Here is a 288,358-nt window from a genome sequence, read left to right on the forward strand (position 1 = left end):
CTTTGGTGGATATATGTCTCATTGGCAATTAAACCACATCTCTTTATCTTAATATTATAAAAACTCTTATAAAAACAGATTGAATGAAATATTTGTAAGTTAAATTAGTTTGGGCATCTAAAGTAGCTTTAAACCGTTTTCCTTTAAAATGCATGTTGAATTCAACTGTTCAGTATATAAAACTTGGCGAAGAATAAACAAATGGTGCAACTTGTTAACCACGTATATAATATATACAAGGTTACAGCAAGAATAAACCTCATAAGAATGTAAGTGGCAAACCAAATGTTACAATAGACATTACAAATGTACAAAAACGCAAATACTGACTTGTTGTTTATAAAATATGGTAATTGTGCATAATATTTAATTTCAGTTTGTTTTATATAAATATGATTAAGTAACTGAGGTGTTACTCATAAAGGATGAATTTACCGATAGCAGTAGCAGCGGTTCTTGTGTTGTGTTCATATGGAGGTATGCTTATAGTCACGAAAATTGAAAGTTTGTTGTTAAAACGATTGTTTATTTACTTTTATAAAATTGATAATAATCATCAATTTTGAATAATATAGTTTATATAGTCAAAACATCAACCAAACTAACAAAGGAGTAGGTCCGGTAAGGACCGATTTTGGCCTCAAATTTAGGGTTCTTCTGACGAAAGATTTTGATCACTTTTTAAACACTCAAGTGTCTATTTTATTTGAACTAATTAGTTTATGTGAAAGATTTTAACGGATTCAGTCTTTAAAAACGATCCGATTTATGCTCAATATGAAAACTATCATCAAATACAACTTACATTTCAATGTTAAGGATGAACACGAATGCGGCCACTTTCGTTTTTCACGAAAACGGTCTAAAATTTAGATAAAATGCTAGAATTATGAAGATTTCAGTAATTTAGCATGACTTAATGGTGCTAGTATCGGATATATGTGCATTGTATTGTCAAAAACCGCCCATATTTATGTAGCAGAAGCATTCTACTGTCCAATAAATAACTAAAAGTTTACATTTTAACAATTTTGTTAAACTGCTATATTTTGGGGCCAAAAAGGGGTCTTACTGAACTTACTCCTTTGCTTTCGCACATTTGTAGTTCTTCCCTCGCCGGGATTCGAACCCATGCTACTGAGATATCGTGATACCAAAACGCCTACACTGTAACCAGTGCGCTAGACCACACCACCACCTGGGTTTCATATTTTATATATATATATATATATATCAGTCTAAAGATTTGCACAACGGTACTGATATAAGGTGTTATAAAACGAAAATGTTGTTATAAAATCGTGTTGACAAATATTTCGGCTCAACAAATGGCCTTCTTCTTGTGTCACAAGTTTTAACAATACTGATACATAATGTACAAGGTGTGAAAATAGATCAGTGATAATACAGGTAAGTTTTGGTCGATTGATTTTAATCCTGAATATCATAATTTAAACAAAACACTTTAAATCAATATACGTGACTGTGTATATTAACAATAAAAATAAGTGAAAAACAAGACTGTTAGTATTTCTTATTGATGCCGTTTGGGTGATGTACATTAAGTTCCTTTATCCAAAAGCTTTCCCGAACCTGTATATATATATATATATAAGTACGTCTGAGTCAGTGACAACTCTACAACAGATTTATCCATCGGATCACCATCAATATGGTGATACATGGCTGTGTACATAATGTATATACAACTCGTCTAAACATCAACCCAACAATGTTAGACCTGTAAATTTGCTTTCGCAAATTTTTTGTTCTTCCCTCGCCGGGATTCGATCTAACATTGTTGGGTTGATGTTTAAACGAGTTGTATATACATTATGTACACAGCCATGTATCACCATCATTGATGGCGATCCGATGGATAGATCTGTTGTAGGGTTGTCACTGACTCAGACGTACTTTTATAATTATTTTCTGTGACTGTATCTTACATTAATTTGAAGGATCCTTTACTATAGATAATTTAGCTGATCTGTAACAATAACATCTTCATGCCTCATGTATCATGTACTGTAGTACGCCGCTAGATAAAAACTGACGTGGAAAGGTAACACATGCCCACCGAAAGCTCTTTTTATTGAGAGCCCAGGTGGTCGTGTGGTCTAGCAGGATGGCTGCAATCCAGGCGGTTTGGTGTCACGATATCACAGTAGCATGGGTTCGAATCCCGGCGAGGGAAAAAACAAACATTTGCGAAAGCAAATTTACAGATCTAACATTGTTGGGTTGATGTTTAGACGAGTTGAATATATATATATATATATATATAATGAATAGTGACAAAACTCGGTGGGATTTCGAGACAGTAAGATATGTTTACAGGCTAATGCTTCTCCGAACATATGAATAGCTAATACTTCTATAAATTACACTAACATAAGGATACTAAGTTATAAGCTGCTAACTAATTTTTTAAAAGTTCTTACAGCAAATATTCAATAAAATTACTGTTTCGTTAAAAAAAAAAGGGAGATTGGTGCAATGAGTTATACATTTATTTCATTTGCATAAAAATCAAAATCTGGTAAATAATTATATTTGTGTTGATTTATTGTCAGTTATTGAAATAATTCTAAATATGTGAAATTGGTATACTAATATCTTTATAGATGCTCAGAAGTTCAGTCTATCCACGGATGTTGATCAAACGTTGGTACAAAATACCCCAATAATTTGGAATAAAGTCGAACATTTGTCAGGATTTGTCGTGAAGGGAGGAAAAAGATTTATTAGACCACTCTCGAATACGTCGCGTTTTTACTTCCTTCATACTCACTTTACTTGTACCAGATTAATGACAATGGTGATGAAAGAAAATAATGTTAACATCGCATTTGGACGTTGTATGAGACAAGGCACCGGAGTTATATCAATAGTTCGACGTCTTTCAGCTGACAGTATTATCAGCGTGAGACTATTCGGCCCAGCAGGAGCTAACAAAGCTGTTCGATCAAGAGTCACACGATTTGTTGGGTTTGTTTTGGCTTAGACAGACTTTTCTGTCTGCAAAGTAATTTTCTGAGGCATAAAGGTTTCATTTTAAATGATAAATATTTATTTTTCGTACGATGTTCTGTTTTATATTTTATTTTGTATTACTGCATGGTATTTAGCCATAGTCATTTCAGCACAGCAGACATGGCAGATAATGAAATTAAATATTAAGAAGGAATGCTAGAATGCAGGAAATATTTTAACCAAGTCAAGTGGTTATAAGACATGTTATCATGAAAATACTAACATATATATTAGTATTCACAGTCACATGTAATATCCCAAATATCAGATATATATATGGCAGGTGTGACTTTGTCATGTTACAACATGTATGCTCAGAATATCTTAATGTCACAAGGATATAAAATGGATAACTGGAATATTGTCAACCATTTAAATAAAACAGTCAGGCTTTAATAGCTGTAGCTTTTATTTTCTTGAAACTGTATCAATATAAAAAAGGGAGATGTGGTATGATCGCCAATAAGACAAATCTCCACTAGAGACCAAAGTTAACTATAGAAAATACAGGTTTCAGTTATGTTTGGCATTGTGTAGCAATCTATGAAAGACACAAGGATTATGAAGTGTAAAATAATTCAAACAAGATAAATTCAACTATTAATGATTCTTCGTGCACCGGCATCCAAGTCACTGAAACTAAAACAACAGTCAATTACAGTCATATTCACACATGTCACAATTGGTACTATTTTGGGTCAACAGAGAATTCAAAATACCATCAAAGGCAATAAAGGTCAACATGAGAACTAAATAGGATATTGACTTTTGGTTAATTTTCATCTACACTGCTACTTTTGCATAGGTACAAATCAAGTACTGTAAAATACAGGTACATGTACCTTAATATTACAATAATTTAAAAATATTGTAGTACTGAAAATTATAGTATATTTCCAGTCTAACAGATTTGTTGGTACACAAATAGTACCTAGTATGCAAAAGTAGCTGTGTATGTTTAATACGCATGGTCCCAGTTTTCAAGAACAAAGGAAATGGAATTAAATGTCACAGGAATATTCAGACTGTTCAACACTTTTGAAAATTTGTTTTGTGGTTTGCAACATTGCAAAGATTTAACCTGCTGATAACAATTTAGAAATTGAGCTACAAAATACATACTGTACTTAAGTTTTATTTGTGACTTCATATTTGAAATACTTCATCAAAATGATAGCAATGGAACTAATTTACTGCTACTTTATTGAATTTGTTCTCCTTTATTTTGTGTATGTGTATTTAAGGTGCTCAGTTTTCTCTGCTTTCAAAAGTTCCTATATGAAGCTGTCCAGGTTTCTTAATATTGGAATTTTATCATTATTATCTGGAAGATATTCGCTTATTACCCAAGAGAACAGTAACTCATGTTTATCATTGACGATGTGCTTCACAATATTAGTAGTGTACTTGCTTACCATATGCCATTAGAGACATATTCCTTAAAAAGTAGTTAGCTGTTTGTTGTCAGGGTTTGTATTCTACTTTTTGGAACACAAAAATAAAGAATGACAGGAAATAAAGTAAAGTGGGGAATTCAGTTTAACAAACTATGAACATATAGTCTGTATTTGAGTTTTAGACTTAAGTGTTTTGAGTGTTTATGGTGCTCCTTACATGCATCTGCCTGTTGAGATTACACCTATGAAATCTATGCTTAGAAAACTAACAAATAATTCGACTGCCTATTTCCTCAAATAAAATTGTTTAGACACAATGAAACCTGTGAAATCATTGGCAGATCCAATGAGTTTTCCTGGGGAGGAATTCTTTTTCAAATGACTGTATCCTAGCCTGGAATATATCACAGGTTGTGGTCAAAGGATAGAGCTATCTTGTTAAATAAATAAATGCAAGGAGAATATAGTAAGTCTGGGTTTGCAGTTTAGTTATATTTATTTTGTATTCATCTGATTAGTTGAGCCTTTTCCAACTGATTTTTATGGTTTGCTCTAATATTGGAATATTCAAAGATATTGGGACTTATTATCTCCCTTGTCACAACTTAGATATATTTGCCAATGTAATCAAATTGTATCTTTATTGTTTTACATGTATGGTATTGTGACAAAAATTACAGCACCATGAGTTTTGTTCTAACATTAAAATTAAAAGAAACGTGAAATAAGTTCCTGTGATGTTAGTTTTGAACGAAGGTATTATAGAAATCAATGAAAATGTTCTGCTCGAACCTATTTCACAGAAAATAAGTACTGTGCTTGAAAGGGGTACATTTGCAATTGAAGGCATGACTGTAGGATGAAAATAAGAATAAAAGCAATGATAATGTATCATAATGTGTATCTATGTTTTCTCCTTTATATGGTATTGTGTCATTGGCAATCATACCACATCTTCTCTTTTATATTACATGTTCATTGATATCTAGTTTTGTGGTTTTGCTGAAATTTGCATTCTTATCTGTAGAAAATTTGCTTTTTATTGAAAATTTAATTTCATGGTTTACCTGTTCCAGCAAAATTCATGAAAATTGATATCCAACAAATAATAATGAATCCCCACTATTTTTAAATGTACATGATATATGAACAAAATATTTACATAAAATCTACTTTTTGTCAAAATATTTTAAACTTCTTTACAGCATTTTGATGTCACTTATATACATGTATCCACTTATTTGAAAATAAATATGAAAATAAAACATTTTATATATATGTTTTTCCCCCTTAAATGTCTGAAGAACTTTTAACTTCATCAGAGAAGATATAGAAGTACATGCCACACACAACCAGTTACATTCAGAAGGTCAAATTATCCAGTGAAAGTACAATTCGTAATTTATTTTAACTCCTCTGAAATACTGATTTTAGGTGTACAAGTTATTTAATAGAAGGATTTCAAGAGTTTGGGTCAACACCTCTCAAAGGGAAAATGTATGTAAGTCTGGAATGTTGAAAGGGTAAAGTCTATACTCTTGATTGTTGTTATTACTGTCCAGTGTGCACGGTTAGCTACTACACAGCTACTTTAGTATAAGTAATCCTGATGTACAGTTCTAAAGATGCATACCAAATGTACATCTGTAAAGCTGTATATAAACTGTACATCTGTAAATCTTCATATAAACTGTACATCTGTTAAGCTGTATATATATTGTACATTTTTAAATCTGTATATAAACTGCAACTCTGTAAAAATGTACAATATCTGCACATTTTAAAATCTGTATAAGCTAAATATATGAATTCTACCACTGCATCTTGTGTTATACGATATCTATCCACAGTTTATATACAGCTTTACAGCTGTACAGTTGATATACAGCTTAACAGATGTACAGTTGATATACAGCTTTACAGATGTACATTTGATATGCATCTTTAGAATTGTACATCAGGATTACTTGTACTAAACTTGCTGTGTAGTCCAATGCCCCGGACTAGTAAATATTGATTCGGACTAGTGAAAATTTTCAAAGTTTTATATAGTCGTATAAGGAAAAGTTTTGATATTTAGTGTCTAGAGTAGTAGATGAAAACGTTTTATAGGGAATCACTGAAGCATGACTGGATTTTTTAAATTTTAATTCAGAACTGAAAGAAGAAACTAATTTAGCATATTTTTCAATTTCTTATTCTCACAAGAAAGACAATTGTCACAATACCATACATGTAAAACAATAAAGATACAATTTGATTACATTGGCAAATACATCTAAGTTGTGACAAGGGAGATAATAAGTCCCAATATCTTTTTGTACAAAGGAGATAATTACATTGACAGCACACTATCTAGTGATGACAAAAGATAGTAACAGATATCACAATATCTAGTCTTCACATGGGAATAATTACATTGATATTAGAATATCAAATCCTGACAAGGGAAATAATTACATTGACACCACAATATCTTATTGAGACAAGGGAGATAATTACATTGATGTCAGAATATCAAATTGTGACATGGGAAATAATTTCATTGTCACCACACCATCTAAATGAGACGAGGGAAATATAACAATGACATCACAATCTCATATTATGACAAGGGAGATAATAACATTTGTTAAAAGGGAGATAGCATACAATTACAGCCCTATAAGGAAGGGGATATCTTATTATGATGGTCTTGTGATTGCATGCTCAAAAGAAGTGTGGCAGATTACTGGTTTAAAATAATGTCTCTTGAATTGTTGACATGTCATCCTGCAAACTGTTGCCTTGAGAACTGCATGTTAAAAATTTTTCTCAGAATGGTGGTTAAATACAAAACACTTTATATCCTGTTGTTGTCTTGAATATTCATTTAATTTGCTACTGGATAATAAAAAGACACTTATCAATCAATCAAATTTTGAGAAAGCAGATATTTATATTGACTACCCAGATAGTTCATACAAAACAATATCTAACTAAACTCATCATACATACCAGGACTAAATTTAGAATACACGCCAGATGCGCATTACATCTACAAAAGACTCATCAGTGACATAATTCTGACATAAGGGACGACAACAAAAGATCGATGTAGGATAAAAAACTTAAATCAAATAGTTTGGAGGTGGGGGTTAAAATTCTGCAAGTTTTGTATATCAAAAATCGATTTTTACATATATCCCTATTGGTAAATCAATTTTTCCCAAATTAAGTTGAGAGAAAGGTGTGGGGGTCAGTGAAAAAACTATGTGAATTAAGTTTTTTATCCTACATTGAACTTTTGATGTCGTCCCTAAGAGAAAATGAAAATGTCAATTCAATATTAATATATTGTGAAAAAACAGATAATTTCATTGACAACATTCCAGTGTGAGAAGGGAGATAATTGCATCATTTATACCAAAGATAGTTTACGGGACATGATGTCCATGTATTGCATTTTCTGAGGTGTACAATTTCCTATCCTGTAGATTCTGTTGAGCCATTTCTAATGAGTTGAAGATTAACAAGAGTGTGATGCAGACGACACAAGCAATCCCTGTTTCCCTACAGTATGCTATCAGTAAATACAACATGATGCTGAAGTGTTAATAATTTGAACAAGAAAACTTTAAAAGACACAAATGTTTAGACATCATTTTACTCTATAATCAAGCTTTGTACATTTAAATATATAAATAACAATCAAATAAATTTACAGTTACAAAACAATTTCACAATTATATTACTCATTTCATTTATGAATTTATTTAAGTTTAATATTTTTGTAACTACATGTACAATGAATTTTGTGAATTGATTTGAATAGTTGTGTGTTTCCACTCCTTTTTTTAACATTAGCGTATCAAAGCTTAATGTGTTGATAGTGTTACAATCCTTTCTGTTTTCAGCTTATCAAAGCTTAATGTGTTGATAGTTTTCCAATCACTTCTGTTGTCAGCTTTTGATCTGTGGGTTCATTTTCATAATCCAATTTACTGTTTCTTGTAATAATATCATGTTGTAATGACTGAAATAGAAACATAATTTATTTACTGTTTCTTGTAATAATATCATGTTGTAATGACTAAAATAGAAACATGATAATTGAACAAACTTATACTGAAATAAACAGTACAAAAAATCACTCTGTATACTGATGAGGGTTGTTTAATTAAAACATACATTGGACCCAGGGAAGGCACTTTGAAATCTCAACTTATGGTATGTCAGGTATAGTGAAAATGTGAGTGAAATTCTATGTTGTTTCTTTTTTATGAAAGAATTTAAATGCCTCTGTGGCTGAGAATTCTAAGAAGTGATATTAATCTATCAGCAGCTTGTGAGTTGAAATTCTGCACTAGAAATGTCAGTTTTCCTTCTTAAGGTGGTACCCAACACCTTCACTAAAATTAATTTGGCTCATTTAATTTTAATAAAATTTTGAAAAGTATTTACTTTGATTCTTTGACAAAAATATAAAAATTTCAAAAAATTTTAACCAACCGTTTGATCAGAAAAATTTCACTGGTTATAAAGCACTTTGACAAACACTATTTTTGAACATTAAAAAAGCTTAATATTCCCGTAAGGGTTCATCCATAATTATCAACCATTTTCCAAAGTGTACAAAACGTACACTTGGGGGGAGGGGGTTAAAAAATCAACATTTTTACCATACACGTTTTTTTAATCATAAAAAAAAAAACAGTCAAATATGTTTCTGTATATTTTGCAATGCAAATTTCTATATTAAACCAAACTGTAATAGAAAGGATCTTCTTTTTTTATTAAGAATGATTAATACTTGTCTTGAAATATGAAAATGGTTGATGTACACTTTTTGACGGAGGGTGGGGGGTCTGATAAAGTGTATGTTTTGTACACTTTGGAAAATGGTTGACAGTTATGGATGACCCCTAACAACGCATAGTAATTGAAACGTTTAGTTGATTTTACAGAGTTATCTCCCTGCAGTGTTAGGTACCACCTTAAGGACAGTGGTTTCCTCCAGGTACTCTGGTTTACTCCACCAATAAACACCAATCAATCCGAAAGTGATAAGATTTTACAAGGAAAAAAGGTTGTGTGTTATTCCTTTATACTTAACTTATGGTGGTGTTGGAAATCATGCATAGAAGAGAACATTAATGTAACGATTATTGTATTATTGTATATCCAACGTTTACTTATGACATTATCTTGTACTACAGTCATCCATACAAATTCATACAGTTTAGACCTCTTTCTTATTACATATGCAGTTTTAGTAAAACCACTTTACGATATGTGGTTAAGGTAAAATCAACTCAAAATTGGGTGGTGGATTATAATGCCATGGTCTTTCCAAACCTTAATGGTTTCATCTAGGACCTACAGAAGTTGAAATAAAGAATAGACAATGCAATGGGTGCCACTAGTGTTACATGAACTACTTAACCTTCAAGAACACCTGTAGGTTTGTTTTACAAAGATTATGTAGCTTTTGCTATGTATATTTTTTTCCATTTTCAATGCAGCATGTTGTTAATATTGTAATGCTCTTATCGATCCTTTGTCAAGAAACCCTAGAATCTTATCAAAATGCTTGTGCCAAGTCAGGAATATGACAGTTGTTGTCCATTCATTTGATGTGTATGAGTTTTTGATTTTGACATTTGATTAGGACTTGTATCTAGAAGTTGACTGAGGGTCACTTGAAAAACAAAACTTAACAACGAATGGTTGAACAGGATGATTTAGTCTTCCCAATTGTGACCTTTTCATTTTTAAACCAAGAGTTCCAAACATGAAGTTGAAGTCATCACTTCATAAATTTTAGGGACGCCATCATGAGTTGACCTGTTATGAATATCAGTTATACATATATGATATGGGATATGTTCTTTATGTTGTTCCCTTTTCACAAATGTGACCTACAGAATAAGACTATTTACAGGCTTTGTAAAAAACATAAGCAACATGAGGTGTTTTTACATGTGGAGCAGGATCTGCATACTCTTTGAACCAAGAGTAAGAGGTTAGCGCTATAAAACCAGTTTCAATCCACCATTTTCTACGATGAAAATGCCTGCACCAAATTAGCAATATGACAGCTGTTGTCCATTTGTTTGATGTATTTTGTCATTTGAATTTGCCATTTGATTAAGGACTTTACGATTGAATTTTCCTCGAATTCAGTATTTTTTTTATTTTACTTTTCTTTTTATCAAATTTCATTATTCAGTAAAATTTATGCCAAACGATAAAGATGGACCAATGCATAATATATTCAGTGAAGTTTGGGTGTTTGACAAGACAAATTACCAAAATGGCTTTATCAATAGATTTTTATGAGTAGTCAGCTGGTTTCATTGATGGAAGAGGTCCTAATGGCCCATCAGGAGCACCAGAGTTCACCCAGATGTTTGGCAGGGTTCATGGTGCTCAATCTCTAGTTTTCTATGTTTTCTTGACCGCTGGTGTTTTTTCTGAATAATCTTTTTTGAAAATGTAGGTAAAACTTAATTTACTCATACATACCTTGCTATTCCTTTGAATGTTCTCAGTTTCTGTGCAAATTCATCAATATCTACAGAGTTTACAAAATCCCCAGCACATGTACAATACTTGGCCATGTTGTCCTCTTTAACCTAAATATTGAAATGACTATTGGTTAATAAAACAAGGTGTTTCAGATGCAGATTGTACCCTCATCAACAATGAAGGTCTTTTAAATATTGACCAAACTATAAAAGGAAGGATATACGTAGATTCAAAATTAACACCAAAATTTATCAAACTTGTTAAGGTATGATGTGCTGGCCAAAGTGACTTAATTGCTATCAATCAATGAGCTATTGCAGTGATAAATATGACTGACATACGATAATATGCATAGTTTTGAACCTAAAACTGTTTCATTTATTAACATAATGATAGTGAAACAAAGAATGCACAGGCTTAGGTCTTGCCAGCTTAATTGGTCATAGCCAGCTTAATTGGCCATATCTCATAATCTGAATAGTGGCAGATCCTGCCTCCCCCTCTAAATCCGCCTCTGCTGAATGAGAAATATGAATGCTTTTTTTTTATATCAAATTTTATTTCCATTGATTGTTTCTGTATACTATGTTCACAACATTTATAAAGTCAGGAAAATTTAGCACTGTCAATATTTGTTTGTCTTTCAGCTGCTGTCTCATTGACATTTACTCACCTTATCAACTTAAATTGTGGTATAATACTTTGTACACTTTTTGAATTTTGTAGAGCATGAATATTCCTGCCTTAATATAAAAACAAACTAATGGTTATGAAAATCTTAATGTCAGAACCTTACCCCTTGACACTTGGTACACTTTAAATCTTGTAGTACATAACCCATAGACTTCCGATGTATAGAATCTAATAAGTTCTGTTCTATCTCTGTTATATCATAAACATTGTGGCACTGGATACAGGACCATGGACACCTGAAAAAACATGACTTATATATAACATTCTGATTGGGTTATATCATAGACATTGTGGCATTGAATACAGGACCATGGGCACCTGAAAAAAACAGGACTTATACATAACATTCTGATTGGGTTATATCATAGACATTGTGGCACTGAATACAGGACCATGGGCACCTGAAAAAACATGACATATAGAACATTCTGATCGGGTTATATCATAGACATTGTGGCACTGGATACAGGACAATGGACACCTGAAAAAATTATTTACATATAACATTCTGATTGGATTATATTAAAGACATTTTATAAATGACCATGAAAAGCTGATTCAAGTGGCAAACATTCTTTCAATAGGAAGTAAAGACAAAATTTAGGATAAAAGATATTTGCACCACCATGACACTCATGTAACTGCAGGCTTTAAAAGCTGATAGAAAAGCATTTTTATGAAAACAACAACTGGTTCTGTTAGAAATCTGAAAATAGTGGAAACTGTTCACCTAGTTTACTATTTGATTTCACAAGATAACAATATATTTTCTAATAATCCTGGTTAATAATAGATGGAATTTTCAATTCAGTCCGAGATTCCAAATTTTGGTGTGTTCCAAGGCTTCCAAAATGGTCATATATTCAAGACAATTGTATAATGTCTGGTAAAATTCTGGCTGGGCAAAGCATGAACTGGTCATCTACTTTTTAGATTTTAAGGCTTTTTTAGTTTTCAGTTTTTTTAACAGAATTCACGATCTTTTTGACTCAACCTTTTGCCTTTAAACAGCCACACATTTCCCGTCATAAAAGTGACATGATGAAAAATTGCTATCAAAACAAACCCTACTTCAATACTTTCTAATTTTAAAAAAGGCTAATTAGTTGTTGGATAGCTGAAATCTACCTGTTCAGGTGACAGGTAAACTATTTTCTGTACTAGACAGTGAAATAAAATGTCCGGCTTACTCATAAAAATTTTGGATGCCCTGGTGTGTTCTAGTATACACAACACCACTTCTGGACTTATGTAGCTGCATGAAATTTAATTACGGTGACATTCATACTAAAGCATATCTGATCTTCCCCTAAAATCATTAAAGCCAAGACAAATTTTGATGAAAGTTTTCCAATGTACAATGAGTGTTCTAAAATTGTTAACTATTGGCAAACAGAAAGTGGTTGCATGGCAGATATGGCAGAACTCTCAAGGTTAAATAATTCATACCACTTTCAAGGGGTAAAACATTGAACTTCAGCTAATGAGAGTTAATAAATGTTCATATTCATCCTTAAAGATGTTGATGAAGACAGTATATGACCTTATTAATGTCTATATACAGGTCAAGATCCCAGGATTTATAGTCAGATAACCTTAATAGTCTGACATTTGACCTTTGACTCTTTATCTTACCCAGTTCCATCTTTGTTCATATATGGATCTCTACAAAGGTCAAGGTCTCTGACATGGTTACAGTGTTTACAGATGACCTCTGGAAGGACGTAGGAAAGACAAGGATCCTTAAATTGTGATTCTTCTGAAAACTCTCCAAGTCCTATCAGCTTCAACAAATCTCTTTTCATCTTGGTCACCTGAATGTTTATGTTGTTGTCTAATGACAGTACCTGTTTGATACAAAAGTTTTAATCATTAGAATGTAAGTATAAAGTATCAATAATCATTTTAAAACAATACATTTAATATTTAAACAAAACAAGGGTTAGTATACAGAAGTTGAAAGTCTGTCTAATCAAGTTCATACTATCAAACTGAATCTTCAGGCTAAACATGATTATTAACAATCATTGAAAAAGAGGTGAACTCATTCAGATTAACACATCAACCTTAATATGATTCTACAGTTAAGGATAGTAAAATTTATAATAGAAATTACATAAAGAAACTGATTAATTCATGTCAATATGTAATCAAGACAATTTTCAAAACCCTTTGTGTTTAAAAAAAATAAAAAAAATATGATCCTTATGCTGCGTTCTGAGGGTCGGGGTGGAGGTAGTAAGATCAAGTGAAACTGCAAGCTACTGCTCACTGATGATACCCAACAGAAATATTTCAGTAAACAGGAAGTTGTTGAGTGATGAATCTGAAAACACATCCCACAGTATAACTGACTTACATTAAATCTGAAACTAAATTTCAACTAGATGTGTCAAAGCGACAGGAATGGCCTAATCTCAAAAGTTGAAAATTCTTCAATTTCAATAACACATGTGGACACAAACATGATGGTAGTCTCACATATCAAAAATCAGCTCAAAATCTGGAGGCGTATAGAAAAAAAAGTCTGTATTATTTTATGGACTCTTGACTTGTAAATGATGATAATGGTTTACCTTGCATATAGCTTTGAAAAATTCTAGTGCTGGATTTTTGAGCTGTAAATGTGATCCTGGTGGCTTAGGAAATTCAGCAGCTATAGTAACTTACCTTACATATAGCTTTGACAAATTCTAGTGCTGGATTTTTGAGCTGTAAATGTGATCCTGGTGGCTGGGGAAATTCAGCAGCTATTGTGTTTCTACTTCCTGATAACTTCTTATTGATTTTCTGAGTTATTCTGAAAATATAAACTGTTTATACAGATATGTATCACAAACATAACAAATGGCAGAATTTTGTAATTGTTGACATTGTCAAGAGCACGTCTAGGTATCCTTTCATCTCTGGCCAGATATCAATGGACAAATTTGAACATTTGAAGATAGAGAACTGATTCAATCAAAACTAGTCTTATCATTTACATTAGTTTAATTTTTATGTTTTGTGAGAACATTATTTTACAGAACAGAAAAAATAGACAAACATAAATAGGAACATTGAAGGAAAAAATAATTATCAAGGCTAATGAGGTACACAGATGCCCCACTCCTATTATCATTTTCTATGTTAAGTGGACCGTGAAATTGGGATAAAAACTATAATTTGGCATAAAAATTAGAAAGATCATAACCGAAGGAACATGTGTACAAAGTTTCAAATTGATTGGACGGACGCACAGATCGGAAAACATAATGACCCTCTACTATCGCAGGTGGGGCATAAAAATAACTTACGCAAACATTTGTTGTGCTAAATCTCCCTGAATGAGATCCTGAGCAAATGATACTGATGATGGTGTGGTATCAGGTGGAACTACAGGTGTCTACAATAAAAAACATTACACTACAATAAAAACAGTAAAGTGTTGTAATTAATGAATGGATACTGATGATGGTGTGGTATCAGGTGGAACTACAGGGGTCTACAATAAAAAACATTACACTACAATAAAAACAGTAAAGTGTTGTAATTAATGAATGGATACTGATGATGGTGTGGTATCAGGTGGAACTACAGGGGTCTACAATAAAAACATTACACTACAATAAAAACAGTAAAGTGTTGTAATGAATGGATACTGATGATGGTGTGGTATCAGGTGGAACTACAGGCGTCTACAATAAAAAACATTACACTACAATAAAAACATTAAAGTGTTGTAATTAATGAATGGATACTGATGATGGTGTGGTATCAGGTGGAACTACAGGTGTCTACAATAAAAAACATTACACTACAATAAAAACATTAAAGTGTTGTAATGAATGGATACTGATGATGGTGTGGTATCAGGTGGAACTACAGGCGTCTACAATAAAAAACATTACACTACAATAAAAACATTAAAGTGTTGTAATGAATGGATACTGATGATGGTGTGGTATCAGGTGGAACTACAGGCGTCTACAATAAAAAACATTACACTACAATAAAAACATTAAAGTGTTGTAATGAATGGATACTGATGATGGTGTGGTATCAGGTGGAACTACAGGCGTCTACAATAAAAAACATTACACTACAATAAAAACATTAAAGTGTTGTAATTAATGAATGGATACTGATGATGGTGTGGTATCAGGTGGAACTACAGGGGTCTACAATAAAAAAACATTACACTACAATAAAAACATTAAAGTGTTGTAATTAATGAATGGATACTGATGATGGTGTGGTATCAGGTGGAACTACAGGCGTCTACAATAAAAAACATTACACTACAATAAAAACATTAAAGTGTTGTAATTAATGAATGGATACTGATGATGGTGTGGTATCAGGTGGAACTACAGGTGTCTACAATAAAAAACATTACACTACAATAAAAACATTAAAGTGTTGTAATTAATGAATGGATACTGATGATGGTGTGGTATCAGGTGGAACTACAGGCGTCTACAATAAAAAACATTACACTACAATAAAAACATTAAAGTGTTGTAATTAATGAATGAATACTGATGATGGGGTGGTATCAGGTGGAACTACAGGGGTCTACAATAAAAAAACATTACACTACAATAAAAACATTAAAGTGTTGTAATTAATGAATGGATACTGATGATGGTGTGGTATCAGGTGGAACTACAGGGGTCTACAATAAAAAACATTACACTACAATAAAAACATTAAAGTGTTGTAATTAATGAATGGATACTGATGATGGTGTGGTATCAGGTGGAACTACAGGCGTCTACAATAAAAAACATTACAATACAATAAAAACATTAAAGTGTTGTAATTAATGAATGGATACTGATGATGGTGTGGTATCAGGTGGAACTACAGGCGTCTACAATAAAAAACATTACACTACAATAAAAACATTAAAGTGTTGTAATTAATGAATGGATACTGATGATGGTGTGGTATCAGGTGGAACTACAGGGGTCTACAATAAAAAACATTACACTACAATAAAAACATTAAAGTGTTGTAATTAATGAATGGATACTGATGATGGTGTGGTATCAGGTGGAACTACAGGGGTCTACAATAAAAAACATTACACTACAATAAAAACATTAAAGTGTTGTAATTAATGAATGGATACTGATGATGGTGTGGTATCAGGTGGAACTACAGGGGTCTACAATAAAAAACATTACACTACAATAAAAACAGTAAAGTGTTGTAATTAATGGATACTGATGATGGTGTGGTATCAGGTGGAACTACAGGGGTCTACAATAAAAAACATTACACTACAATAAAAACAGTAAAGTGTTGTAATGAATGGATACTGATGATGGTGTGGTATCAGGTGGAACTACAGGGGTCTACAATAAAAAACATTACACTACAATAAAAACATTAAAGTGTTGTAATTAATGAATGGATACTGATGATGGTGTGATATCAGGTGGAACTACAGGCGTCTACAACAAAAACTTTATTTTTTATATTGTACAGTGTTGTAATGTGATGTCGGATTACTGGAGTTTACAATAAAAATATATCAATGTCAGTTGGCATTATCTACAATAAAAATATATCAATGTCAGTTGGCATTATCTACAATAAAAATATATCAATGTCAGTTGGCATTATCTACAATAAAAATATATCAATGTCAGTTGGCATTATCTACAATAAAAATATATCAATGTCAGTTGGCATTATCTACAATAAAAATATATCAATGTCAGTTGACATTATCTACAATAAAAATATTGAAGTCAATATAAACTATCTGTCAGTTTGTATTACTCATGATTTTTATTCTGTTTAATTGTTTGTTTGTCTATTCACATGTGTAAAATTCAGGTGAAGGGCTTTCGTGATGTCATTTGATTAGTTATGACAACATCAGTTGACCCATCATGTTATAAATTGCTGTGCTTGATACCACTATGTATGCTTTGCGTGTTGTGCTTACTGTTAGTATGTTTTATGTCTTGTGCTTATCATATATATATGTATGTCGGATAAAAGCTCTACAGAGCTTATGTTGTATTGTTATATGTATAACCTACTTTAAATAAATCTTTTATGTTTTATACTTATTTTATAGAGTGTAACTCCCAAATGTTGGAAGGTGAGACTTTCCTTTGTGATTAGTGATTTTTGGAAGGTAATGTCACACTAAGACTGTTTAAGAGGTATGAATTACTGTAAAATTGGAATATTGGATAGATATGTTATTAGTTACCCCTGATCATTCAATAGATAGTCTGTTTTATCATTTTGACCTACACAGCTACTTTTGCATAATTACTATTTCTGTACTTAAAATATGTAGTACTGGAAATTTAATTTTAATATTCAGTACTATTTCTTTACTTTAAAATTATTGTAATATTTAGGTACTTGTTTTTTACAGTACTTGATTCTAACTAAATATTTTGGTACAAAATAGTACAATATCCATGTTTGAAAATTATGATTTTAAGTGATTTGAAATAGAAAAACTTTCAAAATGCTGAAAATGTAACTGGAGTAACCAAAAATCTGTAGTAACTAAATTTCAAGTACAAATTAAGTCTGTAAAATACAGGTACCTAAATATTACAATAATTTTAAAGTAACAAAATAGTACTGAATATTAAAAGCAGATTTCCAGTCCTACAGATTTTTAGTACAGAAATAGTACCTATGCAAACGTAGCTGTGTATGACTGTTGTCTTAATCTACCTGGTGATGCTGTTGGACAGGTAATTTTAAGGTATCATTCTTACTGTGGATTCATTATTATTCCATTAATACCAATTTTAATGGATTTTTGGGGTACAGGTGAACCTCGGAATTAAATATTCAACCAATAAAAAATTTCTATAGGTTAGTATGCAGATTTCAGCATAACTATGACATGCAAGTTTTCATTAATTAAAGAAAATTGGTACCCAGAATTGACTGTTGTGACGTTGTTTGACTGGTGTATTCGCAGGTGTCATTCTTACCTGTGACTGACTGTTGTGACGTCGTTTGACAGGTGTATTCCCAGGTGTCATTCTTCTCTGTTCATCCTGCATGTTATTATATATTGACAGTATGTATCCTGCTACAATCATCTAAAAGACAAAATGTTTAAACATAACTATCAATGGCAACACAAATATCTATATATAGACAATGCGCCATCTGGTAAAGTCAGCTGGAAATACACTTTAGTAATATCAAAACTTTGTGAGCACTTAGTAATATGATTTGTTTAAAAATCAATTTTGCAAGATTTAAAATTGCTATTTTGATACACATGGCAAAGGAATATTGCAACATAAATTAAAATCAAGAATAGTAAATCATTGAATTTTTTTTTGTGATATTAATTTTGTTGAATTTTTGTAAGATATATGTGAAGAATTGCCTGAATTCGACATATAAAGTCCCAATTCTCTTTAAAAACACATAGTAAATTTTCACATATTTTTTTCTCAATAAAATTATACGGTTTTAGCTTGATGTGTGGACAAACAGACTAACTATTGAATGTCATTACAGGTCCTATTTATGACTGACATATAAGAAACAAGTTTCTGTTGAGTGTTCAATAATGATACCCTGCAATAAGTATTTAGTTTACAAGAAGGGATGACAGATGGATGTGACAATGAACAACATGATGAACCAAGATCACATGAAGATTGAATCATAGTTTAGAAAGCTGCTTTGTTATTACATAGAAAAATGAAACAATTATGCAGTCTGGGCCAAAAACTATTTGAAGCACTAGCCCTATGGGCTAGTAAAAAAAAAATAATTACTAGCCCGAATTTATGTGTACTGGACCGGATAAAATCTGTGTCATCGGTTGAGGATCACAAAGTGATCCGAACCCGCTAGGGGGGTTTGGGGGCATGCCCCCCCAAGAAAATTTTGGAATATTAGATGTAAAATCCTGCATTCTGAGGTTACATTTTTGTATCTGGAAGTGTATATAACTTTTCCAAAATATAGAGTTTTTTCTCCATGTAAAATAAAAAATTCTACTTTCCATAAAAAAAAACCTTCTCAAAACTGTTGACAAGAATTTAAGACAGCTGTTTAAATTAATTTCTCATTCAAATTTGACTTTGGAAGTTAAAGAGATCATCCTTTCTGATGCAGACCAAGAAAGGAAAAAAATCAATCAGTTAAAATTTTAATTTATTCTTCATGATTTTTCATATTATTTTTCAATTTGCTGAACAACTCCTGTTCAATTACAAATACAAATACAATTTTGCCTCCTTTTCCCTGCTCCTTACAGTAGCTACTTCCACAACATAACTAGATTCTCGTACTGGAGCCAGGGTTAGGGACTGAGGAAGTGAGGGACGACCGTCCGTCCAATGGGTTATAAATTCTCGGACCCGTTAATCCTTGTATTTTTTTTAGCCTCCGTAACTTGGTCGGACTTGCGAGACGGCCTTTTTGATGCCTTTCATGGTCTCGCACTTTCCGACAGTGAAGCCATGTATATCAAGCGATGTTTGTGACCACAATTATGTGTACACTTCCGAAAAGAAATCAAAACTGGTTCTACTTCTTCATAAAATTAACGGTAACCAGTCACTGAAGTCGTCCTAAAAACCAACCGTCTAAAACACACAAGATGTCAAGCGGGCAGTTACGAATTAATATCTTCCGACGCTAAAATGACTTTAATGTTCAATTTTTTTTTATTATTTTCTGTTATGATTATATTTTATTCAGTCTATGCAACATAAATCAATCAATAATTACCAAAATTTGACATTTTCAAAACACGTGGTACTGAAAGTTTTCGCGCTTTTTTTTATTCTGAACAATCGGTTATTAGGGAGACCGTCAAAACTGGTTTACGGAATTTTTGAAAGGAAGAGAGTGTCAGTTTATTAATATCGATTGCGTTGAGTGATATTTTGCGTTAACTTACGGTAACGATTAAAAAAGTGCACACAGATATGCACTAGACCGGTCGGACTATCGGCAGTGTACGTTTACTTGTCCGAGCTTATTTAAACTAGACTCGGGCTTCGGGCTACGCTTAACGTCGCAGACTGATTATGACATGGGATAGGGTGATCAGTCTTTTAAAGCTGACTATGCAGCATGGGCTTCGCTCATTGTTGAATGACATACAGTGACCTATAGTAGTTATTTTCTGTGTCATTTGGTTTCTTGTGGAGAGTTGTCTTATAGGCAATCATACCACATCTTCTTTTTTATATGATCAAAAAGTTTCAGAGTGGATATATTTATGTGCTAGATATGATCTCCCCCAAGTCTGAAGGATACACATCAAGTTTTAATACTATAAATGAAGTGGTTTTTCCGTTTATTATATATAAATAGGTCAACATTTATCAGTACTTACATTGAAATTTGTCTGACAAGCACCTGCTTCTGGTAAAAATTGCATGATGTTCCAGTTCATTTCTATCTCAGGCTAAAATTAGATATATATTTAATAAGATGATTTTGTTATATGCAATACAATCCCTCTTTCAAACTACTTTACAAATTAATTAATGCAAAATTCAAATTTGTTTAATAAATGTATTATGATCAAAAATGAATTCAATTTAAAATTCAATTATAAATTAAAATAATGTTTAAAACTTTCTTTTAATGGACTAAATGCATTTTAAAAATCTGGTGGCAACTGTGTCTTTTGACACCTACTTATTTAACACTGAGTTATAAATGTAAGGTATTTGTTCAGAAGTCATGTTAAAGAGTGCATCCTATAAAGGAAGTATGTATACCAACCTCGTCATCTTCATTAGATTTGTTAAGGACCTCCACCTCATCGTCAGGTTTATCTGTGTCATCCTCCTCTGTATCAGTATCTTCCCTCATGGCCTCTTTATCAGGGTCTGGCTGGCTCTGTTCTAGTGGTTGTTCTGATGGCAACTTTCCCTTTATACCTCCATGGTTTGCCTGAAATAAATATGCTGCTTTATTCATTTAAAATCAATCTTTAAATGTATACATATGTAATAGGTACAATATTTGCAAAAACATATGTAATCCAAGGTATTTTTTAAGATAAATTATTTTTACAGAGCAACCAAAAGCTATGAGGTATGTTGTTTCATAGTCATTTACATGCAGCTGAACAATTCAGCTAATGTGATAACATGGCTGTTTTCATGTGCCATACACATTCCTCTATTATATTACCATAACCCAGGTACATTATATTACCATAACTCAGGTACAAGTAAACTATCAAGAAAATAAAACTAGATGTCCCTGAAGAAAATCTGCTGGTTCTTACTATTATTTCTATTGAAATATACCAAAATTGTGTCTTTCTTATGCTGAATTTGGTAGACAAAATCTTCAGACCACCACTTTTAGAGAAATTTGCAATAAAGGGGATACCATGTATTAGCTGTACTGTTATGTGGGAAATAATGGTGAGGAATATATTTTGAACTAAGGTCAAACAAGTGAAACTGCGAGCTACTGCTCACTGATGACACCCCCGCCCTAAGTGGATAATATTAATAGTGTAAAAATATACATGTTCGGTAAACAGGAAGTTGTGGAGTGATGAATCTGAAAAGCATCACACAGTATAGCTGACTTGTTATATAAATCCTGAAACCAAATTTCAGAAATCCTTGTATTGTAGTTCCTGAGAAAAATGTGACGAAAATTTTCAACTTGGCTATCATGTGTAAAATCATACAAGTGTTTGGCAAACAGGAAGTTGTCAAGTGATCAATCTGAAAACACATCACACGGTATAGCTGACTTAGATAAACCCTGAAACCAAATTTCAGAAATCCTTGTATTGTAGTTCCTGGGAAAAATGCGACGGAAAATATTCATGGGACTGACGAACGGACTGAAGGAAGGACAGACAGAGGTAAAACAGTATACCCCCCTTTTTTTAAAGCGGGGGTATAATCATGAAAAAAAGCCCTATGGTAAATTCAATTGTTAAAAATCATTATCATGGCAAAAGAAACTTGAAACTAAAAAACTTATGAACCTGTTGAATCCTAGCAAACACAAACATTAAAAAAAACTTTAGATGATCACAGTTTAATTCCATTCCAACTTTTCATCAAACACAGTACAACACATAATTCAGACTCCAAACAAACCAGTCTTTGTTATTCCTCATTTATTTTATGTCAAGTGCTAAGTGAAGAAGTAGCAAATACAAATTTAAGAGTCTTTGATTTGAGCAACAAGGTCAATCTTTGGTCAGTCACTAATGAACATAAGTAAAAGAAAGATTTTTATAAGGAAGCTTGCCATTATGGTGCTAAACACCAGTAAAATCTAGTATAAATCCTATTAGGTACAGAATAGTAAGATTGATTGATTGATTGTTAATAGATATAGGAAGATGTGGTGTGAGTGCCAATGAGACAACTCTCCATCCAAATAACAATTTAAAAAGTAAACCATTATAGGTTAAAGTACGGCCTTCAACACAGAGCCTTGGCTCACACCGAACAACAAGCTATTCAGGGCCCCAAAATTACTAGTGTAAAACCATTCAAACGGGAAAACCAACGGTCTAATCTATATAAACAAAACGAGAAACGAGAAACACGTAAATATTACATAAACAAACGACAACTACTGAACATCAGATTCCTAACTTAGGACAGGTACAAACATTTGCAGCGGGATTAAACGTTTTAATGGATCCAAACCTTCTCCCTTTTTCTGAAACAATAGCATAACATCACAACATAGAAAAACACACGATAAAATATCAATTGACGGACTTAACTCAATCAAAAAACGTATGATTACACAATGAACGAATTTTGATCTGCAATATCTGAATACAAATGCACAGTTAATTAAATATTAGAGACAAACATTCATGACCAAAAAGCTAACAAACAAATTCAAACAAAGCCATGGCAGGACATCACTGAGAAATATTTAACCAATCAATATTCAGTTTAGAAGAAAAAAAACGGTTTAAAAAAAATAATTATAATCTTGAATGTATGTTTTAGGAACACTATTAGTTACATCCTCTCTGCAAATTATTAATGGTGGAAGAAGCTGAGGTTACTTGAAAAGTCCCCAGACCTTCAGTGGGAAAACTGACAAATTATTATGGTGACTTGAAAAACACCGGTACCACTCAGATTACAATTCTACCTTGACAGGTAAGTTTGTATCTAGCCTATAAAATACTTATTTAGCCTTGAGAATTGAAAGGTCAGTTTATCCCATTCATACAAAAAAAGTTGGTAAAATTGGCTTCATGCCATTTACCTTGTCCAAAATTAAGGTCACTTTATTGTTATTGTGATATTGTTAAAGTACAAAAGAACCCTATATTCTGACCAATGCTTAAACTTTGTGCATCTTGATTCAATTGTTTAAAATATGTAAATGTTGAATTTTAGGGGTTACTTTCTGCCTTTTTTTTAAATGTTAGTTTTCTTTTCAGATATCAAAAAAACTATCGGCTTGACTTTATAGAAATAGACTATACTTGCAGGTTCTCTTGTTTTTTGTTGACACCAAATTCTAACGGATTATTAAATTTAGTTGCAAAATATTTTAAACGAGAGCTGATTTTTTTTTTTATCTTTTAATGTGAATTGAAGGTTAAATAATTATAATGTGAATTAAAATGAAGAAAACATCTTGGTCCCAAAAAAAAATTCCAAATATTAATTTATTATAATACTAAAATAAGTTCATATAGAATAAACTTTCTAAGATTTGATTGATTCCTTTTAAATTGAAATCTCAAGCCACTGTTTTGCATGTTTAGGTCATGTCCCAACAAAAAATCAATAAATATGACAGTACAATGTACTCTAAGCACAAACACATAAGGTCACTGTGAAATAGACATCTAGGGCAGGAGCAAACTGCCAGTTTGACTAGATCTCTAGTGTAAAACCAGTTTGACTAGATGTCTAGATTATTCTTGGAATAACAATGGTGTGGCCTATATTTTGGCAATGTAAATAACATGAGGACCTGGATGGGTTTTTTTAATATCTGTATTCTTTAGAGTTTTAGGGCATTTTCTTTTAATAGCCTTGAAATAACTCATTCTGTAAAATTCTCATGAAAATGATTTTACTATTTAGTCTTTCTGTTACAAGATTATTTATCAATTATGTACAATGTACATTGATCATGATTATATTATCAGTATTGCATTACAGTTACCTAAGTAACCCTTTATTTTGCACAGTTATTCTTTATACTTTTGCAGTGCAGTAAATTATTCTCTTTTCTTTATTTTGATGTTCATTTTCTCTATTCTCTATTATTTTTTGTTGCTATTACATGTATTCTCTATTCTGTAAACCCCATTCTGACCCTCATAGGTAAACTTCTTTTGTATGTATGGGATAAACTGACCTTTCAATTCTCAAGGCTAAATAAGTATTTTATAGGCTAGATACAAACTAACCTGTCAAGGTAGAATTGTAATCTGAGTGGTACCGGTGTTTTTCAAGTCACCATAATGATGGAAGAAACTGGTGTTACTTGAAAAGTCCCCAGACCTTCAGTGGGAAAACTTACAAAGTATTAATGGTGGAAGAAGCTGAGGTTACTTAAAAAGCCCCCAGACCTTCAGTGGGAAAACTTACAAATTATTAATGGTGGAAGAAACTGGTGTTACTTGAAAAGTCTTCAGACCTTCAACTGACAATCCCTTTCAAATCTATATAGTGAAAGAGTCAAATGCATTGGCTCACATCCTCAGTGTTGGTAGACAAGTGATAACTGTAGATCAACTTGACCATGTGGACAACAAGGTCCTAAGTGTAGCAAGAGGCGATTCAATAAAAATATTTACAGCGGATTTCAATGAGTACATTTTGAATGTATCTCAAGGTAATATCTTTGGTCAGCTTGCTTGTTACTTGAACTGTGAAGTCATTGTTAGGTAAGGTAAACTATCCTTCTTTAAAAGTAGCCTAGTCCTAGACAGATAGATTGGTAATCTGTCAGACTAGTCTATTCTTAAAGAAGGGTAGTTTACCTTACCTAACAATTACTTTACTGAACATTCTAGCTGCTTACAATTTCTCTATCTATAATTAACTTGGCCCAGTAGTTTCAGAGAAGATTTTTGTAAAAGATTACAAAGATTTACAAAAAAATGGTTAAAACTTGACTATAAAGGGCATTAACTCTTAAAGGGGTCAACTGACAATTTCGGTCATGTTGACTTATTTATAGATCTTACTTTGCCAACATTTATTGCATTTTAAAGTTTATCTCTATCTATAATGATATTCAAGATTATAACCGAAAACAGCAAAATTTCCTTAAAATTACCAGTTCAGGGGCAGCAACCCAACAACAGGTTGTCTGATTCATCTGAAAATTTCAGGGCAGATATATTTTTACTTGTTAAACAATTTCACTTCATGTCAGATTTGCTTTAAATGCTTTGGTTTTTGAGTAATTATAAGCCAAAAACTGAATTTTACCCCTATGTTCTATTTTTAGCTGTGGCGGCCATCTTTGTTGGTTGGCCGGGTCACGCCACACATTTTTTAAACTAGATACCCCAATGATAGTTGTGGCCAAGTTTGGTTTAATTTGGCCATGTTGTTTCAGAGGAGAAGATTTTTGTAAAAGATGACTAAGATCTACAAAAAATGGTTAAAAATTGTCTATAAAGGGCGATAACTCCTAAAGGGGTCATTTGACCATTTCGGTCATGTTGACTTATTTGTAGATCTTTCTTTGTTGAACATTATTGCTGTTTACAGTTTATCTTTATCTATAATAATATTCAAGATAATAACCAAAAACAGCAAAATTTCCTTAAAATTACCAGTTTAGGGGCAGCAACCCAACAACGCGTTGTCTGATTCACCTGAAAATTTCAGGGCAGATAGATCTTGACCTGATGAACAGTTTTACCTCATGTCAGATTTGCTCTTAATGCTTTGGTTTTTGAGTTCGGGCCAGGTGAGCTAAAAAAGGACTGCACTGTTCAAATATACTGTAAAATTTCATACCAGTCAATAGTAACATATATACCTGATCTAACCATACAAGATATTCCCAACACTGTTCATAAGTCATATCTATCAGATGGAATAGTTCTCTAGATTTTATGCTGTTAGTGATGTATTCTACATAGCCTAAGGCATCCACTAATCTTCTTTTCTTGGTACATAGAATCATTCTGTTGAAGTTGGCATACACTATTGTAGACCCTAACCTCTTGAACTCAGCAATTAACTGTAAAGAAAGGTCAATATTGATTATGGAACATTTAAGTAATTACTGATTTAACTTCATGATATAAACTCATTTTCTAAAATGATTCAACTTGTTAATAAACTGGGAAAATTATTTCAGTATTCCATGGATTGTAATCTTTTTTAGCTTTTGCTAATACTGGTTACGAATATAAAATATTTTCTTAAGATCATAATTTTGTTTAACTTCAAGTCAATAGCTATCAAATGAAATTGAAATTATATGTATAACTATATATTATGTAGATAAACAAGAATGTGTCCATAGTACATGTATGCGCCACTCGCACTATCCTTTTTTTGTTCAGTGGACCATAAATTTGGGGTCAAAAATTTGGCACTAAAATTAGAGATTATATCATAGGGAACAAGTAAGTTTCAAGTTGATTGAACTTCACCTTCTTCAAAATCTACCTTGACAAAGGTTTTAACCTGAAGCAGGACAAAAGGATGAGTTGATAGAAGAACAGACACACAGACCAATAAAATGATGCCCCTAGGTGGGGCATAAAAATTAATATGTTGAAATATTAATTAGATGCATTCTTATAATAATTGTTTGTCATTGACAATAGGTATATTAAAGATTACCTGCATAAAGACTTTCTTCATCATATTGTGTAATGTCCTCCTCAATGCTGGATCATACAACATGGCACCAGAGGATCTCAGCCACCTACAATAATATAAATAATACATTAAGGATTTAACGACAATCCAATACTGTTTATTCAGATTTTAACTTTTATCTGCAATTCTACAAGAGATATTTATATGCAGCATTTTTGTGAGGTTGCATTAATTCAATAATATTGTATATTTGACTATTTGTCTATCAAATTTGTTTGAGCATTCATTATGACAATTATAAGTTCTATCTCTCCTCAAATTATTACAAGTATCAGAAATTGTATTGAAATGTAATAAATATTGGTCATCATTTCATAATAGGTAAATATAACACAGAGAGTTTAATCTAACTTCTTTTATTTTACTACAAACATTCAAGTTACCTCTCTAGAAACATCCTCAGACAAATTTTTCTGCAGTTGAAGTCTTCAATAAAATATTTCTATCAACTTTTTTGTACAGTTGGTTCATTTTACTATTTTTATTGCCCAGTCTAAATTAACATGGCAGGTGTTGCATAAACCTGTATTCTGTCAATTTTCAAAATTGAAGCAGTTATCACTGTTGTTTTTTTTCATTTTCTAAAATTTTAAATGGATTAATAAATTACAAAAATTGCATAATCATAGTTGGAACACATACCTGTAGAAATGTATAATCTGATTGTCAGCAAATACATTGTTATAATGTGTGACATCTCTCACCCAACCTTGTACCATTCCTTTCAAAATTCTAAAAATAGAAGAATTGACATGCAATAACATGTAATGTTACATTCATAGTCTAACCTTTTGCGGAATATATACAATATAACATTTGCATTTATCTTATCTAAAAATCTTTGAACCCTGCCATAAAATTAGGCATTATTAGACAGACAGACATATTTTAATTACTGTAAACCAACTTATTTTCGCGGATACTTTATTTCGCATTTTACCCTTTCTTGACCACTTCACGGCTATTCAATTTCGCGATTATCTGATTTACTTGATGAAGTTTATTTAGGAAAGATCAAAGATATTTATATTCACGTTATGTTTCTACTCGCAAAAGTCGCGAAAATAAATCGCTCGCAAAAATAAGTTGGTTTACAGTATTATGTCACATACCAATATAAAACAATATCATACATCATAATATATAAGTATAACAATAGATGATTCAAACAATTCTACATTTGACTTGAACTTTAAACAGTTTTTCTTCAACTGCTTCAATTTATACTCATTTTTACCTGAATGTTGCTGAACACAAAGCCGTTTCATCATAGCTAGCCAGATAGGTGGCAGCACCTTGTCCCTGGACCATTTCCTCCAATGACGTCTGTGGTAAAATATCAAAACTCACAGCACTGGCACCTTCTTGGTCATTCACGTGTGCAGACTACAAGATATAGTAATACTTGATCAGCCATTATTTCAATATATTGCATTATACTTTTAAAAACAATTTCTGAGCAGAAAGTAAACAAGAATATTTCCATAGAACACAGATGCCTCACTCACACTATCATTGGACTTCAACTGCATCAAAAACTTCCTTATCCAAAAACTTTAACCTGTAGCCGCACAGATGGGCATATGAACAGAGGCAGACTGAAAAACATTATAATGCATCTAGGTGGGGCATAAAAACACTATTAATGGGAGATAACTAGGGTCAGGCATTATAAAATCATAGGATTGATTTTGGTCTTAAATTATCACCCTTCCAAAGTAACTTCTGTTATTTATATATTCAAAATGCTCACATATTATATCTCATTGAGAATTGTACGAGGCTCGGTCCATATACTGTTTTAGAATTAGCATTATATTGTTTTCTTAATATTCTTCATTATTCATGGCCTAATTCTACTGTTTAAGAATGTTTGAGTCTCCCAAAGAAAATCCCCCAAAATTGCATAGATCAAAAACTTAACTAGTAAAAAATCCTTCAACAACATTGATCCTTGTACTTTCCTTAGCATCACTGAGGGGGATAGGACCTTTATCAGGAATCCAGGATCAGGTGTTTTAAGCTCAGAATTTTGGGATTGACCCTTTTGGGATTCAGGATTTCTTTTTTCGAATTTCGGGACCCCTGGATTTCGTGTTTTTAAGCCCGGTATTTCAGGATTTCGTCTTTTTAAGCACGGGATTTCGGGATCAGGAGCTCTCCTATCTGTAATTGTTTAAACAGTATTGTCTAACTTAACACAAGAGTATGAGACAGTGTAAGTGTGTGTGTGTATGTGTTAGACCAGTACATATACCTCTAAGTGTAAGTTTGTGTTTGTGTGTCAGGTCAGTTAGATCAGTATAAATACCTCTATAATAGTATTAACAGCCAGACTAGCAATGTCAAGCTCAACACAGACTGTAGGAAAAGCTCCAGGATGATTCAATTCACAACTGGTACTCTCTTCCAATTCTGTACATAGTCTGAAATCAAACAAGGGACATATAAAAATCACTAGGAATAATGCATACAATATACAGTATCAATAGTAGACATTAACCTCCCTGATATAGATTGATTGTTGGTTGCTTACCATCCACTGCCAAATATTTCAGACATGTTCAGGTAGGGAACTAATTAACAAAAAATACATAGGATAGGTCCTGCAATATTTGGCCAACCAGGTAATGAGTTGGAAATTTGGTATGCCACTTGAAAATAAGGCTATCCTTGATAGACCTAAGTGATGCTATATAAGATCTTCACTGATGTCAAGTGAGATATTGTTTTTAGGGTGAACTGTAAAGATGTGAAATAAAAACAAGAGGCTCTCAAGAGCCTGAATCGCTCACCTTAATTCTTTTGGTTAAATCTCTCATCAATGATTATTTTGGCTTTTCAATTTATTTAAATGTTTTTGGATCAACCTATTTTCTTCAAAAGCAAAAAAAAATCATTTTCTCCTATGTTCTATTTTAGCCATAGAAGCTATGTTTCTTGACATACAAGGAAATAAAATATAAAATTTATACTAGATACTATGAAACTCATTTAGCCTAAGTTTGGCTGAAATTGATACAGCAGTTTCAAAGGAGAAGATTTTTTAAAGTAAGTCAACATGATGAACAAATTGTGAAAATAGTCTTTAAAGGGCAATAACTCCTTAAGGGGTCAATTGACAACTTTGGTCAGATAGACTTATTTGTAGATCTTACTTTGCTGAACTTGCTCACTTTACAGTTTATCTCTATCTATAATAATATTCAAGATAATAACCAAAAACAGCAAAATTTCCTTAAGATTATCAATTCAGGGGTAGTAACCCAACAACAGGTTGTCTAATTCATCTGAAAATTTCAGGGCAGATAAATCTTGACCTGATAAACAATATTACCCCATGTCAGATTTGCTCTAAATGCTTTGGTTTTTGAGTTATAAGCCAAAAACTGCATTTGACCCCTATGTTCTATTTTTAGCAATGGCGACCATGTTTGTTGATAGATCAAAACTTCGGATACAATTTATAAACTAGATACCCTAAGGAACATTCAGTTAAAGTTTGAAAGTATTTGGCCCAGTAGTTTCAGAGGAGAAGATTTTTGTAAAAGATTACTAAGATTTACGAAAAATGGTTAAAAATTGACTATAAAGGGCAATAACTCCTAAAGGGGTCAACTGACCATTTCGGTCATGTTGACTTAATTGTAAATCTTATTTTGCTGAACATTATTGCTGTTTATAGTTTATCTCTATCTATAATAATATTCAAGATAATATCCAAAAAAAGTAAAATTTCCTTAAAATTATCAATTCAGGGGCAGCAGTCCAACAACAGGTTGTCTGATTCATATGAAAATTTCAGGGCAGAAAGATCTTGACCTGATTAATGATATAACCCCATGTCAGATTTGCTCTAAATGCTTTGGTTTTTGAGGTATAAGCCAAAAACTGCATTTGACCCCTATGTTCTATTTTGAGTAAAGGCGACCATGTTTGTTGATAGATCAAAACTTCGGATACAATTTATAAACCAGATACCCTAAGGAACATTCAGTTAAAGTTTGGAAGTATTTGGCCCAGTAGTTTCAGAGGAGAAGATTTTTGTAAAAGATAACTAAGATTTACGAAAAATTGTTAAAAATAGACTATTAAGGGCAATAACTCCTAAAGGGGTCAACTGACCATTTCGGTCATTTGACTTATTTGTAAATCTTACTTTGCTGAACATTATTGCTGTTTACAGTTTATCTCTATCTATAATAATATTCAAGATAATAACCAAAAACAGCAAAATTTCCTTAAAATTACCAATTCAGGGGCAGCAACCCAACAACGGGTTGTCTGATTCATCTGAAAATTTCAGGGCAGATAGATCTTGACCTGATTAACAATGTTACCCCATGTCAGATTTGCTCTAAATGCTTTGGTTTTTGAGTTATAAGCCAAAAACTGCATTTGACCCCTATGTTCTATTTTTTGCAATGGCGACCATGTTTGTTGATAAATCAAAACCTCGGATACAATTTATAAACTAGATACCCTAAGGAACATTCAGTTGAAGTTTGGAAGTATTTGGCCCAGTAGTTTCAGAGGAGAAGATTCTTGAAATAGTTTACGACGACAGACGACGAGGACAGACGACGGACGACGACGGACGCCAAGTGATGGCATAAGCTCACTTGGCCCTTCGGGCCAGGTGAGCTAAAAAAGAAGCAATTCTTAAGAATATATGAAAACACAATCCATACATTCTGAAAGAAAAAGAAAGATATAATGTATACATGTGTATTTATACTACAGGCACAGGATATTAAGCCTTTAAACTATGACCTACAGGGGATTCTAATTTGGCATTAAAATTAAAAAGATCATATCATACCAAACATGTGTACTAAGTTTGAAGCAATTGGACTTCAACTTCATCAAAAACTATCTTGACTAAAAACTTTTAACCTGAAGCGAAACAGACGAACGGACACACAAACAAACAGACAGACCAACAGAAGCACAGACCAGAAACCTTAATGCCCCTGTACTATCATAGGTGGGGCATAAAAATAAAACTACCTATTATCATCAGCTTCTTTACCACCGAGGTCTGGTCTCTCTGTAGGGGAACACCACAGGACATGGTTATGTTTGTGTAGATGGCGGGCAAAAAATAGATCACATCCAAATAAGGTAACATCTTTGGGCATGTTACCTACAGGTATGTGAAGATAGCGGCACTGTTCCATATAACCCTGAAAAAAGTACAAAAAGTAGTTCTGATCAAATTATTGCTTTCCTCGTCTTTCATTTAATTTTCAAAGGAGTAGGTTCAGTAAGACCCCTTTTTGGCCCTAAAATATAGCAGTTTTACGAAATTCTGAAAATGTAATCTTTTAACTATTTATTGGAAGGTAGAATGCTTCTGCTACATAAATATGGGCTGTTTTTGACAATACAATGCACATATATCGAGTACTAGCATCATTACGTCATGTTAAATTACTGAAATCTTCACAATTTGAGCATATAAGTTAAATTTTAGACGGTTTCAGTCATATATGAAAGTGGCCGCATTTGTGTTCATTCATAATATTGAAATGTTAGTTGTATTTGATGATAATACATAACATATATAATGGTTGGGGATGAACACGTCTGCGGTCACTTTCATTTTTGACAAAAACCATCTGAAAAGTGACGTTTTTTGGCATATTTGATATATTTTTTATATTTAAGCTTGATTCGGAGCGTTTTTAATGACTAAATCAGTTAAAATCTTTCACATACACTAATTGAATCAATTGAAATAGACACTTAAGTGTTTAAAAAGTGTCCAAAAACTTTCGTTAGATGAACTTGAAATTTGAGGCCAAAATCGGCCCTTACCACTCCTTTGTTATGAAGCCTATTGATTTCAAACAATATTCAAATTTTGTTTAATACTAAGCCAACATTTTCAACCTCATAAATGAATAGAGTTAAATGTAAAACAGAAAATAGAGGTTACTCACCTATTCTCATAAATTATATCCTGTATCCTAGATTAACAATACCTCATACATTTCTAAAACTACTAATCATGCTAATGAAGGCTTTATTTAACCCCATAATCTTTTGTCAGATTTAAAGAAAGTTGTATTTTTGGGGCTTAAATTTTAATAGGAGCTTCAATGATACAACATTATTAAGCACTAAGTGATGAATCTATCAGTTTAACAATTACTTTATATTCTCAGTTGAAAATACAAAAAACTTTGCATTAGAACTGATATAATATTTTCTTGGGTTGTGAAAACTTACATTCAGAATAATATCCACATTAAGATAATGTTGAATCATCCTTCTACAGCCCTTCCTCTGCCAATCCAAAACATTATATAGATCCTCCCTGAAAGTATCATCAAATAAGAATCAGATTAATTGATAAATTGCAAAATAAGAAATCATTTAAGTGCATCAGAGACAGAGAACCAGTTATTCATCAAACACATAAAATATCCTTTAAAGTGAATCTCTTCAACTAAAAAATTTGAATCTTTTCTCCTAATTGTTTTTTTCTCTTTTGAGTTCATGACACAAATCCCTATACACATTTGAAAAGATAACAATAAAAGGAGCAGAGCCTTCATTGCTTTTCTATACTTCAGTCAGAGTAATGCATCAACTATGAAGCAACAAATGACAACTCAATGCTTACTCAACATATTTGATTGAAAATCTTTGCTATAATTGATATCTTTGATATCTGTCTACCATTTTTTTTCAAATTCTCTACACAACATAAATGGCAAATTTTGTTGTTATAATTGAAAAAAAGAATATTTGTGTTTTAATTCATGACAAAAGTAAATATTTATTTTCAAAATGTGCATACACATCAGTAACACATGTTTACTTACCTGTCAGTTACATGTATAGGTACCAATGGGAAATCTTGCAGTCCAGGAATGGCTGATGTTAACTTACCTGTCAGTTACATGTATAGGTACCAATGGGAAATCTAGCAGTCCAGGCATGGCTGATGTTAACTTACCTGTCAGTAACATGTATAGGTACCAATGGGAAATCTAGCAGTCCAAGCATGGCTGATGTTAACTTACCTGTCAGTAACATGGATAGGTACCAATGGGAAATCTAGCAGTCCAGGCATGGCTGATGTTAACTTACCTGTCAGTAACATGTACAGGTACCAATGGGAAATCTAGCAGTCCAGGCATGGCTGATGTTAAGTGTTGGAAATCTGTAAAAGAAAACAGCATTTATATTAAGTTAAAGAAAAACAGGTCAGTTTATTTTCAACTTATGTGTTTAAATGTCCCTCTGGTATATTTAGCCTCTCTTTAAATGAGGTCAGGCATAATTATGTGAATCTGACAGAAACTTTACCACTTCTAATAATAGTCGTTTTACTTGAATATAACACAAGATCAGCCATTGTAATTTTGTACTGTGGATCCTTATATATTTGTGGGTACCAATTTTTGTGGATTGAGGAAGACTTGCATTTTCATGGATATTAAATTTTGTGGTTTTGGCAAAGTCTGCATACATTCCTATAGAAAATTTGTAATTCTTTGTACATTTGAATTGTAGTTTCCATGTTCCAACGAAATCCACGGAAATTGGTATCCAACAAATTTATTTAACACCAAGAAAGATTGTTCCATTATTCACTTACTTTCATCTTTATACCATACCTTGTGGAGATTGTACAGCTATGAATGTTGGTCCCCGTTTTTCATCTTTATATGATGATAATGTTCTCTGTATGGCTCTGTACACATTTCTGACATCTTTCTCTAACTTAGCATCAAAGGTATGATGAGCCTGCGGTAGAGTTTCCTCATCTCTTCCTTCAGTTACTCTGAAATATATACACACAATTTTGACATTCTTTTCATTATTTTATACATTAATAGCAATGAACAGGAAGAAAAATGTCCTCAGGTCAAAATTGACAATCTTATATGCCCACCATAAACGCTGGGGAAATTTTCACTTCTTGTTTCATGGTATGCTGTTCATTTTCTTTACTTGCATTGTCACTTCATTGAACCATGGATAATGTCTGCTTAGAAGTTTTTTTTCATAGTTTCTAAGCAAGGCATTGTTTCATTTTCAGAAAAACAGAAGGGCTAGAGTAAAATATTGATCAGTTTACAAATTTCTGAAAAGATCCTTTCTTAAATGGTTCCAAATGTATTGATAAAAAGATTTCCAGTGGCAACTTTCTTCTGGTTCTAAAAATAGCTGCAAGTATAACTAAAACACTAAAAGATTTTGAAATTTGGCAGAACTATTAATTTTAATTCAATCTAAAATAGATAATTATAAATGTTTACCTGGAGTTTCTTTCAGCATTATACAAGGCTGGCAGGTTGGGCAGTTGGTCACTACGGACAGTGTCCACAACAAACATGTTACATTTCTTGGACATTGGTGAGAACAATCCAAAGATCATTTTACTTCCACTGTAATATAAATACAAGTCTTAAGTCACAAATACATAATTTGGGTTTTTATCTCCTTTTATCATATTTGTTGAAAATTAATAACACCTTTTAAAATGATTAAATTACACTGCAGTCTCAGCATTTGCATGGTTTTTATCAGGACCTAGAGCATAAAAAACAACCCTCTCAAAATGCATCAATATTTGTCCATTTGCACAAGGTTTTTTTAAATATTGACATCATTTATTTAAATTTTGTTTAATAAAATTGAAAGTAAAAAAAAAGAATATTTTGTTTTGCTCTTATTCCTTTGTATTAAGAAGGGGAAATAATATTCTTGATACTAAGTAAAAATAATTAGTATATAGCAATGATTAAACTTACCAAACATGATGATATAAATACAGATGTTTCATAGATCCTGGCTGTATGTATGAGAACTGTGCCATAGTTCTAAAGTCTAAGTTCTCCATGTCAAATGTATCAGTTTCCTAAAAGAAATAGATTATCAGGTTAAACTATGTCAATGATGCTTGTTTAGCCAAACAAGGAAATGATGCTTGTTTAGCCAAACAAGGAATATAAAGAAAACCAATGACATCTGATTACATATAAACTTCACTTAATTCAATATCCTTTAAATCAATGATTTTTTAACTGTTCATGCTGTTTTTGGTTTATAAATTAAAAGATAATATCTCAAGCACGACACATCACAATGTTATAAACAAATATGTGAATTAAAGTGAGTGTGTCTCATCCGGATGAAAAATATGACTGAAGTAAAAGTATATGGCAAAGACCCCTCAAATATGAATTTCAAAATCATTTGCTTACAAAAAATTAAGAAAACAAAACCCCATAGTCTCTCAGTACAAACGAGCTACATAAGCATAACAACTTTTTTCCCTTGACCTGTTGTTAAGAACTTTTTTGAAGTGAAGGGAGGGAGGAGGGCACTTTAATCAAAATTTGATAGTTGGTGGTTATTTTAAGAAATAATTTAGAGGAAATATCTAATTAAAATGTATGCATGGTAGGGTCAAATAAAAAGTGCCTTCTGACTCCCCATACATTTATTTTTGGAACAGCCCTAATCTGAGCAGAAATTTCAAATGTGTATTTCATATTGACCCTCGATTTTTTAAAACAATGAATTGTAATATCTTAAGTAGGAAACATTTGTTCATTGTGATAATAAATATTCTATTCTATTATGTGTTATTCAAAATGATTTATATTTAGGCAATTTTTTCACTTATAAATACAAATCAAATCGAAATCTGTTGGTTTACACCATACAAAATCTATTGTCAGAGGAGGACAAATATGTGAATAAGTGTGCTTGCTTTTTGTATTGATTATTGTACTTTGAATGAGTATGCCACTACCCGTAAAAAAACTTGTGACCTAGACCAACTATTGTACCTACCCGTCCAGACATATATCTTGCAAAATCTCTGTTGACTGTGACAACACAACCTAATCTGACAAGAGCTCTAAACAATAAAGGCACTTGTGTTTCATATACTCCCTCTATATCAGGAGAAGATAAATCTGCACTTATTTCACTGAAAGAAAATGACAAGAATTTACTACATATTTAATCAGTTCCTTTAATGATACCTAAAATCATATATATTTGAAGATGTAAAACCTTTTTCTTAATAGAAATATACCTTCTTCATAGAATTTTTTAAGCCCAAGTGTATAAAATGGCCACTGTCCAAAGTATGCTGATTTTTACCTCTAAATTAAACAGCAGAGATGCTGAAGCAATCAGAGAACATTTTCTGTGGTTATCATCAACTTATGGGAAAATTCTCTGCCAGTTTGTTTGTCAAGATAGATTCTTTTTTACCATAGTCAAGTCTTAAAAACTTTAAATTATATGATATATTCTGATTCATACACTCAATTTCATTCAATTATATTTCAACAAGGTCAATTAAATTTGAAATTTATTCTATGGGAGTTTTTTTAAATGGTGAAAGTGTAAGAGAAATTCTCAAATTACTTCCATGGAAGGTTATCCAATTTTCAATTTGATGTTATTTTTTCCCCCCTAAATAAATCTTACTTGATATGTTCTAGATAATCTGCCTCTGGAACAGCATATTGGTATAAATTCATCACAGGATGGGATCTAGGTAAGGTCTTCATCACTTTCTTCCATACTAAATTCGAAACATTTCAGATTAAAAGAGATATTGGGTAAATGTCAATGAGAGAGCACCAAAATAACTTAAAATAATTTCAATTATTGTGTTTTTTCAAACTCTTTTTAGTTTTTTAAACTTGCTATTTTCCCAAAATATTATGAGCATATTTCAGAAATAAGATTGAAACATGTCAAACAGAATAACTATTCAAATTTAGCAAAGAAAACATGTTTACATATATACATGATACATGGAGTTTTAAAAACACAGAGTTGATAAGTTCTTTGTTGTTATTGTTGTGTTTTTTTTATTTACCTTCCTATTACTGCCTTTTGGGAAGCGTTTTGCTTTGCTCTCACATAGTTTATGAGGGCTTGTTGTACAGCTCTCTCGCATAGTTTATGAGGGCTTGTCGTACAGCACTCTCACATAGTTTATGAGGGCTTGTCGTACATCATCTTTTAAAGACGAAACACACACCTGGTGTAAAATACAAAACTTTGATTTTGGCAAGTTTTTTTATATATTTGATTTGGGCGTAGAATTTGTTCCTTATACTTACATGCTCCTTCACCTTCCTTTGGAGATTTCTGGTTCACATAAAATATTCTGGGTATATTCAGCTTCATAGCATGTAAGTCATTACCAATCAAGGCCCATAACTTGTACTGTCCTGGGTGACCTGTCTCCATCAGCTGTTGGGAGTAAAAATAGAGCATGTAAATCATTACCAATCAAGGACCATAACTTGTACAGTCCTGGATGACCTATTTCCATTAGCTGGTGGGAGTAAATAAACATTTTAAAGTGATTGTCAAGCACTTGCACTGCAACTATTATACCAAAAATTGAAACAGATTACAGGACCTTTTTACCAGCTAGATCAATTTTGGTTTATATAAAGGTAGTCTTCAGTAAGTTCTTTTGGGGGTCCTTAACTACATGTCATAAAAAAAAATAACCGTTATGATCACTATATCCTACCTGAACTATCTGCCAAGGGAGGTCCATAATACTTCTTGCTGTCCTCCTTAAAAATCCCCCAAGACCAGTCCTAGTAGAGGTAGCCACACCCATGGGTACATCCCCAAAGTCAATCCTTCTTTTCTTTCTATTTTGTTTATCCTTGGCCTGCAGCTGCCATTTTTTCTTGTGATATTCCAACCAAACCTTTCTGTCATCCTTTTAAAATATAGTATCAATATCATAATTATAATAAATTAACATTACAGAATACGAAGAATTCATATATGCAAATTCTACAGGGATAAAAATCAGCCAGTTGTGGGCAAACCATTCTCATTTTTTGGGGATTAAATTACAATAACTTAAGAGCTACATTTGTCAAATCATATATTCTATAAAAAGAGGAACAGATATAATATAAACTTTACTAGCATCCAGAAACTGCTTTACTTTTATTGCTAGCTTAAAATAGAGAGAAAACACATTTTAGATGAAAATTTTGGTAATTGATTTATTTTGTTTGTTGCACTATTGTTAATGATGTTGAATGTGACTTATAGATCCATAGGGCCAGGATTCACTATTTTTAAAAAAGACATGTCCTTATAATAATATTGGTTTTATCTATTAAAGCTATTTGCATTGTTTCATGTATGTTGTTTTAGACTTCCAATCAATGAATCAACATTTGTAATTTCATGGATGTTTTTCTAAGTGTCCCAATCATGTTTTACACATATTGATTGATTGTTGGTGTTATAACTCCACTTTTGGGCTTTTGTGTGGTGGCCAGTTTTTATTGGCGGAGGAAGTCTAAATGCCTGTATAAAAACCAACAACATTCAATAGGAAAACTGACAATCCTAGTTAATTAAGATTTGAATAGAGTGCACCCAAACACAGGCGGGTTTGACCTCACAACCTCAGTGTTGACAAGCTGTTTAGAAATACTTAGCCACTGGGGCCCCTCTTTGAATTATAAGCTGTCTATATGTTGGTCATTATTTTTTGGCTCAAAATCTAACTTTGTTGTTACCTTGGTATTGCCCATTGGTGGAACAGGCCCTAAGATTTCTTTCCATGTCTGACCGGACTGTGTGTCATTCTGACTTTGTTCACTGTTCTCCATACTTCGTTTACGTTTATGTGATAGAGCCATTCCATTCAATGTCTGCTTTTTCCCGCCAAAATCTTCCATATCTGCTACACCATTTGTTTGTTCACTATCGTCTGCAAACAAATCTTTCTGGGAGGACGGCTGGTGCTAAAAAAAAGTTTAAAAAAAATACATGAAGAACAAGTCCATTGGATACAGATGGTGCCCCACTTGCATTTAACCATATAAAGGGACATAACCTAAGAACATTAAAAGTGATGCAACCCAAATTTCAACTTTATCTGTGTTTTGTGGTAATAAGCATTGTGTAGCAGTCTTAGTTGTGATAAAGTAAAGTATGGAAGCCAATTGTATAACATATCAACAGACAATGGTAATTATTGTTGCCCCTCATCTGTGTTGGTGGCATAAAAATGGGAATGGAAATCATTTATACAGCTATTATTGGGCGTTTAGACATAAAAGTGCTGCCAAATATTTAGCCACTATATCTACAAATGTATCAACTGATACATTGCGTCTATGGTTGACAACCATATTGCCAAATTTATCATTTCATTGGATAACTACAAGATGCTTATCCAGATATATTCCTTATATATCACTATCACTTATTATATCTCTTCTATAAATAGTTTCCAGATTTATCTCTCCTATGAGTACTGTAAATTCAGAAATTATTGAGTGCATTTTAGTATATTGTGATTTTGTCATTAAAGTCGTTTTAATTTTTGTGATTCTGAGAATAATCCTGTTTTAAAATTCATATAAAAAAATTCAAAATGCAAGTTTAAATTATTGCGATATACCGGTCACATTTTTCGCAATAATAAAAACATCACAAGAATTTCTGAATTTACAGTAGTTACCAGATTTAACATTATGCATATCATGTTGTTTTAATTTGTAGTGCCACCCCTTTTGTATCTCAGTTATTTGAAATATTTATACTCAGCTTAAAAAAAAACATTTCAAAAGTGTTATTACCTGCAACATTTTTTTCTGAGCTGGAGCAAATATTTCACTGATTTTCTTCTGTTTAAATACATCATTTCTTTCTAACATTTTCTTGTGCAGCCAATCAGGATGTCTCACTCTTGGAACAGGATTAGATACCTAGAAAATAAAATAATATCCTATTTATGGACTGCATTTCTATTTCTATTGTCAAAGCAACAATAACAAGTTATTGATAGAAGTACATGTATGTCAACTTAAGATTGTAGGTAAAGTCACCCATCTCCTTGGCCACATTGACCAACACAAATTTTTAATACCATAAATAATCACATTTTTTATGACAGATGTCTTTACTTCAAATATTTATTGGCAGTTCAAATTTTCCACCCTTAGTCATGGAAGACTTGAATCAGGTCTTACAGCTAATTTCCTAATGCATGTAAAGCAAAACTCTGGTTGGCTTGCTTGCTTTGTTTGTATAATTGTTTATACAAGCTTTGTAAATAAGATTGACATATTTAAACAATATATATAGGCAAAGTTTAACCTGTATATATAATATTTGAATTTAATTGGGTGTTATCCTAATGATTGTACAATATAAACACAAAGCAAGCAAGCTAACTAAAGTCTTGCTCTACAAGCTTTAGGAAATTAGCTGTAACATAAAAGATATTTTGTATGGACCTCCATTAAAATATAATTTTTCTTAGTTATGTATCTTATATCTGCACCATAACATTAAATATTTGAGCTGTACTGATCTTTGTTGGTATAGAGATAAATATACTGCAGCTGTGCTATTTGAGCAGTCAAATTGCATTGACGTATATTCATATGTCATATACAGTCACTGACCGTATATCACCTTGTTTATGACGTTGACAATGCGTTTCCGTAGATTATTATTTATGACATCAATAAAACATACAGGTTAATTTTATGTCGTCCGCTTCAAATTTTAAAATGATGTTTTTTACCCTAAATATTTCATTTAGAACAGTTTTAAGAGCTGCAGCATATAAAGAATAACCATACATTGTCTCGAAATATCAATCGGTTATTTGTACTCGGCTGGAAACAGGTAAAAATGCTCGGCCCAGCCTAGCTTTTACCTGTTTCTAAGCCTCGTACAAATAACATTGATATTTCGAGACAATGTATGGTTATTCTATATTTATCATGTTTTTGTTATACAAACAATCTAATCTTTCTTATTTACCTGTTGTAAAGCTGCAGGAATGGTGATAATTTTCTGTATAGTACCACCCAACCTCTCAAGGTAATAATCCCAGTCTAATATCTGTAAATAGAATATGAATGAGTTTACAGCATACTATAATCCTTTCAAGGCTATATTTTTATACAAAAAATAGATATACAACAAATTGTCTATGGTGGATTAAATGATTTTCATATTTCATGTTTAATCCCTGCCATATAAAAGAAACTTTAAAAACGTTTAAATACACTGCAATTGTCTGATGTTCAGTCATGTCAGTGGTTGTCGTTTATTGATGTGATTCATAAATGTTTTTCAGTTCTCGTTTTTTACATAGATTAAACTGTTGGTTTTTCTATTTGAATGGTTTTACACTTGGTCATTTTTGTAGGCCCGTTATAGCTTGCTGTTTGGTTTAAACCAAGGCTCTGTGTAGAAAACCGTACTTTGACCTATAATGGTTTACTTTTAAAAATTCTGACTTGGATAGATAGTTATTACATTGGCACTTATACCACATCTTCCAAAATCTATTTGAACTAAAAATTCCATCAAACTCAAAGATGGAATAATTTCTGATACTGATCTCTTTAACCATTTTCTCACCTATCCTGCTTTTAATAGCTACTGCAGGCAATAGATCATAAACAAACACTTACATCTCTGATATCTATTTCTCCTAGATCATGCGTCTTTAACCACTTGCGGAGGAAATGTCTCTTAACCCCTGGTTCTGCTTGGAATATAGCCAATGGGATAGCCCTTTCTGTAACAGGTGCTCCATCTGGCTTTCTCGATATGACATAACGACAACTTAATCCAGCATCTTTCACCATCTGATCTCCTAAAAACTGTAAAACAAGAAAGTTTAATGATCATATGATAATACAAATATTTCTTTATAAACTGCTGAGTTTGCTTTAATAGTCATAACTGCCAGACCCTTAGGCGACACTAAAGGATTTATCCTATCTATTACAGTACTTTGTTATGTACATGTATGTACTGTGGATTCATTTATTTTTGTGGTTTGAGGAAACTTGCATATTCACGGATATTGAATTTCGTAGTTTTGACAAAGTTTGCATACATTTCTTTAGAAAATTCTTATTTGTTGAAAGATTAAATTTGTGGATCCCTGTACCCACGATATACATGAAAATTTGTATTCAACAAATATAGATAAATTTTCTTATGATACCTTAATATCAAATAAATAGTTCTACTGGGTATATAAAATACATTTTATAGTCAGGTTAAGAAATTTGTATAACTTTATAAACAATTATGACATTTCAGTTTTGACAATTTTGATTGACAATTTTGAATATTCACCTTTTTTAAAGCCCATAATTGTACATGTATATTATCTCATGAATATAAACTAGTTGAAATGTAAATAAATAAGGCCACACTTAAAAATATTTTGGTTTGCCCAAACCCTACCCAAAGGTTAAGACAGTGGGTAGGTAGGTAGGCATTTTCTTTCTTTTTTTTTTCAAAAAAAGAAATTGAAGTATCAGATGTTTATTAGTCTTCATGTCTATTTGATTAAAAAATTAAAGAACCTTAGTGAGCACGCTCACATACCCCACGTCCCCACATTGTCATTGGAGAAATTAAATAAGTGTTAGGAAAAAAATTGTATAAGAAAAAATATTGAATAATAATTTCCTGTCAATATCCACATCTACATGCATAGTATGTCCTTATTATTTACAAAATTTCATGAAATTCTGTTGTGTGGTTTCAGGAGTTGAGATGACAAACTGTTGCAGAAGTACATTGAAGCAAATAAGTTCAAAGGGGCGCAACTCCTAGAAAAAAAAATTAATCAATATTTGTTGTTGAAATGCACATCTACGTAGTATGTCCTTTATCTACAAAGTTTCATGAAATTCTGTTGTGTGGTTTGAGAGGAGTTGAGGTGACAAACTGTTGAAGTAGTACCTTAAAGCAAATAAGTTCAAACAGGTGTAACTCCTAGAAAAAAAATTGAATGGTAATTTCCTGTCGATATGCACATCTACATAGTATGTCCTTATTATCTGAAAAGGTTTCATGAAATTCTTTTGAGTAGTTTCAGAGGAGTTGCGATGACAAACTGTTGCAGTATTATATTAAAGGGGGCGTAACTCCTAGAAAAAAAATTGAATCGCAATTTCCCGTCAACATGCACAACTACATAGTATGTCCTTATTATCTGAAAAGGTTACGTGAAATTCTGTTGTGTGGTTTGAGAGGAGTTGCGATGACAAACTGTTGCAGTAGTACATTAAAGTAAATAAGTTCAAAGGGGCGTAACTCCTAGAAAAAAATTGAATCGCAATTTCCCGTCGATATGCACAGCTACATAGTATGTCCTTATTAACTGAAAAGGTTTCCTGAAATTCTGTTGAGTAGTTTCAGAGGAGTTGCGATGACAAACTGTTGCAGTAGTACATTAAAGTAAATAAGTTCAAAGGGGCGTAACTCCTAGAAAAAAAATTGAATCATAATTTCCCATCGATATGCACAACTACATAGTATGTCCTTATTATCTGAAAAGGTCTCGTGAAATTCTGTTGTGTGGTTTGAGAGGAGTTGCGATGACAAACTGTTGCAGTAGTACACTAAAGTAAATAAGTTCAAAGGGGCATAACTCCTAGAAAAAAAATTGAATCGCAATTTCCCGTCTATATGCACAACTACATAGTATGTCCTTATTAACTGAAAAGGTTTCGTGAAATTCTGTTGTGTGGTTTGAGAGGAGTTGCGATGACAAACTGTTGCAGTAGTACGTTAAAGTAAATAAGTTCAAAGGGGCGTAACTCCTGGAAAAAAAATTGAATCGCAATTTCCTGTCGATATGCACAACTACATAGTATGTCCTTATTATCTGAAAAGGTTTCGTGAAATTCTGTAGAGTGGTTTGAGAGGAGTTGCGATGACAAGAAACAGGACTGAGGGACGGACGGACCGACAGACTGACGGACGGACCGACGGACTGACGGACGGACTGACGGACGGACTGACAGACGGACGGACGGGTCAAAACATTATACCCTCCGCAACTCGTTGCGTGGGGTAAAAAAACTTCTTCAAATCAGGACAATAAAAGAATTTGAGTAGGCAGCTTTTTTCTGGATAGGTATCGTTTGGGCAAACAAACCTATTATTTATTATGGCCTAACCAATGAACATGTGAACTATAAACAACTCTATGTTAGTTTTTCTGTCATGATAACACATGAACAAACAAATAAAATATCAATAGAAATACTAGAAATACAAAGTTTAAAAATGAAATGATTACCTCAGCCAACCTCTTAGCTGTGCTGATTGAGGTTGATTTCTGACTCCCATAATCCTCTAGACTTCTGGACATTCTACGATTCTCAGCGATTAGCTCAAACAGTTCTGAATCTGGCATGTTAGCTGCCTGGCTATATAGAACATCTAACCAATAGTCAGCTACTCTGGCAACTGCAGCATAACATGTCTCTAGTGAATCACCCTTTAGAAAGGCCTCAAATACCGAAGACTGGAATATCTTGATTAATTGCAACTCACCATTTCTTTTAATTTCAAATCCCTAAAAAAATAGCATTTAATGCAATCTGAATTCAACAGTAAATAAATTTTGGTTATGGCTAGTTTTTCAACATATTGTAAAAGAAAGGATATGTGGTGAATATGAAAGAGACTTTTCCTATATAACTTGAAAATGATCAATATGTCAAAGGAACATTGCTTTCATTGCAGTTCTTCATCTTGATTGTAGCATCTATAACACGTAAAAACAAAACATGTTCTTTTAATAAAATTTAATTCTACAAGTAAAGACAATCTGAGCAGGTTTTATCAGAATTTACACTATTTATAATTGTATTAATTGATTGATTGTTGGTGATTAATACCCAGGGGTTGAATTTAAGCTTTTTTGTGTACTGGCCAGCTGGACCAGTGGGCTGAAAAATCTCCTGGTCCAGCTGCAAATCTACTAGTCTTGCAAAAATGACATTCATTTGACAAACACTCATATAAATATTAGATTTTTACTTTTCATTATCATTCTGTCTTTTACATATGTTAGACAAAAACAAAGAGATCCTGATTTTGATAAAGGTCTTGTTAATCTCAATGATTTTCTTTATCAAAATCAGGTTAAAGGACAGAAAAAATGTCAATGTTGAAATTTTTTTGTAAACAATGAATGTTAGCACATCATAGAAAAACAAGTGAGTAGTACTAGTCTGTTTAAAATTTCATAAAAAAAAATCTCTGTATTAAAGACTGTGGATTTTCTATAAAAATCTTGGTTTATTTGCCACAAAGTCCCCATTTTCTATCAAATTGAATGAAATAGTAAATAATAATGTGTTACACAAAGTTACCCCTTGGTATAAGTACAAAAAGGCCTATCTCTTTTAATCATTATATTTGTTGTTTTGGTACTAATGCAGTTTGAAAAGTTCGTACTTAAATGGCTACAGAAGGGGTCATAAACCTTAACTTACCGTATTTGGGCATGTATAGTCCGCACTTTTTTTCATTAAATATGTAGTTTGTACAAGGGGTGCGGACTATACACAACTATAGACGGTTTTCGAAATTTATTATTTTTTTTTTTTTTTTTTTTTTTTTTTTTAAATTTCGTTTTTTCTGCATTAACAATGTATATTGGAGACGTTTATTGTATTAACTTCATTTTATTCTTTTTTAACTTTTCTTTTCAAAATTGATTATTAAAAGTAAAGGTGTGACATCCTGCATAGGTAATCAAGAGAGGTAATTAAGGATTAAGTATGGGTGTGTAGCAATTAAATAATGATGTCAAGTTTTGACAGGTGTTAAATATTATAATCCCAGGCAATAAAACAACATTATCAAGGAAAAGATTATATAAGATTAAATAGTTTTAAAATTTTGATTACTGCTAATTAATTTAGATAAATGTTTGATCTCTTTTTTCTTTTGTTCCATAATATTCAAATTATTTCTGTTATATTATATATCAGCATGGAAATACTTAGACAAATGTTGATTTTAAAATGAATCTTTTTGATTAATAACTACTTATATAAAATTATTAAATATTAAATACCTGATGAAAAGTTCTACCATTTCAATTTTTTATGAAATAAATAAAACTTAATTATTTTTTTTTATAAAATACATGGAGAATTATAGGTCTCTTTCAATGTATTTTTACAGTGAACTAGACTTTTACAATAATTTTTTTTTTTTTTTTTTTTTTTTTTACAAAACTTTTTTTCTCGATTTTAAGGGGATGTAAAGGGGGTGCGGACTATACATAAATGCGTACTATACACGGCCGAATACGGTAATCAATTGAAATACTTAGTACCCCCAGTACCCTGTAATTGATTTCACAGGTAAATTTATTTGCAAACAAACCGATATTGCGATGCAATCAGTGAGTTTTATTGACAAATTTCTTCAATTTCGACCCCTGTTAATACCCCTTTCATCACTATTGACTTTAACATGAAGTGCCTAGAAAGCCACCAAATTTCTGCAGAATAATTTACAATTCTTAAATAAAAACAGTGTTGACAGGCCCCTGACACTATTAATGTGAATCAATCAAAAGAGGGTTTAATTCCGATTTTACCTCAACTTGCATGAACAGTAACTGGAACCAATTTAAAAGTCTTTGCTTGGCACTCAAGAAAAAAGTTACCACATGACTACCAAGGGTCAGGTCCTCCTCCTTTTAAGATGATTAGAAATTTTGAATTAATTTCATAAAGCTATTCTACAAAAATATAGCAGGAGCATGTATAAACAAACCTTTAATTCAGCCAAAGATCCATCAAAGTTAAACACAGCATATCTTTTCTTTAACTTCTTTCCTTCCTCTTTTGAAGCTGGTAATATCATGGCCTGGTATGGTCCATCCACTTCAAAGAATATAGAATTCTCATCTCTGATGGTGTAGTTCAAAGATGAGGCATCCAAGAGCTCATGGTATTGATCATTAGTGAAATAATCCTGAAAAAAATTATAAAAAGTAAAAGTAAAATATATGTCTTAAGATTTAGTTTGATTTTTTGTGTTTTAACACCACTTTTAGGCTATTTTGTGGCAGCCAGTTTTAACTGGTGGATGAAGCCAGAGTGCCTGGAAAACATCACTGACCTTTGATAGGAAAATTGACAATCCTAATTAATTAAGATTAGAATCAAGTGCATCCACAACCTCAGTGTTCAAAATGGCATAAGACCATTTGTATTAAGGAGAGGGTAGTTTATGTTTTTGGCTGAGGTGTTGAATAGAAATTCTGTCCCATGATACTAGCTTTTTAACAATTACAAAGTTGGTATTTCCTCTAGATTTATATTCAACAACAAGTAAAGTATAATGGTGCCAACAAAATGAATCTATGATCACTGCTTGACTACATAAAAATATCCATTCTTGTGGAAATGTTTCATCCTACAAAATTAATACATCAACTAATACAAATAGAATAAGTTCTAAAAATTTAATCCTTTATTGTAAAACTAAAAGAAAATCAGAGATAAACATCAATCAGAAAGCAAATTAATAAATTTCAAGTTCATTCCTAATTCTGTTGTGTTAATACAGTCTTTATTCAAATTACTACTTTGATCAAACTGTAAATTCAGCATTTTCCATAAATAATGTTATTTTCAAACTCTTTAATGTTTCAATTACCTTAACCATGACATTCAGCATAGCACCTGGATATGACACTGTGACCTTGGACTTTTTAGGATGTGTTGACTTGACAACATAATTTTCAGGAAAGGTAGCAGGAAGGACACACCATATACCATCAGTGTCCAGTTCCAGAGGTCTCCTGTAAAAGATCATAAAACAACAATTTATCATCAAAAACAAACTTGGGTTGTCTGAATGGCTTTTACGTGTTACATTTATCCCAAACATACCTTGAATTATTTTAATATCAAATATCATATAATATTACTGAGGACCTCTTACTGTATTTTCTGCTTTCACTATTATACACAATATTTCTCCTCTATCAATATGCAGGTTGTTTCTACTATGGAAAACATACAAGAAATTTTCTATCATTTTATAAACCATGGTCTAGAAAAATATCTAGAAAAACTTCTTGCCACCCAAAACAAAATCAAAACAATTTTTTTTCTATTCCAGCATATTGGGTCTATTTTTGCTAGCCTCAGAGTTTCATTTGAAGTAGCCTGCTGACAATTGATAGAATGTTTGTATCTCTGTAAGTCCTATGACAGCATAAAAGGATAGTACTTACAAAGGGAATATATATATACTGTGTTTATATACTCACCCTATCTGTTCCACAATTTCTCTGGCATGTGTAATGATGTTAGCTCCAGTATAACACACAATCCCAGCCATCTCCATGCTGTACCACCTAGCACTAAAATATAAGTTAAATTTAATCAATCTGCTTGAGAGACTCAATAATTATTTTTTTTAGACTATAAATACAAATTTAAACTTTTGCATTTGTTCTATCTTAAAAAAAAATTTCAGAATTACTCCTTGGACAAACTTGGACAATTTTATGTTAATGGGATCTATATTTCAGTTTGACATCTTCCGACATACAAACTTTTTACCTTTCCTCATAATGGTTGTTTATGTTCAAACTTGTTTTACTAAGTGTCACAACTAAATTATGGCTATTATAAAAATCAATTTGAAATGGAAATTCTTCATTTATTATCATTGTGTCACTTTACATGGTAGTTTTCAAAACAGAAACTACCATATCAAAGTTTTAATTCAATCCCTTATATAAACATACCCTTTTCTCATCACATAACCATAAAATGAATTCAGGATACATTTGTGAGCTAGCTGTAACGAGTCATATAACACCACCATGCCATTTGCTCTCTTAATCTCAGCAGCATCACCTGACTTCTCTGCTTCGGACAACTTATTTTTCCAGACTTTGGTCAACCCTTTAAATTCATAACGTCTGTCTCTGAAGGCTCTGACCGTGTCAACGTAAAATGAATTCTCCTTCTGACAAATGGTGGCCGTTCTTTCCTCCATCCTTGTACTATGTATTTTCTTGTAAGCTTTTCTACAGTACTCTGTAACAAAAATTAATTGATCATTATCACTGAACTAGTATATACTTGTTTAGGGGCCAGCTGAATGATGCCTCCGGGTGCGGTAATTTCTCGCTACATTGAAGACCTTCTGCTGTTGTTTTTTCTATGGTCGGGTTGTTGTCTCTTTGACACATTCTCCATTTCCATTCTTAATTTTATTAAATATATGATACACCAGATAACGTAAAATATAATATAATAGACTGAGTAATTATTTAGCTCTTTTGAAAAACTTAAAAAGTAATCATACAACTAACATTCTTAGAAAAATACTACTGTAAATTCAGAAATTATAGCACTGATTTTATCATTGTGAAAAATGCAACAAATTTTGAAATTTTTTTATGACTAAAATAGGATTTTCCTCAATATTGCAAAAATTAAAATGGCAATTAAGTCTAAATCTACAAAATCACAACACTTTCTGAATTTACACTAACCAGATGTTTCTGTGGGAAACCATATATAGCAAATCCAGTTCCGTTCAGATTTTAAATAGATTGGAACTTTTCTGATAGACATTAGTTCAATTTTTCAAATGAATTTTTTGCTGTACCATGTTTTACTTGATAGTTGTATTAATTGAGTATTTTACCTCACATCTCATTCTATTAATAAAATGACATTTAAGAACAATGTTTTTGGTTTAACATCATTAGGCAACTCTTAAATTATACCTGCCAGTCTTTTTTTCTCTATAGTAGCTTGTTCTTCTTTAGTAAGTTTATGGAATGGTCTAGGATCTCCACCAGGCATCTGAGAGGGAAATTTCTCATTTTCTAACTGCTGCTGAATTCTGTTAAACTCACTTCTAGAAGCTGGCACTGTAATTAAACAAAACATGAATCAAATACAATCAATAATCTCTTCAGTTTTTGAATATTTTCTTAGTTTTAAAGATATAAGAGTTTTACTGTGGATTCATTATACTATTTATCATTGATTTCATGGGTATAAGTGAAACATGAATATAAGTTTTCAATTAAAAAAGTACACAGTAACTACAGACTTGAAAGCAGAATATTGCCAAAACCTCAAAATCAAGTATTTCAAAAAAAAATCTACTAATTTTCAATTCACAAAAAATTGTACTCCAAAACTTAATTTACAGTACTGCTTTCCATCTTAAAATTCAGGTATTTTTGAATTGTTAACCAGCCATTAATACCATTCATTTTTTTTTCTTTCTAAATAAATGCAATCTTCTGTTTACTTTCATAGTACAGTGTAACCGGTGTTATCTGACACAATCAGATTTTTTCTGCAATGATAGGCATATTTTGGGACCCTGAAAATGTGTTGGTTAAAGCAGGATGCTGGAATACTCAGGTGTCGGATTAAGCAGGTTACACCGTATTGTGAAAGAAAAGATGTCATGGTCACTGTAAATTTAATACTTACTACACTCCCCTCTCCACATCCACGGCATCTTTCTTTGACACTTGGCTCCTGGCTTATTGAAATCACATGCTGCACAAGTTGCTTCATCAACAATGGCTGGAGGCTGGAAATAGAAAACATATCTTTAGTCAAATCTGCTAAGATAAACTGATTCAAAGCAGTTTTAGATTATGGGTTTTCAACAAGTTTCTAGCAAACTTTATATTGATTGATAAACCAAATGTAGTTGACCTATTTCTAAAAGTAAGAGAGAAACTGACATCAACACAATCTACTGAGGTTATCATGAATTTGTTAAATGAGGCTAAGAAAAATGCCTGTATAAGTCGGGACTAACACTTTGACATCTTAAATTCTATCATTACCAGGAATAGCTTACCTGTAGTCGATTGGTCAGAATAATATTAGGATACATAGCCCCAACATCAAGATGGTAAATAATAGGGTTCTCCAGCCTGTTAGGACAGTCTCTTAACATTGACAGTCGTTCTACAATATCAGCACACACTTCATCAAAGTTTGTAACATATTCCATAGGGATATTTTCCTCCACCTCAATAGCATGCTTCATAGTATTTTCCACTTTGTCTATAAGATTCTGGAAAGCTTCAGGAACCTGTAAAGAGACATACTACTAGAGAGGAAAATGTTCACCAGCTTTTAATTCATCATTATTTCTGCTTTTTGTTTTTAATTTAAAATACATCATATTATTTAATTACCATAAAAGAGGGGCCTAAAATGCCCTTGAAAGACAATGTTTACCAATTTTTTTTCATATTATGACATAAAATTTAGAATTTTGCTTAATATCGATTTTTCAGGGGCAATAACTTCAAAATGGGTTTTGAAAATTCTACAGGAGATACACTGTCTGATCATTTTAACCCTATGTCAGTTTTGCTCAAACTGCTTTTGTTTTTTAAAGACCAAACACTGAAAAAATTTCACCATGTTTGTTAGTGGATTAAAGCACCTGTAGCACTTTTCACAAAATATCTTAAGCAGGGGCAGATCCAGACTTTTTAAAATGGAGGGGTTCCCAACCAGGAGTAAAGGGGGTCCCAACTATATGCTCTCATTCAAATGCATTGATGGGCCAAAAAAGGGGGGGGGTCCAACCCCAAAAAAAACCCTGGATCCGCCTATGTCAATGTTAAGTGTAAAATTAATCGTACGATAAAAATATTTACTTGAAATGTTAAGGAATATTTCAGACTTCTGATGAATTTAACACCTAAGATTTTTTTTGTGTAAAGGGCTACTGATACAATTTTCATACTAATTTCACTAAGCAACATGCAGGAAAAGTCTGGTAAAATTTAGCCAAGTAGTTTAAGAGATGAATTTTAAAGGTTACAAAGAAGGACAGCAAAGGGACAATGACAATAAATGCCAAATGATGGCAAAAGTCTGCATGCTCTTTTTACATCATTTGCTAAAAAGTGAGACATGTCAGAGAATCCATATGTTTTCAAATTTAAACTTTATAAAACAAAGGATAAACTTTAAAATGTAAGAATTTTTACCATTCTAAATCTACAAGGAATATCAGCTCTAAATACTCCTGATTCTAAGGCTTCCACATGACCTCCAACATAAGTCTCTGAGTCTAACACATGTCCATCCTCTGTCAATTTGTTCCACACCTGTTCTTGTTTGTTTGGGTAGATAATGTTGGCATGGTAAGCTTGTACCATTAATAAAGCTTCACACAAAGTTCCTGACCCTTTTCTTAAAACCTGTGAAAAATAGGATCATTTATAGATCAATATTTACATAATACAAATGTACATACACATTCTTATTACTGTAAATTCAAATTTTGCATGCATTTATAATTACGATTTTGTCATTTTAGATTTAAGTGCGATTTTAATTTTCACGATTTTGAGGACAATCCTGTTAAATTCATTCAAAATATTTTAAAATGCAAATTTAAATTTTTGCGTTTACAACTCTATCTCATTCTTCGCAATAATAAAAACCTCGCATTAATTTCTGAATTCACAGTACTTTACTCTGGATTCATTCATTTTCATGGATTGAGATAAACTTTTTGTGGATATTTGATTTCGTGCTTTAACAATCTCTGTATACAAAGCCTATATAAAATTTGTGATTTGCTGAGCATTTGAATTCATGGTTAACCTGTACACACAAAAATTGGTATCCAACGAATAATAATGAATCCACAGTATCATAGAACATAAATGAAGCTGAAAATAAGAGTGAAATACTGTGGATTCATTTATTTATTTATGTTTTAATGAAGACAATTTTTCTTTCAAACGTCTCCAAATTTATAAGAAAAAAGTTATCTTTTTCTTAAGTAGAAAAGACTTTTTACATATTCATTGACTTATAAAATAACCTATACAGAAGTTTCTTCAAAATATTATTCAAAGTTGGTTAATGACAAATACTGTGGATTCATTTATTTTCGTGGGTACCAATTTTTGTGGATTAAGGAAAACTTGCATCTTCGTGGATATTTAATTTCATGGTTTTGCAGAAGTCTGCATATAAGCCTATAGAAAATTTGTTATTCGTTGAACATTTAATTTCGTGGTTCACGTGTACCCACGAAAGCCACAAAAATTGGTATCCAACGAATAATAATGAATCCACAGTAATTTTAATGTTTTAATAAAGACAATTTTTCTTTCAAACGTCTCCAAATTTATAAGAAAAAAGTTATCTTTTTCTTTAGTAGAAAAGACTTTTTACATATTCATTGCCTTCTAAAATAACCTATACAGAAGTTTCTTCAAAATATTATCCAAAGCTGGTTAATGACAAATACTGTGGATTCATTTATTTTCGTGGGTACCAATTTTCGTGGATTAAGGAAAACTTGCTTGTTCGTGGATATTTAATTTCATAGTCTTGCCGAATTCTGTACACAAGCCTACATAAAATGTGGTATTCGTTGAACATTTAAATTCAATGTTCTCCTGTACCCAGGAAATACACGAAAACTGGTATCCAATGAATAATAAAGAATCCACAGTAACTCAAAAACAATATATCAATGAAACAAAGAGTTTTTGTTGTACAGTAGCTCTCATCCCTTAGTGTACTTTTTTGTCATATAGATTATTTTTAAAAACAATTTTAAGGTGAACAGAATAAAAAAATGCAGACTATACATGACCAAATATGGTATTACCAATTTTATTTCAACTGATCGGTTTAATTTAAATGAGAACAGTCTATTTGAAGATGTAAGGATGATTGCCGTTATAATTATCATTGAATTCTAATCACCTATCAGTGTCACCAAACAAATTTTCAATGACCATAACTGGACACTTCCTTGATGAGTTTATCCACAAACACTTATCAGTAGATGGACTGGTCAATGATGAGCGAACTTTTTTAACTCCACCCAGTCAAGTGAAATAAATCAAGTAATAGTACTATGAAAAGTTTCCGTTGAATTGTTTTACATTGTCTTATCTGGGCCTTTTATAGCTGACTATGCGGTATGGGCTTTGCTCATTGTTGAAGGTCATACAATGACCTATAGTTGTTAATGTCTGTGTCATTTTGGTCTTTTGTGGATAGTTGTCTCATTGGCAATCATACCACATCTTCTTTTTTATATCCTATAGTTGTCATTAATTGCTTCATACTACTAAACATTACAAATTTATAAGCTGACCCACCTCATCTGGTTCCATAGGGATGATGGTACATAAGGCAAATATAAATGGATGAACATATTTCATATATAGGTAGTAGGTGGCAACAGCATCTGACACAGAGTAATTAGATAACACCTGAAAATATATATATTAAAACATGTTTATATTTCTTTTGAGTACTGTAAATTCAGAAATTATTACAAGGTTTTTATTATTGCGAAAAATGCGACAGAGTTGTAAAAGCAATAATTTAAAATCGTGTATTGAAATATTATATATATTAAACAGGATTGTTTTTAAAAATCGTAAACATTTAAAATTAAAATGACAAAATCGCAAAAAAAATACAACATAACTATTTTTATCAAAAAACATTGCAAAAACAGACGTTTTTTCTAACCGCAAGTTTGACATCAAAGAAAAATTTGGAATGCATTTTAACCTAATTTATCAATTTCTGTGAGTACCATGAGTAAAATTATTTTGATATTAATTGGCTTAACAATAAATTAATAAGTCATTTTCAATATATCAGTCAGTTCTCAGAAGTATACAATAAAGTAAATTCAGTAGTGTTCAAACTATTCGCTTGCTGTCAGTTAACTGTTCTCAGAAGTATACACTCAAATAAATCCAGAAGTATTCAAACTATTCGCTTGCTGTCAGTTAAGTGTTCTCAGAAGTATACACTCAAATAAATCCAGAAGTATTCAAACTATTCGCTTGCTGTCAGTTAACTGTTCTCAGAAGTATACACTCAAATAAATCCAGAAGTATTCAAACTATTCGCTTGCTGTCAGTTAAAGTCTACATTTAGACTAATCATTAGTTGCTATTTACATGTTTATATCAGCATAATACTAAATTGATAAAAAAAAGCTACTGAACAGAACTGAATAGACTGCAAGCAAATTTAACAGTCTGTGTTACTATCCAAAATCATACCTTGGGTCATTTATATGTCAACATTTAAATTTTGGTATTTATCTTTTAACTTTTAGTATGTATGAAACTTACCTGAGGTTCTTCACTAGCCATTCTACACATTTCTTCTGGATCCAATTCAACAGGGTCATATCTAAGCTTAGCCTAAAATTATAGACATCCATGTAGAAAGACCAATATAGCAAGTAAATGATAATGCTATATTGTAGTCAGCTTTATTGATCTTAAAAAATTTCAAATTCTGTAATAGACTTTACTTGAAAAATGATTAAGACAAACAAAAGTAGTTCCTTTGAAGACATTTAATTTTTCAAGAACTGTTTAACAACACATGACTTTTGATGTTGTTGATATCATTATTTAGGCAATATCGTACAATTTTTGTCTGCCAATAATTAAACGGGCCATATTTTGGTATACTGTGGATTACACATTTTTGTGGTTTGAGGTAAGCTTGCATATTCCTGGATATTCAATTTCAAGGTTTTTGCAAAGTCTGCATTTATTCCTTTAGAAAATGTGTTATTCGTTGAACATCTAAATTTGTGGTTCTCCTGTACCAAGAAAATCTACATAAATTATTATCCAACAAATTTAATGAATCCACAATAAAAGAGTATACAACAGTGATATTACCTTGGCCACTGCTTTTAGATTTTGACTTCCTACTGGTAAATAACTGTCTCTCTTTACCCACCTAAAATAGGATATTATTTACAGGTCACCAGCTGTCACAATCGTTCAGTCAGATTTATAAAAAGATGTCCCATTTTACAATGCTATGATGATAATTTATCACACTTGAAGAACAAACAATGTTATTCATTAATTTTTTTAAGAAAACTGAATAAACTATTGCAACTGAATATGTACCAGTCATAAATCAATCAAAACTAGATATCATTGAGATGGAAGCCATCTCTGTGGGCCCCGCTGTCAATAACGTTGGGAAAATAAATATAGTGTGAATCAAAATTGTAAGCGATGGACAGACCAACAGACAGACAGACCTTTGACCTAGGAAATTGTACATACATCATGACACACCCTCTGGTGTTGGTTAAAATGGATGTCAAGTATAATATTTGAAATCAAAACAGTTCCCAAGATATAGAGCGGACACAATCTTCAACTCAGGACACAGGGTTGTCAACTAAAACCAAAGTTTTTTTTACCTTGACCTTTGACCTAGGAAGTTGTTCATACATCATGACACGCCCTCTGATGGTGTTTAAAATGGATGTCAAGTATAAACTTTGAAATCATAAAGGTTATCCAGATATGGAGCGGACACGATCTTTACCACAGGACACAGGGTTATCAACTGAAACCAAAGTTTTTGACCTTGACCTTTGACCTAGGCAGTTGTACATGCATCATGACACACCCTCTGGTGTTGGTTAATAAACATGTTAAGTATTAAGTATAAAATCAGAACGGTTATCTAGATATGTAGCGGACACGATCTTCATCACAGGACACGGGGTTGTCAACTGAAACCAAAGTTTTTGACCTTGACCTTTGACCTAGGAAGTTGTACATACATCATGACACACCCTCTGGTGTTGGTTAAAATGGATGTCAAGTATAAACTTTGAAATCATAAGGGTTCTCAAGATATAGAGCGGACACGATCATCACCACAGGACACAGGGTTGTCAACTGAAACCAAAGTTTTTTTACCTTGACCTTTGACTTAGAAAGTTGTACATACATCATGACACGCCCTCTGGTGGTGGTTAATAAACATGTAAAGTATAAAGTATGAAATCATAATGGTTTTCTAGATATGGAGCGGACACAAAGTTAAAGTGTTACGGACGGATGGACAGACGGACGGACAGACGGACGGACAGACTGATCACTATAGGGCGACCCGACTTTTAGTCGGGGCCCTAATTAGCACAAACCAGTTAATAAAACCCATATCTTGAGTAAGAAGCTCACAAAATCTATCAAAGAGATGTTTCTAGTTGAAAACTTGTAATCTTCTGGTAGTTTGCTGTTTCAAAGACATCTTGTCACTGAATTATCCTTCCAATTGTATCTTTCATAAAGTCATATTAACAATGCAGCATCTTCTTTTTTTTTATTAAAAATATCAGTTATTTGTTACATATTTTTTTTTAGACCAAAGTGATACATGCAACAAATGTGGACCATTCTACAATTCTGAGCCTATGGCCTTATGGTCATAAAACTTTCTAGCAAGATTATAAAACTTTGGAGCAAGATTTTAGGACTCAGACTCAAGAATCAACCAATCAAAATACAGGATTTGGTGTTTTGAGCATGATTTTTGTGTTCCAAACACTGAGCAAAGTTTTATGACTTATGTTACTTACTTGAAGCAGTCCATGTGACTTGATGGTCTAGATTTATACTCTCCTTGAGTATCCTTCTGATAACCTATCTCCTGGAACATATCAATGTCATGCATGGCTGCTCGACCCTCTACAAATGGCCTGGAATACAAATTATACAACTTATTGTGTATCGGTTTTAAAAGATACTGTAATCTATTTCAGAATTAATAATGCATAATATCTAAAGTGTTTTATAAGATGGCAGTGTATTTTTGTCTGTGTATAGTGTTTTTTATCTGATCTAGTAGTAAGTTTTAAACATGTATATCAGATTAAGTGAGGTTGTGAAATCCCTGTCTAGGTTAACCAGACTTGATAATTGGTATTTCATGCTTCTCCACTAATAAGTGCAGCATTTAGGATTTTAGGTCAATTTGGGATTTGACGATATCTATCTAGTACAAAACAAGTTTGTGGGCATATCACAGTCTCATCCTAACATGAATATAATATTTTCCACTGGAATGGTAAGGAGCTGAAGTCATGCTTGTCATGATATAGAAAATTTCAAGTGAAATAAATAAATGGGTTTACTGCAAAAAATGTAGATTGTGCAGGATGAATTTGACAAACTACTTCTAAGGTTTACATTATTTACTATTCGGTCACTCATAGTATGAATGACTGTTATTTTGTTTCATTAATTCAATAACATACCAATCAAAGAAATCTCCGTTATATGTGACAAATATATTTGGCTTTACTTCAATAATATGGTCAAAAAATCTTCTCAGAAGTGCCACCTGTAAAGACAAATAAAACAAGAATGCATCATTGTCGTAATAAGCATACCCTCACTTACAAGTTAAACTATCAAAATAGATCTCATAGATCCCCCAGACATTGAAACCTTACAACTCATCAATGTCAAGCTGATTAACAAATGGGAAGTCATTTTGCTCAATAAGCCTGTAGAAATGAGTGAACAAAATATGTTAATGTAATACATGTATTGAAAATTCAAAGCATTGACAACCAGAAAAAGGGTGACTGGCAGATATATTTAAAAGTGCTCATACTTTACAACACATCTTCATCAAGCTGCTTACCAAATATAATATCTTTCTGTTCTTTAGTACCTTAGAACAATTAGACGAAGATGTTTGTTGGATGAAACGAATGGACTCACAATATACAGTGAAACTTCTCTAAACCGGTCCCTCTTAATACCGGTTCTCCCTTCTTACCGGCCAAAACCTCAAGTCCAGGCCGGCATGTATGTAAATAAACGGTCAGGTAACCTTATAATACCAGCCACCCCTTTAAACCGGATACCGGCCGTTATTTGTGTATTTGTGTAATCAAAATCAATAAAATATCACCTCATAAAACCGGCCTTCTCATTTGTAATCATTATAGGTCCATATATAATACTGTTGTATAAACAAAAAAGTTAATCCAGTCAGTTAGACACCTGCGTGGTCACTGAGTAGTGTTTACCTGTCAATGTCAAATCAATACCGGAATAAATTATCGGTTGAGAGATTTTGATCTTCACCCACGCTAATCAAGGATGAAAGTTAATTTTCATTAAATGTTTTAGCTTGGCTACTTGATCAATTTAAACAAAAATTGTTAGGCAAATTATCTTTCAAAGTCATTTGTAGTAGGATACGTTTGATTTCATTTTAATGATGCACGCATTCACTATTATTAAATGGCAGATATAATGTGTGTGTACTGTTTGTGTAGGAATGCATAATCATCGTATGGTAGCGATGAAAAATATCTCTCTACAACAAATGGAAGTTTTTAACGACCTTGACTGGCTATACAGCCCTTAGCCCTTGCACGGTCTGCAAATATCTCTCTGATGAGTCAATAACATAATATATCGATATTTAAACTGTTTTGTTATACAGTTGCATTTTATTTGTTATTCCTGCAAAATAAAAAATAATAAAGATACAAATGATGTTTTAATATTTATTTCGTAATCAATTTAGAATACAAAGCTAAATTTACACAACAAAACAAACTTTATGATTGAGGTACAATACATGGTAAAAAAAAACAAAAAAAACAAATGCACACATATTGAAGGGAAGTAACTCTTATATTGAAGGCTCTTGTATATTTCAAATTCAACAACCCTGCCACCCCTGAAAACCGGCCAAATCCCGTGGTCCGACGGTCAGCCGGTTTTGAGAAGTTTCACTGTATATAACATTTATACCTTCATGACCTTTCTACATACTGTGGATTCATTATTATTCGTTGGGTACCAATCTTCGTGGTTTTCGTGGGTACAGGTAAACCAGGAATTCAAATGTTCCACGAATATCATATTTTCAATAGGCTTTGTATACAGAGAATGACAAAACCATGAAATCTTATATTCATGAATATGCAAGTTTTCAGCAATCCACGAAAATTGATACCCACTAATATAAATGAATCCACAGTACAAGAGTTTGGGTATACTAATAATTTTAAGCTATTGTCATTGTTTGTACTTCTCCTTCTAAAACTATGTATCTGTCGTCATACCCAGTTTACTTCCCTATATCAAGATATAAAACAATAACTACCTCATCTGCTTCATTAAATATAATAAATGGGCCTTCAAATTCTGGTCGTGGTGTGTACTCAAAGTCCTCCACATCCTGCGACACAATTTCTCTGTTGGTTATCAGGTACCCCTATAAAATATTAAACATTGTACTGCAGAGATCAGTTTCTCTTACTACCTTTAAAATTGTTGATGTCTGAATTAAATATATTTTCCGAGGATAAAATACTATTAACACCACAATCATTTACCTATGATATACGTCAAGTATAATTCATTTTTATCAAAATCCATTGAACTTTTTTTTAAAGTATTGAAACAAATACATGAATGTTTTTAACTGTAATTTGAGCTATGAGATTTCATATCACACTTATTTTACAATAAAATTATTTGTCATTTTACATGTGTTTATATCTAAAGTTGCATATCTGTTTGGTACACTTTAAATTTGTACTGAATTCAATTCACTCTCACATGTAAACATAGTTGGCAGAATTATATAAATAATATTGTATGAAATAAAAACTTATAAAAGATACTAGCTTTATCATTTGGTTTGCAATATGTATGCAGTCTTCACACTGAGTGGCAGCCCAGGCAGCCATGGCTTGTAAAATTGCTCTCAGGGCTGTAAAAATCACATCTACAGGCCAACAGAATCTAACTAAAATTTTTCAAAAATTGAGCTTTGGAACTGTTGATTTAACAGTTCCTCGTGAAGACTGTGTTTGATTCATCTAGTATATAAGACTTTTCAGTGGCACTTGAATTAAAACAGGTGGCAAGTCAAATCAAATATGATGTTGATGAGCATTAATAACAGAAGATTCTTAAAACTTAAATACTGCATTATAATGTTTCAATATTAATAGGTAACCTTTCTAAAGCTCTCCTCCAGATTGATTTATTGATTGTAACAAACTGTTGCTTACTTGCTTTACCTCCAGTGACCATCAATAATATCAAGATCTAATTACAACATGTTACAATGTAAATCTCAGAGAATTCCAAGGATCTGTCCTTTCCTTAACTATTAATATAACCAACCTGACTCTATTATATGAACATTTCCTAGTAAATTGACATAATTTAAAGTTGGAGATCTCCATGGATCCACCCCTTCCTTAACTGTCAGTAAAACCTATCTGACTATCTTTTCTTTTCTAATGTTTAATCATAAAATTGACCAGAATATTAAACTAAAGAGATCTCAAAGGTTCTATCCATTCCCACCCTTCCTATGATACCTACCTGACCATCTATCATATAAGATATCATCATAACTTGGTCTGTTTGAACATCTGGAAACTTTAATGGTAGTTTGGTTGTCTCTATGTCATATGCAAATACTATAGGATCCTGTGAAAATAAAATTATTCCTCCAACTTAAATTTTTTGAATTTGTAAGCTGTCAGAACTTTGACATTAATTATTGACTGTGTGTAAATTATAATGAAATATCAACTCAAAAGCAATTGTTACAACCACACTGACAAGCCTTAAACAAAACGATAACTGTATTTCAACACCCCTATATATATAATAATATTTATTTTGTTAAGTATTTTTCAGTTTTTTGTCCTTGAAGAAAAATACCTTGAAATTTATTTTTTTTTGTTAAGCAATTTGGCCTCATATTGTTGTTAGTTACTTACTTCATGTATTGTTTTACATGTTATATATCAATTGTGTGCATCTTTCTGGAAATTAACTTACAGGTCTATGCATGATATCTTCTCTTAGTTTTATATCTGGGGCTTGATGGCCACGTCCTCTAATAGAATACCAGTGTCCAACAAATATCTTCAAGTCTATAGATACTCTGGTATGGTATGGAACATCATATTCTCTGAAAAAATCAAATAATAATGCAAAATAGTTCATACTGTCTGAACATGAGCATTATTGTCTATTTATACTTGATATCTTTAATTTGAACTTGTCAGTGTCAGTACGGCTGGCCTGAATTTTTTTTTGGGCAAGTGTAAAAATTACTTCACAGGCCCAAAATGCATATTGGTAGCCCAATTATTTTACCCAAATTTTTTTACGTGTTGAGCCATAAAAAATTACAAAAAAGCAATATAAATATGGTAGATGTTCTCAATTCCTCAAACCTTCCTGAAAAATAACCCTAAAAAAATAATTCCCGTAGTCAGTGGAGAGGAAGAAGTGACTTCAAGTCTCAATCCATGAGAGAGTAGAGAGAGGCGATGTTCCATTGCTGTTTCGGTTGCATAGTGATTTTGTGTTATCACTGATGAAGTATTGCTGTTGCGTTGAGAATTAAACAAGTTTCTGCGAATTGATCTAAAAATAGCACGGGGAATTTCCGCGATATTCTATTCGGTCTGTCATTTCAACAGGTGTGTTCAAAGTGTCAATGCAAAACAAAATAAAAAGAAATTTATAAACAAATTATTTTCTTATGTCACTGCCACATGCACTTTTTTCTGTCCTTGGGGTTTAACTATCCACACTCGTATGAAAAATATTTTGACGGTTTCTTCGAAGTATCCGTGTATGCAGAGTTCTTTTCATAATTCCCTTTGGCCTTGTTCGGTTAAGTGGGTAAGACGAGGTTTTACTGTCAATGACTGTCGCAAGCCTATATAAAACACAAATAGTTTAGCGACCATCATTGTCAGTAAAACTATTTTTGACCCACTATAACAAGTACATTTTCACGACGCCATATTGATATTTTAATGCACTTGCACCAAAGATGTCACCAGAGGATTTCCGAAAATGGGTGTTCTGAAGTTGGGGTGGTTTATTATAGGAGTAAACTACGATTTTGAGAATGATAATACACTCGCCCAATGATTTATTTTTGGGCCAGTTACTATCCATCTTTTGACAACTTCTAATCGCCCAATCAAGGTTCTGGTCGCATTTGGCGACCAGGCGACTGGCTGTGTCCAACACTGCTTGTTCATCCAATATGATATCTATATTACCTGATATCTACAAAATAGTTCGTCCAATCTGATAACTATATTACCTGATATCTACAAAATAGTTTATCCAATCTGATATTCATATAATCGCCAATAACTTGATGTCAACAAACAATCATCTGATCTGTACATGAACAGATATCTATCATGTCTATACCTTTGTCCATTAATAAATATCTGCATAATTTTTTTAATTCATATGTATATGGCTCAGTGTTGAAGAAGGTAATTTGCCCTATAATGGTTTACTTTCACAAGTTGTGACTTGGATGGAGTTATATCAGTGGCACTCATACCACATCTTCTTTTATCTTTGAACTAATAAATATAATTTTATCTCCATTAAGTCTTTATGGACTAATTAATACAGAACTGAAGATCTATGTTATTGTCAATCTGTCAAAATTTACCATATGACATTTACACTATCATATATGTTATATGCTATTACCTGATATCTATAATATTGTCCATTTGGTCCGTAACTTTTTTGGCCTCTTCATCTTCATCACCAATCAAGAAACTAAAATAACATTGGTTAGATTTTTATAAAGATTTTTACCAATAACACAAGGAACTATAAAATTTGTACACTGCCATAAACAATTATATTTTGTTAGAACACTTTTTCAAAGCATTTTTTTAGTGGATTTTAAAGCTTGAAATGACACACTAACATACATGTCTCTAATGCTCACAAATATCAACATTGTTTCAACAGCTGTAGTGCAACCTAAAATTGTTAATTTCTGTCTCATTTGGTCTCTTTGGAACAGTTGGCTCATCACACACAATCTTCTTATTTGTATAGCTCATAAGGTAACAGTCTGAAGGAAGACATATTTCTGAACAAATTATTTTGTTTTTGATCTCATTCCTAAAATAAACAGACAAACAGCAAAGAACTTTTTTAAAGTCTCTTAATCTTCATCAGTACAAGAACTAAATCCCTGATTTCCCAAACTGGAGGCAAAAATAGGAGCAATTGATATACCTTGATAACATGGCTGTGTAGACTTCACTTGATTTTTCCCTTTCTTTATTTTTTCTGACAGCTGGCTGGATTTCTCTCTTTACTTTCATCAATTCTTCAGTTGATACAAATGACAACTTTAGATAAGTTCTCTTTAAACCAACTAAATGATTTGGCTACAATATAAAAACTTACTGTTTTCTAATTAAGTAAATGATTTGGTTACAATATAAACATGTCTTCTTATTAAAATTAGTTAAAGTATTCAGCTTAAAGTTGTTAAAAAGTTCTGAATCTTCTTGTGAAAATTTTCACTCTGTCTATACTTTCAAAATTCTTTTCCTGGTTTTTTTGTCTGGATAGATAAAGTAACAAGAAGTCAAGATCCTCTTTTTGAGATTCTACTATTAAAGACAAACATTGCTGTAAAAAAATATTTTGGTCAGATCTGATCGTTTGTCTACCTACCAAGTCTAGATCCTCTTTCTTGACTGTTTCTACTGTGGCTATTTTGCCAACAAATTTTTTGGTCAGATAGGATGAGACTTCTCTCCCACAATTACCTCTAGCAGCCACAAAGAAGTAAGGTCTGAACGGAAGGGTGGCCTACAAAAAAGAAAGTCAATGAGGCACATTATTCCGACTCCAAGCTAACCAGCCTTTGATCTTACACAGAAATTCTGCATGCTTGGTAGAGAATCAGCAAATCAAAATTCTAAATCATGTGTTTTACTGAACTATATATTGAACCCTCCACATCTAACACTTGAGGCAAGCATAATACGATGAAACTGATGATGCACATAGGATATTACTTAAATAAAATCTTTATGACTATAGTGTTGCATATACATACAAGTTATAATGAGATCATCAAAAACCTGCTGTCTTATAAACATATTTTTACTTTTGGTATTTAGCTGAATCTTGCCTCTGAATGACCTTAGATCTACTCCAAATCACCTTTTGACGTCAAGCAACAATCACTTTTAATTTGTGACGTCAAATATTTCAAATTATGATGTCAAAGTTTACGGGAACCTGTGTGATTTTACATAAAGGCGACAAATTTGCATACAAGTGTAAAGACGTCTATTAGTTTGGAAACTTCAGACATAGCAAAATATAGTAAATCAAAAACTGATGCTAATCTTAAATATTTATTTGTAATCTTTATATTTTTTACAAGCTTTAATGACTCATCTTTTGTTTGCCTTTCTCCTTTACATCATGAAGTTCCTGGAGCCCACATCTCCTTAAGGGCTGTTCCAGAAAATACTATGTCCCCCCCCCCAGGGACGGCACTTTTTTTTAACCCCCACCACCCACAGAAATAAAATTTAATTAGAACAGCACTCCCTTTGAATTTTGGTATTTCAAATACAACCACCCACATAATATTTAAAAAAAATTGCCTTCCCTGGGGGGGGGGGGGGACATAGTATTTTCTGGAACAGCCCTAACTAATAATTACTACTAGTATATGTCAAGTTCAAATAATTGAATGTCACATATTTAAAAATAGAAATATACATTTCAAAAGTAGAGGATCCAAAATTAATTTTACCTTAAATCTACCCCCATCATCTTCTAAGAAGTAATAGTCAACAGCACTTATCAACTGTTTATTCTCATCCAAGATATCAGCCTAAAAATAAAACATCAGTTCTATATACATGATATACATGGCAGTGGTAATTGTCATTTCTAACTTTCATAAAAAAAATTAAAAAATACTGGATTTGATTTAGATGGTCTTTTCCATACCTCACGAGTTACAGTCTGTGTATTTTATTATAATATCAGATAATCTTTTCAATGCAACATTTAAACCTACTACCTTTGTTTGCACCTGTCTATAGTCAGGAATCTATGTTCAGTGGTTGTCATTTGTTGATGTAGTTAATAAATGTTTCTTGTTTTTATATGAATTAGACAGTCGGGTTACCAATTTGAATGTTTCACAATAGTAATTTTTTGGGGCCCTTTTTAGTTTTATGTTCAGTGTGAGCCAAGACGTTGAAAACATACTTTGACTTTTTATTGTTTACTTATACAAACTGTGACTTGGATGGAGAGTTGTCTTATTGGCACTCATACCACATCTTCTTAAATCTAAATATCACACAAATAGTACTTGGGGAACTGATTCAAACATGATTCATTAAACTTCCTATAACACTATGCTCAAGTAAATTTCACCAAAAAGTTAATAACATGTATTCTTTGATCCTCTTCTTTTATTGAATATTTGATTTAAATTTTGATTATGTTCCAAATACTTTAAACTTCAGACAACAAAACTATGAGACATAAATAGTTACAGGGTGCATGTTGATAAGCCATCCAACACGTTCTTTAGGATCTTTGTAGCGTTCATATCCAAATTTCTTGTCAAGAGAATCATTCTGTTGGGATCTCAGTAATCTTTTGTCCGATTCTTGACTGTTATAAAAAAATAAAATCAAAGTTGAGAATTAAAGTACATTTGTACATCATTGCACATATATATATATATATCAGTCAAATCAAACATGAAAAGTGACAAGAAACTTTTAACAAAAAACATGTACACAAGCAATGAAGCTATCATTACAATGAAATAAACCAATGTTTTTTAGTCCTCTTTTCTATGTTGTGATGTTATGCTATTGTTTCAGAAAGAGGGAGCAGGTTTGGATCCATTAAACGTTTAATCCCACTGCAAATGTTTGCACCTGTCCTAAGTCAGGAATCTGATGTACATTTTTGTACAGAAGTTGTTGTTTTGTTTATGTAATTTATACGTGTTTCTCGGTTTTTTTTATATAGATTAGACCGTTGGTTTTCCATTTGAAAGGTTTCACACTAGTAATTTTGGGGCCCTTTATAGCTTGTTGTTCGGTGTGAGCCAAGGCTCTGTGTTGAAGGACGTACATTGACCTACAATGGTTTAAATACTCTTTTTTTAAATTGTTATTTGGATGGCTCATTGGAACTCACACCACATCTTCCTATATCTCTAAGATCCTGAAACAGTGATTTCTATTTAAAAGATAGTATTTAGACTAGGTATGTTTAGCAACTCAGTATACTTAGAGTTGGCTATATCATGTTTATATAGAGTTTTGTCTGAAACAAAAATGGGATCCTTTGAATAGTTTCTCCTTTGGTCATGAGGCTTTTAACAGCTAATGTGGGGGTACCCAAATAACACCTATTTTGACAGTTTTTTCACCACTATTTATTTAAGAAACAGACAAATGTTTTCATTCTGTGTTCCTTTTGAAGATGTATCTTTATTAACTCTATACATGATATAGTTCCACAAATTTAATTTTGAATGCATACTGAATCGATATCATAGTCATTGAAATGTACAATATGTGCTTTCGTAGATTTCAATCCAGAAATTGAATAGCAAAAGAAGTCCCTTACTTGGTTTATTGTATACTAGGGTTTTTAACACGAGAAAACTGAGGTGTACCCTGAAAACAGGGAATATCCCACTGAACCTGTCCACATTTGGGTGGTGTGATTACATGGTACAATAAACAATTACATATTTAAACTTTTGGTATTTAGCCGAGTTTCGTCTCCAAATGACCATTTATCTGTTCCTAATAACCTTCTAACATGAAGCAACAATCGCTTTTTAGTTGTGATGTAATTTTTTTAAATTGTGATGTCAAGGTTTACAGAAACTTGTGATTTTATGGAATGGGGGACAAATTTGAATACAAGTGTAAATATGTTTATAATAATTCCTAGACTTGGTATGGATTTTCCCATAGTTGAACGCTTAATAGGAATCCGGGTGTGTTTGCGCCCATTCACTTTCGCACCCAAAGTTTGTTCGCACCCTACATGTTCTCACCAAGTTTTGGCAAGTATATTCTTATATTTGTTGTCATTGTCTCAAAAGGGGGTCTCATTGGGGGGTTCCGATCCCGCATCCCGCTTACACTGTCTACGTAAGCAATTCTCATTTATTTGTCATTACCCGGGTCCTGCTAGACCTCATTTCCCGTTTTCACGACACATTAATTTGACTTTCCCGTGCCATGCTTACCAAAAATGAGCAATCCTGCGTCACGCTTAGACCCCAATGAGACCCACTCAAGATAAAGTGAGACAGATTTTTGTTTTGTGTTGAATAAATCTTAATCATGTTTTGGATAGTGTATTGTTAAAAAAAAAATCCTTTCTACAAAACTGTCAACGTTTTTTTTTAGTGTGTTGAATAAATTTTATCATGTTTTGGTTATTAAAATGTATCACTATATTTTATTGTTTCAGATCAAAGGGACTCAAATGGATTTGAATTAAAATAGGGTGCAAACATGTAGAGTTTGAACGAGTGAGGTGCAAATGTGTATAGGGTGCGAAAGTGTATTGGGCGCGAACAAACTTGATATCGCTTTATAGTTACCCTTAGTTGTATACATCATCATTCTTTGGATTTCTGGTATTAACCTGTCTCCTTTTGTAAAAAATTTGATGAGTGAGCATATGTTTCAAACAGAATAAAAAGTGCAGTTTCTCAGGTTTATTTCAGATGTGAAATTGGCAAATTAAAAGTAAAACCGCTTGGGTATTGACAATCGGGATTACTTTATTTTTTGTATCTGTCTATTGGTATAGATATTTTTTACCCTCCTTCGCCATTGTCTCTGTCTGATTTATAATATTTATCTGATTTATATTTCCCACTGTTCTGTAGAACCATTTTTAGGTTGTGGCGGGAGATTAATTTCACGTTTAAAAAAACGAATTTACATATTACTGATTTACCGTTATCATAGACACGATCAGTATTGATTTTTTCTCATTTTCATAACATAAATTAGAATATTCAGCAATATAAGTATAGTCTCAGTCATCATTTGCTATTTTGAACAAATTTCTTTTTGTCTAAAAGTTTGTAAAATCAATAATCCGAGTTAAAACCAGAGAAACTCGAACAGACAAAAAAACTGAAAATGTAGTGATATAGTAATGTAGTGATTTATTTTTTTCCTTTTTGTCACAGCTTCAGATTGAACCCGATCTTAATAATTTACGACGAAAAATTTCTGCTCCAAAGAATTTATAACATTGCCTAATTTTTTTACAAAATTGCACAAATCTCGAATTTTCAGCCTCAATTTTCTCAAAAACAACTGATACATGTTTTAAAGTAGTCTCAAAAAACTAGCACGGTGATATATGTTTTATTTTGTGTTTTATTATCTAACTCGCCAAGGCTTACAACATATTACAAAATTATAAAAATGACATTTTATCTAGAAACTATCAGATGACTTAAGGTTCATCATAACAAAAGGACCAGTCTCACTAATTAGCGACAAGAAGAATTTTAGCGACAAAAAACGACAAGAAGAATAATATCAGCTACAAGAAGCGACAAGAAACTATTTAGCTACAAGAAAAAACATATTATTTTTATAAGCTCACCTGGCCCAAAGGTGCTCTGAAACTACTGGGCCAAATTAAATCAAACTTGGCCACAATCATCATTGGGGTATCTAGTTTAATAAATGTGTCCGGTGACCCGGCCAACTAACCAAGATGGCCGCAAAGTAAAAATAGAACATATGGGGTAAAATGCAGTTTTTGGCTTTAACTCCAGAACCAAAGCATTTACAGGAAATCTGACAAGGGGGTAAAAATGTTAATCAGGTCAAGATCTAACTGCCCTGAAATTTTCAGACGAATCGGTCAACCCGTTGTTGGGTTGTTGACCCTAAATTGGTAATTTTGAGGAAATTTTGCTGTTTTTTGGTTATTATCTTGAATATTATTATAGATAGAGATAAACTGTAAACAGCAATAATGTTCAGCAAAGTTAGATTTACAATTGCATCCACATGACCGAAATGGTCAGTTGACCCCTTCAGGAGTTATTGCCCTTTATAGTCAATTTTTGACCATTTTTTGTAAATCTAAGTAATCTTTTACAAAAATCTTCTCCTTTAAAACTACTTGGCCAAATTAATCCAAACTTAGCCACAATCATCTTTGGGGTATCTAGTTTGAAAAATGTGTCAGATGACCTGGCCATCCAACCAAGATGGCCGCCACGGCTAGAAATAGAACAAGGGTAAAATGTAGATTTTGGCTCATAACCCTGAAACCAAAGCATTTAGAGAAAATCTGACATATATGGTAAAAATGTTTATCAGATCAAGATCTATCTGCCCTGAAATTTTCAGATGAATCGATTCAATCAGTCAATCAGTTGTTGGGTTGCTGACCCTGAATTGGTAATTTTGAGGAAATTTTGCTGTTTTTTGTCGAGCCTGCAACTTTTGTTGCAGAAAGCTCGACATAGGGATAGTGATCCTCATAGATGCCTCATGTTACGAAGTTTCCGTCAGTCACATGTTCAATGTCCTTGACCTCATTTTTATGGTTCAGTGACCACTTGAAAAAAAAGTTCAGATTTTTTGTAATGTTGAATTCTCTCTTATTATAAGTAATAGGATAATTATATTTGGTACATTATGTGCGTGTACCTTGCAAGGTCCTCATGCCCGTCAGACAGTTTTCACTTGACCTCAACCTCAATTCATGGATGAGTGAACAAGGTTAAGTTTTGGTGGTCAAGTCCATATCTCAGATACTATAAGCAGTAGGGCTAGTAATTTGGTGTATGGAAGGACTGTAAGGTGTACATGTCCAACTGGCAGGTGTCATCTGACCTTGACCTCATTTTCATGGTTCAGTGGTTATAGTTAAGTTTTTGTGTTTTGGTGTGTTTTTCTCATACTTTATGCAATAGGTCTACTTTATTTGTTGTATGGAATGATTGTAAGGTGTACATGTCTAATGGGCAGGTGTCATCTGACCTTGACCTCATTTTCATGGTTCAGTGGTCAAAGTTAAGTTTTTGAGTTTTGGTCTCTTTATCTAATACTATAAGCAATAGGTCAACTCTATATGGTGTGTAGAAATATTTTATGATCTATATGTCAGTGGCGCAGGTTTTATTTGACCTTGACCTCATTTTCAAGGTTCATTGAACAGTGTTAAGTTTTTGTGTTTTGGTCTATATTTCTTAAACTATAAGTAATAGGTCAACTATAATTGTTGTATGGAAGCATTGTTAGCTGTATATGCATGATATATGTCTGCTTGGTATGGTTCATCTGACCTTGACCTCATTCTCATGGTTCATTGGTCTTTATTTAGTTATCTTGGTTAATGTTAAGTTTATGTGACAGTTGTAATAAAGCTTTATACTTAGGACTATCAACATAATATCAATGATTAGTAAAGAAGGCGAGACATTTCAGCGTGTTCACTCTTGTTGGTTATTATCATGAATATTATTATAGATAGAGATAAACTTAAGACAGCAATAATGTTCAGCAATGTTAGATTTACAAATAAGTCAACATGACAGAAATGGTCAGTTGACCCCTTTAGGAGTTATTGCCCTTTATAGTCAATTTTTGACAATTTTTCCTAAATCTGTAATCTTTTACAAAAATCTTCTCCTCTGAAACTACTGGGCCAAATTAATCCAAACTTGGCCACAATCATCTTTGGTGTATCTAGTTTCAAAATGTGTCTGATGACGTGACCATCCCGCCAAGATGGCCGCCACCGCTAAAAATAGAACAGGGGTCAAATGTAGATTTTGGCTCATAACTCTGAAACCAAAGCATTTAGAGCAAATCTGACAAGGAGTTTAATTGTGAATCAAGTCAATATCTTTCTGCCCTGAAATTTTTAGATATATTGGACAACCGGTTGTTCGGTTGCTGCCCCCCAACTGGTAATTTTTAAAGAAATTTGCTGTTTTTGGTTATTATCTTGAATACTATTATAGATAGAGATAAACTGTTAACTGTTAACCGCAATAATGTTCAGCAAAGTAAGATCTACACATAAGTCAACATGACATAAATGGTCAATTGACCCCTTAAGGATGTACACCTCTGAGGAGCCAAAAATTTCTAGAATTAAACTTTTTTTCTTAACCTGATTTTTAGGTTTATAAGACTGTAACAAAACAATTGGTGAAGAAAAAATCATATGGTGGTGTGCTTCTTTTTTTGCTACGGCCCTTTGAAAATGCCCAATTTTGATGATTTTCTCACTTTTCATCGATTTTTACCTATTTTTGGGCTATTATCGTGAAAAAAATCACAGTTCCACAATTAAACTTTTTTTCATACTTTCCATAAAGATGAAGTGGACCAATCTGAATAAATTTAACTTACAAAAACTATAGGTAGGTGTTAATATAAGAAAGTTTTATCATATTTTGATGCTTTTTTGTGTAAAATTTACCATACTGCCAATTTTGTATTTTTATGATTTTTCTCATTTTAAAGAACAAAATGCATATTAATTCAACTTTTTTGTTATAAATGATTGAAAAAATACATATCTAAGAAATTTGAAAAGACCAAAATGAGATGGGATGTATATTATTCTTGTAAAATCATTTTTTGTATCCCTCACCCATTTTCTCAAAATTTTGACTAAAAATACTGACTTGAATGGTCGTAAAATTTGAAAACTGGAATATTCAAAAACTGTTCATGGTAAATACACAATTTTTTCACAGAGTTATGTTTGATTATAATATTTTAAAAATTCATTGATATTTTCCACTTCTATCATATGTTTTGGAAATAATTTAAGAACGAGATTTCAACGAGACGGAACGAGACTGAAAAGTCAGAAGAATACATCCTTAAGGAGTTATTGCCCTTTATAGTCAATTTTTAACAATTTTCATTAATTTGGTAAATTTATGTAAATTTTTACCAAATAATTTTCTCTGTTATTAATGGGCAAAGTTCATTATAGATATAATTGTAAGAAGCAAGAATGTTCAGTAAAGTAAGAACTTCAAACACTTCACCATCACCAAAATACAATTTTGTCATGAATTCATTTGTGTCCTTTGTTTAATATGAACATAGACTAAGGTGAGCGACACAGGCTCTTTAGAGCCTCTAGTTAAAATTACTTATTCCAAAAAAATATGAAAAGAATATGCAAAAGAAAACAATTTTAATGACAAGAAAGTTAATATTGATAAAAAGAAAATTAAAGAAAGATCTAATTCAGTTGCTACATTTATTTACATGATATTTTATTATGTATAACAGCAAGTATTACGTTTACCCTGTCATATTATAATATTACTTTTACTGTGTTTTAGAACAGCAATATATTTTTATCTTTTATCTTGTTTTTAAAACTATCTTTGTACAATATACATGTATAATAAACTTGCAAAATGCATAATGAGTGTGCATCATTGTCCAGAAATTAAATGCAAAAATTGAGAAATACAAAAGATCTGAAATCAAACAAGAGGAAAACATAATATTAAAATGTGATCTTTTTCATCATTTTATATAGGGTATTGCCTCATTTAACTATATTTATCATGTTTATGCATATTGATTGAAGATTAAAGGAAATCAATGACAATCTTGAGTTTTCAATAGATGATTGTATATTCTGGCGCATGTGATTGTATAGTGTGACGCTTGTACAAAGTTGAAGGTGTTAATTGGATGTTATTGTAGCAATAAAACCAGGGACACGCGCCTCCTTATTCTCATTTGATGTTCTACATTGTGTATTACCTTATAGGGTCAGCCACAGCTTACGTTGGTCCTATCGGGAAAAATGAATTGTACAGTTAGAAAGGAAATGATATTTCATATTTTTTTTTCAATAAATCCTTCAAAGGAAAGGTGAAAAATCTTTGTTTTTATTTTCATTTTATAGCGTGTGCATTTCCTTTGCTCTTACAAATGTTTAATTTCTTCATCTATTCATATAATAATAAAAACTACACAATCCATTCCTCATAAATGTTTAATTTCTTCATCTATCAATATAGTAATAAAAACTATCAATTCATTGCCCGTATATTAAAAAAAAAAAATGCATATTTCCTCCATTGAATTTTTTTTTTTGCATACATGATTCGCATAAGGATTTTTCAATAAAATGCTAAAAATATGCTTTAAAGTAGTAATGCATTGGGAAAAACAAATATTTCATCAAATAAATTAAAGTCGGATATTCCTACTACATTCCTTTTCATATTGGATAGAATTGTTTTAAGTCTACTGCAGACAATTTGTAGCCAAAGCATTATAACTGAGGTATTACCGAGGCGTCAAAAGGCGTCATTATGGAGTAAAGGGGGTGGCGTCAAAAGGCGTCACTATGGAGGAAAGGGTTAATAAAAAAAATGTTTTCTTGTCGCTAAATAGCTTCTTGTCGCTAAAATTATTTTTCTTGTCGCTTCTTGACGCTTCTTGTCGCTAATTAGTGAGACCCAAATGGACAAATATGGCCGTATTTTCACCTCAAAAAACTACTCTGTGTACAGACTTACCTGTGCTGTTTGGAAAGTTTTAATGCCTATATAGCTAGCATCCACTATATAAAAGTTAAAGGCATTTTGTGTTTAAGAAAGATAAAATCTTTCTTGGTTTTTATCTTTCTTGGTTTTTGATGAGCATTTTTTTTCCTTTCTTTAGAAGGTGCAAAAATAAACAAACACCTGAATTACTTTGATACTGTCTACTCACTGACTCAGATAAACTCTTTAACTCACCTATAGATGTGAAGATACCTGGTGTCCATGTCAATTAAGGACAATGAAAACAATACAAACCGTTTTTTTACCTGAGGGAGCATCTCATAGTTAGTCTTAGTCAATTTTCACACCTTTTGCATAAAGGAAAAAAAATGGCCATCAAAATTCAAAAGAGATTTTATCTTTCTGAAACACAAAATGCAATTAACCTTATTATATCTAATGGATGCTAGGCATTAAAACTTTTCCAACTTTACAGGTAAGTCTGTACTCAGAGTAATTCTTGGCATGTAAATACAGCCATATTTGTCCATTTGCTATGATGAACCTTAATATCAAAGTCACATGTATTAAACCATTCTTCATGCATAAGTTTCGTGTGGACTTTATTGAGCTAGTTTTCATAACACAACAGATTACCTGAGGTAACCCTTAATAAACCAGTCTTGTGAATTGTCAGTCTAAATAGAAAGTAGAATAATGTATGTTTAGTTTTTTTCTATTTTTAGATCATGTTATTACTACGCATATGGGGACTATTACCATGATTACCTGAGGGCTTACAGCACCGGACCTATCTTCCACTTGCCGTTGACACAGGTTGACTTACTTTCCTGCTCCTCCGGTACAATTAATTGGTTTCCCTCCACTTTACTTATATTCCCTTGTTATTGATAATGTTTCTCCTACCGTTATAACTGCATGCTTCTTAATTTCTTTATATAAAGTCACATCACTCCGAGATGACTGAAAACACATCGAAATTGCTTAAAGAAGGCGAGCTAAGCAGTACAGATGAAGAAGGATATTCATCAGAATCCAGGAGAAAACGGATGAGACGGTCATCGTTATCTGGTCCCCTGAGGTCCCATTTACCCCAAAGAGTATCATCTTGGAAACGACATCATGCTTCAAGGATTGGAATTCATTTTGCCAAGCAATATGTGCAGGGACTAGACGGGTTGCAGCCGCACACTGATAAAACTTTGAATAATCTCACGAAGGAGCAAACTGAATATGTGAATATAGTTATGGAATATCTAACTTTCAATTTTGTTTTAAAAGATTTTGTTGGATTTCCTGAAGAGATAGTCCGAGAAATTGACAAGATTATAGAAAAACTAAATCAAGATGACCTGCAGATTCTCCAAGAAGAAGAGTAAGTAGGAAGAGGTCTGCTATTTATTCCAAAGTCTCAGTAGTCCAACATTTCTGATACTAATTTTTATTTTCCTACTTTTCAAAATTAACTGCCTGATCAAAGTTATCCAGTGGATTTATGCCTTTACATTTTTTTCACTAACACACATAGTTAATATGGCTTCTACTAACAAAAGCTCCATTTTGGAGTTAATACACCTTATCGCTATTTGTCCACCATTACTGGATATATCGCACAGCTTTCAGTAAAATTTGAAGTCATAAAACAAAATATCTGACGCCACAATGGAAAAGTGATTGTTGTATGCGTCAAAAGTTCAAGTGGCCGAGTCAGCCGGGATTTATACTTATAGCGGTAAGATGTATGTGTTTAGAGACCACTGAGTATGTCAGTACACCTTTCCTATATTGCATATATCATGTATATATAACCCCTATTGTAACATAAATTGGATTTTTTCCTTTGATGTTTTTATGAAATAATTTGATTAAAAAGTGTGGTGAGGGAAAACCATGGTATATTATATGCAAATTGATGTTGTACCATACTTTGCTAATTAAATATATGCAACTCAACTAGAATCCAAAGGAAAAAAGGCGGAGCTTCAGCCATGGTATAACATATTCATGTTCATGTTATTCCATGGCGTAAGCTCCACCTTTTTTTTTTTAAAGGTATCCGCCTCTTAAATATTTAGGAAACTGAAAAACTTACTAAAAGGTCAAGATCTTCATTTGTTTTCCTTTTATAACAAAAAGCAATAAATTATGTGTACCACATCTTAAGAGACCTTTTTCGAACTATATAGGATTGTTACGAATTCCCCTAATTTTGGAAACAATCACTAAATATTTCTTCTTTTAGTTCTGAAATAATGAAATGTGAAACTATCATTTCCTTTGTGAAAATCCAATTAAATTTCGATTAAAATAGGGGGGTACCTATAGAAAAAGGAATAAATATCGGCTGCAAATATCTGTGAAAAAATATGATTTTTTTTGCGCGATCAATTAGGGAACGTACACTTTCTACGCTCCCTGGATCCGCTACTGTTTAGATACAGTGTTTTATCATTAAAATTGTGTTTTAATAAATAATCTAATAATCGAATAAATAAAATAACGGAAGAAAAGCAGTTTGTACGAAAACTATAAATGTATAAATATGCATTTTTCTATGAGATGAAAATTTTGTAAAATATGATTAATTTGTATGATACCTTGAAAACAAACAAAAAAACAATTCTTACCGTCATTAGAATAATTATTTAATCCTTGTCCCTGGAATTCGAAATTTTTGTTTACCTCAGTCTGATGACATGAAATTACCTACGCAAACAATCATACACGGGGTGCAAAACTAAATAAAAATCGTGAAAATCCGACATTTTCTTTCCTTTTTGGCAAATTTAGGGGTTCTATTACATGAAATCCACAGAAGATCAAACAAGAGGCGCAAAAGTTACGTGCACGAGCTTCCATTTCATTTGATGAAACTGTAAAGTGATCAATTTACAATATTAGTTGAAGTCTTGAAGCTGTCAATCATTTTATTTATATTACAAATTTTATATACCATGTGTCTTACTCATTAACATATTTAAACAAACTCATCCTTCGGATTCGTTTGTTTAAATATGTTAACTCGTAAAAACCATGGTATATATAGTACTTGTATTATAATCCAACGGGTCCTCCTGATTACTTTTTTGAATCCCTGAGAGACATTTGGCTAATGATCGCTAGTCACTTCATGTCTTGTACAGGTAGATCGAAACAGCTGACGGGAGAAAACATTGATCAAGATTGACCTTATTTAACTGCATTATTTAATTACTTTTCAGCAAATACTAAATATAATAAAAATTTAGATTGAAAAATAAAGTTTATATTCAATAACGAAAAAAAGTGTCCAACAAGTCGAACACGTGCTTATTTTTCTGACTTCTTTTAAACTGTGTTTTACTGTGAGTATTGCTGTGTTTGTTTATTCTACATTCAGTCAGGGATACTACTTGTACAAGTTATTTTTATTTACTTGAAGAAGAAAAAAAGAAATACACATAGAGTGGGGTGCTCATTTTCACCATATATTTCCATGTTTTCTACAGTTCAGGTCTATATGTTTTTGAAGTAAACTGATATTTCTATATGAAGATAACTTCAAATGCCAAAAATTCCTAAGCTCGAAAATGTGTTTGTTTGAAAATAATCACCTGAAAAGTTAGATTAAAGGGTGTTTGAAATTTCCTGATGTTTTGTCCAAGGGGGTCACATATTCGCCGTTTTTACACATCTATTTAAAACCAAATAACTGCAGCCTTAAACAATATTTATCAAATCAATATCATTATAGATAAATATCAGACATTTTAAAGTTTTTAAGAACTGAAATTAAGGGCATTAAATATAAAAAATTACTAAGAAATACTTCTTTGAAAGTTTTTTATTCATGAAATTGGCCGAAAATTGTTGTCAGTTTTTCTGTCCTTTGCGGTAAGTGCTGCAATTTTGTCTTTGTTTAAAAAATAATCATATTTGTTTTAAAAATATAATTTACCAGCATATTTCTTCCATTTTAGTCATCCTTTGAAGCTTATACACCTCAAAATCATAAAACGGCGAAATTATGTCCCTGGGGAATATGAGCGCCCCACTCTATAAGTAAATAAATAATGTTTGAATCTCCCCTTAATTTTCTTAAAAGTTGACTTGTATAAGTTAATTTTTCTTACAACGAATCCCACAAAAGTTTTGAGGTGTAAATTCATGCCTTTAATGATTTTTCCCAGGTTTGCTAAAAAAAGATTAATGGAGTTCAATGTTTCATCTCATTAATTGAAAAAGGAAACTGATTGCACATATTTGCGCAAAGCCCTTAGGGGCTTGTAAATGAGCAGTGTTCTGAAGATAACAGACAAATGGGATTTTCATTGTCCATGAAATTACACTTAAATGATTAGTAAAGACATCTGCAAAGGGCAGATAATTTGAAATTCTATTAGAGCAAAGAAATCGTAAGAATTCAATAAAAGAAGATATGATGGCTTTTTTTACTTCTACAAGTAAAAAAATCTGAATGTCTAAGGGACATAACTCAGCCAATATTGTTTTTTACCTATACAAGTAAATAAAATTCATTTGTATAAGTATCCTACAAATTTACTTATATAAATATATTGATCTTACTTCTTCAAGTAATTAAAAATAACTTGTACAAGTAGTACCCCTGACTGACATTGGCTAGAGGTATAGGGGGAGGGTTGAGATCTCACAAAACATGCTTAACCCCTCCACATTTTTTAGTCAGTCCCAAGTCAGGAGCCTCTGACCTTTGTTAGTCTTGTGTTCATTTTAATTTTAGTTCATTTATATGTTTCTGAGTTTAGTTTGACGTTCATTTTCACTGAACATGTATACATTTTTGTTCAGGGGCCAGCTGATTCCTCGCTTCTAGGTGCGGGATTTTATTGCTATGCTGAAGACCCAATGGTGATCAATGGTGGCCTTGGGCTGTTTGATTGGGTTGTTGTCCCTTTGACACATTCACCATTTCCATTCCCAATTTTATTTTATTGGCTTACATATTCTGCATCCCACTATTTAAAGATATCAGGTCTGTTTGCCCTAATTACATTTTTACCCTTAGAGTCCTTGTCTCCTGGGTCTGTTCGCCCTATTTGTTGGAAAGATATATTTATCATTAATGGTACTAGGGCAAATGGTTTGTATATACCTACATGTATTACTTTATTCTTCCATAAACTATATTATTCAAATGTACAAACAGATAACTTGGTAAAAAGAAAAGAAAGAAGAAAAAACAGAGAAAAAAACAGATAACTTGGTCTTCGGTTGCTTTATATTAAATACATTTGTACAATGTACTCTGTATTCCTGTGCACTTTAATATATTTGATAAGATAAGATAAGATTTATTTTATTAAAGTGTCACCATCCATTACAATATCAATTTATATATATATACACACACAAAGTCATAAGAACCTAACATTTAATTAAAAGGATGCCAGCCTGATGAAAACGACTTATGAGACACTATCATTAACACAAACATCTATATATACTTAGTTCTTTATTTATTTTGATTCAGTTTTCAGATAATACTTTTTCTTGAATTTTCCATTCACTGAACTGGATACTGAGATTAAATTTGGCTATCCTTAAAGGGAAGTAATGCATCATTGGCAACCAGGCAATCGTGTAGCCCTAACAAATTATTGATAGCTTCCTGCTGTAATGAATATTTCTGGAATAAAATACATTGTTGAAAAATATTGTTACCATGGTTACCATGAAAACTCTGTGTTCCATTTTTAGTCCATTTACTGAGTTCCTGCCAATATTAAATATTTCATTTGTTGCAAATTATGTTTAAGCATATATTTTGTAGAATAAAAGAGGAAGCTATAACTGGTCTTCTGGAAAATTTAAAAGAAGATAACTTGCCAAATAAGGAAGATATTGTTAGTCATGTAGTAAAGCTTTTAGCACACAAAGCAAGATCAGAGTAAGTTGTATGATTTTATAAAATGATTTTGAGTCAGATGGAAGAAAGTGATAAATTCACTGTTGCTGGTGTAGGGTGAATCACTGTGAAGCAGGCAGGTTGAAAGTGAGGACACTGATTTACGACTGTATAATTTCCTGTCATGAATAATTTATTGAAATTACATAGATATTTCACTGTGAAAAATCACCAATAGAAGTGATTTTTGCCTTGCCTATGACAAAAGTTGCAGTATGAATAAAGTATTAAAATGAAACATTCATCTAATGTAATTATTTATTACTAAAACATCACAGTTCATGTTGACAACAATATTTACTTGATTTATACCTTCAATGAAGACATCATCTTATTTCTAGTCCCTTTAAACATGTAAACGTTGAGGTTGATTTTTATTTTCAGAATTTCAAAAAAAGCTTTTCAAAGAGTGACACCTATAATTAATGTGCAGAAGTTTATTTACCACATTAAGAAATTTATAGATGATATAATACGTTACAATCTTGTGAAGAAATCAAGGTTGGGTGTACCTGAAGGATTGTTAAAACAGCTTTTTGGTAAATTTGCAGAACTATGTTGCTTAGAGGTAGAGTAAGTAGAAATTATGCTAACTTTAACATGTTTAACAATTTACCTTTTACATGTTTAACAATTTACCTTTTACTGTAAGAAGCTGTATTTTAGGGCCAAATCTAAGATTTTGGAATGGGGAGTCACTTGTCCCTTTTGGAGAGACTAGGGAGGAATGATAAACATTTAGAATGCCATTTGGTTGTCAATACATGCCATTGTTTTATATTTATTCAATTGTTTAGTCAAAAATTGTTTCCTGACTTCAAAGTAGAATTTCTGCATTAAATTGAAAATTGGGCCCAGGTGGCCGTGTGGTAGTTCAACTACTGTAGCCCTAGCCTGTCAATGCTGAGGTTGTGAGTTTGACTCCTGCACGTGGCAGGTGCATCCCACTTAAATCTTTCATACTGACGGTCCATGGTTTTCTCTGGGCACTCTGGCTTCCTCCACCTATAAAAACTAGCTGCCATCAAATAGCCAACATTTAACAACAATCAATCAATCAATTAAATTGAAAATGGAATAAAAAAAAGAGTTTTAAAAAGATATTTTGAGTTATCTTACTTATATATAGTTGAAATAAAATATACATTACTAAGCTTCAGATACAAATATGTTAAAGCAGGAACTGAACAGTCATTAGAGTAATTTTCTTACTAATCATCTTGATGTTAACACCTTTTTGCCCTCAGTGGTTATGCCAAATAGAGAGAAATAGTCAGCAGCTAAAATGAACAACCAAACAAGAAAGCTACAATGATTGAAATAGTTGAATCCTTTTCGGAGTTACTACCCTTGGTTGAAAATTTAAACATATTTGGCTGATTTCTTGAATATAATTACAGATAAGAAAAAACTGTAAAAAACAATAATGATCAGCAAAACAAGATTTGCAATTTGAAAGTCAGAATAGCCAGAATTTTCAGATTTCAAAAAAAAAAATACTGGTTCAGCAAACATGATATTATAGTTAAATCTTTGCAGTTTGTGTAAAAACTTCAATGAGCTTGTTCAACTAAATTATAGCAAGATACTTTTTTTTTATAACAGTTATATATTCATACATATTTACATAAATTTATATTTTCTACAGATTAATGATTTGTACTTTTATACTAGTTTATATAAGATTTTTAGCAGTCAAATTATTATTATGTAAGAGGTTTGTTGTAGAAAATACATTTTTTTTTAACAATTTTGTGATTTTATTGACATATTTTTTTTAGATTTTGCAATCAAGCTAATCAATCTGTTTGGGAAAATTTAGATGGAATAGAAAAGGTAACTTCTGAACCAGATCTGAGACTTTACAAGTGTGGATTTAATAATGAGTACACAGGAGAAATGATATCAGTTACCATGGTTACTGAGGTAAAGTAGCAACAACATACAACATTTGTTTATTATGTCTCCCCCACAATGGTAAGGAAACATATTGTTTTTGTACTGTCTGTCCTGTCCATCTGTCCCTCCATCCTAAATCTGTCACAAACAATTTTCATCACACTATCTTATACGACCTTCATTGAAAAAATGAGACTTGTTAGGATTACTTATTAGAGTATGTATATGTGTATTTGTCTTGACTTTGCAAAATAAATCAAATTTTTAAGGGTTGACCAGAGTATAATATGCACTCAGCCATTTTACCATAGGATTAGATGGAAGAGATTTTGTTGTCTTATTTTGAAAAAGGATGAAATTATAATATGCACAAATACTTGTTACGGTATGTAGATGTGAAAGGGTTCTTCACAAAATGTGAGTTTTCCAGAAACATTGGGTAGCAACCTGGTAAGAGAGGTCTTGCTTTTTAGCTCACCTGGACTAAAAGGCCATGTGAGCTTTTGCCATCACTTGGCGTCCATTGTTGTCCTAAACTTTTTTTTAAATCTTCTGCTCTGAAACTATTGGGCCAAATGTTACCAAACTTTACCTGAATGCCCTCTGTTGTTTTCGTCGTTTTTTGTCTGTTAACTTTAATTTTCTCACTCTGTTATATCAATTTTATGCAAAATTGACAGGTGAGCTTGAGTTATCTTACTTGGAACATAATTCCTGAAGTGGGAGGCACTCCTACATTTGGAGGCTTATACACAGAAGCTATGAATTCAATGGCCATCCATTTGTATAAAACAGCCAAATGTAGATGTTCAGACAGCCTAGATAAAACACATCAGATTTTTAAAAAAATGACGGATTTCAAGTAAAAAGGTGTCTTCTAATGAGTTCATTACAGTCTTCATCTTTCTGTAAATTTTGTTTTCATCGTGAAACTACGGTAAACCTTGGAATTTGTGGGTGTATGAAAAATTTATCAAAAATGAAATGCTGACTGACAGATTCTACATGGATGAATTAATTTTGAGGATCACTAATTATAGAGCAGTTAAGTGGAATACCTGTAACAACAAAATATGATACCTAGTGTGACTGTTTTTCATGTTGGAGGGGGAGGGGGTCGTACTGTGGTCATTAACATGTGTCAGGTAAAACTAGATTTTCAGACAAACTCATACAAATTATTGTTTTACTTCTACAAATTTAAGCAATGACATTGATCAGAAATACAATTGTCATTTTGAAATAGTTTTGTAAATGCAGAAAATGACAAGGGCTATATAGCTATCTAAAACATATCTTTCTTCAAATTTTTTAATCTTTTTACCTAATCTTGAAATTAATTTCATCATGGTTGGCTGCTTGCTTATTTGGGGTCATTGCTAATCAATTTAGATGTCTTGTTTCTGGATAAAGCATTATTGATTATTCACAGAAATACTAAGTACAATAAATGATTAATGCAAGAATATTGGAACCTTTTCTTTCACTTTTTTATTAGGTAAAGCCCAGTGATGACGATTTTGACAGTAATGAACCACCAAAAAAGAAATATAAATGGGGTCCTAGAGAATCAGCTACAGATATATATAGTTCAGCAGAAGACAGTGATACAATAGAGTTGGATGTTCGTGACTCTGTGCTTGGAAAGCATGCCGGGGAGCTATTGTTAGATCTGCACAGAGAATTTATCAATAAAGAGGCAAATTATTATGAAGAAGATAGAAAAATAAATATGCTAGGCATGATTGTTAATGGTACATATGTAAGCAGTTTTTGGCTTTTATGTCAAAAACTAATGCATGTAGAGCAAATCTGACAATGTAAAAGTGTTCATTAGGTCAAGAACTACCTGCTGGAAAATTTTCAGATGAATCAGACATCTGATTTTTGGGTTCTTGGCCCTAAATTGATAATTTTAATGAAATTTTGATTTTTTTAGCTCACCTGGCCCAAAGGCTTCAAACGGTCATATCCAGCTACTATTAGTGTCAAATTGGTTAAATTTTTACTGTGATTTGTCAAAATATCCTTATCCTGTTTCGTCAGATGTCTCAAATAATTATCGTTACGGTTATTTTTAGGAAAACTAATAGCGTGATTTGTCAAATTCAGCTGATTTTTTATCTTCTAAAAGAAAGTGTTCATTTTATTGTCATGCACTTAAAAATACTGTTAACGTCATTTTGCAAGAATTTTTACCGTTATACATTATGAAAGGTACCTCCATTACTTCCCTTATAGATGGATGGATGGCTGCTTAACGTCCAGAAGAAGTTAAATGCATATTCAGGACGAGCACTTAATAGTATGATATGAATTTGTACCATACTTTGTACTAGACCAACACACTGGGCCAGATTTCCAATGTGCTAGTTCACAAGGTAATAGTCTGCAGGATAACATGTCACCCTGCTGGGACACATTATTCTGGTCCGACCAGTCTGCTCTTACTCCAAGATACCTTCATTCAATGGGACTATTTCAGCTGAGTTTTTCCTAACATTGAGTTTTGGGTGGTACGTCAATGGATTTTGCATAAGTCTTATGGATTAAAGGGTTCAAAAATAACTGCTTGGAATGTCCAAAATAAATTAGGTTATCATATCACTGTGTCCATATAAAAATATTGAGATGTGGTATGACTTCCAATGAGACAACTATTCACAAAAGAACAAGGATGTAAACTACAGATCACTATACAGCCTTCAACAATGAGAAAGTTCTTTACCAGTTGTTAAACTTTAGGAGGTGCCTACATAACTAAATGTAAAGCAGTATTTGGATAAAACAAAAGACCAAGGTCGAGTTCAATATAGTAGCAGCTACGTAGCTGCTATCAATATCTATGGAACAACTAGTATATAGCTATACGTTCAATTGTCAAAATCTATGTAGCACTACATAGCCGCTACAAGATTGAACGCAACCCTGATCTATGTCTAATTATGTAGATGACTTTTTAAGAAGTTTGGTTGACTGATGGTAGCCTGTCTTGTCCTCAACACTCGTACCATATTTACATGTTCTCATCATTAATTTGCATGACATTTGTTTTTATAAGTAAAAGTCATTAACTGACAGTATTTACATTTAGGTTTACTTGACTGTGTTAGATATGACCTGGAAACACTATCAGAAGTTAAGGAATAACGAAATACTGGATGATAATGATAAAGCTACTATCTATTATACCCATGCAAGAAATATCCTGCAGGAAAGGTCTCGAAGAGTTTTAATAGAGGAATTTCTGAGATTCAACAACATGGAGTTGACTTGATTTTTAAGAGGTACATAACATTTTATCCTTCAGTTTTAAATTGTTTGCAACTATTTTCAGGGATTCTATTATTTTAACCAGATTTTGACAAAACATCTATTTTTGTCTTGCAATAGGAAGTACAGGTCTAAATAAACTCATCAAAGATACCAGGACTAAATTTCGTATATATGCCAGATGAGTGTTTTGTTGTAAATTAGACCCAATAGTAAATATTTAAATAATGGGTGAACCAAATAAAACAAATATCAGAGGAATATTGTTTATGAGGTACTGACTTGAGATTGCTATTTTGTTGCCATTTGTCCAGCAATTTCAAAAATTCAGTGCTTAGAATAAAAAATAAATAAGATAATAAGATATCTGTTCCAAATTGATTTCAGGTGTCCAAGTCAAAAAAGTGTGGTAAAAACTTATTTTGTGTTAAAAAGTCCAAAGTTTTGAGAAAATATTTGGTACAAAACTTTCAATGAAAAATGAGATGTAGATATAATAAGCTATTCCAAATTGATTCCAGGTGTCAAAAATTAAAAAAAATAAGGTAAAAACATAGTTTCTGTTTATAAGAAATCTAAAATTCTGAGAAACATCTTTATGTGCTAAGATTTTATAAATTTATAGATTTTTTATACAAGTATAATATACTATTCAAACTTTGCAACAAGTTGAGAACCTTCCTACCAATGCTTTTCAAATTTTAATACTTTTTTTACGGATGACAAAATAAAGATCAAATTTTGATATTGACAAATTTCACTTTTACCATTCAGGAGTTATAGCCCTTTATTGCAGATACAAGACACTAATAAATGTAATAAAAATACAGTTTGCTCTTCTTAAATAATTTTGACATCCTCTTGTCTTAGATTGATAACATCAAATTTCAACAATTGAATGTCTGTATCAAATTACATTAATTTTCTATTTTAAGATTAATTTCTGACAGCTTTTTCTATTGTAGATTACCCTAACTTTACTGGTATCACATGGTAAGCAGAACTGAGAACTAACATGTGAATGAAAGCCATAAAAGCTACATATATATATATATATATATATATAACTCTAAACCTAGAGACCTGCTGATGAAAAGATTGAGATATTCTGCTAGAATCTTTTGTAAGGCTGAGTAATAAAAAGTAAATTATTTTTAACACTGCATATAAAAGGCTTTTCAATACCAATTTGCTAAACTTTTTAAGTTTGAATTCATCTCTACAAACTGATCAGCTTGAAAAATATTACAGCTCATTGCTTGTAAAAGATTGTTTGTATGAAACAAGTTCAGTGTAATGAGAATTATTACTACCATCAAAATCCAGTGATTGAATGTCTGTTTTGTGACTTTGGAACAATTTTGAACTCCTACTTATAAAGAACACAGGTTCAAAAAAAGTTTGACTTAGACATGAAAACTTTTGCCATAATAACATTTTATAAGTAATTGTTTTTAAACATTGTTTTGTTGGCCAGTTAATTATTGCTCTGTTAACTATCAAGAATTTATTGTAAACTTGTAATGTAAATGTTTTTTTTCTGTTATAATTACTGATGTATTGAATTGATGTTAAAAGGGAGATAATAAATATAACTTAATGGGAAAGGTAATTTGTGAATGGCTCCTTAGTTTTTGCAACAGATATATTTTCTACACTTTGTTAAATGTGGATTCAATTTTCCTAAATTTCAAAACCTAAATGGATAAGCTTTTAAAGTAGAATTTATTTCCAACCCTGATTTATCTAATAAGTAGTCCCACATGATTTTATTCTGAGTACCATCTTGGGGTAAACAAATTGCCAGTAAAATGTGAACAAAATGAAATAAATGCAAATTTGACTCTTATTTAGCAAATACATTTCAGTGTTCTTTTCAGAACATGTGGAAATAGTTTGATAACCATGGGAATGATGTTTTGAACAAATTACTTATAAACTGTCTTTATGCCATATAAAATAATATATGCAGTTTACTTTGGAAAATGGGCTTACTTTCTAGAATATTATGTACTTTTATAAAAAGAACTGATGTATTTCTCAATAAGACTTTTAAAATAGACCCATTAAGAAAGAAATTGTGACTTTTTTGTTTTTTTATGATCAAGTAGATATTTAAGGCCATTTTGTGCCATAAGTAAACCTTGTTCTTTCATTGAAAGATATGAAATATGTAAATGGTCTTATTTAGTGTAATGGATGAATTTAAAAGTTAATTTGTAAGTTTAAAAATATTATTAGTAAGTTTTAGCTTCCGTGTTTATAATGTTTGCATGTTCTTAATTCTTTGTTGACATCCTTAACTTATATCCATAAAAAATCTTCTCTTAAATTACAAATTGGGTCCAGTTAGGTCTTTGTTTTTTTCAAAGAAATTTTGGTGTATAGTAATTGTGCTGTACTTAAATAGTAATCCCTTAAGAGGGTATATTTTCAGTACTTCAAATTAAAAGTCATAGTACTTAAAGAAGAAGAAATGTTGTAAGATATATATCATTCATATTTATTCAAGATTTTTATCACATTAATTGTATCATGTATTGTGTATCTTCATGGCAGCTGTTTTTTTCATCATAAATATTTTAGCATGTGGTAATTATCCTATCACATGTATTTCTGATTATATGGTATACTTCTCTGTCATCTTCTCAACCCGGTGTTTCATACTGACATGCTTTTATGTCCCATTTATGGGCATTATATTTTCTGATCTGTGCATCCGTGCGTCCGTTCATTCGTCCGTTTGTCCCTTCATCTGTTCATCCATTCGTCTTTCTCCAGGTTAAAGTATTTTGGTCAAGGTTGTTTTTGATGAAGTTGAAGTCCAATCAACTTGAAATTTAGTATACATGTTCCCTATGATGTGATCATTCTAATTTCAATGCCAAATTAGATATTTTCCCCCATTTTCACGGTCCACTGAACATTGAAAATAATATTGCGTATGGGGCATCCGTGTACTGGGGACACATTCTTGTTCTAAAATACATTTCTTAAATCATTTGTTGATAAAAATTCAAATATTAAATATTTATGGTGTTATTTTGATTGATTACTTCTAGAAATTAAATGTATTTTAGTTTTATATGTAAAGGTATTTTTTTAAATCATATGCAAGTTGGTTATTTCTCAATTTGTTATAGAGTATTTTTGTGTGTTCACAAGTATGAATCATTAGTTTATGATTTGAAGATTAATCTACACATAATCATTATTTCAGCATGTTACCTATCAAAACTTAATTTCATCTGTGGTCAGTTAAAAGGACGACACATTTTATTAATATTTACATTTGTTATTAAAAATATGTATTACAATTTTATTTGAACATATTTTTCATTCTTTAACATTTATAATAAACATTGGTTTTCCACTTATTTGTCAACTTTTTAGCTCTCCTTTACTTATAAGGCATGTGAGCTTTTACCATCACCTGGCATCTGTCATTCGTCATAAAAAATTTCAAAAATGTTCTCCTCTGAAACTACAAGGTCAATTTTAACCATCCTAAGGGTATCTTTTATAATTTATTTTTTTCTTCCTGACAATCAACAGACATAGCTGCCTTGGCTAAAAATAGAACATAAGAGTAAAATGCATTACATGTCTTGTATCTTGATAACCATAATAAATAGAGAAAATCTGACAATGGCTAAAAGGATCAAAAAGATCTACCAACCCCTTGTTTTTGCCAAAATTATCAAAAACTCCTTAAAGGAGTTGTTACACTTAATGATGGATTTTGACTAATTTTCATTTTTATACGACCGCAAAATTTGAAAAAAATTTCGTCGTATATTGCTATCACGTTGGCGTCGTCGTCGTCGTCCGAATACTTTTAGTTTTCGCACTCTAACTTAAGTAAAAATGAATAGAAATCTATGAAATTGTATCACAAGGTTTATGACCACAAAAGGAAGGTTGGGATTGATTTTGGGAGTTTTGGTCCCATTATGTTAGGAATTAGGGGCCAAAAAGGGCCCAAATAAGCATTTTCTTGGTTTTCGCACTATTACTTTAGTTTAAGTTAATAGAAATCTATGAAATGTTGACACAAGGTTTATGACCACAAAAAAAAGGTTGGGATTGATTTTGGGAGTTTTGGTTCTAACAGTTTAGGAATTAGGGGCCAAAAAAGGACCCAAATAAGCATTATTCTTGGTTTTCGCACAATCACTTTAGTTTAAGTAAATAGAAATCAATGAAATTTAAACACAATGTTTATGACCACAAAAGGAAGGTTGGTATTGATTTTGGGAGTTTAGGTCCCAACAGTTTAGGAATTAGGGGCCAAAAAGTGACCCAAATAAGCATTTTTCTTGGTTTTCGCACCATAACTTTAGTATTTATAAATAGAAATCTATGAAATTTAAACATAAGGTTTATGAACATAAAAGGAAGGTTGGTATTGATTTTGGGAGTTTTGGTCCCAACAGTTTAGGAATAAAGGGCCCAAAGGGTCTAAAATTAAACTTTGTTTGATTTCATCAAAAATTGAATAATTGGGGTTCTTTGATATGCCGAATCTAACTGTGTATGTAGATTCTTAATTTTTGGTCCCGTTTTCAAATTGGTCTACATTAAGGTCCAAAGGGTCCAAAATTAAACTTAGTTTGATTTTAACAAAAATTGAATCCTTGGGGTTCTTTGATAGGCTGAATCTAAAAATGTACTTAGATTTTTTATTATTGGCCCAGTTTTCAAGTTGGCCCAAATCGGGGTCCAAAATTAAACTTTGTTTGATTTCATCTAAAATTGAATAATTGGGGTTCTTTGATATGCCGAATCTAACTGTGTATGTAGATTCTTAATTTTTGGTCCCGTTTTCAAATTGGTCTACATTAAGGTCCAAAGGGTCCAAAATTAAACTTAGTTTGATTTTAACAAAAATTGAATCCTTGGGGTTCTTTGAAAGGCTGAATCTAAAAATGAACTTAGATTTTTTATTATTGGCCCAGTTTTCAAGTTGGCAAAAATCGGGGTCCAAAATTAAACTTTGTTTGATTTCATCTAAAATTGAATAATTGGGGTTCTTTTATATGCCAAATCTAACTGTGTATGTAGATTCTTAATTTTTGGTCCCGTTTTAAAATTGGTCTACATTAAAGTCCAAAGGGTCCAAAATTAAACTAAGTTTGATTTTAACAAAAATTGAATTCTTGGGCCTCTCTGATATGCTGAATCTAAACATGTACTTAGATTTTTATACGACCGCAAATTTTGAAAAAATTTTCGTCGTATATTGGTATCACGTTGGCGTCGTCGTCGTCATCGTCGTCGTCGTCGTCCGAATACTTTTAGTTTTCGCACTCTAACTTTAGTAAAAGTGAATAGAAATCTATGAAATTTTAAAACAAGGTTTATGACTACAAAAGGAAGGTTGGTATTGATTTTGGGAGTTTTGGTCCCAACAATTTAGGAATTAGGGGCCAAAAAGGGCCCAAATAAGCATTTTCTTGATTTTCGCACTATTACTTAGGTTTAAGTTAATAGAAATCTATGAAATTTTGACACAAGGTTTATGACCACAAAAGAAAGGTTGGGATTGATTTTGGGAGTTTTGGTTTTAACAGTTTAGGAATTAGGGGCCAGAAAAGGGCCCAAATAAGCATTATTCTGGGTTTTCGCACAATAACTTTAGTTTAAGTAAATAGAAATCAATGAAATTTAAATATAATGTTTATGACCACAAAAGGAAGATTGGTATTGATTTTGGGAGTTTAGGTCCAAACAGTTTAGGAATTAGGGGCCAAAAAGGGACCCAAATAAGCATTTTTCTTGGTTTTCGCACCATAACGTTAGTATAAGTAAATAGAAATCTATGAAATTTAAACACAAGGTTAATGACCATAAAAGGAATGTTGGTATTGATTTTGGGAGTTTTGGTCCCAACAGTTTAGGAATAAGGGGCCCAAAGGGTCCAAAATTAAACTTTGTTTGATTTCATCAAAATTGAATAATTGGGGTTCTTTGATATGCCGAATCTAACTGTGTATGTATCTTCTTAATTTTTGGTCCCGTTTTCAAATTGGTCTACATTAAGGTCCAAAGGGTCCAAAATTAAACTTAGTTTGATTTTAACAAAAATTGAATCCTAGGGGTTCTTTGATATGCTGAATCTAAAAATGAACTTAGATTTTTGATTATGGGCCCAGTTTTCAAGTTGGCCCAAATCGGGGTCCAAAATTAAACTTTTTTGATTTCATCAAAAATTGAATAAATGGGGTTCTTTGATATGCCAAATCTAACTGTGTATGTAGATTCTTCATTTTTGGTCCTGTTTTCAAATTGGCCTACATTAAGGTCCAAAGAGTCCAAAATTAAACTAAGTTTGATTTTAACAAAAATTAAATTCTTGGGCCTCTTTGATATGCTGAATCTAAACATGTACTTAGATTTTTGATTATGGGCCCAGTTTTCAAGTTGGTCCAAATCAGGATCTAAAATTATTATATTAAGTATTGTGGAATAGCAAGTCTTTTCAATTGCACAGTATTGTGCAATGGCAAGAAATATCTAATTTCACAATATTGTGAAATAGCAAATTTTTTTTTAATTAGAATTATCTTTCTTTGTCCAAAATAGTAAGCAAGAAATATCTTATTGCAAGAATTTTTTTTAATTGGAGTTATCTTTCTTTGTCCAGAATCAATTTAAATCTTTGTTATATACAATATACAATGTATATTCACTTTTTACTACCAACTGATAAATTTAAATAATCTTTACCATTCAGTGATAACAAGCAGTTTTTTTACATTTTATTTACAGTTTATTTTATGATGTACTTAAATGAGTAGTTATTGTTGCAAACTCCATTAGAATATTTTAATTGAGATTAGTTTTGGAATAAGGGAAAGGGGAATGTGATTAAAAAATTGGGTTCAATTTTTCTCATTTGAAATTTCATAAATAAAAAGAAAATTTCTTCAAAAATTATTTTGAGAGGATTAATATTGAACAGCATAGTGAATTGCTCTAAGAGAAAACAAAAATTTTAAGTTCATTAGAACACATTCATTCTGTGTCAGAAACCTATGCTGTGTCAACTTTTTAATCACAATCCAAATTTAGAGCTGAATCCAGCTTGAATGTTGTGTCCATACTTGCCCCAACCGTTCAGGGTTCAACCTCTGCGGTCGTATAAAGCTACGCCCTGCGAAGCATCTGGTTGATTATGGGCCCAGTTTTCAAATTGGTCCAAATCAGGATCCAAAATTATTATATTAAGTATTGTGCAATAGCAAGAAATTTTCAATTGCACAGTTATAAATTCAGCAATAGCAAGAAATCTTCAATTGCACAGTATTGTGCAATAGCAAGAAATCTTCAATTGCACAGTATTGTTCAATAGCAAATATTTTCAATTGCACAGTATTGCACAATACCAAGAAATATCTAATTGCGCAATATTGTGCAATAGCAAGAAATTCCAATTGGATTTCAATTGGAGTTATCTTTCTTTGTCCAGAATAGTAGTTGAATCAACTTAAATCATTGTTTTATACAATATTCAATGTATATTCACTTTTACTACCAACTGATAGATTAAAACAATCTTTACCATTCAGTCATCATGGTCATTGTCAGTGATAACAAGCACTTTTTTTACATTTTAATATTTTATGATGTATTTAAATGAGTAGTTATTGTTGCAAACTTCATTAGGAATTTGAATTGAGATCAGTTTTGAAATAAGGGAAAGGGGGATGTGAAAAAAAATTGGGGGGTCAATTTTTTTCATTTCAGATTTCATAAATAAAAAGAAAATTTCTTCAAACATTTTTTTGAGAGGATTAATATTCAACAGCATAGTGATTGCTCAAAGGCAAATTTTTTTTTTAAGTTCATTAGACCACATTCATTCTGTGTCAGAAACCTATGCTGTGTCAACTATTTAATCACAATCCAAATTTAGAGCTGAATCCAGCTTGAATGTTGTGTCCATACTTGCCCCAACCGTTCAGGGTTCAACCTCTGTGGTCGTTTAAAGCTGCGCCCTGCGGAGCATCTGGTTGCCCATTATCTCAAGAATTTCATAGAGATTATTATGAAAGGTAGAAACTGTAAATGGCAAAAAAAATCATCAATACAAGATCTACAAAAAAATGCTAATAAGACCAAAAACATTGGATGACTTCTTAAGGAGTTATTGCCCTTAACGTAGATTGGGTGCCTTCCACCAACTTGGATTGTCAAATAGCAGAGCACAATCGGTCTAGATCTTCAATTAAAAAAATCCTGTTAACAATTTGTGATAATTAAGAGTGCACATAAATTCGTGGACAAAGAAACAGGAACATGAGAAGACGCGGACAAAACATCAGGTAATAGTTAAGACTGTAAGAGATGGAGGCAACAGAGGACGTGGTCAACATAGAGAAGACTATAACAAGAGTTTAAAAATAGTAAAATCACAAAAATACTGAAATCCGAGGACAATTAAAAACGAAAGGACCTAATCAAATGGCAAAATTGAAGTATCTCAATCTAACGGACAACAACTGTCACATTTCTGAATTGGGGATAACTGTTTGGTACTGTTGCGGTATCATTTATACGGATTTTAATTAATGTATGTAATCAACTCAGAGTCTATGGTAAAAGATGAACGAAAGATACCAGAGGGACAGTCAAATTTATAAATCGAAAACTGACTAAATGTTTTCTAAAATACAAATTTAAACCAAAAAAAAACAACATTGAAAGGTAGATTAAATAATGGAGACGTCGTTGAAATACAGAAAACACATGATCACAACAGCTACCACAACAGCTACCAAACTAAAACAAATACACCAAATACATTGAAAAAATCAAAAACTTTCCAACTAGAAACCCTGCTTAATCTGGTTTGATGAAAGGATACATGACTCCTGCTCAATTGTTTGCACCTGTTGCTCATGGCATTCACATGTTGTTCATGCCATGCAACTTCTGTGTTGAGTTCTAACGTTTAACTATCATTTACTACAAAAGAGGGTAGTGGTATTGTTTTTCTGACTACTGGATTGTATTTATGGTCATCTGTAACATATATTTATATATTCAATCATGGTCAGTCTAATCTAAGAGTTAACGTCTTCTATACTTGAACCATTGTCCAACAAGTCTTTGATTGTTCATGCATTAACGGGGGTAGAGATACAAAACGGACATTCTAAGTCATAATTTGTCAAAAATAACCCGAAAACATCTTTGCAAAAAATGCTTCGACAAACAACCGTATGCACAGCACAGCATATAATAGACCATAAAAGTAAAGACCGAGCCAAACGAATTGGATGATCATAAACTATATTGAAACCAATCTTATATCTACTTAACAGCCAGAATTGAGCATGCTCAATCAATTGTTTATACCCCGGCTTTGTTTTCTCCTGTTTATGAGTCCGTTCGGTTATCTGTCCTTTGTCGTCGCTTTTTTATCTACAACTAGATTCAGAATCACATGGAATTTGGATTCACGCTTTATTCGAGTAGCTATGCAATTCGGTGTGATGCTTTTTTTTTTTCAGATCCGTCTTCTGAGTTATCGAAAGTATTCATATATTGTAACACATAGTGAAAATTATTTGCACACCTTCTACATCTCCTCATTTATATGTATGAAATTAAATCGCAGTATTTCTAGGGTTATACATAAAAGCTTCCTGATATGTTGTCTAAGGTCTAAATTAATGAAAGCGGACAAAGTGGTGCATTTTTCAGATTGATCGCTCTTGAAATTCCTGTATACCGAATATTCATATCACATGATGACCATATCTAGTTTGGCGTCGCCACATTCTGTATCTGTGTCTTGAGTGTTATTGCGTTTATTTGTTCTGTATTTCTGACACATAGTGTTCAACCCTAACTTTTTTTTATCAAATTTCCTATACCAAGTAAGGAAAATGGTACGTTTTTTTTATCAAATTGTTCGTTTCTATGTATGTTGATATTTGTTTTTGTTGCAATTTAGTGTTTCTGTTGTTCCGTTTTCCCATTATAGGTGATGTGTTTCTCTTGGTTTTAGTTTGTAACTCAGATTTATTTGATCTCAATCAAATTTATGAACTTTGAACAGCGATATACTACTTTTGCTTTTATTTAAGTCAGGAGCCTGCAATTCAGAAGTTTCGTTAGTTGCTGTACACTATATTATTTATATTTCGGCCGTGAGTTTTCTCGTTTAAAATAATTACTTATTTGCAATTAGGGGGTCTTATGTAATCTAAAATACGGTATTGATTTTGACCATTGTTGAAGGCCCTTCAGTAACCTACAGTTGTGTTCTTCTTATTCATTTCGATTCTAGTGAAGCGTTGTTTAATTGGCATATACAATCTTGAGGCATATCTTTATAATGTGTTACGATGCTCTGGGTTTTTTTTAATTTCTTTTAAAAATAGATGTAGAACGGGAATCACCAGACACCAAGTAATTGCCATGGGAAAGGGGGACAACTATTACTTTTCCGACCTTTTCATAACGAAAACATTCTGTTTAAATAAACATGATAAAATCCAAGAACAAGAATCTGTTTTAAAATTAATGTTAAATTGTGGTTATTTTTTTAATGAAGACATACTTGAAAATTGAAAAAAGACGATCAATTGTTATCACGGCTATATGTTTACCGTTATTGAGTATTTGGCATATAAAATTATAACATCTGCAAATTTTATAATAATAATGTATAGATATGTTTATTGTTTATTGAAAAGATCTAGGCAAATGATGTTTTGTCATCCCATACATATCCTTTTCACCTATATAACATTGCATGATACGTTGTATTTACATGGTTATTTATAACCCGAATAATCCAGTCGTTATATTACGATCACTCCACTGGAGGACAATGACCGTAAGGGGGCGCTGTAATTCTTCGAGTTAGGTTATTTATGCTTTTATATAACTTTAAAAGATCCTTAAGTTTTATAGCTGGCTGCAACACAATGTGATATATTTTGAAGTATAATACGCCATCTCCTGGTATATAGCCAAGGCCATCCACAACCGTCACACCTAACAAAAGAACAATAGAAAGTAAAAGTACTTACTAGTAATTACAAGTGTTTGATCCTTGAAAATAAAAAATGCATAATTTGATATGACAGGTATATATAGATTCTTACATTGATACCAGTGGATTATCGGATTTATCCAATCGAGATAGTTAAATTATCAATTTTAAAGTCCGAGCCGCCTCGGCGAGGACTTTAAAATTTATAATTTAACTATCGAGATTGGATAAATCCGATAATCCACGAGTAACTATCACTATGATATCGAAGAATATATATACATATAAAACTATTTTCTATTGTGAGATGCAATATTTTCTACAACCGTTCTATATTAACGGAGAAATAAGTCAAAATGACGAATTGAGTGAACCTTGCCTCGAAATTGTTTAATTTCTCGCTAAATAGTTTACATTGTACAGAAAGAAAGGTACGGGAAGATAGATATTGACACGGAGATTGCAAATTTATTTAGTATAAGCATCTCAATAATTTTATCTCTGTGTATGGAACGAAAGAAAAGGGTCATGTCAAATTAAAATAAACCGGTTTCGTCAATGTTGTTATTACACAATCAACCGGTTTCGTCTATATATATCACCCGGGTTTTTTTTTAAATTTTCACAAACAATTTATGAAAAGCAACTTTGGCACGGATCTGAACATTGTCTTTCGAGAATGTAAATATATATTTATTGTAAAGTAAACTTGGCGTGTTAAAATTTATTTTAAACGGGCACCTTTGGACATAGTTAATTATGATAATACACATTTTCCTAATGAAAGGCGTATCCCTTATTTCACTTAACTTAAAACTAATTTTAAATGGAATATAAATACTCAATAGCAAACACTGGTATCTTATTATTTTGTTTCTGGTAAGCACATTTATTTTCCTAGGCATGTTTTTCACATTATTTTTACAGTTCAAATTCATTTTTTTACAGTTCGAATTCAATTGAAACTTAAAGATAACTTTCGAAAACAATATCTGACAGTTTTGTATTTTCAATGTGAATAAACGTTGGTTTGCAAAACATGATCGTCATTTATATCTAGGTCTTATTTAGAAGAAGTGACGGTAACCACTTATCCCATAAAAATTGACAATGAGACAACTTTCTTTTAGACACAAAAATGATGTTGAATTAATCAAGTTTAGGTCAGCGTATGCCTTAAACAATGAGAAAAACACACAAACTGCATGAAAGCAATCTATAAAAGGGCCATAAATTATGAATGTAAAACAATTCAAACAAGAAAACTACCTGCCTATTTTATGTTCAAGTCGCATATGGTATAAAGCAACCAAAGACAACCATGGAATTACAAACGTGTGACTCGGGAATGGATTGAGTCAAAGTGCTGTCGCTGACACAAACAGTACAAAAAAAAGTACAAATAATAAAAAATGATGAATTAACCTTCACTCGTCTTATGACAGAGCCTGTATGTATAGTAAATTCGCGATTTGTGCCAAAACTTGTATCATAGTTAAAATTATCCCTTAAATATAATAAATATACATGTATTCGCAGTTTACTATGAAGTCCACAATCACTGAACTAGTATACATATTTATTAAGGGGCTAGCTAAAGGACGCCACCGGATGCGGGAGTTTTTCACTTCATTGAAGACCCATTGTGGCCTTCGGCTGTTTTCTGCTCTATGGTCGGGTTGTTGTCGCTTGGAATTTGTATGAACTTTTCATGTTGATAGACATTTTTAAATAATTTGTTGCTTTTTTATTATTTCAGATGACAGAAAACATTACAATTGAGACATTAGATGAGTCATTTCATGAACTTATCAATGAAAACTCATCAGCTGTTTCAACTGCAGTCAACAGGACCGATGATCAAGATGTGTTTGTTTGCTGTTTTTGTGGAAAAAAAATAAAAACAAAAAGTGGCCACAGACGTCATGAAATAAGTCACTCTGACACTGAGAAAAGGAGACATGAATGCAAGATCTGTCACATGAACACGCATGTTAGACATAAACCTTTCAAGTGTGGAAAATGTAATAAACAGTACACATACCAAGGTTCCTACAAGAGGCACTTGCAAGTGTGTAACACTCTTAATGCTAAATGTTTCCTGTGTTCAATGTGCCCTAAAAGATTTCACCGGAAAGACCTACTAACTGACCATGTGACAGGAAAGCACAAGAAAGGTGTAGCCCAATGTCATTGCCAAGTATGCAACAAAGGCTTTCGATACAGATCTAGCAGGTCTAATCATACTAGAAAAAAAACATCATTGAGGATAAACGATCTGTTATTGTTATTTTTTATGCCTCAGTTATTTATAGATAACTCTTAGGAAGCTACTAATTTATTGTAAGAATGAAAAAGGGGGCTAGGGGGGGGGGATATTGTCCTGCATTTGTTTTCAGTTTTTATCTCTGTCCTGCTTTTTTTTTTTTCACTTTATTCTGTGCTTTTTTAAGTAGTAGTTTATTCCCTTTTTACATAACTTGTTATCCTGCCATTTTCAATCTAAACTTTTGGCTTGCCTTTTAACTAAGAAGTGCATAAAGTTTGATGCAGTTATAATACTTCGTTTTTTAGATATGGCGGGACATTTTAAAAAAAAAACACATTCCTGTTTCACTTACATTTTCTGTAACTCAAAAAGATTTAATTTGATTTTCACTATAATGTTTACAGATCGTTTGACCATTATAAGAAATAACTATGTTAAATTTTAAGAAAATAAGATAAGCTGTCCTGAAGTTACGGTGAGACATGTTTATGCTGGACAGACGGATAGATAGACGGACGGACGGACGGACCGAATGACTGAAAGATGGAGAATCGGGCGGATGGAAGGACGGACGGACAGACGGGTGTATACAATAATAGGTCCTGTCAAAATTGGGACGGGCGTGTAAAAACGCAAAGAAATGAAAAAAAAGTCGTAATAAAAGGTCAATAAGTTTTATTAGGATATCGGCCAAGTCGATTTATTTGTATATTTGTCTGCCTTATCATTTTCCTATATAACTTTTATATATATTTGAAAAAAATGTTTAGAAATCGATAAAAAAAAACTTGATATTCGGCATTAATTATAATAAAAATAATCTAACTCACATAATCCGATTTCCCGGGTGTCCATGTTTTCTCATTTCTTACAATATTTTAATTCGGTATACACTTTATAAGATAAGTGGCGAATCAAGATGACGTATAGGTTGCACGCCCCGACCCCACCTTTGGTTGCCAAAACTATATTGATTCCTGTATAAAGATTACATACATTGAATGGTTAGATTACTTATAAAGGTGTCTATTCTTTTGTGCGAGAAAATCACATATCAATTGTGTTTTCGATTTTTAAGACCGTAAGCTTTAATTTCAAGTTTAAACATGTTTAACATATTTTCCCATAACTCATATAGAAAACGCATATTTAGAGAGCTTTAATCTCAATATGCTGTTAAAAAATTTCGGAATTCAAAGTTAAATTAAAATATTCGTGTTCTATAAGAGTAGGAATTTGCTTATTATTTATTTGAATCTGAGACTCGTATAAATAATAAGCCGCTGTTCGGTGAACGAACTTGTTTTCGAACGACCCACAAAACTCCTTTTGAACGCTGAAGTTAAATAATCAATTATAATGTAATGCGATTATGATTTTTTTATTTGACCAAACCGGGTTATGTTTTTTGAAAATGACGAAACCGGGTTGTATACTTTGACGAAACCGGCCAGTTCAATTTTGACATGACCCATTTTTTTTGTTCCATACACAGAGAGAAAATTATTGAGATGCTCATAATAAATAAAATTGCAATCTCCGTGTCAATATCTATCTTCCCGTACCTTTCTTTCTGTACAATGTAAACTATTTAACGAGAAATTAAACAATTTCGAGGCAAGGTTCACTCAATTCGTCATTTTGACATGCATTTTGACTTATTTCTCCGTTAATATTCAACGAGTAACTATGTAAGAATCTGTTTCTCTAATGATTAAAAAGACATTTTCTTTTTTTGTTAACCGAAAATCCCCTTCGAGTGCCTTTCACATTGCACGAAGTTGTCAATTTCATTAACACCTGTTATCATATTTTGATTCATTCAGTTAGCTAAAAAGGTCATGACCCTCAAAATCATCCAATGATCTTTTGAGATCACCAGCAACCACACGTTGATTAAATTTTTTTATACAATGGGTTCGGAAAGGGATAAATTTACATAGAGTTAGAGAAATGAAAATAACAATAGTGATCAATATGATATAGCAGCCATGTTAAACATATTTTGATTAGATGTATATATCATTACCTTTCCTGCAAACTCTAAATGGGATTTTTTTTTTTATAAAAGTGTTAATAATTCGTTTCTGCATTTTGAAAAATCTATTTAAATTATCCTCAACAAATTTGTGCTGTTTAATTTAGAAATTCTATTCCAATTGGTAATTGTCTTTTTTTACGAAGGTGATTCTTGAATTTAAGTTCTAAATCCCATGAAAAGTCTACCAGCAATATTCTAAAAAAAAAACCTGTTTTACTTTAAAAAAAACCCAAAACAACAGTATTCTTCTTCCTTTAAAACTGTTTTGATAACTGCTTTTTAATCAAATATCAAATAATTTTACTTTGTCACCTTTCATGTTATACTGGCTCTTTTCATAACATTTCAATTATCAATATCATACTTCAGTAATTAATCCTTACAACCAAATGCTGATATCCCTATTTTGATTGTCCCGGATGTAATGAAATGTTATTAGTGTAGTTTGCAATATTATGTTCATACATACAGCTCATAATTGATTAAATTGAGAAATTTTTTATTTTTTTTACAAACAATACTAATTACACAGCTATATGAAATCAGATATGTGTTCCAACAAATAAGAATCGTACATACAAAGCAAAAGCCTCCTTATCACTCTTGTATTATATGATACTGTCCTCATCTATTTTGAAATCTATTTTTCTATCTCTTCTGTGTATTGTTGTATTATCGTTGGGATGCCAGTATAAACTTCCCTGCAGAAGAATACAGTTTGTAAATAAATGTTTAGTATTATAATTTGACTATAATTGATATCATCATTTACTAAAACTTTGAATTTTTCGAAAAACTAGGAACTTTCTTAACCCAGGCATAGATTACCTTAGCCGTATTTGGCACAACTTTTTTGAATTTTGAATCCTCAATGCTCTTCAACGTCTCACTCGTTTGGCTTAATAAATATTTTGATATGAGCGCCACTGATGAGTCTTATGTACACGAAACGCGCGTCTGGCGTACTAAATTATAATCCTGGTACCTTCAATAACTATGTTCTATACACATGTGGAGCACGATATGCTTCCATTCCAGGACACCTGAAATCATCACCAAATTGAAATAACTAACAGAAAGATTTAAAAATGGTATTTTTACTGCTGGTTGTATTTTTTATTGTTGGAATGCAAATGCCTTTTCAATTTATTCGACTAATGAGTTTGAATGCCCTTCTCTTACAAAATCCAATTTTGCATAAATTTAGAATTAAAAATAGTCATAACTTACAGTTGATTGTCTTCTATAGTTCCTTAAAAATTCTACTGGACAATCTTTTAAAATATCTTCCTTAGATCTACCAGTTGATGTTGAATCACGTTTAAGATACCATGAAATATTACCCTGCAATGAAAATGTTTCTAGTTTGAAAAGAAAATTGCATATTTTATCTATAATGTCGCATTGAATCCATTAATATGTACACCAATAAAAGTGCAAGTTCGTTATATTCATCTGAAAATTAATCATTATCTTGCTCATATAAAATTAAGAAGATGTGGAATTAGAAAAATATGATTTCAACAATTCAAAAGACACTTATAATTTAGTTTCATATATCATGTATATATATATCCACCTTTTTTTGTGCAGAAAATACCTCAGTAATATTCAATAATTTCTAATGTTTATTTTAATTCCACTTACGGTTGAATTTATTTTTCTGCATTTGCTCTGCTTTAAAAATTCTATTGGGCCTTCATCAACAAAAGCCTATAATAAAGATTTATTCATTGATACAGTGTCAACATTATGGATAGTAACTATATATTTGAATTTTATGTCCACCAAATTGTCATTCTTATAATAATAAAATAAACAGAAATAGCAAAGATACCTTCAACAGAAAATAATATATTGTTTGTCATACACATTTCTAGTTTTAATTATCAACGGTTATTTTTATGTAAGAAAATTAAAAAAGAAAGCAAAGATTTTTTTTGTATTCTGATAACCCTATATAGATAATTCACCATTTCCTTTCTCAATTTTATTTATAAGATATAATTTTCATACATTAAATTAGAAAAGCTTACACAATAGTACTAAGTACATTTACATTTCCTTATAATACAGTTATGGACTCAGGAATTAGGCGGACGAACAAATTGGCAATTACTACGATAACGATACAACCCTTATATTATTATAAACACGAGTAAAAAATAACAAAGGCAACATATTCCTTACATATTTTGATATTTCTGTTTGGTATAATTTACCCTTAATTATATATTATATCTGTCTGTCAATGAATATTCAAGAACTATTTATTCCATTTCTAATGCAAAATCTGTTCGCACATTTCTTTGACACGCTTTCCATGTCCATGATTCTAATTTTCATAAAAGAACAAGAATTTCGTCAGTGAATGTTTTTGCGATTCTATCTCAATTTCGACATAATCGAATAAAAAACCCTAGCCAAAAATTTCAAACTTCTAGAATGACATATTTGTTAGTATATTCTATTCATAAAAATAAATACAACAAAAGATATCGCACTCCTACACACATTCAATTATGGGAAACCTGGTTTAATAGCTATTTTAAACTCCCACTTGACAGTTGTTAACATTTCCATTATATTGACAAATTTGAGTAAGCATCTCAAACCTTAAATCATAAAATTATATTTAACAATGATTGCTATTTCAATATCATCGACTAATTATCTGTGTTAAGACTGACACCAACAAAACAATAAGCAGACGGGAATAATAAATGCAAATAGTATTACGTCATCTTCGTCATCATCTTCAACAATCAATTCACCAGCATCTTCTTGCTTCATCATTTTGTCTTCTAAGTTCTGGTCGTCAAGCCATTTTAATTCATTCATTGTAAAAATTCTTTCCATTCCTTTTCTTACAAAACATGTTCCGAGTACCATAACAGGAAAAACAATCGATATTGTTTTTACAGCTTTAATGGCCCATAGTATTCCCAAACATAAAATTTGAAAAAATGTAAATAGATGTACTCGATTGATCCTGACATGGCGAAGATACATTCTGTCTGGTTGATATTTTACTGGCATAAACATTATCAAAAAACGGTCCTTAAACTGGAAAAAAAAGAATATTTATGTATTTCGGTGCAACTTTTTTAATACTGAGACGAAAAAACTAGAAAAACCCATGACATACAAAACTCTTCAATCGATATAAACTGAAAATGCCATTGACAACAACGAAAAATGACGAAAAGACATATACATTAAAAAAAAACACAACATTAAAAAGTGAGGACTGAGCAACACTTACGAACAAAACAACCATCCATACTTATATATTTTTTTATAACCATTATGTAACGGATAAATAAAACTTATGAAGTAATGAAAATATTTGTTCACCATAAATTAATCACAAATTAAATAACTTCTATGAATGCGCTTTTAATGGATGATAATTTTTAAATTTATACTCTCTTCCCTTTTTTAACAACGTTTAATAAAATAATATCAAATGTTATGCATGCATAACCGTTTCGTTTCACAGATATCGATGATATATCTGATATAATCCTTTGTCGTAAATACAACCCCCTTCCTTCTCAAGAGTGTGACCTATCGAATTAGACTTTTTACCGGGTTTGTAATATACTAGTTCTTCTCATATATTTTATGATAGATATGATACTAAACCCCTAACGGGATGGATTGTGCCTGATATTCATATAATGAAGACATAATCTTTCAATCAGTTTGACTGAGTTCTGAAGCTGGCACATCAGTTAACTGCTAGTAGTCTGTTGTTATTTATGTCTTATTGTCATTTATTAATTTTCTTTTGTTACATCTTTTGACATCGGACTCAGACTTCTCTTGAACTGAATTTTAATGTGTGTATTGTTATGCGTTTATTTTTCTACATTGGCCAGAAGTATAACGGTAGTGTTGAGATCTCATAAACATGTTTAACCCCGCCGCAATTTTGCGCCTGTCCCAAGTCAGGAATCTTGCCTTTGTTAGTCTTGTATGATTTTAATTTTAGTTTCTTGTGTATAATTCGGAGTTTAGTATGACGTCCATTATCACTGTACTAAAATACATATTTTTTAGGGGCCAGCTGAAGGACACCTACGGGTGTGGGAATTTTCGCTACACTGAAGACCCATTGGTGGCCTACGGCTGATGTCTGCACTATGGTCGGGTTGTTGTCGCTTTGACACATTCTCCATTTCCTTTTTCAATTTTATAACAAAAGAAACAATACACGATTTATTTTTCAAATTAAAGATAAAGTTTTCCGTTTATAGGACCAATATTAAAGGTAGTAATACTTAATGATCATGGAAATATAAATCCTTTTAAAAATATATTTTTTGTTTTCATGACGTCATTTGGCGAAATTTAACTTTTTTGACGTAATTTGCATAAAACGACAATTTTAAAAGAGAAGTTTTAACTAATGATGCCAACCTCTCATTTGAAGGTAAAGACAATGTTTGCCATCTATTCTTTTTTAAATATCATACAGTTTCTTCGTATATTTCTAAAGCAAAGTTCGGCCCCCCAAAAAATTGTTAAAATGTATACATTTAAATAATTTGCTATAGACAGTATGTGTAAAGTTAATTTAAAAAAGCTGTAACAATCTTAAAACTTATCCAAAAGTTCCAAATTTACAGTGTGTTTTTTCCATATCTAAAGCATTGATTTGAGAACGAAGAAAACAAATTTTCTTTAGCATTTTTTTTAAATTTCAAAAAACATTTTTTTTACCAAAAATTAGAAAAAAAAAATTTCAACCCATTAGGTACAACATGAACTTAACTTGATTAGCTTTTTGAATAATTTTAAACAAATTTGAAAATTCATTTAGAACTTAAAAAACTGTGTGTGGATTTTCTATCCAACTTTCCGCAAAAACAATTTGCATCCTATGAACGTTTTCACAGAATTTAGTTACTTTTCGACAGGTTTTGATTTTCATTATCATATGTGCATACATTGCAAATGAAAGCTTTTTAAAATAGTGTATCTCATTTTGTTTTATATTTGATATTTTTTGATAAATTTTACTTCAAAGTCCTGTATCGTTTCTTTTGTTGACTTGTATTGCATGAGCAACACGCCGATGAAACATGTGGAGCAGGATCTGCTTCCCCATCCAGAGCACAAGATATAACAACCATTTTTTGGTGGGGTTCGCGATGCTTAGTCTTTAGTTTTTCTATGTTGTGTCTTGTGTACTATTATTTGTCTGTTTGTCTTTTTCTTTGTTAGCCATGAGGTTGTCTTTTTTAGTTTGACTGTTCCTCTGTATCTTTTGCCCCTTTTTTATAACCATGATTACTGTGTGTATGTTATGATATGTTGTAAAAGGAATTATATGTTGTCGTGTTTTATTCAATATGCAATATTGTATTTATCAAGGTGGATACCTGCATTCCCCGGAAAGCTGATACTCCCATGTACATAAATACTCCATATAAAACAGGCATGGGTACAAGCTGAAACGGGAAGTGCACAAAACCCTCAGTATAATTCCCGCCTTTATCAAATAGTTATTGCAATTACTTAATATGTCTTGTATATCAATATACTATTTTTTTTTATGTAATTCTTATACTCATTTACAAAAAAGGGAACCATGCATGCTATCATTTTATTGTGTGCCGTTGATAACTTATCCATTAACAAGAATAAAGTAAAAATTGAGTTAAAGAATTGCAATTATTAATGTATAATTGAATTGTTATGTTCGGGTTTTTGGTTGTTTTTTTTTGTTTTTTGTTGTTGTTTTTTTTAGTTATTGTTCTCTCATTCAAAACAGACTGTATTGGATTGATTTCAATAAATACACGAATTGAATTATTTATCCAGTTTAAAACTGAAAATCATATCTACCCTAAAGTTGGCATATTCATACTTTGAATTTATTTTTTTATAATATCTAATTAATTTGATGCTCTATATAACCGAAATAATGATTTTCTAGATTGCAGGCGATCAGGAGCTCAGCGAAAAGAAAACAAACATATCCCTTGTTGAAGACTGTACGTTGTCAGTATCATGTATAACATCAATGCATTGTTGAGTTCCAGTCTAATTGAAATTTACACAATCACCTTCTTTATTACTACAATGTGTACAAACATTTAGCCGCAATTATTGGTAAACAAATTAAGAGTAACTGTTTCACATACCTGTAACATTTTAGTCATAAAGACAGAACACCCGTTCAGGATTGCGATAACCAGAGGAGTCAGTCGCTGTTCCCTAAACAACGTATATATTCTTACAAAATATTGGATACTGCATTTGTAATCGCTATATACTTTACGCACTAGCGAATGTTAAGAAATAAAACTCATATCTAATTCTAAGTTAATGTATAAGTATACTTTTTTTAGGTGAGTGTATTTTCACGCAACTCCCGGTATGTATACTATCGCGATAAATAGAAACACGCCAATACAATGTAGTGTATGCTTGCATAGTAACTTGTCAATTAATAACACTCATATTTTCAACTCTACATATTTTCAAATGAAATTCGAAAACCCCTGTAGAAATTGGTACTACAAAAGATCACAAGTCAGACGTTTCAAACCATGATCTAGGCCTTTGAATAAGTAACATTTTGTGTGTAAAACAACCTAATTGAACAATACCTCCATCTTACACATCATTATTCCAAGGATTGAATAAATAAGAACCTTGTTTTATATCATAAAGCAACTAAGCCTTAGGGAAACATCAAATGCTGTTTGAAATATTTCTTACTGACGTTGTAACATTTTGACAGTCAAATCCCAAATGAATGCCGAACGAAGTTGATACAAACTAACAGTTAGACCTAAATGTTACAAAATGAAAATGAAGCTCATTGACACGATTTAGATAATCATGTTCATAAAAATAGAAATACCGTTAGAATAAATGTACATGAATATTTCGGTAATCTAAAGTTAAAGAAAATTAGAACGAGCGAAAAAGAATATACACGGGACTCTTTTGTGTAACTAAGAATTGATAGGTCACCGTCTTTTGACTCTATACTTATACATCCCGTCATTGTGTTGTTGTGCTATGGTAAATATGTGCATTTTTGTCTTTGATTTTTCTTATATGCTTGGTCTATATGACATTTTATGATTCTTTGTTACATATTTGTTTGTTTTTATAGTGATTAAGACTATAACACAATGTTGACTGATGTATCCTGATTTTTGACATTTTGACATATTATGTCTTATTTGTTATGTTTATACCTTGTTCTTAATATAATGGAATTTGTTGCGACTGTTAATGAGAGGTTAAGGTAGCTTTAAAACTACGTTTAATCCAACATTTTCTATGGAGAAAAATGTCTTTACTTAGTTACGAATAATTATGAAAGCTGCGATTCATTCCTTTGGTGTGTTTGAGCTATTGATTTTGTAATTTGTTGAGGGATTTTCTTTTTTGAATTTTTCTCGGAGTTTGGTATTTTTGTGATTTTACTTTTTGACCATTTTTTTCTGAAGAATTGATGAATATTTAGAAGTTGATTATGATAATGTTTTATCTTAATTCCTGATTCATTCACTTGAATTTATACACACCTGCATCCAAGGAAAACTGGCTTCTCACCGGGTGCAGTACATTTAGATTCCATTTTGAGACTGTTTACATGTGACATTGATCGTACAGTGGCAGCAACATACCACGGAAGACCAAAAAAAGAACACACCACAATACATATCGTTGCCACTGTCAAATCTAAATGGTAGCCACAACCTTTCTGCAAATAGAAATATTTGGTAAATAAAAAAAAAACCAAGTCAGACGGGAAAAAATTATGCTAGTCTGCAGTATACTGACTGTTCAGATTAACATAGTACCCTACAGATATCAGAAAAGGTGAAAAAGTAGGTCTTAATAGATTGCAAAGGGTATAAATCATATGCAAATAACTATTCAGAAAGAAATTTATATGGAACAACATATTGCTGGTTTGATATTCCACATTTTTACCCACATTCTCCATTTACTGACATGTAGAACACAATTCAGTGTGTATTTGATTGTACCAACCAAATCAACTACTGGTAAAAGACTAGTCCAAATAATTATGACGTCTTGAATGGCTATTATAATTTTTTTCTTTGACGCCTTACATCGATGTAAGGCGTCAAAGAAAAAAAATTATAATAGCCTTTCAAGACGTCATAATTATTTGGACTAGTAAAAGACAAACAAATTTAAGCCAACGAAATAGTTGGGTGTGCAGTCTGTGAGTTGTGTTTTTCCATTATAACATAAAGCATACTTATTTTACCGTACAAGATACGCATTTTAACAATGTATGTCTCTTCAGTCAGTTGTGTTTCAAATATTTGAAATTCAAAATCTTATTCTAATCATAGCGTAGCATTTAAAAATAGTTTTAAGAAACTAGACCAAAACGTGCAATCCACATTCGATATCAACATAACAAACAACCAAAACTGTGGGTCGGTTTCTTTTAGTATTTCTGTTTTAAATCCATCCGATTTTATACTTTAAATGTTATACTTTTTTATCAATTATATCGGTGGTCATTTTATATACACGAGGTACACGTATGCGCACATAAATCGATGTGTTAAGAAATCAATATACAAATCAGTATCACCAGCTCATGATTTGTAGTCAGCACATTTGTGTTAACATAAATTATCATTGAAAGAGTCATAATCTTAAATTGACTGTTAATAATATTTTGTAGTTTTCGAAATACTAAGAATGTTAGGTCCTCAATGATCTTAAGCTTAGATCTTTATTTGGCTTTTCTATATTTTTGAATTTAAGATTCACTGATTGGTCTTTTTTAATCCTGGTATCCACCATGAGTTTCTTCAGAAAACTTGTTCACTAGTGTTAAAAGTGAAAAAAATACGATGTAGAAATACATTTAAAAAATTCCACAGTAATATCTTTTTAGTTTTATAATACACAACTAGAACATTTTACCTTTAACTTATTTTCCTTTCTGTTTATGATAACAGCTGTAATTTGTTGATCCATAAAAATCAGAATTACAGCTACAATCGCTGGTAGTGATGCAAGTATCATTGTCCACCATGGATTCCCAGAGCTGAAGGGACTTATAAACCATGGCCTCGTAGGTAATGAAGGCTGCAATACATTTCAGAGAAATGAAGGCAGCAATACATTTCATAGAAACACTTATTATATCAATATGTATAAAGCTTGGAAAGATGTTCAATTTAAAAAAAAAATAAAAAAATAACCAAATTTGCATTAACCTAAAAGATGAACATTTGCCGTTGAAGTTTTAAATATAAGTATAGTAGGTAGCAATAGTTTACCGATGTCACAATATTAAATCGGTTTTAAAGACAAATCTAGGTAAAACAAAGTAAACTGTAATGAAGGGAATCGCATGCACTGCGAAGAACCAAGACAAGATACTTCGACAGGGTATGCATCTTTTGCCATTCATATATTATAGTCTTAATTCTATGAATAACGTCTTAACCAAACCTGAATTTTATCTGGAACCATTAGCTTCGGAGTAAGTACTCCTAATTTTGCATCAAATACCACCATTAAACAAATAGCGATGAAGACTGCAAAGTCTCCAATGGTCTGTCGAACCTATGAACAAAGTTACAATAGCTATTAAATGTATACCGTGCGAACATGATTTTTTTATAGTGGAAAGAGAGTTTAAAACAATTTATAATTTATAACTTTAGAAAATTTCAAACTGTGTTTAAAAAAAAAGAATCACGACGGTCGACTGCAGACTATAATGTATAAAATAGCCTATATAAAATACTTGAATAAGTAAATCTTAAACGACTTTCAAATTGTCAACGAAAAACCAAAAACATACAACACTTTCAAATTTAACAAATTGATTCACAATACATTTTAAAGAAATCATATTATGAGGGTGGTTAAGGGTTATTTTCCGTTTTTTGTTAATTTTATACGGGCAGTTGTAAAAAGGGTCGTTATTCAACATGAAATCGGTAAAAAAAAATCAACGTGCAAGACATTTTTAATTGTTCGGTCATCGTGAAATGGCAATTTTATTTCGCGTTCTTCCGTGCAGATATCCCCCTTTTACACCCCTCTATTATGAAAAACGATTATCTTATTTTAGGATTTCTGAAGTTTCATTTCAATCTGTATATAGGTTATTTTCTGTAATACGCGTATGAGGAACAAAGATTTAGTTACAAAAATAATGATTTTAAACTTACTATTGTCGGGAAGAACCGACTTTTCTTCATCGAAACTAACCCCCACGCTATTGCAAAAGTTCCAATACCAAGTATGATAGATAAGAAAAACACATTATCATGGTAAATACAACCGGAACCTTCCAAGATGCCTCCTAGAGCATCACAATCCTCCTTCGTTAGACTATTCCATTGTATAGATGAATTCATCGTTGAATTCAAAACCGAATAAGAAGTTGGCGTAGTAGTGAAGTTTCCTGTCTGATTTTTAGGAACACAATAGCATGCATAGTTAAATGGTATGTCTTGTTGTGTATTATAAAGATGTGTGTCAGCAATTGCTATGATCTTTTTAATAGATTCGACAATGAAAATAATAGCTATTAAGCAAGCAAAACTTTCTTCAGTAAATCTGGTGATATAACGAACTAATGCACTCAAGTCAAAGGCAACGATGATGAGTAAATACAGAGCTAACCACAGACCTATCATACATCTAAATGACATAAAGTCCCACGTGTTGTCCCTAAAAATAAAATAAGATTAAAGATTATATAGATATAGGAATATGTGGTATGAGTGCCATTGAGACAACTCTCCACCAAGTCACAATTTATAAAAGTATGTCTACATATGAAAGAATTGAAAACTGAAAAAACTTTCGTATTGTCAATTAGTTCAATTATATAATATTCCAGAAAAAGAAATTTTAAAATTATCTAGTTTCTTAAAACAATTTGCTTAAAAAAACTGAGTTAGACTACAAGTTGAGTTTATGTTTGTTTTTAATTCCTTAATTGATGTTCGTCGTCTCTGCCTCTCATTCGAATGATAATTTCTCATTTAGATCTCAATATTTTTAAACCTTATTTGCTAGTTTCAAGTATTCCTCGCTTTCAAACTGTTTATCGCCCTGGACATGCACTAAATATTTGCCACTGGAGATTGAGCAACCAACATCAACTCATCGAACTGATACTATACATACCTACACATTCTATAAATTATAATCTCAAGTACTAAAACAGGACCGGTACTACCCATTATAATAAGTGGCTGTCCACCAAACAATGCAAACGCCAGATTGACAAATGCAACGGCTAAAAGACATTCCATTGTACCCTGTAAATATAACGCATTTGGGATGTGTCTGTATATAAACTATTTACTATATTTTCTGCACTGTACTTCCAAATTATAGACATGACTATAGATTTATTTGACTGTTCGCATACCGATTATAAAAAAAAAAAAAAAAAAAAAAAAAAAATGCAATGAATAGATATCTGTATTTACAAAACGAAATGCAACAACGAAGATAAAACATTAGTAAAGATATCATCTAAGATATTCAAATCGTATAATGCATATGCAAGGTCATTCAATCACGAGTGACACATGTGGAGCAGGATCTGCCGGAGCACCTGAGATCACTAATTTTTTTGGTTTGATTAGTCTTTTAATTGTTCGGTCATCTTGCAATGGCAATTTTATTTCGCATTCTTCTGTGCAGATATCCCCCTTTTACGCCCCTTTATTTTGAATAACGATTATCTTTTTTTAGGTTTTCTGAAGTTCCATTTCAATCTGTATGTATATAATTTTCAGTAATACGCGTACGAGGAACAAAGATTCAGTTAGAAAAGCAATGACTTTAAACTTACTATTGTCGGGAAGAACCGAGTTTTCTTCATCAAAACTAACCTTTTGTTTTCTATGTTTTGTCTCTTGTACTATTATTTGCCTGTTCGTCTTTTTTAGCCCTGGCGTTGTCAGTTTATTTTCGATCTATGAGTTTGAATGTACCTCTGGTATCTTCGCACCTCTTTTGAATGAATTTGTCTATACACTTATTTGATCTTCTTTATATGTAAATGATTTGTTTTACTGAGAACCTACCATATGCTGGTCTGTTTCCTGACCCAGAAAAGCTCCAAATGTAATATTAGGTGCCAGTGTAGCTAGATACATGAACAGTATAGAACCAATACACTGTATATGTAAACCATCTCTAAAGTCACTGATGTAAAAAGGAATTTTTCGTTTTACATCTTTTATAAGACCTCCAAACAATCTACAAAAAATAAAGAAAATTTACTTTTTATGCTCGTCAATGATAACAAGAAACCATAACGAAAATTAGAGGACATAAATAAAGGCAACAGTAGTATAACGCTGTTCAAAACTCGTAAATCTATGAACAAAAACAAAATTTGGACATGATGGTACAAATAGATGGCGATTTGAGTCGTCAACGGAAATTGGTGAGGTTGATATTTTATGAATCGTTCCGAATATATAAATGTGTTGTGAAATATGCTTTTGTGGTAAACCCCGAGTTTGACAGGGGAAACAATGCAACATCAATTCAAAGTTAGTAGGTATTTTCACCAAATGCAAAATTTTCAACGATTGTTATTTATTTTCAGTTACTTTGAAATATGTTGTACTCTTCATTGTAAAGGCAACTTGTTTGTTCGATTGGTTTGCCAAATGAAGAAAAAAATCACATACAGATTGTTTACCCCCATGCCTCTGAATCAGTACTCAAGGTGAATCAATAAATACACACAACTGAATGTTTCATAAGCAAAGCATTCCGAACAAACAGACTGAGTGGCATACATTTCAATAAAATTTATAAGTAGTAACTGCATTCTGAATCAGTTACATCCTGTCTTTCGAACTGTCAGAATAAACGTGTCAAAGAAAAGACATGAACAGTTTAAGAACGGATTCACTCAATAACACAAGAACAGTTCTGGGTACATTCCTAATATACTATGTTCGACAAATATAGATGAAATTCTGAGAAAACTCTGCTTTTTTAATGACAATATGCTGAGCGGAATGTTTAAATTTACAAATAAGTTTAAATTATCAATGCGTTATCCGCGGCATTGCCATTTTTCAAGAGATGGTTATTGGTAATATTTTCCTAATTTAGTCAATACATATTGATATAGCTAAATACCTCCCGGTCCGCTCTAGTGTATCGTCTTTTTGCTCTTGGTCCTTTTCTTGAGAGTCGGATTTTGTCGAGAAAAAATTTCGTCTTTCCTGTAGAAATATGGTTTATATTCAAAATAACTGCTAAATGCAATCTTGTTCAAGTTTTAACGGAACTCTTAGGAATAACCCTATTTGCTAAATGTGTGAAATGTACTAGATATGTGTCGAGGAAGTAAATACAGTTAAAACAGATATATGAATGAAAAAGACAAAACAGATATATGAACGAAAACGATAAAACAGAGATATGAATGAAAACGATAAACAGAGATATGAATGAAAACGATAAAACAGAGATATGAATGAAAACGATACAACTGAGATATGAATGAAAACGATAAAACAGAGATATGAATGAAAACGATAAAACAGAGATATGAATGAAAACGATACAACAGATAATATGAATGAAAACGACAAAACAGATAATATGAATGAAAACGACAAAACAGATATCTGAATGAAAACGATAAAACAGATATATGAATGAAAACGATACAACAGATAATATGAATGAAAACGACAAAACAGATATCTGAATGAAAACGATAAAACATATATTTGAATGAAAACGATTAAAAAGATATATGAATGAAAACGATAAAACAGATACATATGAATGAAAACGATATTAAACAGATTTATGAATGTAAACGATAAAACATATATCTCTTTAAGGGCATACGATACAGTTTTGATCCTGTATTTACAAGTTCATGAAAATTTGCAGATAGGCTATTTTTTACCTGATTAAATCAAATATGTAATAAAAAATATACCTTCATGTGCTACTTTTTGAGGAAAATGAGGTCGAACTTTTGTATATTTCCTCAAAATTCAGATTTGTGACCGTTATTTCTTTTTCGAAAGAAAGACATAACTTTTTTGTTATAAAAGATAAACACAAATTGTTTTTTGTTAAATAATCGGTAATTACTGTATTTTATAAATATTCTAAATAAACATGCAATTTTTTATTCAGAAATAACTCATATTTATCAAATGTTCATGAATTGAGGAAAAAACGTAAATTTTTACTGCATATTTATCAAAATTAAAAAAAATCCTCTATTTACAGTTTTATAAAATTTGGGTCACATAATCTCCCTGCAAAATGAAACAAAATGCCGTTTTGAAAAATAGGGGTCCATGAACTCGTTTTCAAATTAAATCAGTTTGAATGATAAAAATCAGTCGAAAAATGCATCTTTTCCCGATATGTCACAGTTTGACGTCGCGAAAATAACAAATTACGTTAGCAACGTCATAACCTTCTCTGTAACTGTATCGTATGCCCTTAAGAAAAAATAAAATGCTAACCATCTGTCTGTGGATTTTGATTTTTGTGTCGTTTGGTTCCTGTCTCATTGATGTGTATACTCAATATCCTTTCATTAATGTGTGGGTGTGCATTTTATAATGCAAAGCAGTTGTCATCAATTATATCTTTGATATAATGTTCTTTGAATTATTTGATGATGGACGCGTATTATTTAATCTTCATTCCTTAACTTCTGTCTTGATTTCCGGTAATTCAATGCTTTTTATATGTTATAGACACTTATTATCGATCAGTTTATATCGCGTTTTAAATTTGTGTTTCAATATGTGGGCGGTAATCTGTGGTTATTGTTTCGTTTAGGTTTCTTATCCTTCTGTTTTTACTCATCTAAATCAAGCAATAAATTTTGGTAACATGAAATAGATTTTTTGATAAAAAAAAAAATATATAAAACTTTCTGTGGACACAATACAGAAGCAAACATATTAAAATAATTATATAAATAAATAATGTCCTTTGATACATAATTTTGTTCAAGTTGAATCAATAGAACTATGAATAGGTTTCACAAACCTGAGAAGGTGCTGTGGTTGGTGGGTCTAAGCGTACATCAGGATCCCATTGACCTGGTGGAAGTACTGTTAGCTGGTCTAAAAATTCGTCGAATCCATGCATAATGTCTTCTCGTGATTTTGCTTTATATGCAACTTCACTAAATATCTATAATGTTTAAATTCTCAATTAGGCAGTTTATTATACAAAGCTATAAAGTTTTTACAGACAAAAATAAACGTTTTTTTTTTGTTTTTTTAAATTTTGAATATAGTCGCATCAGTTCTAATAAAAATGTTAATTCGAAAAAAGCATTCTATTGATGAAACTCCTCTTTCTTTTCTTGAAATAAACATCCTTTTAGACAATATACATATAAGATGAATTACGGAAGATTTAAGTTTAGTCACACGTCTTTTATCATGTTTTAACGTTTCAGTATTTTAAGACAATAACCAGGTAATTTGAACTTATTGAATAGTATACTGTTGTATGATACATATACGAATAAATTTGTAACATAGGACGTACATTAGATTCCAATAACTGAAATATAAGATACAATAAGAAAACAATTCATATTTTTTGATGAAATTATCGTTCTATAAATACCTGATTATTTGTGCCTCTTAATTGTTCAATAATGAACCCGTCGATTCACTCCTTGATCCAAACGTATTATCAAATATTACTGATGAATACATAAACATATTGAGATATAATGAAAATTAAAATAACATGGATTTAACTTGGTTCTCATTGGTTAATCGTTTTACATAAAGGATGAAACTTAACATGTAATCCTGCACATCATACCTCATCGACCATCATATTCGAAATTGCTCTCCCTATTTCAAATGCATAACTCGGTTCAGATTTCGGAGTAAGATGAAGAAAAATGAACCTAGTAGGTAGCGCCACTTGTGATAGGTCACCAATGAATCTGGGTTCAACCAATCGAATGAATGCTGTGACTGGTTTTTTCAAATCTTCTAATTCACCAACCCATACATTTGCAACTTCTGCACCTTCAGGGATCTTTTTCATAAAGGGTGTATTGAACTGCAGGACAAAAATATGTCTTGATTAGTTATTAAGAAAAAAATGTCGTATAATGATTTCTGATTCAACAAGTTGGTTCAAATTTATTTTGAAGTAAGAAAAAAAACCATTTCTAATCATGTTAGTTTGTCAAACAATTAGTTTTTCATTTCCTACCGGCAACTATGTTAAGAAATCAAGTAGGATATAAGAAGAAAGTGCAGACAGATCAATAGATCCGGAAAAGGAATTAGAGCTTGAAACTGCTACTAAGGGACATATATTCCTCCATGATGTAAAATTAAATGCATCAACCTTTATTTTTTTTTTAGGAGAAAATGAAAGTTACATGAAGTCGTTATTGACAGTATAAATATTTCATAAACAAATACTCACTTTCACCAAGGGAGATGTCTCTTGCTTGTCGTTATTTTGCAAGTCATTATCGTCATGTTGAGCTCTTTTTCTAGCAAATTCTGTATCACTGATGGCTATCATTATAAAATTAAAGTTAATCTTCTTCCAAAAGTGTACAATACAATGATTTACGTATGATGTGAATTAAAGTTATTTTAGTATATTTCAATGATACAGATACCCAGTGTAAAAAACAACTTAATAAAATATTGGAGACTAGATACAATCTTCAAAATTAGACTGAGGTCTATACATTATGCCTCGTTTGTAGGCGTATCGAGTCTATTAAGGTTGGAAATTAGTATTCCTTTTACTGTAAGTCTGTGTCATTTGGTATCTTGTCAAGAGTTTTATCATTGGCAATCATACCTCATCTTCTTTTTTTTATATTTTTTTAAAATCTGCGGCAAAATAAAAGGGTGAATATCAACGAAGTAAACAATAACAGCTGTTTGTTAAAAAAAAATATTTTGCACTTATTATACATCTTTTACATGAACTAAACTAATAAAGTAAATCATAATTTATTGACGTATACTTGTATTACTTTAATATATAATGCATTTGCCAGAACCCTAGATTGATTTCAAAAGTAGAAAAACGTTTTTGACTTACTTTTTGGCATCTTACAATGTGTTATTATGTTTGATTCCATCTTCGAAGCTCTGTGTTTACGTTTTTGCTCGTGCTCGTGGCTTGTTAACAATATGGATCTTATTGAATTTTGAGTATTTTTCGTTATCGTTCTTATTTTTGCTAGCTCATCAGAGACCAGTTCTGTAAATAAAAAAAAGTATATCAGCACGTGAAATATGACAGTTAATTGTATTAAGAAAAGGTATGCGCGTATTTTTTTTTAAATGTAAATTGCTTTACTTGTTTGTAACGCATCCAGTTTTCGCATATTTTGTCAAATTAAGTGCAAATTTGGTAATTCTAAAATCAAAAATATACAATCGCATGGCCTCTTTGTGCTATTTACAGTATTTCAATTACAAGAGCGATATGGAATTTAAACGAAGATATATTTACACTCAAAAAGGAGAAAACAAAAGTTTGTCTAAGACGAATATCAACTTACCAGCTAGTTCATGCATACTTCTGACATCAGCCTCTAGTAGTATTGCTCCTGTTGACATCTGTGTCTTTAACTCAAGAAGATAGTGTAATGTTACAGCGGAGACGTGTGGTTTTGACCAACGTTTTCCGTTCTCTTCAACATCCTCTTCATACTTAACCCATCTTAAATTGAAATTTATTTTTTAAATTATATCTAAAGGTCATATATTAAGAAATTAATATTTAGGTGGGAGTGTATTATTTCCATGATACATACGTTTGTGTGATACCAAATGCACTTGAACACAGCAGATGATGTAAGTTTTAATTTCAGAACCGTCATCTTGTTTCTGGATGAGTAGTAAGTTTTCATACGTCATGTATAATTCTTACAAAGGTGCTTCTTTTTTTCATTACTTTTAATGCTTGATAGTTCTCTATTGATTTTGATAGTCAATGCAAACTTCCATGCCATAATTATGTCAAGGTCTAAAGGATTTTTGTCCAGTTAAGGTAAAACCAAATCTTGGTTCAAGTGTTTCTTATGAAATGCTTTTTATAGTGAACTAAATGAGAAAAAAATACACGGTGAAATAAGGTAATATGACAAAGATTCCGAACACACAAAAAAAAAACAAATGTTCAGAACGCGAAAAACAAATAATCCGAACTCAAAGAAAAGTATCACTGACCTTATTTAGCTCTGCAACGTTTGTTTTGATTTTTCTAATGTTATGCTTTATAAATCACTGAAGATAATTTAGAATTGAAAACCAGATATGGCGAAGAAAATATTATTCTAGCTTTCCTCGCTCAGATTGGTTTAGTTATTAATATCCATTAAAAGCAGCTTTAATATCATTTTTTTAGGAATCATTAAACGTACAGATAAAAGTATATTTACTAATTGGTGGATTTTGCTGCTTGGGATTGTTAAATCAGTGTCATTAATTGTTTCAAACATTTCTTAAATTTTCTTTTGTTAAATTTAAGTATTAAAAGGTATCTGAAGTTCAAATTTCGCAAGTAAAGATAAGCGTTGTAAGTTTGATTTAGATTTATGAGTTTGACTGTCCCTTTGGTATCTTTCGTCCCTCTTTTAATTACAATGTATATATAATTTGCGATTCTTTGGTCAACTAGCTGGTCAATTATTCAAATAACCCTCAACATAGACTTTTTTTAAGCTTTGAGCTTTTTTTATGAAGGTTAATTCAAGTAACAATACGCATAAAACTTCAAATAATTAGATTTAAATGTGATTAGTATACACTACCACATGGTTAACAACAATTCTAGAGCATCGTAGGTTCCGATTTTCATTTGGTTAAATTGTATAGATATAATGAAATGTGGTATGAGTGCCAATGAGACAACTCTCCATCCGAGTCACAATTTGTAAAAGTTGATCATTATAGGTCAAAGTACGGTTTTCAAAACGGAGCCTTGGCTCACATCGGAAATCGAACTATAAAGGGCCCCAAAAGTGAATGGTGAAAAACCAATGGTCTAATTTAAATAAAAACGAGAAACGAGAAACACTTATGAACCACATCAACAAACGACAACTGAACATCCGATTCTATTCATTTGAAACTTATTTGGAAACTGTAGTTCCAACTTCCTGGCTCTATCCTTGGGTTTTAAATGAATGTTAACCTAGAAAGTCGCTTCGGGCAAACCACATTTCTAAGATGGTATTCTTATTTAATTTTATAAGAATGCATCCCTCATCCTGTTTCTTCGATCTTCCGTTTAGTAATTAAAACATTGAAAATTAGGCCACATTATTTATGTATGTGCTTGTCCCAAGTCAGGAGCCTGTAATTCAGTGATTGTCGTTTGTTTATGCGTTACACATATGTTTTTCGTTCATTTTTTTACTTAAATAAGGTCGTAAGTTTTCTCGTTTGAATTGTTTTACACTGTCTTATCGGGGCCTTTTATAGCTGACTATGTGGTATGGGCTTTTCTCATTGTTGAAGGCCGTACGGTTACCTATAGTTGTTAATGTCTGTATCATTTTGGTCTTTTGTGGATAGTTGTCTCATTGGCAATCAAACCATATCTTCTTTTTTTATATTGGTCCATCATTATGATTTCAAACCTAGCCTTAACTATCGTATGCATAAAATTACAAATATTCACTTGTATCATTACATTATTTTTTATATATTTTACCTTGCAGACTCAATCCACACTACCTCCTCGTCAGTCTTTGTCAATAAATCCAACTGACAGAAAACAACCGGTGTTTTTTCCTCATTTTTAGTGATCAGATCTAGAACTCGTCTAGATATTGATTGAATATCTGCAAGGAAAAAAAGTAATCAATTTTGAACAATTGACCAAGGAGGGTTATAGGAAGCCTGATTCTCGAATTTACAAAATTTGATTGAAACATACTGACCGTACAATATATTTTTAGTATTCTTTAAGCTTTTTGTGTTTTATATAACTTATTTTGCCTATCCCTATTTTTTCTTAATTATTTCGATTCTCGTGACTTACAACTTAGCCATCAAATTGAAATTGAAGTTGATTAATTTGATGCGGTTGGTAGGCTTACATCTATGTGAAAAAAATAATCTAAAATATTGATACAGTTTATTTGTACGATTTTAGAATTGCCAGGAAGGTATTAAATGATAAAATTACTACAAAATGACATTTGAGTAAAAATTAAATGTTACCAAATGTTTTGGATTTTGAAACAGACGTACTTTTTGACTTAAAGATTATAAGAATCTACTTTAAAAGCAAAAAAAAATAGTATTTGTCGTTATAAATATCGAAATTAAACTGACAACGCGATGGCTAAAAGTAAAAAAGACAAACAGACAAATAAAAGTACAGAAGTCACTTCATAGAAAACCATAGAATAAGCAACACGAACCCCACCAAAAACTTTGTTGATCTCATGTGCTCCGGAAGAGTACGTAGATCCTGTTCCACATGTGGCACCCGTCGTGTTTCTTATGTTATCACAAATCCGGTAAATAGTTCAATGCGGTGTGTCACATTCGTGAAAAGGGAAGGGTATTGTAGTTACGACGTAAGGAATACATCCGATATCATCTGTTAAACGGTTATTCCATAACGGTCAACCAATAATTTATTATTCCATAATGGTCAACAACAATTGTATTCACAACTTTTCCTTAAAAAGTGAAACAACCATATATTCTATCAACATCTCGTGACACTGTGTTAGTTCACTTTTTTGTTAATTTGGATGAGTTTTAATATTTTTAGTCATGAAAAAAACCCAAGCTGATAGAATTTAACATTTTGACAAGCGTACTAATTGTTAAGTATTCAGTTCCCTAATAATAAAACATAGAAACATATATTTTTTTGGAGGAATTTACTATGTACACAGAGAAAAGTCCCATAAAATCTCATTTGAGGAATACTAAAAAAATCACCATTTAAAATTCCGATGGAAATTTGCATTGATAACTCTTGCACAAAAGGCATATATATCAATAAAAAATGATATACAATTATAACTTTACCGCTTCTATTTTTATCAGAATGTATTGATTCTTGATTTTTGAGCGGTTTTATGGAATAACAAACAACTCAAAAGGTGTTTTAATTGCATTCGGGTTTTAGTTTTATTCTTCAAATATATTTTCTATGTTTTATAAATCTTGCAAAATTTGTTAGTGTTAAAACAAATCTCCGTTGAGCACCGTAGTCAGCATTTCTGTGTTGACATAAATTATCATTGATCTTGTTATGATTATATTTTAACTGTTTACAAAACTTTACATTTTTTTTTACTTTACATAAGATTAACTAAGCTGTATTAGGCAAAACTTTTAGGAATTTTTTATCCTCAAAAGTCTCCAGCTTCGTACTTTATTTGCCCTTCTTTAACTTTTTTTGATTGATCAGTCTATTGAAGACAAAACGCACGACTTGCACAAATAGAATATTTCATTCCTGGTATCTATGATGGGTTTATTCATTCAAATCAAACTATCAGGCATATTAATGTCTACATAGTTTGTACATACGTTCTCTGTGACTTAAAGTATCGCCAGACTTAGTTCCATCAGAGATTGATGAACTTCTCATTTTGCCACTTGTTTATTTTGTTGAAGTTTCAGTTCTGAAATTAAAATGATATATGCACTTTATATAAGTTTTCAATAAAAAGTACAAGGGAATATATTGCTTTATTCATAAATTCACTTTTTTTTATTGCAATCATTCTTTTAACATTTTTACAGTTACTTACTTTTCTTTTCATTTGGACTTTGATAGTGTATCTTTTATAAAAAGGGCTACCATCTTAATTTGTGGAAAACAACTATCGTAGTTTAAACATTTTGCTCAGTATTCAAACGTGATAACAAAAATCAAAGTTAAATATAAAAAAAGAAGATGTGGTATGATTGCCAATGAGACAACTATCCACAAAAGACCAAAATGACACAAATATTAACAATTATAGGTCACCGTACGGCCTTCAACAATGAGCGAAGCCCATACCGCATATAGTCAGCTATAAAAGGCCCCGATAAGACAATGTAAAACAATTCAAGCGAGAAAACTAACGGCCTTATTTCTGTAAAAAAATTAAGTCTATTTTAAAAAACAAGATTTTAAGACATTGATTAACGTACAGCTACAGTTAACATGAGGTATTACACAATATACACGTGTAAATGACAAAACAAACAGATACAACTCAAGGTTAATAATTAGTACATACAATTAAAATATTTACTGTCTACCTAATTATTTCTGAAAAGTGGAAAAATTATTTATGCTAATGACAAACAAATATATTATATCATTTATTCTTGTCATGTCATTGAGGGTAAAATGTGTCTACCATCTTCATAACTACGTTTTTTTCTTATTTTGTGCATAATTTGCTACACATGTTCATATAATTTCAAGGTTTCTTTAGGAATTAACACGTCTATAATACATTTATTAAGTCTATGCATCTTTAACGTAAGGCGTGAGTTTTCAAAAATGAATATTCTTACTATGTATTGCCGTAGATGGAATACAATTTTTTTCTTAATGCCGAAGTGTATTATTTTTATTTCTTTAATTTTCAGTTTTTGATCTCCATTTTGGTGTTTTACTAATAACATTGTTTTTGAAAACTGGCTCATGGTATAAAGCTTCTGAAATTTTCTCCAGAAGATTATCAAGTAATTAATTTTGATTATGATAAATTGTTAATTTTGATAAAACAACTGTGTTTATACCACAGCACCCAATACCTAAGAGTATCACTAAAAAGATTCCTTACACATTTGGTTTCATTTTTTTTGCCATGAATCTTAACTTTAAATATAAAAAGAACTTAAAATAAGGTAAACGTTGACAAATAGTGTATAGTACTGCTCCCTTTGAATTTTTGTTATTCATTGTATTTTACAATACTTAAGAAATAATTGATGCGAGCTATACTTTATTGTAGTTTTAACATGGGTAGGTATTATATTCGTGATTATTTTTTCCCGACCGACACAGAATACGACAATAAAGGTAATTTCTATGTCCGATAAGTATAAGTGTAAAGGCGTTTGTTTAGGCTCTTCCATGAACCTCCCTTTTTTGTCTGAAAAGAAGCAAACGGCTGGCACTGTGATTTTTAAGAGGGAGGAGTTCAATCACCCAGCATGAACGGTTGTCGTATCTAGGTCAAATATGTCAATTTCGGAATGCAACACATAACAATCATAATAAATGAATTAGTAAAATCGTATGCACCATTTAAGAGTTTGAAAGTGTTTTAAAATTAAGGAAATATATTAAGTGGTCATGATAATTTGGTGAAATTCATTATTCTAAAGAAGTCAATATACGCATGTGCAAACAAATTTTATTGGATTTAGAGAATGGGTTTATTCACAAAGCGAAAGAAGCACGTCATATTAAATTTCATCTTTTAGACTCTGATGAACTTAAATGCTTGAATTGTTACACATTCTTGTACAAGATTGATTATTTGTCTGAAATAAAATTCTTCAATTCTGAAGTACAAATTTCTTGCAATAAAGGCGACAGTATGATACTGATGATCTAAAGTCAGAAATCGATCATGTTTTCGTGTTTAAATATGGAACTACATAGAAGTTTCAATATTCAGTAAGTGCCATAACAGACACAGATGGAACTAATAATGTAAAGATGTTGGAACACCAACTACAGTAAGAACATGTGCGTCGACAGTGTCAGCGTTTGGTCTGTATGCATCACATGTCTCATGAAGTTACATCTAATAATTATTGTCAAATCTATGAACATGACAAAAACGCTAATAATATTATAAAACCGGCACTAAGTCATAATGTCCAATTATTTTTTTTTTAAATTGCAACACGATTTAACAAGAGACTACAAACATAGATACCTTTACACAGTTATATCATATGTGTGGGCATAGGTATCAATGGCTGTCTGAATTTCACAGCAAGTTTAAAAAAATTAAAACACTGAGAATTCGCATTTATGATAGCAGGCCAACAACTTTAGGAGTAATGCTAACTATCCTTTCTTCTCGTAGGTTTCTTGTATGAGGTTTGGAGTTTAGAGTAAACCTTTGTTAACAAATTTCTATTATGAGTGCATGCTTTGACACATCAATTGATAAACAAAACATAATAAGATATGGAGAACAGGTTGTTTTAATCAGTAATTGGAACGTGAAAAGAGGATATAAGAAATTGTTGTGTTGGTTATTCAATAAGATGAGAAAAAAAATGTGGAATTGCATAAACCCTTATTATTGTTAAATTAAATTGGTCAACTTGGTATGCATTTTTGTGGTGCATTCATCACCCGTCACATGTTTCAGATTTATTTAGAAATTTCAAATCAATAAACCTGCCAAAACTAGTAAGAATGCTAAACTGTATTTCTAGTCCGGTAATGATTTATTCAACTCTTATCAGAGCACTTTATTAAAAGCCCGTTATAACATGATGACAAACCTCGTCCCTTTACTAAACCTTACGGTTTTTGTATCGGGCTACCCAAAAGCGGCTTGTCATTTATGTAGAAAGTCGGTATATTGATTTAAATCCACATAAACAGACCAGAAAATCGATATTCAAAGCGACACAAGAACACTGAAAAGTAGCTATTAACAATTTTTTTTTTCAGTCATCAGATTAAAACAATGGATCCTAAGGTAAGAAAAAATCTACCAAAAACTAAAACAAAATATGTTTTTTATAGATAAAAGGGGGTCAATAACATTAATGAATATTCCAAACTTTCAACATTAAAAGCGAAGACGTTTGTATATACTTGTAATGGTTCATAAAAAATATAGATTAATTTTAATGAAATAAAAAGGCTGTACTATGTATTCCGCTAAATCGCAATGAAATAAAATCATATTTCAAAGCTCGAATAACATCGATTTATTATTGCAAATTTTTCTGAATGTACATTTAAAGAAATTCATGATTGTATTGCCGATAAACATGAATATAATATTAGGAAGCCAAACAACAAGACAGCACAGCCGACTTACACAGCCAGAATAACTCTTTGATGGTAAAGTTTACGTACATTTCGTCGTAATTTGTTTTTGGTATAAAAGAAATGTTGGCGACAAGACTATTGATGTATCAGACTTACCTTAAAAGTGCAAAGTTGAAAATATATCCATGAAGGAACAGACAAAATTCGAGTATAATTAAATGCATTTACCTTTTAGTTAAGCCAAACTCTAGACAAATACCTTAACGGTAAAGAAAGTTGACGGTCATTGTAAAAGTGTGCTTGTAAATTGATAAACATGTCCATATATAAAGCATATCACAGGTAAAGCATAACGGTCCTACTGCGTTCAACACAGCAATAACTATTTGGAACTCAAGGTTACGACACAGTAATTTCTTTTTTTTAAATGCAACACGATTTAACAAGGGACTACAAACATAGATACCTTTACACAGTTCTATTTTTTTTTTGTAAAATACATACATTCAGACCAAACATGATTCAACACGTTAAAAAAAATGCTAAAATATCAGGATTCTTCTCTGAAACCTATCATTTTCTTCTGTATTCAAACTAACCATAGAATTTATTGAAATATATTTACTACATAAATAATGTGTGAAAGATTAAAACTAAAAATATTGGTTATGTACACGTATATCAAACATATATGGACTTCTAGGATGCAAAATCTTTACATATGATACACCTGTAAATGGAATTTCAATAACCTAAAACAAATAATGGCTTTCCTTTATATCGAAAATTGTCTAAGGATTTGCACGTTAAGAGGTCTTGAAAAAAATGTCCACTTAAATTGTTTATTCCTAACAACTTTACATTAAAAATATCATGATTGCTGTAGCTACATATTGAAAACCAACTTGATCCATGTTATTTGTCCATAAAAATATTGTTTTAAAATGGTAAAGTTCTGTTGCAGTTTGTTCTTAGATACAAGATTATGAAAAACCCGTATGAAATCATTTATACCTTTTATTTTAAAGTACAAAAGCCAAAACCTCTCCACTCACCTACTTCATATAGATAGACAACTGACATTTGTTTCCTTTTTCTTAACGATTTTACATGTATATTTATGTTTCTGTTTATAAATGCAAAATTTATCAGAAATTTGTAACATACATTCTATGCAAATACTGTTTAAAAACCTTTTTTTATACATTTTATGCTTCAAATTACAATTTTCCAATTTGTCATTACACTACTATTTTGGGTTAAGGTAAGGTTGGTGTCTGTTTAAAAGTTTTAACCCGCTGCATTGGTTTGCAATTGTCCTAAGTCAGGAACTTGTTGTTCAGTGGTTGTCGTTTGTGGATGTGTTTCTTAAGTGTTTCTCGTTTTTCGTTACTTCTGAATTGAATTGTTTTATACTAGTAATTGTGTAACCCATTTTAGCTTGCTGTTCTTTGTAAGCCAAGGGACTAGGATGGATGACTTTATGTACCCATATTTTTACTAATTTATTAATTGTGACTGTTTATTGAACGCATCATGTAAATATAACGGAATTTGATGAGACTGTTATTAAAGAGAGAGGGTTAGCGCTATAAAACCAGGTTTAATCCACCATTTTCTACATTTAAAAATGCCTGTACCAAGTCAGGAATATGACAGTTCTTGTCCATTCGTTTTTGATGCGTTTTGTTATTTGATTTTGCCATGTGATTATGGACTTTCCGTATTGATTTTCCTCTGAGGTCAGTATTTTTGTGATTTTACTTTTTGGCACTCATACTATATTTTCTTATTTCTATTAAAATATTGTCTTATTCGCTCGTTTTCTTGTGTTAAAAGGGGCCAAAGATATCAGAGGGACAGTCAAACTCAAAAATCGAAATAAACTGACAACGCCATGGCTTAAAACGAAAAAAGACAAACGGACAAATAAAAGTACACCAGACACAACATAGAAAACTAAAGACTAAGCAACACCAACCCCACCAAAAAATTGGAGGTGATCTCAGGTGCTCCGGTGGGTAATCAAATCCTGCTTCACATGTGGCACCCGTCGTGTTGCTCAAGTTATTACACACCCGGTGAATAGTCTACTTCGGTAGATCACATTCATGAAAAGGAAAGGGGATTGTAGTAACGACGTGAGGAACATATCAGATATCATCTGTAAAATGGTTAAACTATTCATGCCAAGATAAAAAAATAATACGTATGTGTGAAAAACGTGAACCACTAAATGATCACAAAAAATCCTTTTATTGGACCGATGTCCTGATTGTTTTACCACCTGTACATTGTTATTCACAAATCTAAACATTTGCCACCCTGACACAACATCACAAACAATTTATATTATAAATGCATTTTGTTAATCGTAATGAAGTCCAGTCATCTTATAAGCTGTGATTATCACGTGTTAACGCAATGCAAGTTAATATGCCTACATTTATCATATATATAATTTATATACATTCTTTAGGATAACTATAAAGAAAGCACTTTTGATGACCTTTTTCTTTCAAAATGTCCATCAAAATATAGTAATCATCGACTAGATAACGCTCAGGGTAAACTAAGCGAATGCAAATGCCCAACCCATGGTAAAATGAAAACAAATCTACGGCTGCCATGAATTATTTCTTAAATAATTTCCACTTAAAATAATTGTAAGACTGTAGTGTTATCTTAAAACATAGGTCGCTCATAGAGAGCATCGTATACAATTTACTGTTATGAATGCATTTTGTGTAACATAATGAATTTTAGTAATTACAAAACCTATGCATCACCTGTTATATGTCACAATATGTGCATGCCTATATATATCACGCATATAGACTCCATATTTTACTATGGATATTGTATACAATAATGAACTTTTGCTGACCTCGTTTTGTGGTTTGTCCTTGATTATTGTAAAATCAACAAGAGTAATATTACAGGGTTAAGCTATACTGATGAAAGTAAACACGGTGAAGCTCTTGGTTTAAACTATAGGGTTATGTTCATTTTCAAACAAGGGAAGAAACCGCTACTGACGAACTGCTTATTCCCTAAAAAGTAAAATAACAAAATTACCGAACTCCGAGAAAACCTCAAAACGGAAAGACCGTAATCAAATGGCAAAATCAAAATCTCAAACAGATTACATAAATGGTTAACAACTGCCAAATTCCTCATTTGGTACAGATATTTTATTATGCCTAAGATATAACTAGCTCAGAAATGTCGGTACTGTTTGATTTAAAATAATAATTTAATAAAAATCTCTATTTCCTTCTCAGTTTCACCTCTTATAGAGATGATGCGATTCCAGAATTACAGCTCCTTGGTGTGTTTTCATAATAGATTTATGACTTGTTTTTATTGGTTAAGTACTATTAGTGTATCATGTTAATCCATTGAAGGGCAAAAGTATAATCTATAGTTTGCATAGTTTTAAATATGTTTTAAAAAATCTCTATTCATTAGACATGATAATAAAAAAACGAACCTGAACACAAAACGATTTTTCAAAAAGCATTTTTATCAACTGTCATAAATGATAACAAAAAAGGGATGACAACGACAAAAACTAATTAAACATTCGTTTCAGAATAGCACAACAACGCAAGGTGAAGGTCTCCAATTACGATGTAGGTATAAACTCTGTCTCGTTTAAAGTAACATTGCAATGTCAATTGTGAACATGAATGTAGTGCATGTTTATTTACACATAACCCATGTAACAACATTTGAAATGAATACATATCTTATTGCGTTAAACATGCCAAGACGATGTTTGTCGACAGGTTAATCACCTCTGTCATTCCTGATAATGCATGCGATTCCAAGATGATGTCCACCCACAAAAAATATATCAAACCTAAACAAAAAACTTTTGAAGTACCGAAATACTTTTGCTTTTGTTAATTGTAGTTCCCTTGGTGCTGGTGTTTCGTACTGTTTTATTTTTATGCCCGACATACGATAGGAGAGGAGCATTTTGTTTTCAGGTCTGTGCGTCCGTTCGTCCGTCGTACCGTTCGTTCGTCCGTCCGTCTGTCCCGCTGCAGGTAAAGTTTTTGACCAAGGTAGTATTGATGAAGTTGAAGTCCAATCCAGAGAAAATCATAGTGCGAGTTGGGCATTCGTGTACTGGGGACACATTCTTGTTTAAAATGTATATCTATACAATGTGCTAAATGGGGTTTATTAATGGTTAAAAAAAACGTTTGTGCTAATACATTAATTAGTGTCGATTGTATATTGCTTAATAAGTAATCTAAGGTTCCTCAGTTCGTTCGATATATACAAATTCTTGCAGAGACGACACATTTTCAATGAAAGTATAGTTTTCATTCGTATGATAAAACTTTCAACACGATAATAGATTTCATAAAATGGAATCGTCGAAATTGTCGTAAAAAGAGTTTCCACGTTCCACTTGCAAAAGATGCTATAACAATTTGTCAGGAAATTGGATGTTTGCCATACCACTGTTCATGCCAACGCACTTTATGGCAGTACCCCATCAATCAAAATGCAGTGTTTTAATAAAAGATTTTACTTTGAATTCACGTATTATTTGTGAAAAAAATAACATTTTATCAAGACGATTTTCTTTATAAAGTCAATAATGATGAAGACTTAAATGAGCAAATGAAAGATCCCGCAACTACACTATATTACAGAACGAACAACATGTTTATGAAACTATAAGAACATTTTTGGTTGACAAATTAGTAATCGCTTTTGCAAAACAACGAATTTAAAATATATGACATTTTTCCCTTTCTTGTTACTTGTTATGAAGTTGACCGGTCATTGTCATTGAATCTTGTGAAGTTTGATTGGATTAAGTTATATAAGTTAAACTGTTTATGCTGTTCATACATGACTATTGATTAAATAAGAACTTGCATGCATGTGTACAGTAACTTAAATTTATTACCTACAAACTGGACAATGGACGAGTCAATATTATGTTTTATCAATGAAAGTAAAGATATGAGAGGTGAGGATTTCCACTTCTTCTATTTTCACAAAATATTCCAAATACACAGTAAATAAACAAAAAATCTTATGCGGAGAAAAAGAGAAAGTTCATATATCAGACGTTTTAAAATATTCTATTTAAACAAGTAATTTTTCGTAAAGAAATGCCAAAATACATTATACGCATGACTACAACAGGTAAATTTATTGTTTATCTTAAATTTTCAGTCTCATTGGTGTAAATTAATTACAACCAAACTAAAATAGTTATTAGATAAAGTCAATATATGTCCGATCCGCCTATTTTGAATATCAAGTCAATACGATCGTTTTAAGGTCAATTTCGTCTACCTCACACAATAGTCTTAGGCGCTATAGTTGAATCTGCCACAGCAAGTTTTACTCTTTTATGGGCTTTTTAAGTGAAAGCACACTTTCTTTATTCATTTTATAAATGTCATCAGCTGTTACTCTGTACTATTATGAACTTTTACATGTGCAGTCGTAGTAAACTGTTTAAGATATTGCTAGGTCACGGGGAAACACTTGACATGTTCACATATTTTAAAATTCTAAAATCGAGAAAACAGAAACTATGTCGCCTCTCAATGCTGTCAAGGTGTTTAACTTTTCATTGTATGGATTCTGTTTTTTTCTCCATAAAACCATTTGAATGGGTCCGTTTGAGTTCAATTATAATACTGTAATACTATAATAATGATTTTTACGGAAAATGAAACCGAGAGATTTGTCCACATGCCAAATCAAAGATATTTGAATATTAAGCTTTATAATAGGAAACTAACCAAAACAACTTAAATTTAAACTTTGCAATAGTAATTCAGACACATGCAAATTAAAGGTATTCACATATATAAACTTTTAAAAAACAAAACAATACTCAACCAAATAAAGTTATAGTCCGTCCGTCATCATTACATCAAAAATATACATTATTTTCAATTATAAAAGAAAAAGTAACAACTGCTATTCAGGCAATTGAACATCAAAGTTATATATTTTAAATGTATAGTGACGTATCAATAGCTTGCTATATAAACATGTATACAGTAATAATCGATCATCAAAGAAAAATAGTTCTAAGAGTCATTCAGGCAATCATTTGCAGATTGTTATTTAACCGGGATAATCAATAATTAAACAAAAAAAGCATGTTAACATTAAAAATAATGCATAAAATGTATTTTCAGATATGTATATGTTTGTAAAAATATTTATAAAAACTTTAAGAATATAAACTTGCAGAAGATACCGTTAACATTATCGGTACCAATTCTACAGCATCAGATACGGTTTTCGACAATTTATGACATGTTAATAACGCTCATGACGAAAACAATGTTCAAATCCATGGCAATTTAAATTATACGCTCAAAGCGAAAACAATGTTCAAGGCCATGGCAATTAAATTCATACGCTCAAGGTGAATTGACGATTTTAATACATACACTTTGCGCGTGGTGGTGGGATTTTTTGACAAAAATAGTACATACACTTTGCGCGCGGTGGTTGCATTCGTGCCTTTAATTTATCTCGTTTCATTTTACAAACAATTCGTGAATAAAAAAACTCCGCCACATTTTACGTGGTCGCAAAAAAAGCAAAAAACTCATGTAAAAATTTAATATTTACAGTACTATATTCTGGGTTTCTATGTTTCCTGCCATGTTCACATAAAGAGAGTTTCTGCTTAATATGAAGCGATTAACGCATCTTAATGTTTAAACTGATAAATTCAAGCAACCTTCTTCTGCCTTGTTTTCCTTCGACTTATTGGATTTGACTGTCCGTTGTTATCTACTTTTTGTGATCATGAGACATTTTATTGTGAAATGAAACCAATATATTTTCAAAAGAAAAAAATACAAAAGAGTCAATCAAATCCCATCATTCCCAGACAACACCTTGACCATAAGAAATAAAAGTGTTATGGAGTAGTCAATTTCACACTCCTATCGTATATCATATCGCTATTATTTCCCAAAGACATAAATCTTGTAGAAATAATTGATACACTCAGATATTGCAGATGCTACCTGTCAAATATATTTTGATTAACTTCAATACGAAATGTCAGTGCTAGAGAGCTTTAAATGTTGATATTGCATTTCATTTTCATTTTCAAGTAGCTCAACTTTTTAAGTCTATTCATAACACCTCGAATTTCCCATTAATCTAAGATATGACTGTTATACAAAAGCTCATAAAAGAAATCGGCTTGTTATTTTGACATCTGACACGAGTTTGGTATAAAAAAAAATCTTCAGTCAGGCTTGATTGGGGAAAAAAAAGAATTTAGCATCAAATAAAGTACAAAGTTGAATATCATAATTCCCCAATGAGAAAAATAGATGTAAAAGCTTTAAAAAATTGATATATTTTCATTTCATTTTCTATATCCCCACAACAAAAAAACACTGAGTACACATCTGTCAGAAGTCGCAGTTATTGACAGTTGGTTCAAAGCCAATAACAACAATTCAATTTATTCTGAGAAAAGTATTGTACATACGTTGTGGTTTATAATGATTTAAAGAACAAATCATATTTTAACCACAGACTGCATAATTAGATATATTTATGAACACCCATACAACTATAATAATAAACTGAATTTCTGCAATAATTATAAAAAAAATATATCATCAATTAGTGTATCATTGTTTTAAAAAAAAGTCATATTGAATGGTTGAATTTTTAAAAACACTTTGTACTTTGTGATCCAAACAAGTCTTCCAACTGATGTTATATAAACACATTGTAAAATAGATTTCTGTAGGACGGCGACCAAACTTATTTATATCCAGCAGTAAGTTTAAATGTTTGATGAGTAGTAGAAAACCAAAGTTTTGATGTAGGCGAATAACATCTGAAATGGATTTACATTTCACAAACGGCTGCTACCATCAATCCTGAGAAAAGAAAAGCAGAAATAATGTAAAACATTTAATTATATTCTTAATCATAATTTATGTCTTTTACTCATTTCATATGATTAACAAAAGACAAACTGATATCAAGATAAATAACAAACACTAAAACAGGACATAAAACAAAACAAACATACCACGATTGTTGTTATTTATGTAGGCTAATGTGAGAGTAACTCCTCCTGTTTGCCCCCTTTTTAATGCCTCGTTCACACGGACATTTAATTCGAATTGAATTCGAAACGAAGGCGAATCGAATACGCAAATCGCGTTCACACACTCTTCATTTTTAATTCGAATTATCTAATTCGCATTAAAAATACGCTTTTGTGAATACGAATTAAAAGTTAACATCGTTTGGACAGTAAAGCAAATTTGACACCGCATTGTAATTCGAATTAGAATTGAAGTTTTAATCAAGTGATCGACGGATTAAAACTTAATCCTCCATTTAATTTAAAAAAGAATGATACATAAATATCATTTCTTCTTTTAAAATTCGATTATGTGTTGTCTTCCTTTAAAAGTCTACTGTTTGGTCAGTATAATAATATGCAATTCGTCGTCTATTTCGTCTATTCGGATAACTCTTCTTATTCATGAAGTAAATAAACTTTAAAACTTGTTGAATGTTTTACGACATACAGAATTTTGTCTACAAAAACAAGTGCAACGGCATTTTCCCGCACTGCAATGAGGAGAAAACATACATACCTAAATACACAACCATATTTTTTTTTATATATTGCTGTCTTCTTCTAATTTGAAATCTATTTGTTTGTATCTTCTGTGTAAAGGTGTATTTTCGTGTTGAAACCTAGACATATTTCCCTGTAAAATAAACCAATGTGTTACATATGAATTGTGTTGGTAATATTCAAACTTATGGTTGATTGGAAGTGAATTTGATAAAATAATTTAACCCCCCCTTTTCAATACAAACTTGACATCTATGAGTCAGAGTATTATTAGGGACAATTCCATGAATCTGATCAATACTAGTACACACAATTTCACTTAGATTACTACATTATAACGATCAGCATTAATTTAATCAAAATAGTAGTTACATAGTTCAATTTCAGAATAAAACATTTTGAAAATGTATTTCTTGCAAAACGTTGTTTTACCTTGAATATAAAACTTGATACATTAAAGAGTATTTATAATCCACCATTAAAATCAAAATAAAACCAAACGTAAAACCAAGCTAGAATATGCTCGCATAGTCACATTTTCTTGATCGGTCATCTGTAAAATCTGAGTGAAACCCGAATTTTAAATATAAAAAAATATATATATGTTCATGATATTAAACTTATTAAAATGTCACATCAATTTATAATAAGCAAATAAAATGAGGTCAAAGTCATATCAAACAAACTGGAAATATATGTACACCTTACAATCATTCCATACACCGAATATGCTTTAAATATAGATGACATTTTGCACATTGAAAAAAGAAACTAAACAGAAAAACTTAAAATCAATAAATGAACCATGAAAATAAAGCCAAGGTCAAATGAACGCCGCCAGACAGATATGTACACAAAACAATCATTACTTGTTTTAAATATAGTTGACCTTTTGCTAATTATATATAAGAAACAACCTAAACTATGAAAACTTAAAATTGACCAATTAAACCATGAAAATGAAGTCAAAGTCATGGTAATTGCTGACAGACATTTTTTTGTTATTTTTTTTTATATAAATAAGGCCGTTTGTTTTCTCGTTTTAATTGTTTTACATTTTCATTTTGATGTCTTTTATAGCTGAAAATGCGGTATGGGCTTTGCTCATTGTTGAAGGCTGTTCGGTGACCCATAGTTGTTAATTTCTGTGTCATTTTGGTCTCTTGTGGAGAGTTGGCTCATTGGCTCATTGGCTTTCTGCGACTAAAGTTGCAAGATCGACAAAAAATATCTAGGTTCAAGACGGACCCACGCACATAACGGAAAACAAAATGTTTTTACGCTAGGCCAAATAACATGATGAAAGAAAAGTAATACTCCTTGGAGTTTGATATTTGAAAAATAATAATTTTAAACTGTGCATTCTTAATTATTGATATACAATGCCTCGTTTGATATTCAGTGTTTCAAATCTTTACTTACAGTTGACTGGATTCGCCTATATTTCCTTAACTCTAAAAACTCTGCAGGACCTTCATTTTCATCAGCAATATCCTCTTTTGACATACCATTTGGGTGTGAGTCATGTTTTAAATACCATGACATATTACCCTTTAATGTAAATATTCATGTTTGATATATAAATTATATTTTCTCTTGAATGCCAACGCATTATGTTTTGTAAGCAATAACATTCAACTTTCACTTGAATATATTTAATCTTACAAAAAAAAATAAAAAAACACAAAAATACTGAACCCCGAGGGAAATTCAAAAAGGAAAGTCCAAAATCAAAAGGTAAAATCAAAAGTCCAAACGTATCAAACGAATAGATAACAACTGTCATATTCCTGACTTGGTACAGGCATTTTCTAATGTAGAAAATGGTGGATTGAACCTGGTTTTATAGCTAGCCAAACCTCTCACTTGTATGACAGTCGCAGCAAATTCCATTAAATTGACAACAATGCATGAACAAAACAAACATACTAAAAGAGTAAAAACGTCAAAAATAGGGGTACATCAGTCAATATTGTGTTATCATCTTCATATCACTATAAAAACAACAAATGTAACGAAGAAGCACAAAAAAGGCATACATCAAATTTAACATACTCATTGAACTGATTATTGATTTTTTTTCCTCATTTTTCAAACTATTCATACTTCTTTTTACAAAAAGCACCTTAAAAATATTATTGTATTAAGATCCTCAGTATTTAAAAAAACAGAGGTTTAGACAGTGTTACTCCATTGATAAGAGGTCTCTTTTTTACTTTTTTTCTGGAAGAATTAATGTAAAAAAGACAATGTTAGCATTAAACAGTTTTGGCTAATCTGTTAAGATCCTTGTCTTTTTTGGTTCTCGAAACATAAAAGTTTTGGGTTATCAAAACGTTATTCTCTAGTGCACATGACAAAGGTTAATCCAGAACAATGGATTCGTCACCTTTTGTGAGTTCTTTCTTTTAATATTTAAAATATACTCTTAATTTGGTCAATCGATTCGATCTTCGTTTACTATTAAATTCAACAAAATCGATTCGGGTTATTTTATATTTTTTTAATTAGCTTGTATGGGTAGGTATGTAATTGAGTTATTGTGTGATAGAAGAGTGATGTCATAATATTAAATTTTCACAATGTTGAACACTTGTTTGTTAAATGTTAACCAAACCATTCTTGACCGTTTAATTCCTCGTATCAGATCCTCATTAAAAACAAATAAACAACATGTGTTTTGCTTGCGAAATGATGATCTTATTATGTATAACTATCATCGTAAAATCACAAAGACCAACAGGAAATATCTTAGTGTAAAATCGAGTTTTCACACAAGTAGTTTTCGATATGCCTTAATGCCATATGAATTCTTTCTTTTCTCATGGAAACAGGTTTGTAATGATATTTTATCATTTCTTATTTATTTCTCTCTACTTACAGTTGAGTTGATTCTTCTGTATTTACTTTGCTGTAAAAATTCTATTGGCCCGTCATCAACAACATCCTGTATTAAAACTTAAAGTAAACATTTTTGCAAATAATGTACAAACTATAGGCTCTAAACAGCTTTTGTTGCTCACCTGTAACGTCAACAAAGGCCACATTTTAATATAAAGCACTGCGAAACGGCAGTAAATCTATCAAGAGTAAGCTTACAATTTCAGTAATGTTTTGTAGGTAAAAAAAGGTTTTTTTAAAAACTTGCATCTGAAGGTCATTGCTCAACATTTAAAATATTTCTGCTTCCTGTCATATTTTACTTTTCATTGCGAATTTCAAGATAATAGAAAAAATATTATTCACCCATGTGTTCTATATTTACCTATGGTGACCTTGTGGGTTTGCAGAAACAACTAAATACCCGAATGATCATTTTGTTAAATCTGTTATTCAAGGGCAATATCTCATACAATAATTTTTCTAGCAGTTTTGATGCTAAAAGACGATAGGTGGAGCTAATTTTCAACCGTTGTCTATGTATAGAATTCTTTAAAAAATGGACAAATGTTACATTTTCCCCCATGATCCAATATTTCCGTTGTGTCGTTTGTTTTCTCTTATATTTGAGTGTGAATTCACATTACTATAAGACATGTTTTGTTTATGTAATATATACGTGTTTCTCGTTTCTCGTTTTGTTTATATAGATTAGACCGTTGGTTTTCCCGTTTGAATGGTTTTACACTAGTAATTTTGGGGCCCTTTATAGCTGTTCGGTGTGAGCCAAGGCTCCGTGTTGAAGGCCGTACTTTAACCTATAATGGTTTACTCTTTTTTTAAATTGTTATTTGGATGGAAAGTTGTCTCATTGGCACTCACACCACATCATCCTATATCTATGTCACGGTACTTTTCTATCCCAAATTCATGTATTTGATTTTTATGTTATATTTGTTATTCTTATCGGATTTTGTCTAATGCTTAGTACCTTTCTGTGTGTGTTACATTTGAATGTTGTGTCGTTGTTATCCTCTTATATTTAATGCGTTTCTCTCAGTTTTAGTTTGTTACCCCGATTATGTTTTTGTCCATCGATTAACGAATTTTGAACAGCGGTATACTACTGTTGCACTTATTTAGCCGTGTCGACAATCGTGATTAGCATACACGGTCATTGAACTCATTTTGAAAACAATATACCCCAATGACGATTACAACCAAGCTTGTTGTTTATATTTGGCCCTCTGATTTAAGAGGAGAATATTTTTGTAAAAGTTAAAAAGACGACGACGGACGACAGACGCCAAGTGATGAGAAAAGTTCACTTGGAACTTTGACCCAGGTCAGCTAAAGCAAATACTATTAGCACCTGCAATGACATATCAAACATTTGTTTAAACGAACTTGTTGAATATTTTGTTTCAGTTTGATTTGATAGAAAAACAAGTGTATCAAAAACAAAATCAGAAGCTTTGATCAGACATAATTTCAAATAGTAAAGTTCATATAAACGATGACCAAATACCATGATTCCAGGTACACACAGACATATACACATGACAGTGAAAATGGAATGAACTTTAAATGGACTAATACCTGGTGCACCAAAGAGATAAACATCTACTGCAATACATGGTTCATACCTCATGCAATTTCATTCATAGAAATAAGGCAACACAAGTGAGATATATTTAACCATTCCAATGTTAAAAATATGAAACAGAAACCAGAATTTAGATAAATTGCCACTCTTGGAAATGCAAATTATGCAGTGTTGTAATGACTTGTTTTATCTGAAGGTGTAATCAGTTTGAAATCGTTTGCCTGTCATAAACTGAATACACTCAAAGAATGAGTAAATAAACTCATCATAGATACCAGGACTAAATTAAGTATATACGCCAGACGCACGTTTCGTCTACAAAAGACTCACCAGTCAATGATAGTTTCTGTTCATTCTTTTGGTAATATCAATATATTATACAATAATGATGAACTTGTTCTATCGTATGATGCTATTAAAACAATTACATTTTTGATACGAATATTTTCAAAAACAAAAAAACAGATATCAAACTAAAGTTATAAATAAATACAAACAAACGAATACACTTACGTCTTCTATATCATCATCTTCAACAATTAATTCGCCAGCATCTTCCCGCTTCATCATCTTGTCTTCTGCGTCCATATCGTCAAGCCATTTGAGTTCGTTCGAGGTAAATATTCTTTCCATTCCTTTCCTTACAAAACAAGTACCCAATACCATAACAGGAAACACAATAGATATTGTTTTTATAGCTTTTATGACCCATAGTATTCCCAAACATAAAATTTGGAAAAATGTAAATAGATGAACTCGATTGATCCTTACATGGCGAAGATACATGTGGTCTGGTTGGTATTTTGCAGGCATAAACATTATCATGATACGGTCCATTAGCTGTCAAAAATAAAAGCAGAATCAGAATCTTTAACAAGATGGAACAGCTAAGCACAAAATATGTTTTACATGAGAGAGAGAGAGAGAGAGAGAGAGAGAGAGAGAGAGAGAGAGAGAGAGAGCAACATATTAATATGCACTCATCTATTAAATTTCAAGTTGATGTGAACACAGTAGCATATTCAACGCTCTTAAAGGTTGAACGGGTCACTGTATATGTTTACCTGTTTTTGAGAATGCATTCGCCTTCTTTGCCCTTTTAATGACGATACAACACCGCGGATTATTACCATGAGCATATTGGGAGTAAGAAGATCTGATTATTTTTTTTTATTCAGTATGTATTCACTAAATTGTTTACCTGCATTCCTCTGAGAGCTGATACTCCCATGTATAAAAATACACCATATAAAACAGGCATGGGTACACGCTGAAACAAGAAATAAAAAATATGATAAGCAAAACTAAGACTTATATCAAATTATAAAACCTATTTCATTTCATTCATTTATTGGTTTCAAATTTAAATTTTAAGAATTCTACATTGATCCAAAAAATAATAAAAATTGATAGTTTGGATGACTAATTTCAAATGTAATAAACCCATATGGCAAAGGCTACTAACAACATGAACAAGTAATCTAGATTTACTGTTTTCTTTTTGATTTTCTACGGTGTCATAATTTTTCCGATAAACATGTACTTGACTTGATATTCATCTTCAAACAAAATCAAATACAATCTGAACGTTAGTTTAGCACTTACCTGTAATATTGCAGGCATGAAAACAGAACATCCATTCAACAATGCAACAATCAGAGGAGTAAGACGCTGCTCTCTACAAAACATCTATGTTTACAAAATCAAGATACTGTATTTGTAATTGCTTCAGGCTACCAAGTGTTATGAACAAATTTGACAAGTTAATTAACGAAATACAAGTTAACAAATCCAGTCACACATTTTATTTAACATTACTGTCTAAATAAAATGTTTGATGATACGATTCCTATTAAAATTTGTAATGGAAGGGTCACTCTTAATAGGGAATTGGTCTTGCATGTGATCCTTATTAATATGGTGTTTATTAGGTAGACCCTTCTGGTTAAGTTTAATATTTGAGAAGATTCATTATGCAACAATGTCTGTTTGCTTTCGAATATGGTATGAAATGGATCTGATAAACATTGTTTCCTCGAATTTTTTGTTTTTATTCATGTATATAAATAAGTAAAGATATAATTATACGTTTTAGAGGCAACATTATTTCTGGTTAATTTTAATCTGTACACACCTACAACCAAGGAATACTGGTTTCTCACCGGGTGCAGTACATTCAGATTCCATTTTAAGACTGTTAACATGTGCCATTGATCGGACTGTAGCAGCAACATACCAAGGCAGACCGAAAAACGAGCATACCACAATGCAGAACGTTGTTACTGTCAAATCTAAATGGTAACCACAACCTTTCTGTATGGGAAAAGTAAAGGTTCAACTCCTGTCGTTAATAATTTGTGTGAATACAAATCAATAAAGGACGAAAAAGAAATGAGGGTTTTCTTTTTTTCAAGGTAATAACTATTCAACTTTAAAATAAAGCAAGTATGAGTGGAGCTGAGTTTTTATTCTCTATGTCGCTGCAATGCTTGATTAAATAGCCATATTCTTATGCAATTATCGAATCTATATTAAAAAGCAAACATTATCTCCATTTTGTCATAATTAACAACATATTACAAATTGAAAAGCAATGGTCGAATAAATCTTAAGTAATTGCTCTGAAATGTTTGCTGCCCTTGCTGGCTGCCATACTTCACATTTTAAATAACAGGATTTTTCTTCTGTGACCTCGTTTTTCTTAATGACTGTTTCAGTTCGATTTTTCTGAAGATAACTCTAAAGCTTTTTGCGAGATTCAGAGAAAAACACAGTGAATGAACCCTTTGTTTTGTAATGTAACTAAAACTAACTGAATCCAAAAAGCAGTATACCATTGTATCACCTCGTGACCTCGTTTTTCTTAATGACTGTTTCAGTTCGATTTTTCTGAAGATCACTCTAAAGCTTTTTGCGAGATTCAGAGAAAAACACAGTGAATGAACCCTTTGTTTTGTAATGTAACTAAAACTCACTGAATCCAAAAAGCAGTATACCATTTTCACGTTCAACAATGTTGTTTATAGGCCTCAGTTCAACCAATAAAGGAAAGGACCGACACGGAAATCTAACCTTGAGTTTGTTTTCCTTTCTATTGATTATGACTGCTGTAATTTGTTGGTCCATGAAAATCAGTATTACAGCCACAACCGCTGGTAGAGATGCAGCTATCATTGTCCACCAGGGATTAGCAGAACTGTATGGGCTTGTAAACCATGGCCGTGTAGGGTCAGAGGGCTAAAATAAATTTGATGGTTAAAACTCGGAGCGATATTGTAATTAAAGGTAGTCACTTTAAAGTTGATTTTGAAAGCTTACAAAAATTGATTAAATGATGATCTTTTGTAAAACAAGTAACAGAACTTAAACTAATTAAACTCTTTTATAGTAAAGAAACATTGGAAACAAACCTGTATTTTATCTGGAACTTTTAGCTTCGGAGTTGGAACTCCCAGTAGCACATCAACTAGCACCATCAAACAAATTGCGATGAAGACTGCAAAGTCTCCTAAAGTCTGACGTACCTACGAATTGAAATATCATTGATATTCAATCGAAATGCTGTGAATACTACATAAAATTGAGAATGGAAATTGGGAATGTGTCAAAGAAAGTTCTGCTCTAAAGATCTTAATTTTTCTTAAACAAATGTTTTAATAGAATAATCTGTATGAAATGGTAAAATTCAAATCTGTCATGCGGTTTCACAAAGGAAATCAGTAATTGACAACAGACAACTGATGACGGTATGTAATACTCCAGTCAAATAAATGTTTGCCAAATTATCTATTTCCAAATGGTCTGAAGAAAAAAAAAAACATAATTGAAATTTTCAAACAATATATTACGGTTGATTTTTTTTCTAATTTTACGCGTACTTTTTAAATTGAGCAAATTCTATTTACAACATGAAAACGGACTTTAGTGATGAAGAAGAAAATATCATCGAGGATTTGAATAGATTTAAACTTACTATTGTCGGGAAGAATGGGCTTTTCTTCATTTTAACCAGCTCCCATGCAATTGTAAAAGTTCCAATACCAAGAATGATAGATAAGAAAAACACATTATCATGGTAAATTGGTGTTTCACAACCGGAACCTTCCAAGATACATCCTAAATCAACACACTCCTCCTTCTTTATAATATTACAGTTAATAATAGTTGTATTCATCGTTGAATTTATATTTACAATAGACGTTGGCATTGTTCTAACAGTTGTTATGTTTCCTGTCTGATTATTAGGAACACAGTTGCATGTATAGTCTAACGGTATGTCTGGATGTGTATTATAAAGATGTGTTCCAGCTATTGAGAATATTTTTTTAAACGATTCTACTATGAAAATTATGGCAATTAAGCAAGCAAAACTTTCTTCTGTAAATCTTGTTATATAACGCACAAATGCACTCAGATCAAAAGCAACAATTATCAGTAAAAATACAGCTGACCATAGACCTATCATGCATCTGAATGACAGAAAGTCCCACTCGTATTCTCTGAAAGTATAACATTATCACTTAATATTAAAACATCAATCTGTTTTCGTCACTAAGAAAAATTATTGCCAATTTTCATGACAAGAAATGGTGTTTTACTTTGTTTGGTGCTACTTTTAAACATATATTATTTGAATTTACAACAAGAAATAAACGGCAAACAAACAGATGATAACCCAATTGGTACTATTTGCTGTACCCAATTGGCCAACTTGATTTGTATATATAATAAAAGCTGAATCGTCTATTACTTTCTAAAATTTCCTTTATATACTTTATGTCACATCTTGATTTTTTTTCTTACTACAAACGCGATATAAATTTCAAACTAGGAACTAAGGAGAATAACGTGTAAATTTAAGCTTTCTCAATGCCATAACTATTAAAATTTATAAACCCTGCTATCACGAATTAATAAACCGACACGAGTTGTCTGAGTCAAAATCGCAAGCAACATATTTTCTGACTCAAAGATTGATTTTAAGTTTGAACATAGGTATACTACTATTCCCTCTTGTATCTAACACTTAAGTTAAAGTATGGTATTGATTGGGGCTCAAGTTAAAATTGGTTTTATTAATGATTTGGTCTATGTTTGTTTTGTTTTGTATTATGATTGATCGACTTCTTGCCTATCCTCTATGTTTTTCAATTACAATCTGCATCTGTAAAATATATCGGATAGTTTAATGCTGTTGAGCTGTAGATTCCACATACCTACACATATCGTAGATAATTATTTCCAGAACTAATACAGGACCAGTACTACCCATTATAATAAGTGGCTGTCCACCAAATAATGCAAACGCCAGATTAACAAATGCTACAGCTAAAAGACATTCCATTGTTCCCTGTAAATGAAACCAAAATGTGAATGTCTGTTTAAATTATTTTTTTAATATTTTCTTTAGATATATGATGTTTTCAAAACCAATAACTTCAAACTATTCATTTATTTTCCAAAGATACAAAGATTTTGTTTCCATGTTTGGCTGCACTGTTCGAAAAATAGAAAATGGTGGATCGTAAATGCGCCAAGGTTTTTCGAAATTCTTAATGTTCTAAAAATGCACAAGATTGTCACAGATTGACAATATCTAAGACAAAACATACGCTGACTTTGAAACCATATATGCGCTATTGTTGAAGAAATTTGCTTGACCTAGAATTAATGAAGTGGATATCATTTCAGAACTAAATTGAAGATTTTTCACTTTCATTATAAAGTTGTAATGAAAGCCGATATTTCGCCAAAGTGAACCTTGTTCTAAAACTTAAGCAGATACTTTCCGTATCAAAACAATGTTTTTCCTTAAACTTACCATATGCTGGTCTGTTTCCACACCCAGTAAAGCTCCAAATGTAATGTTAGGTGTCAGTGTAGCTAGATACATGAATAGTATAGCACCGATACACTGTATATGTAAACCATCCTTAAAGTCACTGATGTAAAAAGGAACTTTCCGTTTTACATCTTTAATAAGACCTCCAAATAATCTACAAAAATGGCATCTTTAAGAAGATCTCCAAATAATCTACAAAAATTGCATCTTGAATTAGACATTAAAATCGTCTACAAAAATGACAAAGTTATTGTCTAAAGTATAACACAGACAACATAAAGTGGTTGATCAAAATTATAACACATTCCATCTCTGAAACTCATTAAATGCTTTGTTTGCGGATTTTATTAGCATTAAAATTTTTTTCCATATTAAAAACCATATTACTTTACTTTGTCTTTCCTTGTTTTTGTAAAAAATAAAAATTGTGATGTTACTGCAAAAATAGATATCACAAATTAAACTCTGATTATATCAAACTATCGATATACCTCCCCGTTCGAACAAGTGTATCATCATCTTCATCATCATTCTCTTCAGACGCCAAGTCGGACTTTTGGGAAACCAATTTTCGTCTTTCCTGTATAATTTAAGATAAGTCTAAAATATCTAGACTGTTTAATGACAAATCATTTTTAAAACATTGTCTATTTATTTCATGATATAGCAAAAATCACCCATGATTCAGATTATTAAATAACATTATGAAGTTATATATAAGTTTCCGTTCTGATTTCATCTTCCATCTACACAAAGTTCAACCATTCCCATACCCAACAACTAGGTCAAAAAAATTTGGTGAGTTGATAAGAATTATTATATACATGTATCATTATAGTAACAATGAGCTTCACAAACCTGAGATGGTACTGTGTTAGGCGGTTCTAAGCGGACATCAGGATCCCATTGACCAGGGGGAAGAACTGTCAGTTGGTCTAAATATTCGTCAAATCCATGCATTATATCTTCTCGTGATTTTGCTTTGTATGCAACCTCACTGAAAATCTGTAAATTATTCAAAATAAATTTTGAAGTTTACAACCGAAGGAGACAAAAAATGATTTTAATATTCAGATCAGAAAGCTGTTGGTTCGGTACCCGATATATGTGCATTGTATGGTCAAAAACAGCCCAAGTTTATATAGCAGAAGCATTCGACTTTTCAATAAATAGCAAAAACCAGAATATTTTAAACAATTTTGTAAAACTGTTATATTTAGGGGCCAAAAAGGGGTCTTACTGGACATACTCCTTTGATAAATCAAGGATAATGTTTATAAATAAATAAACAGTTCGAAATCAAGCTGAATTCTAGTAATATTTTATTAGCAGAATGCAACGATTATCAAGTCGGGTAGTTTCAAAAAGTTGTTTCTATGACAATATACTTAAGATTTTTGGATAGGTAAATACTTAAAAATATAAATACCAAAAATTTGTTAACGATTAAAAAAAGAATAATTTACCTTTTACATTTACGTCCATTTGTCACTAGCGACGTATTTTAATGGATGCACATAACATATGTCTTAAATTGAAGATGCATATTCATCAATTTCATTGAAAAAATAACGCCAAAAGATAAAAGAATGATCTTATAAAAGCATGCACTTTTGTAGCTTTCCCTGGGAAAACAGGTAGAGATCGTATCAGGAAGAAGATATTGTCGTGTTTAAATACTCTGCTCTTAAACGTCTGGTGTTTACGCATAAAAAACATTTAAAATTATATGGTGGAAGATAATTCAACGACCAATTATGATCTGTCACATATATTAAGTTTGATTGGCTTTTACTATTTAAGCACTAAGGCCAACTTCTTTACTCAAAAAGCAGAAGTTGTCTCAAGCGTGTCACAAGTTCGTTTTCATGTGACACAAGTTATTTGCACCTACCAAAATAAGTCGTTTCTGGTGAAGAGGAATCTTAGGGATCCTGTACTTCAAATCAACTCAAAGTGATATGTTGTGAATAACTTATTGAAATATATCAATAAGTGACTTAGAGTGCATCGTATTCGTTTCTTTAATTTAACTTATAGCAATCCAGGTACCCTCAAGACCAAATATAAAATACAATTTATTTGATTGAAAACATAATACAGTCATGATATAATTTGGAAATTAGTATGGCGTTCATTATCACTGGACTAGTATATATTTGTTTAGGGGCCAGCTGAAGGACGCCTCCGGGTGCGAGAATTTCTCGTTACATTGAAGACCTGTTTGTGACCTTCTGCTGTTGTTTTTATTTGGTCGGGTTGTTGTCTCTTTGACACATTCCCCATTTCCATTCTCAATTTTATTTTTATGAATAATAAATTTTTAACCTACGAGGATTTACAGATATTTTGTTTTTGATTTGTGTAAGGGAGATAATTAACAACTCACCTCATCGACCATCATATTGGAAATGGCTCTTCCTATTTCAAATATATAGCTGGGTACAGATGGCGGTGTAAGATGAAGGAAAATGAACCTGGTCGGTAATGCAACTTCCGATAAATCACCAATAAATCTGGGTTTAGTCAATCGAATAAAGACTGTGACTGGCTTTTTCAGGTCTTCCAATTCCCCAACCCACACATTGGCAACTTCTGCACCCTCAGGAATTTTTTTCGCAAAAGGTGTATTGGGCTGAAATTTGTTTATGTCTTGATCAATTTAACAGTATGAATATATCACAATGTACTTAATTTCTTATTTTAATAATGAATACAATGAATGGGATAAGTAAATGTTGAATTAAGTTCGGCAGTATTTTAAATAATACATCTTAATTGATATCTCGTCTCTTCCAAGCACTCTTGTAAAAACATGGTAAAAATCAATGTGTTAATTTAATGTAAACAACTTTTTTCATATTATTGATCTTTTACTGTAATTCATTTTCGACTGCTGATAGATCTATAGGAGTGCTTGTGGATTTGCTTACTACCTCTAGTCCTCTTATCAACTGCCTATGAATTGAGATTTAGCTCTATTATTTGTGTGTGGACTAATTTTGACAACAGTGTGTTGTTCTTAGAACTTCCAGTATTTGGTATCTTATGATTTTGTCATATGTATGGCAGAATCTCAGTATAGTTTACACAACATATTGATGCATGCTACAGATATCAGATCTCTTCAGAAATCGTTGACATTCTAGCATGTTTCTTTTTTAATGCCAGTATAAATTCAAAGAGGGTAAATAAATCAGATATTCGTTAAACAGATAATCATAAAAAACATATTTTTACAAAACTTAAAAAGACGTCAAAGAAAAGAAAACACAATTGCACAACTGTGAAGAGCGTAGATGAACTCATCAGAGAAACTAGATTCAATACGTTTGTACGCCAGTCGCACGTGTTCAGAACTGCAAAATAAGGAAAGAAGTTAAAAGGCTTTGTAATAGAAATTTCCGACAGGTTTATTATTTAGGTTGTAAAGTTGACTAACTCGACTGGCACGCCAAAAAATGGGTCATATTATTATATGAAACAGAACTCGTACAGAATCTTCTTATAAACAAAAAACAACTAAATGCATTTTACGCAATTCTTGAATTTCACATTCAGATATACATTTATCGTTGGTTTCATGTTTTTTTTTAAATTTTAGTGAGTGTTTGTATTTCATGTATCACAATATATTACTTGAGACTAAGAATACATGTACTTCAAGAGACTAGTCTGCGTAATATATTAAATCTTTTCATCTATATTGACACATATGCACTACTAACAACTACATTCAGTGACTTGCAATTCTATCAGTTTCGGTTTGTTACCTTGATTTGAAAATAATCAACCGATTTATGTCATTTAATAATCGGTTTACTACTATTATAACTATTGCCCTAATTTACCGACAATAAACATTTGTAAAGATATTTTTTCTAACAGGTAAATCTAGGACAGACTGCAGTTTAATATGCTTATCAAAAATCTGAAAGCGTGTTAAAGTCTTTTGAATATTGATTGAAGATGTTTATGAATCTTTTTTTAAATCAATGTGTTCGACTGTTTTTAAATATAAGAGCTTGGTCAACTGTCTTTACTTGTTTCTTGATTACTAATATAATATCTAAATATTGGAGTGTATGCATTAATTGTGTTTAACTTAACTATTAACAGAAATAATATCGGTTTAAAAAATGGCATGTCATTGTTACTTATAAAAGCTCGAAGTACTTTAAAACTAAACGATACAAAAAACAAAAACTGATATGTATATCTTTTAGTTAAAGCAAACTTGTTATATAATTTAGATATAGATAAACTTGAAGTATTTCTTGCAGTCTTGTAAGAAGTTTTTAACCATAAGTCACCAATATTAAAAATAGAAACCAACCTGACATTCATGCCATTACCAACATGCATGATTTAAAAGAATGACATCAGGAAAGCAAAAACAAATATTAAATTATTTGTATACAAAAACAAATATCAAATTATTTGTATACAAAAACAAATATCAAATTATTTGTATACAAAAACAAATATAAAATTATTTGTATACAAAAACAAATATCAAATTATTTGTATACAAAAACTTACTTTAACTAGAGGAGACGAATCTTGAAAATCACTATTGGACACGTCATTACCGTCTTCTTTATGTCGAAGTCTTATTCCTAAAAATTCTGCATGACTTGTGGCTAGGATATAAAATTAAAATATAATTAATCAAGATTGTGATTAAAATGAGAAAAAAATATTCTTAAAAGTTGTTTGTTCATCTGCATGTGCAGATATTTTTTGGTTAAGTTTTATTAAGCAGAATCATTAATTACATTAAATACAGAGCACATTTCTTAATTATATTCATCGGGTAGTATGGGGACGCAAAAAGGAGACCATTGAAAACGCATTAGTCGACAAAACCCCTACAACTCATTGGTTGAAATACGAAAAACGACGAAAAGACAAAAAGTCTCTAGAAGTATGTCAATGTTAACAGACAAAACGGTATATCAAGACAATTCTACAACTATTACAATTCTACAGTTTTAGTGCTATTAAATTGTTTTACATTTTCGCTTTGTATAATTTTGTTGATTGATTTTTATGCTAACGTTGATATTTTTTAATGATTGCAACAGTGTTAAATCTCTCATAATACATTGAGAAAACACAGATTGTATTTCGTATGCCAGAACACATAATCTGTAGTTTAATGATATTACCGATTTTCACTTACTTTTTGGCATCTTGCATTGTGTTATGATATTGGAATTCATCTTCTTATCTCTGTATTTACGTTTTTGATGATGATCGTGGCGTGCTAATAACGTTGATCTTATTTTTTGGTTCATGTTATTCGTGATGGTTTTCATTTTTGATAGTTCTTCACATATCAGATCTGTAAACATTGAAACACACTTTTATTTACAAAACATTCAAAACTTTAAAAATTCATCTCTTTGTAAAATCAACATCATAAAATCGCTATCACTTTGAAAAGAAATAAGCTAAACATCGTCGTTTACTAATGAATATTCTGACCAAACATAACAGTTTCAATAATTGTTACTGGCACATTTTGATTATTTAAAAAGCTTGGCAAGCCTCACGCTTTAAATATCCAAATTGGAATGTCTTTGTGGAGAAATATCGTAACACTTTAGTTGCAGTGTTGGCATCTATATTTCTCTGATTTCTCTTGTTTTGAAGTTGCGAACAGTACAAGTTGATTATTGTTTGATATATAATTCCAATATATATTTTTTAAAAGAAAGAATCAATGGAAATCATTTTAATGTAGGCTTAAAATATATGCGATGTCAATTGAATTAAAAACATGATGTTTCGTGTATTCATAAGAAGCAATTACTATTAGTAGATATTTACCAAAGAAATGCCCTTTTGAAAAGTTATGTTCTACTGATTGATCTAAAAATGATCTCGCTTAAGGAGGCTCGCGGGTATAAGATTTTCAGAAAAAAAATAAACATTTATTTTTCAATACAAATTTTATAAATTACCTTTAGTAGTTTTTACTTTAACACTTGGTACAAAAATCATTCCAAAAAATCGATTCGTGTCGGCCCAAGGTGACTTTTAAAATGTAGATATCATTGAAAAAGCTCCAAATTATCTCCCTTTGGTGTAAAAATGCCGTTTTTTGGCATTAAAATTGAACTTTTTTAACTCATCGGTGACCTATACTTTTTATTGTCGTTTTCGAATAAGCTGTACAAAAACTAAATAATTGTACAATTTAAGCGATTTCTGTTATTTAGTTCTTTTTTAATTTCGATATTACTGCTTTTTCTCCTATTAGTTCAACAGAAAAAAAGGACATTAACAAAAATGTATGTTTCTTTCAAAGGCAGATTGTGAGCGTAAATGAACGGTGACCCCATATTTTTATTTCTTTTTTCTACTAAGCATAAGATAAAGTTCATTTGTAGAAAAATATAGCAAAATCTTATATTAAATAAAAAAAATGATTTAGACCCGCGAGCCCCCTTAAACTGAGATCCACTTACCAGCTAACTGTGGTAAACTTCTGACATCGGCCTCAAGAATTATTGCACCAGTTGACATCTGTGTCTTTAATTCAAGAACATAATGTAGTGTTACAGATGCTACGTGAGGTTTCGACCAACGTTTTCCATTCTCTTCAACATCCTCTTCATATTTTACCCATCTAAAATAGTAAGTGTTCAAGTGTCGTAGTTCTATTCCCATGATACGTACGTTTTTCATGATAGCAAACTAAGTGCTTGGAACATAGAAGGTCAAGAATGGTTCAAGTATCTATACAAAATTTTACTTCTTTGTCATTTGTGAAAAATCAAAGACCTACTCATCATTGCCAAATTGCTGGCCAAATATGAAATTATCATGTTTAGTAATAATAATTTATAACAAAAAGGTTATCGTCAATGTTCTTGTAGTTTATATTTCAAAGATACGGCAAAAGAGGTGTGTCTACTAAAGACCAACTGAAAACAAAAAAAACTTAAAGACCACAATCAGACACATTGACGTTATGTATTACTTTCAACGATTATCAGTATGCTCCAAAACTACTAAATATATAGACATTAATGTGTGACTAAATTGAACAAAACAATCTAAAATTATCAAAACAAATTAAGTAATGATAACAAAAGACAGGGCGTTTCTGACTTAGAACAACCAAGTCTGTACAAAATGTATATGGGTTTGAAAAATTTCGTGAGTTCTCAGTCTATCGTCCTTTTCCAATCTTCAGCAAAATAATGAATATAGAAAATATAGAAAAAATACGATTGACAAGATGTACAGTGTTAAAAAATTTGTAAGGGTTCCGCGGAACCCAGTGTCTCGCCTACTTTTGCTGAAAATCACAGACTCAATAAAAATGAGGAAAAACATCAATAAAAATTTTCTCTTGATACTATCTTTTGAGTGTAAGAAGCTTCTGTCCAGGTTTGGTAAAAATCCAGGATAGTTTATGAATCTAATAAATGTTTAAAAACTTTAACTGCAGACTGTATGTAATGTTAACTGGAAGAAAAACTGAGTCCATTTATAAGTAAAATACAGATACACAGGTGCAAAATATTAACAAAATATCCTTCTAAATACTAGCTTTTTATAATAAACAAGCTTCTGTCTAAGGTTGGTACAAATTAAAGTAGTATAAGAAAGTTATTAATTTTTTTTTAAATTTAACCACAGAGTGAATGTGTTGTTTCCTAAAAAAAAGCAGAAAATCTAATACCATTTAAAAGTAAAATACGGAAAAAACGGATTTATTTTTTTACAAAATTTACCTCTGTATATTATCTTTTGATCATAAACAAGCTTCTTTCCATGTTTGGTACAAACCCAGGATAGTTTAAGAAAGTTATTATACAGAGTGAATGTAATGTTTCCCGCAGAAAAACTAAGTCCATTTATAAGTGAAATACGGAAAAAATGGAATTTTATTTTTACAAAATTTACTTCTGGATACTATTTTATGATCATATTAAACAAGCTTCTTTCCACGTTTGGAAGTAATTCAGTATAGTTTAAGAAAGTTATTAAAATTTCAAAAACTTTAACCACAGAGTGAATATTTGTGGACGTCGTCGTCGGTGTCGTCGGCGGCGTCCACAAATATTCACTCTGTGGTTAAAGACGGAATGTAGGATCGCTTAGTCTCGCTTTTTCGACAAAAGTCGAAGGCTCGACAAAAAGCCTGACATGCGTAAATTAAAGTGACCAGAATACACTTGTTTTAAACATCACTGAAAAATACGTTTTTTTTTCTAATCACTTTACCTTGCTGATTCCATCCATATCACCTCCTGGTCCTTCATTGTCAATGTATCCAACTGACAAAAAACCACTGGCGTTTCCTCATCATTTTCGGTGATTAGATCTAGAACTAATCCTGTTATGTTTCGAATATCTACAAGAAATCATACATTCAAGTTATTTACATGACGAAAGTAACAATTCATATAAAACTTCTAAAATATCTTAACATCATTTATAAGAGGCTGTTTTATCCTGCTGTTCCTGATGGCTGCAGACAAGTCTCTAAATGAACGATTTTCTCATAGAAATTTACCGAATAAAAGTATTCGGTTGTACTCTGAATGATTTAAACAATAAACTGATGACGCAGATAGATATGTCTCGTCTGTCCGCATAAAATTCAGAAACATACCATCTAATGGACAGCAAAAATCTGAAGTCGCTGGACTAGGGGGAGGGCATATAAATTGTCAACAAACTAAAATGTACAGAAAGTTATGTAAGTTGATAAAAAAAATATCATTTAAAATTGAGAATGGAAATGGGGAATGTGTCAAAGAGACAACAACCCGACCATAGAAAAGACAACAGCAGAAGGTCACCAATAGGTCTTCAATGCAGCGAGAAATTCCCGCACCTGGCATTGTCTATTGTAGTTCCTATCTTAGCATAAAACTAAGGCAAAAAACTTTTCATTGAAAATTGATAATTAACTAAAAGTCACCGGACCATTACATAGGGGCAGTGCATCATAAAAGTCGTCAGATTGACATGCTCAAAACAACGAAATATACAATGTTTTGGTCTCTAGATGATTTTTTATTGTGTGTTATGTGAGTGTATGTCTCATTAAAGTAAATCATTTGTCACATTCTACTTTAATTTTCAATTAATTGATTACAAAAAAAAGGTAAAAGGCACTTTGCATGATTGTATTTCCTTCATTTGATGTTTGTTTTATACATATATGACGCTAGGTTTTTCTCCGTGTATCAACAGAGGGGAAATTCTTACTTAGAGTTGGTTCTTATCTAAATGTACTTGTGGGGATACATACACATTTACGTTAGTTATGCAATATGTTATGTACTTATTTATGCAATATACCGCTTTCGGTCTTTACAGTATCAAAATCTTTACAACTGTATATTTTTTTGTATTTCGTGTGTCATGTATAATCAAAATCTGTGTTTATTGTTCTTCTTCGAATTATATTTAAAAATAATACCCAGTACTCAGCACTAAAATGATGACATTAAAAACCAATGATTAGTTCAATATAAGTAAACCTTCTGTTCACTATATTTTCAATTATTCGAAACACTATAGGTATTCTCACTCTAGGCATAATTAACATTAGGTGTAATGGCTCAACTTATCGCAGATTTGTTTTCAATGCCCTTCTCCTTAGTTAAATTTGTGTTTGTTGTGCCCTTCCAACTGGCCAGATTCAAGCACCACTGATGCGCTTTCAGTATACGAAAGGACGCGTCATGTGTATAGAATTAATAGGCTGGTATCTTCGGTGATGTTTTATATCAGTATTGTAGCTTTTGTATAACTATGCATAAAAGAAAATCTTGGATACAAGTCTACAAATTGTTTAACAAATGTCAGATCAAACAATAAAACATAACGAATTCACTGTAGTGTTAGACCAAAATTTCCAATCTCCTCCTTTAGTTTTATACGCCATGTGCTTATTTAGACAATATAAATGATTTTATCTCTTTTCAGTTTCAGCATTAACGTATTGAAAAATTAGATTGTTATGGAAATTTTCAAATGAGGCTTCAAAGCTTTAACTGTTGACTGGTTTTGCAACAATTTCAACAACCTTGTATCAACGTTGGACTATCAAATATTCACAAAAAAAGGGCAAGTGTTTACACCGTTATCTATATAATACGAACTAGCATGACCCGACGTCCTTGCTAGAAAGAACTTATATTATCAAAGGCAATATGTGATAAGGTCAATATTTAGTCCTTTGAATTTCAAAAACAGATTAAAAACTATATTTATACGTGCACAAGACATGTTTGTTATCAGTAAATAATATATTTGAAATTTTCCGTATCTTTTTGTTCGTATCCTTCAAATTTCTTGTGTTCTACGCTAAAACGATTACTAAGTAAACAACTACCAAAATTGTCCAATTTTTTATTCGTCTAATCGGTATAAATATTTTATACAGCCAAGATATTGATGTGAATGCAATATCGTTTTTTCTGGGTTAGTCTGTTGCGCATATATATTTGATATAACCCAAATTTATATGCAAAAATTACTCTTTTTTTATCCGATACGTAACTTTTAACATGTTTATGAGTGGTGACACAGCGGCTTCAAAAAACTATCATTTTTTTTCCAAAGTGACGAAACTATTTCTTCTAATTGATTCATTAACAAAATAACATCGACTTTAAAAGCTTTAACGCTGTGTTGTAATGCCAGGGCCAATTAGTGGCCTTATCGTATCTCCACTTTAGATTGAGTTTAATTTACTTTTCTACGTGAGACTTTAAAATCAATTTAATTAGCAAAGTGGTTTCTTCTTCAATTTCTTTTTCTTCTTGTTTCACTCTTTAAAAAATCTTGTTAACATGTAAAAACGAGATCATTTATTATCTCAGAAAATAAAATCAGTATGATGAATGGTGGCGGAATGGTTAGGATGTGATAACATGAAAAAATAACTACAAAATGACGCTTGATTGGGGTTTTCAAATGTTTAAAGGTTTTTAAGTATGTCCACATTACAAACACTTGCATTTCAAATGTGAGAGTTCTAGTAAGAATAATCTAAAGAAAGAAAGAAAATCAACCTAAGTTTATTGCTAGAGTTGTAAATGACATTATTACTGGTAAGAGTTTTACTTGGTTCCTGCTTAAAGTACTTATGATGGGCCAGCTGAAGGATGCCTACGGGTGCGGGAGTTTCTCGGCTGTTGTCTGCTCTATGGTCGGGTTGTTGTCGCTTTGACACATTCCCCATCTCCTTTCTCAATTTTACTATGAGTGGGTTTGGTTTTTTTTTTTATATGGCTTTGCTAGTCTTCGACTTGGGAATATTGAACGTGTACTTGGTATGTTCTGCCTCTTTTTATTACACGTCCTATGCTACACTGAAGTTTATGAAAAAAATAGTAAAAAAAGGTAATATAGTGAAAACGATTTTTTTTTCATTCACATTTTCAATTTTACTTCCACTTGTTAATTTTTGTCAACTTAGTACTCATACACCATGACCAGTTACAAAAATAAGATTTTCAAAAAAATGTACTACACTACTGTTACTATAGAAGATGACAAAGGATGTACTTACGTTCTCTGTGACTTATGGCGTCACCTGCCGGCGAACCATCAGACCTTGATGAACGTCTCATACTGACGCTTGTCTATATCATGAAGTTTGTTTTATCTAAAAATAAAACATATATTTTTTTTATGATCGATACATCGAACTTGTTAAATGCAACGTATTTTAAAATAGATTGTAGGGATATGGGGAACAGATTTTTCGTATTTGTTTTTGGAAAAGAGAAGGCATTTCAATTATGATTATTATGTTGGATTATCTATTTTGGGATCTATGATTTTTCAGGAACATCTCTATCGTGAAACAAAATTTGGTTACGGTTTCAAAATGAAAACATTATATTTTTGCTAATTAAAAGTAAGTGACTGCTAACCAAAACATATAACTTACCTCAAATGTTGATCACTAAACCATGCAAACAAGTATATAATTGTATTTATATCAAATCCGGGTATTTCACAAATACTATTATTAAATCCAATAATACTAACATTCAGCAAAAATACATATGGTACATAATATTTAAATAGGACGTCAAGTGCAACTACCAATGATAATACGTAAAAATGTTGTAATGTATAGAAATTCGAAGGAGATGAAAAACGTGTCAAGGTTACGTATTATATGTACACACGGTGCACTTGCATTAAAATATTCTCAATATAAAACAATATTCCAGAATAGTGTTATAAATTATTGAAATACATGAAACCTCACTTTTCATTTTCTGTTTATTTCATTTTTAAGCATATGGAACTTATCAAACCCTTTTACAATTGACTTTGTAATGTAATACTCGTTAAATATGTAAAAAAAACTTTATAAAACTGGTATTGAAGCATGTACAAATTAAGGAACATGCATCTGTACATGTTTCAGGTCAAATGATGGCGGATAACAAGGGAACATAAAACGATAAAAACTGTTGAAATATACATGTTGACAACATAGCTTGATCCAGTCCAAAAAAGAGTTAATTACATTCCTCTAAAATAAAAAAAAATAAAAAACAGTCAAACCTGTTTTAAGAGACCTATTAAGGGATAGCCAAAAAGTGGTCTCTTAAGACAGGTGGTTTTTTAAGACATGTCTTTTAAGGCATGTGGTCTTTTAATACAGGTCCAATTGATATGAAATATACCACCGAGGGATCTAAAATATGTGATCTTTTCACACGTGTTTTTGCTCAATACAGGTGGTCTCTAAACATGCTAAAGCAGGTTTGACTGTAGTAAAGGTAAGATATGTAACTAAGATTTTATATCTGAAAACTAACAGGAGCAAAAATTGTACTGAACCATTATATTCGTCAAGACGTTGAACTTTTAATTTGGTCTGCATTCATTAGTCAATATGTTTTTTTTCTTTATTAGCATATGAGTGAGAGTATGGAGATGAATAAAAGAAGCATAAACTTAAATAACGTTTATATGCCACAATTGCAATATTTTGTTGCGTACAATATTTAACACTGATATCCATATATGTTTACCAAAAATATTGCTTGTGTTGATCTGACCATAGGAATATTGTTAAGAATTTTACAAAATTTCAGGACTTTAATAAAAATAAATTACAATAGGTAGGACAGATGCTTGATACGAAATTGTAATTGTATATGACGTGTCAGCATGCTGAATATACAGAAAATAGTGACGTTCAGTAAAAGTCAACCAAGTGCAAGTATACAATAGGCATCAATTAAAATATGGAATGAAGTAGAACAAGATAATTTAACAAGGAAATCATCATCTGTCACAGATATAAGTATACATTGAAAACCCGGTCAATGTGAAAGTACATAGCTGTAGACATATGAGATCTAGACCAGATAAAAGTTCATTGTACTATTATCAACAAAGGCAATATGGAGACCGTAGATTTTGAATATGTCGTTCTTTCTCATAGCTTTGTGTGAATTGTTTGAGTTAAGACCATACTTGTCATATTCAGATACATAAAAAGTGAAATAATAAAAATACTGAATGTCGAAGAAAATTCAATAACGGAAAGTCTCTAATCAAACGGCAATATCAAAAGCTCAAATGGATAATAACAACTGTCATAGTTCTGTCTTCTTTGTTCTTATATAGAAAATGATGCATTTACCCTGGTTTGATATTTAGCTAAGCACCTCACTTGAATGACAGTCGCATAAAATTCCATTATATTGACAAATATGTATGAACAAAACAAACAAATATAATAGATGAAAATTACAAAAATAGGGGTACAGCAGTCAATATTGTGTTATAATCTCAATCACTATAAAAACAAACAAATATGTATAAACGACACCACCTTGGCGAAAGGTGTTTTGTCATTTTCCAATAATAGAAAGTTGAATACAGGAAAACTCAAGATTTCTTAATATGCAGTTGTTCAGCAACATTAACTTCAATTAAAAAGTATATTGATCTAACAAGCGACTTTGATAAATAGATTAGCCTTTAGTGTTGAAAAGTGATATATACATACCGATGCCAAATCAAATATACCAAAGGTGTATATAGATAAATAAATGCGAATGGAAATTATGACCGACATAAATGGTCGAAACAGGAGAAAACCGTCCATATGTGATAAATAAAGAACATTCTTCCAGGACCAAAACAACAGATACATGTAATCAAAGGCCACACAGTTACCTATAAAATTATGAATTTTATCTCAGTAAACAAATGGCGCAATAACCGAAGTAAATATATTCACCTGAGAAAATCAAAAATATATGATATTTTTTAAAATTGATTTGTTTATTGAGGCTAAGACTATGAAACAAAACGATATCCGTTGAAAGCGATATATATGTAGACCAAAAAATCAATATCGATTAGTTCTGCTTATTATTGAAAGTCAATATCAGGAACAAAGTGCTCTTAATCATTTAAATCCTGTTTTTAAAAATTGCTCATGAGTAATTTTTGAAGAAAAAAAATATCTATAAAATATAACAGAATAACAATAAATGTGCATTTATGAATTTCAGACATAAACGCATACTTAAGCAAAAAAAGGCCAGACCAAACAGTTTGAGTGCGTCGAAATGAAAAATGATGAATGCATCAATGAAATACCTGAACAAAAGTTATTTTTGCAAAATATTTTCAATCGATTTTACTAAAATAAACAGCCAAAAATGTATATTTTAGATGAGCATCAGATACATGGGAATAGTTGAGCAAAACAGCCAGACAAAACAGTCAGAACAAGTCCAAGTTAATAATAGATGACTTACCTGAACATTAGTACGTAGTTTTCAACTTGCATAAAGGTAATCCTGGCGTCGGCCACTATCAAAATACCTTATTATACCTACCAAAAATATGCAAAGTCAAAAATATAACCTTTCAGGTACAGATAACAATCAATAAAAATAAACAAGGCATTTACCTTGTAGTCAAACGAAACCTTGAACAAATACCATTATCGTAAAGAGGGTAAAATATAAACTTATACTTGGTATAGAACTTGATTCTATCAAAATAATTTCTTAATAAAGAAGTATTAAAAATATGGTAAAAACAATACCATACATGAATAAGACAAATCCAAAAACCAATGCGACAGGAACACATTGTTACATCGTTGTCAATATAATGCATTCTTTTGCGACGGTCATACAAGTGAGAAGTTTATCTAATTCTTTCCAAGGTTTAATGCACCATTTTTTACATAAGAAAACTATTTTATCACGTAAGGAATATGACAGATATTATCCATTCGTATGATGTGAATTTAAGCTTTTGAATTTGCCATTTGCTAATGGTCTTTCCGTTTACAATTTTCCTCAGAGTTCTGTATGTTTGTTATTTTGCTTTTTTCTGCTTATCAAAAGTATAAATCATCCAGAGAATAATTTTAAAGATATGCAGACTATAACAGTTAACAAAATTTCTTGACAATATAGTAGTAGACTTAACAAATCAACTTAAGTGAATACTTGACCTCTTAAGGTGGTATGGGTGTCTTTCGCCATCTTGGATTGTAAAAAACAGAGAATCTAAGGTCCATATTTTCTATCAAGTTAGCAAAATTTTATGCGGGAATGCAGATATTTAATGTGAATTTTCATTTAAAAGGAACCAATTTATAAGAATATAACTTAGAAATATTAATATGTTTACAAGTGTAGATTATTTTTGGTTGTTTTTGAATATTTTCAAATTGGCAATTTAAGGGGAGGTAACTCTAAAACAGTGCATTTTCTGAAGGACTCTACATGAAATTTTCCTATTTTATCTTTTAGCCGGAAAAAACGTACGGTGACCCTATCTTTTCTCTTGATATTCTCAAAGCATTGTCTGAAAGCAATCTTTTCCTAATTTATTTTACAATTCTATCATTTTCTTTAGTTTCTATTCACAAAATGTTGTTTTTTCCTGTATAGTCCATACAAAATTTGTCATTTTGTCACACCTGTAGCTTGAGAAAATGCGCGGTGACCTATCATTTTTATAATATTTTTTAACATGTATCAATAGATACTACATTTTGACAAAGTATGAACAAATTCTATCATTTTTATTTTAGACTCCCATACCACCTTAAATCTCACTGTCGATTTAAAATAAGCTTCCTTCATAAAACAGTCCTTGGAACTGAGATCGAGAGACTAGCATTTTTTATTGTTGACTTTGTCACGTGTTCAATTATTTGTAAACATTTAAGAGCTATTTTATTGTATTTGATTATCTTAATTTGATTGCTTCTCACAAACCTTATTATAATAGTTTTTAGTGGCAATAAAATATGGAATTGAATTGAATTTATAATATGTCCAATAAATCCAGAGGAGTGATTTACCGATTATGTGTAGTCAGATTTTGTCAAATGTGTTTTTACAACTGAAGCGTTGATGTGGTCTTCGTATTATAGTGCATAATATTGTTTGTATAACGCCTTGTGGTAAATGTTTCATTGGGTGCGTGAATAATTTGAAATGTTATTGCCTATGTGTCCTATGCAATGTTGTATGTTCCGGGTGATAAATACATGGATATATATAATACATTATGATAAATTATCTGTATATTTTACCTTATTTGCAATTATTTATTTACATAAACTGCGCATGTGTGAATTTATTTCTTTAAAACAATGGCAATTTTAATTGAACAAATGCAATTTCCCTGGAGAAATAAATGGTTACAGAGAACCAGTTTTAATCACCTTCCTCCGGAGAGTAGAATCGCAGTTATTCCTTCAGAACCCCAGTGCATATATGAATATGCTTATTACATGAACAACTGTAATAAACAAGGACGTCTTGTATGTTGCTAACTTGAAAACAAGCTATTTTCAGTTGATTTTCGAATGTATGGTGTGTCTACGTTAAATAATTAATTCTATTCTTAGGATAATCTGGGAAAAAATAAACTATTCTCAATCATGAATGAATAAATAAATATCAGTACCTGATATTTCAGCTTGGTGAAGTGTCCTTTCGCTGCTGCTACCATACAATTAGCTTAGCTTCCGCATATAACATCAGGAATACTACAATTCAAATATAATTGATCCTCAAGAAAAAAGATTTTTTTATGGACGTTTAATGGAAGTAAATTGTGTGACGTTCACTTTTATAACTTTTATCGATTATATGGAACTCATTATTGTTTATGCTCTTATTTAGTAAATCCCAAAATAATTTCAATTATCTCAATGGCTTTAAAGCATATTTTATAGATTGCAAATTATTACAACAGTACTATATCCCAAAAATAGATACTAGTACTCAACATGTCAAAAGAGATGACAGAGAAACTGCAATATCCGTTATGTCAAAGGATAAACATGTCAACGGGAAAATACCAAATTAAATAATAGCATTTTCGGAGCAATATTTAGATGGATAGTCAATAAATCTCATATTTTATTATATTTTTTAGACTTACTGTCTTTTTCATATACATCGTAGTTAAGGTGTCTATGCTGGTCGAGATATCCATAAAAAAAATGAAATAAGGCAAAAATTCGCGGAGTGTAGTCAGTATTTTTATTGAGTTGGAGAACACTCTAAAATGTTTACTACAATTAACGGACGACAATTGGTGGCAACAGTTCATCCGTTTGAGCAAACATCGCAACATTTGGTCCGCTGAATTGCTGAAACCTGGTTTGAGTTAAAGATGAAGTTTCCCGAATCTTACGACGAAATATAAATTAACAGTTGATAAATAAGATAGAAATAAACCAAAGAAACCCTATTACGTGCCTGATTTAGCATCCAGTAGATCACATCACAGTGTTTGATAACTAGATACAATATTTTAAGATTTTTTAAAGTTGTTCTCCTATTTTTGCAGTTATTTTTATTATCAACATAATTACATTTAAACATTCATTACTTGTGTACATACATCTAACCACATCCTTAAACTGAAAAATCTACGATGTTAAAATCGAGTACATGTGCTATTTGCATGGATAACATCCGGACTTTTATCAATTGAAATATTTTAATTTTCACAAAACAGAATAACGAGACTGATAATCTTTACGGATGTACTAAACTCGTGTTTCGTCTAAACAAAAAGACTTATCAGTGCCGCTCGGATAAAAAAAAGTAGTGCAAAAGCCTAAACAAGTTCTTAAGCTGAAAAGTATTGAGCAGTAAATGTCCTAATATGTGTGTCATAATATGAAGGTGCATGGTCGCTAGTTATTGCATGATTATGAAAATGCAGGAATATGGGAATAATGACATATTTACACTAAATCTATTGCATGTTGGATATGTACTATATAGCTAGTTGATGATTCATTTTTAGATACATGATGGTTTTGTTAGTTTATAAATTTATTTTTTAACTAGATGTCAGTAACTGCGAGTACTCTCAGATCTATACTTAGTGAGTAAAACTAGTGAGTGTCCTTTTTTTGTTGTGGGATGTATAATTACCTGTACACGTCCACTCTGCTTTTGTTTCACTGTATTTCTAATTTTTTTTTGTATTTTTTCATGTCTGTCATAGTTGTATTTTGTAAATTGTTTTGTAATAAATTAGGCTGACAGTTTCTCAATTGAATTGCTTCATAGCTTTCATGTCGGAGTCTTTTATAGCCGACCATAGGTATGGGGTTTCTCATTTTTGAAGGCCGTACAAATGCTCATAATTGCTCACATCCATTCCATTTCAACTTTGGTGGATAGTTGTCTCATTGACAAACATACTACATTTCCCTTTTTTAATAACAAGGGGCTACGTGCTCGCAAAAAGAAGACAATCAAAGTAAAATTTCGCAATATCTGAAAAAATATGAATGTTTGAATGCTACTTTCTGTCTTCTTCAACAATCGTAACCTTCAACATAAACGCATATTGCAAGAATATAAATTTTTGCCACCCTCTGTAATCAATAGCTAAAATCGGAACTTAAAACAATTCAATCGTAAATATTGTTCATTATATTTAATAGACTTCAGATTTTGGTGTACACGAAAAAGATTTCAAAACTATAATGATCTTACTTACAGTTATTAGCACTGCAGTGTGTATCAATCGATCAAAACAAAGATAACAAACATTCTAAAAATAACAAAACTATGCAAGGTAAAGGTCTTCAACTACGATATCAATATTGCTTAAACGCATATTTACATATGGCTATGGCAGAATCATTATAATTTAAATTCAAACATAAAAAAACCACATATTATTTAATATGACTAGACAAAGTCAATCACCCACTTAACATAAATAAAACACGGTCATGGGACTACAATAAATTTATTAACAGTTATATGCACCAAGAAATGTCGTTAAAATGAAATAGGATACCCTGTATCGTATATAACTATGATGACATCAAATGTATGCTCAAATAGCTGAAAGATCCCCTCCTAAATTATTGAAAACTACCATTTATCATTGCTGGTAGATACACCCATTCAAGCTAACACCATCAGTTTGTATCTTACACTTAAAGAAACATGGATTGTGCTTTAGTTTTATATTATGAAGACACAGAGGCGGATTAAGGGGGGGGGGGGGGCTCATATAGTGAATCACTAGAGTGTGACGGGAGTGGGACCCCTCTTAGGCAGCCAGTGGGCCCCCACTTATGAATATTTCTGGATCCACCGAGACATAACCTAAAAACAGTTAAAATGAGGTCTGGAGCTGGCTTGTCAGTAACTGCTAGTGGTTCTTTGTTAATTTCTTCCTATCAAACAAATTGAGGTCTGGAGCTGGTATGCCAGTATTAAACTGCTAGTAGCTCTTAGTTAGTTTATGTATCCCTGTCATTTTGTCGAGTTTCTTTTTGTTACACATTCTGATTTCGGACTTTATACTTAGTTTTACTGTGCATATTTCTGTGTGTTTGTTTAGTTACAGGGAACAGAGTTGAGATCTCACAAAACATGGTTAACCCCGCCGCATGTCTGAGTCTTTCCCACATCTAGCGTCACTGGCCTTTGTAAGTCTTGCATGTTTTTTTTGTGTGTGTGTTTTTTTTTGTTTTTTTTTTTTTATCAAATCTCAGTTCATTTATATACTTTGAAGTTGACGTTCATTGTCACTGAACTAGTACACGGATTTTCTGCATTTGTCGGGTTGTTGTCTCTTTGAAACATTCCCCATTTCCATTCTCATTTTCATTTATAAACATTCATTAAAAAATGTATAAAATAACATACATTTGTACATATATTTATACGAATAGCTATTGAAATTAAAAAAAAATAAATCAAAAGTTAAACAGATACTATAAATCCCTTAGTTGAGAAACAAATAAGCTAAAAATATTGACAGGTTATGAAACTCCTTTTCAAGATATTTGAATTTTTTTAAAAGGCGAAAAAGGCTGACTCGGACTTTTATCTTAAACTTAGCTTTGGCACAATTAGGGTAAGAAAGTTGTAAAGATATTTTTGTGAACTATTGAAGTCTTCTAGACGAAAAGAAAAGTGGGCGAGATAGGACAAACTATTTAACCTGACCTGTATCGAAGGAAGATAAAACCGACCGTGCAAAGGCTACATAGCCAGTCAAGGTCGTTAAAAACTATCATTTGTTGGAAGATAAAGCAGGGAGTACGAACATTGGACAAAAATTCCCGAACCTGACCTGACTGCATCTTTAAAAAAAATTTAAAACAGCAATAAAAAAGCTATGTCTCACCAAGGAAGGATGAAAAATGTTGCCAGAGCAATGTTGTTATTATAGATTCGTTTTATATCTAAAAGTTCACTCGTGTGATATATACGAGTAGAAGGTTGCAAAAAGATAAAACCGTACATTCTTAAGTAACTCTGTTCATATGTTATAATTAATACACGATATTTTAATAAGGTAAATATTTGTGTTCTTTTGTTGCAGATATCTAAAGGTCTCTAAAGTTAGGGCGACATTGATTTAAATTATAAATATAGCAAAATCTTAAAATTAATCAAATATCATCTTTTTCAAGTAATCACAAAAATGTAATATTCGATGCAATTCTTCTTGCATAAATTAAATTGATAGCAGACCTTAAAGTCGCATAAACAGGGGCGGATCCAGCCATTTTAAAAGGGGGATCCCAACCCAAGACAAAAGGGTGTGTAAAGAGGGAGGTCCAACCCATGGAACACTCCCCCTGGATCCGCCAATGCATAAATAACACGGTTAACGTGACATTAATACGAATTTCTAACATAATCTCTTCCAGACATTATATTAAAGTAAATAGCTTTACTTAACATTAGATTTGTAAATCATATCTTTATGATTCAGATATCTATCAAAAGAAGGACTTTTCGACCACTATGTGTATTTTGACAAATGTTTCATCCATTTTTGCAATTTTGTTGTAAAGTGTCTAGAATTCGAAATCAGTCTGCAATGACAATATGTCAATAATGCTGGAACTCAGTCAAGAGTTATTGGTGTTGTTTCAAAAAAAGATTCTTACAACAAATCAGTATACCTGCATACACAAGACAAAATGAATTTAGTAAATATTTTTTATTCCCACCAAAAACTTACGGAAAAACTTACATGTAATGACTTTATGAAATGCCAGTATTTAGGAGGCATGTATAACATTTCACCAGGTCTCAAAACTGCCTCAGAAAATAATGCTTCATTAAATAATGGAAACTTTACTAGGTCGGGGTTCTCTGCATCGACTTGACTTGTGTTTTCAAGTAAAAACGTATCATGAGGGTACAACATACTGTTCTCTGTTGAAGAATAGAGTCGTATATATTTAGAACCTACGACCTGCACAAGAAAATTATGTTTCGGGTCGTGATGTAAAGGGGATATCGTTCCCTTTGGTCCAAACCAAGCATTGATATCAACATCTTCTGAGTTACCTAGGCAACAGTAGTCTGGTATTACAATATCGTTACGCAGTTCTGGGACCTGATCGAACAGCTGATGTTGAGCAAGATATCCGGTTTGATTCTGAGAACCCAATATAAATTTGTCAATAAAGTCATTTATTGTCATTAACTTTTGTGTCCAGTTGTCTTCTGTATATTTTGAACCAATTTCTATTGGAACAGTTCGGAACCCTGCTTTTAATCTTATATAATCTAACGACCATTGTCTTGTACTCAGTGCTGGCCAATGATTTATAGCATTTGTTATTATAACCGGAGTTCCGTTATCTTTAAAAGTAGCACTAAAATATTCAAGCGATGGACAACTCACTCGTTTTATTTCTTTATTCTTATCAATTTTGATTTTAATTTCCTCTTCTATCACTTTATATATTTCCGTATCCGTTTTCAATTTCTTATTCATCAACTGATTGGCGTCATTGTGGACACTTTTATCGTTATCAATATATCTGCTGGTAAGTTCTGATTTTTTTTCACTAACTTCAATTTTCTCTAAGCATGTGTGTACATCTTGGACAAGTTTTGTTAAAACATTGTTCAAAATAGGTGCTCCCATCAGTAAACCCATGTCAAAAGTTTTGATAGCATCAGCAATACTATGGGTATTCTTCTCTTCGGCTCTGTTATCAGTAGCCAGTATGGCTTGGCTACTTCCTTTCAGGATTGATACCAAATAGTACGCCTCTCGCCATGTCATATTGACATCTTTCCAGTTCCCTGTATTCAACTTTTCCCACAGATAATCTAATAATGGTTTAGATTTTTCAATACATTCACTATAATCTTCAGCATAAAATCTTTCACAACAGGATTTTTGAAGACTTAAATACGACGACGGTAAATCGTCTATTAACTCTATAGAAACAGCTATAACTTTTGCCGTATCCGGTAAGTGGTTTAAAATTCGTATCTTTAGTTCATCCATATCTTTAAAACTGAAATAAAGAAACAGTTTTGTTTAAGTGACAATAGGTTATATTATCGTATCAGATTGAGTATTCATAAATATACATTTCAATTACAAACCTAAACACGAAAGAGCAGACAAGAATAGATCAACAAATGAAGCAGTTAACATGAAAAAATGTAAACCAGTAATATTGAAACGGCATCGGTCAGGTCTCGTGGCACCGAATTCACCTGAACATGGTCAGGTCTCGTGGCACTGAATTCACCTGAACATGGTCAGGTCTCGTGGCACTGAATTCACCTGAACATGGTCAGGTCTCGTGGCATTGAATTCACCTGAAGTGTGCAAGGTACTGATTCAAACCAGATGTTGGCACTAGACAATCAGGGTGAATCAGATTATCATGATTTGATGGCTCCCAATGAAAATGTAAAATTACAAAAATATCGAACTCCATGCAAATTCACAGCGGAAAGTCTATTTTAAAATGGCAAAACCAAAAACTCAAACATGTATCAAACGAATGGAAAACGACTCTCGTATTCCTTTCTTTGTACGAGACATTTCGTTATGTATTGAAATGGTGGATAAAACCATGGTTTAATAGCTAGCTAAACCTCTTGTTTGTATGACAGTCGCTGTTACTTCCATTATATTGACACTATGTGTGAGCAAAACAAACAGACATATTAAATATGTATAGGCTGTCTCTCGAGGGCTGTCTCCTTTTTTTCTAATTGTTTTCCCTGAATACCATGTGATTGTCGGAGAAGCAGCTGTGCAGTCCTTTATATATCAATTTGTAGGTCCCAGCAGAGACAATCAAAATGACATCTTGCACTCGAAGTTTGTACTCATTAACAATTAAGACTTCAGAGTCGGTTGGTACAAAATAAGTTATACAGGGCAATACTTTAATTATAACATTCGTAAGCATTTTAATATCAGTTCTCCCCTGTTGGTTTTTTGGAATTTCTATACCATTTTCACTGAGTCAAGACCCTCTCGTGCAAGAAGCAATTAAGACACATAGTATTGTAGTGTGCATGTGCCAATATAAGTTTAAATTCAGGATGAAGTTTTCTTTTTCTTTCACCATATTTACTCGTTTTTAAGAGATGGTTTTCATAGAGTCGTACAATGTGTGCATACATCAGTACATGGTATTCCAATTTTAAACTATTGGCAAAACATTTGTATTTTGTTAAAATAAATTTGATCTACGTAAGAACGTACTCTCTCAACTATGGTGATACTTAGATGTGCAATTACGCATGTCACTTTATAACATTTGAATGCAGAGTTATTCTGCTCTCAAAAACGATGAATTCATTCTGTGATTGAATAGCAAATATTGATTGTAAACACATAAAGAGTACAATTACTTACTCTAATTATCAATAACAAAGCACACTTTTTGGATGTTTTCTACCCCTGTCTACTGAGGAGTTTACTAGGCAGAAGTCAGATTTATTCGTTGATTGCTGGTTGGTTAATGTCCAGTGGCGAATATTTTTTGCATTTTCTAGCTGCGGAACCGTAGCTCATAGGTCCTTATGTTATATTTTGACTATTTGCGGACCATGTCATGTCCGCAAATAGCCAAAAAATAGCATAAGGACCTATGAGCAACGGTTCCGCAGTTAGCATTTTCAGACAAAATCTAATAAGCTTTAATAAACTACAATATATAGAAATCAGCAAGTAAATTTTATTTTAAGTCGCCCTAATTTTTATAAGTTCTTTAAAACAACAGAGGAAACAAGAGCTATGGTTAGCTCTCTGTGCTTGACTGTAATAGTCTGTTCAGAATCAAATTCAAGGTCGAGGAAATTTTGATTGCCATTGCCACTAGAAAATCATCCGATCTTCGGACATGTCGGAAGATATATAGACAAAAATTTAAATTGTAACAGGCCACACATGGACCTCGCATGTAGATTCGTGCAAGGGTGGTGACAAGTTCACGTTGTACACCCAACAAAGACAACGAACACCACGCTTTGGCAAGGGTTCCGCTAGCTGTCGGAAGAAGACCTATGTAACGTTAGTAGTTCTCGACTAAATTATCACTGATTTAAGGTTCATCATAACCTTTTGGCTAAAATGGCCATATTTACACCCCAAATTTTACTCTGAGCACAGACTAACCTATACACCTGGAACAGTTTTGAGGGATGGCAGGAACTAGATATATAAATTTTAAATGCATTTTATGTTTCAGAAAATTATAAACTTTTCTAGATTTTGCTATCCATTTTTTTTCGTTCCTGCAGAAGGTGCAAAAATTAACTAAGTAGTGAAAACCATTGAGAAGCTCCCCACATATAATCAATGTTATGAGTAGTATTGATTTAAATGGACAATAGATGGACAATAGAAGGTTTATTCCTTGAATGCCAACATCCTTTGATCTACCGACAATTGACCTGTAAAATTATGTTGGCATTCGAGGAATAGGTGCAAGAATTTATCGCAACAAACGTGGATGCTTTTCAAAACAATCCTTCTAATTGAACAGAAGTTAAATTCCAGGTGATATCCATGTTTGTAAAATTGTTGAAAATTAAGATTTTGCTGTAACTGCTTAAACCAATATGCTCTTTTCCAAGTATAAAACTTTGAAATTGTTGTATCACTAAGTCTTTGGACTTTGATGCTTTTTCAATATTTCTATAGGTTTGTGTGCTGTAATATTCTCCTATTTTAGTTGATGGAATTTCTCGCAGCATAACAAGAAGAAAATTTTGAAAAATATATTATTTGTTTGCCGACAGAGAACACGGAAAACAATACATATAACATAAGTAAACATAAAAGCAGACTAAGCAAATAAAAAAGCACTATAATTCTTCATATTTGAATATTGTTGAATATTTTATACAAGCAATTTTCATTTAACAGTCTATTTCAAGTAGAAAATTTAATTAATTGTTCAAATAAAAAGTTAATATAATTTATATTTACTAATAAAATATTCAATATGATATGGATTTAGATAAATTTCTAATATTTTTTATGTAGTTTGAAATAATTGTATTTAACTAGAATATTTTTTAATATTTTTTTTAAATATATCTTATTCTGAGAAACATTTTCATTCCCAAAATATTTTTTTTTAATAAAAAGTAATAAAAATATTTTTATTTTCTTTATTTCTTTAGAATTCATAATGATTTTAAACCCAAAATCTGCTATATATTCTTATAAAAAACTGATAAAATGTTTTATCAAGTTCTCTAATTAACTTTTACAATTAAATACCAAGAAAATCATTTAAATAGTTATAAAAACACCTATTGTTCTTATATAAACATCTATTGAAATATTTTTGTTGGCATTCAAGGAATAGGTAACATATAAAATGTTGGCGTTCGAGGAAGACACCCAATAGACACCTGTAGACAATGGGTGATTTAACAGGTTTAAACTGTGTAACTGAGTGGACCGTATCAAATGAAACTCGGGTGTTTGTTTATTTGCTATCTTCTGCAGACTGGAAAAAAATGCACATCAAAATGCAGGGAAGTTTTTAATTTTCTGAAACGTAGACTTCATATAACTTTTATATATCTAGTTCCTGCCATGCCTTAAAACTTTCCTGGATGTACCAGTTTGTCTGTACTCATAGTAATTTTTGAGACGTAAACACGGCCATATTTTTCAATTCCTTATGATGAACCTTAAGGGGATGGGTTACTAGAAGCAAACAACTATAACAACCCCATTTAAAAAGTTCAATTAGACAGTCACAGTAAAATCTCAACAACCCTCTTAAATATTGTAAACATTACGGACACAGGTCATCACAAACTTGACAAAGTCAGGTTGATCATGTTGATATTTTAGAACTGTAACTAAAAGTTGTCCATGAAATAATCACAGAATATGTATTTAAAATGCTTAAAACATAAAGGTTTATTTATTTTGCATAATTTCGCTTACGTGTGAACTGATATGACTGCCTCGTTAGTAGTTTAATCACTGAAAATTTAAATAATTTGTATTTATTGGGAGCAATTGGCAGGGAAGGGAGATAATTGTCATAATAAATCTCTAATACACTAAATCGTAAACGGAACAAATATAACTTTCCGGTTTCAAAACGAACATTAACGATCATTCACAAAATAAACTCAAATAAGCCTTATTTTTATATCACGAATAAAGACTTATATTGCCTCAATTAAATACAAAAGGTGTTGCAGATTTATTGTACTTTATGTTATGTGTTATTTATCAAGACCTAGTTGCTTCGAACTAAATAGACAGGAATGCTCAGAACCAAAAATGTTGAACAGAAAGTTGGATTGATTGGTGTATAAAACCATTTTCAGCACTATGATGTTATTTTGTGGCCAGAAGTTTTTCTTGGTAGAGGAAGCCGGAATACAAGTATTACAGAGAACAACGACCTTGGAAGGAAAACTGACAATCCTAGTCGAGCGCACCTGACACGTGCGGGATTCGAATTCACAATCTGTCAGATAGGATAGTGACTTCCTATTCCACTCAGCCACCTCCGCAAAAAAGTTTGAGGTTGACAGTAAAAAATAAACATACCGTTCTCCAAATCACACCAAAAAAAATAGCTAGTGTAATAAAAGGGACAACCATTTTATATTCTGTTGTTGGTTGGTTTTTGTTTTTGTTTTTTGTTTTTTGTTTATTTTTGTTTTTTTTTTTGGGGGGGGTGTGTCTTCTTTTGTTTATTAATAAAGTGTGCTCATTACCTTTGCTTTTTACATTTTTCTCCCTCTTTAACCGTTTAAACAAAAGAAATGGGAAATGACTAAGTGTCCATTGAACAGAGATGATTTCCCCGCTAGCTTAACGTTGTAAAGGGACAAAACTGAAGAACTGTGAAGGTGACATAATTGTGTAATTGATCTGAGTTTTGTGGTGATAAGCATTATGTATACGTTTCATAATATTTGATGATACAAACTAAAGTCAGAGAATGGAAAAGAAAAATTTAGCATTTTTTTTCATTTTTAAAGGGGCATAACCCTATAACGGCCAAAATTAAGCCACCAATATTTCATTTTGATCAATATTTTGTGATAATAATCATTGTGTATTAGCTTCATAACATTTGGTAGAGGCAAACTGAAATTATAGAACGTTAACGAAAAATTCAGCATTGTTTTCTATTTTTAAAGGGGCATAACCCTAGAACAGTAACAGTGACTCCACCAAAATTCAAACTCGATCTGTCTTTTGTGGTAATAAATATTGCATATAAGTTTCATAATATTTAGTTGAGAGTCAAACTTAAGTTGGAGAACGGAAACTATTTTTTTTTTGCAATTTTTCCATTTATAAAGGGGCATAACTCTAGAACGATTAAAGAGACGACACCAAATTTAAACTTAATCTGTGTTTTGTGGTTATAATCATTGTGTATAAGTTTCATAGCATTTGGTTGAGGCAAACTCAAGTAAGGGAACGGAAATCAATTTTGGGACATAGACGGACAGGGGTTAAACTTAATGCCCCCTCCACCACAAAGATGGCATAAAAACTTCTTAATATTTGTTTTAATTGGCAGCTCAACATGGGAATTATGCATGTAAATTAAACCTCTCAAAAGAAGATGTTAACCTTTTATATCTCTCCAAGCATAGGCTAGTGCTAATGTTGTATTTTGAGAAACTCGATCAAGTTTAGTTTCCAACATACATCTGAACATAGTGTTTTTCTATGTGGTGATGTTATGCTATTGTTTTAGAAAAAGGGAAACGGTTTGGTAACATAAAACATTTAATCCAGATGCAAATGTTTGCAACTGTCCAAAGTCAGGAATCTGATGTACAGTAGTTATCGTTTGTTTATGTAATTTATACGTGTTTCTCATTTCTCGTTTTTTTTATATAGATTAGACCGTTGGCTTTCCCCGTTTGAATGGTTTTACACTAGTAATTTTGGGGCCCTTTATAGCTTGTTGTTCGGTGTAAGCCAAGGCTCCGTGTTGAAGACCGTACATTGACCTATAATGGTTTACTTTTTAAATTGATATTTGGATGGAGAGTTGTCTCATTGGCACTCACACCACATCTTCCTATATCTTTAGACTAAAATAGTCCAAAAAAACGTGCCACATTAGAACAATCCTTATATATGAATTAATTTCCACATTGTATCCTGTCAAACCATTCAGTATTCTGGAAAAAAAAATGAAAGGGTTCCGTGGAACTCAGTGTCTCACCTACTTTTGCTCAAAATCACAGGCTCAACAAAAATGAGGGGAAAAAATAAAAATATTCTTCTTGATACTATCTTTTGATTGTAAGAGGCTTCTGTCCAAGTTTGGTAAAAATCCAGGATAGTTTATGAATCTAATAAATGTTTAAAAACTTTAACTGCAGATTGTATGTAATGTTAACTGGAAGAAAAACTTAGTCCATCTATAAGTAAAATACAGATACACAGGTACAAAATATTAACAAAATTTCCTTCTAAATACTCGCTTTTGATCATAAACAAGGTTCTATCTAAGTTTGGTACAAATTAAAAGTACTATAAGAAAGTTATTATTTTTTTTTTAATTTAACCACAGAGTGAATGTGGTTTTTCTTGGCAGAAAATCTAAGTCCATTTAAAAGTAAAATACGGAAAAAATGAAATTTTATTTGTACAAAATTAACTTCTGGATACTATCTTGTGATCATAAACAAGCTTCTGTCCATGTTGGAAGTAATCGAGTATAGTTTAAAGACAGTTATTAAAATTTCAAAAACTTTAACCACAGAGTGAATATTTGTGGACGCCGCCAACGACGACAGAATGTAGGATCGCATAGTCTTGCTTATTTAACAGAGGTCGAAGGCTCGACAAAAACCACTTAATGTTGTCAATAATCTATGTACACACTTATAAAGTAAGATTTTGTTTATGCTTGTTGTGCTACAAGGCAGGTACCTGGCAAAACTAATAATAAGTCAACCCACTAGAGCTTGACATATGGTATAGATTCTGGTTCATTTCTGAAGTTTTGATGAAAGAAAATGGAGTTTTCCTGGTGAGACACATACAGCCAAATATTACCATCCTGTGACCCATTTTACAAAACCTTAACTCATGTGACACAGCTGATGACCCTGCTTTCATTTAATGTTATAATGGGACATAAGTCGAGAAAGGTAAAACTGATGATTGTAAACTGGTACTTGATCTTAGTTTTGTGGTACTGGTAATAAGCATCATTTGGTTGATTCAGAAACGAATTTCTGGACCTATTGTAAACTAAATGCCCCTTCGCTACTGCAGGGGCATAAAGATACTTGCAAGTCATAGGGGCAAGGCCCCCCTCCCCCTCAATCCGCCTCTGCTGTCCATGAGGGAACTGGATTGTAACCAATGGCTTGTAAGTTTGGGACATGCACATCATTTTCTGTATATTTTATCAAATAGTGAGCAGATGTGTCCAATGCGGTTTTTTTTTTTATATAAGTGGTGGTTCGACTACTATTGGGGTTTTCAACCATCATCTCGAGAGGGATTATGGAGATCTTTACCAAATGCCTTGTAGCAGCTGGTCTTTTGTGGGGTGTCAAGAAACATTTTGCTTTTCCACTTCCAATATTCTAGCATTTAAATCTTGTGCACAATGGTGGTTGTGTTTGTTTCAAATATCCCTTGCAGATCCTCTTTTTTACACATGATTTGGATTCTGACCTGCTTGGACAGGTATCCTAAAACATCATGCCCTTGTAGATCCTTTTATACAGCAAGAGTATGTTTATTGATATGTAATACCAATTCAAGATGCTATAATTTGTATATTTTCATCAGTGTGAAATAAGACCAATATTCAGATGGATTTGCCTTGCTTCATGTAATTGATTGAGGTTACAGTTACAGGAAGTGTCTGCTTGACAGATAACAACTCATCAAAATCAAGCTGCATACCAAATATAAAATTGTTCCCCTCTGTGGAAGCTTAGAAAATTTGACTATACTCTAGTTGACAATCCAAGGTTGTTTTTGACAGACACTCAGACAAATAGCATTTAATTGACCTTCACTTGTCTTTGGCGATGCAGGTAAAAATGACACATCCAAACCTATCGTTGGTTTTCCTTTTTTAATGGTTTTACCTTGCATTTTTGGGACCCTTCGTAGCTTGCTGTTTAGTGTGAGCCAAGGCTGCCGTTAAAAACAGTACTTTGACCTGTAATGGTTTACTTTTACGAATTGTAACAGTTTAAACTTTATAGATGGAGAGTTGTCTCATTGGCACTCAAACCACATCTTCTTATATCTACATATAAATGATAATCAATTTTTAAAAATGTGCATTTCCTGGATAAGTGAATAGAAATTTCAACCAATCTAAACTGAATTCACCAGTATTTCATGTTTATTAACTAAGCTGACACAAATAAATATGCAACTTTTGATTTCAGTTAATGTACAAATAACAATATATAAAACTTTTATTCCTTAGATCATACACATGATCAGCATTCATTACTGTATAAATTTCTGCATTCTGACAGATAGTTTATATTATAAATAACTAACAATTACTGTTTTCAGCATTAGATACAATTTACAGTTAAAAGTCAAGTGTCTTCACATTTTCACATAAAAAGTCATTTATCCCCCACAATAAAAACATGTTAAAGTCATCGGATCCCCATTGGCTGCTGTTGCATGTTGTTAAATATCCCTGAATATCCTGCCTGTAAAGCTTGCGTTGATGGCAACATCAGTTGATTGGCTCTGACAGCATCAGGGAATAATGAATGGTAGTTAGGTAATGGAACGTAGGCTGCTGTTATCATTTTGCCTGTAAATAAGAAATAGTTTAAATATGATCCTTACGTATGATATAATTATATTTTAATTTCGTGTTACTTTGTGGTAAGTTCACTACACTTGCAATGTTTTTAAATATTCCTTATAGATGTAAGCAACTACGAGTAATTTCAAAGCAAAACATTTTTATAAACTAGACATCTAGATGTTTTCTTTTCTCTCATTGGTGTCAGGTAAAATTCAAATATACTCCAACTTATATTCATGTTTTCTTTAAAAAAAAAAAAAGAAGAAAAGAATAAGTATGCAATGTTTTTATAGCTTGTTGTTCGGTGTGAGCCAAAGCTCTGTGTTGAAGGCCGTACTTTAACCTATAATGGTTTACTTTTTAAATTGTTATTTGGATGGAGAGTTGTCTCATTGGCACTCACACCACATCTTCCTATATCTATCTAATGACATGCATAAAAGGCTTAATTAAATGTAAATTGTAATTGGAGTTGTTTAACTATTAAAATATATAGGTCAACAGTTACTGTTCAGGTTGGTCTGATTTCGGCAAACAGTATTCAAGTTTTGGACTTTGTGTTTCCTTTAACTTATTTTTTTGAGATTGACATGCAGAGTTTTTTAAGGTTTGACTTAATGACATGCAGAGTTTTTTAAGGTTTGACTTAATATACATGAACTATAAAATACCTGCAAAATAACGGCCATGTAATGCATTGACGGATGCCACTGCTGCTGCTATGGTAGGACATTTGACATAAACATTGCCCTGTGGTGATGCTTTGTCAACAAACAAATGTAAAACACCACCATGTTTATTACATTCATCTATAACATCATCTCGGATTTCTTGGTCCCAGCTCGGTTTTGTTTCCCTGAAACCAAAATGAAAGATTTATAAAAATAAGCTAATTAAAGTTATTACATATGGATGAGATTATCACTTTTAAATGAAGATAACCACATGCATGACATGTTAAATTTCAGTCTTTTTACAATATTAGGGGAGTATGGATGTCTACAGTTGCCTTAGTTTAAAATACAGCAGAAAATGAGCAGTCTAGATTTTTAAAAGAATTAATTTTTAGGCAAGAATGCAATTCATTGGTAAGCCTTTTTATCTGATAAATATAATTCTGTAATTTAATTTTATTATTTATAACTGTTTTTACAAACTCAGAACATTTTATTTATTTATTGATCCAATAAATTTACTTTAATAAAAGAATGTACAATGATTTTTTCAATTTGAATTATCAAATAAGATAGAGGAGGCCTATTCTTTTTTTCTTTCTTTTTCTTTTCTTCATAAAAGCAGTTTGTTAAAAGTCTGCACTTTCAGACACTTCAGTTAAAACTGATACCCATGATGAGTAAACTTTATTTGCAGCAAGAATTTTCAAAATTTGTTAATGACATGCAAGAAAATAAAGTAAACTGGTCTTTGAACGAGTAGTTAGAAAATAATTAACAATTTAAAGTACATTTTGACAAAGACAATGAAAAGGTTAGCAATATTTGTTATTTATGCAACCCCCAGGGGTCAGGAAATGGTCATATTTACCAGTCTTGTCCTAAAATGAAAGTATTTGTCCTAAACAATTAATTGGGATTTACGAGGATATTTGGGGTTGATATAGCATCAACAAGTCTTTTCAATTCAAATGCCTTGACAGGGTAACTCCCCAAAACGGCTTGATGGATATAGATGACACTATAAACAGTTGTAGAACACAATCTTGGAATTTTCATAGAAGAATACAATCTTGATCCAATATGTTTCAAGGGACATAATTGTATTTACTTACTTTAACATACTAATTGTATTGCAGGGCGGGTCAGTTGTGGTTCTGATCAACATAGGGAAAAAATATAAAACTATAATTTAACACTGATTCTAATATGTTTATAGAGGCATACATAACCCACGGTTTGGAAAATAGCATACAAGCACTAGCAGGGTGATAATTAATATAGTTGATAGTACATGGTTTATTGATAAACCTTACTAAAAAGGAGTTCAAAAGAGTGAATTTGTTAATTTCAGTTCTCTAAAGTACTGATACCTAACAGAACAAAAGATGTCAAATAATTCCCCTCATTTACAGTACAAAGGACGACAATTGCAAAAAGAGCAAAACTTGAATAATTCCCCCTCCCACCCAAAAAAACATAAAATAATTACTAGTACAATTTTGAATTATTTTTTTCATTTGAAAGAATGGGCCCATTACCAAAATGATGTGCAGAAAATTCATACCCTAGTTCATTAAATGTAGCAGTCAGGAGCCTGCCTTCATCGATTCTGATTTTGAGAATAAATCAACCTGATTTCTCTTCTGAATTTTTTCCAATTTTTTATAGCCAAAAGCTTGTATAGTTAGGTTTAATACAATATGGGTTTGATTTCTTGTTTCAAGCTGTCCAGTGGATTGTTGTCTCATTGGCGATCATACCCTATATCCTTATTCGTGTATACAGAAAATTTTCTAGCATATCATTACAGATTTATACTAAATGTTAGTATTCCATTTGTTGAATGTTGGAATCATAATGAACGAAAGAACCAACCCTTGGTACTCATTATAAACAGTTTTTATTGCCTTGATGACTAATGTTGTATTACTTACGATGTGGGATCAAACATGTTAGACAACATAAAACACTGAGTAGCTATAGGTGGGGCTGACTGTTGTTGGGGCTGTGGATTATTTCCCATGATTGCTGACACATTTGGAGGTGCAGGACCAGGTCCCATGTTTAAGGCAGAAGCTGCATACTCTGGTATCTGGAAACCAGTGCCTAAAAAAAAGTTGATATTGTTTCATGAATGAGTAAAATAATTTCATAAAAAATGTCTCAAGATCTTTTTGAACTGCAAATGTTCTGCATAAAATGTATACAGATAAAATAAACATTACTAATATTTTCAGATAAGATGCTGTTTTGATTATTGGATGTTGTTAATTTCAATAAATTTAAAAAAAAGTTTTAACAGTGGAAATATTGTTCATACATGAAAGAAGGACCATTTATAGTTAATATTTTATAGTTACTTAATTCAATAACAAGAGGCTGTGTCACAAAGACAGCAAACCAGATTTATTAAGATTTATTTGTGTCCTGGCAATATCACGAGAACCATAACTGAAGTACTGTGAAAGTGAAAATTGAATTTGACCACCATTTTGTCATCAGTATCAACATATTAAAATTTGAAAAGCTAAGGTTGAATGGTTCATGAGTAAATGCAACAACATGAATGGAAGCGCCATTTTTCAATCTTTCAAGAACCATAACTCCTGAACTGTAAAAGTCCAAATGGTCATTATTGAACTTGCCCTTCATTTTGTTGTCAGTAACAATATATTAAAATTTTAAAAGCTTTGGTTGAACGGTTAATGAGTAAATGCACAGACAACATTTGGTTGCCGCCCGCTCAACCGACCGGCCGCTGTACATCCCTAAATCAATAACCGACATTTATGTCACAAAATTCCGGTAAAAAAGCAAAATGCAGAATTATTATTAAAACAAAACTACTCTCAGCACATAACTCCTACCTTCAGCAAGTTTTGCCATTAACTGTAATCTACCAGTTGCACCAAGATCTATTCCTGCACGATCCATTTCATCACTATCTAACATGGAATTCTGTTGTAACTCAACTTGTCTCTCTGTCACATGTCCAACTTTCATTGGTCTACCAGCAAGCTCAAATCCATTCAACTGTTCCAAAGCTTTCTTTGCTTCCTCTGCATCAGTGAACTGTGAACAATGAGTGAAAATATATATCAACATCAAAAAGGCAAACAATGATTTACATATTTCTGTTATATATATTAACATAGATATGATTGACAAAATTCTCAAAAATACTATTCATATGTTAATGGGAGGTGTTGAACTCAATTTATTATTTAGGGCGTTTCCAGAAAAATAAATATAAATAATCATTTTTTGTATGGGTGACAGGCAGGTCACTTAGTCAATTGTGTTCTTATGTATACCAAGTAAAATGCAATTTTAAGGGCGATTGGCCATTAAAAAATTTGCCTTCCAACCCTTTTACCATGCGTTTGAAGAAGCAACTACTTACTGTGATAAAACCATAGCCTTGAGATCTTGTAGTTTCATGGTCTCGTATCAGCTTAATATCATCAATCTAAAATGATACAGATTATCATCAGTATTAAAAAAAAAAAAAAAAACGACTCCAAAATAAAATAAAATAAAAAAATTAATCTATCGTCTGTTTGACTTCTAAATATATTTGCAGAAAAAAAATCCATGTTTTTAATCTATAATTAAGGTTGATCACTAAATGATAGTAAGTCTCTCTGTTAAATTTAGTTTTTGAGGCTTTAAATACTTAATAAAGAAAGCATTAATGGTCTAACAGCCTATTCATAAAATTACAAGCATATTATATGTCAATGCATAATTCTTATGAAAGATTTTCTGTAACGATTATATTCAGTAATATGCTCTTTGGTCTCGCTCCTTTTCCTTTCTTTTCTTGCATATTTTTGTGGTATTTTTCATTAACTTTATATTGTACATGTCAAATGGTAAATACAACACTTCAGTAATATTTAGAGTTCTTGCTATTAATGCAGTATAAGAAGTGTTAGTTTTTTAGTATTTGCTAGTGTTTATTTGTGTATGATATTTAGTGACTCTTACCTTGCCAAATGGTTCAAATATACCACGCAACATTTCCTCAGTTATATTAAAATGTAAAGAACCGACATATAATCTCATAGGTCCTTTTAATCCTTTCGTTAATATGTTTGTAGCATTGGCAAGTCTATTTTTCTCTGCTTGTGATGGTTGCACAATTATAGGAACACCCAAAAGTTTTTGATTTGTTAGTCCAATAGCTAGTGGCACTGATTCTGTATCATAAAACTCAACATATGCAATTCCTTTGGATCTTCTTGTTTTGTTGTCCATAATCAATCTGACATCTCGAACCTAGAAAAGATTTAAACAAAAGTTAATATCCTTAGGGATAATAATAAAACCATTGCATGAGACTTAATAAATTTGCCATAGAGACCAACCCCCTGAGGCACTGTGTATGAGACTAGTGCAAATAAAAGTGAAATATTTGAATCTCCAGGGAACCAGCAATATTCCCATATATGAGTTACTGATAAAACAATTTGAATGGTAATAAATAAATAAATGTCTGTAGGACACAGTATTTCCAAACACTATCAAAATGTGAACTTGTTTAAAATCATAACCGTAACCAAAAAATTAACTTGAAAATGTACTAATTTCACACTTTCACAAATTTCTATGATAAGCATGATAAGTAAACTGAGAAATCTATGCTGAGGGGTACAGAAATCCTTGCTCCACACGGTTCTTTAATTTGGCAGGCAAATATATTATTGACATAAATGTGAATATACTTTTATCAACATTTATTACAGAATAAACGCTTATATTTGATGGCAAACATCAATTAATGAAGCAATTCTCTAAAATCTGGTTAAAAATCTTATTTTTTTCATTTTAATATTTTTTTATTTGTCAAATTACCTTTCCAACTGAAGAGAAAAATTCTTCCAGGTCTCTTGGGCGAATTCTGGCTGCAAGTTGCATACAAAATACAGTTCTTGCATCTCTCTCTTCTGGAGTAAGATCAGGTCCTGCCAATCTGCAACAAGCATTATAATTGGTTAAGAAGTTTTCACTCATTCATTATATATTTTTATTAAATAGTTTATTTTTCATAGGATTTTCTGCAGCTAATATATAAGAAAGAAGATATGGTATGATTGCCGATGAGACAACTATCCACAAAAAAACAAAATGACACAGACATTAACAACTATAGGTCACCGTACAGCCTTCAACAATGAGCAAAGCCCATACAGCAGCCAGCTATAAAAGGCCCTGATAAGACAATGTAAAACAATTCAAACGAGAAAACTAACAGCCTCCTTTATGTAAAAAAATCAACGAAAAACAAATATGTAACACATAAACAAACAACAACCACTGAATTACAGGCTCCTGATATGTTCAAATAATATAGCATTTGAGAAAGTTTGCAGTACCATCATACAACATTTACATGGCAACAATAATGAACAGCTGTAATTATATATTGTTTATTTATTTTTTGATGTTTCTGCTCTTGAATAATTCAAAAGTAAATATTATAAAATGTTGTGATAATTTCAATCACACAGAATAAATATGTAAAAACATTTTTATTACCTAGTGAATTTGAAGGGACTTGTACTAGAGCTACGATCTCTTCCTCCACCTCCTCTTTCACGAGACCTGCTGCGACTTTTCCTTCGTGGTGGTGACCTCTTCTTAAATCTGTCAAAACTTCTACTTCTCCTACCACTTCCTCTATCTCGACTCCTACGTCTTTCCCTTTCCCTACTCCGGCTTCTTCTGCTGTCCCTGCTTCTGTCATTTCTCTTTCTATCATGATCTCTGAAATATGGATATGAAATGCATGTAATGTAATAATGTTAAATTTCCTCTAAGGCTTAACCAGATGCTCCGCAGGGCGTAGCTTTATACAACCGCAGAGGTTGAACCCTGAACGGTTGGGGCAAGCATGGACACAACATTCAAGCTGGATTCCGCTCTAAATTTTGATTGTGATTAAATAGTTGACACAGCATAGGTTTCTGACACAGAATGAATGTATTCAAATGAACTTAAAATTTTTGTTTTCTCTTTAATAGAGCAATTCACTATGCTGTTGAATATTAATCCTCTCAAAAAAATGTTTGAAGAAATTTTCTCTTTATTTATGAAATTTCAAATGAGAAAAATTGAACCCAATTTTTTAATCACATCCCCCTTTCCCTTATTCCAAAACTAATTTCAATTAAAATATTCTAATGGAGTTTGCAACAATTACTACTCATTTAAATACATCATAAAATATTAAGATGTAAAAAAACTGCTTATTATCACTGAATGGTATAGATTATTTAAATTTATCAGTTGGTAGTAAAAAGTGAATATACATTGTATATTGTATATAACAAAGATTTAAGTTGATTCTGGACAAAGAAAGATAACTCCAATTAAAAAAAATTCTTGCAGATATTTCTTGCTTATTATACTGGACAAAGAAAGATAACTCTTAATTAAAAAAAAAATTGCAATTTCACAATAGTGTGAAATCAGATATTTCTTGCCATTGCACAATACTGTGCAATTGAAAAGACTTGCTATTGCACAATACTTAATATAATAATTTTAGATCCTGATTTGGACCAACTTGAAAACTGGGCCCATAATCAAAAATCTAAGTACATGTTTAGATTCAGCATATCAAAGAGGCCCAAGAATTTAATTTTTGTTAAAATCAAGCTTAGTTTAATTTTGAACCCTTTGCACTTTAATTTAGACCAATTTTAAAACTGGACCAAAAATTAAGAATCTACATACACAGTTAGATTTGGCATATCAAAGAACCCCAATTATTCAATTTTTGATGAAATCAAACAATGTTTAATTTTGGACCTCGATTTGGGCCAACTTGAAAACTGGGCCAATAATTAAAAATCTAAGTACATTTTTAGATTCAGCATATCAAAGAACCCCAAGGTTTCAATTTTTGTTAAAATCAAACTAAGTTTAATTTTGGACCCTTTGGACCTTAATGTAGACCAATTTGAAAACGGGACCAAAAATTAAGAACCTACATACACAGTTAGATTCGGCATATTAAAGAACCCCAATTATTCAATTTTGATGAAATCAAACAAAGTTTAATTTTGGACCCTTTGGGCCCCTTTTTCCTTAACTGTTGGGACCAAAACTCCCAAAATCAATACCAACCTTCCTTTTGTGGTCATAAACATTGTGTTTAAATTTCATTGATTTCTATTTACTTTAACTAAAGTTATTGTGCGAAAACCAAGAATAATGCTTATTTGGGCCCTTTTTTGGCCCCTAATTCCTAACCTGTTGAAACCAAAACTCCCAAAATCAATCCCAACCTTTCTTTTGTGGTCATAAACCTTGTGTCAAAATTTCATAGATTTCTATTAACTTAAACTAAAGTTATAGTGCGAAAACCAAGAAAATGCTTATTTGGGCCCTTTTTGGCCCCTAATTCCTAAAATGTTGGGACCAAAACTCCCAAAATCAATACCAGCCTTCCTTTTATGGTCATAAACCTTGTGTTAAAATTTCATAGATTTCTATTCACTTTTACTAAAGTTAGAGTGCGAAAACTAAAAGTATTCGGACAACGACGACGCCAACGTGATAGCAATATACGACGAAAATTTTTTCAAAATCTGCGGTCGTATAAAAATAAATGTTTAGTTCTTCAAGCTTTTTCAAACTTCTGAGCATGAACAATTTTCATCAAGATTATTTGAAAATATGTCTTCTTATGTAAATACTGCAATTCTTGTCTTATCCATATACCAAAAATTTAAAAACGATACAATACAAGAAAAATCTTAGTTCTTTATCTACATATTTAACTTAAACAGATGTCTAATACCAATTTTAGGTGTAAACTTCTTTTGTTATTTTAAACAGGCAATATCCCAATATGGTATAAACTAGAAATTATGAAAAGTGAAAGAACATGGTTCATATAAAATTTACACGAAACAACAAGTTGGGTAAAAGATTCTCTAAATTTATCAATGATATAAAACCTACCTTCTACGATTACTGTCTCCTCTATCACGATCTCCACGATCTCTTCTGTCTCTATGTCTATCTTCGTCACCTCTTCTTTTCCTGTGGCAAAAGTAATAAAACATTTTAGCATACAACATATGGTGTAGCCACAACCATTTCTAGTTATTGCTGTACTTAAACTTATAATAAGTAATAATAGAAAAAAGTGTCTTTACTTGCATGGTCTCACTGCCTAATAACATCATAGTCACGAATTATAAAGATGAATAAGGGTGACAACAGTATTTTGAATAAAGATTTGGTTCAAAGATAGAAACCGCCTAGTTTCAAAGGATAAGATTTTTTCTAATTGGAAAATGCAAACGAAGATGTTAATTCATACATCATAACAAGGCAATAATGTTCAATTCTTTAAAAGTGCCTAAAATAGTAATTTTAACAATGACTCTTTTTTGCAAATGCCAAATATTTTTTTTATAGAACAACACTTTGAATTGCAGAAAAAGGTTTCCATGCCCGTAACAATAAATTTTAACATTCTCTATTTGAAAATAATCTGTTCTTGTCTACTGACGCAACCCTGCTATAGTAGACATGCACATTTTGAAATTGAGATTGTACAACACTTGTCATCTTTCAAGAATATATGTTGACCTCTAGATGTCTTAAGGGTTGTTAGTTTGCTGTCTTATAGATATATATCCCAAAACTTTTGTTTATTTCCATCGATTGACATTCCAACAATATTACAATGTATTTTTAATGTTAGAAATGCCCCTTTAACAGAAAGAAGACGTCCAATCTTCTATCTAGTGCAATTGCATCAGTTGTTTTTTAGTGTGACAAGATATACATTTGTAGACAAAAGAAATGAAAGACTTATGTTTAAGCAGTAAATGAAGTTTGGAAATATTTCTTCGAAGACAATATGTTTGGTATTTAAATAACTATGGTTTCATGCAAAATTTAAACTTGAAAGGCACGATAATAACATTTTGACAGGGTCCTTATGCCCAAAATGACAAGCTTGTGATCGACTACTCATTTTAACAAGTTACACATTACACTTTCTCATACTAGAAAACATGCAATAATAGAGTATTGAATTTGGACGATAAAACTAAAGGTCAAATGAATCAAAGCATATCTGACAAAATTTTATAATTTTTTTTTGCTTTTTAGATCATTAGAAGGGAAGACAAAACCTTTTCAATAAACGACATAGTATGTACTACCCAAATTTTTAAGTTCAATATTTTATAACTTCTCTTAGGTCAAAAATGTAGGTCAATTCTCATTTATGTTGCACAGATAATTATTCCAAGTTAAATGTTTCTCCCAAAATGCAACAAGTATCTTTGGACCTAGGTTATCCAAAGTTTGTTTTTTGACTGTCATAAGGTAAGGCTAAGCATCTGTGTATCTGTACACGTCATCTTCCAAGTCTTTTATACCAGCTACACAAGATTTACTTTGTCTTTACAAGTTACCTGCCATAATTTGCTAGTGTACATGAATGTAGGACCGTACACATACCTGGTTAATTATCTGATGGCATTTTCATGTTCTCCCTTATGATAGTGTTTACTGATAGCACCTATATTCAACAATACAGAACCAGTTATTAGACAACTTCAATTTCAATTTATTATTCTTGTTATAGCATCTGTTCAAGGTCTTTTATTTTAAACAAACTCTGGGACCCTGTCAGAAACCCAAAAAGAAAGCAGATTACATTTCTTCATATTACATTTGTATTAACGCATGCAACCTGTTAGAAAGGGTAAAAATAGGACATTTTCTCTCAAGGGGTGTCTCTCGATTCTGCTTTTCTATGTTAATCCATACACAACCTGCAACATTAAAATCAAAATTTAGGGAAGTTTTTGATAACTTTGAAGATATCTTTACACTTGTTAATACTTTGTAGATACAGTTCCATGTTGGTTTTCCTTTCTTCAAAGAACTGCATGAACTTATACAATTCAAGACCAACACAGAAATGGTACAATGTACAATGCTTAGTCGCCTGCTTTCTAGAGGAAAACAATGAAAATAGGAGTTTTCTTCAAAATAAAGGTCACTTCATTGCAATCAATTATAAGTTTCTTGTCTGGAGTAGGTCAAACTTTTGATGGGACTGATTTGTTACCCGGTTCAAAATATTGGGAGAATTATATAATTCATGAAGTGTAAAACAATTTCTATACTCCCTACATAAATATCCCTACTGAAGATATTGTACGACTTGTTTAAATGTCTTACCTTCTGTCTCCACGGTCATACGATGAAGCATCTCCTCTTCCATCATCCTATGTACCAAACAATCAGCAAATCAGCAGGGAAGGAAAACAAAAAGTGAACAAAAATGTATTAGTTATCGATCAATAAAGAGTCTAATAAACTTAATATAAATCTTAAATAGTAAGTGTTACCTTCTTCTGGTTCAACTGGTTTCCTTCTTTGCTGCAATATAAAACTCTCATTCATTCAATGATTTTCAGTTTTTGTTAATTTTTGAATATATCCAAACTGAAAATCATTGTCTTGTTGACATATATGCATGTGGAACTAACCTTATTGACTCATTTCAACATGACAAGTAAAAGAATCCTGACTATGGCGAGTTATATAAAATTTTCTACCAATTAAACATTCTGTATATATTTTTAAAATCTAATTATAATTATGCTTTCTTAGTTTGTTGTGAGTTTATCTATCTATCTATAACACTAGATGTTGCTATTTAAGTTATTGTTAAATAAGAAATTTTTGTGAAGTTTTTATTATTGCTTGAATTACAACAGGATAGATTTGATGAAACTAAAAACTTAAACGTTAAAATTTTAATTGCATTATATTGGTCTGCAGTAGTTCATAAAATCAAAATATTTAATATAACATTCTTTAACCATTGCAATAATAAATGCACACAAAAATTTCTGAATTTTTGGTATACAGTACATGTAATGTCTTATTCCCTGCTGAAGGAATGGTTGAGCACTTGTAAGCGACATATCTGTTTGACCGACAGGTAAAAATTTAAATTATCTATAGTCAGAGAGACATTTAAATTTTCTGAAGAAAATTATCAGATTTTTACAACTAGATTATTTCTCTTTGTTTTGCACCCGAGCTATGGAAAAAGAAATATATATCTTTTTGCTATATATACAAATGCAGAGTTCCTGTTTGATTTTTTTATGTTTCAATCATGACTGCTGACAACTGAATAAAACATCTCAAAATTAATATATTGCAATTAAACAAGTATATAGAAAGAGAACAAAGTCAAAATAACTGAATAATTTTAGTTGCTTGATAGATTTTAGTAATATTTGAGATGTTTTATTCTTCTTACACACAACATCAATTGCGTTTTTCAAACCATAAGAAAGCATAATCTACTGTATGATGTATCTCCCAAAAAAAATCCCTTACCATTTAAAAAAGTTAGGTGGGGGTCATTTTGATTTTCCTTTAAGAGCACTTAAGAAATTTGAAGTGCAGTCTATAAGTCTATAAATATCTGAATCTTAAAAGCATATAAAAAGTCAGTTCCACAAAAAAAATCATTCATTCTTCGCACTCACAAAATCAAGTAGGAATTATCCTGATAGGCTGGATTCTTGATGACGGGATGTCCTCAGTGATCACCCAAACTCTGTATTCATATGGCCCTGAGATGAGAGTGAGGGATATATTCAGTATCTTACTCTCAATAATATTGTTGGTGTGTGATGTAAAGAAAAGTTGTGCTTTTGCATTCTTTTTTATTACACATTTGTGTAAAAAATTATTTAAAAGTAAAATTTACCTCAGATATTTGAAAAGCCATTAAAATTAATATCATTGACAAGTTGTTATATGTTGACTAAAATACAAATATAATGAGTATGAAGATCAGAGTATAGAATACAGTTATCAATATAAATGTTCATCAAGTTCATACAATATTGTTAATACCAATATGCATTTTTAACATTTAAAACAGCATTAGAATAGTTTTCCTTTAAATCTTGTATAAAATGTGTAGTATTCTTTTAGAACCCCGCTCATCAGTACCTTGACTTTGAAGACAAATTTCTGTGGACACATTTGCAACAATGGGTATCTACAGATAAACCAAACAAACTCAATTACAAATCAGTTTTTACAGCAACAATAAATACATATTCCTAAAACACATTGTACTTTACCTTATTTCCTAAAGAAATAGTCTTTGAAAAATGTTATAGATAGTTAATAAGCTCAACAATTTTGTAGTATATGTCATGCACTCTCTATATAAATACAGTGGTTCAATATATGAACTAAGTTTAAAAAGAGATTAACAACAATTATAACTATTAGTTCCCTCATATATTATACTTGTGATCTAACTAATCTTTATTCATACAATGGTATCTACATTTTGTATATAACGCATATCAAAATATAAGACTGTAAAATCTAAAAAACCAAAATCGTCTACATTTTTTAAGAAAAATTGTATTGCCCATACAGCAGTCTTCCTCATTACAAATACATTGTAACTATGGGATCTGACAAGTCAAATTATGTCAGGAAGTTATAAAATGTTTTGTAGAAAGGCTTTTCAGATGATATTTCAAAGAATTATGTAAGTTAATGTCCAGCAAAAACCAATGCAAGAAGAGAATGCCAATATTGCTTTGCATTTCTTTTTAACAAATGTCTTTATAAAGTGAATATAAGTGTTCTCTTTATATTTGAATAGAAGATCAGCTTGAATTGTAAACTAACATTTTTTTTTGGCCACCTCAAAAGCTGCAAGTTTATCCTTAATTTTCGTAGTTCAATCAAGTGGGTTTTTTTCTCATCCTGTTACAGGAACTCTTCGATAGATTAAGTAAGGCTTTTATCTGTTCATATTTAAACAGTTCATTTCGGTTTCCAGTGGTTATTTATGATGTTTTATCCAATATTCAGGTTCCAAAATCAGAACAATTTCAATATTTTTCAGTCTCTGCTCCATTTTGTTTAAATATTTAAAAATATTGTAAAAACACTTTTTCAGGTACCAGCAAACTCTTTTGTTATACAGTATATTTCGAAAAGGTGTTTGAAAACATTTTGATTTTGTGTGTTTAGTTCAATGCTGCAAAGTATGTACTTAATACTCGATATGTAGAGAAGAAGATTTGAACAGCTTTTCATTTTAAATTTTAAAGTTTAACTGGTTAATGGTCAGTTAATTGAATCATTGCCTACCTACTTGCTTTATGTTTGAAAGTCTTTTCAATCAACTTCATGAGACTAGACTTGAGGTTACTCCTAATTATGACACACTTGACAATTAAATATCTTTAACATGTTTAACTTGGAACTGTTGTTGTTATGATGGAATCTGTTATGATTTCATACAAACAACTTTAGCTAGCAAACCCAACCAACTTATCCACAATGTTCATGATGTTTGAAGCTTTAAAACTTAACTATAAATTACTTTTATTCAGAGCTATTACCAGTAAACTTACCTCTTTGTTTCTGTAAGGTGCTTCAAGCATAGCTTCTACATCAAAATCATCTGCCATTTTCACTATATAGTCTGCAAAAGAAATTTTTAACTATAAATATCCATATTATTATTGTGCATGTGGTTATTGTTATATTTTGATCAAAGACTCACACATTCGTTTCAGACTTAAGATTAAGGCAATTTTGTGTTTATTGGGAATAAAATCTGGTGTACCAGTATTGGGATACAACTACAAGATATCAAATATATGTGATAAAAAGGAAATATTTCAAGATCTTTCCCCAATATAATCAAACAATTGTCAACAAATTAATTGTGATTTTTTGTTTGTGACTTTTTGTCCTATCAAACTTGTGTCCTTTTATTTTTTTGTCCTGCAACTTTCTGTCTGTTTTAATACCGAATTTCCTCAACAGGTTCATTTCTGTAGTTTGGCTTGCATAAATGTTAAGTCCAACTGAAGTACATGTAGATGACTTCTGCGTTTTAGGCCATGGAAAATTAATTGTTGGTTTCCCCTAACATGGGAAAATTTTATAGACCCGGCAGGCAGGCTTTCTTTTTTTTTTGGTAATCATGCATTACTTTATATCTATATGTTGTTTCTATAGGGGAACTGAAAAGTTGTCTCTGTAAAAAAAAACCACATTTTTTTTTACAGCAAAATTAAATGACCCGATCGGGTTAGGGGAAACCATCATTTATTTTTCCATGGCCTTAACACAGGAAGGCATAAAAAAGGGGGGATATGACCTTTATCAGGACTCCAGGATCTGTGTTTTTAAGCTTGGGATTTTGGGATTGACCCTTTTGGGTTCCGAGAATTCTTTTTTTCGGATGTCAGGATTTCGTATTTTTGAGGACGGGATTTCATGATCAGGACCCCTCCTATTCTCCTCATAAAAGCATACAGAAAATAGCTTTTCAAGAAGCATGATTATTTTAAAGATATGCATAATTTTCCATGCATACATTCCCGAGTTGTTCAGAATGTTTCAGTCTTAGGCTAGCATGAGAACAACACTGGTTCAAGGCAAGGTTTATTTTTCTATTGCTACTGTAATGGTGGTCACTTTGTTTACTTGTCTATTTTATTTATTTGGTTAAATTGGTTAAATTTAGTATGACTTATAGTCCGTTACTCTTTCTTTTGAGACCGGCCATGAAATTATCCTTGTCTGGACTTCCTGTTCTGGCACGTCCCCGGCCAGGCTTGTTGTCCCTGCGAAAGTGAAAGGGGGCGAACATGAGTGGGTGCGAACGTGAATGGGCGCGAACAGACCCAGATTCGTACGGACAGGTGCTTCTGTTTTTATTGTGATTTGACAAGTTGAAGTTCCATATTGTACCTTACACTACAATGAGATACATGATAACATCATTTAACAATTTGTTCTTTAAGTGTCATAAGAAACAATACAAACTATTATCATGTACATGTATTTAGTGTATCCAGGTGTAATGATAAGTCGTTATACTAAGCCTATTTTTTTCTTATTTTTTCTGTAGACTTAGCCTTAATTTTTTATAACCATGCATTGGCAAGCTTGATAACTCGTAATTGTTTGTCAGTAACTAAATGTACGATGATATCCCATACGGAACCTTCTGACCTTGTTTGTTTACATTAAAATTTCAATGGCGTCAAAATCACGTGATGTCAATTCGTTATATCCAATCAAATTGCTCTACTGTCAATTAGGGGATTTTTCAGTCTATGGCAATTACGTTATTTCTTTCTTGGATATTGCTTCAAAATAGTTTGCAATAGTTCTGGGTTTTATTCAACAGGAAAACTCTTTTTTTGCCATCCCTTTTGACATCAAGGGAATTTTGTATGAATATTTTCCTACAGTCATGATGGTCAGAATATCGATCTTTTTATAATGAATAAAAAGAAAATTCTATGAAAAATAAATGTAAATTGTTTCTCATTAACCAACTCTATATGCCTGTTCAAAATTATGGCATGGACATCGTTTTTTCATATAGTTTTCCTTTCATTTTGGTTGGGCTTTTTTCGCGGGAAAATCGAGAAAGAGGTAAGGAGCATGTCATTTTTAAATTCCTAAAAATACGATTTGCTTGACCTGTATTGCCTGCCACAAGATTGATGACGCTGAATGGAATGTACACAAAGCAATGGAGGCCGGAAATGGGATTTTGTGAAGTTCTAGAATGTTTTTAAATATTCGGAAGTTGGGATTGAAACGGGCATTAAAAAATTGGCATTTTTTGGCAATAATTGAGAACAACAATGAAATCTTACCTTTAGAAATGTTTTTTTATTCAAAAGTGCAGAAAAAACGTATTTTGCACTGTTTTTCTACGCCAGAAGTACGGTAGTGACAATGCGGAGTTTCCCCGTGTGTTAAATTCAAACACAAATACCTAACGAACTGACAAGATGAACGATCTTAGACTACGGTAGGATATATATGTCTCTGTTACATACAAATATGTAGGTTGCCTACAAAATTGGTCCGTTTATTATTTATTACTGTTTGCTTAAAATTAGGGGTAATTTTAGGACAAGGGTAAGATGAAAATGTTTCTTCAAAGGGCAAATCGTGATTGTTAATAAGGAACCCTGCAGTCAAAATGACCAAGTTCCCGTCCGTAAGACGTATTCAGCTCAAAAGTTAAATGAAACCAATTTGATTCAAGAATTCACCTAAAATATCTTATCATATGATGAAACTTAAGGAATTCGCAACATTCACATACATTATAAGTCTTTTTTTCTGTGTAAATAGCAATAAAAGTCTTAAATCTTGTTAGTTTTCTTCCTGTTTCTCACAATATGGCGTTTCTGACGTATTTATGGGGTTTCCAAAATCGTCGACGCGGCGTCCGGGTTTATCAAAATTAAATACTACATTTCCGAGCAAGTTGTTCTCTTGAAAAAAAATTATGCAAAACACCAACAAAAACAACAATAATAATTATAATAAAATTGGATTCTTATTATTAAAAGTATTGATTAAATAAAAAAACAAAATTTACCTACATGTGATAAAGAAATACTGTAGGAAACTATGACAAATCGCCCCCGCTGAAAAATCGCCACAAACCCAATCGCCCCACTTTTATCACAAACTCGCCCCATTTTCTGAAAATCGCCCCACTTTTGTTTACCAACTCGCCACACTAATGAAAAAGAATAAAGAACAATTGAAAATAGGTGGCCTGGATAACTCGCATCATTTGTGAACAGGTTAAAAAAATCCCTCTGAAATAAGTTCTGCCGAAGCGGGACAAAGCGCCACGGGCCGGCCCACTGGTGTAAATTTAAAATAGATGAATCCTGGTATATTTAGTAATGCAACTTGACTCGCACAACTTGATGCTAAAGATGCAAATCCCGCTGTATTAAAATGTGAAAAATAGATAAATCCTGATGAATTGAGTCATTCCACTTCATAGCCAATAAAAATAATTCACTCTTTTTTTTTTAAGTGAGGCGAGTTGGCAAAGGAAAATTATATATTTCTGTAGATTTTAACTTTTTTCATTAAGTGGGGCGAGTTGGCAGGAAATTTAAAGAGATTTAACCCTTTTCACAAGTGGTGTGATTTATCAAATAGTGGGGCGAGTTTGTAAACCAGTTTTGGACGATTTTTTTTTAAGTGTGGCGATTTGGTGATGGGCGATTACCGTAGGGGAACGTCCTGCTTCCATTCAAAGTATGGTACAGTGACAGGTCAAATCGGCACCTATTCAAAAAGTCAAATCGACTACATAAAGAAAAAGTCAAATTGACACATATTTTAAAAGTTCAACTATAGCACATACTATCATTCTTACCGTTTTCGATCCGTTTTATTTGTTTCAATAGTTGTTTTAATATATATTTGTGAGCAAAACTTACAATTTCAGAGCTTCCGATTTCGAAAATTGTTAAAAAACCCTTTTCTACACCAGGAAATGCCTGTACCGAGTTAGGATTACAGCATTTGTTTCCATTCATGTGATGCCACGGTGAAACTTTTATTTTGCCAGTTGATAATGAACTTTCCGTTTTTTTTTACGATTCTTTTGCAAAATTTACAATTTCTAAGCTGATTAAATTTCAAGTCATACATCGTAGAAAACACAGACACCTCGACAATATTCAAATGCATGCTAAGAGCTTATTGTAGACAAGACAAGACAAGACAGTATTTTATTTAAGTCTCACCTCTTTATTATATAAAACATACAAACAGTTGATAAAACAACATCATAAAACATACAATTAAGAGCCACTCAAAAAAGAGGTACGAGAGACTCGTATATGTTATATTGTTATTTATTTTGCAGAATAAACAAATCTTATTGGATTTTGAAAATTTCATACTTTGAGCAAACCCTGAGAGAGTCACACAGAGGCGCTTACGGTGACAACAAAGAGACGGAAATATAATAAATAGCAGAAAGTGCAAAATCGTTCATCAGGAGCCTCATTTCTAAATCTCCCAGTTTCAACGCGTTAAGGTAGAAAACCACAGCGAAATTGTTCCATAACTGATCGTTTTTGTTTCTTGATGTTCATTCTGACGTAAAGTTTAGTCTCGTACTTCTTTTTAGTAGTAATGTAAGTCCTTAATTGGGGGAGAGTAGTGATTTTGCCAGTCCAATCGTTTTCACAGTATTCCATAATCTATGTTTTAAAAATTGCAATGTTGCATAAATTGTCATAATTTTAGCAACTATCCATGTCCACATTGTCTATTTATTAGTTGAACGTGAGCATTTGTAGCTCTGAGTATTCTTATAGATCGACATTTTGTATCTTTTATAGTAATTTTGATCTTTTGTTTTATGATCTTTGGAAATTGGTTTATTGTTTTGTTGTTTCAACACTGCGTCCCATTTTAAGCACCCATAATATAAAATAAAGATATGTGGTATGATTGTAATGCAAAAAATACTAAATATACATTTACTAGTTCAGTGATAATGGACGTCACACTAAACTCCGAAATATATAAAAGAAACTAAAATCAAACATCACACAAGACTAACAAAGGCCAGTAGCTCCTGATTTTGGACAGGCGCAAACATGCGACTGGGTTAAACATATATTTTAAGATCTTAACCCTCCCCTATAACATCTAACCAAATTGAATGTAGAAAAAACAAAACAAATACACTGTCACAACAATAAGCACAGTAAAAACGCAGTTTAGAAGAAGTCCGAGTCCGATGCCATGTATTTTTTCTAAATATAAAAATGTTCTATTCTGTTTTATTCTATACAACAAATCAACAAAGTCCAAATGAAGCGGATTTAAGAATCAACTGTATGACACCGTACGACTGCTAGCATAAGCAATGAGCTAAACCAATATATATATATATGTTACAGTGAATTTGTATAATCAGTGATTATGTAGAATCCCTGAAATTTTCAGGGAATATGTAGAATCACTGTCTAATTTAGTGATTATGTAGAATCCCTGAAATTATCAGGGATTATGTATAATCACTAGAAAAAACGTCAGGGATTCTACATAATTACTGAAATGAAGAAATATTTTTATTTATAAAAAAAAAAATGAATAAAAACGTAAGATAATTTATTCTATAAAATCACATAAACATCATAATAAAGTAATAAAAAATTGTAAAATGATAAGCTCAATATATCAAAATGATAAACCCATTTTTTTAAAAGTAGTTAGGCACACTATATTAAAATATTAAACACAATATATTAAAATTAAATGCTTCACATCTGTTTTTACCACAAAATCCACATTTTAAAAATCCTTTTCCTGCACATATCGAATCAGATTTTAACAACACGCCTAAGAGAAATAAAAAGTTCAATAAAAACATCCAAAGGTACCCCCCCCCCCCAAAAAAAAAAATGGAATTTGCAACCTTGAACTGGTTCGAGCAAGAAAGATACCTTTAATTTGGGGTCAGGAAATATCTTTCTTCAGATTTTTTTGTAGCAATTGCCATTATGTTTTTTTGGGTTTCCTTTTTCTTTTTTATCCTGTTGAATTGCTATGAGAATATGCAAGCTTCCTCTCAAAGTTTGTTCTATTTGTCAATCCCAAGTTATGCCTGTTTTTCTTTACATTTAGATGCCTAAGTTCTCACAGTTTGAATTTCTTGCAAAATGTTCTTTGAACAAAAAAAAAACCCACACAGAACAGTTGTTCCATAATCTACTTCACCATTTGCTTTACATTTATCACAAATAATTGTGGATTTACAAATAGAGCATGAATATTCATTTGACGCTGGCTTTTAATAAACAAACAATACATGTAAAGCTATCGTTATAAAGGGAATGTTGATTTTAATAATTTTGAAGTCTTCAATTATATCTCGAAACCTTGTGTTGGTTTTTTAACTTTTAGATCATCCGCTGTGTTTAAAAGCAAATTATTTCATCTGGCAAGGAAAATGAAAGAAACTAAAAATTATAATTTGTCTATATTAATTTTGTTTATCAAACAAAGGACCATTAAATTATTCATAATCCCTGAAATCATATTAGGGAATTTGTAGAATAATTATTACAATGTTCAGTGATTATGTAAAATCACTGGTCATTTTCAGGGATTATATATAATTACTAATGAGTTTAGTGATTATACATATTCCCTGAAAAATCAGGGATTCTACATAATCCCTGATTATACAAATTCACTGTAACATATTTAGTATAGTAATCTATTTATAAATGACCAAAAATAGTTATCATTCATTTTTAACCCTGATACAATTTTTGTATGTGCCAAGTGAAGACCATTTAAAATCGTTGATTGTCATTTTGTTTTGTCTGAACTTTTTGCATTTTCATGACCTTGATTAGCATGAACTTGCTGAAAGCTATTAACCAAGTTGAATACGATCGTTCGGCGAAATGTATATGCCATTTTAATACACCAATCATACTTCATCTGTTTTTCTATTTTTTAATCTAATCATTGCTGATATAAAACATTGCTCAAAACATTACGTTGGTCAAAACAGTGAAACACTTATGGTCAAGCGACTCGTTTTTAACATACATTGATTATAATTGGTTGCTATACGTCCAGTAGCAACCATTTGGTAAATGTTCAGGCCACGAATTACCAATAAATGCAACAGATTGTCCCTGTAAAACAGGACGTCCGGGATGAAGGTCTTTGGAATTTGGAATCCAACTGAAAAATGAGGGTATGCTGAAAAGGGACAGACATTTTGCCGACAATAGATTATATGTAGACCACCAAAGAGTTATTGTATGGGTTCTTCACGTGTAGAGAGCACATAGGCACTTGTCAAAGATTTGTTTTACTATAAACATAAGTCCAGTCAAACTAAGATTTAACCTCAAACTAATTGCAACAGAAAATGTTTTAGTTTTAATCTATAGCATTGTGCCCTTTATATACACAGAAAAAAGTCCCATAACATCTTACTTGAGGAAAACTCAAATCAACATTTTTAATTTCCTATGGAAATTAACATTGGAAGGGGAGATTACTCTTGCAAAAATTAGTCTTTTATTTGTTGTTTTCTTGAAATTTATGTAAAGTTTGATACTTTGATGGGATCATAAGTTCGTTTTGACTAATTTATATCATCTCCTGCTCATGAAATGTACAAAATGGAAGTGTTATGGGTAGTTTTATTTTTTTCGTGCATTTTTCATTAAAGAAATTGCAAATTTGAAGCTTTGTGACCATTTTGAAAAAAATAATGTGAAAATTTGGTATTGTTTATATCTGTATGTCATATTTTTTCAGCAACGTACTTATCTAAAGAACCTTTAAAACACAAATAGAGGAATACATGCTTAATTATTTTTATTAAATTTGAGATTCTTTACCTTGACATGTTGAAAAATTCATAAATGATCAACGAATGAATTTTGAAATCTAGGTTGTAGCTTGATAAAAGATATGAAAACAACAGTTAGTGTAGACTGGTGGACGTTTCGTCCCCGAGGGTATCGCCAGCCCAGTAGTCAGCACTTCGGTGTTGACATGAATATCAATTATGTGGTCATTTTTATATTATAAATTTACTGTTTACAAAACTTTGATTTTTTTTAGAAAAACTAAGGATTTTCTTATCCCAGACATAGATTCCTTAGCCGTATTTGGCAAATATAAAATCCCTTTTCACAGGAGAGTTTTTAGACTTTGTAGGAATTACTAAAGGTAGGTTCCATAAATGTCTTTTCAATGCAAATCTCCATAGGAGTTTTAAATGGTGATTTTTTTAGTCTTCTTCAAGTGAGATTTTATGGGACTTTTTTCTGTGTATATTTGGGGTATAATGCTAAAGATTAAAACTTAAAAATCTTCTGTTGCAATTACCTTTGGGTTAGGGTCAAATTTATGCTAGATTGACTGGACTATATATAAAAAAAAATGCCTGTGAGAATTTATACGAGAATCGGAATTAAAGACTAAATTCTGATAGGCCGAGGCTGCATACTATCATATCCCGCACAAACAAAAGGACACCCCTCTTTAGCAATTGACGTTCACCAAACAGATACACCCATCAACTAATAAGATTTATGACAAATGACATATGACAAAGAACAAACATTATTTATCTTTTACCGTACAATAACCATAAGCGTAAAACCTTAAGAATGATTTTAGCAGAGACATATAATACTGCAATTGTATTATATGTCTCTTTGACTTAAATAAGCCATGGAAGCCCTTCTGAGATTCAACTGAGATAATTTGTTATACATTAAACAACCAAAAATACGTTTTAGATATTTTTTCAACACTTTGAAAAAACTGTAGAACTGTAAGACAACATGTAGAACTGTAAGAAAACAGGAGCATCAAATATATATATGAAAGATTTTTTTCCCTAAACTAGACGCTCTAAAGAACATTTACATGTGTTGCTCGCCTTAGTCTATGTGCATATTCAACAAAGAATACCCTCCGACATTGTTGATGATAATATAATTCATGACAAAATCTCCGTTTTTCTGATCATTTAGTCTGTTTTTCTCTATCTTGTTTGGATTTTTGCTCATAACACAAAACAGGGTAAACAATCTAATTTAAGGTCTATCACCCATATAAAGAGTTACAGTCTACTAACTTATTGAAACAAATCTGACTGGTTAATAGAACTGGACTAAAGTGTTCCTTTTTCTATACAGGAACTTTATCGTGTACTTATAGGTCACCGATGATTTCAAAAAATATTTCAATTTTAATGCCAAAAATGGCAATTTTGCACCAAAGGCAGATAATTTGAAGCTTTTTCAATGATATCTACATTTCAAAAGTCACATTGGGCCAACACGTATTGATTTTTTTGAATGATTTTTGTACCCCATATGATAAAATAACAACTACTAAAGGTAATTTATAAAAAAATGTTATGAAAAATAAATGTTTTTTTCCCTGAAAAAATGTTATGAAAAATAAATGTTTTTTTCCCTGAAAAAATCTGATGACCGCGAGCCTCATTAAGACAAAAAATAATTCTAAGAATTTGTTGGAAGATTACTTCCAAATTGTCTCAATTGTAAATCGTATCTTTTAGATTATTTTAGTTTTATCTATCTATTATAACTTAGGAGATATAAAGCAAAAATGCCCAAACAAACAATTTATTTTTTAGTAAAACTCGTAATCAAAGGGCAGTTCTTCTAATAAGTTGTAGACTGATGATTTCAATTAGAACTTGTCTTGCTGATAATTGTTTTGCACATTTAAAGAACTGGGCCTTTTATAGCTGACTATAGGGTACGGGCTCTGCTCATTCTTGAAGGACATACGGTAACCTATAGTTATTAATTTCTGTCTCATTTGGTCTCTCGTGGAGACTTGTCTCAATGGCAATCATACCAGATCTTCTTTTTTATATTGTCTTGCTGATAATTTTTTGGCAAATTTATAGAAATTGTCTTGCTCTCATTTTTTGCAATGTCTATTATAGATTTCAAGAGGATATCCAAACTTGGAAAAAAGAGTAAAATATGAAGTCTTCTGACATATAGACAATTGGTAGAGCTAAACATTTAAACATTTTTGCTCCTGTCACATTTTCTCTATTTATAACAGTTTTCAAAATATAAACAATACCGGTACTTGCATTTTACCCCTATGTTCTACTATCAGCTATACTAGTCATATTGGCCATCTTGGTTGCAAGTATCAGACATATATTTTAAACAAGATACCCAAATGATGATAATTGTGTCCAAGTTTGTTTTGAGAGAATTTTCTACATCATTTGGTGTTTACTTTTTTCATGGACAATCACACCATTTCTTATTCTTTTACATACAATTATACATATCATACAAAGAAGGTATCAGCTGAGACATGTATGAAAGCAAGTGAAAAAATCATTGATGATATGAGCACCAGAACTTCAACAATTGAAGTTCTGGACGATTCTTAGTATCAGTGTACCTTACAATACACTTTATATGTCTCTGGATATAACTTTGTAAGGGAACCGTCATAAGATCATTCTAGTCAAATTGGTTACATTCAAATGTATTTCATAGGTTTATGGAAAAAGTGTACAAATAGTATTTGTAACACACATTTTAATATTTTGTATACTGAATTAATAGCAAAAGATGTTTGTCTATAAATATCTGTAGTTTATTAAGATCACAGTGAATGTTATGTTTTATTTTCATAATCGACAAAAAAATGTTCATTTTAAATGTATTTAAGAAATGAATGCTTCTTTTTGTAAATTTATTGGGGTGTAAAAGCGTTGACCGAAGTACATTTTGTATGAAGCGCGGAAGCGCTTTATTCTAAAAATGTACGCACGGTCAACGCTTTTACAACCCTATAAAGTTACAAAAAGAAGCATTCAATACTTATAATTACATTTTTTAGCTAGGATTATAAAAACACGATTTTCATGAAGTTTAATTTTTAAATTCACCTGTGCACTTCATTGTGGGACCTCGTGTCATCATGAATGAAATGTTATTGTCTCACGCAATTGCTTACGGAATAACATGTGATGTGCAATTAGCCAATCAGAATAACGTATTATAATGAAATATACATCTAATGTAATTATATATCAATAAGAATTTATAGCGGAATAAAAACATTAACGGTACCAATTTTCCTGCACCTGATGCGCCTTTAGACAATATATGTCCCTTCAGTGATGCTCAAAAGTATATAAAAGGTGGTAAATCTGCTAAAAGCTTGCATTAAGTAAATTCGATTTGACAATGATTATCAAACTTAAAAAATATTCAACCAGGAAATTATACCATAGGGCTATTGCATGAACATATTCGATATTCAATATTGCCCAATAATCATTCAAATACCCTTTTATTGTAGAACATGATATTTGAAAATAAAAATTGGTTTAAACTAAGATTTTGTCTTTGAATTTTGAAGATTTATTGCACTAGTGCAATATCAGAATTTATTGCACGCTTACCTTTTGGTTACTTTCTGTGGGAAATATTATATTGCTATACAATAAAATGTATAATCAAGGATTTGTATAGTAAGATCTTACTATACAAATCCTTGGTATTATGGAATCGAACAAAACTTTATTTAACTTTTTTTTATTTAAAAAGTTCTACTTGAAAGAGACAGGGGTTTTTGTTACTTAGACTCTATTTTTATATAGAGTAAAGGTATTTCTCAATCAAGCCAACTGTATATTAAATTTTGTGATGAAAAAAAGAAGAAATAATAAGATCTTTGAGTGTATAGAAAAAAAATGATATTGCAAAATGTGGAAAATGAAAAAAAAACCTTTGAAGTTATTGACACAATATATAAATGATGAAGGATGAATTAAGGGCGATACATAGATACATCATGATACACGAGGAATCAACTGACTGAGTGATTGATATTATGTTAAACAATAAAGACAAAATGAAAGACAAAAGGAAATACTATAATCAGATTAAAATTCACCTTTTTTTTCGTTTTTTTGAGAATGATATTTTTATTGTAATCTAGGTTTCCTAATGTGAATCCGGTGTTATATAAATCTTACAATATAGAAGCTTTGATAATCTTAGTTTCTTTTGATATTTATCAAAAAATTATATTCGAATTAAAATTGATGTGTGAGAGAAAAAGTAAGATACTTTTTCGTCAATATGTACATTTGATTGTTCATTAATCTACTAAGTCACAGTATGATAAACTCTGTTGATCATGATATTTAAAGTCATATGAAACTTCAAATTAAAAAAAATGATACATTTTTATTAGTAAATGATTAGTTTTTATTATAAAACTTATGTACATATACTTTTTTCTCAAGATATTCTATTATTTGTCAAAATTTCGAAGATTTTTTATTATTATTATTTGTCGTTTCCAGTAAACAATTCGTCGATATGTTTTCTTTATACAGCGAACTCAGCGTGATCTTTCTTGTAAAAACCCGGTAATCGTTATACGCATAGATCTTTCATTGAAATAAATATTATCTTATTGAACATGCTAAATACGTGCTTACTATCCATGCATCTTTGTTGATTGTTTATTATAAGGTGACAATCGATAAACTACGGCTTAAAAACACGACAATTAATTAGCTGCCATATTTTTATATCACAACAAACCGAGAGGAAAACAATTGACGATTATACGATATAGATGGGAAAAATGATACAATCGTGCACAGAAGACTATAAGTTTATGATATATACTTGCATTGGTTCAATAATTGGATAAGCTATATTTTTCACAAGTTACTCGTTTAATATGACTTTAACTGAAATTGATAGTGAACTACTATAAATTATTGTAGTCAATAGGAAAACAACGAAAAATCTGTTTCTGTAGTTATTTCATGGAAAATGTTCCCGCACTTTTCAAATAGATATGGCTTGAAATTGCAAGACTTACATCGGCTAGAATAGGATTATACGTTCACTGTCATTTAAATTATAAAATTCATTGAAAAGAAGTTAAGCAAATAAAACTAACTAGAAATTAACCAGTCAAAAAAGTTAAAAGGAGTTTTTTGCCTTGTTTTTTAACTTTGAAAACTGGAGTGATTGGCGTTATACACCCCTTTCAGCAGTATTGTTCAATTTCGTTGCTGTCAGCTTTTATTGGTGGATGTAAGCGGATTGCCCAGGGAGAAGCACCGACTCTTTTTAGGTAAACTGACTTTTTAAAAGCATGAATCAATATAACTACTGACAAATATTTTACACAACAAAATTAATGTTTGTGTTTGGTAAACATAATTTTACATCATACAAATTGATGAGTCTGTCCTAAATATAACATTTAGAAGAATACAAAAGAAAATATTATAAGATGGCAACATAAGGAACGAATAAGGAATAAGTAACGAATAAAGAAGAAAGAAGAAGTAACGAATAAGGAAGAAGGAAGAAGTAACGAAAAAGGAAGAAGGAATACATAACAAAATTGACGAACACATAGATTCTTTGGAAGAAGTAAAAGAAGTTAGCAGTAACATTAACTTTACTTTCCGCTATATAGAGGATGTTTTTTCACAAAATAATTCAAAATTTGGTGACAATGTTGATTGGATCTATCCAATCGAACTTGTTATAAATGATACAACAGATATAGTCAAGTCCGCCTCATATTCTTGCCTTACGTATAGAAATTGACAATTGCGGTCGGTTGAAAACAACCGATTACGACAAAAGAGGTTATTTCTACTTCCCAATTGTGAATTTTCCAGCAACACCTGCATATGGAGTGTATAGCTCCCATTTGATTCGATATTCCCGGGCATGTATTTCCGATCGTAATTTTCATGATAGTTGATTGCTGACAAAAAAGCTATTAAAGAGTTTCAACTGATGAAGAAGAAGCCATTCCCTCGTAAGTTGTACATTTTTGTACGGACGCCATCATAAGTTGGTTGACTTGTTATGGAATATCCGTTTCACAGATTATAACAGATCGGTTCTTAGTGTTGTAACTACAATCATCTTCCCTTTCCCCGAATTTGACTTCTTACCGGGTATGTACTTGCACGAGCAACATGACGAGTGCCGTAAGTAAAGCAAGATCTGCCTACCTTTCTGGATCATCTCCATTTTTTGGTTTTCGTGTTGCTCTGTTTATTTTTTATTTTTTGTTTCTTTTTGAGCAACAGCGTTTTCAGTTTAATTTCGGATTTGACTAGTAGGTCGAACAACGGAGTTTCTTTATAAAATCCTGCTGACTGCAATTGGCGATTGCCAAATAAACGTTTAACGATCGAGTAGTAACAAAATGGATCTGTTAAGTTAATACAAAACAGAAATCAATAAACTTGCTGGAAAGGTGGTATACTGTAAACAAAAGGTGCAAACATTTGTACTCCATATCCGGATTTCGACAATAATTGTCTCTTCAGTGATGTTAGGAATCGAAACGGTTTTTGGAAAGCCATATAATTAAGCTCAATTAAGGAGAAACTCTTGAATTTTTAAGAGTCGAAATAGGATGAAGGCATCATATTAACCCGAAGACAAAAATGATACAAGCCCAAACGAAAATATATAAACAAGTCTAAATTGAAATCAATGTTCAAACCTATGATTGCGTTGGATAAAAAAAATCGCAATTTTATATGTGTGCATGCAAAACAAATATCTTGGTTGAGGGGTTAAAATATAGCACAAGCAACATTTCCGCAAAGAAAAATGCAATAGCTTACTACGTTTAAAAAAAACACAGTGGTATAAGCATGATGAGTAAATAGATACCATGATTTAAATTTTGTATTTATGCCATACGCGCGGTTCAGAAAATCATTTGATTATCAACATACATGCCGAAAGTAACATTAGATTGAAAAAGGATAACATTTTTATTTGTTGATTGTACGATAACAATTATAATAACGTAACTTATAGTTTGCAAATGTAATTCAATAGGGAGAATATAGTTTGCTATAAAAGAAATTGAAGATAATGAGTGTTATGAAGGAAGTTCATTTTGAAAACAAACCAGGTTCACGAAGTGACAGAATTCTTTAACATGGATTTTACCAATTTGCATCCTGAACAGGTTAGTTACTGCAATTATAAACTTGTTTTTGAAAAAAAACGAATTAGAGGAAATGAAAACTCAAAGATTAAAATAATCAAATTTTTGAGGAAATTAAATGCGACAAAATGTGATCAACCGCCTACGCTATGTTTCCGCATAGGGTTTAAAATTCAGTTTATGTGAGAGTAACGTCGAAACATTCGATATTATAGCGATCACCTGAATAATTATTGTATTATGTCCTATACTCATATGGAACTATTTACAATATATAATAATCGACACCTCTTTCAACTTTGTAGTTGTTATGGCTTTCAAACCTTTTACATCTGAACATAGTTTTGTGTAGCCGTAGCGGGCGTCTGGCGTATAAAAATATTTATTAACCTGTTACCTTTTGATGGCTATTATTCGTTTGTTTCTCTGTCCTATATTTGCTCCCATTTATCTGTTTATTTATTGTAACCCTGTCGTGTAATGTTGTCATTTTAATTTTATAATTAACACTGCCATTTAAGCGGGAGGTTTGGCATGCCACAAAACCAGGTTCAACCCACCATTTTTTTCTTCTTAAAATGCCCTGTACCAATTCAGAAAAATGGCCATTGTTACATAATAGTTCGTTTCTGTGTGTGTTATATTTCGGTGTTTTCTGAGACAACGTGGGGCCAAATGACATACACATATAAAGTAAGAAATATTTATTTGGCAAAAGTACAAAATTGTACGGCCACGGCTTGACAAAGAATGGGACTGCCGAGAAACATAATTGGCAAGTCCCTAGTATATATAATTAAACCTTATAGTCCATTCCTTATTCCCACATTATTGTCCATTCCTTATTCCTTATTTTCACATTATTGTCCATTCCTTATTCCTTATTTCCACATTATTCTTATTCCTTATTTCCACATTATTCTTATTCCTTATTTCCACCTTATTGTTATTCCTTATAATGTCATTTCCTTATATATCAATATAATATCCTTATTAACATTATTGCTTCCAAAATATATCGGATGCTGGCCCTGGGAAACAGAAGCTCAGCGGATACATAATTCCATTATAAGAAGCATAATATATTTGTAGATGTTGTGTCGCTATTTTCGCCATTAAATGGTCGGAGTCTTTGTCTGAAGCCGTGACGAAGGATTGGGATTACAATGGTCGGAGTCTTTGTCTGAACCCGTGACGAAGGATTGGGATTACTATCGGAATAAGCTACCAGTCGTTTCAACCTGAAAAATAGAACAAAAACAGCAGAAAAACGAAAAACATGATATAACATTTTAACACGTGCATATTAACTACATTTTAGGAGTATGTCTTTAATCTAAGTGGTGGGTGGGTGGGTAACTTTTGAAACAAACATTAGTTCATTCATACGGAACCCAATTGTTTGCGTCTTCCCTCTGCTGTATCGTACGTGGTAAAGAAAGAATGATGACGTCACAGTTATCAAGGTTAAAATAATTAACGTGACTCATAATACATAACAAGTTCCACCACGTGTGCAAAGCGGGACAACTCCCAAAACGTAAGCCCACTTTCCTCCGATAACCGGATTTATTCTTCATAGGAATAAATCTTATTATCTGAGACAACGTGGGGCCAAATGACATACACATATAAAGTAAGAAATATTTATTTGGCAAAAGTACAAAATTGTACGGCCACGGCTTGACAAAGAATGGGACTGCCGAGAAACATAATTGGCAAGTCCCTAGTATATATAATTAAACCTTATAGTCCATTCCTTATTCCCACATTATTGTCCATTCCTTATTCCTTATTTCCACATTATTGTCCATTCCTTATTCCTTATTTCCACATTATTCTTATTCCTTATTTCCACCTTATTGTTATTCCTTATAATGTCATTTCCTTATATATCAATATAATATCCTAATTAACATTATTGCTTCCAAAATATATCGGATGCTGGCCCTGGGAAACAGAAGCTCAGCGGATACATAATTCCATTATAAGAAGCATAATATATTTGTAGATGTTGTGTCGCTATTTTCGCCACATGGTCGAATTCAGTGGCTATACCAAGAGTTATTGGACACTTAGTTCGACCACCGCCACCAATGCGGTAGCGACACAACACATCCGCCGTGACCGTACTTTTAAATGACCATACATATATTTATATCTAAATTACCCTGTAATAAAATAAGAAAAACAATTGCCCACATGAGATAAAGTAACGCCGTCAGATGTGAATATACCGGGCGTATTATATATTTCAGGCTATTTTATGTAACAACCTCCCAATTGTATACATAGCTAAGCGGCAAAGGTGTACATTCTTGTGGCTGCTTAATTCGTGCTTATTGGTTTTTACCATATCTTTGATTCAAATTGAAACTGAATCCATTATTCCTACATATATTCAAACCTTTAAAACTTAGAACACATGAACACTGATACTTGTCACCAAAGACAGAGAATAAGGGAACTTTAACCTTTGGTCTTTGCATTTCATACTTTTAACAATATTTTAGTTTAGTTTCTGTTATTTCTATACATGTACCATAGCAACATTGATCCATTTTTGAGAATGAGATAACAATATTAGCAAAATTTTGCAACATGATCTTTCTTTACGGATAACAGTTAGCTGTCCTATAAACCCTTTTAATTTGTTTCAAGTGATATATAAGCAATAAATATAGTTACATGCGATAAAAGTGTCTTAAGTGTTTCTAAAAGTGGTGGCCAAATGATATCATATTTATACAATTTACGGAACGCTTCGAAAGCCACTACACCTGTACACTGTGTATATGATGTATCTACTTGATACAAATCGAAATATATTTAATTAAAAAGACACAATTTCCAGACACTAATGTCCCATCAAGGTATCTACTTGATACAAACTTAATTATCCTTAAAAGACACAATTTACAGACACTGTGTCCTATCAACATATCTACTTGATACAAACTAAATTATCCTTAAAATACACAATTTACAGACGCTGTGTCATATCAATGTATCTACTTGATACAAACTAAATTATCCTTAAAAGACACAATATGCAGATACTGTGTCCTATCAATGTATCTACTTGATACAAGCTAAATTTTCCTTAAAAGACACAATTACAGACACTGTGTCCTATCAATGTATCTACTTGATACAAACTAAATTATCCTTAAAGGACATAATTTACAGACGCTGTGTCATATCAATGTATCTACTTGATGCAAACTAAATTATCCTTAAAATACACAATTTACAGACACTGAGTCCTATCAATGTATCTACTTGATACAAACTAAATTATCCTTAAAAGACACAATTTACAGACACTGAGTCCTATCAATGGATCTACTTGATACAAACTAAATTATCCTTAAAAGACACAATTTACAGACGCTGTGTCCTATCAATGTATCTACTTGATACAAACTAAATTATCCTTAAAAGACACAATTTACAGACACTGTGTCATATCAATGTATCTACTTGATACAAACTAAATTATCCTTAAAAGACACAATTTACAGACACCTGGTCCTATCAACATATCTACTTGATACAAACTAAATTATCCTTAAAAGACACAATTTACAAACGCTGTGTCATATCAATGTATCTACTTGATACAAACTAAATTATCCTTAAAAAAAAACAATTTACAGACACTGAGTCCTCTCAATGTATCTACTTGATACAAACTAAATTATCCTTAAAAGACACAATTTACAGACACTGAGTCCTATCAATGTATCTACTTGATACAAACTAAATTATCCTGAAAAGACACAATTTACAGACACTGTGTCCTATCAATGTATCTACTTGATACAAACTAAATTATCCTTAAAAGACACAATTTACAGACACTGTGTCCTATCAAAGTATCTACTTGATACAAACTAAATTATCCTTAAAAGACACAATTTGCAGGCACTGTGTCATATCAATGTATCTACTTGATACAAACTAAATTATCCTGAAAAGACACAATTTACAGACGCTGTGTCATATCAATGTATCTACTTGATACAAACTAAATTATCCTTAAAAGACACAATTTACAGACGCTGTGTCATATCAATGTATCTACTTGATACAAACTAAATTATCCTTAAAAGACACAATTTGCAGACACTGTGTCCTATCAAAGTATCTACTTGATACAAACTAAATTATCCTTAAAAGACACAATTACAGGCACTGTGTCATATCAATGTATCTACTTGATACAAACTAAATTATCCTTAAAAGACACAATTTACAGACGCTGTGTCATATCAATGTATCTACTTGATACAAACTAAATTATCCTATTAAAAAAGACACAATTTACAGACACTGTGTCATAACATTGTATCTACTCGATACAAACTAAATTATCCTAAAATGACACAATTTACAGACACTGTGTAAATATTCGTCCTGATAGATATGCCTGAAATATTTGCCACTGGACGTTAATCAACAATCAATCAATCCTATTAAAATATCTACTTGGTACAGAGAAAATTTATGGTCTAATAAATTATCTGAATTAATGAAATATTGGAATACCCTTTAACAAGCATTGTGATAGTAATTTCAAACAGAAACAAGAAGATTTCTACCAAAATAAAATTAAATCTGAACTATCTAGGATAAAAGATGGAAACTGTGGTTAACTTTTTATTTTATCACTAAATTAAGAATAAGTGCACACTCATTAGCAATAGAAACTAATAGGTATGCAAGACCAACAATACCCTCTAATGAGAGATTTTGTAAATTTTGCACAGTAAAAATTGAAAATGAGATTCATTTCTTGAGTGAATGTCCGCAATATAAGAAATTTAGGTCTAAGTATAAAATTAATGATATTAATTCAAATAATTTGGATGAAAATTCTTCCAAAATGTTAAATCCTATCTCTGAAAAGGATAAAAAATATATTTGTATGTATATTGAAGAAGCTCTTCATATGAGAGACCACCGTACCGTTTCATCAGAGAATAATCTTTTACATAATTCGTGCATATACACATAATTCTTATATCTTATATAGGTGATTGTGTATTTTAAGTAAATTTATGAAAATTTGAGTAACAAATTAATGATATACAAGTTTATGGTATCAATATCATAACTTGTGTCAAGTTTGACGACTGTTTATTTTAAATAGCAACCAAAGAACAGTTATCTATGTGAAACATAACTTGTTTGTCCCTCAATTTGAACTTAAATAATACAACTATGGCTAGTATTGGAACAAGTTCTAAAAGCAAACAAAAATATCATATCTTTCATAAATTACCCATTCGTGAACCAGCCTCATATTGAGGGACCCTACAATTTATGGCAGGATGAGGACCATTGCATCTCAAACATTTATGAATGTATCGACATTGTGGTAACATACATGCACCTATGTTATTGAACTCGTAAAACATTTCCTGTTACTGTTAACCATATTAACCCCATAACTAGGTGCATTTGGCTGCACTGTATGAATATATAACATCCAAAGTTCTTGGTCAACAGTAGCCCATGACATATCTGAATTGCTAACTTTCTTTAAACGAAACTGTTGATTATGGTCCTTCGAACCTGGCCCAATATTGAACGACTTGCACCCAACTTAACCGAATACATACATGTTAAAATATCTTATGTATCTTCTAAATGTACACCAACATAAATACTTATGTAAATAAGGAAAGCATCTATCCATGTGTAAAAATCAGTAATCTTTTCACGTGGTTTAGTTTGGATAATCAGCTGTTCATTTGTATCTACAGTTAGAGAATTTGATTGCTCTGTGATTGAATTTGTATTAAAGCAATATACCTAAACCTACCTATTCACCTTAAATATTTTGTTCTGAGTTTTTGTGAAACATTTAAACATAGATTATCATTTACACTAGTTATTGGCAAAATATTAGAACTTAGTGTTATACCTGTATCATACAGTACTCAGTAGCTGGAGAGTGAATAAGGGCATTGACAATCTGAACAACTTCATTTTTTAAGTTCTGGAGTCATCATACATGTAGCTGAAACTTGCGTGGAAGTATGCTGTCCAACGACAGTGCTAGATCTGTTTCTCAACGTTGTCGGTTACGTCCCTCTTTTGTCTCTTTGGCTGCATTTATAACTTTTAGAGGGCCTTTGTGACATACGTACTGTTTTCCCCATTTCCATAAGATCTTTGGTTTTTAAAACTGAAAAATTACTACAATAATATCAATGAAACGACCGTTGAAAAGTTAAAATAGATATACAACTCGTCTAAACATCAACCCAACAATGTTAGATCTGTAAATTTGCTTTCGCAAATTATAAAGATATATATTTTAATTTTTATAAACTTCATACATTTATTCATTATTGGTTTCTCTTTAAATTGCTTGCTGTGTAGCAGATGAAACATTTCATATAACGATAGTTTTAAAATCGCAGACGTCCATGCGACACTTGTCTTTAAAACCATGTGCGCAGTTTTTATCTGAAATTACGGGTCTGTTAAAATTTCTATTTTTGGAAATATAACTCATGATTTCCACTGAATTAAACCAACAATTAAAATTTTCAATGAAATGTTTAGAAACTCTTTACAGAAGAAACAACAAAATATATAAAATCTTTAACACTATTTTATACTGGATCAAAACCATGTGCTTTTCTATCTTTCAAACTTTCCGAACCTTTTCAGTAAAATAATATTTTTTGAAAGACATCCATTTCATATACCAAATCAAAGAAATAAAATTCAATATTCAACTAAATTTGTTATAATTTGAATAACTTTTGAAACAAACATTAGTTCATTCATACGGAACCCAATTTTTTGCGTCTTTCCTCTGCTGTATCGTACGTGGTAAAGAAAGAATGATGACGTCACAGTTATCAAGGTTAAAATAATTAACGTGACTCATAATACATAACAAGTTCCACCACGTGTGCAAAGCGGGACAACTCCCAAAACGTAAGCCCACTTTCCTCCGATAACCGGATTTATTCTTCATAGGAATAAATCTTATTATGTTGTAGTTCTCTTATATTTGATACGTTTCCCTCAGTTTTAGTTTGTAACCCAGATTTGTTTTTTCTTTATCGATTATGAATTTTTAACAGCGGTATGCTTCTGTTGCCTTTATTTAACCACATTTGAAGTAGTTTTACTTTATTTCATAAAAGATTTAAACACCTGCGAATGTTAGATTTGTTAACCCTTCAACAACTCTATCGTGGAATCGGTAGGGAATTCTCAACCATTGGTATTTTATCAAACATGTAAAATCTTGAGTAAAACATATAGAAGTTTTAAAACGAATAAAGACGATTATTTCTCGCCTTAAAGATTTGTTACCGTTTTGTTATGGTTTTTGTTAGAATCTGTAGGGCTAGTAATTTTTCTTGGTCTAATTCACGACAGTCAGGTTTGATGGCAGATTAAAATATGTTTATTCATCTGCGACACAGTTATTCCAACTAATGACAATGTCAGCCACGCTTTAAAACATATATCTTTTAGTTAATTAACTTCCATCAAGGCAATAACAAGCAATATATATCAACGAACATCATAATAGCAACGCAAGATCTGGAACATCGTATCATCTTAGAGATATATACTCCATATTCACGCACTTTCACTACGTAGAAAAAGAAGTCCGCAAATAGAAAGCTTCAATGAAATTGTAAAGTTTGTTTCTGAATTGATCTTTGTTATAGATTGTTAGTCAACATGAGGCTGACTAAATTTTTACCTAAAAGCTGATTTTACAGAATAAATTTGATAAATGACATAACTTGTGCTTGAGCGTAGCCATTAAGATATCCGATATTTTTTTTCAGAATGTCCACATCATCATTTTTTTTCAATTTCCAACACTTAGTGGCTATTTCCATAGATCATTTATTTTTATTTTGAACAGATGACATTAATGCAGAACAAAACACAATTCTGTTCAGAAATATTCATAGTTATATACGCCATGTACAAAAAACTTTTTATATATTGATACATATCGTAACATGCACTTGTATGCATCTGTATATTTTTGAATATTATTTGGAGAGGATTATGATAATGTGTACTATTGTTTTTCTGTTTGTCTTTTTCATTTTTAGCCATGGCGTTGCCAGTTTGTTTTAGATTTACGAGTTTGACTGTCCCTTTGGTATCTTTCGTCCCTCTTTTATGATAAATTGTTATAATGTGTAGCCAATCAATTTGCTTCGACATTATAATATGTTTAAATTAAAATAACTGTATCTGAGATATATCAATTATTTTAAGTTAAATGGTTTAGATGTTTCAATTTAGACTGAAATAGATAGAAATTTGAGGTTATTGTCAAAAAAATTAATGCTGCACTTCCAAGCCTTAAAATCTTTCTCCTAAATTAGACAATCATCAATATTTAACTTAAACTGAATGTTACAAATATCTTATTGTAGCTCACTGTTATGGAAACAAGAAAAATAGAATAAAAGTCGTAACGTGGAAGATTACAATTTGGTGTTCTTTGGTATCGAATATTTCATCCAAATTGCGTTAAATTCGAGATTGATTTTGTTGGCAAAACTAAGTACTTTTCATAATTCAATATTCATGATGCCAAAAACGTCCGTTTTGTGTAATTCAAATAATTTAAACATATGAATCTATATATTATAATTTTATTGTTAGGAGTACACAAATATTTTATAATACAAAAACAGACTCAAAATTTATCGTAATACTATATAGTTACCAAAAGAAGAGAAAATAATGAGACGAGATATAACACAGAATAAGTAAATTTTTAAGACAAAAATGCATTTAAAATTGTGTCAACAGGTGAATATTTAAAGATTAAAAAATCTATAACTTTCTTCAATAGAGAAATAATAGTTTACATTTAAATAGTAAAACCAGTTGTAAATAGATATAACATAAAAAGACACACTATAAAATATCAATTGAAACGGTTTAAATATATAGAACACATATTAACAAAAACAATGAAAACACACACTGAACAACTAAATTCAATCTATGACACAATATAATTGTTTAAAAATTTAAGATAATTAAATCATTTAGTTTTTGATCTGTATACGTATAACCAATAAATTGCAAATATGTCTCCAAATTGATGATTTAAGAAAAGAACTTACCAAATTGTGAACTGCGATTAAACAATCCAATATGGTGTATATCACGAATCTTCCTGAACTGAAACCTAGTTAAAAACAAAAACTAATTACCAAAAAAAATCATGCATCATAGACTAAAATCAATTTAAACATATCTCCGGGATTAAATGTTTTAACTCCGCGGACAGTCAAAGAAGAAAAGACTAGTTTTACTTTTTTCTTAGGAAAATTCTTGTCCACAATTAGAAGAAGTTTACTTATTTAAATTCGCCGACATATTTTCCGTATACATAGTGACCTGAGCGTAACCCTCCTCGTAAAAATCCAGTGATCGCAATACGCATGGATCTGTCATTAAGATAAAAAATTATCTGATTGTACATGTTAAACACATTGCTCAATACCCATGTTTTTTGTTATTTGTTTACTATAAAGTGACAATGGGTAAACTTCAGCTTTAAAACACGGCATGTAATGAGCAGCCCTATTTGTTAAATCATAAGACAGAGAGAAAAAACAATTGACGATTAAACGATATATTTGTGTAACAAATGAGAAATTGGTGCACAAAGGACTAATATTATTATATAAACATGCATTGGATCAAGAATTGGACAAACTTTATTCTTCACCACTCACTCGTTTCATATGACTTAAAAATAACAGTATCAACAGGCAGAAAGACAATTAGGATTTAACCTTATGATATGTAACATGTATCATGTTAAATGTACGTAAATAAAGCAATCTTTAAACAGAAAACAACATGGATGTGTATATATACATCCCAAAACAAAACATTCGAAAATAAAATAAATTTAGTTATGTTTTAATTTGTTGATGATTAACATTTGGACATTGAAGACAATCATCAAGCTCAATTGATATCGATGGTGTATCTTTCTTCATTGTGGAATGATATGTTTATCAAAAGCATCTAACATGTCTAAACGACTATTGACATATTTGTTGACCATGTTGATCATTCATTACGGATATTACATCCTGATGAGTTGAAATGCTGATTTTAAATTTGAATTATTTGTTTTGGATGAACATTTGCATGATAACGGTTGTTTTTGTCTATTTTGCTACGTTAACAATTTTTCAAAATAATAAACTTCTATTAGTTCCATAAAGGGCTAATAAATCCAATGTACCATGTGATTTTAAACTTGCAAATATTTTGTTGAAATCTATTTGTTCGGTATGTTCTCCGATTAACTGTTTACAAATTTTTTCTATCAATAGATGGAAATATTTGTGATGATGATAAATGATACTTGACCGTAAAAATTGTACAGTTTGTAGATCCTTTAAATTTTCTGATCTTTCGTTCATCTTGTCCAGTTTATGATTGCATAAAAAACGTAAAAAATGAGTATAGGTTTCAGCATGCAAAGACCATACTGCAAAACTATTAGGTTCGACATTATTTTGAGATCTTATATGATTTTCGAGATCTTTCACCTCATTTATGGTACAGTTAGATTTTCGGATAATTTTGTAAGAATCCATATGAAATTTCAAAGCCGTTTGTCTGAAATTATATGACTTTAAAATAACTTTGCTGACGACAGATTGATTATGAAATACTGATGGCATTTCAGAATAGTAAACAGCATTACCAATCCACTTAAGAGCAACACCAAGAACATTTAGGCTGTCATCATATCTCTTTTGGTTATAAAACCACGAAGCTAAATTTAATTTTGCCGTGATTTTGTCAATTCTATTCCCACACAATATAAACTGTAAATTTTAATTATTGACAATATATTCATGTTTGTTCGTCTTAGCTTTTGAATATTTAATCAACTGATAACAAGGATATAGGAAAAGGTATTTGTGTATTGGTATGTCACATAAGTTAGTTGCAGTTTGAAGATTTACTGCGCAATGTTCTACGCATTTCAATCCCATATAGATAAGACTTTTATAGAAACACAAAAACTCTAGACGATAAGCATCACAGTTTTTAGCTATTTCCCAATCTTTGCCACTTATTTCCTTGTCTCTTTTGTTTAAAGTTGAAAAAGGATTCAGCCTGCAAAATTGATCGCACAATGTTACTTCTTGCTGCATTCAAAATTTGTAAAAGCTCTGAAATTGCTTTTGTTGGATATTTGTCAAGGTATATATTGCTTGTTTGGACGAAAAAGTTCGGAATGTTTTGAGTTTGAACGCAGCCCGTTATGAATTCAATGCATATTACTATGCATAATATTATATTTGATGGCTGCCAAATTGTTTTTTCATTACTTTCAGATACCCAAAACACTGATGTTTTCATTATATATGACGAAAATACAGATTCGAAATCGCATCTCCTTGCTTTTAAAATTTCCTTAAATAGTACTTTCAACCGCAATATGTCATTAACTGTGTATGGTTAAATGATTTAACTAAGGCAGTTTCTGCTTGTGAAAATGATAATCTCCATTCGTGGCAAATTTGATTTTTTTTAATTCTATAACACGTAGAATATTTTTTGTATTTTTGTTCTTCTAATAAACATAACAAACAAAACGTTAGTGCTTAATAGGCACTGCTCATCATTGTAGAGGTAAGATATCAATTGAGATCAAGATATTCGCAAAACGCTCAAGCATATTCATTAGGTTGATCGTATATCTTTTACGTTGAAGTACTGTTGTCAGGTAAAAAAATACTTTAAAAAAATCCATAACATGACAAAGGATTACATAAGCTTTAGAAACAGGAACAGGAAGAAAGGTAAATAAGATCGCGTTTTCTCTGGGTTTTTTTTTATCGAGAATAAACAATTTCCCTTTTTTTCATATTATATACCTGCACATTATCACTTTTGATATATATAGCGCATCGTTTGGTTTATTTAAAATAAAGACGGCTTAAATGAACGAGATAGATATATCTTTCAATGTTTTAAAAAAGGTGAAATAACAAAAATACTGAACTTTGAGGAAAATTCAAAACGGAAAGTCCCTAATCAAATGGCAAAATCAAATGATTAATAAAACAAATAAAACTGAAAAGATTTCCATTAAATCTCCTTTAATGCATGATAATCCGACATTCAACGCTTTCCATTTAGTGGCATAATAATGGTAGCCTCAAACTATAATCTTTAACAAAGAGCCAGGGCCATTTTCCCGTGAATTCTTTTCATTCGATAAGATAGGTAAATCATGTTTAAATAGCCAAATAGATGGTAATAATAGTACATGATCATACGTCACATTATTTATTTTTATACCTTGAACAGGTATTTCTACCAAAAACAAGGCCAATAGTATTGACTTTTTATATTGCATTTGTTTAATTGTCAAACCCCTTTATGCGCATAAGGTACATATCACGTAACTTGTCTACAAGCCAAATAATATCGAACAAATTCAAATGGGATGCTGTTTTTCTCATTTTGAATATATGATATCTGTATTTGTCTTTTAATGTATTATCGTCTATAAGATAAGATAAAAGAATATAATAGTTCAACCGGAGAACATCCTACATCAGTTGGTAACAGAACACCCTGTGTTACTAAAACATGTTATACGACCTTTTATGGCATTTTAACAAATCGGCCGTTGGTTGTGATACAGATGCAATAGCTTCTTGATGCTTTACCTACAATTACGATTTGTAATGTAGTTGATTTGTTCTGTGGTGTTGTTTTATTTTCTGATGACTTTTGTACCAGTGCAGGGACGATGGTAAAAATGTCATTACTATAGTATCTACATGTACACAGACTGACAGTTCGTGAATTTGCGATAAAACTGCTGTTAACTGCATTTGTTACACATAACACTTTGTTCAAAAAAAGGTTTCGAATATTTTATGTGTTGTTTTGGAACTTGTATGGAATGGCCTCATTTTAAGTTATGTGTATATTACACACGCAGCATTTGGGCTTCATTGCTATATAATAAAGTATCGTGTTATTGGTTATGTACAGGCATAAGTTTGACGGCAGTTGTTCCGTGCATAAATGTTATAAATGTGAACATTGAATAGAAAGTAAGTCAAGAGTATGAACAGTCATAGGAATGCACACAATAAGCGATACATTATGTTTTCTTTATTTAAATGATACTAGAACACACCCGCGAAATCGCGGGCATTCAGAGCGTAGTTGAAAGTATGTAAAGTGTTGTTGGAAGAATTATGTAAAATATTGAATGACTAGAGAATTTCAGCAAAAGTATCATAAGTCAAAGGTTATTGGGGACAGGAGAATGTGTTGGGTTTTTTTTTATCCCTCCTCCTCCTTTATTTCCAAAATTCCCAATTTGGGTTTTCTATCAATTTCAATATGAACATAATACATTTAGTGGGGAATTTCAGAAAAAGTATCATAAGTCATAAGTTATTGGGTACAGGAATTTTTTTTTTATATCCCTCCTCCTTTATTTCCAAAATTCCCAAATTTTGGTTTTCTATCAATTTCAATATGTCGAACATAATACATTGAGTATGTTATGAACATTTTTAAAAGTAAGGAGCCTGTAATTCAGTGTTTGTCGTTTGTTTATGTTTACATATTTGTTTTTCGTTCATTTTTTGTACATGAATAAGGCCGCTTGTGTTTTCTGGTTTGGATTGTGTTACCTAGCTGTTCGGGGCCTTTTAAAGCTGAGTATGCGGTATGGGCTTTGCTTGATGTTGAAGGTCTTATGGTGACCTCTAGTTTTTAATTTCTGTGTCATTTTGGTCTCTTGTGGAGAGTTGTCTCAACATGGCTATCATACCACATCTTCTTTTTTTGTAATCAATAAATTTTGTAAAAGATTTAATAGCTGAAAGGTGTCAAAAGTTCACTTGAATAATTTTAGCGCTTATCTGTATATTATGAACATTCATTACTGTACTAATCGATCAATGGTGGTCATTGATATAGCATATAGACCCTCTCTATTTAATAAACTATGTGACCGCCGTGGATAGTAAACTTGAAAATGATAATAGATAGAATTCTTAATATACAGTATACAGAGAGAAAAAAACGCAAACCTAACCGGAAGTCTAATCAAACTTAAAAATTCGTCCAATGACGGGACAATATCCGGATGCCTTTTTTCTCGTTTTTCTCCCAAAATAACTCAATCTGAATAATCATATGAATGGATGACAAATGCGACTATGCGCTGTACCTATATGATACAGAGGCATGTTGATCAATTTAGTGTGGAAAGAAGAGAAGCGACACCAAAAATGAGGTCTTCTCGTTTAATAGTATAGATAATAGTATACTATAAAGTCAAAATGAACCAGAATGACTCTATGAATTAAGCCAACATCCGAAAAAATATCATAGAAACATTAAAATTTGATATAACAACACAAAAAATGCAAAAAGTCGTAGCGAGATTTGAACCTTATCTTCAAAATTTGATATAACAACACAAAAAATGCAAAAAATCATAGCGAGATTCGAACCTTATCTTCAAAACAGTCTTTGATTAGTAGTTCTATGCTCTACTGATGGAGCCACGGTGACGCTTGATAATAATGTCTTATTTAGGATCTATATCAGTACAATTTAGCGATGTTACAATTTTTTTTTATTAAAAAGTTGTTTTTTATGTAATAAGGACATACCAAACCAATTTGAATTTTGAGGGATTAAATAGTATAAATTACAACAGTCACAAAAAACATCACTTTTTTTTGGTTTGAAATGTCCTTCTGGGGGGATTCCCTGTTTTTCCCACCTCAAATCACCATAAATTCCGAATATGGGACTTTCATCCTTTTTGAGGGTTAAATCAACTATTCATTACACCTATCATAATATATGTAAATCGAGGTTTTGATCAAAAAGCATTTAAATTTTTGTTTTTATAGTAAATTCTATTCTGTCGGCACTTTTTGAAATTGGCCCTTCTGTGAAAAAAAATCACGACAAATTGGCCCTACCTCTTTCATTATTTCAACTATGTAATTGTCAACCTCCCATTTCTTACCGGTAACAAACTATCTGCCCCACCATTCTGCGTTTACGTAGATCTTAATTTCATACGTTACACTCATACATTTTCACACTATACTGACTTCATTTACAAACAAAATTTTCCAACAACAGAGTTATAAGGAAGAACGACAACTTTTGTTTAGGGTCACTATCAAGTATTTAATGCCGATTGTGTCCTATTCCACTTTGTGACATCTTCAATGAGTGTGAATTCGCATGGCGGGTAAAGCATATATAGCAGGAGAATACGCTCACGTGACCTTTACCAAATTTAAATAGATAGTAAGTGGCAGTCACAGAAAAGTGGAGATATTTGATTGTTGTGTCAAAATTCGGATGAAAATTGATAAATGTAAGACCTCTTCAAAAGAGAATTTACGAAATATCTCATTTTGAAAGTAAACTATTTTGTTTTTGCTAGAATTCACTCACTGTTTTAATCCGGTGTGTTTTTAATCCCACAAGGATAGCCGTAAGAGGGATCAGCTACTATTGTACCTATTCTTTACCTATAAAAGATATTGTTGCCACCTGAAACCAAACTAAATGAAACAACAGACATAAAGGCAACGGAAAATTAACTTAGCCTTACTTGGTTCGGACACTAAATTTTACAGAGAATAGAGGACTCATTCTGTTCAGCTATAACCATGTACAAGTACAAAGTCGTTGATAAGTCTAATTCAATAGATTCTAAGAGTGGAATAGGATGAGATTCTGATTACCATAATTGGAACAAATCTCTCCTCGTTTGTGAAACAGATGTCCAATAACAGTCTCCCATAACTCATGATGGCATTCTTCAAATATTTGAATGGATGATGGTGCTGCCTTGTGAGCAGGAACCCTATATCCAAAAAAAATCATGCTGGAATTCTTAGCTTAGGAATATCGTATAAACTGGGAAATATATACACCGTATACAAGTGCTGCTGGACTGCTGCTACAAAACGAAATGGAATGTTTAAAATTGGCAAGCTGATGTCCTCTCGTTTGTCGTATGAAACTGTTCTCAAAGAACCATCATTTTCAATTTATAGCAGTAGTCAAAATATGAGGGAGACGTCTTATAATATGTGATAAGTGTTCAACTTTTACTGTTTTACTGTATTGTATCGTATATCGTATCGTTGGATCGAAACACGGCAGTGGAATCTGTTTCTCTGAAGACGCTTCTATGATATGGAAGCCAACATCATCTTTAATCCCCCCCCCCCCCCAAATTATTTGCGAAAGATTCTTTGAGACGTCACTACACATGGTGGCATATTTTTAAAAGAAAGTGCAATCTTTTGTAAATCATCATAGGTTAAAATGTATTATTAATCAATTTATCAATTTATCTTTTAAATAGTTTTAGTTTGCTTTATAACTATTTTGATCTGAGTGTCACTGATGAGTCTTATGTAGACGAAACGCGCGTCTGGCGTATTAAATTATAATCCTTAATATCATTAATAATTAATAATATTTCAGACCATTAATTGTGTTTTCTTGTAATTTCTTAAATGTTAAGCTCTGCATAATATGTTGACACAAAATAAATATAAAAACAACCTTTACTTCAAAGTTGAGCATATTTGTCTTTTGCGGAAAAAGAAAACCAAAGAGGTTAAAATTCAGAAAATATGCAATATATATGAAAAGAGCTTATTCTATGATAGCCAATGAGACAACTATCCAAACGTTACTGTCATTCTGGTTTCCATTTGGCTATGATGTGTCTGTTATTTGATTTATGATTTCACTTTTACTTTTCTATTTTGAAATTCAACCATTTTTTACACATTAATACGCTTTGAATCATTTATCCACAATTTTGGTCATATGGACTTTTTTGTAGGTCTTACTTTGCTGAACATAATTGCTGTTTACAGTTTATCTCTATCTATAATAAATATTCAAGATAGTAACCAAAAACGACAAACTTTCCTTAAAATTACCAATTCAGGGGCAGCAACCTAACAACGGGTTGTCTAATTCATCTGAAAATTTCAGGGCAGAAAGATCTTGACCACATGTCAGATTTGCTCTAAATGCTTTGGTTTCACAGTTATAAGCGAAAATCTACATGTTATCCCTATGTTATATTCTTCGCCATGGCGGCCATCTTAGTTAGTTGGCTGGGTCACCGGACACATTTTTCTTCTTCTAGATACCGGACACATTTTTCTACTTCTAGATACCCCAATGATGATTGTGGCCAAGTTTGGTGAAACCCAGTAGGTTCAGAGAAGAACCCGGTGTCTCGCCTACTTTTGCTGTAAATCGCAGGCTCAACAAAAGTGACGAAAAAATCAATAACAATATTCCTCTTGATACTTTCTTTTGATTGTAAGAAGCTTCTGTCCAAGTTTGGTAAAAATCCAGGATAGTTTTTGAATCTAATAAATGTTTTAAAAAATTTAACTGAAAACTGTATGTAATGTTAACTGGAAGAAAATCTAGGTCCATTTATAAGTAAAATATGGATTTATTTTTTTTACAAAATTTACTTCTGGATACTATCTTATGATCATAAACAAGCTTCTGTCCAAGTTTGGTACAAATCCAGGATAGATTAAGAAAGTAATCAAAATTAAAAGTTCGTCACATGAGGCATCTATAAGTATTAAAAACATCCAGGTCTTCTACCTTCTAAAATATAAAGCTTTCAACAAGTTAGCTAACGCCGCCGCCGCCAGGTCACTATCCCTATGTCGAACTTTCTGCAATAAAAGTTGCAAGCTAGACAAAAACTACCTTGACCAAAAACTTTAACCTGAAGCGGGGCAGACGGACGAAGAACGAACGGACAGACGAACAGACGCACACACCAGAAAACATAATGCCCCTCTTCTATCGTCGGTGGGGCATAAATAGGATTTTTTACTAGTCAATATTGAAGATTGGGAGTTAATACCATTAGTTTACATACACAATTTAGTCCTATTACAGAGTGAGCATGACAATAAATTTAACAAACAACGTTATTATTGGTATAAGTACATTGCTATGTTTTGAAAAACTTACACATTCAAATAATTTTTGAGGTACAGTGAAAAAAGTACAAATATTAACAAAAAAACTGTTCTTAACTGATTTGTGCAAACAGAACACTTTTTTTGTATAAAAATTTCATAAGAATTGACAAATGTCAACAACTGGTGTATTTGTGAAAAATTTACAATTGCAGCCTGAGTTTAACTTCATCTTTCTTCTCTGTTTCCTCACATCTTTAACCAAAATGTTCTGTCCAATCTTCTTTACAATAACGACACGTTTCCTGTAATAGATAGAAACCATCTAAATTAATATCTAGTCAAAATAAATATGAGATTGGGAAAACTCTAACAAATTTGCATAATAAAACCCTCTCTGTTTAAAAAAATCCCCCAAAATATTTATTATAATGAATTTTATATGTATGATTTATAATTCGGGTAGACCACATTAACAACAAATAATTAGTTCGTTAAATTAGTGAAAGAGCATTATTGCAGACAACATATATGAAATCCAACCATAAGAATGCAAACTATGAGTGAACATTTAGAATCCAACAGTAGTAAACACATTTTACTGTATTTCTGTTATATAAAATGAATGAATTGAAAAAGAAATAAAAAACTGGTATTACCTCCCTCTACTTATATGATATCGTTTTATATTCATAAAATATCAGCACAACAATGTTACATCTGAAAATTTGGGAAAGCAAATGTTTGTTCTTACCTTGCCTGGTTCGAACACATGCTATTGGGATATTGAGGCAGCATGGCCTGCGCTGTTTTCTGTCCTCTAGACCACTCAGCCGCCTAGACTGAACTAAACATTCCATCAATTACATATATATATATATATATATATCTGTAAATTTGCTTTCGCAAAGTTTTGGTTCTTCCGTCGCCGGGATTCGAACCCATGCTACTGTGATATCGTGACACCAAATCGCCTGCACTGCAGCCGTCCCGCTAGACCACACGACCACCTGGGCTCACCTGGGTCGTGTGGTCTAGCGGGACGGCTGCAGTGCAGGCGATTTGGTGTCACGATAACACTGTAGCATGGGTTCGAATCCCGGCGAGGGAAGAACCAAAAATTTGCGAAAGTAAATTTACAGATCTAACATTGTTGGGTTGATGTTTAGACGAGTTGTATATACATTATGTACACAGCCATGTATCACCATCATTGATGGCGATCCGATGGATACATCTGTTGTAGAGTTGTCAATGCCTTGGGACAGGAACAGGTAGTAGAGGACGTCATATGTAGGTCGCCATCTTGGTTTTGGTGAGTTGTTTTTCTTTTGTTGACTATTTTGTTGTTTCTTTAACTTCACAATTGCTGCTTTCAGGGCCAGTTTTTTTAGCTTGGCAGTCCGTTAATCTTGATGATTGGGTACTGGTAGATGAGTCAAGGACGTAGGGCTAAAGATGACAGGAAGCGTTATCAGGACCAAGCCATGAGGCAGTGAAATGAAGGTCAATCATCTTACACATAGGATACAGCCATCGGACGTTAATCTGCATAATACTCCCCAATGATACAATGGGTTTTGGAGTGCATGTTAACGGGGTTACGCCTACTACTACGTCTACTGTACAGCAATGGATTGGTTTCTGTCATCTAAAGAAGTAAGTAGTTGATCATGTAACTGTAAACCCTCATCGAAGATATGAGGTAAAAGAGAGCTATAGCTATAACCACTGAATCATAAAAATGAGGTCAGATGACACCTGCCAGTTGGACATATACACCTTACAGTCCTTCCATACACTGAATATAGAAGACATTTTGCTTATAGTATCTGAGATATGGACTTGAAAACCAAACTTAATCTTGTTCACTGATTCATGAAAACAGGTTGTGGTCAAGAGAAACTCTCTGATGGGCATGATGAATTTGCAAGGTACGCACATAACAAATAAAGTAATCCTATTACTTTTAATTATAATACAGAATTTTCAGAAAGCTCAACATAGGGATAGTGATCCGGTGGCAAAGGCGTTAGCACGCTTCTTAAAAGCTTTATACGAAGTTTCCGTCAGTCAGATGTCCAATGTCCTTGACCTCATTTTCATGGTTCAGTGAATTCTTGGAAAAAAGTTAAGATTTGTATAATGTTAAATTCTGTATTATAATTAAAAGTAATAGGATTACTTTATTTGTTATGTGCGTACCTTGCAAATTCATCATGCCCATCAGACAGTTTTCACTTGACCACAACCTGATTTCATGAATCAGTGAACAAGATTAAGTTTGGTTTTCAAGTCCATATCTCAGATGCTATAAGCAACATGTCTTCTATATTCAGTGTATGGAAGGACTGGTACTCTTCAATACAAGACTCACCAAAATGCATTAATTATCGAATGTTCAAAAAAACATTGGAGTTTGAGAACTACTTGAATATTCTTGAAGATAAACATTTGTTAACATTATGTAAATTCAGAGCAGGTAACCATTCGTTACCTATAGAAATGGGAAGATGACAAAGCATTGCCCGAAATGAAAGAACATGTTCGTTGTGTAGTTCCGGTGAGATAGGCGACGAATTTCATTATTTGTTTTGCTGTTCGCATTTGAAGAACGAAAGACAATTATTTCTACAAATCAAGTTTTCAAATAATCCAAATATAATTTCATTTTGCTCATTATTAACATACTATATAGTAAAAAATCATTTCTGTAGATCACCGAAAGGGGAAGTGGTCTAGAACACAGTATTATTTTATTTAGGGGGTTCACTATACACGCAAATTTTTATTAGTCTTCACTTCAAGGTTAATCGAGCAAATTTTATTAAATAAGGCTTTTTACAGTTTTTTTTTTACTTTACTACGGGCTCATGAGGATCCTAAATCTGATTTTATTGCTGATTATTCTACGTATTTCACCTGTATCGGTTTGGACAATTCCATGGACTATTCCATACACACACCATTATGCTTAAGGGGTTTTTATATGTCATGTCAAGATGATATAGGCTATTTACCGTTGTTTGCCACAAAAAAAAAATCTGGTAAAGTCACTTTTCTGAAAAACCAATATAAATATAGTTAACATATTTATATATTTAATCTAACTGTGTTCATTGACCCGAATGTTTTAATGACAACACACACCTAAAATTCGTTTTGGTCTATTCCTTGACATTTGCGCGGGAAATATTCATCAGAGACTTAATTTTAATGGACGTTCATTTGGAAAATTTTACTATCTATTTTATATGAACAATTGTCATGATATGCGTTTGTGTTTCGTACATTTAAAGGATCAACGTTATTTAAATTCCGTATATCTACATTTGACATCAGGTTTGTACGCATTTAGTCTCTTCTCTAGTCTATTATCTAAACTGAAGGCCGTGAAGGGACACATGTCATGATGACACGTGCTGCACAACCCCACATGTACACATTTCAACGAACAAAAAAGTTACTATTGAATAGACTTTATCAGCTGTTTATAGACATCTATATGCATTTCATCCCCTAATGTCAGTCATGATAACACTGGCATTAACAGCGGAAACCGTGTATTCGCGAATTCTGTCTTTCGCCTGCTATGTACGATTCCGTACAACATAATTTGTATGTTGGGGGTTTACATTATGAACGATTCCATATAACATTGTAGAACAGGTTTTTTTTTACATGTTTAGTCGTATCTGGTATCTTAATGAAAACATGTACATAATTTCTAAATATATGTTGAAGGAAACAGATAAATTGGTTTATCGGTCGTCCCTCTGTCTATATCACTCTGTTCAGCTCTTAATATTATTCCGTATCATGTCTTTGTGACGTCAAATACGTTGACCCGGCCTTAATAACTTTGACCCGGACTTATCAGCGACGTCATAATGTTTGAACCGACATTAATAACTTTGACCCGAACTTATCAAGTCATCTTTTGTGTGCTGGCGAAACAAAGAAAACCTTCCGAAACACGCAAATATAGCCCGATAAGTCGATTATCAGATTATCTGCATATTGATATTGTAAAATATCAGCTGCTTGGCATTATATGAAGGCTTTTTGATCTCATTCGCTACGCTCACTCGACAAAAAGCTTCATATCATGTCTCGCAGCTGATATTTTACGATATCAACATGCAGATAACCTGATAATCGGTACATACAGAAACATGACATAAGTTTTTTGTATGTTCAGTCATGCAGGGGACTTACTGAAATAAGTGATTTTTAAATCACTTTTTTTAGTAGAAAATTCAATTTGCAAGGTTTAGTCACAAATTGGGATTTTGTAGTTTTTCAAAACTTAAAACAAATAGATTTAAATGATATCTTTTATTTAGTACATGTACATTTAAAAAAAACCAACATTTTTGCTACTTTTAAGTAGCAAGGTGTATGCCTTTGATGCTATCATTTAGCTGAAAATTCTATTATAGTTGAAAAAATGCTATAATACAGAGCTCCAGATAAGCTGCGTATTTGCGTGATCACGCAATACAAATAATAGAAAACCCAATGCAATTGTCCATTGAAGGGTTCAACAACCCAATTAATTCAACGGAAAACCCAATAATATGCCAAAACCATGAGTTCTCAACCCTTTTATTGGCTACCATTTGCGTTATTTACCCTTATCTGCTTACAGTCGTCGCGTAAACTATTTTTATATTTATAATTGGAAATTTCCTGTCGTTCTAAAAATAGATCCCTGCATCAAGTAACTGAAATGGGTCCCTGTTTGAGTTTTCCGTTGCTCAATAGGTACACGTGTTTTTGAAAACATTTCGATCTTCTCGGCGTTCATCCAATTAGCGTGTGTCATATTATTTTCGCATTGCTCGGGATTTATCATAACATACATTGAAATAAAACGAAAGTGAATGTCCGGAAAAAATATTGAATAGAAGCATGTTTTCGGCTTCTTTTCCATGGAACGCACGGGCGTGTGTGTGTACCATAACGAGAACATCGCTAATAAACACAGAGTTTCATCAAAAACGAAATCAGTTGGAAAAAGTGAAAGGCCAAATCAATTACGAAATGATAAAGCATCAGAAACCAAAAGTTCTAAATAAAAGTCAACTAAACCCAGATTTATGTAAATTGAATAAAACAAAATCATGCAAGTGTAAGAGTTTATATACTATTTTTTATTCATTTTACGGTTAGAATTGATGAATATACAAACCATGCACACAGGCACTGGTCTCAGAATTTATTATATAAACTTTAAGGTATAAGACGAGTGCCTGTGAATACACATATCTGTTTTTGTGAGAAAATACAAAACTGGCAAAAGGTTTGAAACGGGACACAATTTAAACTTACAATTGCTCCTCAGTGAATAAACCAAATAAAACAGCTAGCAAATAACCCTCACCATAACTCTAAACCAAATAAAACAGTTAAAAAAAGAAAGAAACATATAGATGGGGAAAAAAGGGGTTGATATTGCCTAAATATTTCAATATTGTGTCGATGAAAAAACCCAATACATTAAGGAGCTCGGTGGTGAAAAACCCAATTTGATATTAACCTGACGGGTGAATTGAAATTGATAATGCAATTACAAAACTTTATCACCCAATTATATAAGAAAATGGTGGGTAAAAACCCCAATTTGTGAATTCTTATCTGGAGCTCTGATAATAATGGCTTTACATATTGAACTGATACTTTTTTTAAATGATTTTTCCCAGCAATGGGAGTATTTTTCCTGTACATGTGAAGTTCAAGGTTTCATCTTTCAGATTATGTAATGAAATTCTACTGTTTACGATAAAAAAATATTCACTGTTTATGGGTGTTGAAATTAGGTCTTACATAGTTGATGCGTATCCAATCCGTGATTTGTATATATTTCAATGGTGCTCTCGGTAAGGCCAAAAAATTATATGTTTGATTACGGGTACCTGACCCATCCTATTTTGAGCACCCACCCTAAGCCATTTTATTGCCTTCGTAAGAAATAATCCAATCATTATAAATAGGGGAACTCTCGCCCCATGGACAACTCAGACAGACCATGCAAGACGGACCACACAATTCAAAATCATGGCGCAAAAAATAAAATGGACAAAATAATAAAAAGAAAATACCGACCTACCTACCTTACCTACATATTATGATGATGTAACCTTAAACAGACATGTACATGTAAGTTTTCTCGTTTAAATTGTTTTACATTGTCTTATCAGGGCCTTTTATAGCTGACTGCGGTATGGGCTTTGCTCATTGTAACATGTACAACAATCAAACATCAACCCACACTAAACTGAATGTAATTGAAAGACATCTAGAGGTTGATATCAGAGGCGGATTTAGGGGGGGGGCCCTGCTTTTTGAGAAAAAATTTGGTTGCTTATATACAAATGTAGGGAATCACTGAATCGTGACTGGAGCGAGCCCCCTCTTAGGTCAGTCAGTGGGCCCCCACTTTAGAAAATTTCTGGATCCGCCACTGGATATACAGTATCGAACAGAAGATAAAAAAAGGGAACAATATGGTGAATTTTAGAGATTAATATTATTTCATGTACATGCATTTGAAATATTTAAGATATATTGTTTCGATTTTTTTAGTTCTAGGTTCCACGGTGACCTAGCTTTCATTTTCGAAAACTGTGATTTAAATGCTAGTCTATTAGAGGGATATTTCCTTTTCATTGGTTGTAGATATGGAATCTTATTTTACCATGAAGTCAAATTTGAAAATGACTTTGGGAATGAAGATATCGTAAAGACTGAATGTCAGTTTTAGTCTTATATATGTATTTCATAATTTTAGTCTTGCATGTATATAATAATGTGTACATATATATATTCAGTGACAATGGTAAATAGACACTGACAAGTCTTAGATAATATTTTATATTTTTGAATCTTTTGTCCGTTGACTAAAATTAGGTGGAGGTTTGTGTGTTGTTATTTCCAACAGAGGTAATAAATTTAACACGTATCAATATGTGCATGAAGCAAATTGATAGTTGCTAGCTACGGAATGATTGTACCACAAGAAAGTTTTAACCTGTGTATCTATACCTCAAAAAAAATATGATAAAAAAAATCATGTCTTTTTCAGGACTTCTGAATCCAACCATGTAGTATGGAATGTTTTTGAGATGTGGTTTTGGTCGATGGATGTTAATGAAGGACCTGTAGTACAAAGTATATCACTGAATTTAGCTCTTTGTCTAAGTGTATTATTGAATACTTTGCTTTGAGCTCAGTTCATTGTTATGCAAATCATTCTTTGTGAAATAAAGATTTGACAGAAAACTCTCATGTACAAGGATTTGTCAAAGTAGTATCACCTCTATTTACAATGTAAGTATTAAGGAGATAAAAGCATTCTATTTTGATTTGAACCAAACATATTATAAAAAAAGGAACAAATTTACCCGAGAATGCTACTACCACTACTAGCAATATGATGCTAGGTTGCTTTAATACATCTGTACTAGCTGCCTACTGATGACTTGGTTCTGAGTGTAAAAGGTCCTTCAACCAAGCGGGGAAAAATTATAAGGCATATCTAGGCTTATCAATTTCTAAAACAATATTTCATTGTATATGTTGGAAATTTTTAAACAACCACAGAAATTTTTGCAGTTGAAATACATGTAGGTATCCTGTCGTCGTCTTCCCAAGACGGATGGTTTCCAGATAATAACTTCAGTATAAGTAAAAAGGAAGCCTTGAAATTATAACATACTGTGGATTCATTTATTTTCGTGGGTACCAATTTTCGTGGATTAAAGAAAATTTGCATTTTCGTGGATATTTAATTTTGTGGTTTTGCCGAAGTCTGCATACAAGCCTATAGAAAATTTGTTAATCGTTGAACATTTAATGTCGTGGTGAGACTCTATCCACGAAAGCCACGAAAATTGGTATCCAAAGAATAATAATGAATCCACAGTAATGTTTATAATCATAAAAGGAAGCTTGGGATTTATTTTTACTTTTTTTTTGGGGGGGGGGGTTATATTTATAGTCCCTAAGGTTTAGGAATAAGGGTTCCAAAGGTGACCAAAACAAGCATTAATCTTTAATTTTTACAAAAAGTTGTGTTTAAGTATTTCAATTGTTCTGAAATTGTACCATAATATTGAATACCATAAGTAGAAGGTTGAGGTCTATTTTGTGGGTTATGGGGCAAACAGTCTAGGAATTAAGGGCCATAAACAAACATTTTTGTAGATTCCAGACAATATATTGGAGTTATTTCTTTGTCCAGAATGGTTTTTGAATTACCTAAAACCAATGCTTTATGAAATCTTCTTTAAAAACTGGAGTTTAGTTTTCTCTGTCCAGAATAGTAGTTGAATCAACTTAAAATAATGCTATACATGTACATTTGTGTATATATACAATATACAATGCAAAATTCACTTTACTACCAACTGATAAATTTAAGCAGTCTTTAATAGCCATTCAGTGATTACAAGCACTTTGATTATCATTCTAGGGTTATGCCCTTTCACAAATGGAAAAATTTCTCAACTTTGTCTCGACTAAATTTAGTGAAATGTGTATATAATGCTTACTACCTCTAAAATCAGTTTAAGTTCAATTTTTGGCAGCTTCACTTTATGTACCTTTTTAACGTTATATGCTAGTGGGGGCATCATCACCATGACTGTATGACATTTATATTTTAATACTTTGTTTTATTAAAATGAGTAGTTTAATAATTATTGTATTCAAACCTCATTAGAAATTTGATTTGAGATCATTTTTATACATCCGCAAAAATTGAAAACTTTTTGGTTGTACATTGGTATCACGTTGGTGTCATCGTCTTCATCCAAAGACATTTGGTTTTCGAACTCTAACTTAAGTAAAAGTCAATAGAAATATATGAAATTTAGACACAAGGTTTATTACCATGAAAAGAAGGCTGGGATTGATTTTGGGTATTTTGGTCTCAACAGTTTAGGAATAAGGGTCCAAATTAGCATTGTTCTTGGGTTTTGCTCTATAACTCAAGTATTAGTAAACAGAAATCTATGATATTTAAACATAAGGTCTATGGCCACACAAGGAGGGTTGGAATATATTTTGGTAGTTTTATAGAAATCTATAAAGGTTTATGACCACAAAAGGAAGGTTTGGATTATTATTGGGATTTTTGGTCCCAAGGATTAAGGGGCCAAAATTAAACTTTGTTTGCTTTCATCAAAAAATGAATTATTGTGCTTCTTTGATATGCCAAATCTAATAATGTTAAGATTCTAAATTTTTGGTTCTGTTTTTAAATTGATCTACATTTTAAAGGGTCCAAAATTAAAATTAGCTTGATTTTAACAAAAATTGAATTTTTGAGGTTCTTTGATATGGCGAGTCTTAACATGTACTTAGATTTTTGATTATGGGCCCAGTTTTCATGTTGGTCCCAATCGGGGTCAAAAATTATTATACTAAATATTGTGCAATAGCAAGAAATTTTCAATTGCACAGTATTCTGCAATAGCAAGAAATCTTTAATTGCACAGTATTGTTCAATAGCAAGAAATGTTCAATTGCACAGTATTGCACAATAGCATGAAATCTCCAATTGCACAGTATTGTGCAATAGCAAGAAACTTTTAATTGCACTGTATTGCACAATAGCAATAAATATCTCATTGCACAATATTGCACAATAGCAAGAAATTTTCAATTGCACAGTGTTGCCAATAGCCAGCAATATTCAATTGCACGGTATTGTCCCGTTTTCAAATTGGTCTACATTAAGATCCAAAGGGTCAGAAATTGAACTTTGTTTCATTTCAACAAAAATTGAATATATGGGGTTCTTCAATATGCCGAATCTAACCGTGTATTTAGATTTTTAATATTTGGGCCCGGTTATCAAATTGGTCCACATGGAGGTCTAAAGGGTCAAAAATTAAACATTATTTGATTTCATCAAAAATTGAATTATTCGGGTTCTATGATATTCTGAATTTAACCATGTATTTAGATTTTGGATATTGGACCAAAATTGGTAAATGTCCAATTTAATAAATTTTTAAGTTGAAGTTCTTTAAAGACCACATTCAATCTGTGTCAGAAACCTATGTTGTGTTGTGTCCATACTAGCCCCAACCGTTCAGGTTTCCACCTCTGCAGTCGTATAAAGCAGCACTATGCGGAGTATCTGTTCCATTCATTTGTTATTTCTTAATTTGTGTGAATTAACATTGTTACAGTAAATGTTAATTACTACACTTGCATACCACAACAAATACTGTATTGGTACATGTATCACTTATATTTGTATCCATATAACAAAACAAAAATGAAAAGGAATAATTTTGCAATACCTTTTGAGTACTAAATAGCTTTTTAGGTATTTAGACATATTAAGACTTATTAAGTAGATGTTGATGATATCTGCTTGACATGCTTCAAATTCAATCAGATTACTTTTGGAGCAGTTATGAGTCTTTGAAGCATGCTCACAAAGGTTCTTTTGGTGAAATCATTTTTATATTGGTCAAAATTTGTCTTTGCTTCAACCAGCTTTGGAGGAGATATAAAGAATTGATATAAATCAGCACAGAGGTTTACTTCCTATCTTATTTAGCCCCAATAATCATGTCAGACATAAGCCATTGCCATTACTTAAAACCAATAAATGCATTTTAATCTGAGGAAGAAATTCGACATTTTAACAAAAAAATTTACTAATGATACTGACGATCCACCACAAAGTAATGTAAATAGAACCATACCAATAGTAAGCAAATACATATAAAAAAGATGAGGTATGATTGCCAATGAGACAATTCTCCACAAGAGACCAAATCGACACAGAAATTAACAATTGCTCTCCCAGCTACAAAATGTATCCAAAACCAAAGATGTAGAACATGTTCTATCATAATCATTTGGTAACTAATGTTATTACTGTCTCCCCATGTCTGTATTGAACATAAAAAAATATCAAATAAATAACACTCCTAATGCTCAGATCGGTTGTCACCGTGCAACACAGTTATTAACAACATTAGGAAAAACATAAAACTTTATTGTCATAAGACACAGTCAAACATCCAAACATACTATCCACACTCATCTGTGTCCACACTTGTTTAATAGTAAAAAACAATCTGTCTTAAGGAAACTGTGTTTATTTATTAAGTGTATTAATAAAAAAGTTTGTCCCTCCATGTAAATGTAATCGCATAAGCATCTTACCGATCATTTTTCGTTCTTATATCATTAATTATACATGTTACTAAACTAATTATACATGTTACTAAACTAATTATACATGTTACTAAACTATTTTTCTATGTTGTGATGTTATGCTATTGTTTCAGAAAAAGGGAGAAGGTTTGGATCCATTAAAACGTTTAATCCCGCTGCAAATGTTTGCACCTGTCCTAAGTCAGGAATCTGATGTACAGTGGTTGTCGTTTGTTTATGTAATATATACGTGTTTCTCGTTTCTCGTTTTGTTTATATAGATTAGACCGTTGGTTTTCCCGTTTGAATGGTTTTACACTAGTAATTTTGGGGCCCTTTATAGCTTGTTGTTCGGTGTGAGCCAAGGCTCCGTGTTGAAGGCCGTACTTTAACCTATAATGGTTTAATTTTTAAATTGTTATTTGGAAGGAGAGTTGTCTCATTGGCACTCACACCACATCTTCCTATATCTATGTCATCATATTAACTGTATTTGTTACCTTAACTATTGTGTCTGTATTTATATTGTATGTTTCTCTTAAACTTGTATCTAGTTTTTAGAGAATAAAGTATCTATCTATCTATCTTTACAGGTAAGATAATTAATTAAGGTCTTTCCCCTACGTGAGGAAAGACCTTATTGTTTTTCTAATGTTTTTAAGGTCTTTCCCCTACGTGAGGAAAGACCTTATTGTTTTTCTAATTAAGGTCTTTCCCCTACATGGGAAAGACCTTATTGTTTTTCTAATGTTTTTAAGGTCTTTCCTCTCCGTGAGGAAAGACCTTATTAAGGTCTTTCCCCTACGTGAGGAAAGACCTTATTGTTTTTCTAATGTTTTTTTTTCTTTTTTTTCTTCCAACATTTGTTTCACAAGGCCTCATCCCCTTTCTGTTGAAGTTATCAAGACCAAATATGGATCATTGATAGACCTCATCATGAACTTTTACCAGATGAACTTTTGTAGGATTTCATCATCCCCTTTAGAAGTTATCTCCCTTTTATTGGTTTTTTTCAACATGGCCCCCCTTAAATGTTTTAAAAGATATCATGACCTTATTTGGACAAAAGTTAGATCTCATCATGATGTGTTACCATATGAGGCTGCTAAGGATTTCATCATTCCCTATGAGAGTTACGTCCCCTTGAAGCAATTTCTTTCTTTTACATTTTTCTCAAAAAGTATTCAAGATAGAATCGATTTGAAAACGGCAACATGTACAAGACCAAATGGCAATGATAATAAACATATACAATCATTTTGTTGTTAACCCTTATAAGGAGTTATTTCCCTTGAAAAAATATACACAATTTTTGAAAAATTGTATCTCGAGAACCGGAAGTCGTAAAGACTTGGGACCTACACCAATAATCTTAAGTTCATGTGACCTTTAATTTGCACCCAAGGTCAAAGGTCACCAAGTGCAAAAAAAAATTACGCTGCAATTTCAAGCTTGCATATTAAGAAAACGATAAGAGTTTGCTGCATACTTACAGTGTATAAAATGTTCCTCTCGACGAGCTCTACATTTTCTACACTGAGCTCAAGAGATTCCGACTGTCTGTTCAAAAGTTACGACGGGATGATTCTTAAAAGTATAGTATTGTGTGTATATCTTTTTAAAGGTAACAGATATCAACCTACTATAAACTGAAAAGATGATCAGTAGTTCAAGACCTTCAATTTGAGGTCAATGTCAGGTCATGATGAAATTTCACCTTGACCTTCACATTATACTATGACCTTGACCTTGTGACATTTGAAAGGTCAAGTGGTCCTGAGTTGAATGGTGATAGTCCCATGTCTCTACGACTTCCGGTTCTCAAGTTTTGTATTGCATCATATATTTGATGATTAATTGTGACCTTGGTGAACTTTGAAATTGTCCACATTCTTTTTCTATAATGTTGTCCTTCAACTGTAGATCATTTATCATTTAACAGATTTGAGATATCTATTGTCGTTTTAGAGATAATGCAGTTTGAAATTTTGCGAGCGGAGGCATGTATTTCTGAATCATCAAGAGCTTACCACGAAAAATGTTTTAGAAATTGAAGAGGTTGACATAGTTATGTGTTTGACCAAATACCAAAAACATTCCATGGAAAAAAACACCAAAAAATCAATTTGAAATTTTCATGTTTTGCATTGACTTTGTAAGTTTCATAACTTCTATTAATATAGTTGATATTGCATCATTATTTGCACTTTGTCAAATGGGGTCATCTGATATATCAAATTGAAGGTCTTAATAAACTCTACTTAAAAAATGAAAATTTGAAACCCCCTTTTCATTCCAGGGGGAAGGGTGGGGTCATTTAGTGCAAACATTCAAATTTCTCAGATGGTAAGGTTGTCGCATATCAAATGAAAGAACATAAAGCGTACATTTCAAATTTCAAATTGACGTCCCCCGAAAATTGGTTGGATGGGGTCATTGAGTGCAAAAAATAAATTTTCTTTAACGATAGGGTTGTTGTATATCAAATGAAAGGTCATGATGTATACATTTGAAATATCAAATTCCCAACCTCCAAATATTGGTTGGATGAGGTTATTAAGTGCAAAAATCAAACTTTTTAAAACATGGCGTTGTCGCATATCAAATGAAAGCTCATCTACCCTGTGTTACATATATCATACTTCCGATCTAAAAAATGTAGGCGGATGAGGTCATTAAGTGTAAAAAGCGAAAAGTTACAGAAGGTATGCTTGTCGTATATCGAACGAAAGGTCGTACAAAGAACATTACGAAAACATCACTTTTACAGGAAAGACCTTTCAATTGTTTTACAAACAATTGAGATACTAGTTGTTTTTCTAATGTTTTTTTTTCTTTTTTTTCTTCCAGCATTTGTTTGGCTCGCCCTCCTACCGCTTCTATTGGAGTTATCAATACCAAAATTAAACCATCAATAGACCTCAACATGAACTTTTACCAGATGAACTTTTGTAGGATTTCACCTTCCCCTTAAGAAGTTATCTCCCTTTTGTTGATTTTTTTCAACATGGTCCCCCCAAAATGTGTTAAAAGATATCACGACTTTATTTGGACAAAAGGTAGATCTCATCATAATGTATTACCATATGAGGCTGCATAGGATTTCATCATCTACTTTGAGAGTTATATCCCCTTGAATCAATTTCTTTTATTTGCATTTTTTTCAAAAAGTATTAGAGATAGAATTTAATTGAAAATGACAGCATGTATTAGAACAGATGGCAATGTTTATAAACATAAACAATTTATTTGTTATTAACCCTTATAAGGAGTTATTTCCCTTTAGAAATTAAAAATATATTTTCAAAAATTTATATTCGAGAACCGGAAGTCATAGAGACTTGTAACCTTCACCAATAATCTTAAATTCATATGACCTTTAATATGCACCCAAGGTCAAAGGTCACCGAGTGCAAACAAAAATTACGCTGCAATTTCAAGCTTACATATTAGGAAAACGATAAGACTTTGCTGCATACATACAGCGTATGAAATGTTCTTCTCGACAAGCTCTACATTTTATACAATAAGCCCAAAAATGTCCGACCGTCTGTTCAAAAGTTACAACGGGATGATTCTTAAAAGTATAGTATTGTGTGAATATCTTTTTAAAGGTAACAGATATCAACCTACTATAAACTGCAAAGATGATCAGTAGTTCGAGACCTTCAATTTGAGGTCAATGTCAGGTCATGATGAAATTTCACCTTGACCTTCACAGTATACTATGACCTTGACCTTGTGATAGTTGAAAGGTTAAGTGGTCCTGAGTTGAATGGTGCTAGTCCCATGTTTCTACGACTTCCGGTTCTTAAGTTTAGTATTGCATCATATATTTGATGATAAATTGTGACCTTTATGAACTTTGAAATTGTCCCAATTCTTTTTCTATAATGTTGTTGTTCAACTGTATATCGTTTATCATTTAACATATTTGAAATATCTATAGTCCTTTTAGAGATAATGCAGTTTGAAGTTTTGCGAGCGGAGGCATGTATTTCTGAATCATCAAGAGTTTACCACTTAAAATGTCTTAGAAATTGAAGAGGTTGACATAGTTATATGTTTGACCAAATACCAAAAACATTCCATGGAAAAAAACACCAAAAAATCAATTTGAAATTTTCAAGTTTTACATTGACTTTGTAAGTTTCATAACTTCTATTTATATAGTTGATATTGCATCATTATTTGCACTTTGTCAAATGGGGTCATCTGATATATCAAATTGAAGGTCTCAATAAACTCTACTTAAAAATGAAAATTTTAAACCTCCTTTTCATCCCAGGGGGACGGGTGGGGTCATTTAGTGCAAACATTCAAATTTCTCAGATGGTAAGGTTGTTGCATATCAAATGAAAGAACATAAAGCGTACATTTCAAATTTCAAATTGACGTCTCCAAAAAATTGGTTGGATGGGGTCATTGAGTGCAAAAAATAAATTTTCTTTTAAGGTAGGGTTGTTGTATATCAAATGAAAGGTCATGATGTGTACATTTGATATATCAAATTCCCGACCTCCAAAAATTAGTTGGATAGGGTTATTAAGTGCAAAAATCAAACTTTTTAGAACATGGTGTTGTCGCATATCAAAAGAAAGCTCATCTACTCTGTTCCATGTATCATAATTCCGATCTCAAAAATGTAGGCGGATGAGGTCATTAAGTGTAAAAAGCGAAAAGTTTCAGAATGTATGCTGTCTTATATCAAACGAAAGGTCGTACAAATTACAATACGAAAACATCACTTTTACAGGAAAGACCTTTCAATTGTTTTACAAACAATTGAGATACTAGTTTTTTCTTTTTTTTCTTCCAGCATTTTTTTGGCACGCCCTCCTACCGCTTCTATTGGAGTTATCAATCCCAAAATTGAACCATCGATAGACCTCAACATGAACTTTTACCAGATGAACTTTTGTAGGATTTCACCTGCCCCTTAAGAAGTTATCTCCCTTTTATTAATTTTTTTCAACATGGTCCCCCCAAAATGTGTTTAAAGATATCATGACTTTATTTGGACAATAGGTAGATCTCACAATGATGTATTACCATATGAGGCTGCATAGGATTTCATCATCTACTTTGAGAGTTATATCCCCTTGAAGCAATTTCTTTTATTTGCATTTTTTTCAAAAAGTATCAGAGATAGAATTTAATTGAAAATGACAGCATGTATTAGAACAGAAGGCAATGTTTATAAACATAAACAATTAATTTGTTACTAACCCTTATAAGGAGTTATTTCCCTTTAAAAATTAAAAAAAAATAATTCAAAAATTTTATTTCGAGAACCGGAAGTCATAGAGACTTTGAACCTTCACCAATAATCTTAAATTCATATGACCTTTAATATGCACTCAAGGTCAAAGTTCACCGAGTGCAAAAAAAAATACGCTGCAATTTGAAGCTTACATATTAGGAAAACGATAAGACTTTGCTGCATACATACAGCGTATAAAATGTTCTTCTCGACGAGCTCTACATTTTATACATAAACTCAAAAATGTCCGACCGTCTGTTCAAAAGTTACAACGGGATGATTCTTAAAAGTAAAGTATTGTGTGTATATCTTTTTAAATGTAACAGATATCAACCTACTATAAACTGCAAAGATGATCAGTAATTCAAGACCTTCAATTTGAGGTCAATGTCAGGTCATGATTAAATTTCACCTTGACCTTCACAGTTTACTATGACCTTGACCTTGTGATATTTGAAAGGTCAAGTGGTCCTGAGTTGAATGGTGGTAGTCCCATGTCTCTACGACTTCCGGTTCTCAAGTTTGGTATTGCATCATATATTTGATGGTTAATTGTGACCTTGGTGAACTTTGAAATTGTCCCAATTCTTTTTCTATAATGATGTCCTTCAACTGTAGATAATTTATCATTTAACAGATTTGTGATATCTATTGTCGTTTTAGAGATCATGCAGTTTGAAATTTTGCGAGCGGCGGCATGTATTTCTGAATCAACAACAGCTTACCACTTAAAAAGGTTTTAGAAATTGAAGAGTTTAATATAATTATATGTTTGACCAAATACCAAAAACATTCCATGGGAAAAAAACACCAAAAAATCACTTTGAAATTTTTATGTTTTGCATTGACTTTGTAAGTTTCATAACTTCTATTTATATAGTTGATATTGCATCATTTTTGGCACTTTGTCAAATGGGGTCATCTGATATATGAAATTGAAGGTCTTAATAAGCTTTACATAAAAATGAAAATTTTGAACCCCCTTTTCATCCCAGGGGGACGGTTGGGGTCATTTAGTGCAAAAATTCAAATTTCTCAGATGGTAAGGTTGTCGCATATCAAATGAAAGTCCATAAAGCATACATTTCAAATATCAAATTCACGGTCCCGAAAATTGGGTTGGGTGGGGTTATTGAGTGCAAAAAATTATTTGTCTTCTAAGATAGGGTTGATGTATATTAAATGAAAGGTCATGATGTGTACATTTGAAATATCAAATTATTATCAAAGGTTATTAAGTGCACGAAATCAAACTTTCTAGAATATGGTGTTGTCGTATATCAAATAAACGGTAATCAAGTTTACATTGCACATATCATACTTCGAATCTCAAAACAATTGAGTGCAAATAATATTTTTTCTTCTATTAAGGTAAGATTGTTGTATATCAAATGAGAGGTCATAATGTTACATTTTAAATATTAAATTCCCCTCCTCCACAAATGAGGCTGAAAGGGTTATTAAGTGCAAAAAGTGAAAAGTCGCAAAAGCTATGCTTGTCGTATATCAACTGAAAAGGTCCTGAAGAGTGCATTACAAATATAAGACTTTCATTGGAAAATCAAGCAAATCTATAAAGAGAACATTTTCAAAATTAAATTTCTGTCCCCCCCAAAAAATAGTCTGATGTGAACATTTAGGCATTTGTTTTAGAAGGAAAGGGTGTTGCATATCAAATAAAACGTCGTATTGTGTCAAATATCGTGTCCTCATGAAGAAACAATATAATTGTGTTTTTTTTTTTGGTTCAAAGAAACAAATGTATTTCAATTACATTTAGTGTGCATTTTCTGTTTGTTAATTCAAAACTTTATTCCACAACTCCATGTCAACACTTAACTCTATAAAATAAATTTGCCGTTAAACATACAAACGTGTACCAGATTATCTTTGAACGTTTCATAAGTTTTATTTATAGATATGATAGTACATCAAATTTCGTTATCCCTGTGGTTTTCATCATATTTTATGTTTCATCAAATTGTAATAGGATATATTTATTGTTTCTTTTTTATAACTGTCGATTAAAATCTTCCCGAATAGTGTTTAAATCCATTTTAGTTCGGGATTAATTTGTTACATCTTTGTTTAGGTATTGTTACTATTGTGGATTTCTAATGGATTTTTTTAACCGGAAATTGTTAATAATAATATTTCAATTTGAATATATTTTGTGTCAATAGTTAAGCTGACAGTGACGTCTAATGAACATTAAAAGACAGCTTGACGAGGTGAGTTGTTTTTGTTTTTAAACAAAGTTATTTGTTCATTCTTTGAACTGTCTCAATAGAAATTTGTCAAAGTTTTTTGATGATGTTTATTCTTGTAAATACTGTTGATCAGTGTAAATGATCGGAATGTATACATTTACAGCTATAGAATGCAGGATTAACATTTATATGACCAATTTTTAACTGAAACTATGTAAATTTACTACAGACCATCAATTTCCGCATGTCCGTACTAGATGATTTTATGATTTTTTTTAAATTGTACATAGCCGCATTGAAGTAGGTTCATTATTCATTTTTCATTATTCAAAATTCAATAATGAATAATGAAATAGTTCATTATTCACTATTCAACGTTAATTGATGAACAATGAATAATGAAACAGATTCTATTTCAGTATTCAAGTTGAAAAGTGAATAATGAAATAAAAAAAAAAATGTGACAATATATCCCGTATTTCTGAATTCCTCATGTTGATGTTATCTAACAATTTTTCAAATTAGTATAAGAAAATAAATCAAAACAATCTTTGAAATTTTTTAATTTATTTATTTAATTAGTTTTGGAGGATAAACCAGTGGTTTTCCCGAACTATTTTTAACAGAAATTCCTTTTTTCAAAGTATGGACGACCTCAATACCAAAACATATATATAAAAATTAAATAAACTCTACGTTCTTTTTTTTAATTTTCACTGGAGATTTGCTATTCTTCATTTCTGATTATGGATAAAACTTGCTGATTGTGCCATCCATTCCATTATTCAAAATAAGGTATTTCTTAATGCTCACTCGTATTTCGATATTTATGTCCGTCTTTACTCCTCTAATATGCGTTGCGGACTGTATTGACTATATACCTTTTGTTCCTCTATTTATAAGCTTTCGAATGAGATATAAGATATATCTGTAATTAGGGGCTGAAGGGATTCAAAATATCCATTCAATTATTCAAAATTGGCTATTTCTTAATTTTCACGCGTATTTTGGCATTCACGCCCTCCGTTATTCCTGTAATGGTCATTGCGGCACATATTGTTTATATCCATTTTGTTCCTCTATCAATAAGTTTTCGAATGGTGTAAAAGGTTTTCCTTAATTAGGGGCTGACGAGTCGCAGCAGTTCATTCCATTATTCAAATAAGCTATTTCTAAATGTTCAAGCGTATTTCGATATATAGGTCCTTCTTTACTCAGAATCAGAATCAGAATAATTTATTATAGTGTCATCCTCTAATATGCGTTCAAGTTGTGGAACATATTGACTATATATATATACCTTTTGTTCCTCTATTAATGAGCTTTCAAATGAGATATAAGATATATCTGTAATAAGGGGCTGAAGGGTCGCAGCAGTCCATTCCATTATTCAATAATTCGCATCTAATAGACCGTCTCACACTAAATGAACTTTTTATATAATACATGTATTATAAATTTACAATTGTCTTTTATATTGATAAACTAAAACACGGGAATACATGAAAAATTAGATGACTCATTGTTGTGTAATTGAAAGATTTATTCAAAATTTTAAGTGTATACAGATATTAGGAATACAAACAGTAGCAGAATCTCGTGTAATCAGATTATAGTGACAGATTTATTGTTTTAATTATAAAAACAAAGCAGTTTGTCGCTGGAGTAAATTATAAATATAGAAAGTGAACTCCAACACCACTTACAAAACACAGTATTATCAAATCAAAATGTCAAACTAATTATATTGTATTAGTCGATAGATAGCACTTGTTCCGTTTCTTCATTTACAGGAGCGATAGGTAGTGAGGTTATTTAATACACAATACCTATCAAAGAATTTGTCTTTATCATTCATTATATGATAGATATAGGAAGATGTGGTGTGAGTGCCAATGAGACAACTCTCCATCAAAATAACAATTTAAAAAAAGTAAACCATTATAGGTCCATGTACGGCCTTCAACACGGAGCCTTGGCTCACACCGAACTTGACAACAAGCTATAAAGGGCCCAAAAATTGGTTTAATAAAATTTAAATTTCATTTTTTCAATTAATTGCAAAATTTGAACAGTTTATATACCTTATGTAAATATAATTGGACATTTGAATATATCTTGTCAAGATAATGCAATCAACAATGCATGCAGTATTCTGATCTCAAACTTGCACTTTGGTGTCCTCAAAAACCAGGTGTCCGTCTGTCCGTTCGTCCACCCGTCCGTTCAGTCTCGTACGCGCTCTCGTGTGTACAGCTCTTGCCATATTTTGCTGAAACTTATATCATAGGTTGAAATCAGCCATTTATTTTGTGAGTTTGTAAATCAGTACAGATAAATTACTTTTAAAAGGGTCATATCCTTTTGAAACATTAAACATATTGAAAATTGCATTGTTATCGCTCTCTTGTATATAATGCTTGTCAGATTTTTAGGAAATTTATATTATAGGTTTATATCAGCAATATCTTTGACAAGTTTGAAAATCAGTTCAGATCAATTATTAGTCAACTTCAGGTTGGCACATCTTCCGTCTGTCCGTCTGTCCATCCGTCAGTTCGGCAAATCAGTTTTCCACACTTTTTATGCACCCGCCGTATTGGAGGGGCATTAAGTTTTATCCTTTTCCGTCTGTATAGTCCGTCCGTCCGTACGTACTCTCAAAAGATGGTTTCTGTTCTCTAACTTTTAAATTAGTTTGTCTCAACCAAATGTTATGAAACTTATTCACAATGCTATTACCACAAAACACAGATCAAGTTTGAATTTTGGTGGCGTCACTTTTCTGTTCTTGAGTTATGCCCCTTTACAAATGGAAAAAATCATGATTTTTTTTTCGTTTCTGTTCTCTTAGTTTAGTTTGCCTCAACCAAATGCTTTGAAACTTATACATAGTGCATATTACAACACAATTCAGATCAATTGTGAATGTTTGTGGTGTCAACTTATCCATTCAAGAGTAATGCTTCTTTACAACTGAAAAAAATACTATTTTTTTTTTGTTTCCGTTCTCTATCTTAAGTAACCTTCAACAAAATGTTATGAAACTTATACATAATGCCTATTTCCTCAAAATACAGATCAAGTTTTTAATGTTCGGGGTGTCACTTTAATTGTTCTAGAGTTATGCTTCTTTACAAATGTAAAAGTTGATGAATTTTTCGTTTCCGTTTTCGAACTTATTATAACTTTGCCTCAACCAAATGTTATGAAACTTATACACAATTCCTATAACCACAACACTTTAGAAGTTGGAATTTTGGTATCGTCACTTTTATTGTTCTTCAGTTATGTCCCTTTACAAGTTTATATGATATGCAAGCGGGGGCATCATCTGTGCTCTATGGACACTTTCCCCATTTATTTTTCTTCGTGCTTAAAAATGTTGTTCTGATATTTGGTGTATTGTTTTATCATGACAAGTTACAGATTAATTTCGAATTTTGTTTCAGTCTGATGATTTATTGCCGAGTTATGGTCCTTGAACTTTTAAAATTAACTCAATTAATCAGTCTCCTCACTTTTTTTTTCGTTATGCTTGAAGGTATTGACTTGATATTTGCTATGCTTAAACCATGAAAAGTTTTAGATCAAGTATAGCATTTTGTACCAGTAGAATGAAATGACCATGTTTTGCCTGCAATAGAATGCATGTTTGTAATACATTAGGAATCTTTAAAAAAAAGTATAAAACGTTAAAAAATGTATTTGTTTTCCCTTTACATACTTCATTATACTATACACAGGCAAAACCTATATTTACTTCCCAATATAAAGATCAATTTAGTATGGAAATAAGACTTTAACCATTGAACGTTTTAATTATTTTATTGCAAACACTGAATTAAGTGTCATCCGGTGAGACGTTTTAAAAGTGTAACCGTATTTGATACTCAACTTGGCTCGAACTTTATAAACTATTCTAGTGTTCATTAACCTCTATAGATTCTCTATAGTTGAAGCTTCGTGTGAGATACATTCCTACCATAGTGTCATAGCTACGTATACTTGCGCAAAAAGCTGTAAATATGTAGCGCAAATGGATAGTAAGACTTGCCATCATTCGCTCTCATTATTATGTACTATACTAGTATTGTAAAATAAATTGATGTACAGAGATTTGCATTCGAGTCTGTAACCATATTTTGGTTACATTAGTATAAAATGCAATATAATAAATACACTATGTGTCTATTGGTCTCCAACTGACGAAGTCGAAGGAGACTTTATGTGTGCACTCCGCCCGTCTGTCTGTCTGTCTGTCCATAACGTCATTCCGGTAAATCGGTTTCCCACACCTTTTATGCCTAGGCTTAAATATATTATTTTGATCATGACAAGTTTCAGATCAAGTTCGAATTTTGTATCGGTCTGATAATTTTGTGCAGAGCTATGGTCCTTTAACTTAGAAAATTCACTTTAATAATAAGTTTTCAGCACCTTTTTCCGTCATGCTTCAAGAAATTGACATGATGTTTGTTATATATTTTACACCATGACAAGTTATAATAGATCAAGTTAAAATTTTGTTCTAATATAACCGGTTAGGAACTATGTATTGTCATGCAATATTCACATAATGCTTGTTCCAATAAAGTTCCGTCAGGGCTCATTGACACAGCTACAATTATAATTCAGTTATAACACAATACTGTACAAGAGTACAATATATAATATCGTAGTTGTTCATATGTTTATTGGAGACATGTTCTATTACTATTAAGAGAGTTTACTCGTGGGAAAGGGATGTTGTTTTTTTTTTTAGATTCATTATGGAACCACCAGGCAGTTTAGATGAGAATACTGGAAAATATGAAAAAATATTGGTAAGGACATCGGAATTATTTTATGAAAAACGAAACCATATTTTTTTTTTATTTCTGTTTATCTGTCATTTTAATTTATGACCAACTAATGATAACATTGTTGAAATGATAAAACTGTATGGAACGCCTTATGTTGATGATCAGCATTATGTATAGTGGTTGCAGCATAATATGCAGTGCTTACAACATTAATTATATGCAGTTGTCACACCATTATATGCAGTGCTCACAACATTATGTAAAGTGCTCACAACATTATACGCAGTGGTCCAAACATTATATGCAGTTGTCGGGACATTATGTGCAGTGGTCACAACAGTATACGTTTTTTGTTGATGAAGGTGATGATCAGTAATGGTAATGATGATGATTGATGTATGTGATGGTCGTGGTTCATTCTGTAAACTTCGGATTTTTTTATCGGAAATTACCGAATACAGTCATAATTGATAGTGCCCCGCACACAAATTGAAAAAGTTGTTGAAGTCATGTTAGTCAAGGCAATTTGTTTGCAACTATATCAGAAAAAAGAACGCATGCGTTTGTCTGCCAATGGGCATTCTAAGGAAAAGACAGTGGCGGATCCAGAACTTTTCATAAGGGGGCCCGCTGTATGACCTTAAAGGGGGCGGGGCACTCCAGTGATTCCTTATATAATCAACCAATTTTTTCCCACGAAAGGGGGGGGGGGGCTTTAGCAAGGTGCCACTTTATAGTCAGTACCCAGTTTTAAAAAGCTTAATAACATTTTAAATAAAGTAGTCGGCTTTCTATAAGACTTAAGTCCCATATTACGCTAGCTTATATATGTCATGATATAATCATTATTTGGCATCGATTTTCAGAATTAGGCATTTTTACATGATTAAGTATCTAACAGATATGGAAAATGCAGTTTAAAGCATTTCATTGTAGGTGTTTAACATAACTTTACATCCATCATTCCAGTTTTTTACAAGCTTTTTAGCACGTCAAGCAGTTTGTCTTCTAAATATGAGCAACAGCCTTATATATTAGAGATATAAACTTTCATAAGAAAAAATTATCCTTTAAAGAACCAGTTTTACATTTTCATTTATAGTTATCATCTCTTAGGAAAACTGAGTTTGTGTGGGTGAATAGAACGTTTACTACGTTTGTTCGTCAGTCTCTCATGCACAGTTAATATATTAAAAAAGTGGTATTCATGCCAATGAAACAACTCTCCACAAAAGACCAAAAGACACAGAAATTAACAGCTATAGGTCACAGTACGGCCTTCAACAATGAGCATAGTCCATACCGCATAGGCAGCTATAGAATGCCCCGAAATGATTAACGTTAAAGATTTCAAACGAGAAAACTAACGGCCTAATTTATGTACAAACAAATGAACGAAAAACAGACATGTAACACATCAACATACGACAACCACTGAAATACAGGCTCCTGACTTGGGACAGATACAAACCTACAAAATGTGTCGGGTTTTAACACGTTAGCGGGATCCCAACCCTCCCTCTTACCTGGGACAGTGAACATAAAAACGAACTATGAAAATCAGTTGAAAAAGGCTTAACTCATCAGATGGATGAAAATATAAATACATCTAACCAACAAACAAAATAAAACAGAGTGGACGTGGACGGGTACTTGTATAGCCCAACAACAAAAAGACACGAAGTACTGATCTGATAGTACTCGCAATTACTGACAGCTAGTACAAAGCCACTAACAACTAATAAAAAAAAAATCATGCATCTAAGTTTTGCATCAAGGTAATGATTGAAACAAACAGTGAGTAAAAAAAGAATGATTTACTATTATTGTATAGTAACGATTTTCCATGAAAAAAGAGTCATCTTGACCTAAATTAATTCTGGTTACGAAACATTAAGATAAAAAATCAAATCAACTACAAGTCATAGTAGAATGATATCTTTTAGATCGCACTTCTTTGATAACAATGGACCTTGAAAAAAGTTGGTCGCCTCTACCTATATTTTACACACGATTGGTTCTGATTAAAATTTGTGTTAAGGTCCAGATGATAGCAACATCACATGAAAGAGGAATGCTATTTGTTACTGAGCACTTTAAATTTATTGATTTTATTAAAGGTCTGCACAAAATTTTTGTCACCATAACAGAAACACAAACAAAACGACACTCGTTATTATGTCAATATATAATTGTAATATAATTATATTAATGGAGAACTACTATTATTGTTTTACAGTACTGAGAATTCTTCTCGTTGTTGTTGTTATTGTTATGTTAGGATCTATGTAAAATGTTGAAAAATTCATATCTGAATAGTTTTCGTTATCTGTAAAGTTACTTTTGACGATGCATCTTGATTGTTTTTGTAGAGCTTGCTTTCTCCTGTATATAAATCACTCACGGGGAAAAAATTGGAAAATTGTCGAAACTTATTTGACTTTTATGTATACATGTAGCATAGTCCGAATTATATACTTAAAAGGATTAAATTCACAAAATAGTTATTTTTCACAAAAAAATGATGTGCCATGCCTTTTGAAAATAAGATTGAAAATCGTATATGTTTAAGTAAAATTCTATTTCGAATAACATCGCTGACCAACATAAATTAAAAAAAAAATGCATTGAACAGTATACTTCTGTATATTTGGTTCTCCTTGAAAAATACTGGTTCATAATATATCTAAATTGCAGTCCCGGAAAATTCTGAAGACATTTATTTAGAGTTTATTGATCAACAATGCACAATTATATATGTGTATAATTAAATATATATGTTTTAATACAACCACAAAATAAATAAATAAAATTGATCGTATATTGCAATCACGTTGTCGTCACCGTCGTCCGAAGACAGATTGTTTCCGGATAATAACTTAAGTAAAAGTTAATAGAAATCAATAAAATTTTAACACAATGTTTTTAACCACTAAAGAAAGGTTTGGATTGATTTTGGGGGTTATTGTCTAAACTGTTTAGGAATAAGGGGACAAAAAGGGGGCCCAAATAAACATTTTTGTAGTTTCCAGACATTAACTTGTGTTTAAGTGTATGGATCTCTCCATTATACCACAAGTTTCCATACCACAAAGGGATAGTTAGGATTGGCTTTTTTTTTTTGGGGGGGGGGGGAGGGGGGTATGGATCAAACCGTTTAGGAATTAGAGGCAAAAAAAGGAAAAACAAGGGTTTCTTGGTTAATTGCCAATTAAAACAATGTGAAACAAGTGTAAGGAAGATAATCCAAATATATGGAGGTAATCCAAACATAATGTTCGATTACCTTCCTTACACTGCTTTAAAATTATGTGTAAAGAAACTATTTTCTCATTTCAGATTTAAGAAATTAAAAAGAAAATTTCTTCATTTATTTTTTTTGCAAAAAAGTGGGGGATACATTGTCTTTTCTTTTTTCGGGATGGGGTCAATATGCAACAGCATAGAGTATTGCACAAAATGAAAACAACAAAGGGGGCGGGGTGAAAAAAAATATTGAGAGGGGGTCGAGCAATTCGCAACAGCGTAGTGCAAATGCAAAAAAATAAGTATAAATTCAAATTATAACCAATTCTAATTTCTTTGACTACATTTATTCTGTATCAGAAACCTATTATGTGTCAAATATTTAACTACAATCCAAATTCAGACCTGTAACAAGCGTGAATATTGTGTCCTTTTTTGTCCCAACGGTTCAGGGTTGATTCTCTGTGGTCGTATCCAGCTGCGCTTTGTGAAGCAATTTGTTAAATACTTAAAAAATATACTGTAACATATTAAGTTGTGAATATGATGAAAATGATCATCAAAATAAGTTCAAAATGCCCTGGTGTGGAATAAATTTGTGGAAAATTGATCACACTTCTTAATTTCCTTATTTCAATCAGTTTTAAATATTGTATACTGCCTTAATGATAACATAACTTTATTAACTTTCTCAATTTGTTTGCTGAGCATAACCAATTATGGATTCGGTAATTTCCGCAAAAAAAAACTCCAAATGTTAACGAATCTGAACCACCAGCATCACATACATCAATCATAATCATCATCATCACTGACCATCACCTTCATCAACAAAAAAAGTACAATGTTTTGCCCACTGCATATAATGTTGTTACCACTGCATATAATGTCCTGACAACTGCATATAATGTTGTGAGCACTGCATATAATGTTGTGAGCACTGCATATAATAATGTGAGCACTGCATATAATGTTGTGAGCACTGCATATAATTTTGTGTGCACTGTATATTATAATAATGTTGTGAGCACTGCATACAATACTGATCATCAACATAAGGCAGTCATGATGTTCCATAATATTGGGTGTCTATTTTTAGTTGGGCTTTAATTGAGTGAGTCATTAATTGTATTATGTTGCTGATAAGCTGTATAAATGTATACCATTTTCTATTCCTAAGTCATTTAAAAGTGAAATTGTGATTAAAATAACTTTGATCCTATCATATAAATCATTTTGTCTTTTTGCACTTAAAAGATTAACTTGACAAAAAATCTTAATTTTAGGAATGAACTTGAGGCACTATCGTCATTTTTAATTTCAAAATATTTTTTAGCAAAAACCTATAGTTTAAACTTCTTGTTGAATGCGTTTATATAGTTTTACGATTGTCCGTCAGTGTTAATAATCGCCCATACGGTCTCCGTTACATCTAGTTCTCAATATATTTCAGAGAGTGTTAAAGAAAAGAAGGCTTATTGATAAGTCGGGTGAAAAGACGTGTAGCAATGACCACGCATTACCTCACCAAAGCATGCATGAAACACAGTCTAATGCCCTTAGCCTAGATAATGAGAGAAGTCTGTCTATCCAAAGTCGTTTGCATATGCCTAATTGCACTGACTCTCCACCGCCGGAGTTTACTCGACAGAGGGTATCTTGCTATGATAACATAAGTCAAACAGGGCAGTCGAACGATGCTCTGCCTATCCAAGTGATTTCAGATATGTCACCGAACTCTGATTGCAAGCAATCGGTTTGTACTCCACCGAGAGAACCCTCGTCAGATGACATTACAAGGCAGACACCAAAAACACATTATGAAAAGAAATATGAAAAATCAAAATATGATTGGAAAAAAAATGAATATGCAATAGATAAAGAAACAAAATACGAGGAATATGATACAAACCATGATGTTGATAAATTTGTGGTTCCAAAGTTTAGACTGAAAGGGAGTTTTCATCAAGGAGATAATCGATTTGGTATGAATGCAGGAAAACAATGTGTTCCAAATTGTGTTACTGCTGTTATATATAGCAAATTAAAGAATGTAAGAGCTTGGAAAACTTCACATATTAATGATATTCTTAGTGAAGGGAACGATTTATATAATTCTATTCATGGTTCTAAAGACTTTTTGCTAGTATCAGAAATGCCAACTAGCACTAAATTATTTAATTCTTCGTTTTATGTCAATTTTAGAGATTCAATCAATGCAATTGACAGTGAAATTGATGCTGATTTCCCTTTTGCTCTTCCTTTGAAAATTGGGATTGAAAATGCTCTTATTGATTCAGATGGATGTTTTGTAAGTGTAAATGGATATACAAATCTTGTTATTAAACAAGGAATTCGATTGTTTTTGTTTGATTCACATTCCAGAGACTTGCAAGGTAAACCATGTGAGAATGGTTCCAGTATAGTTATTGAGTTAACAGACATTAGCCATCTGTATTATATTTTGAAAGAGTTTGTTAAAGATGACCCACAGTCGTTATTTGAAATAACAAGTGTAAATGTAACTATTTGTTCAAAGGATACAGATAAGAGTTATACAAAGAAGACGTACAATGATGGCAAAACAAAAGTTATTAAAGACCAGGATTTAGAAATATTAAGTTCATATTCATATTCAAACTTTAATTATTTCCCACTTGAATATGAAACTAGAAAAAAAGTTTGTTCTAAATTCAAAATTTCTCATATAAATGTTAAAGAAACAGCAAATAATGGTAAAACTTTCAATATTGGTAAACCTGAAAAATTGAAATCAATAGTATCAGATGGAAATTGTTTATTTAGAGCATTATCATTTGCTATTTCACAGAGACAAGAATATCATATACAAATAAGAAAAAAAGATAGTCGATCACATATTGCATATTTCAAAATCTCTCTCATCCTTTGTTCGTGATCCGTACGAAAATGTAGAGGAATATGTCAGAATTCGGAAAATGAACGAATCAAATACTTGGGGAACAGAGCTAGAAATTCTTGCGGCAGCACATTTTATGCAAATTGATATTTACACGTTTACCAACAACAAATGGATAAAATATTCTGCTCATCAAATAGATACCAATATTAATGTTGAAAGTGACGCTATCTATTTGAAACACAATAATGAATCATCTCATTATGAAGTTGTCATGAGCGTTGAAGGGAAAAGGGAATGTGATAAATTAGAAAAGACGAAAAACGTTAAAAGTATAAGCTGTGAATTTGACAAATTACAAAGAAATATTTGCACTGATCATGATATCAAGAAAAGTAATATATTACCGCATGAAATTTTAGAAATGGATGAGCATACTGACATTACAGATCTGTCAAGGGAAAGGAGACTGGAGGTTGAAGTCAATGTTTCAATTGACAATGTTAAATGTCAAAGAAGGAATAACATTGATAGCAACCAAGTTGTTGAAGATGGAGACGTGGAAATGTTTGATACAGCGGTATACTCAGGTTTAAATTATATTCCACTTGGATATAAAACTAAGCGAAAACTTTGTATGAAATTCAAAATTGCACATAAAAATATCAAAGAAACATCAGGTGTAAATGAAAAGTTCGATATGGGTAAACCTGTAAGTTCAAAATCAATAGTATCTGATGGAAATGGTTTATTTAGAGCACTATCATTTGCTATTTCACAGAGACAAGAGTATCATATACAAATAAGAAAAAAGATAGTCGATCACATATTGCATATTTCAAAAGACATCGCATCCTTTGTTCCTGATCCATTCGAAAATGCAGCGGAATATGTCAGAATGCGGAAAATGAAAGAACCAAAAACTTTGGGAACAGAAATGGAAATTCTTGCGGCTTCACATTACATGCACGCTGATATTTACACGTTTACCAATAACAAATGGATAAAATATAGTCCTCATCAAATAGATAAAGATATAAACGTTGAACATGAAGCTATCTACTTACAACACGTTGAAAAATCATCTCATTATGAAGTTGTAATGGACGTTGCAGATAATAGTATACGCAATATACTAATGAAGAGTGAGATGATTGAAGACTGTACAAGAGTTAAATATGAATTAGACCAAAAATCAAGAAATAATTGTACTGATACAAAGAATAACAATACATTGTTGAATGAAAAACAAGTGGATTTAACAGATCTTCGAAGAAAAAGAAAACGAGAATTGGAAAAGATGAGATATTGTCAAAATGATACAGTGAGAGACAAGAAAAAGAGACGCTGTAAAGAAACGTACTGGCATAATGAAACATACAGAGCAAACATTATTGAAAAGAGCAAAAAGAAATATATGGACAACGAAACCTACAGGACCAACATGATTGAAAAGGGAAAACAGAAGTATGAAGATGATGAAACATATAGGGCCAACATGATTGAAAAGGGAAAACAAGAGTACCAAGAGGATGAAACATATAGGAACAATAAAATTGAAAAGGGAAAGAAGAAGTATAAAGAGAATGCAACATATAGGGACAACATGATTGTAAATGGAAAAAAGAAGTATGAAAGCAATGAAATATATAGGAACAATATAATTGAAAAAGTTCATGAAAAAAGATCATTATTCAAAGTCGCAAAGTCTCATATTGATGTTGTGGTTCAAACATTTAAAGATGCCATTAAGAAGGGACCAGAGTATGTTTGTGCTTGCTGTTTGAGACTTTTATTTCAAAACCAAGTCTTAGAATGCAAACGTGAAAACTATGATAAACAGCTAATACAGAAATGCGTTACAGAGAAGTATGTTCATGAGTGTTCCAGTGAATGTGAATCAAATTGTTTATTGGCTGTTTCTTGTAGGAACAAACTTTGGATTTGTTATACATGCCACAGAAAATTACATAAAGGTTTAACACCACCTGAATCGTTTTGTAATAACTTACAATTAGAAACTGTTCCTGATGAGTTATGCAATTTGAATAAACTTGAAAGCCATTTGATAGCACTTAATATACCCTTCCAGAAAATAATGAACTTGCCAAAAGGTAATCAAGCAGGGATAATTGGACCAGTTGTTTTGGTCCCGTCAGATGTCAAAGTCGTTACGAATACATTGCCAAGACCAGTGGATGATAATTTGTTAGTAAAAGTAAAGTTAAAGAGGAAATTAGAGTACAAAGGTTATGTTCAGTATGAATTTGTGGATATCAAACATGTGGAGAAAGCCTTCAACTATTTACGGAAGCACAATAAATGATATGCGAATATAGAATTAAACAGTCAGTGGATGGATACCAATAATGAACAGAATGAATCATTTGATGTAATCAATGATAGTGCAAATAATTCAAAAAATGAATCAAACAAAAAGAACGATACAGATGCTGAGGAAAGTTATCTGAATGAAAGTTTAAGAGGCATTCAGTTAGATACATGTTTACAACCAGCAGATATTGGCCAAGAGGTTTTAGATTGTTACTTTGATGAAGAATTTGACGTTGCACCAGCGGAAGGAAACAACCCCATACGTGTATTAAAAGAGGAAGGCATTGAATCAAAGACTTTCCCCTGTCATTATCCATCCGGTAAAAATACATTGACTGATCAAAGAGATATTAAGTTATCTTCTTCGAGATATTTCAATTTGAGATTGTTGAGTGTTGAAAATCGTTTTGCAAGAGATACGTCGTATATATTTTTTTGTCAGTATCTATCAGAATTGGAGAAGGTTATGTCTAATGTACAGATATCTTTACGGAAAGACTTTTCTAAATCAGGAACAGGAAAACAGGTAACATCTGATATGATTTGTAGAGGTGACGGTTTGAAACAGCTATTTAAAAGTGACGAAGGTATAAAATTTCTAAAGCCGGTAAGAGGGACCCCTCCTTTCTGGCAGAAGACGCAGAAAGATGTTTTAGCGATGATAAGACAAATAGGAATACCTGCTTTTTTCTGTTCATTTTCTTCGGCTGATTTAAGATGGTCAGAAATAGTTGAATCGATAATGATGCAGCAAGGAATTGCTGTCAATGCAAAAGAATTAAGTTGGGATGAAAAATGTAAGATACTCCGAAGTAATCCTGTAACAGCGGCCAGAATGTTCGATCATAGATTTCATCTCTTTTTAAAAACAGTTATTATGTCAGATGCCCATCCTATTGGAAAAGTGAAAGACTATTTCTATCGGGTTGAGTTTCAGCAAAGGGGTTCTCCTCATACACATTGTTTATTTTGGATCGAAGATGCACCTAAATTTGAAGTGGATGAAGATCAACAAGTTATCGATTTTGTAGATAAATATATTACTTGTTCAATGCCGTCTCCTGATGAGGATCCAGAACTTCATAAAATTGTGAATGCTGTACAACAGCATAGTAAAAATCATTCAAAAAGTTGCAAGAAGAAAGGTACGAATTGTAGATTCAATTTTCCAAGACCTCCTTCAGTGCATTCGTTCATATCTCGACCTGTCACTGAAAAAGACTTGACCGAGTCCGACATTAAAATTAGCAAAGACAAATTGGAAACTGTATGGAAAGAAATAAAGGATTCAGAATTAGATGATATTTCTACAGACAAACTATTTGAAAAAGCAGGGATATCACAAGAGGAATTTGTAAAATGCTTTCAATATGTAACTTCCAGAAACACTATTGTATTAAAAAGAAAGAAGACGGAATGTTTTACAAATCAATATAATGCACATTTACTTAGAGCGTGGGATGCCAATATGGATATTCAGTTTGTTTTAGATGTGTTTTCATGCGTTGTGTACATTATCAGTTATATAAGCAAATCTGAAAGGGAATTAGGAATGTTACTTCAACAAACAAAATGTGAAGCAGCTGACGGAAATTTAAGTGCACAACAAACCATGAAAAAAGTTGGATCTGCCTATCTTCACCATAGAGAGATCAGTGCACAAGAAGCAGTGTTTCGTGTAACTGGGTTGAGAATGAAGGAATGTTCTCGAAAAGTTGAATTTATCCCCGTGGGTGAAAATCCTTGTAGGTTATCGATTCCTCTCAAACAACTGAAAAAAAAAGTCGAATCAAAAAACAGACAACCAAAGAATGACGGGGATGAGACTGAAAATCATTCGGATGAAAAAAATGTATGGATGAGAAATAAAAATGACATTTATAAAGCCAAACCTGACATTAATTTGTTTAATGAAATGTGTTTGGCAGATTTCTGTTCAAAGTTTAATGTTTTAACTGAATCGCAAGTTCCTAAAAAGATAAATAAAGACACAACTTTTAAATTGAAAAAAGAATTGGGTTATATTAGGAAATTAACAAGAACATCTCCAGGTATTATCAGATATCCTCGCTTTTCAGTCGACAAGGTGCCAGAAAAATACTATCAAAGTATTTTACAATTGTTTTTACCCTTTAGAAGTGACGACCAATTGAAACCGTCAATGTTTGAACATTATGAAGAATTTTACAAGCGTGGGCATGTAAAATTCTCTAATAGTAAAAGTTTGTCAGCTGTGAAAGTTATTGTAGATCATAATATGTCTTCATATGTGAAAACATCAAGTTCTATAGACAAAGCCATTGAAAAGTTAGAGGAAAATGGATCACATGAAGATGCATGGTCTCAATTATGTTCCGAATCAGAAAGTGAAAGGGTTATGTGTGGTATTGAAGGATCTGCAAACGGAAATGACAGTCCTGATGATGAAATAATTGAAAACAATCTTCCAGATTTAAACCGTGAAGTTGAGAAAGAGTTCAGCTTACCGATTAGGTCTACGGTGTTTACTAATAAGGAGATTATACCGATGTTAAGAAGTATGAATGAAAATCAAAAACACATCTTCTTTGACATTAGACATTGGTGTCTTCAAAAGGCAAATGGAAAACATGTTGATCCATTTTACGTTTTCATTACTGGTGGCGCGGGAACAGGCAAGAGTCAGTTAATCAAGTGTCTGTATTTTGAGATATCCAGAATTCTTGCTCCAATCTTGTGCAACCCAGATGACGTTAGTGTACTTCTGACAGCACCTACAGGTACCGCCGCATTTAATATTAATGGAATGACTATTCATAGTTGTCTGTCAATATTCAAGTCATTATCCAAGGATCATGCTACACTAAGTGAGGACAAATTAAACACATTACGAACTAAATTGGACAACCTACAAGTACTTATCATCGATGAGATATCTATGGTTAATAAACGTCTTTTGTATTTTGTTCATGAAAGATTAAGACAAATCAAGAAAAAACCTGAAAGTTGTTTGTTTGGAGGTGTTTCTATTATAGCAGTTGGTGATTTCCACCAGTTACCCCCTGTAAAATCCAAAAAAAGTGATAAACTCTATGTAAACGATCCTTCTAATCCTTTGAATTACCTGTGGAATGAATTGTTTAAGGTAGCTGTACTGGATGAAATAATGCGACAAAAAGACGATAAAACATTTGCAGAAATGTTGAATAGACTGAGAATAAAGAAGAAACATGAGATGATTGAACCTGATGATATCTTATTGTTAAAACATTGCATGACAGAAGCACCAGATCGCATTTTACACATTTTTGCAACAAATGCTGAAGTTCAACAGTTTAATAATAGTATGATCATGAAATATTTTTCTGACCCTATATTGGTTGAGGCCGAAGATTACGAAAAGGATAAGACTACTGGAACATTGAAAAGAAAGTCTTCATTTTACAGTAGCAGTGATATTCAACTACCATCATCCATTCTTTTAGCGGTCGGTGCCCGTATAATGTTAATCAGAAATCAAGATACTAAAGATGGTTTAGTGAATGGAGTGATGGGAACAGTACATAAAATTATTACTGCTGTCAATCTTCCAGAAATAATATATATTCAGTTTGATGATGACAATGTAGGTAAAAGTGCGAAAGAACAAAAATTTATCAATGGAAATAGATGTGTAGGTTTAGGTCGGTGTTCAGAAGATTTGTCATTTCAGAGTGGTGTAAGAAAACAATATCCGTTAAAGTTAGCATTTGCATGTACAGCTCATAAAGTCCAAGGACTTACTGTGTCTGAAGTAGCAGTTGATTTGAGTAAATGTTTTACATATGGACAAAGCTATGTAGCCCTTAGTAGAGTAACATCAAATAAAGGTTTATTTATATCTGAAATGAACAATGAATCTTTAAGTGCGAAAATATATGCAGACCCTGATATTGAAGCTGGTTTAGCATCAATGCAATTATTTTCAATGAGAACTGCATCTGCGTCTGTTGCTAATATTTTGAAAGATCATCAAATGAGAATTGTTTATCATAATATCCAAGGGTTGTTGTCTCATATTGGTGATTTGAAAGTAAACAATGATATGGTAAGAGCTGACTTTATATGTTTGACTGAAACATGGTTGACATCAAATGATCAGTATGTTAATCTGAATAATTATGACTTTCGTCATGTATGCAGAAGTGAAGCTTTCAATGACGACAATGAAATGTTTCGAACAATAAAACATATGAAAAATGGAGGAGTAGGATATTTTTGTAAAAATCGTATTAATTATCAGCATATTGATTTGCACATAAAAAATATTGAGTGTATTGGTTTTAGAATAATAGAAATAAACACGCTTATTGTAACAGTTTATAGAACACAAAAGTATGATGTTGAGACTTTTATAAAACAGTTTAGATTAGTTTTAAATGAAATTAGTCGTATTTCACACAAATCAGTAATTGTTGGTGATTTCAACCAGAATATCATGAAAGACGAAAGATCTATTGAAAATTTTATGAAATCTCAAGGGTATGTACAGGTTATTACGGAACCAACAACAGAAAAAGGAACATTAATTGATCATGTATATTTGAAAGGAATTAATCCATGCTGTGTAAGGGTTATACCAACATTTTACAGTTATCATGAAGCAATTGAAATTATAACTGGAAATGTGTAACTAATGGTGTCTATCGTAAATTTCAAACTGACTCAAGGGCAATTGTTGTAAAAGTTTCTTACGTGATTGCTAAAAATTAACATGTGTAAAAAGCAGTTATGTCAAACAGGTATAGCAATGTACAATTTAATGATTTATTTTTTAATCCATTTTTACTTTATGTATATTATTTTTTTAACTTCTCTGTAACCTTTGTACTGGCATGGTTTTATGAAAATAAACTGTCTATCTATTGACTATTAGCTAATTGTTTTTTATATTACGTATTTTTATCTTTTTATTTTTGATTAATTGTCAACTTTTTACATTCAAATTCATGAAAGGTAACCTGTCAGTATATTACTCACTATAATTATCAAACATACTGTTACAATATTTATATATCAATGTTGCATTTCATGAATATATCCATCGTTGTCAGAATCAAAAACAGAACATTTTTCGGCGTTTCATGGAGAGTGAAATTGTTTAACATTGAATAATCACTTTACAAAATCAATTAAATTTATCAAAAAAATAATTTTCAGTTTTATAGTTTCTTTTATTTCAAAACCACAGCAAAAAGAAATAGTGTTTATATTTTGACAACAATTCAGTTGATGGTGTTACTTTTATTTAAAAACCAGAGAAATAAAAGAGTATTTATATTCTGATCTATCAGATAGTCGAGAATGATCATGATTTTTTTTTAATAAACATGCATCTTCTGATCTCGTAAATGTCAAAGAATGGGGTCATTGAGTGTAAAACAAGAAAAGTTTTAGAAGGTATGCTTGATGTATATCAAACGAAAGTTCGTACAAAGTACATTACAAAAACATCAATTTTATAGGAAAGACCTTTCAATTGTTTTACAAACAATTGAGATACTAGTGTTTTTTTTTCTTTTTCTTTTTTTTCTTCCAACATTTGTTTGACAAGGCCTCATCCCCTTTCTGTTGAAGTTATCAAGACCAAATATGGATCATTGATAGACCTCATCATGAACTTTTACCAGATGAACTTTTGTAGGATTTCATCATCCCCTTTAGAAGTTATCTCCCTTTTATTGATTTTTTTCAACATGGCCCCCCTTAAATGTTTTAAAAGATAGCATGACTTTATTTGGACAAAAGTTAGATCTCATCGTGATGTGTTACCCTATGAGGCTGCTAAGGATTTCATCATTCCCTATGAGAGTTACGTCCCCTTGAAGCAATTTCTTTCTTTTACATTTTTCTCAAAAAGTATTCAAGATAGAATCGATTTGAAAACGGCAACATGTACAAGACCAAATGGCAATGATAATAAACATATACAATCATTTTGTTGTTAACCCTTATAAGGAGTTATTTCCCTTGAAAAAATATACACAATTTTTGAAAAATTGTATCTCTAGAACCGGAAGTCGTAAAGACTTGGGACCTACACCAATAATCTTAAGTTCATGTGACCTTTAATTTGCACCCAAGGTCAAAGGTCACCAAGTGCAAAAAAAAATTACGCTGCAATTTCAAGCTTGCATATTAAGAAAACGATAAGAGTTTGCTGCATACTTACAGTGTATAAAATGTTCCTCTCGACGAGCTCTACATTTGATACACTGAGCTCAAAAGAGTCCGACTGTCTGTTCAAAAGTTACGACGGGATGATTCTTAAAAGTATAGTATTGTGTGTATATCTTTTTAAAGGTAACAGATATCAACCTACAATAAACTGCAAAGATGATCAGTAGTTCAAGACCTTCAATTTGAGGTCAATGTCAGGTCATGATGAAATTTCACCTTGACCTTCACATTATACTATGACCTTGACCTTGTGATATTTGAAAGGTCAAGTGGTCCTGAGTTGAATGGTGATAGTCCCATGTCTCTAAGACTTCCGGTTCTCAAGTTTTGTATTGCATCATATATTTGATGATTAATTGTGACCTTGGTGAACTTTGAAATTGTCCACATTCTTTTTCTATAATGTTGTCCTTCAACTGTAGATCATTTATAATTTAACAGATTTGAGATATCTATTGTCGTTTTAGAGATAATGCAGTTTGAAGTTTTGCGAGCGGATGCATGTATTTCTGAATCATCAAGAGCTTACCACGAAAAATGTTTTAGAAATTGAAGAGGTTGACATAGTTATGTGTTTGACCAAATACCAAAAACATTCCATGGAAAAAAACACCAAAAAAAATCAATTTGAAATTTTCATGTTTTGCATTGACTTTGTAAGTTTCATAACTTCTATTTATATAGTTGATATTGCATCATTATTTGCACTTTGTCAAATGGGGTCATCTGATATATCAAATTGAAGGTCTTAATGAACCCTACTTAAAAAATGAAAATTTTAAACACCCTTTTCATCCCAGGGGGAAGGGTGGGGTCATTTAGTGCAAACATTCAAATTTCTCAGATGGTAAGGTTGTCGCATATCAAATGAAAGAACATAAAGCGTATATTTCAAATTTCAAATTGACGTCCCCCAAAAATTGGTTGGATGGGGTCATTGAGTGCAAAAAATAAATTTTCTTTTACGATAGGGTTGTTGTATATCAAATGAAAGGTCATGATGTATACATTTGAAATATCAAATTCCCAACCTCCAAAAATGGGTTGGATGAGGTTATTAAGTGCAAAAATCAAACTTTTTAAAACATGGCGTTGTCGCATATCAAATGAAAGCTCATCTACCCTGTGTTACATATATCATACTTCCGATCTAAAAAATGTAGGCGAATGAGGTCATTAAGTGTAAAAAGCGAAAAGTTACAGAAGGTATGCTTGTCGTATATCGAACGAAAGGTCGTACAAAGAACATTACGAAAACATCACTTTTACAGGAAAGACCTTTCAATTGTTTTACAAACAATTGAGATACTAGTTTTTAAGGTCTTTCCCCTACGTGAGGAAAGACCTTATTGTTTTTCTAATGTTTAAGGTCTTTCCTCTCCGTGAGGAAAGACCTTATTGTTTTTCGCATGTTTTTTTTTAAGGTCTTTCCCCTACGTGAGGAAAGACCTTATTGTTTTTCTAATGTTTTTAAGGTCTTTCCCCTACGTGAGGAAAGACCTTATTGTTTTTCTAATGTTTTTTTTTCTTTTTCTTTTTTTTCTTTTTTTTCTTCCAACATTTGTTTGACAAGGCCTCATCCCCTTTCTGTTGAAGTTATCAAGACCAAATATGGATCATTGATAGACCTCATCATGAACTTTTACCAGATGAACTTTTGTAGGATTTCATAATCCCCTTTAGAAGTTATCTCCCTTTTATTGATTTTTTTCAACATGGCCCCCCTTAAATGTTTTAAAAGATATCATGACCTTATTTGGACAAAAGTTAGATCTCATCATGATGTGTTACCATATGAGGCTGCTAAGGATTTCATTATTTCCTATGAGAGTTACGTCCCCTTGAAGCAATTTCTTTCTTTTACATTTTTCTCAAAAAGTATTCAAGATAGAATCGATTTGAAAACGGCAACATGTACAAGACCAAATGGCAATGATAATAAACATATACAATCATTTTGTTGTTAACCCTTATAAGGAGTTATTTCCCTTGAAAAAATATACACAATTTTTGAAAAATTGTATCTCGAGAACCGGAAGTCGTAAAGACTTGGGACCTACACCAATAATCTTAAGTTAATGTGACCTTTAATTTGAACCCAAGGTCAAAGGTCACCAAGTGCAAAAAAAAATTACGCTGCAATTTAAAGCTTGCATATTAAGAAAACAATAAGAGTTTGCTGCATACTTACAGTGTATAAAATGTTCCTCTCGACGAGCTCTACATTTTATACACTGAGCTCAAAAGATTCCGACTGTCTGTTCAAAAGTTACGACGGGATGATTCTTAAAAGTATATAATTGTGTGTATATCTTTTTAAAGGTAACAGATATCAACCTACTATAAACTGCAAAGATGATCAGTAGTTCAAGACCTTCAATTTGAGGTCAATGTCAGATCATGATGAAATTTCACCTTGACCTTCACATTATACTATGACCTTGACCTTGTGACATTTGAAAGGTCAAGTGGTCCTGAGTTGAATGGTGATAGTCCCATGTCTCTACGACTTCCGGTTCTCAAGTTTTGTATTGCATCATATATTTGATGATTAATTGTGACCTTGGTAAACTTTAAAATTGTCTTAATTCTTTTTCTATAATGTTGTCCTTCAACTGTAGATCATTTATCATTTAACAGATTTGAGATATCTATTGTTGTTTGAGAGATAATGCAGTTTGAAGTTTTGCGAGCGGAGGCATGTATTTCTGAATCATCAAGAGCTTACCACGAAAAATGTTTTAGAAATTGAAGAGGTTGACATAGTTATGTGTTTGACCAAATACCAAAAACATTCCATGGAAAAAAACACCAAAAAATCAATTTGAAATTTTCATGTTTTGCATTGACTTTGTATGTTTCATAACTTCTATTTATATAGTTGATATTGCATCATTATTTGCACTTTGTCAAATGGGGTCATCTGATATATCAAATTGAAGGTCTTAATAAACTCTACTTAAAAAATGAAAATTTTAAACCCCCTTTTCATCCCAGGGGGAAGGGTGGGGTCATTTAGTGCAAACATTCAAATTTCTCAGATGGTAAGGTTGTCGCATATCAAATGAAAGAACATAAAGCGTACATTTCAAATTTCAAATTGACGTCCCCCAAAAATTGGTTGGATGGGGTCATTGAGTGCAAAAAATAAATTTTCTTTTACGATAAGGTTGTTGTATATCAAATGAAAGGTCATGATGTATACATTTGAAATATCAAATTCCCAACCTCCAAAAATTGGTTGGATGGGGTTATTAAGTGCAAAAATCAAACTTTTTAAAACATGGCGTTGTCGCATATCAAATGAAAGCTCATCTACCCTGTGTTACATATATCATACTTCCGATCTAAAAAAATGTAGGCGGATGAGGTCATTAAGTGTAAAAAGCGAAAAGTTACAGAAGGTATGCTTGTCGTATATCGAACGAAAGTTCGTACAAAGAACATTACGAAAACATCACTTTTACAGGAAAGACCTTTCAATTGTTTTACAAACAATTGAGATACTAGTTTTTTCTTTTTTTTCCTTTTTTTCTTCCAACATTTTTTTGACATGCCCACCTCTTGTTTCTGTTGAAGTTATTAGGACCAAATATTGACCATAGCTAGACCTCACCAAGATGTATTACCAAATGACCCTGTTAAGGATTTCATCATCCCCTTTAGGAGTTATCTTCCTTTTATTGATTTTTTTCAACATGACCCCCCCTCGTTGGTTTTAAAGATATCATGACCTTAATTGGACATAATGTAGATCTCATAATGATGTATTACCATGTGAGGCTGATTAAGATTTCAGCGTCCCCTATGAGAGTTATATCCCCTTGAAACAATTTCTTTCTTTTGCATTTTTCACATAAAGTATAAGAGATAGAATCGATTTGAAAACGGCAACATGTACATGAACAGATGGCAATGCTAATAAACATGTACACTCGTTTTGTTATTAACCCTTATAAGGAGTTATTCCACTTGAAAAAATGTACATAATTTTAGAAAAACTGTATTTCGAGAACCAGAAGTCGTAGAGACTGGGGACCTTCACCAATAATCTTTAATTCATGTGACCTTTAATATACAATCAAGGTCAAAGGTCACTGAGTGCAAAAAAAAATTACGCTGCAATTTCAAGCTTACATATTAGTAAAACGATAAGACTTTGCTGCATACATATAGCATGTAAATTGTTCCTCTCGACGAGCTCTACATTTTATACAATAAGCCCAATAATGTCCGACCGTCTGTTCAAAAGTAACAACGGGATGATTCTTAAAAGTATAGTATTTTGTGTATATCTTTTAAAAGGTAACATATATCAACCTACTATCAACTGCAAAGATGATCAGTATTTCAAGACCTTCAATTTGAGGTCAATGTCAGGTCATGATGAAATTTCACCTTGACCTTCACATATTACTATGACCTTGACCTTGTGATATTTGAAAGGTCAAGTGGTCCTGAGTTGAATGGTGATAGTCCCATGTCTCTACGACTTCCGGTTCTCAAGTTTTGTATTGCATCATATATTTGATGATTAATTGTGACCTTGGTGAACTTTGAAATTGTCCACATTCTTTTTCTATAATGTTGTCCTTCAACTGTAGATCATTTATCATTTAACAGATTTGAGATATCTATTGTCGTTTTAGAGATAATGCAGTTTGAAGTTTTGCGAGCGGAGGCATGTATTTCTGAATCATCAAGAGCTTACCACGAAAAATGTTTTAGAAATTGAAGTGGTGGACATAGTTATGTGTTTGACCAAATACCAAAAACATTCCATGGAAAAAAACACCAAAAAATCAATTTGAAATTTTCATGTTTTGCATTGACTTTGTAAGTTTCATAACTTCTATTTATATAGTTGATATTGCATCATTATTTGCACTTTGTCAAATGGGGTCATCTGATATATCAAATTGAAGGTCTTAATAAACTCTACTTAAAAAATGAAAATTTTAACCCCCCTTTTCATCCAAGGGGGAAGGGTGGGGTCATTTAGTGCAAACATTCAAATTTCTCAAATGGTAAGGTTGTCGCATATCAAATGAAAGAACATAAAGCGTACATTTCAAATTTCAAATTGACGTCCCCCAAAAATTGGTTGGATGGGGTCATTGAGTGCAAAAAATAAATTTTCTTTTACGATAGGGTTGTTGTATATCAAATGAAAGGTCATGATGTATACATTTGAAATATCAAATTCCCAACCTCCAAAAATTGGTTGGATGAGGTTATTAAGTGCAACAATCAAACTTTTTAAAACATGGCGTTGTCGCATATCAAATGAAAGCTCATCTACCCTGTGTTACATATATCATACTTCCGATCTAAAAAATGTAGGCGGATGAGGTCATTAAGTGTAAAAAGCGAAAAGTTACAGAAGGTATGCTTGTCGTATATCGAACGAAAGGTCGTACAAAGAACATTACGAAAACATCACTTTTACAGGAAAGACCTTTCAATTGTTTTACAAACAATTGAGATACTAGTGTTTTTTTTTCTTTTTCTTTTTTTTCTTCCAACATTTTTTTGACATGCCATGGTCTTGTTTCTGTTGAAGTTATTAGGACCAAATATGGACCATCGCTAGACCTTACCAAGATGTATTACCAAATGACCTTGTTAAGGATTTCATCATCCCCTTTAGGAGTTATCTACCTTTTATTGATTTTTTTCAACATGGCCCCCCCTCGTTGGTTTTAAAGCTATCATGACTTTAATTGAACATAATGTAGATCTCATCATGATGTAGTACCATGTGAGGCTGAATAGGATTTCAGCGTCCCCTATGAGAGTTATATCCCCTTGAAACAATTTCTTTCCTTTTCATTTTTCGTAAAAGGTATAAGAGATAGAATCGATTTGAAAACAGCAACATGTACAAATGTACATAAACAGATGGCAATGTTAATGAACATGTACAATCATTTTGTTATTAACCCTTATAAGGAGTTATTCCACTTGAAAAAATGTATATAATTTTAGAAAAATTGTATTTCGAGGACCAGAAGTCGTAAAGACTTGGAACCTTCACTAATAATCTTTAATTCATGTGACCTTTAATATGCACCCAAGGTCTAAGGTCACCGAGTACAAACAAAAATTACGCTGCAATTTCAATCTAACATATTAATAAAGCGACAAGACTTTACTGCATACATACAGCATATAAAACGTTCCTCTCGACGAGCTCTTCATTTTATATGATAAGTCCCAAAATATCCGACTGTCTGTTCAAAAGTTACAACGGGAGAATTCTTAAAAGTATAGTATTTTGTGTATATCTTTTAAAAGGTAACATATATCAACATACTATAAACTGCAAAGATGATCAGTAATTCAAGACCTTCAATTTGAGGTCAATGTCAGGTCATGATGAAATTTCACCTTGACCTTCACAGTATACAATGACCTTGACCTTGTGATATTGGACAGGTCAAGTGGTTCTGAGTTGAATGGTGGTAGTCCCAAATCTCTACAACTTCCGGTTCACAAGTGTGGTATTGCGTCATATATTTGATGATTAATTGTGACCTTGATGAACTTTGAAATTGTCCCAATTTTTTTCTATAATGTTGTCCTTCAACTGTGGATCATTTATCTTTTAACAGATTTGAAATATCTATTGTCGTTTTAGAGATAATGCAGTTTGAAGTTTTGCGAGCGGAGGCATGTATTTCTGAACCAACAAGAGCTTACCACTTAAAATGTTTTAGAAATTGAAGAAGTTATCATAGCTATATGTTTGACCAAATATCAAAACCATTCCATGGAAAAAAACACCAAAAATTTAATTTGAAATTTTCATGTTTTGCATTGACTTTGTAAGTTTCATAACTTCTATTTATATAGTTGATATTGCATCATTATTTGCACTTTGTCAAATGGGGTCATCAGATATATCAAATTGAAGGTCTTAATAAACTCTACTTAAAAATGAAAATTTTAAACCCCCTATTCATCTCAGGGGGACGGGTGGGGTCATTTAGTGCAAACATTCAGATTTCTCAGATGGTAAGGTTGTCGCATATCAAATGAAAGAACATAAAGCGTACATTTCAAATTTCACATTGACGTCTCCCAAAAATGGGTTGGATGGGGTTATTGAGTGCAAAAAATAAAATTTCTTTTAAGATAGGGTTGTTGTATATTTTTTTCTTTTTTAAGGTCTTTCCTCTCCGTGAGGAAAGACCTTATTGTTTTTCGCATGTTTTTTTTTTTTTTTTTTTTTTTTTTTTTTTTTTTTTTTCATCCAGCATTTGTTTGACATGGCCTCCCCTCGTTTCTATTGGAGTTATCAAAACCAAATATGGACCATCGGTAGAACTTATTATGAAGTATTACCAGATGAGGCTGTGTAGGATTTCATCATCCCCTTTAGAAGTTATCTCCCTTTTATTGATTTTTTTCAACATGGCCCCCCCTCGTTGTTTTTAAAGATATCATGATCTTATTTGGACAATAGGTACATCTCATCATGATGTATTACCATATGAGGCTGCATAGAATTTCATCATCCCGTTTGAGAGTTATTTCCCCTTGAAACAATTTCTTTCCTTTGCTCATTTCTCAAAACATGTTAGAGATAGAATCGATTTGAAAACGGCAACATGTACAGGAACAGATGGCAATGTTAATGAACATATACAATCATTTTGTTATTAACCCTTATAAGGAGTTATTCCCCTTGAAAAATTGTATACAATTTTAGAAAAAATCTATTTCAAGAACTGGAAGTCGTAGAGACTTGGGACCTTCACCAATAATCTTTAATTAATGTGACCTTCAATATGCACCCAAGGTCAAAGGTCACAGAGTGCAAAAAAAAATTACGCTGCAATTTCAAGCTTACATATTAGGAAAACGATAAGACTTTGCTGCCTACATACAGCGTATAAAGTGTTCCTCTCGACGAACTCTACATTTTATATAATAAGCCCAAAAATGTCCGACCGTCTGTTCAAAAGTTACAACGGGATGATTATTAAAAGTATAGTATTTTGTGTATATCTTTTTAAAGGTAACAGATATCAACCTACTATAAACTGAAAAGATGATCAGTAATTCAAGACCTTCAATTTGAGGTCAATGTCAGGTCATGATGAAATTTCACCTTGACCTTCACATTATACTATGACCTTGACCTTGTGATATTTGAAAGGTCAAGTGGTCTTGAGTTGAATGGTGATAGTCCGATGTCTCTACGACTTCCGGTTCTCAAGTTTGGTATTGCATCATATATTTGATGATTAATTGTGACCTTGGTGAACATTGAAATTGTCCCAATTCTTTTTCTATGATGTTGTCCTTCAACTGTAGATCATTTATCATTTAACAGATTTGAGATATCTATTGTCGTTTTAGAGATAATGCAGTTTGAAGTTTTGCGAGCGGAGGCATGTATTTCTGAATCATCAAGAGCTTACCACTTAAAATGTTTTAGAAATTGAAGAGGTTGACATAGTTATATGTTTGACCAAATACCAGAAACATTCCATGGAAAAAAAACACCAAAAAATCAATTTGAAATTTTCAAGTTTTGCATTGACTTTGTCAGTTTCATAACTTCTATTTATATCGTTGATATTGCATCATTATTTGCACTTTGTCAAATGGGGTCATCTGATATATCAAATTGAAGGTCTTAATAAACTCTACTTAAAAATGAAAATTTTAAACCTCCTTTTCATCCCAGGGGGACGGGTGGGGTCATTTAGTGCAAACATTTAAATTTCTCAGATGGTAAGGTTGTCGCATATCAAATGAAAGAACATAAAGCGTACATTTCAAATTTCAAATTGACGTCCCCAAAAAATTGTTGGATGGGGTCATTGAGTGCAAAAAATGATTTTTTTTTACGATAGGGTTGTTGTATATCAAATGAAAGGTCATGATGTGTACATTTGAAATATGAAATTCCCAACCTCCAAAAATTGATTGGATGGGGTTATTAAGTGCAAAAATCAAACTTTTTAGAACATGGCGTTGTCGCATATCAAATGAAAGCTCATCTACCCTGTGTTACATATATCATACTTCCGATCTCAAAAATGTAGGCGGATGGGGTCATTAAGTGTAAAAAGCGAAAAGTTTCAGAAGGTATGCTTGTCGTATATCAAACGAAAGGTCATACAAAGAACATTACGAAAACATCACTTTTACAGGAAAGACCTTTCAATTGTTTTACAAACAATTGAGATACTAGTTAAGGTCTTTCCTCTCCGTGAGGAAAGACCTTATTGTTTTTCGCATGTTTTTTTTTTTTTTTTTTTTTTTTTTTTTTTTTTTTTTTTTCATCCAGCATTTGTTTGACATGGCCTCCCCTCGTTTCTATTGGAGTTATCAAAACCAAATATGGACCATCGGTAGACCTCATTATGAAGTATTACCAGATGAGGCTGTGTAGGATTTCATTATCCCCTTTAGAAGTTATCTCCCTTTTATTGATTTTTTTCAACATGACCCCCCCTCGTTGTTTTTAAAGATATCATGATCTTATTTGGACAATAGGTACATCTCATCATGATGTATTACCATATGAGGCTGCATAGAATTTCATCATCCCCTTTGAGAGTTATTTCCCCTTGAAACAATTTCTTTCCTTTGCTCATTTCTCAAAAAATGTTAGAGATAGAATCGATTTGAAAACGGCAACATGTACAGGAACAGATGGCAATGTTAATGAACATATACAATCATTTTGTTATTAACCCTTATAAGGAGTTATTCCCCTTGAAAAATTGTATACAATTTTAGAAAAAATCTATTGCAAGAACTGGAAGTCGTAGAGACTTGGGACCTTCACCAATAATCTTTAATTCATGTGACCTTCAATATGCACCCAAGGTCAAAGGTCACAGAGTGCAAAAAAAAATTACGCTGCAATTTCAAGCTTACATATTAGGAAAACGATAAGACTTTGCTGCCTACATACAGCGTATAAAATGTTCCTCTCGACGAACTCTACAATTTATATAATAAGCCCAAAAATGTCCGACCGTCTGTTCAAAAGTTACAACGGGATGATTATTAAAAGTATAGTATTTTGTGTATATCTTTTTAAAGGTAACAGATATCAACCTACTATAAACTTAAAAGATGATCAGTAGTTCAAGACCTTCAATTTGAGGTCAATGTCAGGTCATGATGAAATTTCACCTTGACCTTCACATTATACTATGACCTTGACCTTGTGATATTTAAAAGGTCAAGTGGTCCTGAGTTGAATGGTGATAGTCCCATGTCTTTACGACTTCCGGTTCTCAAGTTTTGTATTGCATCATATATTTGATGATTAATTGTGACCTTAGTGAACTTTAAAATTGTCTTAATTCTTTTTCTATAATGTTGTCCTTTAACTGTAGATCATTTATCATTTAACAGATTTGAGATATCTATTGTCGTTTTAGAGATAATGCAGTTTTAAGTTTTGCGAGCGGAGGCATGTATTTCTGAATCATCAAGAGCTTACCACTTAAAATGTTTAAGAAATTGAAGAGGTTGACATAGTTATATGTTTGACAAAATACCAAAAACATTCCATTTAAAAAAACACTAAAAAATTCAATTTGAAATTTTCATGTTTTGCATTGACTTTGTAAGTTTCATAATTTCTATTTATATAGTTGATATTGCATCATTATTTGCACTTTGTCAAATGGGGTCATCTGATATATCAAATTGAAGGTCTTAATAAACTCTACTTAAAAATGAAAATTTGAAACCCCCTTTTCATCCAAGGGAGACGGGTGGGGTCATTTAGTGCAAACATTCAAATTTCTCAGATTGTAAGGTTGTCGCATATCAAATGAAAGAACATAAAGCGAACATTTCAAATTTCTAATTGACGTCTCCCAAAAATGAGTTGGATGGGGTCATTGAGTGCAAAAAATAAATGTTCTTTTAAGGTAGGGTTGTTGTATATCAAATGAAAGGTCATGATGTGTACATTTCAAATAGCAAATTCCTGACCTTCAAAAATTAGTAAGATAGGGTTATTGAGTGCAAAAATCAAACTTTCTAGAATATGGCGTTGTCGCATATCAAATGAAAGCTCATCTACTCTATGTTACATATATAATAATTCCGATCTCAAAAATGTAGGCGGATGAGGTCATTAAGTGATAAAAGTAAAAAGTTTCAGAAGGTATGCTTGTCATATATCAAACGAAAGGTCGTACAAAGTACATTATGAAAGCATCACTTTTACAGGAAAGACCTTTCAATTGTTTTACAAACAATTGAGATACTAGTCTTTTTCTTTTTTTTCTTCCAACATTTGTTTGACATGGCCTCCTCCCCTTTCTATTGAAGTTATCAAGACCAAATATGGACCATCGATAGACCTCATCATGAACTTTTACAAGATGAAATTTTGTAGGATTTCATCATCCCCTTTAGAAGTTATCTCCCTTTTATTGATTTTTTTCAACATGGCCCCCCTTAAATGTTTTAAAAGATATCAAGACCTTATTTGGACAATAGCTAGATCTTATCATGATGTGTTACCATATGAGGCTGCTAAGGATTTCATCATCCCTTATGAGAGTTATGTCCCCTTGAATCAATTTGTTTCTTTTACATTTTTCTCAAAAAGTATTCAAGCTAGAATCGATTTGAAAACAGCAACATGTACAAGAACAGATGGCAATGTTAATGAACATGTACAATAATTTTGTTATTAATCCTTATAAGGAGTTATTCCACTTGAAAAAATGTACATAATTTTAGAAAAACTGTGTTTCGAGAACCGGAAGTCGTAGAGACTGGGGACCTTCACCAATAAACTTTAATTCATGTGACCTTTAATATACAATCAAGGTCAAAGGTCACTGAGTGCAAAAAAAAATTACGCTGCAAATTCAAGCTTACATATTAGTAAAACGATAAGACTTTGCTGCATACATATAGCATGTAAATTGTTCCTCTCGACGAGCTCTACATTTTATACAATAAGCCCAATAATGTCCGACCGTCTGTTCAAAAGTTACAACGGGATGATTCTTAAAAGTATAGTATTTTGTGTATATCTGTTAAAAGGTAACATATATCAACCTACTATCAACTGCAAAGATGATCAGTATTTCAAGACCTTCAATTTGAGGTCAATGTCAGGTCATGATGAAATTTCACCTTGACCTTCACAGTATACTATGACCTTGACCTTGTGATATTTGAAAGGTCAAGTGGTCCTGAGTTGAATGGTGGTAGTCCCATGTCTCCACGGCTTCCGGTTCTTAAGTTTGGTATTGCATCATATATTTGATGATTAATTGTGACCTTGGTGAACTTTGAAATTGTCCCATTTCTTTTTCTATGTGTTGTCCTTTAACTGCAGATCATTTACCATTTAACAGATTTTAGATATCTATTGTCGTTTTAGAGATAATGCAGTTTGAAATTTTTCGAGCGGCGGCAAGTATTTCTGAAACAACAACAGCTAACCACTTAAAATGTTTAAGAAATTGAAGAGATTGACATAGTTATATGTTTAACCAAATACCAAAAACATTCCATGGAAAAAAAACACCCAAAAATAAATTTGAAATTTTCATGTTTTGCATTGACTTTGTGAGTTTCATAACTTCTATTTATATAGTTGATATTGCATCATTTTTTGCACTTTGTCAAATGGGGTCATCTGATATATCAAATTGAAGATCTCAATAAACTCTACTTAAAAATGAAAATTTTAAACCTCTTTTTCATCCCAGGTGGAAGGGTGGGGTCATTTAGTGCAAAAATTCAAATTTCTCAGATGGTAAGGTTGTCGCATATCAAATGAAAGAACATAAAGCGTACATTTCAAATTTCAAATTGACGTCCCCCAAAAATTGGTTGGATGGGGTCATTGAGTGCAAAAAAATTAATTTCTTTTACAATAGGGTTGTTGTATATCAAATGAAAGGTCATGATGTGTACATTTGAAATATCAAATTCCCAACCTCCAAAAATTGGTTGGATGGGGTTATTAAGTCCAAAATTTAAACTTTTTAGAACATGGCGTTGTCGCATATCAAATGAAAGCTCATCTACCATGTGTTACATATATCATACTTCCGATCTCAAAAATGTAGGCGGATGAGGTCATTAAGTGTAAAAAGCGAAAAGTTTCAGAAGGTATGCTTGTCGTATATCAAACGAAAGGTCGTACAAAGAACATAACGAAAACATCACTTTTACAGGAAAGACCTTTCAATTGTTTTACAAACAATTGAGATACTAGTTTTTTTTTTTTTTTTTTTTTTTTTTTCATCCAGCATTTGTTTGACATGGCCTCCCCTCGTTTCTATTGGAGTTATCAAAACCAAATATGGACCATCGGTAGACCTCATTATGAAGTATTACCAGATGAGGCTGTGTAGGATTTCATCATCCCCTTTAGAAGTTATCTCCCTTTTATTGATTTTTTTCAACATGACCCCCCCTCGTTGTTTTTAAAGATATCATGATCTTATTTTTACAATAGGTACATCTCATCATGATGTATTACCATATGAGGCTGCATAGAATTTCATCATCCCCTTTGAGAGTTATTTCCCCTTGAAACAATTTCTTTCCTTTGCTCATTTCTCAAAAAATGTTAGAGATAGAATCGATTTGAAAACGGCAACATGTACAGGAACAGATGGCAATGTTAATGAACATATACAATCATTTTGTTATTAACCCTTATAAGGAGTTATTCCCCTTGAAAAATTGTATACAATTTTAGAAAAAATCTATTGCAAGAACTGGAAGTCGTAGAGACTTGGGACCTTCACCAATAATCTTTAATTCATGTGACCTTCAATATGCACCCAAGGTCAAAGGTCACAGAGTGCAAAAAAAAAATTACGCTGCAATTTCAAGCTTACATATTAGGAAAACGATAAGACTTTGCTGCCTACATACAGCGTATAAAATGTTCCTCTCGACGAACTCTACAATTTATGTAATAAGCCCAAAAATGTCCGACCGTCTGTTCAAAAGTTACAACGGGATGATTATTAAAAGTATAGTATTTTGTGTATATCTTTTTAAAGGTAACAGATATCAACCTACTATAAACTTAAAAGATGATCAGTAGTTCAAGACCTTCAATTTGAGGTCAATGTCAGGTCATGATGAAATTTCACCTTGACCTTCACATTATACTATGACCTTGACCTTGTGATATTTAAAAGGTCAAGTGGTCCTGAGTTGAATGGTGATAGTCCCATGTCTTTACGACTTCCGGTTCTCAAGTTTTGTATTGCATCATATATTTGATGATTAATTGTGACCTTAGTGAACTTTAAAATTGTCTTAATTCTTTTTCTATAATGTTGTCCTTTAACTGTAGATCATTTATCATTTAACAGATTTGAGATATCTATTGTCGTTTTAGAGATAATGCAGTTTTAAGTTTTGCGAGCGGAGGCATGTATTTCTGAATCATCAAGAGCTTACCACTTAAAATGTTTAAGAAATTGAAGAGGTTGACATAGTTATATGTTTGACAAAATACCAAAAACATTCCATTTAAAAAAACACTAAAAAATTCAATTTGAAATTTTCATGTTTTGCATTGACTTTGTAAGTTTCATAATTTCTATTTATATAGTTGATATTGCATCATTATTTGCACTTTGTCAAATGGGGTCATCTGATATATCAAATTGAAGGTCTTAATAAACTCTACTTAAAAATGAAAATTTGAAACCCCCTTTTCATCCAAGGGAGACGGGTGGGGTCATTTAGTGCAAACATTCAAATTTCTCAGATGGTAAGGTTGTCGCATATCAAATGAAAGAACATAAAGCGAACATTTCAAATTTCAAATTGACGTCTCCCAAAAATGAGTTGGATGGGGTCATTGAGTGCAAAAAATAAATGTTCTTTTAAGGTAGGGTTGTTGTATATCAAATGAAAGGTCATGATGTGTACATTTCAAATAGCAAATTCCTGACCTTCAAAAATTAGTAAGATAGGGTTATTGAGTGCAAAAATCAAACTTTCTAGAATATGGCGTTGTCGCATATCAAATGAAAGCTCATCTACTCTATGTTACATATATAATAATTCCGATATCAAAAATGTAGGCGGATGAGGTCATTAAGTGATAAAAGTAAAAAGTTTCAGAAGGTATGCTTGTCGTATATCAAACGAAAGGTCGTACAAAGTACATTATGAAAGCATCACTTTTACAGGAAAGACCTTTCAATTGTTTTACAAACAATTGAGATACTAGTTTTTTAAGGTCTTTCCTCTCCGCGAGGAAAGACCTTATTGTTTTTCTAATGTTTTTAAGGTCTTTCCTCTCCGTGAGGAAAGACCTTATTGTTTTTCTAATGTTTTTTCTTCTTTTTTTTCTTCCAGCATTTGTTTGGCTCGCCCTCCTACCGCTTCTATTGGAGTTATCAATACCAAAATTAAACCATCAATAGACCTCAACATGAACTTTTACCAGATGAACTTTTGTAGGATTTCACCTTCCCCTTAAGAAGTTATCTCCCTTTTGTTGATTTTTTTCAACATGGTCCCCCCAAAATGTGTTAAAAGATATCACGACTTTATTTGGACAAAAGGTAGATCTCATCATAATGTATTACCATATGAGGCTGCATAGGATTTCATCATCTACTTTGAGAGTTATATCCCCTTGAATCAATTTCTTTTATTTGCATTTTTTTCAAAAAGTATTAGAGATAGAATTTAATTGAAAATGACAGCATGTATTAGAACAGATGGCAATGTTTATAAACATAAACAATTTATTTGTTATTAACCCTTATAAGGAGTTATTTCCCTTTAGAAATTAAAAATATATTTTCAAAAATTTATATTCGAGAACCGGAAGTCATAGAGACTTGTAACCTTCACCAATAATCTTAAATTCATATGACCTTTAATATGCACCCAAGGTCAAAGGTCACCGAGTGCAAACAAAAATTACGCTGCAATTTCAAGCTTACATATTAGGAAAACGATAAGACTTTGCTGCATACATACAGCGTATGAAATGTTCTTCTCGACAAGCTCTACATTTTATACAATAAGCCCAAAAATGTCCGACCGTCTGTTCAAAAGTTACAACGGGATGATTCTTAAAAGTATAGTATTGTGTGAATATCTTTTTAAAGGTAACAGATATCAACCTACTATAAACTGCAAAGATGATCAGTAGTTCGAGACCTTCAATTTGAGGTCAATGTCAGGTCATGATGAAATTTCACCTTGACCTTCACAGTATACTATGACCTTGACCTTGTGATAGTTGAAAGGTTAAGTGGTCCTGAGTTGAATGGTGCTAGTCCCATGTTTCTACGACTTCCGGTTCTTAAGTTTAGTATTGCATCATATATTTGATGATAAATTGTGACCTTTATGAACTTTGAAATTGTCCCAATTCTTTTTCTATAATGTTGTTGTTCAACTGTATATCGTTTATCATTTAACATATTTGAAATATCTATAGTCCTTTTAGAGATAATGCAGTTTGAAGTTTTGCGAGCGGAGGCATGTATTTCTGAATCATCAAGAGTTTACCACTTAAAATGTCTTAGAAATTGAAGAGGTTGACATAGTTATATGTTTGACCAAATACCAAAAACATTCCATGGAAAAAAACACCAAAAAATCAATTTGAAATTTTCAAGTTTTGCATTGACTTTGTAAGTTTCATAACTTCTATTTATATAGTTGATATTGCATCATTATTTGCACTTTGTCAAATGGGGTCATCTGATATATCAAATTGAAGGTCTCAATAAACTCTACTTAAAAATGAAAATTTTAAACCTCTTTTTCATCCCAGGTGGAAGGATGGGGTCATTTAGTGCAAACATTCAAATTTCTCAGATGGTAAGGTTGTCGCATATCAAATGAAAGAACATAAAGCGTACATTTCAAATTTCAAATTGACGTCCCCCAAAAATTAGTTGGATGGGGTCATTGAGTGCAAAAAAAATAATTTCTTTTACAATAGGGTTGTTGTATATCAAATGAAAGGTCATGATGTGTACATTTGAAATATCAAATTCCCAACCTCCAAAAATTGGTTGGATGGGGTTATTAAGTGCAAAATTTAAACTTTTTAGAACTTGGCGTTGTCGCATATCAAATGAAAGCTCATCTACTATGTGTTTCATATATCATACTTCCGATCTCAAAAATGAAGGCGGATGAGGTCATTAAGTGTAAAAAGCGAAAAGTTTCAGAAGGTATGCTTGTCGTATATCAAACGAAAGGTCGTACAAAGAACATAACGAAAACATCACTTTTACAGGAAAGACCTTTCAATTGTTTTACAAACAATTGAGATACTAGTTTTTTCTTTTTTTTCTTCCAGCATTTGTTTGACAAGGCCTCATCCCCTTTCTGTTGAAGTTATCAATACCAAATATGGATCATTGATAGACCTCATCATGAACTTTTACCAGATGAACTTTTGTAGGATTTCATCATCCCCTTTAGAAGTTATCTCCCTTTTATTGATTTTTTTCAACATGGCCCCCCTTAAATGTTTTAAAAGATATCATGACCTTATTTGGACAAAAGTTAGATCTCATCATGATGTGTTACCATATGAGGCTGCTAAGGATTTCATCATTCCCTATGAGAGTTACGTCCCCTTGAAGCAATTTCTTTCTTTTACATTTTTATCAAAAAGTATTCAAGATAGATTCGATTTGAAAACGGCAACATGTACAAGACCAAATGGCAATGATAATAAACATATACAATCATTTAGTTGTTAACCCTTATAAGGAGATATTTCCCTTGAAAAAATATACACAATTTTTGAAAAATTGTATCTCGAGAACCGGAAGTCGTAAAGACTTGGGACCTTCACCAATAATCTTAAGTTCATGTGACCTTTAATTTGCACCCAAGGTCAAAGGTCACCAAGTGCAAAAAAAAATTACGCTGCAATTTCAAGCTTGCATATTAAGAAAACGATAAGAGTTTGCTGCATACTTACAGTGTATAAAATGTTCCTCTCGACGAGCTCTACATTTTATACACTGAGCTCAAAAGATTCCGACTGTCTGTTTAAAAGTTACGACGGGATGATTCTTAAAAGTATAGTATTGTGTGTATATCTTTTTAAAGGTAACAGATATCAACCTACTATAAACAGCAAAGATGATCAGTAGTTCAAGACCTTCAATTTGAGGTCAATGTCAGGTCATGATGAAATTTCACCTTGACCTTCACATTATACTATGACCTTGACCTTGTGACATTTGAAAGGTCAAGTGGTCTTGAGTTGAATGGTGATAGTCCCATGTCTCTACGACTTCCGGTTCTCAAGTTTTGTATTGCATCATATATTTGATGATTAATTGTGACCTTGGTGAACTTTGAAATTGTCCACATTCTTTTTCTATAATGTTGTCCTTCAACTGTAGATCATTTATCATTTAACAGATTTGAGATATCTATTGTCGTTTTAGAGATAATGCAGTTTGAAGTTTTGCGAGCGGAGGCATGTATTTCTGAATCATCAAGAGCTTACCACGAAAAATGTTTTAGAAATTGAAGAGGTGGACATAGTTATGTGTTTGACCAAATACCAAAAACATTCCATGGAAAAAAACACCAAAAAATCAATTTGAAATTTTCATGTTTTGCATTGACTTTGTAAGTTTCATAACTTCTATTTATATAGTTGATATTGCATCATTATTTGCACTTTGTCAAATGGGGTCATCTGATATATCAAATTGAAGGTCTTAATAAACTCTACTTAAAAAATGAAAATTTTAACCCCCCTTTTCATCCCAGGGGGAAGGGTGGGGTCATTTAGTGCAAACATTCAAATTTCTCAAATGGTAAGGTTGTCGCATATCAAATGAAAGAACATAAAGCGTACATTTCAAATTTCAAATTGACGTCCCCCAAAAATTGGTTGGATGGGGTCATTGAGTGCAAAAAATAAATTTTCTTTTACGATAGGGTTGTTGTATATCAAATGAAAGGTCATGATGTATACATTTGAAATACCAAATTCCCAACCTCCAAAAATTGGTTGGATGAGGTTATTAAGTGCAACAATCAAACTTTTTAAAACATGGCGTTGTCGCATATCAAATGAAAGCTCATCTACCCTGTGTTACATATATCATACTTCCGATCTAAAAAATGTAGGCGGATGAGGTCATTAAGTGTAAAAAGCGAAAAGTTACAGAAGGTATGCTTGTCGTATATCGAACGAAAGGTCGTACAAAGAACATTACGAAAACATCACTTTTACAGGAAAGACCTTTCAATTGTTTTACAAACAATTGAGATACTAGTTTTTCTTTTTTTTCTTCCAACATTTGTTTGACAAGGCCTCATCCCCTTTCTGTTGAAGTTATCAATACCAAATATTGATTATTGATAGACCTCATCATGAACTTTTACCAGATGAACTTTTGTAGGATTTCATCATCCCCTTTAGAAGTTATCTCCCTTTTATTGATTTTTTTCAACATGGCCCCCCTTAAATGTTTTAAAAGATATCATGACCTTATTTGGACAAAAGTTAGATCTCATCATGATGTATTACCATATGAGGCTGCTAAGGATTTCATCATTCCCTATGAGAGTTACGTCCCCTTGAAGCAATTTCTTTCTTTTACATTTTTATCAAAAAGTATTCAAGATAGATTCGATTTGAAAACGGCAACATGTACAAGACCAAATGGCAATGATAATAAACATATACAATCATTTAGTTGTTAACCCTTATAAGGAGATATTTCCCTTGAAAAAATATACACAATTTTTGAAAAATTGTATCTCGAGAACCGGAAGTCGTAAAGACTTGGGACCTACACCAATAATCTTAAGTTCATGTGACCTTTAATTTGCACCCAAGGTCAAAGGTCACCAAGTGCAAAAAAAAATTACGCTGCAATTTCAAGCTTGCATATTAAGAAAACGATAAGAGTTTGCTGCATACTTACAGTGTATAAAATGTTCCTCTCGACGAGCTCTACATTTTATACACTGAGATCAAAAGATTCCGACTGTCTGTTCAAAAGTTACGACGGGATGATTCTTAAAAGTATAGTATTGTGTGTATATCTTTTTAAAGGTAACAGATATCAACCTACTATAAACAGCAAAGATGATCAGTAGTTCAAGACCTTCAATTTGAGGTCAATGTCAGGTCATGATGAAATTTCACCTTGACCTTCACATTATACTATGACCTTGACCTTGTGACATTTGAAAGGTCAAGTGGTCTTGAGTTGAATGGTGATAGTCCCATGTCTCTACGACTTCCGGTTCTCAAGTTTTGTATTGCATCATATATTTGATGATTAATTGTGACCTTGGTGAACTTTGAAATTGTCCACATTTTTTTTCTATAATGTTGTCCTTCAACTGTAGATCATTTATCATTTAACAGATTTGAGATATCTATTGTCGTTTTAGAGATAATGCAGTTTGAAGTTTTGCGAGCGGAGGCATGTATTTCTGAATCATCAAGAGCTTACCACGAAAAATGTTTTAGAAATTGAAGAGGTGGACATAGTTATGTGTTTGACCAAATACCAAAAACATTCCATGGAAAAAAACACCAAAAAATCAATTTGAAATTTTCATGTTTTGCATTGACTTTGTAAGTTTCATAACTTCTATTTATATAGTTGATATTGCATCATTATTTGCACTTTGTCAAATGGGGTCATCTGATATATCAAATTGAAGGTCTTAATAAACTCTACTTAAAAAATGAAAATTTTAACCCCCCTTTTCATCCCAGGGGGAAGGGTGGGGTCATTTAGTGCAAACATTCAAATTTCTCAAATGGTAAGGTTGTCGCATATCAAATGAAAGAACATAAAGCGTACATTTCAAATTTCAAATTGACGTCCCCCAAAAATTGGTTGGATGGGGTCATTGAGTGCAAAAAATAAATTTTCTTTTACGATAGGGTTGTTGTATATCAAATGAAAGGTCATAATGTATACATTTGAAATATCAAATTCCCAACCTCCAAAAATTGGTTGGATGAGGTTATTAAGTGCAACAATCAAACTTTTTAAAACATGGCGTTGTCGCATATCAAATGAAAGCTCATCTACCCTGTGTTACATATATCATACTTCCGATCTAAAAAATGTAGGCGGATGAGGTCATTAAGTGTAAAAAGCGAAAAGTTACAGAAGGTATGCTTGTCGTATATCGAACGAAAGGTCGTACAAAGAACATTACGAAAACATCACTTTTACAGGAAAGACCTTTCAATTGTTTTACAAACAATTGAGATACTAGTTTTTAAGGTCTTTCCTCTCCGTGAGGAAAGACCTTATTGTTTTTCGCATGTTTTTTTTTTTTTTTTTTTTTTTTTTTTTTTTCATCCAGCATTTGTTTGACATGGCCTCCCCTCGTTTCTATTGGAGTTATCAAAAGCAAATATGGACCATCGGTAGACCTCATTATGAAGTATTACCAGATGAGGCTGTGTAGGATTTCATCATCCCCTTTAGAAGTTATCTCCCTTTTATTGATTTTTTTCAACATGGCCCCCCCTCGTTGTTTTTTAAGATATCATGATCTTATTTGGACAATAGGTACATCTCATCATGATGTATTACCATATGAGGCTGCATAGAATTTCATCATCCCGTTTGAGAGTTATTTCCCCTTGAAACAATTTCTTTCCTTTGCTCATTTCTCAAAAAATGTAAGAGATAGAATCGATTTGAAAACGGCAACATGTACAGGAACAGATGGCAATGTTAATGAACATATACAATCATTTTGTTATTAACCCTTATAAGGAGTTATTCCCCTTGAAAAAATGTATACAATTTTAGAAAAAATCTATTTCAAGAACTGGAAGTCGTAGAGACTTGGGACCTTCACCAATAATCTTTAATTAATGTGACCTTCAATATGCACCCAAGGTCAAAGGTCACAGAGTGCAAAAAAAAATTACGCTGCAATTTCAAGCTTACATATTAGGAAAACGATAAGACTTTGCTGCCTACATACAGCGTATAAAGTGTTCCTCTCGACGAACTCTACATTTTATATAATAAGCCCAAAAATGTCCGACCGTCTGTTCAAAAGTTACAACGGGATGATTATTAAAAGTATAGTATTTAAGGTCTTTCCTCTCCGCGAGGAAAAACCTTATTGTTTTTCGCATGTTTTTTTTTTTTTTTTTTCATCCAGCATTTGTTTGACATGGCCTCCCCTCGTTTCTATTGGAGTTATCAAACCCAAATATGGACCATCGGTAGACCTCATTATGAAGTATTACCAGATGAGGCTGTGTAGGATTTCATCATCCCCTTTAGAAGTTATCTCCCTTTTATTGATTTTTTTCAACATGGCCCACCCTCGTTGTTTTTGAAGATATCATGATCTTATTTGGACAATAGATACATCTCATCATGATGTATTACCATATGAGGCTGCATAGAATTTCATCATCCCCTTTGAGAGTTATTTCCCCTTGAAACAATTTCTTTCCTTTGCTCATTTCTCAAAAAATGTTAGAGATAGAATCGATTTGAAAACGGCAACATGTACAGGAACAGATAGCAATGTTAATGAACATATACAATCATTTTGTTATTAACCCTTATAAGGAGTTATTCCCCTTGAAAAATTGTATACAATTTTAGAAAAAATCTATTTCGAGAACTGGAAGTCGTAGAGACTTGGGACCTTCACCAATACTATTTAATTCATGTGACCTTCAATATGCACCCAAGGTCAAAGGTCACAGAGTGCAAAAAAAAATTACGCTGCAATTTCAAGCTTACATATTAGGAAAACGATAAGACTTTGCTGCCTACATACAGCGTATAAAATGTTCCTCTCGACGAACTCTACATTTTATATAATAAGCCCAAAAATGTCCGACCGTCTGTTCAAAAGTTACAACGGGATGATTAATAAAAGTATAGTATTTTGTGTATATCTTTTTAAAGGTAACAGATATCAACCTACTATAAACTGAAAAGATGATCAGTAATTCAAGACCTTCAATTTGAGGTCAATGTCAGGTCATGATGAAATTTCACCTTGACCTTCACATTATACTATGACCTTGACCTTGTGATATTTGAAAGGTCAAGTGGTCTTGAGTTGAATGGTGATAGTCCTATGTATCTACGACTTCCGGTTCTCAAGTTTGGTATTGCATCATATATTTGATGATTAATTGTGACCTTGGTGAACATTGAAATTGTCCCAATTCTTTTTCTATAATGTTGTCCTTCAACTGTAGATCATTTATCATTTAACAGATTTGAGATATCTATTGTCGTTTTAGAGGTAATGCAGTTTGAAGTTTTTCGAGCGGAGGCATGTATTTCTAAATAATCAAGAGCTTACCACTTAAAATGTATTAGAAATTGAAGAGGTTGACATAGTTATATGTTTGACCAAATACCAAAAACATTCCATGGAAAAAAACACCAAAAAGTCAATTTGAAATTTTCAAGTTTTGCATTGACTTTGTAAGTTTCATAACTTCTATTTATATAGTTGATATTGCATCATTATTTGCACTTTGTCAAATGGGGTCATCTGATATATCAAATTGAAGGTCTTAATAAACTCTACTTAAAAATGAAAATTTTAAACCCCCTTTTCATCCCAGAGGGAAGGGTGGGGTCATTTAGTGCAAACATTCAAATTTCTCAGATGGTAAGGTTGTCGCATATCAAATGAAAGAACATAAAGCGTACATTTCAAATTTCAAATTGACGTCTCCCAAAAATGGGTTAGATGGGGTCATTGAGTGCAAAAAATAAATGTTCTTTTGAGGTAGGGTTGTTGTATATCAAATGAAAGGTCATGATGTGTACATTTGAAATATCAAATTCCCAACCTCCAAAAATTAGTTGGATAGGGTTATTAAGTGCAAAAAATAAACTTTCTAGAACATGGCGTTGTCGCATATCAAATGAAAGCTCATATACTCTGTTTCATATATTATAATTCCGATCTCAAAAATGTAGGCGGATAAGGTCATTAAGTGTAAAAAGCGAAAAGTTTCAGAAGGTATGATTGTCGTATATCAAACGAAAGGTCGTTCAAAGTACAATACGAAAACATCACTTTTACAGGAAAGACCTTTCAATTGTTTTACAAACAATTGAGATACTAGTCTTTTTCTTTTTTTTCTTCCAACATTTGTTTGACAAGGCCTCCTCCCCTTTCTGTTGAAGTTATCAAGACCAAATATGGACCATCGATAGACCTCATCATGAACTTTTACAAGATGAACTTTTGTAGGATTTCATCATCCCCTTTAGAAGTTATCTCCCTTTTATTGATTTTTTTCAACATGGCCCCCCTTAAATGTTTTAAAAGATATCATGACCTTATTTGGACAATAGCTAGATCTTATCATGATATGTTACCATATGAGGCTGCTAAGGATTTCATCATCCCTTATGAGAGTTATGTCCCCTTGAAGCAATTTCTTTCTTTTACATTTTTAGCAAAAAGTATTCAAGACAGAATCGATTTGAAAACGGTAACATGTACAAGAACAGATGGCAATGTTATTGAACATATACAATCATTTTGTTATTAACCCTTATAAGGAGTTATTCCCCTTGAAAAATTGTGAACAGTTTTAGAATTTTTTTATTTTCAGAACCGGAAGTCGTAGAGACTTGGGACCTGCACCAATAATCTGTAATTCATGTGACCTTGAATATGCACCCAAGGTCAAAGGTCACTGAGTGCAAAAAAAAATTACGCTGCAATTTCAAGCTTACATATTAGGAAAACGATAAGACTTTGCTGCATACATACAGCGTATAAAATGTTCCTCTCGACGAGCTCTACATTTTATATTATTAACCGAAAAATGTCCGACTGTCTGTTCAAAAGTTACAACGGGATGATTCTTAAAAATCTAGTATTTTGTGTATATCTTTTTTAAGGTAACAGATATCAACCTACTATATACTGCAAAGATGATCAGTAATTCAAGACCTTCAATTTGAGGTCAATGTTACGTCATGATGCAATTTCACCTTGACCTTCACATTATACTATGACCTTGACATTGTGATCTCTGAAAGGTCAAGTGGTCCTGAGTTGAATGGTGATAGTCCCATGTCTCTATGACTTCCGGTTCTCAAGTTTGGTATTGCATCATATATTTGATGATTAATTGTGACCTTGGTGAACTTTGAAATTGTCCCAATTCTTTTTCTATAATGTTGTCCTTCAACTGTAGATCATTTATCATTTAACAGATTTGAGATATCTATTGTCGTTATAGAGATACTGCAGTTTAAAGTTTTGCGAGCGGAGGCATGTATTTCTGAATCAACAAGAGCTTACCACTTAAAATGTTTAAGAAATTGAAGAGGTTGACATAGTTATATGTTTGACCAAATACCAAAAACATTCCATGGAAAAATACACCAAAAAAACATTTTGAAATTTTCAAGTTTTGCATTGACTTTGTAAGTTTCATAACTTCTATTTATATAGTTGATATTGCATCATTATTTGTACTTTGTCAAATGGGGTCATCTGATATATCAAATTGAAGGTCTAAATAAACTCTACCTAAAAATGAAAATTTTGAACCCCCTTTTCATCCCAGTGGGCAGGGTGGGTTCATTTAGTGCAAACATTCAAATTTCTCAGA

The 288,358-nt window shown here is 31.9% G+C and overlaps 7 protein-coding genes across 15 annotated transcripts; 2 read left to right on the forward strand and 5 right to left on the reverse strand.

Annotated features, from left to right (window-relative positions):
- Positions 1–8,054: 8,054 nt before the first annotated feature.
- On the reverse strand, positions 8,055–69,944 carry LOC134720959 (DNA polymerase epsilon catalytic subunit A-like). 3 transcript variants are annotated; one of them, XM_063583578.1, is made up of 52 exons: positions 69,827–69,944; positions 67,517–67,637; positions 66,760–66,840; positions 65,661–65,798; positions 65,214–65,368; positions 64,671–64,742; positions 62,976–63,108; positions 62,511–62,618; positions 61,276–61,386; positions 59,402–59,487; positions 58,724–58,843; positions 57,015–57,075; positions 56,451–56,522; positions 55,455–55,568; positions 53,313–53,525; positions 52,163–52,399; positions 51,784–51,886; positions 51,060–51,206; positions 50,067–50,361; positions 49,584–49,676; positions 48,965–49,109; positions 48,077–48,277; positions 45,576–45,854; positions 42,940–43,131; positions 42,281–42,361; positions 41,086–41,214; positions 40,018–40,245; positions 39,000–39,197; positions 38,578–38,710; positions 37,934–38,030; positions 37,286–37,424; positions 36,238–36,344; positions 35,743–35,871; positions 35,098–35,264; positions 34,568–34,640; positions 33,701–33,788; positions 32,477–32,652; positions 29,778–29,892; positions 28,704–28,852; positions 28,109–28,198; positions 27,428–27,512; positions 26,613–26,816; positions 21,372–21,542; positions 20,977–21,048; positions 18,599–18,709; positions 14,933–15,021; positions 14,307–14,436; positions 13,272–13,483; positions 11,740–11,872; positions 10,941–11,050; positions 8,368–8,448; positions 8,055–8,317 (listed from the first exon to the last, which is right to left on the reverse strand). In XM_063583578.1, the coding sequence occupies exons 1-51, from the start codon at positions 69,898–69,900 to the stop codon at positions 8,376–8,378; spliced, it is 6,840 nt and encodes a 2,279-aa protein (XP_063439648.1). In that variant the 5' UTR covers positions 69,901–69,944; the 3' UTR covers positions 8,055–8,317; positions 8,368–8,375. The 3 variants fall into 3 exon arrangements, with proteins under 3 accessions (XP_063439648.1, XP_063439647.1, XP_063439649.1); XM_063583577.1 differs by having other exon boundaries at positions 8,055–8,448; XM_063583579.1 differs by lacking the exons at positions 8,055–8,317; positions 8,368–8,448; positions 10,941–11,050; positions 11,740–11,872 and adding an exon at positions 11,956–12,037.
- A 6,555-nt stretch (positions 69,945–76,499) lies between these two features.
- Positions 76,500–88,196, forward strand: LOC134722430 (uncharacterized). The gene is made up of 7 exons (XM_063586052.1): positions 76,500–76,915; positions 81,332–81,448; positions 81,851–82,039; positions 83,248–83,392; positions 84,864–85,127; positions 86,460–86,652; positions 87,604–88,196. Exons 1-6 carry the CDS (start codon positions 76,500–76,502, stop codon positions 86,640–86,642), a joined length of 1,314 nt encoding a protein of 437 aa, XP_063442122.1. The 3' UTR covers positions 86,643–86,652; positions 87,604–88,196.
- A 9,117-nt stretch (positions 88,197–97,313) lies between these two features.
- LOC134720960 (electroneutral sodium bicarbonate exchanger 1-like) lies at positions 97,314–127,422 on the reverse strand. 3 transcript variants are annotated; one of them, XM_063583580.1, is made up of 22 exons: positions 127,205–127,421; positions 123,535–123,629; positions 121,691–121,820; positions 119,532–119,692; positions 119,066–119,227; positions 118,430–118,524; positions 117,809–118,054; positions 117,014–117,160; positions 115,121–115,206; positions 114,046–114,220; positions 113,135–113,268; positions 112,168–112,672; positions 111,440–111,553; positions 110,906–111,070; positions 109,516–109,694; positions 108,115–108,187; positions 107,350–107,418; positions 104,699–105,025; positions 103,607–103,672; positions 103,190–103,303; positions 102,539–102,660; positions 97,314–97,651 (listed from the first exon to the last, which is right to left on the reverse strand). In XM_063583580.1, the coding sequence occupies exons 2-21, from the start codon at positions 123,593–123,595 to the stop codon at positions 102,568–102,570; spliced, it is 3,102 nt and encodes a 1,033-aa protein (XP_063439650.1). In that variant the 5' UTR covers positions 123,596–123,629; positions 127,205–127,421; the 3' UTR covers positions 97,314–97,651; positions 102,539–102,567. The 3 variants fall into 3 exon arrangements, with proteins under 3 accessions (XP_063439650.1, XP_063439651.1, XP_063439652.1); XM_063583581.1 differs by having other exon boundaries at positions 127,133–127,421; XM_063583582.1 differs by lacking the exon at positions 111,440–111,553 and having other exon boundaries at positions 127,205–127,422.
- Positions 127,423–134,642: 7,220 nt separating this feature from the next.
- LOC134720961 (electrogenic sodium bicarbonate cotransporter 1-like) lies at positions 134,643–164,973 on the reverse strand. 3 transcript variants are annotated; one of them, XM_063583585.1, is made up of 23 exons: positions 164,954–164,973; positions 162,893–162,974; positions 157,482–157,577; positions 154,175–154,304; positions 152,407–152,567; positions 151,116–151,277; positions 150,473–150,573; positions 148,320–148,565; positions 146,789–146,935; positions 146,422–146,510; positions 145,910–146,084; positions 145,305–145,438; positions 144,062–144,587; positions 143,499–143,612; positions 143,161–143,325; positions 142,223–142,401; positions 141,694–141,766; positions 141,290–141,358; positions 140,602–140,928; positions 138,484–138,549; positions 137,025–137,153; positions 135,619–135,735; positions 134,643–134,886 (listed from the first exon to the last, which is right to left on the reverse strand). In XM_063583585.1, exons 3-22 carry the CDS (start codon positions 157,540–157,542, stop codon positions 135,643–135,645), a joined length of 3,147 nt encoding a protein of 1,048 aa, XP_063439655.1. In that variant the 5' UTR covers positions 157,543–157,577; positions 162,893–162,974; positions 164,954–164,973; the 3' UTR covers positions 134,643–134,886; positions 135,619–135,642. The 3 variants fall into 3 exon arrangements, with proteins under 3 accessions (XP_063439655.1, XP_063439654.1, XP_063439653.1); XM_063583584.1 differs by lacking the exons at positions 162,893–162,974; positions 164,954–164,973 and adding an exon at positions 160,714–160,891; XM_063583583.1 differs by lacking the exons at positions 162,893–162,974; positions 164,954–164,973 and having other exon boundaries at positions 157,482–157,901.
- Positions 164,974–167,411: 2,438 nt separating this feature from the next.
- On the reverse strand, positions 167,412–172,764 carry LOC134720963 (bifunctional peptidase and arginyl-hydroxylase JMJD5-like). The gene is made up of 2 exons (XM_063583586.1): positions 172,667–172,764; positions 167,412–168,746 (listed from the first exon to the last, which is right to left on the reverse strand). The coding sequence occupies exon 2, from the start codon at positions 168,734–168,736 to the stop codon at positions 167,429–167,431; it is 1,308 nt and encodes a 435-aa protein (XP_063439656.1). The 5' UTR covers positions 168,737–168,746; positions 172,667–172,764; the 3' UTR covers positions 167,412–167,428.
- A 4,377-nt stretch (positions 172,765–177,141) lies between these two features.
- LOC134720964 (RNA-binding protein 39-like) lies at positions 177,142–194,499 on the reverse strand. Of its 3 annotated transcripts, XM_063583588.1 has the most exons (14): positions 194,373–194,443; positions 191,644–191,714; positions 190,211–190,259; positions 188,411–188,457; positions 186,164–186,244; positions 183,731–183,958; positions 183,047–183,164; positions 182,180–182,470; positions 181,593–181,658; positions 181,057–181,261; positions 180,124–180,295; positions 179,302–179,343; positions 178,184–178,368; positions 177,142–177,515 (listed from the first exon to the last, which is right to left on the reverse strand). In XM_063583588.1, exons 3-14 carry the CDS (start codon positions 190,241–190,243, stop codon positions 177,352–177,354), a joined length of 1,632 nt encoding a protein of 543 aa, XP_063439658.1. In that variant the 5' UTR covers positions 190,244–190,259; positions 191,644–191,714; positions 194,373–194,443; the 3' UTR covers positions 177,142–177,351. The 3 variants fall into 3 exon arrangements, with proteins under 3 accessions (XP_063439658.1, XP_063439657.1, XP_063439660.1); XM_063583587.1 differs by lacking the exon at positions 190,211–190,259 and having other exon boundaries at positions 194,373–194,499; XM_063583590.1 differs by lacking the exons at positions 179,302–179,343; positions 190,211–190,259 and having other exon boundaries at positions 194,373–194,499.
- Positions 194,500–256,585: 62,086 nt separating this feature from the next.
- On the forward strand, positions 256,586–261,214 carry LOC134722431 (uncharacterized). Its single transcript, XM_063586053.1, has 2 exons — positions 256,586–258,308; positions 258,492–261,214. The coding sequence occupies exons 1-2, from the start codon at positions 256,586–256,588 to the stop codon at positions 261,212–261,214; spliced, it is 4,446 nt and encodes a 1,481-aa protein (XP_063442123.1).
- The last annotated feature ends 27,144 nt before the right edge of the window (positions 261,215–288,358 follow it).

The sequence above is a fragment of the Mytilus trossulus genome, chromosome 6, assembly GCF_036588685.1.
Source record: "Mytilus trossulus isolate FHL-02 chromosome 6, PNRI_Mtr1.1.1.hap1, whole genome shotgun sequence".
Classification (NCBI taxonomy): Eukaryota; Metazoa; Mollusca; class Bivalvia; order Mytilida; family Mytilidae; genus Mytilus; species Mytilus trossulus.

What these genes read in the sequence shown, in the direction of transcription:
- LOC134720963 (XM_063583586.1), bottom strand. Translation starts at nt 168,736, where the DNA reads ATGGATGAACTAAAGATACGAATTTTAAACCACTTACCGGATACGGCA.
- LOC134720961 (XM_063583585.1), bottom strand. Translation starts at nt 157,542, where the DNA reads ATGAGACGTTCATCAAGGTCTGATGGTTCGCCGGCAGGTGACGCCATA. An exon ending in CGCCATAAGTCACAGAGAAC is followed by an intron (nt 154,305 to 157,481) that starts GTAAGTACATCC and finishes GATTTCTTGTAG; the next exon opens with ATATTCGAAACATAACAGGA. An exon ending in AAGTTCCAGATAAAATACAG is followed by an intron (nt 143,326 to 143,498) that starts GTTTGTTTCCAA and finishes AATTTATTTTAG; the next exon opens with CCCTCTGACCCTACACGGCC.
- LOC134722430 (XM_063586052.1), top strand. Translation starts at nt 76,500, where the DNA reads ATGACTGAAAACACATCGAAATTGCTTAAAGAAGGCGAGCTAAGCAGT. An exon ending in CAGATTCTCCAAGAAGAAGA is followed by an intron (nt 76,916 to 81,331) that starts GTAAGTAGGAAG and finishes TATATTTTGTAG; the next exon opens with AATAAAAGAGGAAGCTATAA. An exon ending in CAGTTACCATGGTTACTGAG is followed by an intron (nt 83,393 to 84,863) that starts GTAAAGTAGCAA and finishes CTTTTTTATTAG; the next exon opens with GTAAAGCCCAGTGATGACGA.
- LOC134722431 (XM_063586053.1), top strand. Translation starts at nt 256,586, where the DNA reads ATGGATACCAATAATGAACAGAATGAATCATTTGATGTAATCAATGAT. An exon ending in CCCCGTGGGTGAAAATCCTT is followed by an intron (nt 258,309 to 258,491) that starts GTAGGTTATCGA and finishes TGTGTTTGGCAG; the next exon opens with ATTTCTGTTCAAAGTTTAAT.
- LOC134720964 (XM_063583587.1), bottom strand. Translation starts at nt 191,700, where the DNA reads ATGGCAGATGATTTTGATGTAGAAGCTATGCTTGAAGCACCTTACAGA. An exon ending in AATGGCAAAACTTGCTGAAG is followed by an intron (nt 180,296 to 181,056) that starts GTAGGAGTTATG and finishes ACTTTTTTTTAG; the next exon opens with GCACTGGTTTCCAGATACCA. An exon ending in AATACAATTAGTATGTTAAA is followed by an intron (nt 178,369 to 179,301) that starts GTAAGTAAATAC and finishes TTTTGGTTTCAG; the next exon opens with GGAAACAAAACCGAGCTGGG.
- LOC134720959 (XM_063583578.1), bottom strand. Translation starts at nt 69,900, where the DNA reads ATGGTTCTACAGAACAGTGGGAAATATAAATCAGATAAATATTATAAA. An exon ending in CAGATTATACATTTCTACAG is followed by an intron (nt 27,513 to 28,108) that starts GTATGTGTTCCA and finishes ATATTATTGTAG; the next exon opens with GTGGCTGAGATCCTCTGGTG. An exon ending in TTGTCAAAGCTATATGTAAG is followed by an intron (nt 13,484 to 14,306) that starts GTAAGTTACTAT and finishes TGTATCAAACAG; the next exon opens with GTACTGTCATTAGACAACAA.
- LOC134720960 (XM_063583580.1), bottom strand. Translation starts at nt 123,595, where the DNA reads ATGAGAAGTTCATCAATCTCTGATGGAACTAAGTCTGGCGATACTTTA. An exon ending in ACACTAGAGCGGACCGGGAG is followed by an intron (nt 114,221 to 115,120) that starts GTATTTAGCTAT and finishes TATTTTTTGTAG; the next exon opens with ATTGTTTGGAGGTCTTATAA. An exon ending in GAAAGGAAAATAAGTTAAAG is followed by an intron (nt 109,695 to 110,905) that starts GTAAAATGTTCT and finishes TTCTATTTGCAG; the next exon opens with AAAGGTTGTGGCTACCATTT.